This window comes from Pagrus pagrus, assembly GCF_965226575.1.
Source record: "Pagrus pagrus genome assembly, chromosome: 23".
NCBI lineage: Eukaryota > Metazoa > Chordata > Actinopteri > Spariformes > Sparidae > Pagrus > Pagrus pagrus.
The window spans coordinates 13,763,449-14,049,482 of NC_140205.1; the positions used below are offsets into that span (position 1 = coordinate 13,763,449).

At 42.3% G+C, this 286,034-nt stretch overlaps 14 protein-coding genes and 1 long non-coding RNA gene across 38 annotated transcripts; 7 read left to right on the forward strand and 8 right to left on the reverse strand.

Moving 5' to 3' along the window:
• The first annotated feature begins 482 nt into the window (after positions 1-482).
• Positions 483-60,228, forward strand: cald1a (caldesmon 1a). Of its 14 annotated transcripts, XR_014621596.1 has the most exons (17): positions 494-763; positions 29,817-29,902; positions 39,204-39,341; positions 42,091-42,520; positions 42,616-42,648; positions 42,743-42,958; positions 44,488-44,603; positions 46,064-46,331; positions 47,718-47,855; positions 51,737-51,780; positions 52,017-52,092; positions 52,521-52,664; positions 52,839-52,934; positions 54,681-54,749; positions 55,040-55,091; positions 56,339-56,375; positions 58,034-60,228. XR_014621596.1 is itself a non-coding variant. In XM_084346501.1 (16 exons), exons 2-16 carry the CDS (start codon positions 29,826-29,828, stop codon positions 58,045-58,047), a joined length of 1,896 nt encoding a protein of 631 aa, XP_084202627.1. In that variant the 5' UTR covers positions 494-750; positions 29,817-29,825; the 3' UTR covers positions 58,048-60,228. The 14 variants fall into 14 exon arrangements, 13 of the variants coding, with proteins under 13 accessions (XP_084202622.1, XP_084202632.1, XP_084202627.1 ...); XM_084346501.1 differs by lacking the exon at positions 55,040-55,091 and having other exon boundaries at positions 494-750; XM_084346495.1 differs by lacking the exon at positions 55,040-55,091 and having other exon boundaries at positions 495-763.
• A 5,958-nt stretch (positions 60,229-66,186) lies between these two features.
• On the forward strand, positions 66,187-75,210 carry tnnt2e (troponin T2e, cardiac). 3 transcript variants are annotated; one of them, XM_084345468.1, is made up of 14 exons: positions 66,479-66,515; positions 66,673-66,696; positions 67,280-67,300; positions 67,576-67,590; positions 68,110-68,130; positions 69,395-69,416; positions 69,825-69,885; positions 69,983-70,099; positions 70,198-70,275; positions 70,629-70,742; positions 71,079-71,191; positions 71,394-71,484; positions 72,221-72,261; positions 75,025-75,210. In XM_084345468.1, the coding sequence occupies exons 1-14, from the start codon at positions 66,494-66,496 to the stop codon at positions 75,062-75,064; spliced, it is 780 nt and encodes a 259-aa protein (XP_084201594.1). In that variant the 5' UTR covers positions 66,479-66,493; the 3' UTR covers positions 75,065-75,210. The 3 variants fall into 3 exon arrangements, with proteins under 3 accessions (XP_084201593.1, XP_084201594.1, XP_084201595.1); XM_084345469.1 differs by lacking the exon at positions 72,221-72,261 and adding an exon at positions 73,113-73,150; XM_084345467.1 differs by lacking the exon at positions 72,221-72,261 and having other exon boundaries at positions 66,187-66,515.
• Positions 75,211-75,319: 109 nt separating this feature from the next.
• On the reverse strand, positions 75,320-88,508 carry LOC311252370 (dynamin-1-like protein). 2 transcript variants are annotated; one of them, XM_084345465.1, is made up of 19 exons: positions 88,271-88,508; positions 87,641-87,782; positions 86,797-86,843; positions 86,640-86,711; positions 84,332-84,418; positions 83,807-83,969; positions 83,600-83,720; positions 83,142-83,273; positions 81,901-82,107; positions 81,571-81,691; positions 81,213-81,368; positions 81,034-81,123; positions 80,851-80,943; positions 79,469-79,522; positions 79,061-79,141; positions 77,875-78,006; positions 77,673-77,782; positions 76,333-76,492; positions 75,320-76,228 (listed from the first exon to the last, which is right to left on the reverse strand). In XM_084345465.1, the coding sequence occupies exons 1-19, from the start codon at positions 88,370-88,372 to the stop codon at positions 76,172-76,174; spliced, it is 2,127 nt and encodes a 708-aa protein (XP_084201591.1). In that variant the 5' UTR covers positions 88,373-88,508; the 3' UTR covers positions 75,320-76,171. The 2 variants fall into 2 exon arrangements, with proteins under 2 accessions (XP_084201591.1, XP_084201592.1); XM_084345466.1 differs by lacking the exon at positions 79,061-79,141 and having other exon boundaries at positions 88,271-88,506.
• A 98-nt stretch (positions 88,509-88,606) lies between these two features.
• Positions 88,607-90,092, forward strand: LOC311252372. The gene is made up of 3 exons (XR_014621519.1): positions 88,607-88,761; positions 89,060-89,113; positions 89,514-90,092. It is a non-coding gene; the product is annotated as an uncharacterized lncRNA (long non-coding RNA).
• A 1,000-nt stretch (positions 90,093-91,092) lies between these two features.
• On the reverse strand, positions 91,093-98,870 carry dhx57 (DEAH (Asp-Glu-Ala-Asp/His) box polypeptide 57). Its single transcript, XM_084345763.1, has 22 exons — positions 98,631-98,870; positions 98,342-98,548; positions 97,311-98,215; positions 97,031-97,215; positions 96,802-96,923; positions 96,399-96,594; positions 96,080-96,204; positions 95,751-95,884; positions 95,584-95,638; positions 95,232-95,446; positions 95,000-95,116; positions 94,813-94,909; positions 94,504-94,677; positions 94,167-94,367; positions 93,672-93,948; positions 93,418-93,513; positions 93,239-93,322; positions 92,964-93,101; positions 92,787-92,861; positions 92,551-92,685; positions 92,267-92,467; positions 91,093-92,138 (listed from the first exon to the last, which is right to left on the reverse strand). Exons 1-22 carry the CDS (start codon positions 98,726-98,728, stop codon positions 91,995-91,997), a joined length of 3,981 nt encoding a protein of 1,326 aa, XP_084201889.1. The 5' UTR covers positions 98,729-98,870; the 3' UTR covers positions 91,093-91,994.
• A 1,402-nt stretch (positions 98,871-100,272) lies between these two features.
• Positions 100,273-101,977, forward strand: morn2 (MORN repeat containing 2). Its single transcript, XM_084345771.1, has 5 exons — positions 100,273-100,534; positions 100,735-100,785; positions 100,859-100,965; positions 101,046-101,182; positions 101,747-101,977. Exons 1-5 carry the CDS (start codon positions 100,528-100,530, stop codon positions 101,847-101,849), a joined length of 405 nt encoding a protein of 134 aa, XP_084201897.1. The 5' UTR covers positions 100,273-100,527; the 3' UTR covers positions 101,850-101,977.
• A 633-nt stretch (positions 101,978-102,610) lies between these two features.
• On the reverse strand, positions 102,611-129,602 carry strip2 (striatin interacting protein 2). Of its 3 annotated transcripts, none has more exons than XM_084345767.1 (22): positions 129,407-129,602; positions 123,988-124,057; positions 122,050-122,124; positions 118,955-119,089; positions 118,733-118,853; positions 117,747-117,815; positions 117,038-117,144; positions 116,704-116,831; positions 116,409-116,597; positions 115,836-115,886; positions 112,020-112,252; positions 111,161-111,226; positions 111,012-111,075; positions 110,696-110,767; positions 110,353-110,427; positions 110,148-110,245; positions 109,261-109,387; positions 108,079-108,179; positions 107,667-107,733; positions 107,444-107,548; positions 106,159-106,363; positions 102,611-105,626 (listed from the first exon to the last, which is right to left on the reverse strand). In XM_084345767.1, the coding sequence occupies exons 1-22, from the start codon at positions 129,425-129,427 to the stop codon at positions 105,376-105,378; spliced, it is 2,430 nt and encodes an 809-aa protein (XP_084201893.1). In that variant the 5' UTR covers positions 129,428-129,602; the 3' UTR covers positions 102,611-105,375. The 3 variants fall into 3 exon arrangements, with proteins under 3 accessions (XP_084201893.1, XP_084201891.1, XP_084201892.1); XM_084345765.1 differs by having other exon boundaries at positions 129,317-129,602; XM_084345766.1 differs by lacking the exon at positions 115,836-115,886 and having other exon boundaries at positions 129,317-129,602.
• Positions 129,603-132,004: 2,402 nt separating this feature from the next.
• ahcyl2b (adenosylhomocysteinase like 2b) lies at positions 132,005-179,951 on the reverse strand. Of its 2 annotated transcripts, none has more exons than XM_084345770.1 (17): positions 179,533-179,951; positions 151,372-151,480; positions 144,734-144,877; positions 143,603-143,703; positions 143,400-143,502; positions 143,138-143,232; positions 142,717-142,823; positions 142,297-142,413; positions 142,074-142,137; positions 141,388-141,476; positions 141,224-141,294; positions 140,117-140,211; positions 139,034-139,132; positions 137,098-137,166; positions 136,898-136,976; positions 136,077-136,197; positions 132,005-135,353 (listed from the first exon to the last, which is right to left on the reverse strand). In XM_084345770.1, exons 1-17 carry the CDS (start codon positions 179,866-179,868, stop codon positions 135,347-135,349), a joined length of 1,806 nt encoding a protein of 601 aa, XP_084201896.1. In that variant the 5' UTR covers positions 179,869-179,951; the 3' UTR covers positions 132,005-135,346. The 2 variants fall into 2 exon arrangements, with proteins under 2 accessions (XP_084201896.1, XP_084201895.1); XM_084345769.1 differs by lacking the exon at positions 179,533-179,951 and adding an exon at positions 153,817-153,994.
• Positions 179,952-180,635: 684 nt separating this feature from the next.
• tmem209 (transmembrane protein 209) lies at positions 180,636-187,178 on the reverse strand. Its single transcript, XM_084345768.1, has 15 exons — positions 187,091-187,178; positions 186,579-186,739; positions 186,359-186,417; positions 185,906-186,037; positions 185,567-185,796; positions 185,234-185,438; positions 184,798-184,973; positions 184,646-184,717; positions 184,256-184,352; positions 183,635-183,760; positions 183,383-183,480; positions 182,800-182,914; positions 182,577-182,674; positions 181,772-181,845; positions 180,636-181,552 (listed from the first exon to the last, which is right to left on the reverse strand). The coding sequence occupies exons 2-15, from the start codon at positions 186,716-186,718 to the stop codon at positions 181,498-181,500; spliced, it is 1,677 nt and encodes a 558-aa protein (XP_084201894.1). The 5' UTR covers positions 186,719-186,739; positions 187,091-187,178; the 3' UTR covers positions 180,636-181,497.
• Positions 187,179-187,661: 483 nt separating this feature from the next.
• Positions 187,662-193,616, reverse strand: prdm4 (PR domain containing 4). The gene is made up of 12 exons (XM_084345764.1): positions 193,567-193,616; positions 193,176-193,232; positions 192,841-192,956; positions 192,534-192,722; positions 191,690-192,445; positions 191,360-191,509; positions 190,926-191,044; positions 190,757-190,842; positions 190,547-190,674; positions 189,880-190,446; positions 188,792-188,960; positions 187,662-188,657 (listed from the first exon to the last, which is right to left on the reverse strand). The coding sequence occupies exons 3-12, from the start codon at positions 192,953-192,955 to the stop codon at positions 188,303-188,305; spliced, it is 2,634 nt and encodes an 877-aa protein (XP_084201890.1). The 5' UTR covers position 192,956; positions 193,176-193,232; positions 193,567-193,616; the 3' UTR covers positions 187,662-188,302.
• A 1,211-nt stretch (positions 193,617-194,827) lies between these two features.
• LOC311252800 (achaete-scute homolog 4-like) lies at positions 194,828-195,507 on the forward strand (the record flags this gene model as incomplete). Its single annotated transcript, XM_084346339.1, has 2 exons — positions 194,828-194,899; positions 194,976-195,507. Exon 2 carries the CDS (start codon positions 194,986-194,988, stop codon positions 195,505-195,507), a length of 522 nt encoding a protein of 173 aa, XP_084202465.1. The 5' UTR covers positions 194,828-194,899; positions 194,976-194,985.
• A 3,761-nt stretch (positions 195,508-199,268) lies between these two features.
• sapcd1 (suppressor APC domain containing 1) lies at positions 199,269-202,554 on the reverse strand. Its single transcript, XM_084345216.1, has 4 exons — positions 202,389-202,554; positions 200,051-200,221; positions 199,638-199,793; positions 199,269-199,422 (listed from the first exon to the last, which is right to left on the reverse strand). The coding sequence occupies exons 1-4, from the start codon at positions 202,485-202,487 to the stop codon at positions 199,333-199,335; spliced, it is 516 nt and encodes a 171-aa protein (XP_084201342.1). The 5' UTR covers positions 202,488-202,554; the 3' UTR covers positions 199,269-199,332.
• Positions 202,555-215,483: 12,929 nt separating this feature from the next.
• cdkn1d (cyclin-dependent kinase inhibitor 1D) lies at positions 215,484-222,312 on the forward strand. Of its 2 annotated transcripts, none has more exons than XM_084346511.1 (3): positions 215,484-215,581; positions 218,550-219,031; positions 219,356-222,312. In XM_084346511.1, the coding sequence occupies exons 2-3, from the start codon at positions 218,554-218,556 to the stop codon at positions 219,412-219,414; spliced, it is 537 nt and encodes a 178-aa protein (XP_084202637.1). In that variant the 5' UTR covers positions 215,484-215,581; positions 218,550-218,553; the 3' UTR covers positions 219,415-222,312. The 2 variants fall into 2 exon arrangements, with proteins under 2 accessions (XP_084202637.1, XP_084202636.1); XM_084346510.1 differs by lacking the exon at positions 215,484-215,581 and adding an exon at positions 215,877-216,072.
• A 7-nt stretch (positions 222,313-222,319) lies between these two features.
• On the reverse strand, positions 222,320-231,819 carry slc37a3 (solute carrier family 37 member 3). Its single transcript, XM_084346512.1, has 14 exons — positions 231,735-231,819; positions 229,366-229,600; positions 228,017-228,122; positions 227,745-227,837; positions 227,310-227,393; positions 226,746-226,891; positions 226,262-226,358; positions 226,079-226,163; positions 225,792-225,988; positions 225,548-225,689; positions 225,223-225,324; positions 224,881-225,080; positions 224,728-224,793; positions 222,320-224,176 (listed from the first exon to the last, which is right to left on the reverse strand). Exons 2-14 carry the CDS (start codon positions 229,440-229,442, stop codon positions 224,084-224,086), a joined length of 1,488 nt encoding a protein of 495 aa, XP_084202638.1. The 5' UTR covers positions 229,443-229,600; positions 231,735-231,819; the 3' UTR covers positions 222,320-224,083.
• A 227-nt stretch (positions 231,820-232,046) lies between these two features.
• Positions 232,047-243,651, forward strand: LOC311252480 (DENN domain-containing protein 2A-like). Of its 4 annotated transcripts, none has more exons than XM_084345670.1 (20): positions 232,856-233,114; positions 234,114-234,185; positions 235,431-236,537; positions 236,621-236,712; positions 237,108-237,202; positions 237,283-237,489; positions 237,594-237,687; positions 237,805-237,855; positions 237,949-238,151; positions 238,625-238,734; positions 238,992-239,061; positions 239,713-239,790; positions 239,889-240,029; positions 240,325-240,473; positions 241,102-241,279; positions 241,389-241,430; positions 242,334-242,442; positions 242,557-242,820; positions 242,899-242,985; positions 243,088-243,651. In XM_084345670.1, exons 1-20 carry the CDS (start codon positions 233,083-233,085, stop codon positions 243,117-243,119), a joined length of 3,213 nt encoding a protein of 1,070 aa, XP_084201796.1. In that variant the 5' UTR covers positions 232,856-233,082; the 3' UTR covers positions 243,120-243,651. The 4 variants fall into 4 exon arrangements, with proteins under 4 accessions (XP_084201795.1, XP_084201796.1, XP_084201797.1 ...); XM_084345671.1 differs by having other exon boundaries at positions 237,811-237,855; XM_084345669.1 differs by lacking the exon at positions 232,856-233,114 and adding an exon at positions 232,047-232,092 and having other exon boundaries at positions 242,557-242,985.
• The last annotated feature ends 42,383 nt before the right edge of the window (positions 243,652-286,034 follow it).

Genomic DNA, 286,034 nt, shown 5'->3' on the forward strand with positions numbered 1-286,034 from the left:
TGGGATACTTAAAGGGTCAGTTCACCCAAATTACCACTAAACTTTATATTTTCTCTAAATCTCAAGTGCTATCTTTCCACCCAGATAGTTTTAGTCCATTGAATTTAATGCTTTCGTGCTTTCTGCTGAAGAAACAGTGAAGTCTGCTGAGATTTGCATCTCCATTGTGCTGGGAGAAATCTCCGAGAAGGCGTAGGTCTCTCTTACAGTCATAAATGTCTATGATTATCACTTGTAACCTCTTCTGTTGAGTTACCACCACATTAACATGGAGGCATGCAGGCCTCACTGACTGACTTGCCTGTGAGCAACACAGCCCTCCTTTTTTTTTTTTTTTTTTTTTTTTTCTTTTGCTCAAGATTAACATTTCATCTGATCTCTCCTGACAGATGATTTTCTTTTCAGAGGCCCCCTGAAGGATAACCAAAAAGAGGCACTTTCTGCCTACAGTCACTTTCGCTTTTTGGGGAGTTTTCGCACAAGTTGTTCGCAGAGCTGACACTTTTCATTTGGACTCGGGCAGACAGGGCTTTCTGTAAACCCTGTGTGGGTGCAGCTCAGCGATTTAAAGAGCAGACTGGAGCTGGACTGAACTGAGCCAAGAGTAGATGTGCGATTATGTCTTAAAGGGAGGGGCTTGAACTGGTATTCAGTTTGGTTTTCATCACTGGAGTGTAAGTGGAGGACCGACTGCAGACTGGCTCCCCTCTCCTCTCCTCACACTCGACTCGACAGCTCTACTTTGTCCCGGTAAGATCCACAGGTAAGCGCGTAAAACTCCTGAGCTCTCCGTGCGTAAAGAGCGACTTCGTGACGCACTGGATGAATAAGTCCGGTGCTTTTATGTGTTCATGTGGCGATGGGAGATGATCCGTGCGCATGGGCTGCTGCTGCTGCTGCTGCTGGTACTTTTCAGGATATGTTGGCTGCGAGCCGCTCCCCTCTTTGTGCGCTTTTACGCCGCTAAAACGCAAAGTAAACTCGCGATTGTGAGCTGGGAAAAAACTTTTCTATGGAGGTGGAGGATTGAGGCTGTCATGTAAATGTTTAGTTAACCGCGGGACGAAACAAAGAAAAAAAAAAAAAGTCCAGACCCTGCAATGCGCGCACAGTCCTGCAGGGCGAGGGGGTGAAACGCTGAACCTGAAACAACTCAGAGCTGGAGGGGGAATTTAACGTTGACATCACTTTCTTTTTTTCCTTTTTTTTTTCAAAAATCATTGCATCCTTCAAACCCCTGAAGGAAAGCTGTGTTCTTGAACTGCACAACCTGTTGAGATCTGACATGTGGTAGGTGTGCAGAGTTGGCTATAAGCATAAGAATGGGCCCCATATGGCCACCAGCACACCACATGCTCCTCCACAAGATCAGGTTTGACCATAAGATCCTGCTGAGATACAGACTGTGACTGGTGTCAGAACTTAAAGGTGCACTATGTTGTTTTGGGGAAGAAAGAGAAAGAGCTTCATTGACTGATTTATTTACTTTTTATGCCAAAACAAACAAACTTTTTGTTTTCATATCTGAATAAACTGAATAAACAAAGTGACCTTAAAGGACAACACAATTCCATGGCGGACCCTGCCACCTTTCTAGCTTCAAACAGTGTTCTGGGGACCTTATTTTCCTCTAAGAACAGCTTGTTTATTCAGTTATGGGAAAACAAAGTTTGTATTATTCCATCATTAATACTTTAAAGATCATAAATCTGAGATTGGATTTCTACATACTGCCCCTTTAACCACATCCTGCATCTCCTGCAGACAAAGCCACAGGGCAGCCCTGCCTGATGAATCCACTTCTCGTTGCATCAAGGTATCACATTCTTCGCAATCCCACCAGGCCCGAGGCGAACGGCTCTCCTCCGCTCTCATTGTATTTGAGTTGGGCAGCCAGTCTTTTGATCGCAGCTTTATTACATGGCAGTATCTGTGAAATGGAAGCATGGAAAATGGGGAGAGGGTGGAGGGAGGCTGCTGCAGAAGGTAGATCTGTAGGTTCTCTTTCTTTTCCCAATGCTTTTCGGGGGCCAGAGACAGCACAGTAATTGCCCATGAAACTGTATCTGATAAGTTGTGCAGTGTTTGGAAAACACGTGGAGAATGTCCTCCATTCCTTATAAGGCGCAGGCCCGACCTGGTGACAGGTGATTGGAATAGTCTCTGGAATGTGGTGCAAACAGTCCTCTGGTACACTGGGCCCAAACAGTCTGATGTGACCCGGCAGCCCTGTCAGATGAACCACAGTACACCAGCATGGACACCGGCTGATATGTTCAAAATGATTTATTAAGTTAAAAGTTATTATTTAAACGTTTAGGTTGGTTCATATTCATACAGCTAACAATAAGGGGAGCAAAATTCAACAGTTTATAAGTTAGTTTTAGCTAGGCTATTTCAACTGTTTATCCATTAGTTTTAGCTAAATAGCCTATGTCAACTTACTTTTAGCTTTCAACTGTATCCATTACTGTGCTAACTAGCCTGTTTCAACTATTTATGTATTACTTTTAGCTACATTTCAACCATTTATCAATTAGTTTAATGAATTTTCCTATTTAGCTTTCAACTGTATTCATTACAGAGCTAACTAGCCTATTTAGAGAGTAAGCCTATTATTTCTAGCGCTTTAAGTTGTTGTAAACCATTTTCCACTACTTTTAGCTTTTTCAACATTTTACCGATCCTTTCAGCTAACCATTTCAACCATTTATCCGCTACTTTTGGCTAACTGCTTCGAAAAAATTCACCCAAAAATGATAACTCACTCCCTTATCTACTCACCGTCATCTGGATGGAAAGTTGGGTGAAGTTTTTTTTAGTTCACCAAACATTTCTGGAGCCTCACAGCAAAACAGCGATGCAGCATTTGTCCGTTGAAGTCTCTGGAAGCCCTGACATCCCAAAGACAATATTAACACCTTCATTAGAGCTTGTGCACTCGCTTCAGATGGGTCGAGCGCTAATGCTTTTGGCATAGCAACTACATTAAAGATTTTGGCTTTAAAATGGGTGTATATAACGTCTTTTCAAATCAATTTGGGATCTTAGGGCTTCCGTAGACTTGGATTACGCCATTTCACATTTCAAAACAAGTCCTATCTACTTCAGTTTATCAAGGGAAAGCTGCAACGCTGTTTAGCTGTAAAACTCCAGACATGTTTTGTGGACGACAGAGCTTCACCTGACTTTTCTTCAGCATGACGTGAGTAGAACATTTTATTTTTGGGTGAACTTATCCTTTATCCATTGGTTTTAGTTATTTGAACTGTTTATCCTTACTTTGAGCAGTCATGTTAATCTGTTTACCCATTACTTTTAGCTAATTAGCCTTTTTCAGATTACCTTTAGCTATGTATTTCAACTGTATCCATTAGGCTACTGAATCAAGGCTACTACAGGCTACTACTAGCTTGTTTAGCCAACACTTATAGTTGTTTCCATCATTTACCACGACTTTTTCACCATTCAACCACTCCTTTATTCAAACTACTACAATCATGTATCCGTTACTTTTGGCTAACTGGGCTACTTAAACTGTTTATCCTACTTTTAGCTAGCTAATTTAACCATCCATGCTTTACTTTTAGCTAGCTATTTTAACTGGTTATCCAGCACTTTCAGCTATTAAAATGTATCACAACTTTTGCATTTTTCGTCATTCATACTTTAAGCTAACTATGTCAGTGATTTATTCATCGCTTTTAGCTGTTTAAACTGCTCACTCGCTAACTAGCCTAGCCCACTTTTCACACCCTCTCAATGGCACCATGTTCATGAGTTACAGTTGACTCAACATGTTTGTAATCAATCATAATTTAGTCAAATTGGGCTACCCTAGCCCATAGCAGCTGTAGAAGTGGATAAAAAGCAACCTTGGAGTTTTTTCACACGCATATACGCTCTCCCACAGCTATTTTTGGGCTGAAACACACACACGGAAAAAACTTCAGGCTTTACACTGAAATGCATGTAGTGCTTTGTAGTGTACTTAGAAGGGGATTTTATAATTGGCACGATATGATATGGGTGCACAAGAATCTGGAGGTAATTGCACAGAGTGATAACAGGGGTTTGGCAGTGTGGGGCGAGAGCCAGGGCCAGGGTTAGGGCTGGGCGGGCAGGATGTAGGGAACACTGCCATGCATTTCCGGAGTCTGGCTCTGGACTGCACAGTGCGGTGAAAGCTTCTAGTTACTGTACGCTGGCTCTCCCTCTCTCCCTCTCTCCGTCCCTTCTCTCATACACTTGATCAAAGTTAAATGTTGGAGCAGGTAATTATTTTCCCCTCGTTCTCGTCGCGATCAGCATGTGTCGAAGCGTGTTTGTGTCTTTGTACTGTTATGAGTTAACATTCGTGCAGAATATGTGGGTGCTTTGTTATAGTTTGATCCTAGATACTCATAATCCAGCACGGTATCAGGTTCCAAAGCAAGAATCCAGAGTTTCCTTGCAAGGCAATAGTTTCTTACCACCACTGAGCGAAGGCAGCCAACCAAGTGGCAAACTGAATTTGAATAGAATGGAAAATTGGCAGAGGCAATATTTTTAACACACATGATCAGATCGTTCTGTTCTTTTTTTTAATAGATGTTTACCTATACTGTGTTCGGTGTTACGGTTTTTCCAAATGTGGTTACGTTTCCAGTGATTGCACGCTGACATGTCCGTCCAAACATACATTGTTTCTGCACAGCAGGTGCCAGAGCTATTTTCTGGTTTCTTCTCTGAACGGATCACTGAAACTATGTCAAGCAGGTTTCCTGTGTTCTAGTCTCTTTTGCCACATGGTTTAATTTGTGAGTTTGAGATATCGATGCCACCAACCACAAGGCGAAATGACCGCTCTCTCTGTCATCCATGGCGTCCTTGTCATCAGTGTCCACCAGTTGCCTCAAATAAAGAAACTTTAGGTTTTAGGTTTGTGTCTTCTGGACAACAGCAGGAGTAGGACAGGGTTCAGCTCATTTCCAAGTGATTGTGATTGACGTGCAGCCAGCGGCTCATGGGACTCAGGCCCTGGACTGGAGCCCCACAGCGTAGTCGTTCTGTTCCCCCTCGCCTTTGAATTCGATAGCATGTAATTTGAATGTGCTGCATCCAGAACCGCACACTAAGTTGTATAATATGGTGAGCTTGCATGGACGGGTAGTTGGAAAGAATTCTTAACTCTTTCACCGGGTAACGACGGTCAACAAGGGCTGGTCGTGCTGCTTAATTGCTTGTGAAGTCGTTTGAGGGCATGAAACCTTAGATGATGTTTGTTTAGGTTGTGGAAAACATGCAGTCAGGACTTTTTTCAGGTATCTGTGATATAAAGTCAGAATTCCTCTCCCTGCGGAGCCGACTTGGAAAAGTTCTGTAGGGGAGTGTCCACGGTGTTCTTGGATGTTCTGGCATTTGTTCACTGCTCAATTAGACTCTGGTCGTCTCTTGGGTGATGGAGAATGCTTACTCTTATCCCCCCAACGCCTCCTCTAGTCGACCCCCGCCTTTAGCAGATACACCACCAAATTCAGTCTTTATAATCAAACTGCATTTACAAAGCTATTTTTAAGCCACAGATCCACGAACATCGATCCTCCTCCCAGGATCTTCTTCTTCACTTCACTTCTTTGCAAACTATTTCCCAAACTTTGATTCTCCTGACTCGAAGCAGTCATGTGGGCATGAACGAACTGTGTTTGAATTCCTCTGGGCTTTAGTCACACTCTGATGAAGACGGTTTGTTAGATCAGCCTCTCGCTTGTGTCGTTTCTCTGACTTTAAAGTGCTATCACTCAAGGCCAGATTGCCTAATAGTCAGCGTGGCATGTCGGTGTTGATAATTGGCATATTGGCCCACCATCTGCCGGTTGCCAGATGCCAAGCTCTGCCAGAAGTTTCATAGCTATAAAGGGAAAAAAAATATATTCTTTGCCCTCTAACTGATGATTTAATTCATGTGGCAGCCTCGCTTTATATCTTAAAAGGTAAAAATCTCCTCTCTGACTCACGTGATCTGCATTTCATGGGGTTTTTTGTGGATGATTGATTGTGCGAGAGTGAGGTCAGCGCTCCTCAGCAGCGCTTCTGATGTCATCCTACAAAGATGCATGTTCTCCCCTTCGTTCCCCAAAGCAGAGCTATTCGGAGAAGCGTACAGCGCTTTTAAGAGGGACATTTAGCCTTTGGGCTTCTTCTCATCTGATAAAACAAGCACAGGAAATGTCTCTGTTAGCTGATTGGCCTTGTGTTTTCCTTTGGCGTCCTCCCACTGGGACTTCAGACATGCACAGAGTGTCCCTGTGGCAGAGAGAACCACCTTGCTCGTCTCTCACCTAACAGCTACATTAACTTTCCCGTCGCCTCTGTCCTTTTCTTTAACACCAATCTATTCTACCTTAGCCCGTTTCTCCCCAAAAAATAAATGATTACTATAACGTTCATTCTCACTTCGCTCTGCCTCTTCTCTCCGCCAGCTTTCCATTATCCCCCCCCCCACCTCCCCGTCCTCTCTTCACCTCCTCCTCCCTTCTCCTCTCAGCCTCTCGTCTTCCTCCCATAGCGTCCCGAAGCTAAACAAATATGGCTAATCAAGAGCCTGTCAAATCACCTTTTAAAAGTCCCATATTTTAGGGTAATGGGGAATTAAGGGAACGAGGAGGTAATAAGGTGATGTAAATCCCAGCGGCGTGTGTGAAAAATACCACTGAGTGTAAACACATGACCGGTGAGGTCATGTGTTTACACAGTTAGCGAGGTTAACCGCTCTATGAATTGCACAGGGGGAAACAGACAGGGCAGTGTGTAGGTCAGTTATAGGCCTGTTGGATTTATGCTCGTGGCTACGGAGGTGGCGTGTGTGCTGAAGTGTGTATGGCGAATGTGAAGGACGGCCTGGAGAGTCCACGTTGGACGGCTGCCATCATGGGAGTGAGAACTGGCGAGAGCAAGATCGGGCTCGTATGTGGTAATGATGGAAGTGAGGACTTACCTCATGCACATAAAACAATCACTGTGTCCTTACATGGGTATTCACATGAGTCAGACCTCTACTGTAATTGTTTCATTCTTTGGACGGGCTTCAAAGTTGAGAGCGTTTTTTTTTATTCTAACTGAGTTCTGATCATGTTAATATTTATTTAAAGTCTTGGTGTGAAATCTGAGCAGAATACCATGTTCTCAGATGGTTTCACAACTTAGTGATATTTTTTTGGTGTTGACTTATGATTACTTTGGCCGTTCAGTCTGCCATTAATTTTCTTGATTAATCACTTAATTGTTTTGTCCGAATAATGTCACAAGGTTACGTATTTAAAATACGTTTGATCCAATGAACAGTCTGAAATCCAAAAAAATACAATCAACTATAGTGAAGAACAACTTTGAGGTGGTGGAACCACAACACGTTAGCATTTTTTGTTTTCATAGTGAATTAAACCTGCATTGACTAGGTTTCCAGCTAGTTAGCTCAGTTAGCCGTGCAGCTAGCGGTTAGACTGAGAGCTCTGAGACCAGGGGAGTGCTAGTGTTTACACCACTGTTAGGATTTTTGAGACCAGGACAGGTCAGGGCTAGCTGGTTAGCATGTTAATTTAGGTATATATATCTCTGAAACACAATACATTGTAATATTAAAAACTGCTAATTTTCACTTTCTGTCTATAATTTGTTGCATTTTCAACTAAAATTCTTACATATCGCCCCTTTAAAGGTCCATATTGTCAAACAACAAACCATTCAGGACTCATTGTAGGATAATGTGAGATGAGGGGTGTTCAGTTAGTTGTAATCTGCAACGTCACCGTAAGATGCCACTATAAAAACTACGCACCGGACCCTAAAACTAAAACAGTAACATTGCGGCCAGGAAAACAAAAACACAGAGCTCAAAGACGCTAAAATGTTCTTTAGAACCGATGGGAACTGTATTAATTGAGAGACCCCTGGTGGCAGAAATTACATACTGTGCCTTTAATTGACTCGCTTCATCACTAAATAAAACTTAATTTGATCATAATGCTTCTCAAAGCTCTCTCCGTCAGGTATCTTAAGTCAGACTTTGCACATGTGTCTCATAGCGAGGCACGTTGTTTGAAATGGTCCGCATCCATCTTTCCCACCCGGATAAGCCAGTCAGGCAGCAGCACAGTCTGAGGTCTGCGTCAGGGCTGCAGTCGGGAGCAGTGGTAATTGTTTAAGAGTGCATTTATAGAGTGTACTCTTTGTGCCTCCTAATCAGAAGCATACTCAGGCATTTACATATGAGCCTCCGAGGATTGCTCAGGAATGCATTACGAGCGAGACAGGAGGACGGGAGGGTAAGAAAGTCGGTTCTAGTGGGCCATTTCTTTCCACTTCACATGTCGCTGCCCTGTTGAGAGGGGGTAAGATAAGTGATTAAGGCTCGAGATCAAAAGCACAGACTGGCTGATGCAAAGTGATACACCAGTAACAAATGTAGCATATGCATCTACAGTTGTGCTTTCTGTAGTTTTTTAAAGACATCGATACCAACGATTTCTCAAAAAAGTAGAAATCCAATGCCCTCATCTCCGTCTGCCTATCTGAGACCTTTATAGATTAGATCTGTTTTTGTGGATCCATTTCAGCACACATTAGGTAATTTGTCATTTTTTTCTCTCTGTACTTTTACTCGGGTCTGGCAAGGGGACAAGGAGAACAAAAATATGGCTTCAGAAAACCATTTTAATCAGACGGTGCTCCGCAGGGACAGAGGCTGGCATAGGAGAGCTCTTTACCTCATCAGAGCTCTGCCAGTGGTGATTGGGAGAAACACTCAGTCAGGTTTTTATTGAATAACCCCAGCTCTGTACCGGAGGGGCTTTACTGTAATAGAGCAGCGCTACGGCCGCCGAGGTGACAGCCAAATGGTACTTATTAAACTAAGGGATGATTCATACTATATGCCCTACTGCAGTTTAACCTTGTTGGAGGCTTACGCTTTGACTTTAATACCCAAGTCCAGTCACATTTTTCACGACTGAGATACATATGCGTACGATTATCCTCTGATCAGACAGCAAGGTTCACACATTTAAGAAAAAACACATGAACAGTTATTTAATGCAGACAGTAATTTCATTCATTTTTCTATTTAAGTTGTAATATCCACTGGTGTGTGCAGAGTGGTTCTCATCAAAGCTTTTTCTTGGATATGCACGTTACCGGGGCACCTCGACAGGAATAATAGCTGCGGGTCCCCTCGTCTCCACGTATTTACCCAGTACACAGCTCTCTGCACAAATTGAGCATGACGTCTAATGGAGTGTGAGTGTGGATTAATTACCCCCGTACTTAGACTAATGGCTCCTTCTCTTCTGATTAATGATGACACATGTCACACGGAGGAGGGCACAGCTGAAACATGGGAACAGTTTTATGTCAAAATGAGATATGTGCCATTTTAATATTACGGTGTTTACTCTGAAAGAGTCTGATGATATGAAAACACTCGTGGTGTTAAATACTGTTTAAGTCACAAGTCAGTCAGCGTGATTTACTGCTAATTCTCTAAAATGGCAGTGCGTAAAGATAACAAGGACTGTCCTGTCTACCCTTTTTGGGCCTTTGCTATACTTTCTTCAAACTTTCGGCCATTATTTACTCATATACTTCGCTGTCAGTGTAATTATGAGTCTAATGAGAGACGAGGACAGGAGGGGAAACAGGAAGGGCTTTGAACATCTGGTCGTGCAAACTCAGGAGTTACAGCACAGTGAAGGAAATATTAACAATAAACCTGCATAAAAAGAGCTAACAACACAATGATTTGACTACATAGCCTACTCTACAACAGTAGTAGCACAAAAATCAAGGAAAAAATGATGAAGTAAACACAATCAACAGTATAGTAGTTTAGCCTGATTTGGCTTTATTTATAGGGGGTGCACATAAATTGAAGCACAATCTGTAATTAGGTGTTAAGGATGCTGGAGGGATCTGCTTTGAGCAAAACGGTCTAAAGTGCATTTGTTGATGGTTCATTGGATCACATGTTGAAGATGGTACAGATGCACTAGAGCGCACAGGAGGGATGGGATGGGGGTGCCCATTCTGGCTGGCCTCATTAAACCTGCCTTAATGAGAAACAAAACACCCAGACGCCCCCCCTGGAACAATGGGTTCTTGTTATCAAAGAGTCTGTGTCCCGTGTATGATGGAGTCTGGCTTGCGTCCCGGCAGATTTTTCATGAGGCTCAGTGTGCCTGAGTCGAGCCCCGAGCCCCGCCGTGCCACTCACGTCTGTGACAGCCACCTGGGAGACCACCTTGGAAAATGGGCCCCTATTAGTTCAGGTTAGACTTAATGACCAGTAATGGTACACCGGCCAAGCCAAACTGTGCAGAAGGGCTCCGGGCCGGCCGAAATGAAATACCAGTCACTCAAGCTCTGAACATAAACACAAGGTGGGTGGTGGGTGGGGGTGAATAGGTACGTCTGTAGGTGTGTGTCTGTGTGTATGAAGGAGCTCTGACACGAATCTATGTGTTTGAGCGCAGAGTCGACCCACATGGAGGAGACAGGTTTCGAGCGTGAGGAGATGGGTGAACCCCCACGGACAGATTAGTGCCGGGGGGTACGGCCGTTGTTTTGGATTTATTCCCGTTTAGCTCTGCTGCTTTCTGAACCAAATCTCATTTCCAGTTTTGCCATCAGCTAAAAAAAGCTCACAGCAACTTCAGCCAAGCAACCAGAGAAGCCTCCTAAGAGCACCGGCTCAATTATTTACAATTTCATGGCTGTCTGAGATATGTGTTATTCTAATAAATTTAGGAATTAGGAGGCTTAAGTACCACACATATATTAACCTCTAAAGCTGAATTTTATCCTCAATTTAGTGGTAAATGCCACATCACGCTAATGGCATTCAATGATGATTGCGTCTTCCATGGTCTAAATAGTCTGCGGTCTAGAATTAGCGCGAGCATTAAAAGTAAGAAACTCCGCCATTTCAAAACGCTGCGATACGAGTCAATCAAGCCACTGAATGAAATTACTTTTAACTCCCGGGGAGCTGCAGAGCTCCAAGGCCTGCAAAAGTCAGACAGAGAAACATAGTGTAATCTTCAATGAAAGAGACAAAGACAGAGGAAGAGAGCGAGCTTTGTTATGTCTCATGAAGCTCTAGGGTTTCCTGGAATTTCTGGCAATGGATTCTGAAGTCACATAACCACAAGAAAAAGCGTCAGACGGGGGGTAACTCTCTCGCTCGACACATTCTGCTGACAATAGCTGCCCCTGCACACTGTACACTGCAGATGTGATGATCTCCAATGTTTGCACTTGGTGGTCAATTTTGCCTCTAGGCTTGTCCAGACACACCCGCAGAGAGTCCAGAGTATGAGGTGACATACATTACCTACTGTATACCCACAGATTAAAGACCCCAGGTCGGGCCCTTTCACCTCGAGGTGTGGGGGGGGGGGACAGTAGACGCGCATTCGTCCGGGCTGGCCGACTGCCACCGTAATAACAACAGCCAGCACAGCCATGCACGAAAATGAGATCTGGTAAAGCTAGTGAACTTTAGCCCTGTGGAGCCCTGAAAGGATTTGAGGTATGAGAAGAGTGGAATGTGTTCTTTGGAAGGAGAGGTGAGCTCGCTGTCACTCGGAGAATGTGCATCCGCCTGATTCAAAAGCAATGCTAATGCTTTAATATCTTTAAATTTGATACCGCAAACCACTGAAAGATGAGAAAATATGATATGTTTTCCACAGGGGTTGTGATATTTGTTGGAATTTCTCTCTTTGTCTGAATGAAAGAGCCTCACATATCTAGTTCCTGGCTTCATATCTATCAACCAGTGTAGGTGGACTGGGATTAGGACTGGTTTACTCCACTGAATTTTGTGCTGACTTCTGCAGTCCTTTGTCAAGAGCTGTACAATGCTTCTTCTTCCTATCACCACAGTATTTTCTTCCCTCTGCTCGCACACTCCCTGTTTTCAGCTTACAATAGGAGAGCTGTTAAGTTAGGTGTTACATTTAATCTATAAGAAAGACCTACAGTGTAGTATTGAACTTTTCTTATTAAGGTAATGCAAAACCAATTCCTGCCGACTGTAGAGCGTGAAGATAAATGCAAATGTGTAGCAAATGCAAGACATAAAAGACAAACAGACAAAAGGTTTCATGCTGTTTAACAGATCAAAAGCGGATGATTGTTATGCGCCCAAAAATGTATGAATGCACAAAAGGCAGGAAATAAGAAAAGTGCTCGCTGGTATTAGATTAGTATTAGATTTAGAAATATTCAAAAACACATCTTTGAAAACATTTTATCAGACAGAAAATGCATGCAATGTGTTTGCTGGGGATCAAATGACAACGTGTAATATGAAAATCGTTGCTCGGATTGACAAACCCACAGAAAATTATCACCCAACTCTGCAGTTCCCCTCGGCCTCTACAGACCCTTTTTTAGCGTCTTTCAGACATTTTTTTGTTTGTTTGTTTGTTTGTTTTAGAGCCTGCATGTTCACCGTTTTGATTCATGCTCATCAGCTTTGTTTCCAGTTGGGGCAGTCATCTGCTTTCAATGGAAAAAAAACAACACATGCTGAATACATCCATCACCAAACAGCAAAGAGGCCGTTAGCATTTAGCCCTAGAGAAAGATATCTCACTCAGGAAGTGGTGGAGACGAAAACAGAGCTAAAAGGAGAGCGAATACTGGAGTTACTTTTGCCAGGTTGGCAGAAAGAAGATCAAAATGGATGCTAATGTTACTTATTATCTGCTGGATGTGTCAATAACAGACGTTTATAAAAGATGTAGAGCGTTTTGAATGGAAAAGAGAAGGACATTATGCTAATGTACAGGATTAACAAGAACGATTTGTTTTGTTTTTTTAAGTAGACATTAAATTAGCATTTTTTGCCAAGATGGCTGCCGAGTGGAGAGACTTGCCTTAAAGGGACTTTGTTTAAGGGCTCTGTTAGCAGAGCGGAGAGGCAATCTGCTCACGTACGGCCATTAACAAAGTGATTAATGCATTTAAATTACTACAAATTATCACACAGAGCCCCTTTAATAGCACGCTTTTTGCTAACATGTTCGCCATAACTTTACCGAACGTTAATATGTGACAGATTTGTTTACAGCTAGCCGTCAAGTCTACTAATGCTTTTAAAGGTTTAAGGGTCCTCATAAAACAATCTGGAGAGAAAATCTTAATGTAAACACGACTGTTTAAAGTACCTTTAGGTAGTCGGACTTTGATAGACTGAAGTGTGCAGAGTAACCTGACGCTGTTGAATGCCTCTCACCTTAAAAAACACCATTTACCTTCACTTGGTCACTGTCATGGCCACTGAAGCCCATTAATCAAGTGTCTGCCGAGTATACTGACTGGAGACATCTTTTCACACCTGGCTGAGGAGCCCCGGCACATCCACCATTAAATGGCTCGGCCCCGCATCAGCTGAATGAGATCATGTCAGGGCCGCATGAACACTCAGAGAGACAGAGAGGCAAATCTCCGGCTATCTGTGGCTCTCTATTATCATCCTTTCTTCTGACTTGTGTGTGCAGTCCCTGAAGAAACCCCTCAGATTCCCCCTCCCCAGTAAGGCTGAACTGAAAGCACCATCAAGGGATCGCTCCACCTCTCCACACACACCGTGAGTAATAGACCCTCTCGGTCAGGTCATCTCACTCGCTCGCCCGCCAACCCACCCACAACCTACCCCGCTCCTTAATCTCCTCCTATCTCTCTCCAGGAATGCAGCCCCTTATTTTGAAAAATACCTTGTCATGTAATACCCTTGAAAAGCCTTGCAGCACACTTCAAAAAATTGGCATTCCGCTCGGTGATTTACTGACTTGTGTGTTAAAACAAGGCGAGAGAGATAAAGATTTATGACATTTTTGTGAGTGATTGAAATAAATACGTCCGCCGAGAAAGTGATTTTCTTTGTGTTCGCCTGGTTCAGGCCGTGATGCATGTGCAAAAAAGGCAAACTTGCGTCTGGGGTTTTTTTTTTTTTTTTTTGCGCTCAGCTGTCATGCTTTCAACAGGCTCTGGGTCTGTGAGGGCATTGCATCATGCTGCTGAGCCTCACTCTAACCTCATGTATGTGTCCATGTAAGGTATGATGGGAAGACGTTCTCCCTTCGTGTGGTTCGAAGCCAGCCACATAAATCACTCCGCCGCTTATATATATATTTTTCATCCTTTCCGATTTTCTCTCCTTCTTTTACCAAAATGTCATTTTCTCTCCGGCCACGCAGAGCCACACGTCCGTCACGACAGAAACGTGGCTTTCGTGGGCAGCGTTTCGCAAATGTTCAGCAGAACTCTTTCTGCCTTAGAGAAACACATCAGGAACCTCTCAGGCTTTATGAGAAATACATTTTTATGTATCCACTTAATGTTTCCAGCATGTCATGTTATTGCCCGTATAGCAGAGGCTGCTGGCTGCTGGGAATCATACTAATCACTTATAGTTTTCACATTTTAGTCACAGAGCTTTGGCGCATGTACTGAGTGAGTTACCCTTATTAAAAAAAGTACAAGTTGAGGATCTTGCCCCAGGGCCTTTCAGCCAGGCACACTGGCTATTTGCACCCACAAAATCTCTTCCCCACAACTACATAGTGCACCTTTAGTTGACTGGTTGTAACTTTTCCTCACAGATCTGAATGGTAGTAAGGTTTTCAAGCAGAGTACAGGTCGTTTCTGTTCTGTTCTTATCGCCATCATCAGCCAGATAAACCATTCTCTAGCTGCAGTGTCGGCAGTAGCAGTGCTTAGACTAAAACCAGCCATATATCAGCACTCTGGTTCCACGAGTCTCCCTGGTCAGCTCACTAGTAGCAGATTAATGTCCTGTTGAGGAGACACAGACTCCTGCACGGGCCTCATTTACTCTGACAGAAGGCAGGTGTTAAGACGGGCTGTCCGGGAGGAACAAGAGGAGGCTGCTTTTCCTTTGTAAGTGGACACGAGAGAAGGATGAGGAGGGGATTCGTGACAAGTCACATGTATGTGTTGCTTAAAATGAGAGAAAAAATGAAATACCATTGGTGCGAGAGGTTTCCATGGCCATTTAATGACCTGATGAGATGGTTTTTTTCAGTGCATTGATGTTACCATCACTGCCCTTGTGGTTTCATTCAGCATCTGTCTGTCATTATTTATTTATGATCCTATATAATCTACTTAAAATGTGTCACAGAGCTCCTTGAGAGACTCAATGATGTTGTCCTTGTGTATCCCTCGTAACTGGTTTGTTATGACAGAACAATGATGTGGAAATATTGAATTTGTTTATTCATTAGTCCAGGTCCTTTGATACTATTACAGTGCGGTTTGCAGTCTGGGCCCTTCATAGCATGCATGTTCTGGCATCGGTGACAAAAAGATGAAGGCTCGACTGTAACGTCCTCGTGGAATTACGCAACACGCTGTTAATATCGCATGTCAAGTGCAGGGGTGCATATTTATTGAGATTATTTGACATTCTGGATATTTTGCACCAGAATAATCTGATGTATTTTTTCAGGGAGGCTCTTATGTAAGAGGGCTGCTGCGGCGCTGAAAACTAAAACCGCCCAGATCCTGTGCAAACAGAGGAAAGAGAGAGGCTTATTTATCACTTTGTTCCCCCTGTTCATTGTCTGGCAGCAACACAAAAGATGTAAAAAGTCATATTGTCCTAAAGGGAGATATTTCTGTAGTATATTAAATTCAACTCGATCAATACTAGAGTGTTACGATGCTTGTGGAAGTCTCATACCATCAGTGGAGACTACCTATCAAAAGGTTATTTCTCTTCAGGGAGATGCTGCTTCAGTTGATTTTATGCTAATCTAAGATAATTAGCTTGGTTTAGCATGAAGACTGGTAGCGGGAAGAGACAGTACTGACTTCCTGTTTTTAAATTTGGTTTTGTACAAATTAAAGCAAACAAATCAAGCGAGGCAATTTCAGGCAAGCTCTTTCCCCCCTGCTCCCAGTCTTTAAACTAAGCTAAGCTAACAGCCTACTGGCTTTAGATTCATATTTAGCTTAGCATGCAGATTTCAATTTTGTCATCCAATTCTTGGCTAATCTAATACTTGAGCTTGGTTGACTACAAACTGAGTAAACAAATTAAGCTTGGCAATATCAGGCTAGCTCTTGCCCCCTGCCTCTAGTCTTCAAGCTAAGCTAACAGCCTACTAGCTTTAGATTCATATTTAGCTTAGCATACAAATATGAGAGGGCTATTAGTTTGGTCATCTAATTCTAGGCTAATTTAATTCTTGGCCTTGGTTTTGTGCGAACAAAGCATTCAAATTAAGCTAGGCAATGTCAGGCTAGCTCTTTCTCCCTGCTTCCAGTCTTAAAGCTAAGCTAACTTGCTGGCTTTAGATTCATATCAAGCTTAGCATACAGATGTGAGAGGGGTATCGATCTTGTCATCTAATTCTTAGCCTGAAAGCAAATAAGTGTATTTATCAAAACGGCTTACTTTAAGACTGTTAAAAGATATGTTGAAGATATTTTTCATCTGTTTTACTCTGTTTTGGGTGTTAGCCTATGTTTAGATACGTAGCTTGTATCATTGTACCTTTTTTTTTTTACATTTAAGTTTTTGTAGACATGAAGCAAACAGAAAGAGCGAGGCTAGCTGTTACCCCCTGTTTTCAGTTGTTATGCTATGCTAAGCTAAGCTAAGCATCTGCTGGCTGTAGCTTCTGCGTGAACTGTATGAATGTGGGTGATATCAATCTTATCATCTAACTGTTGAAAAAAGGGAATAAGCATATTTCCCAAAGTAAATATTCGTTTAAGATGGAATACGAAGGTTTAGACTTGTTTAGGTGGACAACTTTTTAAAAACAGATAATTTATTTACGAGTTTAGACTTTATTCATCGCTCTGCATTTTTCCTCCTCCTCCTTTGTCAGCATTGCACAAATGCTCCAAAAAATGTCTCCGATAACTTGATAAGTTTTCTTATAAAATGACATAACCACATAGACATTTTTTGCAGTGCGGCAGTGGCAGGAGAATGTCAGAGCCGGTCCATATAGCGAGGGGGGGGGGGGCAGATAAACAAACCGTTTCTAACTCGAGCACTAGGACTGTGGCGTTTGAGACGGCTGCTTTTTCACCAAGAGGAATGTTCCCTTCCAGGGGGGCTCCGATTCAAAGTGCACTGCTGAGACTCCGGCATGGAGCTCATATGTGAAAGTGAAGAAAGCTTTTGTGTGTGTTTAAAAATGAAATGTCAGCGCAGTGAAAGGAATTGGTGTGCCTCTCTTTCATGACTCCTGAGTCGTGCAGGTGTGCGCGTTTGTGCGCGCGTCTCTGCCGAGATGTCACGGCAGGTCCAACATCACCATCAGTCATGCTGTTTTGAGAGGGAGCCAACTCTGTGGCCACTGTGTAGTGAGTGTGAGAGCTCTATCTCGCTGTGCACACAGCATGCAAGAAAACCTTCCTCCCCCCCTCCTCCTTTTTTTTTTTTTCTCTTTTTCCCAGTTTGGTTACGGGAAAAGGCAGCATTTTTTCCTTCCATATTTGGTCATATGGAGCACCGCCAGTGAGCAGTAGCCTTTTGATGCCGTACAAACATCCCTATTTTGTGTGGGATTTGTACTTTTTGGAATGCCTTTTCTCCAATTCTGCCTGATTGTGGGTGTAGCATCTGAAAGTGCACTTTTTAAAAGGGACGAGAGCCTTTTAAAAAGTCAGAGACTGGAGAGAGGAATCGTGTTGGCCGTTTCACAAAGAGGTTGCCTTTTTATACAGTATTATTTATGATTTGGGCAACAAGAATCCAGCTTCTAATGCAAATGTCCCTCTTAAAAACCCAACATTTAAGAGTAAGACAGTGTTTTATAACCCTTCTTTTTCAGCCAACTGCTACATCAACTCCTCTCCGGCAGTTATTTAATTTGGTAAATTGGATCAGCAGCTGACAAATAAGAATTTATCATCTCAATTCAGTGGTTAGCTTTGAAGGGCTTCAAGTGGGAATGTGAAACCTGCTGAAGCTGGATTTAGTTAGATCTCTTCGAAAAATGAGAATGAAGACGTGTTTGCAGCTAAAAACGGAGCATCTGTGTGCTAGAACCTGCTCTCCAAAAGCTGTGACATGCCGATGATTGATATGGCGTGTTGGGGTTATGTTTTTATTGCAATTCAAGTGTGACTTAGCTTCAGGCATGAGGTTTAAGGACACATAAACACACCCTCAGCCTGGAGGAGAACGCCAGCCGCTGAAGCGCAGGTGTTTTCAGCTGTGTCTCCACAGATGGCAAAAAGGTTATTATACCTTCAGATCTCATGCTGTGACGAGCAGTATGAAACTTGCATCCATGTGTGGGACTGGGAGAGGAGAAAAAAATGTAAAAGAAAAAAACAGTGAGTCACACTCTAAATATATACGACAGATGACAGTGTTCTCAACGTTTATCGCTGACAGTGGAAAATAAAACACAGGATCCAAGAATGCAACATTACGAGTCATTTGTTTTTATCAGCGCAGCACACGAGTGTAGAAAGTATCAGACTTCAGCTTCCTCTCCAAAAGGGATTTGTCTGTTGGAAAGATAATTGAAACAAATTATATTTGTTATCATGAGCATATAAATACTGTTTGAGACAGTAAGACTGTGTCATGAGGGTTATAGCTGAGTTGCACAAGGATACTTTCAGTTTTTAGGGTCTTAAGTTTTTAAGTATCAGGCATCAACAAAGTCTGAGTATTTGGAAGTAAAACTGAAAGCGCATCCAATATAGTGCTAATAATCTCAATGCGAAGGAAAACAGTGAATGGGGGACTACTGTATGGCAAGTACAGTGGGCCAAAATTGAGTATTTTGGTCGCACATGCACCCAAATATATGTCAACTGCCAGCAAACTTTTTCATAAGTTGCACCTTTATTGCTGTTTGAAATCATTTACACAATGTGCCAAGAAATTTAATTAACTTTTATGGAGGCAGCTAAGTAGACACCAGTGCAGCCAGTGTAAAATGTAGTCTGGAGTTCAGTGTTACACTTTGTTTTAGCCCCGTAATTGTCATTTGTAGCTACTGTTCCTCAAAAACTGGGGGTTTTAATTGGGTAATAATTTCTCAGTTGGTTTTTCGTTTTTACTTTTAAATCATTTTCACTAACTTCTCACATGTTTCTGGAGACTACACACATAACTTGGCAGGTGTCTGCATTTAACTTGGCGAGTTTTAATCCATAAACAATGATGGCCGAAGGACAGAACTATAAAGCCAAATAATAAAAGTAATAAACCAGAGTTATCCTTTAAAGACCTTGACATCTATCCTGAATTCTCTTCTTTTTCCTACATTAACATACATTTTCACAAATATAATGACTTTGTTGGTTCCTGCATGACAGATTTCTATATTCGTGTTTTCGTCTTGCCATTTCTTATTAGTTTGAAGGGGGCCTGGCTCAGCTGGACAAAAGTGAAGTCATGTATTTCTGTGCACCGATCAGAGTTTCGCAACATTTGAACAACATCTGTTGAAATCTGTGGGGCTGATCTGAAGCAGAATGGTTAACTTAAAATATCAACTTCGACAGTAACTACTTTTACTGCGATTGTTGCCTCACTCATGAATACTGATTGTTTCGGGTCACTGCTTCTGTGATAAATTCAGTGGATGGTTTGCTCCAGCAGCGCTTAATGTAGCCTGCTCGCACCCTGTGAAATATAAAGCATCAGAGGTATTCCATTGAGATTTTCTTGGCTGTGTGTGTGAACAGATAACCTCAGTCAGTCTGTCTCAGTGTGTATGATTCACAGGGCACAGAGACGTGTTATGGAATGTGAACCATTGTCTGGGAATGCACGAGTCTCCTTTTTCTTCACCAAATGGAAACTTCACATCTTTAACCTGCAGGGTTTTCCTTACACCCATGTGAGATTTTCCCCTTGCTGGTTCATCTTTTATCTGAAAGCTAAAGTCAGCACATACGAGATTGTGGGGTGATTTGGGGGAGGATTGTGCCTGATCACTATGGATCTGAAGTCCTCATAGGCATTCAAAGACTTGAGTCCATTTCTCGCCCCAACCCTTAAAACCATCAGCGTGTTATTCCGCCGCATTTCACTTGCCACTGCGGTGTTAGCTTCTCAGGTTTGCCTATGAATACCGCCTGCTCATGCTCGGTGAAAATTTTCCCCATTCGAGCCGAAGCCACACTTGCAAAAATTTGTTTTGGATGAGATAGAGTGTGAGTGGAAAGCAGATGGTATTGAGATTGAGCTGAGGTCTGATGCAGTTGGCCACCTCTCATGTTGCCTTGAATATATAGTCGCAGCTGAAGACCTCGGCTTTGACAACAGAAGCTATTGTGGTTGAAATTCACACTGTGGCACGCAGATGCAGACAAAGACAAATAGAGAAAGAAGCTCGGGGGCTTGGACATGGGTAATTCGTATAAAATTAAACCACGTACTAACCTTAATTCATAGCCAACCAGCCCCGAGTCTCCTCATATTATAGCTGAACACATAGTCTGCAGCTGTTGGCTAAGCTACTGCATTTTGGTCCAAGAGGAGCAGAAATAGTGAGAAAAAGGGTAAAAAAAAAAAAAAAACTTGTAGTACAGGCGACCGATACTGGATTTTTGAGGCTGAAATTTATATTTGGAATTTTTTTAAAGAAAACTTGCATAAACACATCACAAACCAACATTTCTGTTAAGGAGTCTTCAAATTTAGTTAAAGACACATGTACTGAGTGGGCATTTTACTGGAAAAAAGACAAAAACACAACAATAAAATGCAAATTTGAATGAAATAGTATCTACAACAACCTTCAACAACATTTAAAGAGTTTGTAATAAGAAAAATAAAACTTGCAGCCCATAAAACTCCTGATCAACAGATTGAAAATAAACATTTTCAATTTCATGTCGAAGAGCTTGTAGAAAGGTGCAGAATAAAAGTATCTCTTTTCCTTAAAAAGATTATTATGATCATGTATTAATAATTTTAAAATGTTTGTCTTGTTTACATTGTTTCTTTTGTCTTAGTAGTTGCGAAAAAGAAGCACAAGTTCTAGTTCCCAGCACACTGTACTGCCCTAATGTTAACTGGATGGCATTAGCAACATTAACATTAGCTAGCTTTAGTAACATTAATGTTTGCTAGCTAGTTTACAACAGCTATCTTTTTTTTTCTTTACATCACAAATCTACATCTAACACAGTAATTAGCTCCAATGAACTTGAGTAAAACATAGCTGAAACCTAAAATACACTATAGCCTCACAAATGACAAGCTAATGTAACATGCTACCATGAAAAGCTAACATTACTGTGAAGCAGCTGCGTTTTGCAAAGTGAGGAAACAGCCCTATCTTTGTTAAAGTTTTATCATGTGTGGTGATCAATCCAAAATGCTCCCTCACATTACTTCTCGATTGAATTATGTCATCATTATCTGTTCAGTCTTGCTTTATTGCATAAGCGAATAGAGCAACAATAGCCTAGTTTACTGCCTTAGGTCAGATAGACTCACCCCTTGCTGGATTACACACCAATATTCAGTATCGGCCAATAATACCAGTCCACCAGTGTATCGGTATCTGTCAGCCAGAGAAAGAGATTCTAGATGACAGATGAAGCCGAGAGAGGGACGAGCGGAGATGGAAAGAAAGGGAGAAATTCTTGGCGTCGGTGCGCCAAAAAACCTCCAGTGAATTTATGAATGCTCATCCACAGCCGCTCTGCATCCTGGGACTGTAAACGTGTTAATGCTGCCGATGCCTGGACGTGTGAGCGGAGAGCCATAACACAGAAAAACCACAACCACAAGGCCAGCTTTCCAAACACAGCACTGTAGGTGGTGATGGATATCACACATGTACACACATTTTTACTGAACCATAAACACACACATACTCTACTCGCGGCGGCCTCGCGTATTTCCAGTATTTCAGTAGTAAAAGCGTGCGCTCGCACTCGCTTACAAGAGCGAGCAATCATTCATATACACATCTGCAGACACTTTCCCCACACGCGTTTACATAAAGACACACGCAGAACACATTTACAAATGTAAGTCTTGTTTGTTAAATACTGTTTATCGTGATGCGCGCACCCCTCACACACAGGCTGCACATATTTTAACCGCCCCGTCACACTTCTCTCAGGAGACTCCTTACCCCTGCAGAAAACGTTAAGGTTTACCCAACTCAAACTGTCCCCAGAGTCTCAGCCTAAACAGCTGTTAGTGTGCACTACCTACAGGGATGCACTATCTCTCTCTCTTTATTTCCCTGTTTTACTGCAGGGGCTTTATCTGCGTGATAAAATCATCATAAAATGATCATTCCTTCTTTGCCAGAATACTTGCTTTAGACTGATCCAATAGACCTCTGTCTCTCTCGTTTTCTCATCTCGTTCGGCCTGTGCACGAATGCTCTTCTCCTGTCAAGTTAAGCATCCGATTCTGCCACAAGTGGACAATTTACAGTCGAATGTCCTATAGCTATACATGTCAGTGTTAGTGGTTGTATTCCCACATGATCAATTAGCTCCTACGTACCTACATGCACTTGAAAAATCGTTCCCAGCATGGAGTCTTTAATGATGTGCTTCAGTGCAATACTGCAGGAACAATGTGCAGCATGGCTGCTCTTTTGTGACCACTACTAGTGGTGCTATGAAGCAACATTTTGTTGATTTCATTGCAGTGAATTTTGCAATTGCACAATTAGCATAAGCATGTCTCTCTGCCCTGACCATTACTTCATATTGAAAGGACATAACTCATAAAATTTGATTGTTTTCATGCTCTGAGATAGTTTTAGACATACTGTATTGTGGTTTTAAAAAACTGTATTACAAATAGCAAAAATTGAACATGTTAAGAATGGTTAGCCACTGGGGCTAATTTGCGGACTTGTCTGCTCTTTTATACAGTGTTATTTAATACATTTGTGATATACTCGCCTGAGCACTTGGATGACACAGTTAACCTTCAGTTTCATGTTATTTCAGTTATTAAAAGTTAATCTAGTGAAGAAAAAAGCAAATCTAGTGAGAAGACAACTGCTAGCTAGCGAAGAAGAAGCGTTGCGACAGCAGTGTCATCTGTTTGTAGCCTAACGTTAGCTTTTTGCTTCTAGCGACTTATTTTACACTTCGAGAATCACAAAAGTGGTGTTCATCTGTGAAGATTATCTTGCTGAACAAAACATGTATGTATCATAATCTTGTGTTCGCCACAGATCTTACGTTCCAAAATCCAATTAAAAAATCCCAAAGGCTTTTTGTCGGAGGAACCAAAGCGATGCTAACTAAGACGCCGCCCCTTACACCACTCTGTTAGGTCTCAAGGATACACTCAAAACAATGAGAGAAACACTGAATTTGACTTGATATTCAAGAAAACCCTACAGTGTGCCATTTAAGCCAAGATGACTATTAGCAGAGACGGACAGAGAGGTTGTGTGTCATTTCTGTTGTGAAAGAGAGGTGATTCACACATGTCAGGCTAGTCATGGCAGACCCATGACAGTATTTAAAGACACGCAATTCTGCTGTCACAATAAAAGCCTCAAATTTGTCAGAATGTGAAGACGATTGTATTTTCACCCTCTTCAACTTTTGACTAGAAGCCCTGGCTGACTGAGTATTGATAGGTGGAGACAGCTTGTGTCAAAATACTGAAATCCTGAGGTTTTGTGAAAGCTCTGCTTTCACAGGAAAGGGACCACATACTAAAATATATCGTACCTATTGGTTATTATCTCAATATAATTTGACAGTATCTATTTTTATGTAACAGTCTTACAACATGTTTTACTAACGCACATTAAACTGTCGCTTGTATCAGCTGAATGTGATGTGACGAGTCGGTTCTTCACTTCTCCAACATACCACTGTAGCAGGTGGACCAAATATGTTCTTCCATTGATGCAAAGACTGGAAAAGGCCAGGCTTTGTGCCAGGGTAGCCTTCACATTCCACATTACTGGAATACTTCTCTTCACCTGGACACCTGCACAGCTGTGACTCTATAGCTGCGAGACATATAACTCCTCTCCTCTCTACAGAGAGCAGTGTGGTCCTCTGGAGGCCACGAGGAGAGCAGCAGTACGTGTAGCATGACTGTGGTTGCTTTTATGTCCGTACTCTGTAAACTTAGGCCTTGTAATAATCCACAGTTCCTTATATATAGGGTACAGATATGGTAACTACAGACTGGTTTGTGTTGGCACTGGTAGATGGCCCTACTTTTTACATTCTACATTTTCCTTTAGATGAAAATTAAAGGGTATATAGACCAGAAACTCAATTTCCAATACTGTTTGTCGTGACCAAATACCCACAACAAGGCTAACCCGGAAGTTGGCACCGGCCTGTTTGCCTCTGCAAAAAGCAGATTTTGGATTATTGCAGAAAATAAGCTCTTTGGCCAGCACATGTTTATGATACTTACACATTTTGTTCAGCGAGATAATCTTCACAGATGTACACCACTTTTATGATTTTTGAAGCGTAAATGCAATCGCCAGGCGCAAGAAGCTAACATTTAGCGCTAAGCTAAAAACAAACCACGTCATGGTTGCATGACTTCGACTTCACCAACACTAAGCATCTTACTACACTGTAGTATACACACATTACTATAAACTGATCAATCTACAAGTTGCTGATTTAAAGTTAGAATAGTAAGGAACAAAATTGCTAAAGGTGCGTTCACACCGGACCTTTTATTTTTGTCGCTGGCGACAAGTTTACATATTAAGTTAATGCAAACGAGCGACTGAGCGATTAATCGCTCAGGCGAAATGTCGCTGGGGCTCTGAGCGACAGCGTCCGAGCGACGGAGCGAAAAAACGCTCTGTCGCTCGAGTTGAGAAACCCCAACTCTCTGGCCGTCAGTCGCTTGTCGCTCAGCGTAATCTATATGTAGGCCTAATTATGACAACTACTGAAACCATGTAAACGTAATACAACTCCACCGGTCCGGAAGAGCAAAGCCGGCTTTACGTTGACACACACAAACACCGGAGACAAATGGCCAGGCGCTCTGGGATGGAGCGCCTGTAGTTGGTGTCCAACCGGGCAATTCCTGCCTCCGATTCTCGCCAACAGCTCGTCAAACTGGGCCGTTGTCAGCCGCGTATACCGTTGAAAACGGGAAGAAATGGGCGCCTCCGAGCGACGTGAAATTCACTGGAATCGCTTGAATGACGTTATCAGAGCGATCTGTTGAATTGTGCCGACGAGCGACTGCAGCTGAGCAACCGAGCGATTTTTTTGGAGCGACATGAGCGACAGCGACAAAAATAAAAGGTCCGGTGTGAACGCACCTTAACTCATTTGCAGGTGTAGGACTCATTCCATTAGCACATTTTAGCACGCTAACAAACTAAAAGAACATAGTGATCATCATAAACATTATACTTGCTTAACATTAGCATGTTAGCATTGTCATTGTGAACACGTTATCCTGACAATGTGAGCATTTAGCTTAAACCACTGCTCTGCCTGGACTCACAGAGCTGCTAGCATGTTAGCATGTCAACAATTGACAATAATTAACTTTCTTGTCTTACCACATTGCTATCCAGTGAGGGATTAATGTAAGATTTTCATGTTAATCCCTAAAGTACGCCATGTTCCAACATGTTTGATTCAAGTATGTTTCAGACTATGTCACAATTAAGAACTGGATTTTGTTTTACGGTCATAAAGGTCATTTAAAAAAATGAAGCAGTGGGTGTATGTGTGTGACTGAGCCTCGTAACCAGCTGTAACAAGTCACCATTGTTTCTTTTATTTGCCAGCCTCACAGCTGGCAAGCACATAGCTCGCGCTAAGCTAGTTTTTGCTTGTTTATCTTCCCATTAATTCCCTTTATTCAACAAGCAAAACAGTCGCTGCACACATTAAAGATCCAAAGGAGGAGGAGGGGGGTTTTTTTTCTCTTGACTGGCATGTGAATGAGTAATTGGGAGGCTCTTTCAAGTCCCCTCTGCTAAAATCAGAGGTTAAATAGGAGCATTCCTCGCATAGCTCCATAACCATAATGTGGAGATTAATGTGTTTGTCTAAAGGGTTGCGAGGGGACAGTCGCCCCGAGTATCGCAGGAACCAATCTGACCGAAAAGCTGCAGTCTTCTCGTCTCGCAGAATGCTAAGCCAGCGTTCGGAACATTTCAGCAAATCCAAAAATAGACGTGCTGCTGGCCCATACTTATTCTTCAGCCTCACTCACAGACTGCTGCTCGAATTTACTTTGTGCCTCATTTGGCCGATAGGGGCCCATTGTTTTGGTGCTTTTAACTCGAGGCTTCGTGAGAAGATAGAGGCATTATAAGGTGGTGTAATCCCAGTGGCTGTCAGGATAATATCAACTTGGCTTTTAGGGCTTCTTAAAAGGCTGGCACTTAGACACTGGGTTCTGTGCCAGGGTCTGGCAGTCTCGACAGGTAGTAATTTGACTGGTAAATGTGTCATTATAGCCATTGTAGAAGGTTGGTGCAGACAGGGGAAGAGAAAGGGGGGAGCAGGGGAGAGAAAAGAGAGACAGAGTAAGGAGGGAGGGCGGGACGGATGGATGGATAAATGGTGGAATAAATGGACAGATGCAGCGAAGGGAGGAAGAAAAAGGGTTTTACAGTGGACAGGCGAAGACGGGCTGAACTTGTAAAAAGTCTGAAAATGTCACAAACTTGTGACTCCAGGTTGCTCAACTTTAAGGAATGCCGTCTTCCTCTCGTTCTGCCTCTGTTAGCTTTTGCAGAGTGTGGGTGGTCCCTCCAGTGATATACACAACAGTTACATTTCGACGTCGTACCGAGGGCCTTGTCTGCGAGCCACAGGCTTCCTCTTCTGTCCTGCTGTTCTCCCATGTGGAGACAAGACAATGTGACTGCGCTGCATTCACTGAACAGCTCTATTCATACATTATATATCAGCTTGAAAAAACTCCCCATTATCTTCAGGTTTATTATTCACGTAGAAGCTCGTATATGCGATCCACTCCCTGATCATTTTGTTGACAAACCTTTTATTCTAACGACACATTTTTAAACTATCCATGACTCATTTTTAGACAAAAGCGAACACTCAGTGAAAACACAGTCTTCTCAGCGGCATAAATCATGCATTATTTGCAACAATGGCTCCAAATTTAAATGCTGCCGTGCTTGCGTTACTAATAACTTTGTCTCCCTTGGCGTCGCCGGTTCTAGGAAGTATGTGATTAGACTGGTGATGTTTGGAGGCCTTGTCGGTTTCAGTTATTGCTCTCATTTTGTCTTAATTACGGTTGTATGAATAGCCCCACATCCAAGCGACTCTCTCCCCCCCCCCCCCCGTTTCACAAATGACACTAAAGCGCGCATCTAAACATAGAGAGTGAATTTTTGCGGTATTTAAAATATCTCTCCCTCCTCCGAGTCTCTGCAGTGTGGAAAGACGCGGCTGTGTTTACTGTACGGGCTCACAGGGGGAAGGCGAATGGGTGAGAAGATGCAGTGGAGGGGGGGGGTTAGGAGTCTTGGAGTCGTGGTTCCTTTTGTGTTTCCTGTCCGTGCGAACATCTGCGTGTGCTCATTAGTATGCTTATGAGCGTGAATGAATGCACATAAATGTTGCACCTACATGCTTGTGTGCATGCATAGTCATATACAGATGTCCATGTACAACGAGGCCCTTGCTGACCCCGGGCAATAAAACATGCCTGTGACACACAGGAAGCCGGCCTCAAGTGCCGAGTCATGTCCTAGAAGAGAGTTTAGCCGAAGCTCTGACATGAAGGTAAACAACACAGGAAAAGCCAGCAGTAGAGATAGGGAGGGAGGAGGAGGGGGGTAAGACTGAGGGGAAAAGAAGGAAGGAGGTCACTGAGGGATGGAGGGAGGGACGACTAGCAGGGAGGGGAAGCAACAGGCATTTGCCTTTTTCTGTCAGCTGAGGCCGGACTGTGGGAGACTATTAGCAGACGTGGTTGCATTGTGTCTCAGCTTGGAGGAGGCTTTGTGAGAAGCTGGTATGGTCTGAAGGGAAACACATTGTTTGAAGGCTTATTCAAGGTATGACAGTCGTAGTTCTTCCTCTGTCCTACTGCACTTTTAAAGCATCTTATTTCCTGCCACAGTCTGCTTTGCTTTTCAAGTATTTAAATGTCTTCGTACCCCAGGGGCTGTCATGCACCTTTGTCGTTTTCCCTCAAGCGCTCAACCAGCGTCTGCTCACTCTGCTCCGGTGTACGGTACATGTTGCCGGCGGTTTAGCGGGGATATGTGGATGTACGATGGGAGGCTCAGCAGCTCCTGGGTGGTCTTGCTCCTCACTGCGCAGCCAGTCATGTTCCCTAGCGGGGTATTTTTAGTGAGCGTTGCTCTTAACTGATTGAGTTAACATCCTGTGTTGGCTTCTCCTTCCTCCCTCTTTCTGTGTCTGCTCTTCTTCTTCTTTCTTTTATGTTTCTGCCACATTCCTGTGTTTCTCCACACAAAGTCTGTGGGCATAGATCTAGCAGCTAAGGCTGAGACTCGTATACAGGAAGATATGGCTTCACGCTTCTGGTCAGCGCTGCGTGTAGACGGCTGGATTGTACTTGCTGTAGTCCTTAAACGTCCCATTTGTAAGGAAGTAAATTTTTTGAATCTCATTTCCAACTTGTCAAATACTGACGCTTTGGGATTGTAGGTCAGGTCGATTCAAAGGCATCAGTATTGAAGAGTTATGAATGAGACTCAAAAATCGACTTCTTTACAAGTCCTGGTTGATTTGTGTGAGTAGTGAACAGTGAGTTAAAATATGACAATGACCTACTGAGCAGCAACTCAACTATTCTAGTTCTTTGAAAAATTACAAATGCTGTTGATAACATGCTCAAATTGACCATCTTCTTTTATGGATGGATTTTCTTTTAAGCGATAGCTGTTAGCGTTAGCCACGGTGAGAGATGCCTTGTGCTTCCCGTGGCGAATTCATACTCAAAACAAATATAGGGCAGCGGAGTAACCGGAGTAACCGCTAACTGCTGCTAACTAGAGCTGCCATTAGCTACTTAGCTCAGTTAGCCGTGCATCTAGTGGTCCAGACTGGAAGCCCGGAGCACCAGCGGAGTGTTGGAGTATGTTTTCTACTAAAATAATTACATATTGCACCTTCAAAATAAAAGCTCTGTTGCATGTTCTGTTTATTTAAAACAGTGAGGCTGATATCGATTAGATGATGAATGTAGACTGTTGGTATAAGCCTGCCATCGACAGCGTCCTTCACCCTTTTGCTGTCTGCCTGTTACCATTTTCAAAATCCCCGTCACTATGGAAACAAGTTACCCTAACCTGTCGCTAACTGTACAGGCCTAAACAAGCCTGTTCTTTTTGAGGGGATTTAGCCATTTTAATGCCAGAACTGAACTCAACACTTGCAAAAGAAGTTCCCCTCTGACACTATTTTGCAAAGCCACCATAAATCCTGGGTTAGCACCGCCCAATACGATGGTGACTGGTCTAAAGAAATGGGAACAAGCCAGAGCGTTTTCCCCCTATACCAGAATGATAGCTGATGCAGCCAGACCGTTCTCCACCACAGTCACAGCACTGTGGACAAATGTGATTAAATCAAAGATCATTACTCCTGTGAATCCTCTGTGTGCGAAGGTGAAGTCATCAGAAGTGGGTTTTAATTTGATGAAAATCTGAAGGATTTCAACAGTGTTTTGTTAACCATAAACCTTGTTTGACTGAGGAACCAGTTCTGCCCTCTCCGGACACTTAAATGAATGTCTTTCCGTCTTTCTTTCCTATCTTCCTTCCTGGAATTGACTGAATTAACATGTCTGGTTCAATGATGTCATCCATCAGGGCACAATCATGGAGGAAATGGACTTTGAGCGGCGCCGGGAGCTGAGGAGGCAGAAGCGGGAGGAGATGCGCCTGGAGGCCGAACGGTACGACCCATTTGATTTGTCTTTCATTCAGATTAGCACTCCAGGATTTTCTAACTAATTCTCCTGCAAAGAAAGTGTTTTAAAAGTCAATCCTCCACAATGGCTTCATTTATACTTCCTGCCACAGAGCGGGCTACGTTGCTGTCACCTAAGATCTTACTACTTAGGTTGTGTGAAGCTGAGGGAGCAGCCTGTGTTGTGTAATGAAGCGCTGGTTGTCTGATGTTCATGCCAAGTTGGAACAGGAGGGAGCCGGCTTTAATAGCTCAGACCCTCCTCTGGGTCTTTAAAAACATCGCTCAGCAAATATTGGCTTCCTCCAGCTCGGGCTCGAAGAAAAAGAAGGTTGATAAGAAATCTGATAAGCAATGTGATGACCTTTAAGTGGGAATGTTCAATCATGCCCTCCCTCCCTCTTTCCAATTTTCTCTCCCAGATTCTGTGGCCTTGTGAACTCTCTTTGATTCAATGGAAGAAATTGATTAAACTGAAGTTCATTTCAACAAATTGATTGAGTGGTAACACGCCAAGTGGAGTAATCAAAAATAGTAAAAAGAGGGGTTTTATTGTGAGAACTTGATACATAGTGTGCCAGGGAGGTATTTTACAGGGCCTTTTCACAAAAAGTCTCCTCATCTGTTCTGCAGCCCGTCCAATTAAGGATGAGGGCGATGGGGATGCAGATACTAGCCAAGGTCACTTGCCTGTTTGATGTATCTGTGAGAAGAGTTTTATTAGAGCCAGTTACTCCATCACTGATGAAAAACAAGCTGACATAGGTCTGACCACCGCTGAATACATAGATGTTTCTCTCTGATAACTCTTTTTTATGACACAAGAATACGTGAGCAGCATTTACCTTAGGCCATGAGCAAGGCCCTTTACTCCAGGTAAAATAGCATTTCTCTTAAAAAGGAACTGGCAGTCTGCAAAACAGTGTACATCATCTACAGTACTGAAGGACATGAAATTCAGGGCTAAGTCATTCATCCAGGACTTTGAGAATAAAGCGCCTGCCAGCTTGTGTGGGAAGTATGGATGGTGCTATGTTTGTTTGAAATTGAACCTATTTATTTTGGGCTCTGAATAAGGCCTGCCTCAATGGCTCAATGGCTTATCAGAGATAGATGGTATCCACATAAATATCACTGATAAGTAACACGAAATTGCAAAACAGTTATGTCAAATATACTAAATCTTTGTGGTACTTTATAAACAGGATTAATTGTACCCGAGATATGTAGCTGCATCAGTTCTGCATCATCTTTCAGTCACTGGGGGGCAGTGGAACGAGCTAAAAGCACAACAGGCACAACATAGTATTATCATTTTATAAAGATGACATGGCAGCGTGTTAGCGAACAGTTGACAGCCAACATATTCAGTGTAGAACAATGTTATTGCTCAATTGGGGTCGTGTTTATGGCAAATGTAACTCCAATACTGAGTTACATCCGTCTTTTAGCTCTGTTTTGGTCTCTACCATCTCCTAAGGGAAATACCTGCTCTTTAGCTGCTGAATGCTATTCTACGCTCACCAGCTAGTTGCTAGTCTGACTCACTGGATGTATACTAAGGGTATTTTAAAAAATCCCTGTCGCTATAGGAAACAACAACAGCAACAACCTCAGAGCTAGCAAGCTAGCAGCTCTGACCTTCTCAGTTCCCCCTCAACACTACTTTGCAGGGGCACCCTTACTGGGATTGTGATTAGTTGAGCCGGGAGGAGTGTGATTTGTTTTAAGGAATAGAAAGGAGCCTGAGCGCTTTTTTACCTTATAGCAGGATGATAATTGGTGCTAAAGATGCTAGCATGGGATACTAGCTAGTTGCTATCTTTGTCTGCCTGTCACTTGGTGCTGGGCAGGTAGCGTGCAGTGGGTTTATAAGACATTTATCTTACAGTTGTCTGCTCTGTCTAGAAACAAGGGTAATGAGAGCGAAGTTTAGGGGCTAGAGAACCAAAACAATTAGCTTAAAGATGCTAAAACACGCCGTTGAGTGGAGGGTAACTGCAGAGTCAGGTGATGACTCTCTGTGAGAATTACTGGCATCTTACTCGTACCCAGTCCTTTGTAACCACAGGGTAAGGATCCCTATATATTTTAACTTTGTGTAGCGTCGTCTTTCTTGGCATCCTTTCACTTTCACCTCTATTCGACTTTTATGCCTCATTTCCCAAGATGCACTCTAAATAGCTGATTGAAGTGAAGGTTAATGCCGTTGTTATGTTTCATGGCCTAAAACCTCCATAAACCCCCTGCTGCTAGAATTATTTATGCAGTTTCGCAGTGTTTATGTTAACATGGAGGAGATGGAATTTGGCAGAAAATGTAGAACAAGAAGAGCCGACAGAGGAGACGAGACGAGGACCGACTGACAGAGAGAAATGGACCGAGAGCGAAAAAGAGTAAAAGGTTGTAAGCGCCTCCGACATTTACATTTTCGGCTCGGCGGGAGTTTGTTCATGACTGTTTATTTGGTCCGAGCAGCAATAATTTCAGCTGGCAGGCAACACGCCGCTCCTGTTATTGATAAAAGATTACATCGCTACATTGTTTCCATTTCTGCCAATATATTGAAACAATCAATATTTACATGCCCCTCTTGGTTGGACTAGTCAAAACCACATGTTGTCTCATTGGCCGGCTTCCATTCAACCATCACCGAGCGCGCTGAGAGCGCAGGGAGAGTGTGGGGCCATATAATAACGGCTGTAGGAATGCCAAATTCCTGGCTATTATAAGTGTTTACTGGCCAGGTCTCCATGAGCTGTTTCCTACATGCTGGGACAGAGAGATTGTCTGTGTGCGAGAGAGGGAGTGTGTGTGAGAGACGTCTTCTGTTTTTTTTTCTGGTGTGTGTGTCTGTGTAAATGTGGGCGTGCGTGTGCTATACATGTGAGTGTGTGTGTGTGTGTTTGGATCAGCATCAGGTGATGAAGGCTTGACAAGGTCCATTCACTTCTCTCAACTGCAACTGAGTGCGTGTGTGTGTGTGGAGGGAGAACAGCCAAGCCTTCCCTGTTCTGTCTTACATCAGCCTCAGTTGTAGTTGTAAGAAAATGATTGTTGACACAGAGCTGTGCAATGGGCTTCAATTCACATTTAGTACTGTTCAGTGAAGCCACACACACACACACACACAGAGTTTTCTGCTCTGTTTAAGTTTCTCACAGAGTCCGTGCAGCTCGTCGATGTTTCTGTACATTGCTGTTCAATGAAACACTCGGTCACACAGGAATGTCTCGACCGGTCTGTTTTTCCCCCCTAACAGAGCTCATAGATGTGGAATTTTCCCAGTCAATTCAGTGACCGGAGGGTTTCTGCCTCGGCCAAAAATAGTTTTCCTTTTGTAACAGTGATAGTACGAATGGTTTACAAAGAGAGAGCTGTTGTTACTCTCTGCTAAGTGCGGTGGCTTAGCCTGAGCAGAATATTTACACACTGGACGTAGATGAAATGTTCTGGATGACCGCAGTGGTGAGTCATCACTGTTGTATGTGAGACGGTTAACGGAGACAGATTCTGCTCATTTTCTGGTCACTATTAGATTTAGTTTTCTCGTACTCTCACTTGCTGCAGCACCCACTATGTTTTAGCTCCTGCCTCTTTAAGCCCCCCCCCCTCTTGAATACCCAGTCTGCTCTGATTGGTCAGCTCACACACGCCTGAGCAGAGCAGCTGCGCTAAATTTATTCTTACGTGCCAAACTAGCAGTTAGGCATTACAAATATGCAAGTGTGTGACCATGTGTGACATGGTGGCAGTGTGATGTCACAAACGCAAGGAAAAAATACTGACGAGGCATTCGGGAGCAGTGTTTTCTGTGGGAGAGAGGAGCTTCTGTTGGAGCAGACTGGGACCTTTTGAACTTCCAAGAGCTTTTACACGCTCAAGAACCTATATTGAACACTTAAGACAATAAAAAACAAAAATTTGGGGAATTCGTTTATTTGCTTTTTTTGCTGTGAGAGTGATAAGATTAATAGAAGTCACGGCTTCCCGCCAAGAATAACAGTCCCCCGTGTAACTTTCAGTAAAACTAAAACTGGTGGTAGTTTTTGTGGTGCTTGTCGTCTTTGTGCTCAGCTAAATCATATTTATTGTACAGACATGAGAGTAGAATCAATCACTCTCGACAAGACAGCAAATAAACCAGTTCCCAAAATGTTCCTTTAAGTTGAAAGCATCTTATTTAAGGCTTGGCTAAATGTACAATGTTGATTTTGGAAAAGACTTTGTATTTCGTCTGTGATGTCCTTTTTTGGAAGTGGTATTTTTTGCCATTTTCCTCCCGTCTCCTCCTCCACCTCCTCTTTTCTTGTCGCTCTCCTTCTCTTCTTCTGGGTGTCACTGTCTTTCTTCTCCTTCTTACTATCTTTCTGCTTTCTCGGCTTCCTCCCTCTCATTCTTCTCATCTTCTTCCACTTTCTTTGTTCTTCTTATTTTCCTCCATCTTCTCACTCTCTCCAAACCTCCTCCTCCTCCTTCTCCTCATCTTCTCTCTTTTGATCTCCCTTCTCCTGCTTCAGTTCCTCTTTCTCTCTCTCCTCTTCCTCCTCTTCATTCTCAACATCTGCCCCTCCCCCCCTGGAGACCAGGAAGGGCCGAGGAAATAACACCCATCCTCCGTGAATGAGCCGTGGGCAAACAATCCCCGCCCTGGTTGAATGGACCGCTCCAAACATGACCCGGTCCTGCATCGTAAACCTTTTGGTTCTGGCAGGAAGAGAGAGGGAGATGGAGATAAAAAGCGATGGAGATAGGGAGGGAGAGGTTGAGCCACGTACGTCGAACTCACCACATCAGCTTGGACGGGAGTGAATCTATTGTTGCAGTCGCATTTTTTAAAGCTAACTCGTACATTCCACAAGAGAGTGCAACTTTATATTTCATGTCAGAATAAATGTAGTCAGGGGGAATTTTATCACAGCTAACATTGTGTTTTCTTGGAGCCCGCCCAGCCAGAGAGCAGGGTGGGGAAGGGAGACAGACGGGGTACGTTGTGGTTCTTTTGGGCCGGCGGTAGGAAGGGAAACGGTCCAGGGAGGCCAGCGTGGGAATGGGTCAGCATTTCTGACAGCGTAAGCACAGCCCCCGCCCTCTTTCCCCTCTCCCCTCTCCCCTCTCCTCATCCATCCCTTCCTTCTCTCCCCTCCCCTCCCCTCCGTTCACAGCAGCTTTTCTTTTCTTTCTATCTTCCTCTTTGCTCCTCTCCCTCCCCCCTCTTGAGGAGGGGGTGAAGAAGTCTTTTCTCATGGGCTTTTCCCAAATTGTTTTCACTGACATTTCTGAGATATTTCGCTGTAAAGAAAATATTTGGACATATTTCTCCCTAATAGGCTCGCTGATGGGGATGTTTTGTGTGCCTGTCCACTGCCTAAAATCAGCTTTACAGTACGACGCAGCATGTGAAGAAAACTCGAGCGAATGAGGAATTTGCGCTCGTATGTAACGAGACTTTTTAATTTCCTTTTCAGCTGCATCAGCCACATGTGTGTGTCTGTGTGTGTGGGGGCCCATATTAGCTGTCAGTCAACAGTGTGTGTACTTGGCCACCCATAAAAAGGCATCTGTTGCGTGCTTTATTCTGACAGACACTCGCACCTGAAGTTTATAACTACACATCACTCAGTACAGGAAAAGGTGTTGTCCATGATGAAATCTGCAGATTACTCCTTTTTCCATGATCGCTCACGCCCTTTCCCTTCCCGTCTTTCATTTCCCACTTCTCCTCTTTATCCTCATTCTCTTTTTTTTCTCTCTCTCCCTTCCACCTCTCTCCATATTTCTGTGTCAGTATGCTGATAGGGTTTGGGGGGCTGAGGTAAGGAAAGGGATATTAAATCAGGGCCTTGGTTGTGTGTATGCGTCTCTAGCCAAGGCCGTGATTGACAGGAATGCTAATTCAGCTTTTAGGAGTTTGTTCTTCTCTCCTACTGAGGAATCTTTAACCCTGAGATTGTCGTCGTCGCCGCCAAGAACTCTTTTGTTCCTTTTTTAGCTGTCGTCGTTTTCCCTTTCTCATGACATTTGGTGCTGTTTCGGGGGTGGGTTAGTCCTTTGGGAGTTAAGGCAGTTGTTTCACTTTATTTTTTTTCCACAGAAACCACATATCACTCTGGCATTTTAAATAAGAGTTAATATACTTTATACTGCAGGGAGCACTAAACTGAAGTTGACAGATAATGAATAGAATAAGATTTGTTGGGGGGGGGGGTATTTAAAGCAAGACTATTTATATTACTTTTGAAAGATGAAGTAACACATTCTTCCTCTTACAAGTAGAAAAATGTAATTCTTTCCCCTACAAATGGGGGCAGCTTATCACCGGAGTAACCACTAACTGCTGCTTACTGTAGCTGCGCTTAGCTAGTTAGCTCAGTTAGCTGTTCAGCTAGTGGTCCGGACTGGGAGCCGGAGCACTTAATGGTGTTTTGGTTTTTACACCACCAGCAGGGGAGCTTTAGACTGAGACGGGCCGGGGCTAGCTGGTTAGCATGCTAACTTCAGTAGATATCTCTACACGTAGAGATCGCAACATCAAAACTGTCACTTCTTCACATTATGTTGATAATTTTAGAACATTTTTGAATGTTTACAACAAATATTCTTACTTATTGCCCAGTTAAGCAATAAAAACACATTTGCTAGCTTGAATGCTTCACTGGGTTTTTATGCTACAGCTCAACTCGGTCTGGTACGGCCAGTAGTTAACGTAAGCTAGTTTTTTGCAAACATATTAGATGTCGTTTTCATTGAGTAAATTTACTAGCTTCATGACTCTGTACTTGTGCTTTGTTATGATATGTTTTAGAGTTTAGCATTTAGCATAGATTGCGACGGGGATGACATATTTTTGTAGGCTAACGCTGAAGTTAGCATCGCCCTGGAACCCTCAGCTAAAAGCCTGTGGGGGGTTTTCAGTTGGATATTGGATTATTGATGAAAATAACTGTGGCTAACACATTATGATTTTGAATTGTAAATGCAATCACTAGAAGTAAAAAGCTAACCACCTTTTTTATTTGTGGGTTTTAGGACTCAACCTTGTCTGCACTCTTTCATATATTGCCTTTGTAACTCATGGCAACAGTGGCTGGTGTTCAGCAAAAGTTAGCCTGGATAGCTTTAAGGCTGAAAAAGTCCTAATCTGGATGCTTAAAGATGCTGAGTTATGCTGAGCACACACGCACACGTGTAAAGCGTTGCCTGAAGTCACCGATGTCACCATCCCATAGGTCCAGCTTGGGCGTTAACAGATTCATCTGTTCTGTTATGACAACATTCCTCATCTGAGAGAAAGAAAGAAAACGGGAGGCGTGGGGAACAGCGGAGGGGAAGGAAAGGAAGAAGGAAACTGTTGTTCACAGGCTGTAAAACCCAACATAAACCCGTGCAGCTTTAGCTCGGCTCACCACACATGTTGCAATTAACATGCAATAGCACGCTCCGCCGGCTGACCTCAAAGGCTTCGCTGTGATGTTAGGTAGCTGGGCATGTGGTAAGCAGGAGAAGTGTAAAAGGTCAGTCAGGGCAACACAGATCAAGCATGGAGCTGAGTTCATGGACGTCAGGTGGCCAGAAATACAGCAGTCTGGGATCTGATAAAACTCTGTCTCTGGTATTGTACTATTAGATATCCTCAATTTATAATGCTTTCATTTGTAATACAGTATTAAACACACTTTACTTTTAGGGTGTAGCCTCTTCCCCATAAACCTGTCTGCTTCTAATTCAGTTAGATTTCCTGAGAATGATTTTTGGACCAGCCCCAGAAAAATGTCTCAACTTGTTGCTTTCAATCAAATCTAAGCACATAAATATACAGTAGTTGACGAGCCAGCTAGATGGTGAACAATGGAGTTATGTCGATGATTGCATGAAGCCACACCCTTCACTTAAACCACTGCATTTAATAAAGACGTGCATAATCCACAGCATGTCTGCTTTGGATTTGGCTCTATTAAGCATATGGGCGGTTTGTAGTTTTTGGCGATGTTGTGGTTTTTTTTTCTTTTCTTTTTTTTTTTTTGAAGACAAGACGAGAATGAACCACTGAAGAGACGGAGCAGCAGCACAACTCTCTATTTCCATCTGTTATTTTAGACATGACCTGATGTGACCTCGCCTAATCTTCTGTAGTTATGCTTGACCAGTTATGCATAGTAAAAGGAAAATATACCAAAAGGGGCACTGTGGTTCAAAAATATAACTCACCACATTCTAACTGTATGCACTGAAGGGAAAGTAGTATTTGCATGTCATGGGAATAAATAAAAGCTAAACTAGGGTCATGAACTGTATCAAAAGAGGAAGCAGTAGAAGTAACAGGCTGTCATAAAGCTCGCCACAGCTATTTTTAGCATAAAGTGGTATCATTTTGTTTTCACCTCAGTTTGCTTTCTTGCAGAGAATTAGATGAAAATATCAGTATTACTGTGCTATCTGTCCGTTAGCCTAAATGTACAGCTACAGCCAGCAGCTAGCTAGCTAGCTAAATTTAGCCTAAAGTCTGTCAACACGGAAATGTTGCAAGTTTGGCTCTGTCAACTAGTAAACCCACAAGATACAACATGTTAATTAATGATATTTCTAAAGGACAGGCAGATATTTTTTATCTTAGCTAGCTGTTTCCCCCCCGTTTCCAGTCTTATACTGCTAAACTAAGCTGACCCTTTGTAGCGTCGCAGTTAGCCTAGCTTCAGATATGAGAGTTGTACTCTCGTCTCCTAACTCATTGCAAGAAGACATATTGCTGAAAGTGTCAAACTATTCCTCTTAACTGGAAAGTTTTAACTCCAGTTGGTCAACTCCAGAAAAAAAATATATTTCTACATTTAATATGGTATTAAATTCCTTGCAGAAACATAAACTTGCTTGTGGCTAGTGGTCGTTTGGCCCACACCTCTCCAGTTCGCTCTGTTCCAGCGCTGAGCAGAACCAGTGCGAGCACAGTTTCTCCGGCTCTCTCTTATCCTCAGCCAAAGCCGTTTCTCCAGGCTGAGTTTTTATCAGCTTGTGAAAAGTGCAGCCACGATAAGAAGTATTGCTTGTTGCACAGATGACAGGTCAGCTTGATAGGAAAGAAGGAAAAAAAAGAAACACTCCCTACAAATCCTCCTGGTTTTGGTCACTGTGATGATTACAGTGCAATTTAAAGAATCATTCCCTTTGAAGCATCTGACCGTGAAGCTAAATTGAGGAAGGGGAGAAGGAGATGAAGGGTTGAGAGTTGGGAAAAAAAGAAAATGTCTTTGTTTTCCTGACCCTCTCTTTTCTTCTTTTGTCTCCCTCAGGATGGCGAGGAATGATGATGACGAGGAGGAGGCGGCCCGCGAGAGGAGGCGCAGGGCGCGCCAGGAGAGGCTGATGAGCAAGGAGAGCGAGGAGCCCAGTGGACAGCCAGACAGTCTGGTTCTGACCAACAGCCACAGGTGACACATGCAGGATAAAGCAACATGGCGTCTGTCTGTGACAAATACAGCATCAGCAGCAGCAGCCGGCTGAATTTTCAGTCCGGCTGAGAAGGGAAAAAAGCAACAGGGAAAGAAGGAGAAAAAGCTGTCACCGTCATATCATCCTGTCCGGATAAAGTAGTTGTACTTCATCAATAAATAATCAACACGAGTCCGTTTCCTGTGGGAAGAAATGTCAGGACGACTCAGAGGAATGACACCAAAAACTCTTTCACAGCCTCTGTTGTAGAAAAAAGACAGGATTTTGGGAACAGTCGATTGTTTTATTCTCTCATGAAACAACTAGCTGTGTCTACAGCTTACGTTAGCTTTTCGTTTGTGCACAGCACATATTTAGTCAAAAAATAAGTGATATTTTTTTCAGACTGTAGGTTCAGACAGAAGAAGAGAAAAACAGCTGCTGGCAATTGTTTTTCTGGTTGTTTTAACAGTTTCTAGCAAATGTTATTAGCTGTAGCTAGCTCGCTAACGTTAGCGCCATAACGTTAGCGCCATAACGTTAGCATTGGTTGAATAATCTTTTGTCTTCCTGTAAAAGGGCATAACAACTAAACATGTAACACTAGATTAAATTAGTTGGTATGGAAGTAACACTTAGTTACCAGAGGTAGTAAGCTAGTTAGCCAGACATGCTAACATTTGGAACATTAGAGCATATAAAGACACTGTTTAATCTGCTCCTCACACTTTTGCTCGTGTTTATTGTTTAAGAAAGAAAAAGAAAAAAGACATAACCATCCAAACTCTTAAAATGACAAGTATAGTTCTCATACAGCCCATGTAGGCTACACCACTTCAACATGTGGAGAAAACCAAAGCTCTACAGGCGCACTGTGCCTATGTTGGCTAAGCTGACATAATATTGTAATACTCTGAGGTGTTGAATGATGGAATTCAGTGAAGTGGCTTTTTCATGACATTACATATTTTTAACCAATGCAAGAATTGACTTTCTGCCCAATGCCAGCTATCAAAATGACACCCATACCATGATCTCATCCCCATCCACCAGAAAGACTACAAAAGAGGCTAAATATCCATTTCTATGCAGTTTGAGGCGATGAGATCAATCGTCTTGGCCACAGTGGAAGTGGTGGGTTGCTCTGACATCTAGCAGCACAGACGCGGCTTTGTGATCGTGAATGTTTCCCCTCTATGAGCTCAGAGATACATCCTGGGCCAGTCAAACAACAGGGGGATTGTGCAGGAGGATGCTGAGGCAGGACCTAGTTTGACTCACCATTGTTGATTGTGTGCATGTAAGGATAATGTTTGCCAGACATTTAGGCCAGAATATCATGAGTCATGATATTTGGAGCGAGGTGGATGGATGTACAGTTTGTATTTGGTGGACTGAAGAGATATACAGTAAATATGTTTTCATCCAAGCAGTCGTTTGGTCACTTGGTCCACCATTTTGGGTCATAACTTTGGTCACTCTCTGACCTTTCACCTTGTGCCAGCATCAGGTCAAAATTTAAGTCTGTCCGATAAAGTCCCATCTGTCTCAGCTGTACTTTGTGTTCAGTGCTAATTAGCAGATGTTAGCATGCTAACATTTTCACAATGGTGAACATGGTAAAAAAAAGTATACCTGCTAACAACAGCATGATAACATTGTCTTTGTAAGCATGTTAGCATGCCGAAGTTAGCATTTAGTACAACTTCTGAGGTGCTAGCATGGATGTATACTTCCAGTCCTGCTTATGTTGTAATTGGTAGTTTAAGCTAATAACAGAAGGAGTGCATGCAAAATAACTATTTTGTTGTGTTCAATCATAAAGGGACCCAAATGCAAGATGCATAAAGGCAGGCAGGCAGGCAGGTAGAAAGGGAAGAAAGAAAGAAAGAAAGAAAGAAGGAGAAAAAGAAAACACCAGCAGCAAAACAGATGAACTGGTAAAAAGGGCGGGAAAAAGACAAACTGAAATAAACAAGGGGCTAAAGAACAAATGAAACGCAGGTGTCCACAGAAAAAGGGCGGGAAAATGAAAATAATGAAACATCTAAACTAAAAACCAAGACACCAATGAGTCAAGGATAAAAAAACAAAACAATGACTCCAGACCTGGAATCCACAATACATTTTTTGACTCTGTTTATTTTAAGGCCTGACTGGTAGTTTATTTTAAAAGAATATCTGTGGTGAAGACAATACAGCCGATAGTCAGCCTTGTCCACATACTGGCTCAGGCGCTGACAATAATGTGGCAGCTCTCTCTGTAAACTTTGATTTCCTCCCACAGAATTTAATTTAGTCTTTTTTGCAACAACAAGTTTGCTTGAGCATTCTGCTCTTGTAGTGTATTTCCTTTTAAGTCACAGTCAGTCAGTTGATCAGATCCCAAAAAAATTCAAGACACTTTACTGGGCGTATGCTGTTCAGTTTTGGGAATCTACTCCCAAGACTGTCAATCCATGTCAACAAGCACAAGCTAATGCTCAGTCAGCATCACGCTGCTGCACATTAATTACATGTGCTCATATCCAAGCCTGACAACTGCTTAGAGGGAACATGAGCAAGACTCTTGCCACTAAACAACCATGAAACTGTTGAGGGTTATGGCCTTGACCAAGGGCATCTTAGATAATACTGTGCATTCAGTTTCTACCCACATTTTCTTAACAGCTGACGTCTGTTGTTCTGACCTCAATCATTAACAAGAGACCACACAGTGAAATGTTTGTCTCCTCTTCCTCCTCCCAGTGTGACAGAGACTGTGAGCAGGTCTTACGAAGGGGGCGGCGGAGACGATGATGACCAAGCCCTGCAGGAGCGCATGGCCAAACGCGAGGAGAGACGGCAGAGGCGCTTGAAGGAGGCGCTGGAGAGGCAGAGGCAGCTGGACCCCACCGCGCCTGAGGACAACGACAGCGTCGCCGCCACGGAGAAAAACAACGCAGAAGAGGAGAGGCCATCCTCCTGGCGTCGGGGTCGTAACCGCGAGGATGAGGAGGAGAAGACAGAGATGTACTCCTCGAGGAGAGAGGAGAAGGAGCCAGAGGAGCCGAGGGAGGAAGAAGAGGCTGCTCCCGAGGGTGTAGAGGATGCAGAGGAGGGCGTAGAGGAGGAAGAGGAGGAGCAGAAGGTGGAAGTGGTGGAGGACAAACCGAGAAGGTCTTACTTGAGAGAACAGGTGAGTGTCCGGTTCATTTCTCGCTCATTTATTTGGGACATTTATTGTGTTTTTGTAGCTGACAGTCGCTGCACATGTGATGCTTGTTTCTGTAGGAATCCACCGAAGAACCTAAAATTCAAAACGAGGTATGGTCATTGATTTATAGACTTCTTCACGCACATCCTTGAGTCACTCACTGATCGTTTCTTTCAAAGAGCTGCTGTAAACCTTTTGTCATAGGAGCCCACTGAAGAAGAGCCACAGTCAGTAGTCAGTGAGAATTCAAAGCGAGTCAACAAGTCATCAAGCTCAGAGGCTGAGGAGGATGTAGTAGCGTCAGAGGAGGCTGAAGAGGTACCTGAGGATGATCATGTAGATTCTGAGTCTATGACACTCAGAAATGACACTGAAGAGGACAATGAGGTAGCTGAGATACTGCAGTCAGAGGATAATGAGGTATCATACATGTGGTAAGAGTTTCAGTAGAGGTGTGATTCACAGCACAGAAAATCTCTCTGGGTAACTTCAGTGTCTTTGAACAGAAAGCTCTTGAAAACAAACCCACGAAAAAATTATCTTAAAACGGCGATCTAGTTCTTTAGATCGTTTTATAGATTAGTTTTCTTTCTAGATCGGAGCCCGATGCTGAAATTACCCAGACACCTCGTGTCGTCACAGTGTGGTTTGCACCATTTGCAAACTGGTGGTAACCCAGCCTGCGTTTCTATGAGGTGTGGTTGCGGCCGTGCAGTCAGATTCTTGATAAGGTTAACACAATGTCTCACATGAGTGCTCACAGCGTTTTGGTTTTGTTTTTGCATGTCTTTTTCCAGCAGTAACACCAATAACACTGACTCCACTCCAGGAACTCACTGCAGCAGAGGAACATCCACTCATTTTATATAATGGGTGTCTCGACATTATGAGGAGGACATTGAGCCGTCGTGTCATGTGTACACCTCCAGTCAAATGTTAAAAACGCCAGGCTGATCTCCAAGTGGAATGGGAACTGTTTGTGACTTGTGACTGAACCGCTAGCTGCATGGCTAACAGAGCTAACAAGCTAACTAGCCACAGTTAGCAGCAGTAAGCAGTTACTCCGGTGATATGCTGCCTCCTATTTGTTTTGAGTATGAATTTGACAGGTGGCCACTTCCTACTTAATGCTCCTTTAATGCATATTTCATCTGCAGCAGGTCAGTCTGTTCACTTTAAGTCCGAACATGATTTGAATTCATTCCATAAACCAAGCCTGCCGAACTCTTCTCTGCACAGTTGAAGCGAGCCTTCTTGAACAGAACTCAGCATTTCATTTTGTAGTCAGTCCAGGTCTGTTTGACCTCCTTTGACCAGAGCTCTTCTCAGTTTCTAAATGTCTTAGTTTCAACAACAAGTGCTCAAAGACATCCACATGCTTGTTAAATCCTAGATTTTTGCAAAGCCCTTATTAAAGTAAGTGCATATTAATAGGCGAGCTTGCGTGTCGTAAATAGAGGCTTCATTAGTCTTAAGTCTTGAATACTTATTAAAGACAGGTGTGCTGAAAGGGCAACCAGCTCAGTCTTTATTTAATTAAGGTAAAAAATGTACAGACTCTGTTAGATAGCATCAATAGAAAGACAGATGCACTCTATATTCTGCACTACAGGTTAATAATATATGATGCTTTGACTGGCGGTGTACGTATCGAGCTCAGACGTATAATGATTATAATTTACAAAACTTGAATAATGTTTTCGATGGTGGTGAACGGCCAGAGACAGAAAATAAACAGCTGGAGACACTCCAGTGGTGATCACACGTTAGTTAATCCCGTCTCAGTGGTAATTCTGGAGTGGACGCTGTGTGATGTGATGTTCTGTGTTATTTTGTTTGGGGTGTGCTCTCGTTCTCATTTGACATCCTGTGATGTCACACGCCAGGCTCGGCCTGCTCAGCCTTCCCACCAGTTGCGTCCTCGCTCACTGGTTTCTGTTCTGTCGCAGGTGAACGAGAGAGGCCGGGCCAGGGAGGACAGGGAGGAGCGGGGGAAGCAGAACGGAGGGCTGTACGAGGAGGAGCCGGCTCCCAAACAGCACAGGAAACCCGAGAGGACCCTCAGGTACACAGACACAACAACACACATCGAGTGAACTCCCGGTTTCCACTGAGGCCTAATTGGGGATTGCCAGGCCTGATGAATTATTCAAGAAGCTGTGTTTTTTAACAAAACTCATCAAAATACATGCCCCAATTTTCTGGCAGTTACGAATACGTCCCTGAAGCTCTAAATTAATGGGATTAGTAAGAGCATTTTTGAAAAATTTAATATTAGGAATCAAAACAGAATCTTCCATCTAATTTTACCCAGTTTTCTCCTTTTTACTAGAGATACACCAGCATGACTGTTTTAAGCCAATATGCAATATTTTCCCACATCCCTTTTCAGTAGTTTACCTCCTGTTTGAAATTCATTGCATAAGATGACCATATGCAAGAAAACTAGTTAGTTCAAATTAGTTTGTTCAAATTAAAGCACAATGCTTTTATTCTGAAATCTCCATCCAAATGGCACCAGTACTGACAGTAAAACACAGCAATACTTCTTTATGAAACTGATATTGGTCAATTAAAGGGGCAGTATGTAGTTTTGGAGAAGTAATTCAATCTCAGAATTTTAATATTTACAATATTAATGAGGTGATAATACAAACTCAGAAATATTTATTTTTCCCACAACTGAATAAAACAGCTGTTCTCAGAGGAAAATAAGATCCCCAGAACACTGTTTGAAGCTAGAGAGGTGGCAGGGTCCGCCACATATAAACAAAGTGAAACAGTATGAAACTGTGTTGTCCTTTAAGATCAGTTTGTTTATTCAGTGATGAAAACAAAGAGTTTGTTTATTTAGTTTGTCAATCAGTCAGTCAATTTCCTCCCCAAAACTACGTAGTGCATCTTTAAAACAAAATGTAATAGATTTGCATTAATTCCTGCATTTACTGAATTGTACTATGACAGATATGATTTTACTCTGAAATGCTGTACTGGATAAATCTTCATATTTGTTATAACATTTCACTGTTTGCATGTGCTGAACAGCGGCAGTTTAACCTGACAGGATCATTTATTTTACGTCGCTCAGGCTGATATAAAAGCACAGGAGTGCTGCCTTAGGCGTCGGTGAAATAATTGAAAAGCATATCTGAATCAGATTTTCAAGCAAACGAGCTGTTTTTGTTCAGCGTTCAGTCGCAGGAGTGTGTTTTGTACACGGGTCACCTGCAGTTAATCCCCAGCGTGAAACACTGGATGAAACCTGAGATGTACTGTAACATCATCTTTGCAGAGGTGATTCTTGGTGTTTGTTTGTGCGCACGTTGTTTTGTCTGTCCGACCGTGTGTGTTTGCTTGTCCATGAGAGAGACAAATCCTCGAGGTGTGTGTTTAAATATTCAGCTCGCATCAAATGTCAAGCGCTCACCTGTGTGTCAACCAGCTTTGCGTCCCACTTACACCGTCTCTGTTTCCTGCTGTAACTCTGCGTGTGCGCTCTGACCCGTGTGCGTCTGTCTGTCCCAGTCGCGGCAGCGTTCGCTCCCCCGAGGTGTCCGCGGGTGAAGACCAGGACGACGCGGCCCGCCTGGAGGCAGAGCGCAAGCTGGAGGAGCTGAAGCGGCGCCGCGACGAGACGGAGAGCGAGGAGTTCGAGCGGATGAGGCAGAGGCAGCAGGAGGCCGAAGCCGAGCTGGAGGAGCTCAAGAGGAAGAGGGAGGAGAGGAGGAAGGTGCTGGAGGAGGAGGAGAAGCAGAAGAAGGAGGAGGAGGCAGAGAAAAAAGCCAGAGAGGAGGTAGAGACAAAAATGTTGATGTTGTTTGTTCATGTTTCTGTTCTTGCTATTTCCATCCCTATTCTAGCTCCAATTTCCTCCTCATGACTTGTTAAACTTGAGCTTAAATTTTAATTCTCTGCACCTTTTTGTGTCAGGAAATGTCGGCAGGACAACTTTACATTCTTCAGTAAGAATATATGAATATTTGGCCTCAGCCTCCTTCCTTTCACACGACCATTTTCATGTTGATGTAGCCTTTACACCTGTGTGAGCTCAACCCATGCATCACGCCCGTGCTAGTGCCACGCTGACGTTATCTCCCTTTCCTTCACTGTTATCACGAATCAACCTATTGGGGTCGCCATTCGTAACTCATGCGTGTCATTCCTCATGACGACCTCGTCCTTGCGTATCTCAAAACGCGATAACCTCCTCCTTCCTATGTGCTCACATCTGTATTCAACCGCTCGACCCCTTTCATTCTCTCATCTCGCTCCGAGGCCCGGCATTCCCGCTATTACCCCGGCCGGTCTTCTTTGTTGATCTTGGCTTCGAATGTGGCGGCCCGTCTCCCGCTATCTGCCCCTGTTCTTCTCCTCTTGTGTGATGTTAATGAGGCCTTTTGGTTTGTAATTAAAAGATGGCCCAGAGATACAGAGAGACTAATTAACCAAGACAAGGCTGCTGGAGAGGGCTGATATACTGCCAAGCACCAGCCCTCTTCTGAATACAGTACAAATGGTTCATACAGTAATTGTAAAAAAAAAAAAAGAAACTGTTGATAGTCTGCAAGTCTCAAGCTTTCCAGAATGGCTTTTTTGTTTTTTCCTGAGGCTGGCGATCGCTGTAAATAAAAATTTGCTCTGAGTAATTGAATTAGTTCCTGACCCGCTTCGTTAGATAAAGTAAGAAAATCAATTAGAAAGTGAGACATATCTGTCGTCTGCATTCCTGACTGTTTGTTGTCCGTCATGTTGGTGATATATTCAAGGCGGTCTAATAACCCATTGTAATATAAATACGTTTCCAAGTCCGTCAACTTACACCCAGTTTCTTGAGAGATCTTGCATTTGCTGTTCCAGCACTCTCGGTCTGTTAGTTCGTTCCCAGGCTAAATCCACTATTACACAGGAAGCATGTTTTAGGTTTCCAGCAGCAACAGTGGTTTGTTTAGAGTAAATACAAGAGAACTGGGCAGTTAGCAAGAGCAGCAATATCCGGCATAGCTGAGCTGGCAAAGAACAGAGCGCCACCTACATACGCTCCAATTGAATTAACAGAGAGTTCCCCTGCTAACGCCAGAGATGCAGCAGGATAAAGAAAAACAGAGATGTCGAGGATTGCAACTTGATTTCTGTTTCATGTCGCGCCCGAACTCTAAACATGTCTGTCTTTGTTTCTCAGGAGGAGAAGAGAAAGATGAAGGAGGAGATTGAAAGGAGGAGAGCAGAGGCAGCTGAGAAGAGACAGAAGGTGGAAGACACCATGGACGGGGAGGAGAGACCCTTCAAGTGTGTCAGCCCTCGAGGCTCCTCTCTGAAGGTCTGTCCGCCATTTTTTTACCTCTCGCTTCCAACAGTGTCAGTCCAGTTTTATTTGACCGTTTGCTAAGCCTCATGCGTTGTAGTTATTGTTTCTCTGTATATATTTAATCCTCAATATGATAACGTGATAGATTCTCCATTGATTTTAAAGATGCAATATATTTAATTTGGTTGAAACATTCAAGACTTTACTAAAATGACTAAAAAATTGTGGACGAATAACAGTTGTGACATCTATCGGGTTGCAGTGTTTAGTATGCTAACTAGCTAGCCCCCGCCCATCCGTGTTCAAAGCTCCTTTGCTAGCAGTGTTAGCACTAACACTTCCCCGGTGCTCTCAGCTCCCAGCTGGGACCGCTAGCTACATGGGTAACTGAGCTAGCTAGCTAACAGCAGCTACAGTTCGCAACAGTTAGCGGTTACTCTGTTGATATGCTGCCCTCTATTTGTTGCGAGTATGAATTCAACAAGTGGCCAGTTCGTACATATTGCACATTTAAAGAAATGAAAAGCTAAAAGACTGAGGCTAAAGCTGCATGTTCAGGCAAAACATTAGCACTTTCCTCAGTTGAAGATTCATGTAGAAGTTCTGGAGTTGCATTTTAGGGATAGTCAGTCCAAGTATTATAAGTTTGTTAAGGAAAAATGTAAAAGCAGACTTATTTTGTTTTAAAGTAGTAAAGTTTGGCTGTCAAATGTCCCCAAATCCAATAAAAGAGATCAGGACAGAGCTGCTAGGATGCTAGCATTACCCTACCCTACCCTCTGGTTATAGTAGCTTCCAGATGTCCACACAGGGGGGAAATACAACTTGAAACTAAAATAGTTAATTAAATGTCTCTTGGCTTTGGAAGTAATATTGTTGGCAGTAAGCTAGTTAGCCAGAAATGCTAAAAACACATTTTATTTCAGCTTTTTCTTTGTCCTGAACCTTTGTCCCACCACAAACCTTCAAACTATTAAAACTGCCAAATATTGCTCTTACTACAGTCATACAATGCTTCAACATGTGGAGAAATTTAAGGCTTGAAAGGCCCGTCATGAGCTTCTCACGGGAGGGATTTTGGCGGATGCTCAATTAATCAGCCAAATGTTAAACACAGATAATTCAACATCGTAACTATAAAACACTTTGCCTGTGTTATATTTGCATCCCGCCCGGCACAGTCGCCAGCATAATGGAGTCAATAGAATAGTTCTCCAAAAGCTGCAAATCCCACTCATCCGGCAGTGCAGCAAAGCTCAAGCTAAACATTCAAAATATTTGGAGAGATTAAGTGCCAGATGACCCTCATCTGCCCCCCCCTCACCTCGTTCAGCTCTCTGCATGAAGTGTTATCTGTGTGAGATGAAGGTGTTCATAAATAGAAAGGGCCCCGGTGAACTATTTCAGAGATCCTGAAAAAGTCAGCCGCTGCCAAAATTTGTATTTTATTCTGATGTTCACTTTGAAATTCTGCTGACTTGTTAACCTGTTTGTCACAACTAACGCCGCACTTGGAAAAGCAATCCAAATCAAGTCAGCGTGCGTCCCTCCCCATCCCGTCCAAAGATAAATGGATGTCACGGCGAAGGAACGTTTAATCAACTCAAATGTGAATAAATGTTTTCAGTGTTGCCAAAAGCCAACTCCCACACACTGAAATTCGAGGGGGGATTTTCAGCCAGTGGAGAAAATCTAATTAGTGACAGTTAGCAGTAATATCCATCTGGCCCGTCCCGGTGAGACTCCAGACTCTAGGCTCAGCTTTAATGGTGTGTGAGCTCTGATCGTACTGGAATCAAGTACTCATAAGTATTTCTGTTTGGTCAGTTTTGTAAATAATTTGTTCGACTGTTGCTCTCCACCACGCTGCACTCAAGACAGGGCTCTACTTTGTGGTCATGTTCACTGTAGGTGCATCTGTGTTTGTGTGTCTGTGTGCATCTGGATTTATATTTCATACATCACACACTGTGTTGTGTGTGAATTGTTGATTTGCCGTGTTATACATTTTGCATGTATACAGTTGCATTGCATGTTTTATCGTCCAACGTTGGAATGTTTTTTTGAATTTTTTCACTGTACTCTGCATCGAATAGAGTGAGTCTTTTATCCCTGAGATAATAGACAGCCAAATACATGATAAAACTCACATTTAAAGCAGTTAAGGTGACTCAGTGGCTGTAGAACAAGCTTTAAACACACCGCAAATATAGTTACCTGATAAAGATGATGGCTAATGTGTTAACAAACATGAGCAGATACAACATGAGCTCTCTGGTGCTGGCTAGGTAGCTAACGTCGGTTTATCAGCGCTTTCTTTTTGAAAACAGCTCCCCCTGGCCCAGGAGTTAATGAAGTTGATATGGCTAATTTCATGTATTAGCAAACTTAACAAATATGGAGTAACATTAGCATTCATTATGAGTCGTCTTTCTGCTCACTTGGTGAATGTAAAGCCAATATTCACCCGCCTTCTACCTCCTTTTTGGTCTCCACCAACTCCCACATTCAACAGTAGCTATTCCCTAATTTTGTTCGTCTGCTTTCTGGTGCTGTGACGGTAGCTCACAGTCAGTTTATCTGAGCTTTCTTGTCGAAAACAGCTTTCTGCTGCAGCTGGAAACAGGAGTTAAAGTAAGCGCTAAAAATGAAGTGGTTTTGGCTCTGTAAAACCAAAATAATGAGCTGAAAGATGCTAAAAAAAGGAGGGGGAGTGATACTACTCTGTGGGTGTATATTGGTGGTGCTAAGTAAAAACTGAACCACAGCAGATAGATTTGTTTTTTCTTCCGTTTCTCACTTAAATGTAACATTTTCCAGGTCCATATCTGCACTGACTTCCAGCCCCTGCAGTTCTTTGAAACCTGTCAGCTTTCTATTTCAGAATTGCATGCGTGCCGCTGAGAATATCCACGGTTTTCTCGCTGTATCGCTGCTCCTGTTCTACTGAAACAGAGCGAAGTATGCATTGTTATCAGCAATCGCCTCCCGCTGGAACACACAGTCCCAGAAGCTCACCCACATGTTATCAGCAGTAGACCAGCATAACCCTGCTCCGTATTGTAGATAAAGTCCAGTGTTCCCTGGAAGAGAGGGACGGAGGGACGGAGTGGGGATGCAGGGAAGCGATTAGGGTTAACAGGATTACTGTAACTGCGTTCGGATGGCTACAGCTCTTTAAAACGCATCTGAGAATGGGGAATTTCCTGTCGGGGAGTATTTTGGGAACTCCCACATTCGGTAGCAGCCGAGCGCAAGGTCCTTTTTCACAGGGAGAGAGCTTTTTTCTGCACTTTCCTCTTTTGTCCATTTAAAGGTTTTTTTTGCGAGCGTCCGAGGAACGCATGTGTTGCCCCCTCTCCTGTTTTTTTCTCATATATCATAAACAATCCTCTGAGATTCCCACAGTCGAACAGCAGAGATAGGAAAAAAAACATGCTGTGTTTTCTCTGTGTGTGTATGTGTGTGCATGACTTTCAGAGCATTTTGCACATGGAGGGAACAATCAGTCACATTGTTGCTGCTCAGGAGAATCCTTCATATTGAGCATATGAAGAAATGAGTCAAAATGATGTATTCACCATGTATAAAATACTGTTGCAGTTCAGTGATTAGTTGAGTACATAATGCTATTCAAGCTATGAATCATACGGATTCTTTTGTGTGTCAACACTTTGATTTACGATCTCAAATCAGGAATGGGTTTAAAGAATAAAACTGCTCGTTCAAACAGTAAAGGCAGGATAGAAGCATTGAGATCAAGAGCAGGGTTGGGTTTAACATCTGTTTTAACTCTACTGGAGAGTGAAGGAAAATGTTGCAGTCATGTATGCATGTGCGGAACATCGCTGTAATATTTATTAACTGAGAGCTCTAATGCTCTTTCTCAACAGATCGGAGAGAGGGCAGAGTTCCTGAACAAGTCTGCACAGAAAAGGTGAAAGCATACACACATATGGTTTTGCTCCCAGTGACAAAGCATTGTAAACCTCACAGTCCTGTGCTGCTGAGGAGAAAAAAAAAATGTACCCTGGAGTTGAAGTTTCGGTCCCCACTTGGGGTTGCGAGTGTGTTTTCTGCAGGCACTAAAGATGAAATGCTTGACCACACTGTGAATAATATTCAAAGTGGCCCCATGCTGTGTATGTATAACGGTTTGCTCTCGCCCAGCAGCTCAGTGAAGGCATCTCACGCTCCCGTGGTGTCCAAGATAGACAACAGGCTGGAGCAGTACACCTCGGCTGCTCAGGTTAGCATGCATCAACTGTGACACTGCAAAACAAAACACTAAAAGCAGTGTGTGCTTCAGTACAAAAACAAAACAAAAAAATCAAACCGAGGCCTGAGGTCATCTTCAGTGAGGCGTCAACATCATGAGTCACATTGAAAATATGATTTACGACAGTTTGGAAACAAGAATGAGACAAATCCACAAACTCCTGAATTCTGTTGCATATAAAATTGCGAAACATTGATTCCCTGATCTGATTCCAGTTTTAGTATTTAGTGGTCACACATAAGCAGTCACAACTAGCGCTGCATGTTGCTCCCTCATGCCAATTCTTTTTTAAAAGGTGCTATATGTAAGAGTGTTGGTTTAAAACATTAAAAAATGTACTTACATTATGAACATAATGCAAAAAAATAACATTTTTGATATTATGCCAAAAACATAAGCAGAGAGAGAACAAGGAGTCCCGATCCCCTCGCTCCGGAGCAGCGGATCTGCCCCTGGTCACCGACAACATACGAAGCATCAAGAGCATGTGGGAGAAAGGCAACGTGTTCAGCTCGCCTGGAAGTGGAGGGAGCACATTCAAGGTAAAAAGAAAAAGAAATGGCGGAGGCTGGGAGAAAGTTAATGAAACTGTGTGTGTGACTGAAGCAGAGAGACACAGAGAGAGAGAGGAAAGAGCCCAATACACTGGCACTTCCTGCTCGGCCCCGTTGACGATGACGACCAGGCTTTGCTGACCTTTGACCCTATCCAAACAGGAAGCAGCTGTGATGAAGACAGGCGTGGCGGGCCGCATCAACGACTGGCTGAATAAAACCCCAGAGAGCGGCAAAACGTCAGGAGGAAGGCCAGCGGTAGGTCGCCGCTGCGAGGAAGTACAGTACAGTACAGTGTACAGAGAAATACTTACAGAACTTAAAGCTTGATTGACTTGAATACATGTAGATTTATCAAAGACATTTTTCTTTATATCTCAGGATCTATACATCTGCTTTAAATGCAAATTGGGAGTGTTAACTGCTTATATTAACAATGCCTTAAAGGTGCAATATGTAAGGATTTTAGTTTAAAACATCCTGAGATTAACTATAATTATCAACAGAAAATGAAGAAGGAGCAGGTTTGATGTTTTGTCAAACACATTGTGTTGTAGGTCATCTACTGAAGTTAGCATGCTAGCCAGCTAGCACTGTGCCTGAAAACCTCTTTCTCCCAGCAGTCAAACAGTCCTGTGCTAGCTGTGTAAACACCAACTCTCCAGCTGGCTGCACGGCTAACTGAGCTAATAAGCTCAGTAGCTACAGTCATAAACAGAATACAGTTAGCAGCACTTAGCTACTCTGGTTATATGCTGCTCCTATTTGTTTGGAAATCAATAGGTGGTTGATTCTTATAATTTGCACCTTTTAGCTTTATTCTGTCTTGAATGTTAAACGCCACAGAGAAATACACAAAGTGTGGTGCGCCTTAAAGGGGTCTGAGTGATGTGTCTGCTTTTAGTTTGAGTAGAGAAAGAAGTTGACATATTAATGTAACAAATGTAACAATTTAAAAGCTCCTCATGCAGATATTTTTTGTCATTTTTGTTTTTTTTTTGGATCAGTGACATTTGAAAAAAAAGATCACAGATACTATAAACATGTTGCATAAAGATACATACATAAAAGATACAAGAAACAATGTAACCCATAATCAAAACATAACAAAGTATATGATGATTTGATATTAAATTCTGCAACTATACAGAATGTCACATAAAATAACATTCTCCTTACATGTTATCGGTCCATATTTCTCCTATTTGGACACAAGGATTCAGCAGAAAGATCATATAAGCTGCATTAACTCCACACACAACCTCATAATAAACTGTAGTACTCTGACTCTTAAAACAGCCATTCGGTATCATTGTTATTACAACAACGTCACAATAACTGCTGCTCATGTTCTGTCCACTAGATGTTTTACAATCATTTTCAAATGATGCAGTGGAGCGAGTCAGGTTAAGATATTATCTTTCTGGCACCACCTGGTGGCCATAAAGGGAAACAACTGAGGAAGTGTCTGAGCTAGCTGCAGTCCCCTCTCACGTCCGTCACAGATATTACAGACTTGGCATCAGTTTGTTATGCAGTGTCACTCAAGCATTTTATCTTACTCTTATCATAAGCTTTGCTAGAAGACGGACTGGGAGCTTTTTTCAGTCCTGCTCATGTGTATCACGCCTCTCTTCACTCCTATCTATAGTTGAGCCAAATATTTATGTTAGAGCTTTTAATGTCACAGATTATGGCTCAAATAAACACACAGCAGGAAAGGAAACTTTATATACAAGTGGTTTCAAAAAGAGTTCGGTGCATTGTGGTGGGACGACTTGAGAGAGGATTGCCTCAGACTTTTAGTAAAAGTGCCATTTTCCACATCCTCCACACAAGCACCGCTCTACTTGACAGTGTCTATCAACCTTTGCTCTCGTTCCTCGAGCTCCCTGTCCTCCTCTACATCTCAGCTACTCTACCATTTGCCACAATATGACGGCTATTTTCAAATTGACCCGCAAAGGTCGAGCACCACTGACATAACTGCGTTGTCTCTGACAGGACCTGAAGCCTGTCGACGTCACCAACAAGAGGAGTCTATGGGAAAACAAAGGCGCCTCTCCAACCAAGGTAGCTATTATTCATTTCAAACTATTCACTGAGTACCAGTCTCACCCATCGGGGGAAAATCCACTCCGTCGCACGCCCTGGAGGATATCCAGATGAAGATTTAACTGTGCCAAATTGGTTTGTGGTCTTGGAAGGATTTCCCGTGGTTTCTCATGGCTTTCCAGTTGTTGTCAATCAGGAGCGTTGCCTCAGTGATGTCGGTGGAATATTAAAATGATCTCACAACATTTTGACCCTGGTGTGGCAGCGATGGGAGTAACAATCACTTGTGTTTGTTTTTGTTTTTAAAGAACTCTCATAGCTAGTTGACCTCGCCGTTAAATCTGGAATAAGCCTGGAGAGGTAAAGGAGTGAATTGTTTCTTCAAAGCACGTATCACAGAATGAGCTCACACTCTGCTGTCACGCTGTCGACTGTTTTTCGCTCTGTGTTGCTGGCTGCTCCTGCTGCGGTTGGACACTGCTGCTGATTTTTAATCATAGCGATAATATCTAAGAGTCGTGAATTGACAAGTCCTGCGTTTGTTTAATTTCTGGCAAGCTCTCTGTTTAATATTATTCACGTTCCATAAAGGATGTGATTATCTGCATTCGGTAAATATTGAGCAATAAACATCAGCTAATGCACAGAGGGCATTAAGGGATCTTGTAAAGCACGTCCGCCAGATGTTCTAAGTGCTGTAAAAGTAAGAGGAACAAAGTGCAACGCATCAACCGAGCCATAGTAAAGGCAATTTTAAAGGATTACGCCGTCGACTCCATTAACACCCGTAACTCGTTAAAGCCGACTCAACGAGATCCAGAAGATTACAGTTTGGTGTAAATTCTGCGTCGTAAAAAGAGAAAACTTCAACAGTGCGCCTGTTGTCCAACTGCTTTTTTTCCCCACGAATGGCTGAATCACATCACCGCTCCTTCTTCTGACAACCGCAAATCACCGCTCTCAGTCCAGCTTCACTTTATATCGCCTTAATGCAGAAACTGTTTACAGCATCCTTTACAAGTTAGACGCCTTGCTGGGTTGCGCAGTATTGAATCACTGTTATCACCTCACATTTTCAAACAAGTCCGACTGTGTGTAAACTGTCTTATCTTTACTCCTATACATAGAAAAAGCAGCGTTTGTGGAGCTGCATAGAAGAAGTCAAACCCAGCATTTTAAAATAAAGTACGACGAGGAGGTCCTACCTACTCAGCCTCCTTTAGTATAAACTTTCCTTCCTTCCTACTTCTTTCCTTCCCTGCTAGTAGTGTTGCTGCGGCAGCCAGCAGCTGCAGCTCAGGCTGGAGGCTGTGGTCCGCCACATTGAGTAGTGGAGCTGGAGGGCACCAGGCGGTGGTCTGCACTGACGTAAAAAGGGCCCTGGACAGGAAAGGTAGCGGTTAGCGACCTTGTCATTAGCTAACCGTGCTATGCTGTGATGTCAGTGAAGGCAAGATGAGCAGGATAACGACTGGTGAGGGAGATCTGGAGAGTCTGTATAGGTGGAGACGTGAGATCAGAAGTTGTTCAAGGCACTTAGCAGGTTTGTTTTGCTCTCTTTCTGCATCTGTGCTGCCTCATTACCTTCCTGTCTTGGTGTCTTGCAGGTGGCAGGCAGAGGGGAGACCAAATCAGTCGCCAACGGTGAGTTCTTACAAAGGCATCAGACTTTAGGAGCTTGTGAATGGGTGTGCAGGAAGACAACACATGCGGGTGGGCAGGCGTGCAGTTGTCGGGTGAACTTGTGGCTCTCGAGAAACACCGCCTTGTTCTTAGCTCAGCCACAAACGGTTTTTCATTTTTCTAATTGCTTTCAGAAAACAAAACACAGGGGATTTTCTCAGCACATAAAGGAGTGCTTAATCCTTTAGTTGAGGTTTAAAAAAAAGAAATGGAAATGGTTATAGTTGACAATATGCTTTTAAATGCACACAGGCAGCTGACAGTGCATAGTTTTAAAGATAAAAAGGGAAGGGAAAGACTCATGGGACTCATGCGCCAACTAACACATAATCCCTCACTGGCTTCCCACCAGCAAACATTTTCCAATCGTCCCCATGAAGACATGTGTCCTACAACTAGAATGTTGTTACCTACGGGCGATAAAGCATCTGTATTTGACAAATGACACAAACAACTGCCTTTTCAGAATATAATATACATAGTGTGGCTTTAATTGTCCATCTTAATGCACGCAAAAAAAATAAAAGTAAAAAAATGTTTAAAATACTTGGGTAGCCGTTAATATACCAGGGCCCAAGTAAAGTCTACGTGTGGGAAACAACAAATTATTACAGAGAGTAAGTTGTCTCGTCTCTGGGCTCTGTGATTTATACGACACCATGTGCCTCAGAACCAATCACGGACTCATCATAGCCCAGTTCGCCGTTTGGCCTTTCGCGCCGCAGCGTTTTATGGATGCCATTTAAACATTGTTTGCTATTTTAAAATCTGATCTAAGTGCAGCCTCCTCCTCCTTTTGTCCCCCCAGTTGGCAGAAGAGAGGTTGTGGCCTTGAGGGATTCTGTACATGTCTCTCTGTGTGATGCACATTCAGCACACACACAGATACACACCAATCTCACCTCTATAAACCCACTCGACAGCCATCTCGACGCCACTCAAACCTTTCAGCCTTTCCACTCGTGTGCACGTCCACTCGTGCTGCTCAGACCGCAGTCGTGCCTCTCAGAGGGCTGCCAGGCCGGTTTGTCAGATTAATGGTTGGCATGTTGGAGATTAGCACGCCATCACAGTCTTGACAGAGGATCACAAAGGCTTTGTATAGATTTTGGAGTTCTTGCTCGTAGTTGGCTGCGAGACCTTACAGATATTTGACACCAGCGCACCGGATCATATACAAGTCAGCAGCCGCACACTCTCCACATGCTTGGATCTAGTAGAGAACTTAGAGGCTTAATAGAGAATTTCCTAAGTAATTTTCACCATTTTGAGGAAATTTAAATACTTTTGATTGATGATCAAGCAAACAGCCTCCATAATATCCCTCTCAACGCCGGTCTTGTTAATGGAATCACAATGATAAAATTGTTGAACCAGAAACAGATTAAAAGCAGAAGAATTATTTAGATTCTGTGTGTGGAAAATTAAAAAAGGAGGGGGGTTTTAAAGGAAGTATCAAGTTGCCTTTAAACTGCATGTTAACTGCATGACTTCAACACTTCACTCTGGTGTTTGTTGCTTTGTTTGACCTTCTGTGCCACAATGTCAGAGTCGTGAAGTCACACCTGTCTGCAGCCGCCGACTGACTTGTTTTTGTTTTTGTTTTTGTCTCTCACCAGGTATGGGCCACTAATGTCTTGAAGGAGCCACTAAAGCTGGGGGACCACGACAATCCAAGACTCTTCCTATGACTTTGTCTTAAGAACCAAATAACGATCACACTCCTAAGAGGGACCCCACGAAAAACGGAGGGACAGGAGAGACGCTGTCCAAAGCACTGTACCGAAAACAGCATCATATTTTTGTACGGTTGCGACGTATAGTGCCTTTGCACAATGATTTTTTTTTTTTGCTTTCTAAAAGAAACAAAATGCTGTGAAATTTGGACATTTGTAATTACTATTACTAATTACTTAATACAATCCTGCCAGGAAGAAAAAAACAAAAACAAATTAAATTTAGATTTATCTGTTGTACTCCATGCCGATAGAGCGGATGAGATAAAAGTTTCCACATTCCAAAGAGATGGGTGAAATCAGTTCTCCCCCTCACACAGTACATTTTCCATCTCTTTTTTTTTTAATTTATATTTAAAGCAAAAGCTTCACACATTGCTATTTTATTCAACGTTCACCAGTTCAGGATAGAAATATAAGCACTTCTAGAATTTAGCTGAGTTCACTTTTATTATGTCTTTACCAATAGTGCAGCAACGGTCTGAGTAATATATGTTAGCACATGTGATGTTTTGAATATGACCTATCATACTGTATCTTATATAACATCTTTATACTCATAACAAAAAGGTATTTTTTTTGCTTTTTTTTGTATCCAGAGACTATTCACCAACAGGCAGTTATTTGGGTGGTGATAGGAGTGTTCAATATTCAGAAGGCCATTATGACTTTTATTATCCTTTATGTCATTTTATTTATGTTTTGATGTTCTTTTCTACTTCTGGCTGTTTTTGTAGCTTTTTGTACCTGTTCACTTTAAAATCTCAAGACATTCCTCTTAAAAAAGCAGGTGCGCAAGGTGCCTTCGCTGCTTCAAAGCTGTAGGTTTTTATAATGTAGGAAAATCGGCAAACCAACTTTTTCCTTAAAGGGGAGCGCCACCAATTTCACACATTAAAATGTGTTTACATGTCTTGAGGAGCACTACTGCATTTTTTGGGGGGAAAAAGTAGTATAAAGCTTTTTGTGGCTCCAGAGAAAGCTGCGTGTAATCTTTTGTAAATTGCCTCCAGTGATGTCACTCAGTAGCTAAGTTGCATTGTGGGTAATGTAGGCATTGGAATACAAAAAGGTGATATCTCTGATTCTGCTGTATCGATTTTGATCATTTGTCTTTATAATTTACACAGTGAGTCCAACAGTGTTATAGGAGTGCAGTGCTACACCAGTGCTCCTACATTGGCCACAATGCAACTGGGCTACTGAGCGACATCACTTGAGGCAATTAATCAGTTTACATTCAGCTTCCTCTGGAGCCACAAAAGGCTTCATACTCCTTTTTCCACATATGCAGTAGCACTCCCCAAGACCTGTGAACACTCTCTAATGTGTCAAATTGGTGGAGTTACCCTTTAATCTGCCTTCTTTATTGCCTCTATGCACTCTTCTGCTCAGCGATCATTTTCTTATTGAGGGCATGCAACGTAAAGCCAAGGTGCCTAAGCATATAGCAAGATACTATTACAGTACAAGGATATTTACCACTATGTAATTCTTCTGGCCTTATGATTGCAATGAAAACATTTACGACAGCTGAGGTACAGTACGCGACAGCCTCAAAGCAACTCAGTATCATATTAAGACTTGTTTCTCTTTTCACCGATGTCGTCTTAAGTAGCACATTCCCTCTCATAGTTCTTGCGCAATTGCAAGCTCTGATAATATGAACGGTTTGCCGGGGCATTAAATTGATCAATGTTACTGCTCACAAGTCTGACAATCACATTCCATGGCTCCTGAAAAGAGCAGGGGAGCTCGACCAAAATACTTTGAAGTGTGATTTAATGTGACTTTTCTGTTTTTTTTGTTTCATACAGTGGTTTCATAATGCCGTATTGTTTTTTTTTTGTTTTTTTTACAACTTTATGTCCATTTTATGTTTTTTAAAGTCCTTTTTATTTCCATGTTTAACCAGACACTTGTTGTTTGTGTAGTGCTAAGCCTATGCAAAAACACACTATCTGTAGTCTCTCTAAACACTCCCAATGTCATACAAGTGGGCAGTTTCCAACTGGATGAATGTTTTAAACATTGTACCCTTGACTCAACGACAGCAATAAAGACATTGAGGTATTCCACATTGTCAAGTTTCCTTCCATAACTCCACTTCACTACGTTATAGTCCTCGTCTTAGCTTTTAAAGGACACGCTGAGGGCTCAATCATTGTCAAGTCCTCTGCTGCGTTCAAGTGCTGTTAGGAATATTGTAATAGTAGGTTGCAGCCCTAGTAGCACATGGCACGTTTACTTCAAGCACAGGTATTACTGTGTAGAGGACAGACTAAGGACCCAGTCCTTGGCAAGTCCTCTGCTGCCTTCAAGTGTTGTCAGAAATATTAGTAATATTGGTCTTTGCCAACTTGAATGAAGGATTTTATCATAATCAAGATGTGGTAGAAGGTCAGTGGCATCATTTATACTGCTGCACTGAAATATTCATCATTTTTAGCCTTGGTGAACAGCTTACATTTGGTTCTGCTTGAGTTTACCACTTATCCACCCAATCACCAGATTCAATTTTATGTTGTGACAATGCTGTGCTTGTGGTCTGGGAAGGTTTAGGCACAAAAACAACACGTTTAGGCTTCAAATAACCGTTTTGGGCGACTCAAACATGGCTGGAAATTTTCCCGAGGTCTCCTCAAAAACATATCCACTGGTTTCACACTGTTGAAGGTAATAAACATTGCACAACATTGCAGACATTCAATTGCTGATTGTGTAGAAGTTACAGTTCATTATACATCTCTCATCTGCATTAAGACGTCATTAACAGGAAGAGGAGACGATATCATTTATGTGAATTGAGAACCACAGTGAACCTTTCGGAAAACCCTCAGTAACATTTCAAATGTCAGAAGGTTCGTCCTCCACTGCACATTGTAGGAGAGGCTTTTCAAACCATAGTCAACAGTAATGAATGCTTTAGAGAAGTCTATAAACACAGCAGCTGTCCAGGGCTCGTACAATGTCGTGTAAAACCATAGGGAGGCTGCAGGAATGGTACCAAGCATACATCTTTATCCAGACTTAAACGGAGAGCGATGGGACCTGAGCTGAGTATTTACCGGGGAATCCAATATTTTAGCAAGATAACACAATTTGGAGAGAGGATGTTTTCCAAGCTGTTGGGATTATCCAGTTAGAGATATGAGTAATGTGTTCTGAAATCAGTGGCACTGAGAGTTCAAGAGGAAAGAGCTGTGAAATCACCAGCACCAGTTTATCGACAGCGAGAAGAGCATCGATAAATTCTCTAAGACGAAACTAAATTAATGATTCAAAAACTAGTTTGCATAGCCTTTTTTGTTTTCCCACCTGACACGCACCGACTTCAGCACAAGTCTCAAAAGAAACAACAACGAAAGCAAAAACTTTTGCAAGATCTGTTTCATCTCCGGCCAAGACATACTTTCAGGTGGAACAAGTGGTGCTTTTCAATTTCTGCCTTTCGCTTGTGGCAGATTGCAAGGAGCACTTGAAGGCAGCATTCCACTCCAGGTATAACTCATCTCATGCCTCCCAACAATAGAACTGACAATCCCAACCAGTCATAGAAAAGATATGTGGTCACATGATGGACAGGGCTGTATTAAGTGTGCTTTTTGGTTGGGGAGGATGATTGAACCTGGTCTCTGTCTGGATGTGAAAGAATAAACTCGCTGCTAATCCCGACTCTTCCTCAGGGGACGCACAGGAGGTAAGACCCCCGAGCATGACCGTGACCTCTGGGTTGCAGAACTGCGAAGAAGATCAATAACGCTGTTGAAGTTTTCGTGAAACTCTTTTTGATGAATTCGACACAAACCTCCTCTGCATGATCTGAAAAAACTAGCTGTTACTCACACAAAGTCATGAATGCTGAATTAAATTGGCTCAGACGTTGCCTAAGTAGGCTCTTAAAGATTTTATGATGGCTTTTCTTTGATGTATTCTGATCCGAGCAGGGCGAATGCTGCTGAAGAAGGTGCTAAGCTCGCCCCTGAGACTGCAGTGTTGGTAGCATGCTTTGGGCTTTTGACTTAATGCTGCCTAATGCCGAAACCAGCACCCGCAACATTCCTGCCGCTGTCAGACTGTGTGTTATTTCACAGTTTCAGCCAAATGGGGACTGACCGCACGCATTAAAAGCAAATACAGGTTTAATACCCCGGCCGTGACAGCCCTCATACGCTGGGAATTCTTTCTGGCTTTCCACAGTCAGTGCTTTTCATCAAGCAGATCCTCTGTTTCTCCTTTTCTATCATTCTTAATCTCGCTCACTTTCCCCTCTTCATATTTGTCTTTCCCCCTCGTCCTTTGACGTCAGCTGCCCGGTCTGATGACACAAGTAACAACCACACAGGGACTCCAGACACCACAATGTTTGAATCTGAGCAGACATGTAACAGAATGTGGACGGTAACCATATAGGGGGAAGTGTAAATATGGCGCGCAGAGAGAGAAATCGAAATTGCAGCTGGCCCCTTTGAAATAACTTGGAGCGAGAGAAAGAGCAGGAGCGTAGCCAGACAGAAGGAGGAGGTGGAACTCATTTTCTTTATCCCAACATCACTCGTTCAACATGTTCATCAAATAAGAGTGAACTTGCTTTTACGACGAGGAGCAGGCAGACTCCTGAGAGGCATTGTTAGAAAAAAATTGCTCCCTGACCAGCAGCTGACCAAACCACAGCAGCAAAAATAGCCCGTCTGAATGTGGGTCCCAGCTCATTGATTTACTGTGAGTACAGTGAGGTGAGCCAAGCCCCATTGTCTGCAGGAGCAGCTCCACACCTGTTCAAAGAGCACGCTCTATTATTCTTAAAAATAGACCCTCGCTCTCCCCCCCGCTGTGCGGCCCACCGACACAGTATTTTACGATCTGGTGATTTATCAGCCCGGGGACAGTCGTGTTCTGACGTGCAACTGACATGTATTTATATACAGTATGAAGGACTTAGCCTTATTAAACCCACCCTTGTAACCTTGACATTGACACCAAACACCTCACTATGAAAAAGGCTGGATCTTGTATAGTTTACTTCATGAAAATTAGACTCAGTATACTGGAGAAAGATACTGTATGTAACCTATTTTTAAAATGAAAAAGGTAAGTCCTCTAATTCTACATATTAAAGTGGGTTACGGTACTACTGCATGCATGAAAAAGTGTCATACAGCCCTTTGTGGCTCCAGAGGAAGCTGCATGTAATTGCAAATTGCCTCCAGTGGTGTCACTCAGTGTTGTATTGTGGGTAATGTAGGCACCAGGTTCTGAAAAGCAGTCCACTATTTATTATACAGACTATCACACTCACGTATTTCAAGTTTAACGTCTTAACGACAGCTTCTCCAGAGCCACAGAGGACATTATACAACTGTTAACCATAAACTTGACTTAAGTGTAAAAAATTGGTGGAATGTCCTTAAATGAACTGAAATGAAGTGTGTGTGTTTCTAGAGGATTTTTCAAACTGCATCAAAATCAAATGAAGATCAGAAATTTGTTTTGCCTTTGAAAGAGAAAATAAGACGTTCTGCATGAATCTCGGCCTCAATCACGCCCGTTGCGACGGACGTTTCTCGCATCACACCACTTCAAAGCCTTCTTGAGCACCTGGAAAATTGTTTTCCGAGTGTACATTTCCGAGCCAATATGATATGCGTAGCTTCAGATTCATCGGTCCGTCCCCGAAGGACTCGCGCAGTCCTGGTAGTTTCTGTGCTGCTCAGACTCCAGTCGGCTGCCTGCAGCCTTGATCAGTGCCAAGAGGAAATGGCTGAGGATTAGGCCTGGAGCTGTTTAAAGCCCTGGGCCTCTGCTTTGCAGTGCCCATGGTGGAATCATTTCAAATTCTACAATAGCTCCAATCTCACAGCATGTAGCCAAGGGTTTTTTTATGTAGGTTTTGGTTTAGTTGTTTGCACAAATGATAAAAGCACTGAAAGGAGAAGAAAGGAAGGGAGATACAAGCCATCTGTCCGAGGGAAAGAAATCTCCAGGGCTCGTCGAAACATTACAGTCGATAAGATAAAGCGGGAAAAAATCAAGAAGACAAAACAACAATACAAAATCACAGCGAGAGAGAAAAACATTCAAATACAAAAATAAATATAACCAGTCCTAATTAAACTGAGCCCACGAGAATTGAGAGTCTGGTTATTTGTGTGTGTGTGAGAAAGCTGCATTCAAAACAAGGAAAATTATTAAAAATACATCTAGTCTGTGTTGATTCTTGATGTTTTGATGGGTTGTCTTCCTCCCTCTTTGATGCAGCTCATCCGAAAATCAAGATGTCTGAAGAAGGAGAAGTAGTCGAGGAGCTGCTGTGAGTATTTCTTTATAATAAAACAGCATTTTTCTGATTTCCACCGACTGCTCCAAAAGTTCACATCTTCACTTCTCTCCTTTTTCAGGGAGGAGGGTAAGTAAGAGTTTGAGAGCGTTCACTTTGGGGTTTTTTTCGAAAGCAAAATGTCACTTTCAAGCTTCTGTTGCTAGACGTACCTGACCTGATTGTGTCTCCTCAGAGGTAGAAACCCAGGAAGAGGAAGGTAAAGGCTCCTGCATGGCTTCATGTGTGTGTGTGTGTGTCGTCTTGTTTCCGGTGTCTGCTGCTGTTACAGTGTCTGCTGTCAGTGATGAAAGCCACCTAGCAAGCTAGATGAGTGTTTTCAGTTTGTCTTTTTTAGGCTTTAGACTTTCAAGACAGAAGACAGTTGAACGATGGTGGACATGTCAGAGCTTACAGACATTATACATACAGTAATATATATGATTTCTATGCTAGGCTATGTCGCTGTACTATAATACCCTCCAAAGCCAAAATGCAGTGGGCCGACTACACATTTGAATTTGAATAAAGTGTGTTTAAGACATTCATCTTACAACGAAAATATTAGTATGACATAGATATGAATTATTTCAGAGAAAAAAAGCACAGGAAAATTAGCAAAACTACAAAACAAAGCTAAAAAAAACACAGCTTTAAGTTAAAGCTAACTGTTGACGTAGCTAGCCTTTGCTAAAATTGAGTCTCTTTCTGACCCATTTCCTGTAACTGACATTTTTTTAGTAATTCATATAGTTTAACGCATATGAATGAGGCTGTAGCAAAATTAAACCATGTCAAAAACAACAGCTAAACTAGTCACGCAAAGATTAGGCTGCTAGCCTAGCTTAGCTGAGTAGCTGTAGCTGTAGCTGTAGCTAACCGACATCTCAATCTGAAAAATGTTCAAAAGGCAAAAAAAAAATTCCCACTCACTCTGCCAGTTCATCCTGGTTGCCTTGTTGGATTTTTGCCTGTTGTGTTATTAGTGTTTCTGTTATCTGGACCTGGTACCTGTGAACCTGCCTGCTTGCGGTCTGCATGTAAGCTTCTGACATAAATTACCCTCGCCGTCTGCTTTTGGGTCCAACACCTGTTGATCTGCATTATCAGCTGTGACAAGAAGATTATTGTATGTGTCTTTGATTGCACCTATAGATGTAAGTTTGTGTGTCGAGTGTATAAGTTAATAATTCAGTGAGGCCCGGGGAGAAAAAGTAAGGGCATCATGTGATTAAAAGGGCAACAAAAATGTCAGCAAGGTAATGAGTTTTATAAATAAACAACCAGCACCTCTAAAGTTCACTGATGACATTATTTATCTTGTGTAGGTGCAACATTTTGGGTTTTAGCCAGCCAGGCTATCCATTTCCTCTCGTTTCCTGCCATTGTGCTAAGCTAAGCTAACCGGTTGGTGGCTGTAGCTTCAGATTTAGCGTAGCCTACATGTGAAACCGGTGTCGATCTCATATTCAAACTATTGTCAGGAAATAAATGAATTTCCCCAAATATTGAACAATTCCATTAAAGATGACTCAATGAAAGCAATGATGCCCCTCCAAACATTTTCATTTAAACTGATTGCAGCCAGCTGATGGAGAACATCACAGGTGCACCCAGTAGCTCCTGATTACCTGTGACCTGGATCTGATCCCTGATCTGTCCGTAACAGGAGCCATTTTTTTGCCTAACGAGTACTTTTACTTTCATATTGTAGGATTAGGTGAAAAGATGATGCCACGGAGTAAACAAGAAGCGGTGCTGACATTTTTCTCGCTCTTCTGTCGTGTGTTTGAGCTTCGGCTTTGATTTTCTGACATGCTACAAACAGCTCAGGGGCTCCGTTTTTGATCCCAGATCATTCCCTGTTTTTTTTTTTTTTAGCTTTGTTCAGAATGTCAGACAGCAGCATTGGTTTCACTGCATCCCCAGAGACAATATCACAGTGCTCAGAGTTTGACCAAATCCCAGCCTCGAGCTGTTTGCCAGAGTCTCATTGATCCGGTAATCCTTATTTTGTTCGCTCAGACATGGAAGCGCTGAAAGAAGAAAGTTTGTATGACTTGTTTTTGTCAGTATAAATGCCTTTTCCATTTGTGTTTGTTTCCTTTACGCAGACACTTGCAGGCATATTATTGTAGCGCAGTGTGTGGGCGGTAACATGTTGTCTTTTGGCTTCATTAATTCCTGTTATGCGCTTGTTTTACAGAAGGAGCCGCACCTGAAGTAGAAGGTAATTCTCCTCTCTTTAAATATTTCCCTGTGTCATTATAATCCCCATCTGTGTTTTTATAGAACATGATAATATTTATATGGGAGAAGGCTTAAGATTAAATGCGCCACTTGATATTTTAATAGTTTCATGTGTGGAGCCGCTCATATAACGTTGCCTGTGCCATCATGAATATTGCATACAAAGCCATTTTACATTAATAACAGAGACTGCTCAGTGCAATGAAGCTTAAATAGTCTTTACCTCTCATTAACTTCAGCACCATTCACTGACCTGCATCAATATTAGCTTTTCTATTGTCATTATTATCTAATCACTTCCATGTTCGGCTGCCGAGAGGCCTCCTGCTGAGGTACATTTACATTTCAGAAGATTTTACATTTGATTTAATGACAATTTCCCAAAATAATCAAATATTAATAATCTTTTTCGTGATCTGTTTTGCATGTTTTATGGTTGGGAAGAAAAAGTTATCACGTGTAACGTAGTCTTGTGTTGTTGTGTCATTTCCCTGGATTATTGTAACTGACTGATGACAGTGCGGCGCATCTTATCATATTTTCATTGTTTCACACCACCACAGAGCCTCCTCCTGCAGATGAAGGTAATGGCTTTTTTTTCCTACAGTTGTTCTAATACACAAAATATCATAAATTATGTATATATGTATTTATTTATTAGTGTAACTGGTCTATTCTGCGCTTAAAATGAGCCTTCATATCATTTTCTTTAACTTAAAGTCAGACTTTAACTTTTGCCTGAACCTTCTCCGGGGTAACATTAACATACTGTAGCTTCACCATGAACTTCTCCTGATCTGCTCTCCATTCCTTTCTCTGATTACGATGCCGTTGCCTGTTCAACATTGCCTTCACAAAGAGCCTGCAGAGGAAGGTAACGCGTCCTCTCTCTGTTGAAACTCGTATGCATGCTCAATAAACACCGTCTAACTCTGGTTTGTGCGTCCCACATACAGTGATTTAGTTGAAGTGAGAATAACTTTAGAGCCGAGATATTTGTGGGAAATAGCGATGGTGACTTTCAATCTTCTCAGCTCCCCGTTTACCGATGAATTATGCAGTGTAAATATCTTCCTATTTTATTTTTCCCCCTCACGCCTTAATATTCTGATAACACACTTCTTTAAAGGAACTGCCTCCACTGTCTGAGAAGTAAACCCAGCTTTCGGGGCTTGAAACCCCCCAGAGTACTTACACCAACCCAGTTTGACAGGGCATACAGAAACTGTTTAGACTTTCTATTTCTCCTGGTGACAGCAAAGAAAGTGTTCCATATCAAAATATGTAAAGTGGATATCTGGCCTGAGTGAAACAGTATTTGCAAATAATAAAGTAAATCCATTTGTATGCTTCCAGCTGATGCACTAACTCGTCCTTTTGTCCTCTGTCGCAGAGCCTCCAGCCGCAGATGAAGGTACTGTAACTCACCGACGAGGCCTTGAGAGGACATTTTGTGTCTGGCGTCTTCACTCGTCCACGCGCTCACAGACGCGCCGCCCGCCAAAATAAAGCATATGTTGTTCTTTTGAATGCAGCTATTTGGAGGCTGTGAAGAAACCGACTTCACACCCACTGTCAGAACGCTGGTACACATTCTGCTACACGTGCTGCTCATTTTATGACAAATGAGCGTATTGGACGTGCGGAAAATGGCTACAGCGGAGAATAACAGTCTTTTATAGACACACATTGCATTTTATTTTGATAGTCCGCCTGCTGAGAGTTTGGCTTTGTCTGTAGATTGTTAAGAGATTAGCATACAGATGGCTTTTACCTCCTAATTTCAACTGCAGAACAAAGTCTATGAGTGCACTGCATGTCCATTTGTGGTTTTAGTAAGTACGCACATGTTTGTAAAAGATTATGTTGGTGAGCACTTTGCCAAGATGATCCACTCACCTCACAGGTGTGGCAGATCAACAGCATGATTAAATGAAATGAAAGGCCACTCTACTCTTGAAAACAGACATTTATTTGACACTGAAATCTGGACTTCAGGCTTACAGCTATGCATTTTTGGTCACAGATACCCCGAAAAGATTCAACCAGAATACCGCTCAGTAGAGAGACACAACGAAAATGTTGAAAAATATCACAATATTAAAGAAAGTGAGAAAAAAACCAACACCGGAAGCTAATGGGGTCTATTCCAGGCCGCAACTCATCCTCCCATGGAAATATGTTTAGTTGTTTTCATGTAATCCTGCTGTGTAAACATGACCTCTCTGGTGGAGGTAACAACGTGATTACTGCACACCTGTGTGCTCATCACTAATGTTTCATCAGCATCTTTACGCCGCACCTGTCAGGTGGAGGGATTATTTTGGCAAAGGAGTGAGTGTTTCAACAACAGTATTGTGAGAATGCACTGTTTCAATACTGATTCATTTACACAAAACATGTTGGAGTGTATTGAGTGCATCTGTCTTTGCTCTGTTAGTGAGGGTCATTAATGAATTAATAATCTTTGACTTCGATGTTCTCGACCTACAGGAGAGACTCAGGGTGAGTGAGCATTTAATGTACTAAAACCAAACTCCTGTGATGTTGTTATATAATATATTGTTTTGTTTTGATTAATATTTTACTTTAGTTTTGTGTTTTAAGTTATTGTCCTATTTTATCTAAAAAATAGTGTTATATTAACTGTTATTATCTTTTTTTTTTTATTACAACAGATGACTCCAAACCCAAACCAAAGTAAGTCCTTTTTCATGTGAACCTTAAAGGTGCACTACGTAGTTTTAGGGAAGAAATGTATGCGTAAACGGACTAAATGAACAACCTCTCTTTGTGACTGAATAAACAAACTGACCTTAAAGGACAACACAATATCATACTGTTTTACTTTGTTTATATGTGGCGGACCCTGCCACCTTTCTAGCTTCAAACAGTGTTCTGGGACCTTATTTTCCTCTGAGGGCAGCTTGTTTCTTCAGTTAAGGACAAAATAAATATTTCTGAGTTTGTATTATTACCTCATTAATATTGTAAATAATAAAAATATGAGCTAGATTTTCTTCTCAAACTACGTACTGCCCCTTTAATCTGTATACATCAGCCAACTAGTGAGTCAGCGGTCGTTCTCATTCTACCATGTTGTTTTAGGGCATTTGCTCCACCTTTAACTGTGCCGAAGATACCAGAGGGGGACAAAGTCGACTTTGATGTAAGTGAACCAAGGCCCAAATATCTGAAGTAGTCGTGTCAGAACTTCTCGCTGGAAATGCAGTCGTTAAAGGTCCTCATAACGTGTGTGACTGCAGGACATCCACAGGAAGCGTCAGGAGAAGGACCTGACCGAGCTGCAGTCCCTGATCGAGGCCCACTTCATCCAGAGGAAGAACGACGAGGCGGAGCTCGTCGCTCTCGTTAACAGGATCGTAAGTCTTGCAAGAAAGCCCAGATGACCGGAGCGATGCAGCCACACAGCAAACAGTTATAATTGTGTGTGTTTGTGTTTGTGGGCATGATCTTGCAGGAGAAGCGTCGCGCTGAGAGGGCCGAGCAGCAGAGGGTCCGTACTGAGCAGGAGAAGGAGAGGCAGGCTCGACTGGCTGTGAGTCCTCTAATCCTCATCATCTTTTTCAGGGAACGACCTGCAACAAATAATCCTTCCTCACAAATTCAGTTAGTCTTCTATGTCACACATCATCACAATCATACAACTTTAACGTACACTACCTCCTTGGCGCCAAAATGAGCAACTAGCTGGTGAACAGTGCCACGTTTAGCAGCTAAAAAGCCAGACGTCACCCCGAGGAGTCTGCTGAGACCAAAAAGAGAGCTGAATACTGGCCAGGTGGACAGAAACACAACTCCAAATGAATGACATTGTTCTGTTTTGGCTAGATGTGTAATTATTGGTGTGTTTCTGTCTCCGCTGACCGTCTTGCACAATCTGTGCCGCAGGAAGAAAAGGAGAGGAGGGAGCAGGAGGACGCGAGGAAGAAGCAGGACGAGGACGCCAAGAAGAAGAAGGCTCTGACAAACAGGACTCAGCAATTCGGCGGCGTCCAGCAGAGGGTCAGTCATCACACACACACGACAAGCTCTTTACTGAATGCTCACTGATTTACAAGTCTGCAGCTATACAAACACGAAGGATTGGCAGTGGAGGTGCCCGCAATAACAAAAATCCTGAGTTTTCATCCTTTATGTGCGGTTTCAAGTGCTTTAGTGTTGGGAAATAATATGTCATTGATCCTGAGATGAGCGACAGGAGACGATGTTAGATGGTTTGTGTGTTTGCACTTGAATTAATAGGAAATAGGATCAGAGTTTCAGCCTTTGTGGCCTCTTTGATATCTTCTTTCTATTATTCTTTCAACACATTCTCTTGTGTTTATTTCTCCCATCCAGCAAGATGGAAAGAAGGGAGCGAAGAAGCAGACAGAGAGAGAGAAGAAAAAGAAGATCCTGGCCGATAGGAGAAAGCCTCTCAACATCGAACATCTCGGCGAGGACAAAGTGAAGTAAGGATGTCATGTTTTTATAAGCGGTCCTCGTTCACAGCTCTGTAGACAGGCTAACATCCACATTCACGCTCCGATGCAGGTGATTTGTTTGTGAATAAACTCCCATCCGCTTTCCATTTTCTGTGCATTTACAGTTTTTGCACGGCCTTTTAGTTTTCTGTTTCTGAAGTGCTCCTGGTTTTTTTTTTTTGCTCAATAGGGAGAAGGCCAATGAGCTGTGGCAGTGGCTGTTGACACTGGAGGCTGAGAAGTTTGACCTCAGCGAGAAGCTGAAGAGACAGAAATATGATGTAAGTGCTTTGCCCCCGAGGGCTTCATGTGCCAATGGCTCCATGAAATCCCATACCGAAGGAAAAAAAAACTATTTTTTTGTTTTTTTGACCAAACTCTGTAGAAAAACAACGGTGTAAAAGTTAAATCAAGGAATACTTTTCACATTTTGGGTAATAAAATTAGGCGTTTGTTTTTTTTCCATGAGTTAGATTGGAAGATTTATAGGCCTACCACTCTTGTGTGTGTGGTAAACACAAAGCTACAGCTAGCAGCTAAGTTAGGGCTACATGTACTACTTAACCTGATTAATGTGCTATCGTAAAGGATAAGTTCACCCAAAAGTGAAAAATTCAGTCATTATCAGACTGATGGCAAAGTCAGGTGAAGTTTCATGGTCCACAAACATTCCTGGAGCCTCACACTGTGTCATGTTTACCTTGTTTACCATCTTAATCCCACCTGTTACCAAGCTAGCAGTTTTGCAGGCATTTGGTTCTGAAAATCAAGTACTGGGACATTTAAAGGATCGGTTCACCCAAAAATGAGACTTCAGATAGTAGATAATGACTGAACTTTTACTTTTGGGTGAACTTTTCCTTTAATTTAGATCGTGGGATGAAATGATGATGGTGCCTACAGCCACGAAAAAGCCACAGAATACGAAAGCTGAAGCCGTATGTAGGCCGACTGGTGCTTTAAAGTGAGAGTTGTCCTGGGGGCAGCTATCTAAAATGAATGTGGCTTGACTTCCAGATCAATGTACTCCAGACCCGAATCAATGAGCAGCAGAAGTTGTGAGTAACTGTTAATGAGGAGTGTGAGCCTCTTGGATGTTGTGTAGTTTTTGCTGTCCGTGTGTTGACGGGTCGCAAGCGGAGTCTGGGACAGTGGAGCGGGAACAGAGCTGGAAGGTGAAGAAGGTAGTGTGTGTCGATGAAGAGGCCTGCAGAGGCCGGTCGTGTTTAAAGCCGTAAGAGGAGATCCAAAAGAAAAGGGGCAGGTATTATATTGACTCAACTATATGTGCTGTGATGTAACATTTAAAGAAACCAGAAACAACAGACTCTGAGGGGATTTTTCTATATTTTGGGAAATGATTTGCTTTCTTAAAGGACTAACATGAGCGTAGTATCGAGCTTCTCATTTAACTATAAGCTAAAAAGCAGTTTCCCGAAAACGTCAGTCACTTTATCGCGTCTCGAAGCCCATGAACTAAAATGTTCTTGAAAAATACTCCTCAAAATACTCGCACTCCGTTTAAAATTGGATCCATAAAAAGATCCATCACGTCTCCAGAAGATGATTTCAGCTGTCAGACTTTCATTCCCCGTTTTTGACAGCTGTAATTTGATCTGACGTCATGTTTTGCTGTCAAAGGAGCCTCATCTCTTGCTCCGAGGGACAGTTTGTGTAGTTCAGCTCTGAATTCTGCGGCCTGTCCTTCAGGATTTAGTTAAATGACCATCACAGTCAGGAAGACTGAAGGTGAGTCCCCCCCATCTGCAGACCAACTTCTCTGGAGGTGAACACGTCTGAGCTCTTCTTTTAGGACCACGTGGTCCGCTCTTTGTCTCAGCTTGTGTCCGTCCATGTCCGCTGTTGTCTCTGTGCTCAGTCAGCCCTCCATGTTTGTTGTTCCCAACAGATCAATCTGCTCATGGCTCGTGTTCAGGCCCACCAGAGGTAAGAAGTAGTAGCCATCTTTGACGCTGATCTTAAAGGCTACTGCTTTAGTATTGAGGTGTTTTTTGGTCCTTTTTTATTTAAAGAGCCTCGGGAAACAAAATTTTCCATGCTGGCACAATATCTTCATTTGCCTTTCACATAGAAATACAAAGCTGATCTTCAGCGTGTTATCCCAAGGCCTTTTAAACTCACATAATCCTGCTCTATACGAAGCGGGATCATGTGACGCATGTGAGCACAGATGTAGTTCTAACTCTGCTCAGCGCAGATCTGATCTCACCTTCCTATGGCTGTAAACAAGTGAAAACACAGAGTTTTACCTGTTTCACACCGCCATGGAAAAAGATCAGCTCAGTAGTGGAAAGTCGGCCATTTTAAGCCACGCTTGTATTTGACTTTCTTATCGTACTGTACTGGTTTCTCACCGTGCTTAATATTCTTCATTCTCCTTTAACTGTTAATCTATTACTCAACGTCGCTCTTTCCATCTTGATCCAGGCCGTCTTTGTTCCTGATTCACAGCTTATATTCGAGCTTTGAAGCTGGTAAAGAAAGAGAAGTATTCCCAAAACGCAATATATTTTAGATACTTTCTTTAAACTGCTTTGTGTAACAGTCTCAGTTACACATTTTTAAATGTAAATCCAAACCAAACCTCAAGGAAAAAAAGTGTTTTTTAAGAAGTTATGTATGTCGAAGTTTTAAGGCAGAAAGCGAGACGCCTGTGTTGTACCAGCCGGTAAGTGTCTACACGTCAAATATCTAGTAAATGTGGATGTATCAGATCTTATAGGCAAAGGTGCAAACAGAGAACAAAGGCAGCGTATCAAAGGTAAGACTGCTGCTCAGAGGAAACAATCATCGTCTGCCAGCTGTGTGAAATCGTGTGTTTCTCCCTCTTTCTAATAGCATGATGCTTTGGTGTTTTGTCCTCTCCAGTCCTTCTCATTACTGCACTATAATTCAATGAATGTTACAGTTAATGGGGAACTACAAAGGCATCTACACTGACAAAATGTATTACATGTGAAGAAAAGTCATACAAGAATATCTGCTCTTTGACTTCAATTAATCTCTTAAGAAAACTCACAATTTTAGGCCGTTTTATTTTGGAAAAGTTCTTCTATTGCAGCCTGTTTATATTACTATGTGAGGACGGTGGCTTCTTTTGTTTAGAAAAACCAAACAAATGTAATTTTCCTCGTTAAAAAAAGTGGTCAAAAAAGCTCTACATGAGCTTCTTTACTGAAAAGAAATGTTTTGATACATTACTTTGATGCTAAAATATAGGCATGTTTTTCAACGAACCCTTCTTTCATTCAACACGAGCTTAAGGATCAAATATTCCCTTTGAAAAAAAGCCTTTTATACAAGAAGTCTGTCTAAGATAGTTTTCTTTAATTGTATGGACACCCAAAGCATTAAAAAATAGATGTATAAGACGAGAAAAACCTTTGTGACAGATAAAACTAGTTAAACTAGTTATGTCACTGTTAGAAAACAATGAAATACTTTATAAACCATTTATTAAGCAATTGTTTATTGTTAAGTTGCAACTTATGTTAATAAATGTTGATAGTTTAATATAAAGCCATCACCATTTATTAATGATGGTGCTCCTGGATTATTTTATTATACATTTAGAAATGCATTTTGTCATTTGATTAATTTTGAACCCTTCGGGCCTCCATACCACACGGCCACTAGAGTCAAAAACATCAAGCGATACCCAAACCTACTGTGTATACACTCTGTTAGGATCACACCTGAGCAACCAAATGAAACGGCAACGCCAGACTTAATAAATATATGAATAAATATTAATTCATGCACGCACACCTTAAGCTGTTAACTGATTTTTGTTTCCACAGCGCCAAAGGAAGAGGCAAGGGCAAGGGCAGGCTGAGATAGACGCAAACATCAGCAGGAGCTCGTCGAGGAAGCGTCTGAAAATGAGCAGCAGTGTCGGCCTCAATGATAGAAACGTACGTTTGAACGGTGAAATAGCAGTCAAACAGCTGGTTGTAGACAAACGATTAAAAGACTTGTGATTTTGAGTCGTGTTTGTGATTACATTTCATACAAATGGATGTTTTTCTGTTACTTTCCAACAATCATCACCGTGTCTCCGACAGCTTAAAAGCAAATGAGTCCAAATCATTCGACTGGCAATAAAATAGCTCTATTTATTCTTTTGGGAACCATACACACAGAACCACAGTGCACCATAAATTTCACATGTAGGCAGCGATATGTAAACAGAATTAAATGACCTACAGCAGCGAGCTGCAGTAGTGCTCATTACATTATCCACACAGTTAAATAACACAATAAATAAAGGTTCTGATGGTAATACAGTGTCAGAGTGATGGACTTTCTATACAGTACAGTGTGCTGACAACAGTGCAAAAAATAAAGTGGAGGAGTATGTACACAGGTAGGAGGGCTAACATTTGCTGCCATTTTAATTCAGCGAACCAAATCCCTGCTCTGACTTCTGAGGCTCTATGGTTTCTGACACTTGACAGCTACTCCTAAATGAAAAGGCTGCAGATGACATGAATATTTCTTTTAATCTTTTCTCATAACCCAGAGCTAAAACATTTGCAGAATTCTTTGTGGAGCTGCCAAAACGGCATCAGAACGTTCATTTCCACCTCACACAAAAGTCCATTTCCATTCTGGTTGTTCTGGTTAACCGCCGTCTGTCAAGAAATGAAAAGTACTTTTGCCTTCGGCTGCACTCTCGAGTCCTCCAGCAGCCTCGGGGGGGCAACTACAGCTTCTAAAAACCTCAGTGCATTCTCATAAACTCAACAACACCAAGCATTTTTTTAAATAAACAACTTCAATTAACTTACATTTCGTTCGGGTAGCTTGTGAGCTAAATGTGATACCTACTGTACATTAGAGCAGGGATCAGAACAGTGCATTTTCATGGTACGTCATGTTCAGACATGATGAGTGCATGGAGCGTCGGTCCTTCAGGCATGACGAGGAGATAGCGGATCAGGTTTTTCACCACAGGTGTGTTTCCCTGATCTCAGCGATCACCTGGCTGGCTTTTTGCAACGCCTGTGGACAACATTCAAAACAAACAAGAGAAATAAATAAAATGGCTGGTATGAAACCTCAATTCATCAGGGAGAACAACGCACCAAAAGGCTGGAATCTGTTACCTGTAGCATGTCGGCGGACTCCTTGCGCCGCTGGGCCATGTCCTCCGATTCGGTCAGCAGTTCGTTGAGGAGGCCAGATTTATACAGCTGGCCAACAAGCTCGCTCTGGAGGCTGTCCTTCACATGGTTGACCAGGAAGTGCATCACTGCCTTCGGCACACTGAGGTGGAGGGGGAGAGGGGGAGAGAGAGAGAGAGAGAGAGAGAGAGAGAGGGGAAACAGACCGAACAGATGGTTGAGAACAAGGACGCAAGATGGCCGGGTGATTGTGTTGTCCCCCAGATGGCAGGGGCTCAAGTTTGACCCGCCAGGTGGCCGGGCCTGTCGAAGTATGGAGCTGTTGAAGTGCGAGCTTTGAGTTAAATACAATATATTTTTCCTTATTGAGCTCTAGGGGGGCTTACACTCCAAAAACCTGGCCAAAAATTCACTTTGGTTGCATGGAAACAAGGGTTAAATGAAGCCAAACCACTTGAAACAAATGTTGATTATATCACCACAGGTAGTGCTCAAAGATTGTTAACATGGTAATTAGCAGTTGGTTGCTAATTGTTAAGGTGGGTTTAGGTTTACAACCCTCCTGTTAGTTTACAAGAGAATAAAGGAGACTTTCAAATGTAAGGCTGCCAATATTATAAATTTATCTTAATGTAAATAAATCACATTAGAAAATCCAACGTCTTTCAACGCTTTATTATCCCGTCTATCTGGTACCAAGGCCATTTGTTTCAAACTGACATACATCTTTACAAACAGCTCCAAAATATATAGTTTCATCTTTTAAAATGGCTCAGTAATTTTACTTGTTTATAGGGATCTGCAACAGTTAATTGTACGGGGAAACCTGAATATAAAGTAAGAGGAGCGACATTGGAAAACTCATTCAAAGTTCAGCTTCATGAAGAGTTTTGCTGGAGAATTCTCATCAGGTTCTTCATTACTCCGGTTCAAAAGAGTCATTATACCAAATCTTCCAACTGCTGCATTATCATATTTCCTAGTCTTGCCCATTATTAATCTCTTTCTGGCAGGAGGATTATGAAACTTTGCAGAAAGTGCTCCAGGTGGATATTTGATTTAACCCAGGGACCCTGTGTTTTGGTGCCTTGCCATTAGAAAATGTTACCTCTCCTGGTGGAGCAGCTGGCAGGAACGACATTTCTAGAAAGCGGCTAAAACCAGAAATACCTTTTAGTTTATTATTGGATCATACATTATTAACGAAATGTTGGGATGGAAGAATTACAGTTTCTATTAGACTATGATGGAGAATGAGTACATTGTATAAGAGTATATGGAGTATTTAAAAAAATAAAATCTAAAGTCGCCAACCGGCCTACCTGTCCTGGATATTCTTGCGAACGATGAGGAAGTAAGACTTGATGAGGCGTTCGATGACCTCACAGTCCCGCTGCTCACGTGACGACAGCTTCCTGGCAACCGGCACAGGCTTGAGGAAAAAGAGGGACGAAGTTTGAATCAATGGTTCGCTAATCGTTCGTCTTCAAAACGTGTCATGCTGACAGGCTTATGTTTAGTTACCACATCCAGCAGGTTGACGACTCCTTTAAGGGGGCTGCCAGGTCCAGAGCCGGGGGCTTCCTCTCCTTTCTTCAGCATCCCCCTCCAGGTCCCTGTGCCGTCCTGCTCAGCCTGGGGCCCTGCTGCCGGGGCCTGAGGAGCCACGGACACGAGACAAATGGAAGAAAAAAATGTGAGCACACCACCAACCAGGGCGCCAAATTATTATTACAGTAGCCTTCGCTTGTCATTAGGGTTCACAGGGAGAGGATGGTTAGGGTATGCAGCATAATAACCTCGACCAGTGTGCAAACACAAATCAAACAGGCACAAACGGGACAGAATTAAATGTTGTTTTGGAGACGAAGTTCAGAAGACACCTCCCCAGCTCTCAGAGAAAGGAAGTGATCTGAACGATTAAAGCACCAGTTGAAGAGAAAACACGAGGGTCAATGCAGTAAAGAAAAACACAAGACTAAAAATCTACATGCTAACGGCTCTGTGGTGCTTTGAGCTTAATGCTAACATGCTCACAATGACAATGCTAACATGTTGATGTAAAGTGTGTTTACCCTGTTAACCATCGTAGTTTAGCGTGTTACCAAGCTAGCATTTGCTAATTAGCATTAAACACATAGTAGAGCCGAGGCTGATGGGATGGGCTGATGTCATTAGTGCTGCAGGGATTTGATCAAAAAACGAGGTACTAGACACAGTCGCCATCACTTTTTTACCCGTAATTATCTGTTGTGATCTCATATGATCCCCTCATTACACTGCCTAAAATCGCACATGTTGAAAACCATTTAAAAATTGCGTTTTTGTAATCTGAGCCCTTATGTCGCCATCAATTTACAACACAAAGTGGCCCAAACGGGCTTGAGTATATGGTGTAACACACAATTCTTAGAAACCAAGTACAAGGCACCCAAAAGTGTTAAGAGATTGGAAAAGGGAACAGAAGGAGAGGAAGGCATTTTCTGTGAGACAGGTGGACCAACTTTGGGGAAACAGACTCTGCAGGAAACACAACAGTTGTTAGTGCGAGTCCACACAGGCTGGAGGAGAGCGTCACAAGAGCATGGCATCAGCAGACAAAGATCAGAGTGCATGCCAGCAGCCCATGCCCATCCATCCATCCATCCATCCATCCATGCTCCACCACAGCCAGCCCCGCACAGAGCCAGCGAGCTGCGTACGTGCCCACCTTGGCACCGTCCATGTCTGCTCCAGACGCAGGGGGCTCGCCAGAAACCACAGTTGGGCCAGCCGGGCCTTTGCCAACAGACTAGCAGGAATATGAGAGCAGGAATGGAGAGAGAGAAAAAAGAAGCACTGAGAAGAGAAAACGTGGAAAGACGGAGGAGAGGAGGCTGGCAGTGGAAAGTCATTTGAGGGGAGGATAGAGAGGAGGCTGTCTGAGAGGGAGAGAGGAGATGTGGGATAAAATTCCTCGATGGAAACTATCCGAGGCATTTGGTCCACAGATCCTCATCCTGTAGCGCTATGAGCAATTAACACGGCACAAGTCCTCTTTATACTTGCAGACTGCAAGAAAATATTAGAACAGATGAGCTACTGTTGTTATATTTCAAAACAAGGCTGTTTCTTTTACCTTATCCCTGGGCACCGCAGACGGCAGCTCCCTCATCCTGTTTCTCCTCTGCTCCTACAGACACACAAGAACACACGATGGCACCGGAGATGATAAACACTTCAACACATCCGAGGAGAGTATGTCAGGCAATTTACTTAAAAACTCTTAAAGAGAGAAGTTGTTCTCTGTGTGATATTTACATAAATACATAAACATTTTCAAGAGTCTGGCACAAGACTGACATTTCTATGGAAGCAAAGAAACGCCATTATAATTTGCATTTTTATGAGAAATGTAATAACGAACTGTGAAATCTAATCACGACTGAACACAGTTAAAATTTCAAGCATTAAAATATTTTACTTTTTGAATTTACGTGGTGTTCCCTTACTCAGTTGCTCAAAGTAGGGGCTGCAACTCACGATTATTTTTGTTGATTAATATTATTTTTCCCCAAAGCCTAAGATGATGTCCTCAAATATCTTGTTTTGTACACGACCCAAAATATTCTGTATAAATAAATGTGCTTAATATAAATATAACATATATTCAATATCTCAATGACTTAAATGATAAAACACATGTGTTTAATGCAGTGACAGTTCTATGGAGGCAAAGAAAAGCCATAATAGAAATTTGACATCTAATTGTGAAATGTAATCACCACTGAACACAATTTAAACTACAAGTATTAAAATATTTATTTTTCAACCAGAAACTGAAATTTTGACTTTTCCTTTAAAGAAAATTACTCAAACTGATTAATCTATATCAAAATAGTTTTGAATTACTCTTCTCAATTTCTGTAAATTTGTCAATTGTCAATTTCTGATCTAAAAATTCAAGGTAGGTAAAAAAGAAAAACAAACAAAAAGAAAACTAACTCTAACCCTCAAAGTGAATCGGTGAAATTAAGCCACCAACATATAAAATGTAAAAATCAAATTTGAAAATTCCATCAACCAATCAAACAAATCTCAGTCACATAATCTAAGTGTGTTATCTCCCTTAAAAACAAGAGCGAGGATCCTCTTTAATAAGCTGGAGGCTCAAGTTTAATTCATTCAAAATGAGCTTTGGTGGCTGAATTTTATGCCAAATTTAATTTATGAACAAAAACACAAATTAAAATCAGCTTCTGAAATTGTAAAACTTAAAAATTATTTCCAGTTATTATTATTATTACTGGTTAACTTTCACCATTCAGATGCACATTAGACTCTGAATATTTCAGCTTTTGTTTGCTTCCAGATATTTCAGTTGAATATTTCTTTTTACATAAAAACCTTTTATAAATATATTAATACATAATCCCAGGTTTACAAAAAAGCAACATCAGGTTTTCACCTCTTCTCTCTTTATTCCTGCAGAATAATGTATGAGTTGTTGCGAGTACAGACCTCTATGTTGTTATTCAACACCCCGCAGGCATCTGCAAAGTCTGGATGTTTGGTGTTGATGTAGGCCAGCTCTATCGCCACCAAGTTATGCACCTGTGACGAGGGAACGGGACGACTTCAGTTATCAATCAAACGTTCTGATTCTCATTAAACACATTCAGATAAACATGAATGTGATGGTACCATCTCATTGGTGATGGGCAGCCTCTTCCTCAGGAGGGAGGTGACCACTTCCACGATGGCCTCGTGCAGCTTCGGGAATCTCTGCAGCTCCTGCGGGACAGAACCGTTCTGAATATGAATGCCTGCCTGTGAGGGGGAAGATAAATAAACGCGAGCGCCGCTTTGACAGAGCTGATTACCTGCGTGCTGTAGTTGCTGCAGTGCTGGATGATCCTCTGCATCTCCTCGTGGACCAGCTCCACGCAGCGCAAACTGGGCTCCTCCAGGCGTTTCACCTGCTTCTTCACCAACAGCTCGAAGGACACCTCGGGCACAAACAGCGATGGACGCGGGCCCTGGAGGAGGAGGAGGAGGAGGATGAGGGAGCTGCGGGTTAGCAACTATTACCCAGATCAACTTGTGCTAAGTGAGGCTGTATTTTGGAAAAGTCATGTTTGTGTTGTTTGACAATAGCTCGCTGAACTAATGATGACAAGACAAACACCAGGGCCTCTTAATGATGTCACATTCATGAGACGACGCTGCAGCGGCACTCACGGTCGCGTTCCTGATGGCTGTTAGGATGTCTATGGTGCTGAGTCCTCCCAGAGGATCCACAGACTCCAGCGTTCTGCCAAAAGTCTCGTGGAATATATAACAAATTCTGGCTCCACCGCACCTGAAAAATAGCAGCGGGGGGATATTAGCTGTGATGTGAACCCCTTGGCCCGCTCTCCTGTCAGCTCTTCCTTCACAGAGGCGGGTGCGTGCCTCAACTTACAAGTTGTATCATATTAAATGATGAAACCAATGCAGTTGTTTTGCTCATTTTCCCTGCGCTGGATCAACAGCATCACCATGTGGCCGAGCGCGGGAGAGGCTACTCACAGCTCTGCCGTCTCGATGTATTTGGCCGTGCCCTCGATGGTGTTGCAGTACTCCGTGGCGAACTTGGTGATGAGCTGGAGCAAGGTGGCGCTTTGGTCTTCCACGGGCTCGCCGTAGCTGCTGAGCAGGGACTGGTACTGGGCTGCCAGGACGTTGATCCGTGTCTTCAGCTCAGGGAGGCAGTCTCGGATGTGATGCATCAGTAGCCTGATATTATGGCAGGAAAGGGCAGAGGGGTCAGTGTTTATGCAGATATGTGACACTGTGTCCTGAGATGTGACTGGTCAGGTAAACATCTGTTGTCAGTGAAAGAAAGCAGCCATTTTCTGAACAGCTGGCAGTTGTTGATATAACAGCATTAAACATGTATTATAGTACGCTTTCTCTGTTCATTAATATTGAGCCTATCAGCTCCGTTATTACACGCCCAACTAACTCTTCTAAAACATCTTTGTGCTTTAACTTTGTCTCCTCGCTGGGAGCCACCGGCCGTGTCTTTGTTTGGATTAGGACAAAAAGAAGCAACTTGAAAAACAGTTGTTAAAATTAATTTCCATCTCGCCATCGACTGAATCGTTTTTCATCCAGATGATTAGAAGAGTGTTTGAGGATTATGGAAATGCATTCAGATCAGCTTAAGTGTTATAAACAACCTTGTGGGCTTTTAAAAAATTGATACGTAAGAGGGTTAGGTGTTTGCTAAAGCTACCCAGCCGTGGCTACTAGCTAGGGGAGGGTGTGGGCCTTCTGTATTAGCGAATAAACCTTTTTCATTGGTTGCGCCTGATATTCAGCAGGTCAGATTAAAGAAATTCAGCTCATTAAAATATTTTCAACAAACACCAACTGGGTGTGTAGACAGTTGCCTTTGAACAAACGTCGCCATGTTTACAACCATTTACATAATTTGTGAAGAAACTAAATTAAAGGGTATTATATGGTCAACTAAATAATGTGCTGGTGCACCAGTGCAACCAGTGTATAAAGTTAGTGTGGAGATCTGATTAATGACTTTGAAAACTGTAACTTTTCATCGAGGTGAGAATTCAGCACCATTAAACTAGCACCATGAGGTAAAGCCCGTCTTTAAATCCTATTTTTCTGTCTCGTCTGCCACCCTGCTGCAAAATAAGCAACTGCTGGCTCAGTGATACTGGGATCTTAAAATGGTTTACAACAATAGAAGCATGAGGCTTCTTCAATAAACACTTTGTCACGGTCGTATTTATGATGACGTCGACCTGTTGAGGGTTCTGGCCAGGTACTTGGTTCCGTTCCTGTTGGCCAGAGACGGATATTTCTTCTGCAGGAAGGCGTGTTCGTCTCGGATGGCGTCGGCCACGGACTTTTTATTGTTGATGTCCAGCTGGCTCCTAAAATTGTAAACACAAAAACACACCAACAGTTATCCTGGACAATAAAAGGAAAACACGAGTGAATGTCAGGACATGTGGGACACAATCTTATATTTACAGTCTCTTGATAGCCTTTACTCTTGTTCTTGTTGGGATGCCTAATGCACTGATAATGGCAGCTTCTAGCAATAGATACTTATATCAAAGCATTAAAAATGTATCATACAGCAGTTCACTACGTCTATATTGAGCCTCTCATCTACAGTATAACACACTCGTCTCTACAATGACTGATGGAGTGTTTCATGATATATTCAGAGTGGCAAATGTGTTTTTTTCCAGACCTGTTGACAACTCCGATGAGTCCCAGTTTGACAGGAATGACTCGGCCCATCAGTACATCCATCGCATCGGTGCCGGCGTCCATCAGGTCCAGCTTGGTCACCACAGCCAGCGTCCTCCTGCCTGATGAGACACATTCATTCAAGTCAGCCAATACAAATCAGATTATCCTAATGGTTTGCGGATTCCTCCTTTTCAGTTTTCCTTACCATCGGGGTCGACCTCCCGGGCCACCTTGAGGGCCTCCGAGGTGGCCATGTCTGTGTTGGCCGCCGTGACAGCCAGGATGATGCAGTTGGGGTTGGAGATGTGCTTCAGGATTAGATCTCTTATCTGAACCTCGATGTCCTTAGGCTGATCACCCACGGGCACCTGAAGAGAACAACGGCAATTAAAAGGCAAAGAACGTGTCAATTGGGTTCCTTAGAAAGCCGCAGCGAGGGATTTCTCAGACTAACACATGTTCAACCAGAGGGGAGGAACTAATGAGGCAGGAATCAAAGCCGGAAGACTCTCGGGCTTTGTCAGCAGGTTCACAAGGAGTCAAGAATGAATTCCCAGCAGTCAACAAAATACGAAATACACAAAAGCATCGACCACACAGGAAATTAACAACGGTAGCCAAGCAGATCTGGTAAATCTTGGTTTTTAGGGAGGTGTATAACAAGTTTCCCCAGAGGTTTAAGATAATCAAAGCCTCGTCATGGGGGAGCAGGAAGGAAAGCGTGTCTTACCTTAGTGATTCCTGGCAGATCCACCAGTGTGAGGTTGACAACGTGAGGAGAAAATATCTTCAGATGAATGGGTTCATCACTGATCCCCTGCAGAGGGACAAGAAAAGAACAGACGTGTGCTGTGTGTTTAACAGCTTAGCACTGTTTTACAGTAGAAAATATGCCATTTGGCGAAGGACAATCTTTTTTTTTTTTTTTCCTGGCTGTCAATTCTGATGAAAATACTATTATTAACTGTAAGATTACAACTGTCACGGTGCTGTTTTTGACACAGCTGGGTGTGCACTACAGCTCACTGTCTGATGAATAAATACCCAGCGATGTTTTTTCATTTTTTTACACTTCAAGGGGACATTTATGCTTTATTTGTGATAGTGACAGCTGGAGAGAGACACGAAGGGCAGGGAGAGAAAGAACGAGGACCTCGGGCTGGAATCAGATCCGGGCAGCTGTGGCAAGGACTCGACCTTGATACACAGTCTACCAGGTGAGCTACTAACACCTGGCAATGTTTGAAAAACCCAGAAGGTTGTTGTGCAACACTTATGTGGCTGTTATGAAGGTACTCTCAAATCTTCAATGACTCGTCTGAACATCTGGATTACAAACATTCTGCCCGCTGCAAGATAAAGACTTTTCAATAGGGATGCACCGATTGTGAAGTTCTGGGCCGATATCGAAACGATGCTTAGAGGCAATATGTAAGAATTTTAGTTGAAAACATTAAAAAGCTTATTATGAGGTCTATGTTTTGTGCTTTTTTTTAATCCATTTTCTTTTTTAAAGAATCTGATCCTTCTAATAAGATGCACAAACTAGGGTTAGGTGCCCGCTACAGCTGGCCTGGCGTGGCTGGGGGAGTGCACGGGCCTTCTGGGAGTCTTAACTTCCAATTTGGTAGCGAACCAGCCAGGGAAAGCAGCTAACGTTAGCTTGCTACATGAGGAGGTATTGCTATCATTGAGTATCGCTAGCAGTTTGGCTAACTGTTCCTAAATGCTACACTCCACAATTAGCAGCTCAAACTTGTGTTTGATGACAGTTCTCCTGAAATACTATAGACAACAACTTCTGTTGTTATAGTCTCGCACAGTGCAGGGTGACCGGCTTTGTGCTGGAGTCAGTATACAGTTAAAGGTGCAATATGTAAGAATTGGCGAGCTATCCAAGGTCAATCCGAAAAACAGCGTGTAGCATATCACCAGAGTATCTGCTCACTATTGCTAACTGTAGCTGCCAATGGCCAGTTAGCACAGTTTGCCTTGCAGCTAGCGATACAGACTGGGAGTTTCGAGTGGTATTACAACACAAAGCCGGTCGGGGCTAGCTGGTTAGCACGCTAAGTAAGGTACATAGATATCTTTGACTTCAACACTGTTATTTCTGTTGGTTCATTTTTGTTTGAAACCAAAATCCTTACATATAACATCTTTAAGCTAGGTTCCTGAGAGACAGCCGAGTTGAAACTTTTGCTTTCGGAGCTAAACCTAATTAAAAAGGTGAAGGTCTCTATCGTCAGTATTACACCGACTAGCTTAGATCTTCAGAAGAGGCCGTTCCCAATGTGAGACACACTACTCAGGGAACTGTGGTTGTGTAAATAACCCAAAGTTTCACAAATCAGAGCAACTTTTTCTTTACTTGGCCTCTTTTCTCTTCCTAGAAGCATCCCCGAAACCCTTTGGGCCCCAGTAGCCCTGAGCTACGTGCCAAAAAATGTTGGTATGATTTTCCACTGTGGTCTAAAATTTGATAAACATACTTTATAAGCTCCGCTGTGAAATTCAGTTTCCTCAGCTCAGGGCTATATCCACAGTCGAGCCTTTACTCACATACTCAGATTTGGGGAAAAGAAGTTGTGTTTTCTTTCATCTCATTGTGTCTGGATCATTTTAATGCTCTGTACATATTATTTGTCACTAATCCTTAGTTCGCCTGCAGCGAGCCCAGAAAGTGCCCCTAGTTTTCGAACTGGCAAAGGAAAGAAGGAAAAGTACATTTCACAGGAACCAAACTCACATCATTAGCTGCTGCAGAAGTTAGTAATGAGTTGCCCTTAAAGTTTTCTTATTTATTTATATGCAAATCTTACTATTATTAATAAGGACCTTATTATATCTTCTACTTAAGACTTCATCTTGATTGTGCATAAGTTCCTTGAGTATCACATGTACTTTTGCTGATTTCTCTTAAACAAATGTACATAACTTCTCTAAACAATAGTAGTTGGCCTGCTCCTCCTTGCTTAGCAGCAGGTATGTAAGCCGTCTATATCAGAAATCACCTCCATCCTCCATCCATGTCTCACCTTATTGTTCCCTGATATTCGCTCCGTCTCATTTTCAATTTCTTGCCTGATTTCATCAAAATCTGTGTAGATCTGCAGGAAGAAAAACAAAAAAATATAAAAAGACAAGCAAGGGTCGAGAGTATTAATTTAATGTTTTGTATCAGAAAATTCTCACCTTGTTTTTGGTGTGGAGAAACTTGCCCCACTCTTCACCCTCTCTGCCTGTAAGACATAGTAACACAATACAGGTGACAGTTATAGCTCAGGAGTTAACAATGACGGTTGACTACTCTGTGCAGGAGGCTAAGCAAGCACGGCTAACAGAAGGATCGACGACTGACGACAGTTACTGGTCTGGTGGAGAAAGCAGCTGGAGATACAGGTGTGAATTTGAGGAGGAGGAGGAAGAAGAAGAAACACAGATAAAAAGCCAATCCAGGGCTGCAGTCGAATAGTCTGTTTTTACTTAGGAAACTGAGTGAAATGACCCACAAGTATCTGAGCCATGACAAGAGCTGGTTGAATTATCTAAATGCTGAGCTTCAATGCTTCCTTTATGATCTACTTTTAGCACTGGGTACACTGGACGATCCTTTATGAAAGGAAATAAGGAAATAGTGTTGGTTAAGTGCAGTCAAGTCCTTATGTATTCGTCCTTATGACGTTTTCCTTCAAGAAAAGGTCGAGAAAAAGAGAAAAGGATGTACTTTTTTTTGACTATTCGACCGCAGCCTAGGTTATCGAATGTGGAGACACCTGTACAATGAACCTTTGCGAAGCTGTGCTTTTTCACACCCTGGCATCTGCAAGTGATTGTAGAGACAGTGACAGAGAGAATACTGAGCGCCAGCATATTGTACGACTCTTTTCATGTTGGACACAGAAAATGATTGCGATTTATATCCAAGAATCCAAACACAACACATAAATTGAAGCATTATTCAAACCTGGCAGTGGACTACAATAAGTGGAGTCCTTGGTCTGAACAATTCAGAGATTAGAGAGATTTCTGTGCTTACCAATTTCATCATTCTTCCTCGCATCTCCAGGATCTACATGGACCAGCTGGAGGATGAGAGGTCGCCTGGTTACGATACCGGTCCCTCTGGGCAGCAGGTCCCTGCCCACCAGGCTCTCCAGCACTGAACTCTTGCCACTGCTCTGCAGACACAAATCACAGACAGGGACACGACTGAGATGAAGGCTAAAGCAAGGACTTCCTGATCCAACACATCATCACAACCAGCATAGTCCTCTCATGGCCTCATGGTGGATCAGGGCTGCAGCCAACACAGCTAATTGCACCTGTCTCTTCCTCGTGCAGTGACCTGGTTTAAGCTAATAGAGGTTAGTGTGTGTGGATGAGGCTCTTTAAATAGCACTGATTGAAGATGAAAATAGATTTCACCCACACTGCCAGTGCAGACTTTGCAAATGAGATGTACAGCAGTCCAGCTTGATATGCAGTAGCTGTAACTACGGCATCTGTGTGGCCTCAATTCATGTTGTTTCCTGGAGATTTGCTCTAAATTTAGATAATTTCTCCTAATAATTGTATCCATATCTGTGCATGCGTTACGGTACAGCAAGGTTACCTAGCTAGCATGACAGCCGCTACATCACAAAATGCATTCACAGAGCATTTTTACCTGAGTCCCCACTACTGCTATCTGCGGCAGCTGTATGATATCCGCCCCCACCGTGTTGAACACGTCCTGGAGCTTGTTTATCACGGGGATGAGAGCCTCCATGTTCGCGGTTTATGAACAGAAATTTAATAAACCTGCTAATTTCGTGATGGAGCCAAAGTCATTCAATGTCCCACCGACACCACCATTGCAACAACACCCACTGTACGTACGGACGAGAGGTTTTGTGGCGTGTCGGGAGTTGTAGTTCGCAAACGGGAGACGACAACGAGCGCAGGTTGAGGAGAAGACTACAGCGTACGTGCTCCTGAAATAACGCGAGAGTGTATTTTCGCGCGCATGCGTATACGCGTTGTTGATGACGGGCTAGCTTCGTTAGCACAGTAACTCGGTTGGTTTCCTCCCCAACCTTCAACTTACTACCTGATTTTGTGTCAGTAAGTTGGTCAGTTGCTGCTAATCCTTCGTTATTCACAATGCTACAATTCCTGGTGAGTTTAATCGACGTTAAAATGCATGACATCGACGTTTGACAGGATGCTGACAGATGAGAAGCTAGCCAAGCTAACTTGTTAGCCTAAAGATAACTGTCTGTTAATGTCTTGTCAGTGTCAGTTTTCTGAAAACAAAGCTGTAAAGAAGCTGTCACCCACCATAAAGATAATAGTTAACTGTGTCACCTCGTTAAAGTCACTTTAATTAACGTTCGTGTGAAACTTCTGCGATGTTACTTTATCAGTAAGTCAGATATTTTCGGCCTTAAAATGACATGTGTTGTTTGTCTTCCAGGCTGGCTTCACCTTGGGAAATGTTGTGGGGATGTACCTGGCTCAAAACTATGATGTAAGTTTGATTTAATCTGATCTTGATTTGATTTCAACCTGAAGTTGTCTGCTTGTCACACGGACTCATCTCTACCACGCCCTCCATTGGACAAACCAAAGGTGTCTGCCTGGTCTGGTCCTGCAGGAGCTATTTATTCCCTCCAATGACGTACATCAACTTTATGATCAATAATAAGGCCTTTATTATTGATAAAAGTAGTGTGGACCTAAGATTAAAAACAGCTCTCAGTGTAATGCTTTTCAGATTAAAGTTGGATCAATCACAGCCATCATAAAGGGAGGATTTATTGCAGAACTTTGTATTACACTGCACTACTTTGAGTTAAGTGTACCTAATAAACTGGCATCTGCATATGTGTATCAAGGTTGTAGTGACTGTACTGCATTTCCCTCTCTAGGTTCCCAACATAGCCAAGAAGATCGAAGCCTTTAAAAAAGACGTGGAGGCCAAGAAGAAGCCCCCAGAGTGACCGAAGCGGGACCATGCTGCAAGCACGAACAAGAAGGACTCTGGAGAGAAACTATTTATTTTACAGGGTTATTATATAACAAGCATACATTTCATATAAGGGTTGAAAATGTAAAATATGTATGAGAATATTAACAGTGCCTGGAACCGCATTTGTTTCTTCCTTTTTAGTTTTAGAGGCGTGTTCTCATTGTAGCCTATTTTTATAAGATAAATTGTGCAAAAAAAAAGACTGGATTTAAAGAATATTACAACTCACTGGTGGGATCACTTTAAGTCCAGTATCATGGCACTGTTGTCTGGCCTTTTCTGGGATGCACTGTGGTGTTTTTAACTTGCACATGTCGCTCATTATCTCCACATTAGGTGTAAATAATGTTCTCCAAATTGAAACCCAATAGAAGCTGTTCTGTGTTGCATTACACAAAGTTTAAACACTTCCTTCGCAAGCTTCCAGCTTTATCCATAACAACTGCCAAACTTTTACAATAAAGTTGTTGATAATGAATTCTTAAGTCTCTGCCTCGTGAGTGAAGTCAAGATTTACTGGCACAATTTTACAGTTTTATATGAATTTGTTAAAGAAAAAGAAAGCGTTCATATTACTGCATTGCACTGGTTCTTGCAGTTGAACTTGTCATTACAAATTGTGTCCACCAGATGGTGCCATCAGCAAGGTATTTGAATGTAACAAAAAAGGGAAATTTCCTCTCAGGTTTGGCAGAAATGTTCTACTTTTTCTTCTTCCGTTTCGTTCCCTTCTTCTTTTTCTTCTTCTTATTTGAATGTGTCCGACCAAAGCCTCTGAACTCCAGACAGTCCACCGCGTTGTGAGCGATGTAGTAGACATTCTCCATGGCTGCCGGGCTGAGGATGTCCACCTCTGTCTTGGAGGACTTGGCACTAGCAGACCTCTTTTTGGGTGTTTTTGGACTCCCAGTCTTCTTGGCGGGCCTTGAACTGTGGGACCTTGATTTCCTGGATTTGGTGGGCTTTGAAGAAAATAGTTTATTCCAATTAGGTTTGATTCCTCTACTACATTGAATAGTTTGGGTTGTCCTGTATAATAGTATAATGTTACATATACTTAACCATAATGAAAGATGTCAAGGTCGCTTCCAATATGATGAGAGATCATTTACCCATCTGTAAAATGAGATTTGTACACAGAAGAATGCTATAATTAACAGTTTTTGATCATTTAACAGCTAGGCAGCACATGGAGCGTTCTCAAAACACCTTCAGCTCTTGAAATAATCACAAATTTAAAATACATGCGTTTATCTTACCTGTTCTGGACTTGGCACTGTTGTAAGTGGCAACTGAATGGCTTCAACTGGGACAGTGATACCCTATTTGTTTATGCCCTGTTGTCGTAGAGACAGGACGGACCCGCTCATGAATGAAGGGGTTGGCCTCACCCACAAGCCTGTAAATTCTTTTGTTGCATCCAAGACGGCTTCAAACACAACACAACACTCAGTAAGAGAAGAGAAGAGGAGCCAACAGTCAGTCAGTCGTTTTTTATTTTTGTGCAGTGGAATTCATCACTTTTTAAGACAATAAGCTTTCAAATTCTTTGGCAATTCTCACCAAATTCTCCAGATTTTAAAAAGCCCTTGCACTCCCACATTGTGAAAATGCATTTTTTTTTTTTTTTACATCACTGTGACGTTTAAATACATTCATGTAAATGTAAAACAACCAGATACCATGCAGAAGCTCTTGGATCTCTCAGTCATGCAATATAAAGAAAATATTCACAACCGTAACAAGTGTGCAGCCACTGTGAGAATTAAGAAGAAATCCAATATGGACCCAAGAAACTTCTCCGTTGTGAGTGAGACACGCACAACCCAAAATAAATATGCACTGTATTCAAATGACATCATAATTCGACAATCAGGTGTGCGCCAATTTACTGCACATACAGTAGTAGTGTGGCATCCAAAAGTTCTATTGTCGTCATAAGACCTGTGAAAAGAAGCGCTTCATTCCAGCGATAACAATGATGGAGGTTTGTGGATCACCGGCACAGATGCATTATTCTCTTTGAAGGCAATTTCTGCTTTAAAAAGCCTCGAGTGCAGCAACACAATAGCTTTGTTTTGTATGTGTAAACTGACACTGAATTATCAGGTGGTGGCAGCAGGATGGTGTGGTGACTGTACTCCAACCACAGACCTTCACTTCAAGTCCGGTATCTACCCTGCTGATCTTGATACAACACAAATAATAACCAGGTTCACGGTTGTTGACCCGCATTTCTCTAAATAATGGAGCGACATGTTATTAAATTCACTTTGTGGCAGTGATGCAGGAGCAAGACGACATTTTCACTGCAGAGCTCCATGCATTTAAGCCCTTGAGGGTGACTAAAGGGGTGAAAAGTGGGCGTCAAGTAGCAGAGCTACTGAGTAGAGATGAGGTGCACGATCATGTGGATGATGCGGGAGCCGCGGGGGCAGCTGCACAGGTCCATGCTCGGGTTCCTGATTTTGTCCTCCAGCAGCTGGTCCAGCTCCCAGCGCAGCTCTTTCACCAGCTCAGCCACCTGAGTGACACACATACGCACATATTTACAGAGACACGCTCATGTGTGTAATTTGTTTTGCTTGCACAGTATTGTTCTGCATTTTTCATAATTGAACTCTGAACAATTAGATCTCTGTTATTCCTGACCTGATGAGAGGCGGCGGCGAACCGGATCCAGCCATCGTCGAGCGAGATGACGAACTCTCCCTTGTGCAGCTCCATGTTGACCTGCCCGCCTCCGAACAGCACTAGCGGGTACACGGACACCATGCTGCAGTCCCTGATGAAGACGCGGCTCGTTTTGACCTTCTCGTGGTAAACCAGGTAGGGGCTGTTGTAGTGGCGAACCTGGAACACAAAGAAGAGTGAGGAGGCTTGTCGCTCCAACTAGCCGTTCGCTACAAGACGATACCCTTTCTCTTGTATCTCACCGTGTAGTTGACGGACGAGGGGTGCACGTGGACACAGCCGTCGTTCTTGGTCATGAAGCGGAGCTCGTTGGCTTTGGGCTGCATCTTCATCGCTCCTTTGCTGGTCATCTTGTAATTCCCCTGAGGAGCTCGAACCTGGAACGAGAGGATCGAACACAGGATAGTGAGTGTGCAAGAAGAGGCGTTATCACAAGCTTCACTTTCTTATTCAGTGACTACAAAGAATGGATACACACCTGGACCACATTGGGATAGAGGGCAGCACAAAGCATTGCAGACATCAGCCGGATGTTTTCAGCATTCAAGTTAGCCTGGAGAGGACAAAGCGGTATTATACAACCTATATATCAACATGTATTGGAAGAAGAAAAAAACACTTCCAGCACTACTATGCTTGTTTTTATGTGTGTTACCTCCCGGCCAGTCGCCTCCAGAACACCATCCGTGCCTTTAGAGCTTGTGCGCTCTATCATCCTGGCCCTCAGTCCCTCTTTGATGAAGCCAATGTCAGACAACAGCTCAGCAAACTGCCTCTTCAGACTGGCGATCTCCTGCACACGTCACAACAGAGATTCTTTTTTTCAAAGAAAGGCATTTTTCTTGGACCACTTTCACAAAAGAAGAACACAATAAACCTGAGTTACTAGATTCATGTCAGTTATTTTGATGTGAAGCAAAAATAAAAAACCTGTAAGCCTCGCCAAGACAGGAAGTTCTCCCTGCAGTAAACGTAGCCGGCCTGGTGGCCGTTCTTTGCAGCACAGCACCATCCCTGCAGGACAGGGAAAATCCATCACATCCATCATTTGAAAAGCATTTTTACATTTAACAAAACACTGATTTTGTGTGCTTGAGTCCAGTCAGTACCTTGTATGCCTGTAACAAAGCTAGATGGTCACTACTGGCCAAGGCAAAGGCTTGTTTCTTCTCATTGGCTTCTTCCCGTTTGTCCCACGGAGACACCTGGAAAACAGAGATGGGACAACAGTTATAGAAGCTTTTCCACATTTTGAAGACTTTCTTCTCCACTAAAAAATAACACAAAGATCAAGCCAAAACTAGTTCTGTGATGCCAAAATGTGACGCATATGGTATCTCAACAGTGGCAAATGGTGTCTTACAAATGGTGATTTGAAGGCCAGACTGGCAGCGATGGTGAGTGCTGGGTCGAGACAGCGAAAGATGGCACCGAACAGCATGAGTTTCCCAATGCGCACGTCGACGGGCAGGCAGGCCAGGTGGTAGCCCAGCGGGGTCAGCTTCTCATCCTCAGTCAGAGCTCCCAGGTCCCGCAAACGCTGCTTGGCCGCGTCCAAGCTTCCTATAGCCGGGGGCTCGATGAGCCGAGTGAAGACAGACTCCAGCGTCTGCTCGGCAAAAACGTCCAGGATCTTGATTCTGTCGGAGAGAGGGGGGAATGGTGAATACAAGGGGAGGGTAATATTGTTTATGCATATCCTAACATCCGACATGGTGCTACAGGGAAGAAGATCTTCTATTGGCCCAGATTCCCCTCCATATACGAGCGTAAATCCGGTCACGAGCCTCTATTATTTGTATTTACAGAGACAACAAAGCAGGATGGCGTTTTGCAAAGAGCAAACAGATGGATCTACCGGAGGCAGAGCTGCTCAAGAGGCACTCTCTGGATCTCAGGCAGCTGTTGCTCAGCCAGCTGGTGTTGGAAGCAGTGGCTGGTGAAGAGGTGGAAGCAGACGCCCGAGGCCACGCGACCCGCTCGACCCTTCCTCTGCAGCGCGTTGGCTCGAGACACCCACGAGTCCTCCAGGCTCTCCATGCTTTTAGTTGCATCGTACCTGAAGAAAAATATAACACATGGAGATTTTAAAAACATGAAGCTCTGAAACTAATTAGAAAAAATACTGTGTATGTTGTGTGTGACAGCAAATACGTGCTCCAAGTCACAACCACTGTGCAATAAAATACTGTTACCGTTTCTCCTTCATCTTGCCGGAGTCGATGACATAAACCACGTCGTCAATGGTTACCGAGGTCTCAGCGATGTTTGTGGAGATGATAATCTTTGTGACGCCCTCTTTCGGCCGGTTGAAAACTGCCTGCTGCTCCTCATTGGACAAGGTGGAGTGGAGCGGGTACACCGCACACCTAACAAGGGGAAAGGACAGCCACATTAGTCAGCATGTGACAAGTAGCCAGTGTTTGTTTCCCCAAATTACTATGACAATTCGACAATAACAGGAATTAAATTTGCAGAATGCACACACGACTGTAGTCACAGACCTGGTGGCGCCCCTGTTGTTAAACATTCTGTTGGACATGAGCTGCTCGTAGAGCATCTTGATCTCAGCCAGGCCTGGCAGAAACACGAGCACCGCACCTGGACACAGAAACCGAAAGGTTATACCCACCATAAAGTCCACAATAAAGATTCCTCAGAGTTTTGAATGTACCTCGACTAGCCTCTTACCTGGAGGGTAGTCGTGTTTTCCATCTACAATCCACTCCAGCAGGCTCTCCACCAGGTCCATGTTGATCTTGTCCAGGTCCATTGCAGCGATGGTCTTCAGCACAGACTTCTTAGTGTCTAAAAATAAATAAATAACATTTATTTTAAGACCAAGGAGGTACAGTTTAAGCTTTACACTTAAATAACCCATAAAAGAGGTTACTTCAGTTAAGGATAACTGTTAAAAACTCACCTTTGTATCTGACTGTGAGCTCCTGCAGGCCGAGCTGCTGGTCTGGAACAGAGTCTTTGACAAAGTCCTTCTTACAGAAAGACATGAAGTTCCACATGTCATCGCCCAAGTCGTCCACCAAGTCCCTCTGCTCTACTCTGCCTCCTCGTCCGCTTGTGGAAGATGAATTCTGTTTCCCTGAGCGCATGTAAGGGCTGCCATCCTCAATGACATAGCTGGTAAAGAAAGACAATTATGATATTTTGGACCTGGACCTCTCGTCTCTCCCTGCGTGTTTGTTTCCTTTCTCGTATGTGATCCGTCAGTATCATTTCGCTTAAACATTTGTCCAAGTGAAGGAGGATGTACTCACCGGGCTTTAGCGATGGCATCTTCAAGGAAAAACTGGTCGACAGGAAAAGTACGTCCTGAAATGAGGGAAATTCACTGAATGGAAAAAAATCTACGAAATAAGGTGTTTGGGTTGAACATGTGATATGCATATCATGTCTAAAACAGATACCATGAGCGGGAATTTACCTGGTATGTGGACAGCGGGACAGTTGTAAAAATACTCAGAGAAGAGGTTGGCGTTAAGCGTGGCACTCATTAGAATGATCTTCAGGTCAGGCCTCTGCACGATCAGGTCTTTTAACACCAACAGCAGGAAGTCACTGACGAGGAAAAGATGAAATAGAGAGACAGACAGTGACCAAAAAAAAAAAAAACAGCCAACAAGGTTTTTGTCCTTTGGTACATTTTTATAACCCAGTGAAAAGCTAACGTTTGAGATCGACTACATTACAAAATAAAACAACAACTCAAAATGCATGAAAAATAGCTTGAATGCACACTTTCTGTAATCTCACCTCTCCTCCGTTCGCTCGTGCACCTCATCCACAATAACGTGTGTGACGCCCGTGAGGTCCGCCTCACCCTCCAGTCTCCTCAGTAACACACCTGTGGTGCAGTACAGCAGTCTGGTGGCGGATGTCTGGCAGAAGAAAGTAGTCAGGGATAATGTATAAGTAATTATTTTATAATATAAAGCATGGCTACACATAGTAAGAATAAGACTTAAAAATAGATTATGTTGCATATATTTCAAAATCCTTTGGAACCAGTGACTTAAAGCAGATGGCTTAATATCCTGTATACTATATGTACATGTCATTGTGCCCGTCGTACCCTGACACTCTCCAGGCGGATCTGGTAGCCCACTGAGTTGCCCAGACACTCTGCCCGCTCCTGTGCCACTCTCTGGGCCACAGAGATGGCAGATATGCGGCGTGGCTGAGTGCAGATGATGTTGGCCACCTCGTCCGCTCGGCCGGTTAATGTGGCGTCCAGAATGAACTGAGGGATCTGAGTGGTCTTACCGCATCTGCAGAGAGGTAATAGAAAAAATAAACATTAAACACAATCTTCTTCATCTTCTTTAAATATATTTGTATGTATATGCAGTCTTCCAGGAGCTCTTTTAGGTGTCTTTTATCACAAATGTTTCCACATATCGTTTGAAGGTGTAAAAATGAGAAAAAGGTAAGAATAGAATGACTGCCAACACTTTAAGCTGCCCTGTGTGACCCACCCGGTCATCCCGCTGACCACCAGCACCTGGCACCGGTCTAACAGGTCGAGGATGTTTTCCTTTTCTTGCCAAGCCGGCAGTTTCCTCCTCTGCTCCAACATGGACCTGAAACGCCTGGATGACTGGGTGAAGAGAAGTATGGATGGACAGTGATGCATTAAAATTACATCTTGTTGGAGTGGATGTAAAGTTAAATTCAATGTCAGTAAGTCTTTTTTTTTTCTTTTACCTGTTTCTTTTGAAATTCTCGACACAGCTTGCCGTTTTCTTGCAGCAGGTTGTCCATCTTCATGTTGTGCTTAGTCACCATCTTCTTCCTCAGATTGACATAACTCTCACTCTCAACCGGAACGGCCTCATCCTCGTCTTCATCATCCCTCTCATCCAGCTCCTCTGCCTCTGCTGTTTCTTTCACTGTAAGGACAGAGATGATGGCATTTCAACCCATAAATGTAAACAGTGTTGAACTCAAGTGAAATTAGGGACAGTAAATAATCTTTTGAACTCACAATCTACAGGTCTCTGGTTGTTGGGTGGAGCAGTCCTTCTGCTGGCGATGTGATTACTGCTGCTAGCACTACTACTCCTGCTTTCCTCAGAAGTGTTGCTCCTCACACTCTTGCTCTTTGCTATAGCGAGAGATGGTGGAGGAACCACGACAGGCGGTGGCGTGCTGTATTTGTGATGACTAACAGCCAGCAGTTCATTAATGGTGGTTTCATCCTCACATACAGTAATCAGAGTGTAAACAACAGGCTCGTTGCTCTTTGCTGCAGCCAACGCTTCTCCAAACAATCTTTCGGTCACGCTGAGCCTCCCTGCAGCTCCAACAGACTCATCGGTGGTGCTGAAGGCGACTATAGGGGCCTGAAACGGGTATCGGTTTCCTTTGGGGAAACGGATTTCTAGTTCATACTCGGGAGGAGAAAAGCTGCTGAAGCCGGGCTGGCTCGGGCCCGTCAGGTCTGGAGAACCAGCCCCAGATCGCCCTTTAGTGGGGAGCTGGTGCTTGAATTTGCATTTGTCCCCAAACCGGCAGCCTTTCCCTTTCAGGTAGAATCTGCACACATCATGAATGTTTACCACTCCTCCATCGCCACCTCGACTCCCGACGTGCCTGCCGTTCCTGGAGGCATTGTCTGCCAGGAACGAGAGGTCCAGGGTAACTGTCCAGACCGCGTTTGCAATGCGCTCACTGAAGCGCTCACCGTAAATAGCGGTTAGAGCCAGAGCTTCTTCCTGCCTCTGGCTCAAACACTCGTCCATAGGCACCCCTTCGAGGCCGTCGGAGGAAATGGCTTTCTGGCCGTAGCGCTCGCTGAAAATCCGGAGGAGGAGTTGTTCTAAAGTAGCCCCAAATTCCCCTCCACCGGACTCCAGTGCCTGCTTGCTGCGCTCCCTGTCAAACCCATACCTACGGATAGATAATATGAAGGTTAGAAGATTAGCTAAATATTCACCAAACTAGTTCCTGACAGCCCAGATCAAATAAGGTTAACTGTGAACTCCAACATCAGAAATAAACAAATCTGATCATCACCTGCCGAGTTTTCCTATAGCAAACAACGAGATGACAGGTTCAGGAGTGGGCCCTTCATCACCAGACTCATACAGTTCATCCACTGGGCTCTCTGCCCTCTCCACAGGCTCGTCATTAGTTTCCCAATACTGGCCTTCCTCGCGGTGGTCCAACTCATCGACTTCCTCCCCATTCTCTTCTCCCCCCGAATAATCTGAACCGGACTCACTGACGCAGAGAGGACATGAGAGTTATGAGTTCACGCAGCAGGAACACATCCCCAATTAGTCTCTTAGTAGAATGTACTCACTCATATGGCTCATCAAAGTCCTGAGACTGCAGATCCCGCAGCAGCTCCTTGAGTTGCTCTTGGTTCTCATTAGTCATGAATATCCTCTGCATGGGCATGGTGCTCACCTCCGGCCTGATGCTGTCACCTGACTTTGAGCATGTCCTGGGTCTCGCCAGAGACCTTGGGAGAACCTTGCCGCTGCCTCTACCGCCACCTCTGCTATCCCTGGCTCGATCTCCTCCTCTTCCTCCTCCTCCTCCTCCTCCTCCTCTTCCTCCTCCTCCTCCTCTTCCTCCTCCTCCCCTTCCTCTTCCTCCTCCTCCTCCACCTGAACGGCTGCCGCCACCGCCACCGCCACCTCGTCCTCTGCCAGGTCTGGAAGCAAAGCCAAGTAAACAGAGGGGAACAAGAGAGGAAAATGAACGGAGTGTGATGAATCTTACATCTGATAATTAATTTGCTTGCTTTGACTGTTTACCTGCTGGGACGACTGGGTCCAAAATCAAGGCTGAAATCGTCGTCGTCATCCCAGTGACCACCAGAAGCTCCTTTCCGACCTCCACCACCACCGCCTCCTCCACCTCCACCTCCTCCTCTTGGCTTGTTAAATTTCCCCCCTCCTCGGTTTGGCTTCCCACCTCTCCTCCTCGCACTCATGTCTCTGTCCCAACACAGATAAAACATTTCAAAGCACAAACACATCACAGATTGCTCTAAATGCACTGCTGTCAGATCAAAGTGCACTCACCTTCAGTCAGTGTCCTTGCATAGCAGTAAACAATCTGTGGAGAGAGACACAATGCATAGCTTGAATAAATCCTCTGAGCTGTGGGAGTTCCCAATAATCCTGGATACACCAGAGACAGAGCTGAAAGCTGCGGACCCGGGCAGAGCGAGGCTGCTACTGTACATCCACTGCAGTGCACAGAGTCGCACATAGCTGTGGGCTGGCTCATTGTGGCACTTCAGTTCAAGTGCGAGCAATGAGATGGTGGCTGACACACACAACGCTGGTGGCTACAATTATGCAATCAAACCAGGCATGCAGACTTAACAAGCGAACCGGGGCGACAGCCATTTAACTTCAAGCATGACTGGCTGATGTGTTAAGTTAGCAACTTATGAAAGCACAGACAAGAGCTCCTATCAGATAAATAAGGTGGTGTTTTTGTGCGTGGCGCAGCACCGGCACGTCAGTCAGGAAAAGTACACGAAGCCGCGGCTAGCTAACAAGCTAACGGCTAGCAAGCTCACTCCTCACTTCTGGGTTTTACAAAGGCAGCGGAGAGGCTTCCTCACAAGACAAGTCGAGAGGTTTAGTGTCTCAAAACGCCACGCATATATGGAAAAAATAACAGAAGTGATACCGTGTAAAAGTACTTGAAAAACTTAACTTTCACAACAAGTATGAACAAACCTGAGGCAGCTGTTTCGACCACCGGTAGCTCGCATCGCTCTGATTGGTCGAAACTCCGGGGTTCAAAGTTTCTTTTCCGGTGTCGCTCGCGCTGGGAAATACAAAAATAATTAGTAAATGTATTATTTAAGCAGTATATGTATACTGTACAGTACATTCAAGGCGACATATGTTTAGCAAAATTAAATTTTTACAAAAACTAAAGCTATCTCAAAAAAGCACTTTTTTAAGCTAGGTCTACTGCACCAAACCTGTAACCATGGTAACAGCAGGTCCCTTCGAGTACAAAACAGACTCCTTGTTTTAGTGTAGAAGTCAGCACCGGGTGTTATTTTTAAGGTGATACAGCGAGCAAAAATTAGCAGGAAGACTGTTTGTGTCATCCTCACAACTTTTTAATCAGTTGTTTGAGTTTTCACATTCAAGAAGTTGGCCGGTACGACGCGTTTCCTGTCGGCTCTGTCAAACCATCTGCCGCCCCGAGGGAAGCTGTCACGGATGTCTGGTGAGGTGTGATTGTGATGATTGTGATGATTACACACACACACACTCACACACACACACACACACACACACACACACACACACCTCCTCTGCTTCCTATCTGCTTGTCTAATTCGGCATGATTTTCACTCTCAGACAAGGAGGGAGGGATTGTGTATGACAGCTGAGGTGCTTGAGGGTAATGTGTGTGTTTGTTGACAGGGGAAGGACCCATAAAGGTGTCCTACATTTTCCCAAATGGGAACAGATATGGTGAGTGATGATACAGCTTCACACATTTACATAACTGTCACATACTGTAGGTCTCAACTTGTCTTCTCCACAGAGGGGGAGTGCAGCAAGTCTCCATCAGGGGTGCTGATGAGGGGTGGTGTTGGGAAACACACCTCACCAGGTGGTGTCACATACATCGGAGAGTGGCATGACGACAAAGTATGTGTGCACTACCTCCTCTGATGGCTGTGTGCTTGTATTTCCTCTCATGCTCTCCCCCTATTCTCTGTCTCTCACAGATGCATGGCAGAGGGACCCTGCAGCATCCCTCTGGTGCTTTATACGAAGGAGAGTTCAAAGACAACATGTACCACGGCACGGGGACGTACACCTTCCCAGATGGCTCCACTTATAAAGGCCAATTTCGTGAGAACAGGTAAAAAAGATGTGATTTTCTGCACGTATTGCGTCATTCCTTTAGTGTGCTCTGAAAAGAGACATGTCCTTTATGAGTTTCCAAATAATTATACTTGTACGGCTGTCTACTAACTGATGTGCAATGGTTCGGTTTAGCCGTCTTTTATTACCAGATTAAAGCAGCAATGGCTCCAGTTGTATATTTCCAAAGCGGCAAGTCGGTGGCACCAAACCACTGTCTATTATAGTTAAAAGACTATTAACAATAGTTTACTATTAAAACAATTTTTTCCCTTCCTTTCAGTATGTTATATGTTCCTGTACATGTAAAAGATCTCGAAAATTAAAAAGGTCAAAGTCCACACCAACAGAAGCTCCTCTCTCCCACAGAAAACACTGCTCCTGAAACGCCTCTTCAGTAGCCCCGCCTTTCATTCCGTGACTTTGTGACATCACCTTGTCACACATTTGCATAGTTTATGCCTTGACTAGTTTGGCATTAGTCAGGGTCTGTTGCAGCTTTTTCAAATTCAGCCATACGGTCATATCAAATGTCTTAAATGTCTGTCCTGGTGTGTTCTAGGCTGGAGGGAGAAGGGGCGTTCACTAACATACATGGACTGGTTTGGACGGGGGAGTTCCACGGCAAAGCAGCGCTCGGCCTGAAAATGCTGCACAACATTTAGGCATAACAGTGCTGCAACATATAAAACACTGCATGAAATATTTTACGTTAAAATCAAACTATTGGACTGTGTTTCATCATTGTCGTCTGTGTGCATGTAATAAACACATTTGCTGTACTAAACGCTGACAGGCCTGTTTCTGCCCACATCCATTTATTTCTATACATCGGTGGTTAAACATCCGTGCAATCGGTGAGTCACGTCTCCCGCCTGGAGTCGCACTCTTTCAGCTCCATTTCCTGCGTTACTGGTCGTGTTGCTCCAACACAGCCGGTGTCTCTTTGTATAAGCTTCATTTCACTCAAAATAAATATCACATTGGGGTGATTTTCTTTCTTTATGTCACTCTGCTTTTATGAAGCTTGCTGCGAGAGGAGAGGTGCATAACATCCAGGAATACGTGTCATTTCACTGCACATCTACAGAAAAGGAGCATTATTTCCCACTCGGGTAGAAAAAACTGAACAAAACCTCCAACATTTTAATTTCTCCTCGGTTGCACCGTCCCTTGACTATCAGGGTGAAGGACGAGTACAGGACATCGCCAGCCAATCACAAAGGGGCATACACTCACGTCCCCGTCCACAACATGGATACCCGAACTGTTGGAACATTGGCCCGAGGAGCTGTGTGATGTGATGTGAGTGTGTGGTCAGTTGACCTTCAGTGTCGGTGTGTGTATGCACACACAGCTGTCCGCCCACTGTGACCCTGCAGGACTCCCTCAGCTAATGAACAATGACTTCACAGACAGTCACACAAACTGTTCAACATTGTTTAATAAGCAACTCTGATATTGTAATCTGTCATTCTATTGGATAATGCCTCTATGGATCTGTCATTGCACATACCCCTGAACAAATTCAGTATTGAGTATTCATCTAGACTAAACAGATATGGAAATGTGAGTAACAAAAACACATGTATACTGTATTAACGTCCATACAATGCTAAACACTTCTGGTAAAATACTGTACCAGATACAAGAAACAGCTATTTTTCATTGATTGTACAATTTTCAGGTAGAAAACAATGTTTTTTTTTCGTATTGCAAACCTTCAGCTGTGACTCAAATGAAAAGCCTTAGATATGCTCATGAAGGCAACAACCATGAAGTAAAAATAGAAAAATGGCACTCAAATTTGGCACGAGATACAAAAAAAGTAACACCTGAACTCGAAATGGGACCGACGTGAAAACAAACTCACCGTGAGTTATTGTGTGTAGTGAAGATGTGTAGCCGGTGCAGTGAGCGTTCACTTTAGTACGAGGATGTGACGATACGGGTAGTGAGCTAGATGATGGCGAGGAAGCTTTTAAAACCTTTGCAATATATTATCTCCATAAACCTGAGAATATATAAAGTATACAATATTCTTTTTTTTAAAGATTTCACCTTCCTGAAGAAGAAAAATAAATCCCCTGTGATGCAGAACACTGTGACTTTAAGAGGAAACAAAAGTACACTTCTAATTGTGCTGGAAAACATCGTTAGACAAAAGAAAAAATAGCCATTCAATATTTAAATGTGTGAACAGTGGCCATGCACATATGCACAGAGAAGACTGAGGTCAAAATTATTGTTCTATACAAAGTTAATACATGACTTCTTGACCCCCTCGAGGCAAGTAGATAACAATCTGAACCGAGCGAGAATGATATGAAAGAAAAAGTCGACCATGCTTTTTGTTTCTTGTGCTTCAGTTTCAGACATTCCCAGGAAAACGCAGTCAGAGCTCTCGACTCTGGAGCCCCGCTTTAGGTAGTTGGATGTGAAGAAAAACAACTAAAGGTACAGTGAAGACGAACTAGAAAAAACAGCACCGTTTTTGTGACAGCTGTGTTCTTCCAAAGCAAGGGTGGGCAAAGTGCTCACCAAGGCCACCACCAAGGAGCTCAGTGGTCTTACATATTGTGCTGTTTGTCAGCAGGTTGAAGCAAGGGGGGCCACAAGTAGATAGCTTAACGTGTCTGGTCATTGCTGAGGGTGCTAATAGCCGCAGATGGTTCCACAGAAAAGCCGGCGGGGCGGTCAACAGAAGTAAATTTGCCAAAACAAGCAGTTAGTCTTCATTTTTAAAGTCTTTCCACTTATAAATCAAAAAAATCCAATCTAATAGAGAGTGGCAGGGGGGAAGCATTGTGTGTTTTTACCCCAAACAGCCACAAGGGGCAACAATGAGCCCATTCCACACACAAAAACAAACTGAAATGGGCGACACAAAAAGTGAGATTTATGCTATCTGAAATGTTTTGATTTTTAAAAGAAAAAAGGAAAACTCGTTGTTGTTTCGGCAACATGACCTCTGTTAACGAGCAGCGCAGAGCTTCACTATGGAACCATGACAGGACTTACCGGCGGGTTTGATATGTGAGCATCTACAAATCCTCGATGACATCAGTGATTAACAGATTCGGTTCTGCGATTTCTGGATTTGAAATTCAAAGATACCAAAGTTTCTAAGATACCTAGAATAGGACTCTATAAAAGCTTAATGTTCTATTGATCTACTCCTGTAAAAGAGAACAAATAGGATCCAGTTTCTTCCAGAGGATTCTCGTTGTTTCTTCCTTAGGACCATCCTCTCCACATGTGCCCATTTCTTCCCGTTTCTACACACACATACTTTATACGTTCACGAACAAACCCATACACTTATAGCTGGTATATTTCCTCTTTTTTTTTTTTTGGTGATATATTACGCGAGATCACGTAACACCGTAGCTCCCACTTACTTCTTCATTTGGACTATCAAAAATGACCCTGTGGTTTTGCTTCCAAAAGGCCTTTTTTTTTTTCTTAGAAAATACATAAGAAAAACTTTCAAATCTGTCACTGACAATCTAAAACCCCAAACCTACAGTAGGCTTTGTGTTAACATAAAAAAAAAACAAAGACAAACTGATTATAAATCATTTACATTTACATCCTCATTCAAAAAAGAATTATCATAAAATGTTTAAGCACTCACATTGATACAAATAAATGGGGGAAAAAAACGTTACTTAGGAGTCAAAAAAGCACCAACATTTTAAAAAGGAGGGGCGTATAAATTGAAAAGTGAAGATATTTTCGTTGGGGGCAGTAGAACTGGCCGAAACAGTCTCCTGCTACAGCGGTTTCTTTTTTACTGCTACCTCTGATCTTGCCTGTCACGTCCATGTGTGTTCACAGTAGTCATAGGCACATGTTAGCGTCAGTCGTGTGTGTGTGTGTGTGTGTGTGTGTGTGTGTGTGTGTGTGTTCCTGTGGCATCTATTTGTGGCGAGCTCACAGCAGGATGCTCCATTTCCATTTGTCAGATTTGCTCCATTTTCCCCTTCATCTCTCATCACTGTAGAGCCTCGGCGGTGGCGTCTCCATCTCCACCACCATCTCCAGCGTTTTCTCTTCACCCTCCCCCATATAACCTCAATCCCTCCCTCCTCTGGCTCCACTAAAAACACACCCTAAAACCACTCCGACAGGCTCGCGTGTGACCTCTCCGACCACCCCGCCCCAACCCCTCCGTCGTCACCCCCCCCATCACGGATTCTGCAGCAGCCCCTCCCACTGGATGGGCTGGGAGAAGACCTCTCTCTCCAGCCACATCTCGTAGCTGTAGTGGAAGTCCTCGGGCAGCTCCACGCGCTGGCCCAGCACGCTCTGCAGACAGTTGTCCACAGGCGTGAAGTCCCCGTTCCTGTTCTTGTCGTAGCGGCGGCTGTTGAACTTCTCGATGCTTTCCCGCAGGGCGCACTCCTCCGCCTGGAAGTCCCAGGGCCGCGCGTCGATGTCTGGGAACAGAGAGGAGGCATTATGCTCTTCACCTGTACCTGTGTTGATTACTGATCTTTGCTTCCATTTTGTCGCCTTACTTCCCCCTTTTTTATGCTTCTACCCATACATCTCTCTCACACTCATGGTGACAGATCACTTGCTCTCCCGCGAGGCACGGTGACCCTGAAAACCCCCCCCCCTTCGCTGTTGCTATGGCAACACGCTCCAGACTGTTCAGCTGAGGTGGCTGTTGGAGCATTGTATTTCACACACACACACACACACACACGCAAGGCAGATACATACACATACATGTACACATCGACTATTAATCACACAATTAGTATTTATTAACCTGAAACGTCGCGTTGGGTAAATGTGCTCTTTACTGTGCAGTCTTTGTTCGACTCATCGGCTCTGTGAGAGGCTAGAGGAGGACCGCTGGGATTAATTATCTCCATGACCGTTGTGGTCATGGAGATAATTAATTAACCCAAACATGAAACAGAAGCATGAAAAGTTGAAAACACTTCATGAATCGGAGTTTACCGTTCCCGTAGGCCCAGTCGTCGTTGAGCCTGTGGCGGACCTTCTGGTAGATGGCCGACATGGTCTTCATGTTGCTCTTCCTCCACTGGCGGCCCAGATACTTGGTCTGGATCTTGAGCAGCTTGAGGACGTAGAGCTGCATCATGGCCTGCTTCACCTTCAGAGCTCTCTTCAGGATGGGGGCAGACTTGAACACCACCAGCATCTGAAAAGGAAAGGAAATGTATCCTGCAAACATTCAGCAGACTGAGCTTGATCTGGATTTGAATATGAATGAATGTGTACCAGTCCATAACAGGACAACTTCTTTTTATTTTCCCTTCACACATCCAAGACCCCACAGCCCTGCTGGGCTCCTGGTGGCACTCAGATGCTGATGGGGACACACAGATGGTAGATCCAGTCATGCGTCCCGTTTATCAAAACATTCAGTCTTGTATTATGCACAATACGCTTGGATTTTCTTTTTAGGGGAATGCAAACATTTGGAGTGGACACAAACTTATATCGCCAAGCTGTCAGATTATAAGTTACATTAGGATGGGGAGGTTTAACAGTGGGAAGTCCTACACTAAATTCACTTCCAGGATCTTAGCCCCAGATCAGAGTTAATCTGTCCTCACGCGTGCGAACTGTTCAACGATGAGATCCACCGATGCATCTCCTCCCGTATCCTGCTGGATATCCAGCAGGCTATATGTGTGATTGTGTCACAGATGGATCGGGAAGCCAGGAATGAGCCACAGCCAACTCATCTCCTTTCTACTTCTCTCCCCTGCTGTCATCCTTAGCAGCTCTTTGAACCCAGTCTTATTACGCATCTATTTTTAGACTATTGGGGGCTTTATTTGAAGGACAGGACAGACAAAGAGTGAGAGGGAACAGACAGTGAGAGGGGTCGACATGCAGCAGAGGGCCACAGGCTGGAAATGAACCGGGGCCACTGCATCTATTTGTCCTGAGCATGCTTCAGTTTTTGTAACTGTATCGTTCTTGCTGACCCGCAACTATGTTTTCATTGGAAAAAGTTATTTATTTACATCCAACAGACATCCCTTCCTTCCTCTCTTCACCACAAATCAGTGCACAACAACTTGAACTGCATCATTCCCGTGTCATGTCTGGCGTGTGTGATCTGGTAATGTGTGACCCCCCCGTCGCTGATTAGTCACGTAGTGTGCAAACCACACCGACCGCAAGATTACTGATTACAAGACAGGAAGTTGTGCATTGCGGACAGCTCAGCGACCGCCGAGCGTTCAGGCCACAGCACAGAATCACTCACCATCGTCCTGGAGTGTTTCCACTTGGTCAGCTTGTTTAATATTCTCAGCAGGTTGATGCAAGAGAACAGGTTTCTCCAGCAGAACTGGTTGCTGTCTCCAGCTTCCTGAAAGACCACACACACACACACAAAGGTCATAATGACACCTGGCAGGCTGCTTTACTGGCTGACCTTCATCCAGCGAGGATCAATCAGACGTCACGCTGACAGTGTTTCCACTCACCAGGCTCTCGGCTGTGAGCTCGGGCATCTCGTGGACCACACAGTGGGGAAAGTCCAGCACACATATACTGAAATAAACACACAAAGAAACGACTCACAGTTTATACAGCCCAGTCACACAGTGCTGCAGCGTCTTTCACACCTGAGTCTCCTGTCGTTTGCTTTGCTGCTGTGATGCCATCTGTGCCACCTGCCCTTAATACTTACCTGTCGTACAGCGAGTCCTCGAACAGCGAGCACATTTTTAAAGGCACAGTCACGGGAAATTGCTCTAACTGTTGTGAACACTGAAACTGGATGCGAGATTATACAATTTTCCTGGTTCTCCTGCGCCAAAACAAGCCTGTGTTTTGTTTAAAAAGTCGCAGTGCTTTTCATAAGAGTATAGCGTAAGAGAAAAGGATCCTACACACCTGTTTTTGGCACTGATGTAGGACATGATGTTCTGATTGAAGAACTTGAGGATGAGTGGGATACAGTTGGCAAACACCAGGTGCTGGGAGACGATCTCGAACTGCAGGGAGAGAGGAGGCGGCGGTGAGGAATAGTTAAGAGAGTCTGAGAGTCTGGAGAAGAACAACAACTCATAAATAAATAAATAACTCTTAAACTTCTGTTTCTTAGTTATGGCTCTTCTTTTGTGGTCAGAGAGTGTGTTCTGGATGAGACAAAGGACATTTCTGATAAGATTATGATCTGGATGAAACTCCGCATGATGGAAAATCCATATTTCAAGAGCGAATAGGGGAGAAAAAAATCCTGTAGCTGGTAATCCTGTATCGTTGATGAGTTCCCTGTGTGGGGAAAAGGTCAAGAACTGGAGGATTTGGTCAAATAAATCCATCACCTCATCCAAGAAGCTTAAAAAGATTCAAAGCAGAAACAATTCTGCTGCATAAGCTATCATGAGCTCTTATGTCAGTATTTCTATTGACTTTTGTTGCTAAAAATGTGACATATTTCACCTCTTTTATGCATTTAACTAACCCATCATGGAGGATTCATCTTTAAATTTATCCTAACAAACAGTTCTCATGATAATCAGTTTGTACGGTTGTCATATAATGCACAAGACTAATTGTTCTGACTTCCTACTGCAGCTCATGCGTCTGCATGTAATCTGCTTTTGAGGCAGCAGAGGGCGCTACTACTATAACGCACAGTGTGAAGGAATGTCCTAGCAACAGAAAACAATCCCTTTCCCCTTCAACCAGCTGATTATGGAAATAAAACAAGATACAAGGGACCGATCTTCATTTGAAAAACAGCAGATTTTAGACCAGATGCTCTCTTTCAATCTGTTTTCTGTCTTCATTCAGATGAACGAAGCAGCTGCGAGCTGTATGAAGCTGATTCACAAAATTGTGAGATGTGAGTGGGGGTGGAGAGGACGATGAAAGGAGGAAAGTAATGGCATGCTTGACCAGATAATCAGGTGGAGGGGAGCGGAGGTGAGCAAGAGGGGGGAGGTGCAGGGATACTAGTGGATGTCTGTGCTGCTGGGGGGACGGAGGTAATGGGAAAAGATGGTAATGAGAGGTGCCTGTAGGAGAGAGGACTGTGTGTGTGTGTGTGTGTGTGTGTGTGTGTTTAACCTGATAAACATGGTTGAGTTTGAAGTGCTTGAGGAGCAGCAGGAGCAGAGCAGAGATGGCCTTGACGATGATTTCCTTGTGGCGGTTCACATCGATTCCCAGCTTCATGCTCTGGAGGACTGTGATACTGGAGGACACACACAAACAGACGGCCTTTAAAGTCGATAATAATAAGAAAAACAGTAATCTAGCTTCGTCTCAAAAACACATTAATAAACATCCAATTCAAGGACTTTCCAGGCCTGATTCTCTAAAACGGCCCTGTTTGAAACATGGACGCTTCGTTCGTTCTTCAGTGTTTCATAAAGGATCTTGGACCTGAAAACGAGCATAACAGTCACAGTCTTTCAATGGTGTCAATGACCCGTGGGAACCCTGCAATAAAAGAATACATAACCACAAAGAGACGGACTGTTGAAAACAGAGATTCTGATCAATCCGTTGATGAGTCATCTGAGGTTCTTCCAGTTGGAAGTGTCAAACTAAATACTGTACAGCATCAAAACAAGACGACAAAGTACAGATGTCAGCCTTGAAAATGTCAGACAGGGTTGAGAATTTTTTGAGTTGGATGATTTTTTCATTCCGTTCTCCTTTATTCTGTCTTTTAGCTCTGATTATATGCTGCATGTCAGAAAACATCCCTGCTGATAAACAGAAAAAGATGTACGTAAAAAGTGGTGCTCCTCCTATTGCATCCTTTTAACAATGGACTACTGCTCAACAAACAGAAGTTATAAACGTTGGAGACATCTGACAACCTAACAAGTGTATTTTATCTCCAAGCCCCTGATCTAAATGTGGCTCCAAATGTCTGCAGAAGCGTAAAAATAGCGCTGTTAGAAGAAAGATCCACATCGTTAAGCTGCAGCAGTCTGTCTACTTACGGCATCTCCTCAGGCAGCACATCAGCCAAGATGTTAATGGAGTCGGTTTTGGCTTTGGAGGTTGGAGCTGCAGCCAGCAGCAGCTTCAGGAGAGCAATCTGACACAAATAACAACAAAATAGTACACCTTTGTTTCTGTTTGAGAGCTGTATTTGTCGTGGAACATGTGAATCCAGGTTAGATAATGCAAACCAGAGCCACTCACCACGTACTGGGAGAGGTTAGGAAGCATGCCCAGGTACAGCATCTCTGTCGGTGTCTCCTCCACCTCCTCGTCGCCCTGCACGACACAACACGACACACGCAGATGTTATACTGTCCACATTCACGAAACACTTCAGAAACCAAGAACGCAGCCCCGTTTCTAACTTCATTAAATATTCAGTTCATTTATCCATGTAGCTTAACATAAAGAAACAGCTGGAAGTAGATTAAAGGAACAGTTCACCCATAAATGAAAATTCAGTCATTATGTACTAGACCCCATGTATTAGACCGTCACGTTGCAGGGTCGTGATTGTGAAAAATGTCACGGTGACATCACTGACCAGAGTCAGAGGACACTGCTGCAGCTCCTCCTCCCTTCTGACCTGGACCTCAGCGATGGACACATATTTGTGCTGGAGAACAGGAGAAAATAAAAAAAACGAAACAAATGACACCCTGTATTTAAAGGTATTTAAGTGCTGACTGACACCCAGAGGTGTTTACCTCTGTTTAGCTACACAGCTTGTTTAAACAGTATGGATTTCTAAGCGGCAGGGAGTATTGATCAGGAAACACTCTGGCCATAATGAGGCAAAGCAAAGGAGAGAAAGAAGATTCGCAAAATGTGAATCTGTGTCCAAGGAGTCGATGACTCACCTGTTTAAGAGTCTTGACGCTCTCATGAATAGGTCTGGGCAGGCCCACCAGAGTCTCTATGTCACTAGAAAACAATAAAACATCATTACAGCGGACTGCAAGAGGAAAGCTTTTGAAGGACACTTTATTATCTCAGATGAAATACCTACTTCCCCAGAGTGAACCCGATGAACTTGTTCCTACTGGTCTCCAGGAAGTGCTCGATGTCTTTCTCCCTGTACACACACAGACACACACAGACGGGCCGCAGTCAGATTTTGGATTCATGCGCGATCACCTGCTGCCGCAATCCTGCATATGAACGAGCAGCTAAACAGCCCGTTTATCCGAGGGTGCGCTCACGTGTGTGCGGCACACCCACACAAACAAGCACAGCACGCCGCATTAGCTTTCTCAAATCTCATCAGTCACACTGCTGCTCTCTGTATGAGGGGTTCACAGCCTCCTACCGATTCATCAAGCCTGCGCGTTGCAGCACTCTGATCCAGAGACACAGAAGTAGAAAAGGTTCGCTAAAGGATGACAGAATCTAGGTTTTCGGACCATGAATGCGTGATTAACGATGTGTTTGTGTCCTCTCTCCGATGCATTATTTATGTCCCCAAAGCAGAGGCAGCACCCCGGGAAGACACACATGCTACCGTCTGGGATACACAGATGGAGAGCGTATTGCTAGATGATCATGAGGAGAGAAAGCCGAGAGAGAGTTTTCTAATTTTGTTTTTTTTAGCTCCTCAAATGGTGGCAGAGAATCAGGGTGGCAAACTGACACTAGCTGCCAGCCAAATGGTGTTGAGTCCTGACCGTGGGCGGGAAGTTTTCTCTACTCTAGTGGACAAAGCAGCCTTCGTTCGGAGGCTTTATTCTGCGGAATAACAGCTAAGTGCTTTTACGCTAATGAAAAAATTGCCCAGGGGTCGCTCTGAGAAGCTAAAGTAATGAGTAGCAGTGTTATTTGTCATAAAAAGGTCTCTGTTGACGGAAAAAGGCAAGAACTGTGCAATTAACCTGACTTTAGGGGCCCAGGGGAGGCCCTTAGGGAAGTTGACCCTTTCTGTGGGGGGTCTAAGAGGAGGCGGCGGAGGCGGCGGCTGGATGATGACATCACGGTCCAAGGGGTCCACCTCGCCCTCGATGCCGCTGTCCGTGTCCTCGGGGTCCTCCTCCTCGTCCCGGGCGTCGTCATTCTTGAAGGGGTCCCGCTCGTTGTACGTGTCCAGGCTGTCCTGTTTGACCAGAGGCTGGGAGGGAGAGAGGGGACAGGTGGTTAACTGCACTGGGAAGACTTGATCACAGACTGAGGAGTAATTAAAACTGAGAAATAATACAAGTCAACCACACAAACGTTACCTGATAGCGCATATATGAGCTTTAAATGGGCACTGTGTAGTTTTGGAGAAGAAAATCCAACTCAGAATTTTAATATTTACAATTTAAATGAGGTAATAATACAAACTCAGAAACATTTATGAATTAACAAGCTGTTCTCAGAGGAAAATGAGGTCCCCAGAACACTGTTTGAAGCTAGAAAGGTGGCAGGGTCCGCCAAATTGTGTTCAGTCAATGATGATCTTTCTCTTCTGATTAAAATTCCTTCCCCAAAACTACATATTACACCTTTAACCCTGAACAAGCAAACTCATGCTGTTCATTGTTCAAACCAAGTCTTGAGTTGAAATATTTTATTCACGTTTCAAGAGTTGGGACAAGCTGATACAAAATATACTGTGAGATACTGTCACATAGTGTGAAATAAAATGATTTTGACAACTTAGAGCCTAAACAGCCCAAACAAAAGACAAAAACTCTTTAATTTAACTATATTAATACTGTTCGCTATCTTAATTTAAAGTATTACATATAGTAGTACTTGATATCTACCATTTGTACAGTACACAGTTGGCTACATTCAGACTGCAGCTAGAGTCAGGGTACACAGAACAGATAAGGTGAGTTTCTTGCAGACAAAGCATTACAGAAAGCTGCTGACAGGGTAATCCACTCAAATATTTGTCTGTTGAATATGAAGCTACAGTTGGGAGACAGTTAGCTTAGCCTAGCATAAAAACTGGAAACAAAAAAAAGCTGGCAAGGCTGTCTGTCTAAAGATTAAACGATCCAACCACCACCTCCTCTACAGCTTACTATTTGGTGTGTTATATCTACTTTATTTAGTTAGTAGAAAAAACAAAATGGAAGAGTTGAGGTTTTACAACAGTTAGCCAGAGTAGCATTAAGCTAGCCAAGTCAAGAAATATACAACTCCTTATTAATGCATTTCTTTATTTTGTACACAAATTAAACATAAAGATGAAGTTTGCTCATCAAACATTTTTTACAGGTGCTAGTGATGACGTTTTTTTTTCTATGAACAAAGCTAGCTGACCGTTTTTTCCCCGTTTCCAGTTTTTACGCAAAGCTAAGCTAACGGTCTCCTGGCTCTAGTCTCAAAGTTAGCATAGCATAGCTTTAGTGGTATCAAACTTGTCGTCTAACTCTTGGCAAGAAGGTGAAGTCCTGTACAAATACATGTCATGTTGAATTACCAAAATCCTGAGAGGGCAATGTGACATTTTCTCAGCTTTGCACAGCAACCGCAAGCAACTTTTTCTGATTTAACTTACCACATAACACATCTGCACTTCAAAAAAAACACAGGAAAACACAAGCGAGACCCAACAAGGCTCGAGATTTTACACCGAGCTCTCATCTACAAACAAACCCATTTCAGTTCAAGTGCGAAACACACATTCACAAACACACACATATCTCAGTTCAGACAGTTTCTCCGATGAATGACCGTGGCAATAGTGCAAGCATCAGGCATGAGTCAGCGTTCTGGACATTAGTCGAGCTAGTGCAGTCGATGTATTATGGTGCGTCAGCGCTGGTACTAACGCTGGACTGAGTGAGGAGTCTAGTGAGTGTATGGTGGGAAGGAGGAGAGGGAGGGAGGAAGAGGTGTTGTGAGCCATTCTCTATGGAGAAGCCATTCAGTGCTGTGTGGGAGGTAAAGCTAGTGTTTTTCTGTCGGGGTTAGGGGACAACTGCTTTCAATGACATCCATTCAAGAGAGAGGTCAGCTGGAAAACCAAATACAACACCCACAGAGGAGATAGTGTGTTCAAGACGATCTCAATTCACCTCCTCAATGAATGCATTTTCATGACATTGACCCCTAGTCCAGAGTCTACAGTGCAAAGGTGATCTTTGAGGCCAAACCTGGCAGCGATGTGATGGAGACTACACGGGGGGATGCTGCTACAGTAGATGCCTGAAGTGACCGTCTGTATGGGACTGTGGATAGTGACCGCTCCAGAGCCAATGACAACAGCCAGCAAGTCAGCCCTGTCTCTCAAACCCCGCCTCCCCCCCCATACTGAGCAGGTGACAGGGGAGGAGGAGGAGGAGAGGGGAGAGAAAGAGGATGAGAAGAAGAAGAAGAGGGGAGGGACAGTATGAGGTGTTAGTGGATGGTGAAGAAAAGGGATGAAAATGGTGGAATTAGCACAGGAAGGGAAAAAAAGGGAGTGAGAGGAGAAGCAGGAGGACAGAAAAAGGAAAGGGAACAAGTGGAAAACAGTAGGAAGGATTGAGGGCGTAATTAGGATGGAAATAAGATTTTGTGTGTCAAGTGTCGAGGGGAGTGGTGATGAAATGGGCATGAATGGATGAGAAAATAATAAGCAGCAGGATAAGCAGATTAAAAGGGAAATCAGGAGAGACCAAAGTAAAGTTGAAAAGAAGAAAACAAACAGGTGGTGATGATTAAATTAGATAGTTTTGGGAAATGCAAAATGAGTTTTCCTCTTGTGAGAGTTAGAGCAGCGACACACAGGTTTTTAATTGTGTTTATGTGTCCGATGGGAGTGTTGAACGTGTACGCCTTCAGTAAAAGCTACGCGTAAGCAGGAAGCAATACAAACATGGAGCGTCAGGGGTCAGGAGGCACGTCAGCAGCGACAACAATGGCGGAAATTGTTAAAAGACCAAGTCCCCATCTGTACTTGTGTTGTCATGATACCGTTAGACGTCTCCACTAAATAAGTACAGCAAGTGTTTTACATCTAGTTCTGTTTTATACGATCTAGTGGAGTCCTCCACTAACACATGTAGCACATTGGAAAGTATGTGAACAATTACGTTGACAATGCAGCCGAGTATCTATGTGAACATGTGGCTAAAAAGTAAGTATATCACCGGCCTGAGATGAGAAAATCAACACCAATCTCAAGTCTGAGCGCTCACGTAGACGACTTCCAACACTTAAGTTTCATGTGAGGATCAAACAAACAAAATACAGAAGTGTCAGCAGCCAGAATCTTTTTCTACCTTCGGACAGAGCCAGGCGAACTCTTTCCTACTGCTAAAGTCTTTATGTTAGGCTAAGCTTACCAGCTGCTAGCTGTAGCATCATCTTCAGCATCTAACTCTCAGCAAAGGTTTAAAGAAGCGTATTTCTCTAATGCCAAATTATTGGTTTTAGTATTGGAAATGAGGCAGGATTGCACCAGAACCACTTGGAAATGTAAACTTTGCATTTCCGATTCATTCAATTTCATAAAATTCTGTAGGTTTTCGTCGATAGTTACGAGGGTTTAGGCAACATGCTTCATGTAGAGTGTAATTTTAAACTCTTGACATGTTGCTTTCTCAGTTTTGGTGCATCCTGGTATGATCGGATGAGGTTAAATGATAAGAGGAGGAGAAGAGGAGGGAGAGAGAGGAAGGTGGCAGGGATCTGGGAGAGGAGTGCTAAAAGTCCAGCTCAATGCAGAAGAGAAAATGCAGAAAGAAAAAAAGTGGGAATTTGTGGGTAAAGACCTGCTTCTTGGGAAAGGGACTGTCTCCTTCCAAGCTATCAACAAAGGCACTCTGTGGGAACACAAGGAAGAGGGGCAATGAGAAAACCAGAGGGTCATTAGAGAGAGAGAGATCCTGTCCAGTCAAAGCTCTTCTATGAACAAACTGGGGGTTGGTATTCTCAAAGCTGTCCCGGCGCCAATATCATCTGTGGCATCGCTGACTCACAACAGAGAACCAGTGATGTTGGCACGGAAGAAGTTTTGGGAAAACCCGACCCGGCAAAGAGTTCGAGGGAGGAATTCTACAGGGTCACCTGACTACAAACAGGTGAAGCTGTCCGACAAGAAAAATAATGGAAGAATTAGTCGGGTTAAAGTTACCAAACACACTCTTCCCTTTGTGTTACTGAGATAGATTAACAGCTGGCACAACACTGTGTGTGTGAAAGTGCAAGTAGGTCTAAGACAAATGTATTTGTAGTTAAGCCATTGTGTTAAATAGGGAGTCAGAAATAACGTGTTTTCTCCATGCTACGCTACTGACAAGCCCTGATTGACTGAGGGTGGGGTCGGGTCGGTAGGCGAGCGTTACCCTGCGGCTGCGGCGGCCTCTCTTCTGCTGCTGCTGCTGCTCGATGAGCTCCATGGCGGAGGCCGGGGGTGAGGCCGCTCTCATCGCCCTGACCACCTTGATGCTGTCCTCCGGCAGCGGCGGCAGGTTCAGACGCTCCCGGCCCCGCACCTTCATCTCCTGGAGCTCCTCGAAACCCCCCAAGGTGAACTGGAAGGTGAGGATGAGGGCAGAAACACAGTGATTCAGGAGGGGGGGAAAGGAAGGAATGAAATATGTGTAATGAATATGTGTTTGAAATGTGAGCTGTGCTGACCAGTATCGTCTTCCAGAGCAGCAGCAGCACCTTCTTCATGGGGAAGTGTGGCGCATTCATGCTGCAGAACTTGGTCACCATGGTGAAGAGGAGCAGGGCGAAGGGCTCGCCGTTGTACAGAGGTGAACCTGGGGGGTCAAAGGTCAGAGTTAGCAGTTAGCTGAAGCAGTATTTGTTTAATCTGCATTATACAAAAATGTGTTTGCGTGCACAGTCGGATCAAAGGAGTACACATTTCTGAAAGTATACCACCACAGCAACCACATGGGTTTCAGCAAAGGTGCCTTGTGTCCGTTCAGTAAACACACACACACACACACACGCACACACACACCTAGCTCATTCTTGAAGGCCTCTCTGGCGGCTCTCCACTCCGGTCTGTCGTCCTCTGTTTGAACTCTGATGGTCTCCACCATCAGGTACATGATGCTCAGCAGCACTCTGCAATGAGAAGAAACACGCAGGCTGACCATACGTGACTGCCAAAGAACAAGAGACAATAACATGATGAGCAACAATGAGAGGTAAGTGCGAGAAGCAGAGGAGGGTTTGTGTGATCTGCTCGAGAGGGAATGACTCCTGCGCTCGGCGAGGATAATTCACCCTCCACTCATAATGACCTGGAAGTAAGTCAGGCTGTGTTTTGTGCATTAAAACGCTTTGTTCACTAAACAGAGCCTCGCGGCACGCTTTGTTTAAAGTGAATGAAATGGTTTTCGATTTTTGGTCCAGCAATTAGCGAATCCTCCTCTAGACTGTAATTATTTATAAGTGTGCAACCGGGGGGAACGCACAGACGGAGCTCTGCGCATGTGTGAACACGGGAGTGTTTGTTTGGTTCAAACGTCTATCCCGTTCAGCAGAGATTGAAATTGAACGTGAGGGAAAAGGGACAAAGGGAATAATTACATTTTGCAGATTAGGTGTCGAGTGTCGTTTTTGTGGCCAGATGGCAGAAAGTCAAGCAGGAAAAATACTGAGAATAGGAACAAAAAGAGCAGAAGTGAGAACAACGTGCAGTAAGTTGTGATTATATCGTTTACCTGAGCTCTGTGCTGTCTGCCAGAGAGATGGCGGGCTTCCTCACTGCACTGCTGCACGCCTGGTTGTTACTGCAGACACACAAAACATAAATAATTGCGTAATCTTAGCGGTTTCTCTGATGAAGAAGAGACAGTCAACACTACGTGATGAGGACACACTGATCCAAGACTCTCGATTCTACTCTGGTGCATTCTTCATGGTTTTTTTTTTTTTGCACAACCAGCCAATTCCTCTGAAGCACCATGTGTGTGTTTGCGTGATTGGCTTGCTTACGCTGCTTTGTTGTGCAGCATGGTGATAGTCCACACTGTGCCACGATGCCTCAGAGCAGCTTACGTAACAACAAAGCGAGCGCCGGATCCCAACTGAGGCCCGACAAACCGCCAGCAACAAAGACGACTTGAAGGAGCCTCGTCGGAGGGTTTTGAAGCACGCATCACAGACGCTGTTTTTCTGTGTTCAGACTCTGTCAGTGTCTGTTTATCCCCACAACACTCCTCTCACTCCAGTGAGCTCCTCTCACCGTAAAGAGGAGCATTTGGAGGAAACAAGCGCGAGAGCTGAGGGACCGGCGCTTCAAACACGGGAGGATTCAGAGAGTATTTGGATCTTGTAAGCGAGAAAGACTCTGTCAGTAGCGTGATACCCTGCTGCTTATGAAAGATCTCCAGATTTTAAAAGACAAAGATAAAGGTTTCCTTTATCTGATAAACTCCTCCCTTCCTGTATTGCCGCAGGCCCTCGCCCAAGGGGGGAAACAGATTTTTAAAAGATATGAACTGTTTTGACTTTCTGTTGCAGTGGCTGTGCTGCACTTCATGCCCTTCATTGTATAAATGAGCTGTACGCTCACCCATGCAAATCCAAGGTGAGAGCGACATTGTTGCATTGTTGTTGTAAAAACCTGGCATTTTATTTTACCTCACCAGCAGTTGTTTCATCCACCGAATCTACATCCCCAGCATGTTCGCTGTGTCCTACTCACTCTATCTCCATGCTGAGCAGCTCCAGCAGCGCCGTGAAGATGCCCATGTCGTAGAGCAGGAAGACATTGTGTCTGGACCAGTGGAGCACGTCCACCTCTGTGTCACACTCGTCGAACACTCCTGGGGAAAAAGGGTGTTGGGGAAAACAGTATACGGGGCGTAAGTCAAAATGCCTGCAGTGGAAAAGGCCTGTTGCTGGCTGTGATGTATTGCCTACGCACCCTGAGCCAGGTAGAGGATGGCCCGGGCCACCTTCAGCCTCTTGTCCCTGTCCGTCACCTCCAGGGCGTCCAGCAGCCTCATCACATACGCCCTCTGCTCGTCCACCGTCAGCTCGATCCACCTCTTGCCTCGAGCTACGGGAAGGACACGCAACACAGTGGGCGGGATTACTTTCAGGAGTACTTCTCCCAGTATCTCATATGTGATGAGAGAGAAAAGGTTTAATAGGTTTTATGATTTACGTCTTAAAGCGTCTGAACAGCGGCGGCTACGAGGTCAATGCTAAACCCCTGTATGGCTGCGTAGCTAAATTCTGAAACGGCTTAGCGTTTACTTAAAATGCTAAGCTATTAAGTAGTGTCTGTTACACAACAATATTTACCTAAAGTTTGCTAACATTAGCCTCCATAAGCTGATCATACCAGACCAAGTAGGCTAAGGCTGTAGCAGCAATCCCCTGAGTGTATTTAACTGAGCAATGGTGCGTTCAATGGCTTGTGAGTTCAACTTTTAAACCACCTGTAGATTTTATTCATTCACACATTGTTATCTTACTCATCATCATAACCATTTGTTAGCTTGTTAGCTTACTGTATCATACTCATTAGCTTACTATAGCTGTTATGCTTGTTAGCTAACAGTATCATACTCATTAGCTTAACGCTACTTACATTATAACACTTATTAGCTTAGTCTAATTATCATACCATTAGCTTACTGTAGCTTAGTGTAGTAATGCGTATTAGCTTACTGTATTATTATACTTATACCACACATATACTCATGATCTTTTCTATTATTACGCTTTATCGTCTGGTTTTAATACTGTGTTATCGCACAAGTGCAGCATGTACTGTTACGTTAATGAGAAAAACACATTTTTAACTTTATAGCTGACTTTAAGTCTACATGCTTTGCAGTTTGGGGATCCATTAAATTAAGCCATCTGGGGGATAGCCTCGTTTTTGAGAGGGGCTTTTATGCTCCAGTTTTTCTCTGTAGTGACACTAATCTCCCCGGCCTCCCCCCATCATGTCTCACATTTAAACGCGAGGCTGATCAGGAGGATGGCGACTGTAATAGTCAATGTAGGGACCGACTGCTGCTTTGATCGGTCATTAGTTTTTAACACGATCAGGCCCACTGCATCAGCTCTGGAAATAGCTGAGAGGTCGAGCATTGCTAAAGCAAACAGAGCAGCAATTAAAAAAGTATGTGGCATCATGAAAACCCAGAAGTAAATACAGTATTTAAAGAGAAATAGACGTCTTCTTTGGCGGGGACTCAAGCCCTCTTTTTTCACGGTCTAAGTCCTCTATTCTTAGACTCTTCACTTGATTATGCTGACAGTAATAGGCATTAAGGAGCGTAATATCATCCCAGTCAGTGGAAGTCAGACTCCTACTTGCGATGCGGAAGAAAATAGCTTTCTAATTTCAGTAGCGTCTCCTAAAAAGCTTTAGTGAGTATCTTAAATCAGATATGTCGTGATAATCACAGCGATTAGGATTAGAAAAGTATGGGTAATGGCTGAAAACACTGATGAGCAGACTGTCAGTGGCCCTGACACACACACACACACACACACACACACACACAGTAAAGCAGTAAACCCATCTTCTGACAACTGCCCACTGAACACACACACACAACATACACACACAATAATGAAAAGGCCGTGATGTAAAGAGGCAGCTCTGCGCTCTATCTCTGTAAAACAGCAGCCAGAGAGACTCTCATCTAATCCTGCTATTCATTACCCCTCAGCTTGAAGAGGAGGTGACAGATAAAGAGGGCGACGCTCGTCTCGCTCTTTAGTCTATAATGTGTGCCTCAGTCACTCGAGAGCTTCACGGCTTCTGATTTTGTCATTTCCCCTTGTTTTACTTCGGCACATATTCAGAAAAAGGGGCATGATCGTGACCATTTCCACACGAGGCGGTACGAGTCGGATATCAGGTGAAGAACACGTTGTATTTTAAGCATGATCTCTCGTCAGACCGACGATAATTCATGTTGGCAAAGCCGCTTTGTTCTGGGTAACCAAACATTAATCACATGGTCGGGATGTGACCCATCCCATCTGTATCTGTGGGGATATTCATTCTTTGAACAGCTTAAAAGAGCTGAGCTTTGATGTGCCTGGCCGCCCTCGCCTCACACAGGTCGGCTTAAAAAAACCAAAAAAAAAACCACAGCAGCACACTGAAGAGCGACGCCGGCTCATGTTGCGCCTCAGGGCTGAGGTCGCACACATCGCCTCTACAGCTTTAACGCGACAAAACGTCACTTCTTGGGGAACAGATAGTCAAACACTGACACTTTGGGTTGTGGTGCGACGTGAGCTGCCAGAAGATGATCAACAGGACGTGAGTAACACTTGTTACACCTGACCTTAAGCCCATCCTGGTCCAAAGCTCCTGCGCTAGCGGTGACAACGCTAACACTCCCCTGGCGCTCTGAGCTCCAAGTCCAGACCGCTAGCTGCAGAGCTAACTGAGCTAACTAGCTACCAGCAGCTTCAAGTGAACAGCAGTTAGCAGTTTCACCAGTATGCTGCCCCTTATGAACTCCACAGATGGCCCATTCTTACATACTGCACCTTTAACTTGAACATTACCTTCAACACACATTTTATCGTTCGTGTAACGCTGCCGGGGACATTTTGTTTAGTTAACCTTCACCGTCTTACTTATGGACGCTGTTATCAGGAAGCTGTAGCCGACAGGGACATTCAGGGCGACACAAAAGGCGAACAGCAGCAACGCTGCTGAAGGAGCCATCAAGGTCTCTGGTGATAAACATCAGCAACAAACTGCAGCAGCTCCAGTCCACCGCCTGTAGACTTCTTTGTGTTTGATACATCGCAGCGAGGCAGCAGAGTCCTGGCAGAGTATTTCTGACCCCATTTTGTGTCTCAGACGCTGCGGACGGCTCAGCTTTTAACTCTCTCTTCACCTGAGCTGCTGACAGCGAGGGGGGGCGGCACACACGGTATCCTACAGGTCATCTAAACACATTAAGGGATGTACAGAAAGCTTACCCACGGACATTTACAACCTTATAATCTCTCTCACACAGGCAAACACAGTACCATGGCTCCGGTAGTCCTCCTCAAAGTAGTCTCTGTTCAGGGCGAACTCCGGCTCCTCGGTGTAGCTGTAGAGCTCTGTGGACAGAGCAGAGTGACAGACTTAGAGCTGTAATGAGGAAGTCAAACGTTTGATGGGTCGACAGGCAGAAAGTTAATCAGCAGTATCACAGTTTTAATCACTAATCGAGTCATTTGTCAAGAAAAGACTGGTGACAGCTTCTCCAGTATGACTGCACATCAGCAATATGACCGTGAGGATGTGCTGGGGTTTATTTTCTTTTTACAGGTCAGACGATTATTGACTTAAAGGTGGAGCGAGCGAAGAAAGAGAGCTGATTGTTTGGTGGATCGATCTGAGCCAAAAAAAACAATAACCGATCTTTAATGGGTATAATAGAGGGAATGGAATAGAAACAGGAGGCAGGTAAACTGTGCTCCCCTCCTGTCTCCTCGGCGGTGATCTCATCCGTTTGATCCACAGTCTAACGATTCGTCACGTTGCCGTGCGTCTCCTCCTGTTCTGAGCGCGGTCGTCAGCGCTCACCCCCCCGAGGAGCTGTCGCCAGAAAGCTGCCGTGACTGTCTGTTTGTGTGTGCGTTTGCCAGTGTGACTAACACTCTTGGCACATCAGCTGCCGCTTGCCATCCACCAAAGGGGCAGTCGTTTTGACTCGAAATCAATGCTCCCGTTCAACATTTCTCCCCGCACATCACCTGGCTCTGGGGACAACATGGCGCCGGACAGGAGAGGAACCTAAAAATACACACTTGAAATAAACTGTTGGGCTTGAAGTTTAATCAAATAAATAAAAATCCATAAGTCATTCATAAACCAACCTCCAGGTCACACATGAGCTGTCACCAGATACACAGATGCTTGTATAATCAGAGTGTTTATGACTACTCATAGCATTAGTCACACAATGTGTCTTGTGTCTGGAAAACATGTCAGGACCAGAAGACTTTGTTCTGCGCCTTCAGCAGTGTGTCAGCTTAATGTCTCGTTTTCATGAATAACACTGTAACATAAAACAGCTGAAGGAAACCTGAGGAATGCAGATGCAGTATTATTTTTCCAATCAATAGCACATTGTACTGTGTATGCTAAGTCGAACCAGAGGTATTACTGTAGGAATCTGTGGGATAAATCCTGTGTCACACATAACAACCAGTCGTAATTTTATTTTAGCTTCAAGTTTGACTCAGTTTGAAATGAAAAGAGAATATAACAACTACTGAAAGTGCAACAAAAGAAATATTTCATTAGCCTTGGTCTATGTCATCTAAAGCTGGATGCCCACCCGCTGTGAAACTCACTTTGGCGCAGCTGAGGCTACAGTCATGCTAGCTTCTTTGTACGTAAGCATAGCAGTGCATCGAGCTACATGCTAACGTCATGCTTTCATAAACGATGCTTATATGTTGATGCTAGGGTGCTAAAAGCATAAAGATGTTTTATTTCAAAGTTTAGTTATGCTTGTGATAGCATGCTAACACTAGCTAGACTGTTGGGAATGGCAGTAGTTTTGCAGAGTTGGTTACAAACTAAAATACTGGACTAATTTAAAATTTGTGACCTGATTCTGACCTGAACATTTTAGTTGCTGAGATATATCAGTCTGGATCAAAGACCGACATGCTAGCATGCTGCTAGCGTGGCTAAAAGATTACATCCAACAACATGGGAAAACCTGATTACAGTGAACAATATGTCGAGGAAATGGAGGCAGAATCACAAAAAACGTATCTTTATTAATTATTTCACCAGATCAAATCTTTTGTGCATCAACTGCATTCAGCAGAATCACAATAAAGACCACACAGAATGCAGCGTCTACTGTATGAGAGACGCAAATGGTGTGCAAGCTTTTCACATCAGGGACATTAAGATTCATCATCTAATCAGTTTGATTGAGTTCAGTTGCTCGTCTGTCTCACCTGAAAGCTCAGCAGTCAGTGCGTCTGTGTCTCCATACTCAAACTCCAGGTTAGGAGACTCCATTGAGCTCTGAGAAGAACAAAACGTACATTAGCATATACATTATAATATGACACTGTACACAGCAGATCACAGATGTCCTAACACCCACATGCAAACAGATACTCAAACATACTGTAGGCTATACAACACCTACCACTACTCTGCACTCCACACATCACCCACACACGCTCTTCAGGCTCGTTCACAGTTTTGCCTCATCATCATGTGTCTTTTGGAGTTTTGATTGGCTGCTGAATCTCCAGGCAGCGTTGATTAGTTGTTTACATTTTTTCTCCCTCAGATTCCTCTTATCTAGAGCCACTCACTATTACTGACGCTCCGTACGGGCACGCTGCTTTAATCAATGTGATTGACTGCCTAACAAAGCAGATCTGGCGGAGCAATAAACTGCAGTGATGAAGAAGTGAGAACAGAGAGGGCGCAGGAATCAACATGGCCCCTGTTTTAAGGCAGATTAACTTCTGAGGGTCTCGCCTGGTTCTGACTTTAGCCTTACCCTGTGATTAGCACGTGCCCTCGCCACAGACTGCACACATTAAGTTTCTGTGAACGCGCTTGCCAACGACATGCAATCGCACAATGTTTTGCTGCAACCTTGGTAAACTCTTTCTGTCGTGCTGTGATGGATTTAGAATAGGTTTCAAAACTTTCTCAACTCCCTGGAAGGCATGTGATCCACACACGTGCAAACACACATTTACTGCAAGCTCACACTGAGGCTGAGATTGTCAGTGCTGTGAAACTATTTCTTCCCTCTAAAATAGAGAAGCAGAGAGTATGCAGTAAGGTCACAACATCATTAAAAAACTTTACAACGAAAACCACAATGTTCAAATTCCCCATTTAGTTTCTAGCCTGTCATAAACCAAAGAGAGCTCTGACGATTGCCAGCTAGCTTAGCAGCAACAGTGGTGACTCTGCATTATTTAGTGGGTTACAGGTTACGTTAGGAAAATACTATATGCATTTAGAGTAATCAGTACCAATAAATAAAGCGCTACTCTAAAAATACTGTGTTTCTCTAATTTTGCACCTACAAAAGTTTTTGTCTCTGACATGTAGCCTAGCCTAGCTTTAGCTTCAGTCTTTTAGCATAGTCGTCACGTGGAGAGTTAAGACCCTTTTGCATGGTCTTATTTGAAAACAAATAAGCTGTGAAACATGAAAAACTTATCTTGAGAAAGACAACCAACTCATGTAGCTAATTTTAGTGTTAACATTAGCCTACACTAGTTAAGCTAGGCTACAGCTGATGAAACAGTTCTCTCTTTAGCCGACAAAATCCACGGTTGTTGGCTAGAAATGGGAGTCCTGCTTTTGTTTACTTCTGTGTGAAATTTTAAGACCCATTGTGTCAAAAATGGAGAGCTTGACACACGCAGCGTAGCAATTGGTGTGTGTTTAAGGCTAATTAGCAAGTGTTAGCATGCTAACAGGCTAAACTATGATGGTGAACATGATAAACGTCATACCTGCTGAACATCAGCATATTAGCATTGTCACTGCTGGCATACTGATGTTAGCATTTAGCTTTAAGGTGCTATCTGGTGACCTCCGTATAAGAAATGTTACAGTAAATGGTGCTAAAATGTTACGTATAGCACCTTTAAAGAGCTGCAGACAAGCTGACTTACTCCAACTTTAAGTATTGTCAAGCAGTCAGCACAGAATGAGTCACAATAAGACCAGACAATTATTATTTATTAAAATAAGACCTTTACAGTCTGATATGTAACAGATAAACAGAGTGATACTGTATGACAAACAGTATCATGAAACTTCAAAGTGTAACGTGTTTATGGTCAACGTCTGGGACAATTACAAGCTCGATCATAGAAACAGACGGAAACATTGTTGTTTATTATCTCCTATCTTTCCGGTGGGGGGTGTGACCTGATGAAATTTTCCCTACAGGGATGATTAAAGATTCATTTTACGTTAACGAGAATTTTAAAAAAAAGGAAAACAACATACTGGCAGCAGGGGAAGTCTCCGAGCTGCAAGTGTGTTTAACCCTGTGAAAACAGCCCCAGGGCCAGGACTGTAAATAAGGATGTGCACTGAGTCAGCGATCCTGGTTAAACAACTCCGTGTAACCGTCTCCTATAAATACCTGCTGCAACCCTGTCAGCACGGACTGGAATACACAGGACGTCAGCCTGCAGAGTTTGTTTATGACACCGGGCCGAAGAGATGAGATTTGATGTCGTTACCGCACTTGTAAACCAGGAAATGAGAACCACTTGGGAGCGTGGATGATTCAACTAAATTACCCACAACTCCTCAGTGCGAGCGAGGACAGCCGGTGGGTCTGGGTGACCGGGTGCCTCACTTTTTGCTTTTTACAATCTGCTCTGACAACCATCCTGACATTAGACTCATTGTAAAGTGTCAAATATTTTGTTCCTGTGAAATCAAAGCCATTTAACAGTCAATACAACAACACACTCTACTAAAAGACCCACTTTCATCAAGCAAACAGGTCGTGCCCTCCGAAGGGGAACAACCTGAGATATGCAGCAGCTATTACAGACGTGTTGATATCATCTGTGCTGCAGGCGGCTAGTCCAACACCAACATTCATCCACTGCTGCCAAAGCACAACCCCGTCCCATTCTCCTGCTGTCTGACGGCTCGGCCTGTTAACAAACAGCGCCGAGACTGCTGCTGATTGTTTTAATGATGAATTCAATGATTCAAAGTGATGGATTCAAATTGTTCCTTTCGTCCACCGATTGTTGGTGGCGGAGTCCGCCATTTTTATGCTTAATTCAAGTGATTAGCAGGAAACACTGAACGTAAGTCAAAACTATTGTCAGTAAATTCTGATCTTTCAGTCCTTTAACAGGATAAAACTGAAAAATGTGCTCATCAAACTCTCATCAATAAACACAGAGGTACTACTAATGATTACAGTTGCCAAAGTTGTCAATTACTTTTACGTTAATTGATTAGTTGAACAAGCAGCCTGACCATCCGTCTGCTGAAGAGCCGACAGTCACTGAGGGACAGGAGCTACAGTGACCGCTCTTTCCAACCCCACTGAGATGTTTCTTTAATTCCTGTGAGCATCAACACAGACAACTCTGCTCCACTTGCCCCCCTTCCCTCTCCTCCATTTTCTCACCCAGCCTCCCTCACCCTCTCCCCCCCTTCAGTCTCCCCTCTCTGTCGCCAGCTGATAACGAAAGCCGTCCTCGGCTCCAAACTGGCAGCGCTCCTGCAGCTCCCACACTCTGCACCACATCGGTGTGCAAACACTGGGCATAGTGTCAAAGCAGGCCACCCCCGCTCCAACCGACATATGCCACATAGACGAGAGATGGCTGCTCTGCCCGGCACGAAGGACGGACGATTTACATACATGAATGAATCAGATTCGAGGTTAACTTAACAGACGGACGAGCTCCTAGTGTAGTGCAGCGGCCTGGGAACATCTACACATGGCACACTGACGTTAAGTGCTTTCAACGTCCATGTCATCAAACCCCCCCCGACCACCACCAAACCATCAACAACCCCTCGTCCCAGAATCCAACGGCTGGGAGATGAACATGCTCTAATTCCCTCAAAACCATTCAACGTTCACGTACGGACACACACACGTCACGGGTGTTATTGACTGGATTTTGGCCCGGAGGGAAGCTTTGACTGCTTAACTTCTCCAGAGAACCTGGGGCTAAGGAACCCATGAAAACCATCTTCTTCTAATTTTTTCATGAGGGGATGAATTATAGCTGCGTGGCACTTAAAGAAGCATCATCAGGCTGAAGTAGAGCAGAAGAGCAGAGTAGATTCACTGGTTAAACTGGGTCTGTGGGTTAGGGTCAGGCTCAGCCACTATGATTTGACAAAAGCACAGCGATAAATCTTCCCAATTAATCATTTAGTCTATTACTGAATGCCAGAAAGTGGTCAAAAATGAGCCAAACTGGTGTCTTCAGACTGCTTTTTTGGTCCAAAGATATTATAATGAAGTAAAACAGAGAAATCCTCACATTTGAGAAGCTGGAACCAGCAGGTGTTTTGTATTTTGGCTTAAAAAATGACTTAAACAACAATATGAATAATCAAAAACCTTGCCCATTCATTCTTTTTTGATCCATGAGTCATTTCACATCCAAAGTATTGTTCGTTTCTCAAAGGCCACTTCCACATCCAAAAACTGATCAGTCAATTAATTCATTAGCTGACTGAGAGAAGATTGTTCTGCAACTATTTTGATAATCAAGTCAGAATTAGTGATTGAAATACACGTTACTTTCTGGCCAAATACAAATACAGTATCCGCATTTCTCTATTTTCTATTTTTAAGGAACAAATCGTGCTGACGAAATAGAAACTTAAAGGACCACTAAGTAGTTTTTGATGAAGACATTACAATCGGAAGAGAAAGCTCTTCATTGACTGACTTATGCCTACAAAAACTAAATAAACAAACCCTCTTTGTTTTCATGGCTGAATAAACAAACTGACATTCTGTTTTACTCTGTTTATATGTGGCGGACCCTGCCACCTTTCTAGCTTCAAACAGTGTTCTGGGACCTTATTTTCCTCTGAGAACAGCTTGTTTATTTACTAACGAGTTTGTATTATTACCTCATATTGTAAAATATTAAATGCAGAGTTTGAATTTCTTCTCCTAAACCACATAGTGCCCCTTTAAGTGCAGGACTACAGCTCATTATCACTTAATTAAATGACTTATTTTACTATATAATGTTTAAAATAAAGACAAAATGTAACCAGAGTGAGTGAAGTCTTAAACTGGTCCCTTGAAACTTGATTTTATTCCACAGATCAATTAAATGAAGGACACGGGCCAATGTCAACCACGAGGATTAAGGGTATACAGCAATTTATGAGGTGACTGAATGAATCCATAACTATTAAATGGATCTAACACTGAGATATGTTGACTAGTGGTGGTGGTGGTTGTGGTGTGCTCCTGACAGCAGCAGTCACATTTCACCACCTGCATGCTCCACTCTGAGCACCACTGTAGGATTACTGCTGGGTTATTTATAGGAGCCGGTTGCCAAAATAACACCTCGGTGTCTGCCTGCCTGCCTGCCTGCCTGTCTGCATGCATGCATGCTTTCGAGCCAAGACAGCGACTGACTGCATGAGAAGGACATTCAGCTGATCTGAAAGCTCCCCAGCAACAACACACACACACATACACAAACACACACACACCTCCAGTGCGCTGCCATACCATAAAGCTGTGGTAGCCGACTGTACACAAACACATCTCCCATTTACCTCCGACTCCTTCTGCTGATCCTTGAACACATCTTTCCCTTTCGGCCTCTGTCTGTCGCCGTTATCGTTAAGGTTATTAATGATAGGTACCTCCATGTCCTCCGCCTGCATCTTTCTGTCTCGGCTCGGCTCACTTCCTCCTCCGCGGGTAGTGCATACCGGTCCGGTGGACAGCTGAGATTGCACCGCACCAGGAGGAGCACCGGCTCCGGAGCCCAAGTTGAAGATCTCCTCCTCCTCCTCCTCCTCCTGCTGCTGCTGCTGGTGCTGCTACTCCCCCCAGCTTAGTCTGTTAGGTTCGCTGTCCCTGTGCGCCCCGAGAAGGCGGGGTTAGAGAGGCAATCATGACAGCAGAAAGCAGCATCAGCTGACATGAAAGTAAAAAGGATGAAGTGATACAGAGTCAAAGATAACAGTGCTGATATTAGTGGATTAAAACTGAAAACAGCAATGCATCATTTCCTGAGAGAATGTGAATGGCGGACCCCGCCACTAACAGTCAGACTAGAGGAAATGCAGAGTGCAGGCTTTAATTTTGAGTCCTGGACCTTATATGAAACAAACTGGTTAATGAGTTCATTATATATCTACAGCAGGAGAGGGTCCTCCATGGTTCAACACAGTCCGCCATGTTGGACCGGCATGTTCCTACAGTAGCCTAGAATGGACAAACCAAACACTGACTCCAGAGAGGGCCTTTCACATTTTTAGCCGCCACCGTAGGGAGCGCTGAGGCCCGGGTTGGTCACTGATAGACGCCACTTAATCCCACACACTCGACCTTTAAAACCTACCAACTGTATCACTGTTTAGCTTAAAAGCTAAATGACGCAGTGCCTACAAATAATGTGTTCTTGTTTTTCTTCATCAGCTCCCTTGCATGTTTGAATATCATGCGCTAATATTCATTTTAATGTGCTAAAACAGTTGTCAAAAAAGTCTTACTCTGGTCTTTGGTTGGTGAACCACTCCGGATACCGACCACCAAAACTTACCAGCTTTGGCTGATGGGTGATGTTTTCAAAAAGATGTGTCAAAGTCAATCAACATTGAGCCGGACTGCTCTCCTCGGTAATAACACGTCTGGAAACACAATCTGCTTGCGGGGGTCCAGACCAGTTCATGTGTCTGCATCTTAATGTGTGTGACTCCCCCCGCCCAGTTTAAATGTTACATGAAGGTGGAGGTCGGGCCCTCCTGCAGACACTTCACCTCCTGTCACCCTCCCTTTAGGGGAGAATTGAATTATTGATATGTGGAGGTGGGGGTTAATATGGAGGCTGGCAAACACTTCTACCTACCAACACACACTCACAAACCCCCCGACTGTGAAAACCACTTAAGATGACATGATTGGATTGTACAATTGTATGTAGGCAATGGTTTCTGGTGCAACGTGAGCACATGGCAGGGCAGCGGGGGATGTGAGGGGGCAAGTTCATGATTAAATATATATAAATTATTCAGCGGTGGTTGAATCAGTTGAGACGTGTGTCTCACAGAGCTATAAATCCATTAAAACAGATCACTGACAGAGACATCACTGATATGCTGTGGATGGAGGGCAGCATTGAAGAAGTCTGATAAACCTCAGATTGTTAAAAAATGTTATTTCTGCAGTTTGAAGGTACATAATATTCCTATTGTCCACACAGCTTTTCAATAAATTAAAGGGATTTTGCAAGAAGGTGCAATATGTAAGCATTTAAATTATGCTAACATGCTAACCAGCTAGCCCCATCCCGGTCTAAAGCTCCTGCACCAACGGTTATAAACACCAACACTTCCCTGGTGCTCCGAGCTTCCTTTATGGACCGCTTGCTGCACGGCTAACTGAGCTAACCAGCTAATGGCAGCTACAGTTAGCGGCAGTTACTCTGGTGATAATACTGCCCCTTTTGTTTCAAACATGAAACCGCACTGCACCTTTAATCCCAGCATGGGTCGAACTGGATGGAAAATGCTGGATCCTACAATTCCCATAATGCTATTTGTTTTAGACCCCTGCCGAAGTGTTTTAAACATAATGGCCTATAACGTTGTGATGCAGGTTTCCATTACAGTCTCAAAAGCGAAGTGGATTAACCCCAGTGACATCATCAGGGTTATGTTCTCAGTATTAGGATAACTTATCCTCTTGACCTTGTGGATTTTTAGTGAGCTGCCCCTTTAAAAATGAAGGTTTTGCAGGAATATGGGGTATCATTAGGAGTATTTTAATCAGCTCTTACTTTGAACACAAACTGACAATACTTCTTTACTCATTTATAGCTGTTTCTTGGGGCAAATGTTTTAAACATTGAGTTTTTAAGGGAAAATAAATACATCACAAGAAAATAAGAGTCTTAATATCTTCGAATAATTGTTTGGATTGTTGTAAAAATTAGACCACATAATGACATCGTACTCTGTATGTGTCAAACTCCCCATTTAACACAGTGATTGAGATTTGTGTCAGGAATAAATAAAGGCTCAGAGCCAGCCGTTGATGTCAGAGACGTCCCTGTCTGATCACTGCTGCCTCGGATGAGATCACCGTGGCTCTGACAGACTTCGGCAGCTGAGGTCTGACACACCGACTCCCCTTCCCCCCCACAACACACACTAACAAAATCAGTCCACTATGAAGTAACACACATCAGAAAGCAAACATGTTTGTAGTAATTAAAAAAATGCACACAAAATGGCTACAATTTTTACATCTTTATTCATTAAGATTACAGAATATTTTAAATTATTGCTCATCATCTACCATTATCACTTGCAATATTTAAACATAGGTTTTTTTTTTCTTTATTAGACAACTTAAAACATGTTTGAGATTTTTGCCAGTTTGCACTGTATGAGGATTTACAACAATAAATACAGGAGTTGAGAGTCTTCTTTTACCTTCCTATACTTTTAAAGGTTGTCATATCTGTATATAGTATGTATATACATATATGATGCTGGTGTCGTCCCCCGCCCACCCACGTGTTGGTCAGCTTACGGCTGACTAAACAAAAAATATGGTTTCTCCCCCTAACGCACAGGCTAGGATCCTGAGGCAGCTGTTAACGAAGCAACCATGGCCTACAAAAAATGGGTGTGTACAAACACAAAGACATTAAGAGACAGAGACACGCACTCACACGCACCTCGTCATCTATAATCAGCTTTCTCTCAAGAGGTCACATACTCTTAAACACACATTCACACTTACAAAAAGGGAGAAAAATAAGACTCAAGACGACAAGTTTGAGAACTACACTGACAACAGGTCACATTACTTTAAGAGGGGATTCTCAACAGCACGAGGAGACAGAAATGCACACATATTGGCAGGGAACAATGTGACATTGAGGTTTGTATGGGCTGCGACACAGTGTAGGATCTTGTCATTACATGGTGGCATATGGGCGTACCCTGGGTTTATCTGAGAGGCTCCTACACACCTTTACAATTCAAATTTCTTTCAACTTTTATTTCGTTTATAACCAAATTTAACAGGAATAGTTTTTGACATTTTGGGAACCATCAATCGCTTTTTTGGCATGTGTACAATTATATGTATCATTGGCTTAGCTTAGCATAAGCTAAGCTAACTGGCCTTCGCCAAAAGGTAATAAAACCGACATACCAGCACCTCAGTTGCCGATGCACACATTGCATTGGTTTGTTTTATCTGTACAAAAACTGAACTTTAGATGTGGTTGGATTTTGTTACCTTTTAGCTTCATGCTAAGCTAAGCTAATTGGCTGTTGGCTCCAGCAACATATTTATCGTACCGACACGAGTTATATATTTTTGCAACTCTCAGCGAGGAAGCAAATATGCTAATTTCCCAAACTGTTGAACTATTGCTTCAAAGGTGCATTATGTAGGAATCGTATCGTATTGATGTTAGCATGCTAACATGCTAGCCCCTAGTTATTTCATACTACTAGCTGCACTGATAACTTAGCTTACTAGCTAACAGCAGCTACAGTTAGCAGCAGTTAGCGGCTGTCTTTGAAGTTGTTTAGAATATGGATTTGACAGATGGCCAACTCTTACATATTGCACCTTTAAAGCCTTTGGTTGGTACTAAATCTTATGCACAGTGACGATGTTACTCAAAATGTAACACAAAAACATAATCACATGAAATGTGCAGGCATATTTGTATATTGTGCAAGCAAATGTATTTATTCATCTGGTAAACAAAGCTATTTGTGCCATTTCCTCCTGTTCAAAAGCTGCAGAATGATGTTACATCTGAAGATCAATGTATTTTCAGACCTGAACAATGAGTCGGAGCATGTGTGTGTAAGTGTTTGATCTCTTTCTGAGAAAGTAGAGCTGGCAGCGGCTCCCTGCAGGTTAGCAGAGAACCTGATTGGATCAGGTGCAGAGCCGGGGTGCACTTGGCTGTCAGGTGAAATGACCGTCAGGACTTTCTAATTTGCACCGTCAGGTCAGCTGGGGACGAGCTGACGAGGATGGCAACAGTCCAGCTCATTATACGGGTAGAGTCTGAGCTTTTCAGCTCGGGAAGAAGAAACTAAAATAGTTCAGAGATAGCGAGTTGGAGATCTAAGGGAAAATGGATGCAAAGAAAATAAATCATGGTGGAATTCAGATCCCAGATTTTAGTTTTTAAGCTGAACCCCATTGATGATATCAGTGAGTACCAAAGAGTTGTGGTGAGTATGGAAAGTACAGTAAATCTTAACAGCACCATACTTTTCAATAAGGACCTGATTGAAGATATCTGCTTAAGTACCGGCCTGGCAGCAGCTTGCTGCACATTTGGTATCTCTGTTAATATTCTCTGTCACAGTATTCAAAATTAGGGTTTAAGTACATTTATTACACTTATCATTAGAACATTTAATTGCTTATCTTTATGACATGTTGATTTTTTTTCCAAAAAGTATGGTATTAGATGGCGCAGGAGAGAGAAAGATAGAAAAATCTTAATTTCAATATAAATATCTAAATATACAGTATACCCCTTGTAATGATCTGACAACCTGCCATGCTTCTAATACAGTATAGTCATTCTTGGTAAAGGGACAGAAAATGAAAAGGTGAGCTCTCATTAGCTTGAAATACTTTTCATCGCTTCAACACTGAGCAGCTGGAAGAAAGAAGCAGCCAATGAGATGGTTTCACTGTGGCTTTGAGTGACGAAGCGCGAAGAACCAGTCACCATCCAGTCATATATATGTATATAAAAAAAGAAAAGGGTATGACAAACTACAGGCTGATCAGAAGGGACAGAACACATAAAAAAAATGTTTAAAAACAGACACAACGGTGAATCTCAATGAAACGATCAAAGAAAAAGACATGATATGATTGGACCCTGAGATCCCGCCTACCCCCTCCCACTAGGTCTAGCCCCGCCCTCGCAATATTACACAAGAGAAAAACAAAAACATGATCACAAGTAGAAAAGAAAAAGACAACAACAACAAAAAAAAGGACAGGAAAAAATGTCCGTCACTAAATCTCCAAAGGTCATCTTCATTCACACAGATTTTTTTTTAATCAGGTTTTTTGTTTTTATATAGTATATATCTTTTTAGCATCAATAATTTCATCTTTAATAGTTAAACAATAAAAGATCTGGCAATGGGAAGGGAGGATGGAGGATTTACATACAACTCGACACACAAATGAGCGTCTAAATTGATAAATGGTGGTGGCGGTGAAATGACGCGTGGAAGGGAAGTAAAACGTCTTCGAGAGGAAGACGTCGGGGAGCTAGCTAACGGCGAATGGCAGAGTTAGAGTTAATGTTTTCATTATGGTTGTCAAGCGTGAATAAATAAAACGACTGCCATAAGCGCAGGAAAAGCCACGCCCCCTCCGTCCACCCTTCACCCTCAGGCTCAGTCAGAGCTCCTCCCCTTTCCCCCAGATTATAAAGCAGGTGTGTTGACTTTTCTGTCCGTCCTTCCTTCTGTCCTCCTCCTCCTCCTCCTCCTCCTCCTTCTCTCCCTCTATGAGTCTGTGCCATTCATGGAGTATTTGTATTTCTTCAGTCCAACCCCAACACTGGTTTAATACCTTAAGGAGAAAAAGAGAAGAGACACCTGTTAAGGTGAGGAAGCAACAAGACACTTAACTGTTCAAAAGTTCCCATGAAATCATTTTAGCGTCCTTTGAAACACTTTGTGTAAGTTTTATGACTGAAGTGGAGTGTGTCTGTGGGCCAGGCTTCCCGATAACTGTACAATTATCTGAATTCATTAAGGTTTAAGGCTCACAAATCTCTCATGTATCTCTCCTCGGTCTCTTATAAGTACAGAGTTATATAAAAATCATTCAGGTAGCAGGCTTCTTAATGTTTAGCTTTTTGTTGGCTGAAATGACAGACAGGTGGCAGATTACGTCGATAAGAAAGTGAAGTGACGAGTCTTCTCAGAGTTAAACGATTTCACTGATTTGCATAAAAACAACTTCAGGAATTGGACTCTCATGGTTTAACTTTCATTCATAGCATACAAATAATTTTAGACAACCAGCTCAATAGTTTCAGTATGTAGTAAGTAAAGTACGTAAGCGAATACACCTGTTTATTCATTTTCAGGTTGTTGCTACATGTAGTGAATAATAATAAGGCTGCCACTCAACACCGTAGTGTTTCAGCCTTCTCATAATAAAACAAATTTGGCTCAGATTAAACTCATTTGATATCAGATTTAGACTAAACACAATTCTATGAAATAAATCCCAACACGTGCAGGACTTCAACTTGACCTACGAGGCTTTGTTGAAGTGTTTTCATACCTATAGTAGTTTGGCTTGAAGGGCCCGTTCTTGTTCAAGCCCAGATACTTGGCCTGCTCGTCACTCAGCTCTGTAAGATGTGCGTCAAACGTGGGGAGATGTAGGCTGGCCACATACTCATCTGGAGGGCAGGAGAGAGGAAGAACATGTTAGCATTCAGCAGGGGTCTGTGTTTGATTAATCATTCACATGAAGAAACTGAAGAGAAGTAGCAGCAAGGCTTCAGGATTTACAGGCTTCTTCATCCTCTCTCTTTTCCACTGCACTGTCTTCTATCTTCCTCCACATCAGCTTTTCCTCTCCTCATCCTTCTCCATGTCTCTACTTCCTTCCTTCCTCATCTCAGCCCTTCCATCCTTTCATTCCTCTCCATCATCTCTCTGTCAGTGAGTGCTGTGGCAGCAGCAGCCAGCGCTGACCTACATTTAGCTCCCTGTTTTTATTTACTATGTATGTGCTCTGCTCTCATGCACTGAGGGGGAAGTTAAGCAGTGTGGCAGGCTGTGTGCACGCACACATGTGTGCACGGACACACAGGACTTATTCTGCTGTGAATGATACGCTACCCAGGGAGACGACTCTGGACTGAACAGACGAGACTGGCTGTGTTGTCTATGGAGATAATGCAAAATGCCTGCAGGCTCTCTGCAAACTGTCTGTAATCACTTCCTGTTTGGTGGCTACTTAAGTACCAAACAAGGATTTTCCTTTTAAATCTCCCTGAGCTGTTATCTGACTCTTTTTGTGTTGTATGCCTCATTTTTGGGGTATTTTTAGTAGACTTTGTTCAGGTTTTACTCAGGAACTGACAAAAATCTTACCCATCTTCTTGGGCAGCAGGTAAACATCCTGTTTGTAGCGTCCCTCTGGGGCATTGTACAGCTCTATCAGAGCCAGAGCCTGGGCAGAGACACACATGCGTTACTCACATACACACAACAACTTGTTTCAACACTTATATTAATGACAGAAACGTAAAATGCAAAACAAAACTAATCATGTAACGAGGCAGAAATAATACCTGGGTAGTGGCGGTGATGGAGAGCACGAAAGTGGGCACAGTGGAACAGCTGAGGTTCAGCAGGCGACCCTGTAGAGGAAGAAGAAGCGACACAAGGTTCAAGAATACACTTAACTTTGCTCTTGCGAGGACAAAAGATGTGCAGGATGCGTGTTAGAAAAGAGAAATCTAAGATCCCATGCAGTGAAATTGAAAGATTTAAAACTTTATTTTTGAAATGTCATCTGTTTGTTTTCTCTCGTCTCTTCTCTGACAGTAAACTGTTGCTGCTGTCTGAGATGCTGCATTGCAGTGAATGAAGCTGGGAGATTCCAAGCGTTGCAGAAAATTAGGTAGTTAGTATGTAAAACTGAAGCACTCTGCGGTGAGGAGGAGGAGGAGGAGGAACAGAGAAAGGTTGTATTGTAGGTGCAGGGAGAGCAGAATGAAAACTGCTAATAAGGTTTTAATGCTCAGTTTGATAATGCTTTTTATTCAGGTACTTGTATTCATTGTTAAGGCACCTATTATAATTATTATATGTTAATAAGACTATATTAGTGTTAATAATGGCATCATAAACTTGTTTACTGTTGGACTATATGACATTATTAAGCACTTAAGAATCTTGCTAACAGTTTATAGACTGTTTAAGAACGTTAATAAAAAGCGTTATAATTTAGTTTATAATAACATTACAAACACATGAGAGTTTAAAAGGTGCAATATTTAAGTTGAAAATGTTAAAACATTTACAAAAACCAGCAACAGAATGTGAAGAAATAGCAGTTCTGACATTATGAGGTCTATGTCTGAAGTTAGCAGGCTAACCAGCTATCCCTGGCCCATCCTGGTCTGCACAACTAATTGAGCAACAGCTTCCAAAGTAAGCAGCAGTTAGCGGTTACTCTGGTGATATGCTGCCCCCTGTTTGTTTTGAGGGTGAATTTGGTGGCCAATTCTTACACATTGTACCTCTAACTAACTTACCTATTGTGTCATCGTTAATTAAGATTAACTCATACTTTATTATGTGTTTATTGGCAGTTAAGTCTGCACTAAGAGTTTTGCAGATACCATTTTTAAGCAGTAACATTGCCTTATTAAGATAAATAAGTCCTTTATTATATTTTTATGTACGCATGTTCAGTGCACACTAAAAGAATCATGACTCATCAAAAGACAATCAGACAAACTAAGATGGCGTGTGGTTTATATTGTGGACGAGGGTTTGGTTTCTTTGTTTCACAGTGCGGTTTTGAACCCTCAGTACTGGACACAAAGAGCCTCCACAGCTCAGATTGTCTTTGTTGTCCATCTCTCTGGTTTAGCAATGGAGCCAATTGTAAATGCATGAGTGTAATGTACAGTATTACACTGCAAAACAAAGAAGGATGGAATAATATCCTCTCTTTTTGAAACTTTAAAAGAAACTCAGCTATTCTTAAATACTCTTCTTCAGACGATGTATCACTTCTTTCAATAAATACCATTTTGTGAACTCAACTCTATTTTGGATCAGAACTGTTGGAACAGAGCGTGATAATGGAGGCGGAAGGGGCGAGGACGGTGGCTGAAACTTGCTGAAGATCAAACGGCAGCAGAGACGGAGGCATCAATGGGCTGGCAGGTTGTCTGCCTGGCCCTGTCAGACTGCTCTCATTCTGTCACGGCTTGTAGCACACACATACACACACCTGGTCTTAACCTGCACTGTGCACACGCAGGGCTGCGTGTTTCTACAACTTCATTTGTTGACGCTGTTCAATTGGAAGTTCATTAAATGTGCATGACTCGACTACTGATGGCTAAAACCATTCACAAACACATTACCATAATGTCTCATCATATCTGTAATTACATAACAGTCTCAATTTCCAACTAGAAATGTTAAGTTCTTCTAGCTATAGGTCCTCTGGGTAAGAGTGTGTGAGAGTGTGATCCAGTACGAGTGTACCTCAGCCAGCAGCACTATCCTCTTGCCGTCGGGCCAGATGACGTGGTCCACCTGAGAGCGCACTCTCTCCCAGGTCAGCTCAGGAGTCCGCAGGCTTGCCTGAAGAATGAGCACAACATCATCAGCGACTGTTTGTTTTCGGTGGCATTCATGTGCTGATTATTTCTGTCGGGCTGAGCCGTCACCCACCACGGGCATTTCTGAATCAGTACAGACTGAAGTACTTTCACAGGTGAGTCACAACTTTCTCTTGCTCCCTCGACCACTTATTCAGAGAAAACCCTTTAATTTCTGTCATATTTTATCTATTCCTTGCACTCGTGTCTCAGTGTTTTATGGTTCGGAGAAAACAATCAGTGCACCGTGACGCTTATCTTCGCTTGCTATTAATGTCTGTGATTTAACTATATTTTAATGATGCACACACTGTAAAACACTCTGCATGAGCTCATGAGTTAATGTCCTGAAGATTTTCTTGTAAATAAATGTCTGTAGGGCTGCAGCTAACGATTATTTTCATTCTCGATTAAACTGCCGCTTATTTTCTTGATTCATCTCTCAGTCCAATAAATCCACAAAAATTGTGCAAAATGCTCATTACTAATTTCCCAGAGCCAAAAGTGATGTCTTCAAATTGCTTCTTTTGTCCCACCAACAGACAAAAACTCAAAGACTCGTTCATTTACTGTCATAATTGATAAAGAACAGCACCAACTCCTCCCATTTAAAAAGATGGAACAAGCAAATGTTTGACAATTTGCTTGAAAAATGACCGAAGCAACTAACTGACCATCAAAATAGTCAGACAGTTTTCTTTCTTTCAAGTAATCATTAGTGTATATTAGTTTTCCATCACCCAGCAGTGGTTGTAAACAGTTAATATGGCTGGACAAAGAAAAAAAACTGATGACTACAGATGAAGAAACTTCAAAAACAAGTGCAAGATCATCGTGATTTCAATGTTTAGAGCCTAAATTTAAGTATAATTCCACCAGTCTCTGTTAGTTTACTTCAGAAATAAGCAGTACCAGGCCTGTAACCTTCACAGGTTACATCACAAATTTCTGCAAGTTGGTAACTGACCACATCGATCTCGGTGTTGGAGTGTCCCATGTTGCATACAATGCAGCCATTCTTCATGCGGTCGAGATACTCTCTCACCACCACGTTCTTATTGCCTGATGGAGGGGGGGAGAGAGATGAGAGGGAACCAAATATGAGGTCAAATGCACAAAGAGCAGTGAGACGGCAAAACTGTGACACAGACAGAATGACAGACAGAAAGTGTTTTATCAAATGAAAAGAGAACCAAAACAGAAAGTCTGTGGACCGAGTCTGTATCCATTTCTGTAAAACAAGGTTTTTATAGTCCTCCATTTAATTACTCCTTATCTCACCATGTAGCGTAGTTAATTAAGTCTGAAAATGTGATTGAGTTTGACGACTGCACCGCCCTGCGCTGTGCTTCTTTAACGCACGTCTCTAACAGAACTTGCAGTGGAGACAGTGACAGTCTCCATCTGAATTGTTGATCCAAACGAGAGTAAGTCTATAACAAAACTTACTCACAGCTCTGTTTTTTGTAACCTGAGAACATGGATGGCTTGCATTTACCTGCGAAGGACCAATCATTTCATATGCAGCTGTCAGCAAGACTACAGCAGCATCATTAATTGACTAGAAACCCAACCAGCTACTGAATTTTGCTCCAAGGGCTCTAATGAATCGACCTTAAATAGTCCACCAGTACATGACCTTATTAGAGCTAATGCCTGTCCCGTTTTATTTATTTCACAGCACTTTGTAACTTCATTAGGAAAATCTTGCAGAAAAAACGTGCGTCTTCTTCTCCTTATTATCCTCTTATCATCTTTTCTGTTCGTCTGCAGTCGCCCTAACGAGAGCCCTCCGCGTCCGGCCTGCCAGCATCATTAGGTAACGGAGCAGAGAGACAAGTAATTCTCTGCTCCAATTAAGTGTTCGGGACAACTCCCTGGCCGCAGAGCTGAGGACTTGATTAGTAACTGTCTCACACTGATGACGGTGAGCGAGTATCTGTCCAGTCATCCTGAGCCAGCACTGACAGAACAGCGTGACTAAATCTTATGTCTCCCACCTCAGTTGTGGAAAATCCCTTGAAAATTTTACTTGACTAGCCAAACGTGACAGAGATTGTTCTTCTGGACCGACCTGTGCAGGTGATGACGATGTCCACTTGTCTGATGACTTCATTCAGTTTCACCAGCCTGAAGCCGTCCATGCTGTGATCGGGAGAGAGACAACAAAGAACATGAGACTAATGCGATGTCAACCCAAGCGGTGAGCCATGAGATACTGAACAGGCCGAGTCTTACCACGCCTGCAAGGCACAGATGGGGTCGATCTCTGTTACGTAGACGATGGAGCCCATCGCTTTGAGGGCAGCGCAGCAGCCTTTTCCCACCTGAAGATGCCAGACATGGGACATTACCACACAGTAAAACAGAATTGTATTCAAAAGGGGACGACATACACAATAAATAAAGTTAAAGATGAAATTATCTGAGGATTATTGTTTCTCATATGTTCTGTTGATACCATGATGATATTATTCTTCAGGCCACAATAGTCATGTAGTGAAAATGTGATAAAGTTACAGCTTTAGTTTTAAACTGTAATTCTTACTGTACATATTGCACCTTTAATGATACAAAACTGAATGTTATAATATTTCTTATACTAGGCATGTTAATCCTCTAACTGTTGATGTTTACAGTTAAAAAAAGACATAGAAGGCATGTTTACCTTTATTTTAATTAAAGAAAAGTATTCTTACCGTTTATTATTTGTTTGTTATATTATTTGTCATAATTATAAGTATAATAATCATCAATAGATTAAATAGAACTATTCCACAAAGTCGCCCCTGGTGTTTAGGTTTCCCTGGTTGAGAGTCACTGCTTTAGAGAATATTCGTCAATGGTTTTTCCCTTGCCCTGTATTTAGGAGAAGCAGCGCTGTGTCTGAGCCTGTAAGAGAATGAGAACAATGTCCTTCTTACCTCTCCGTATCCACACACCACCACCTGTTTGCCTCCAAACATGACATCAGTGGTCCTCTTCAGGCTGAGGACAGAAACGCAATTATTTCACCGGCGGCCTCATATTTATTCAGACTGTTTTGAGTAGAGAGGAGGTGGTTGTAAATGCCCTGCAAACGCTCCAACAACAAACATGCTCGGTTTTATACTAGCTACTGAGGTTAAACAGGAGAGTGTTTCATACCCGTCTAAGATGGACTCCCTGCAGCAGTAGAGGTTGTCAAACTTCTGCTTGGTCACAGAGTCGTTGACATTCATGGCGGGAACACACAGTTTTCCTGCCTTGGACAGCTGGTACAACCTAAACACACACAAGTTAAAGAAAGATGTCAACATTTAATGCTCTATTTACAATCCTTCTCCTTTATACACACACCTATTCTGCAGTGGTGTGATCACAGTACATGTAATAGTGGTGACATTTCACCACTAGATGGCGATGTTACCACACCAGAAACTATGTGAGAGTGGAAAAAACAAGTCTGCATCTTAGTGTCGGAGTTTGTGTGAACATTTAAATTGTACATTCTCTCATTTAAAAATACAGACAACTGGTTTCATCTGAAGCGATGGAATATTTTCAACCCTTGTGAGCGACTCCCACCTGTGCACACCGGTGACACTCTCCTCTACGATGCCCTTGATCTTCTTGAACATGTTGGGGTATTTTTTATAGATCCAGTGAGTCAGGTCTCCACCGTCATCCAAGATCTGACAAGACAATCAAAGTAGAGTGGTAGATGAATATTTCACACGGGGAATATTAATGAGTAAGTGTGAAAAAGATGGAGGAAGAGCAGGGTCAGTTTACACACTCTCAGTTCAGTAAGTTCACTGAAATCTGTTCAAGGACAAAATCTTTTCATGGAATTATTCTATAAATTCATCTCAAAACGCTGCTGCACACATGATCCGTCCTGTACTTTTACCTGCCATCAAACAGATGCACTACCACCAACAAGCGAGAGAAAGAAATATAGTTTCCCCATGTTTCAACAGGCTTTATTCAGAATGTAGGTGTGTACCATGTTGGGTTGCCAGCCTTCCACATTGACGCAGCGATCAATGCACCACCAGAAGTCGTCCTCTGATTCACCCTTCCACGCAAATACACTGAAACCTAGAAAGAGACAGGAAGCGTTTTATGCACAGCAGACAGAAAAATATTAAATATGCTGGAAGATGTGAAAGAGAGAGAGAGCATCTGAATATTTTAAGACAGGAGAATAGAAACGGGCAGGTGTCACACACACACGAAACTCCCAGGACACACACACACACACTCACCTCCCTCTGCCAGGGCAGCTGCCACTTCATTCTGGGTGGAGTAGATGTTGCATGCCGCCCATCTGCACTGAGCGCCCAAAGCGGACAGGGTCTCCATCAGCACCTGAGGAGGAGAGAAGAGAGGGTCAAGTCTCAGTTTTTGTTGTAGCTGATGAAGTATTATACTTAGGATGTGTGTGTCTGTGTTTTGTATTTCCACTCACAGCTGTCTGGGCAGTGATGTGGGTGCAGCCCACCACTTTGGCACCGGCGAGGGGCTTCTCCCCCTGGGCTCGCTTCCTCAGAGCCATCAGGGCTGGCATCTCTGACGGAGGAGGAAACACAACAAACAACACATGAGTGGAGAGAGGAATCAGCTGGATGGTGAAGGAATTCCCATCATTTAATCCTTCTAATACTTCTTCACTAATCCATCGACTCGTCCAGCTGAAGAAATCACTGACTCAAAGTGGAGTGTGTGTGTGTGTGTGTGTGTGTGTGTGTGTGTGTGTGTGTGTGTGTGTGTGTGTGTGTAGCCTGCAGGGTTCAGCTGAGGCTCTTTGTATGTGAAGTAATTAGGGAATGATCATGTGAATAATTTGTGTTAATGTTTTGGTTCTTAAGTGGTGTTCCCACTTATAGTGACAGGGGACATATTGCCACCCAGCACCACACACACACACACACACACACACACACACACTACTTCACACAGACACACACACCAACATGAAAACAGGATGTAGTATGCCCTTATGTTTGCATTACTGTAGTAATCAGGGGGTTTCCATTCACCCGTTTTTATGCACATTTAGTATAAAACAGACAAAAAAACAACAAGAAATGCAAGAAATATTTAGGGAACAAAACAAACTCAAAAAATACAAGTTGGTGTATCGATAAAAAGAAAAGAGACCGTAATGTTCAACACATTTGCAACATTTTTCTCATCGTTCATGGTTTGACTGATGCTCTTGACGCCTTCCTGTTGCACCCTCTTCTGCTACAATGGTTTAATGGTACACAGTTTGAGTGCTGCATCAGCATTCACACCGATGACTAGAAAATTGCGACTAGAATTGCGAATGCTGACAGCTGAACTGCATCTGAAAGCATTGCTGGTGAAATAAATTGCCTAAAACCCTGACAGTGAAATGCATTGGACCACAATACTGAAAAACCCTGAAGTCAAACTGCATCAGCTTAAGAAAGTAAGATGAAAAAGGCATTGTTAAAAGAAATCTGGTTACATTTCGGATCAAAACTTGGCTGCTGACTTGCATCCAACCCCCCTTCAGCAGTAACCCTCAAGTTTCTCCCTTTTACAAGTGAACCGTGACGAGTATTTGGTTTACCTTGCTCTGCAATCTCGATCTCTCTGCGTCCAAAGTCGGCCTGTTTGATGTTTTTGATGCAGAAGTCTCCGTTGCCCTTGGAGTTCTTCTGCTGTTTGTCCCGAGGAGACGTCTCATCGTCGGAGCTGTCCGTGTATGACGCCGCTAAAAAGGAAACACACACAAACACATGGGTGTTGCGAGTTGTCACACAAAAGTCTTTGCAATGAGCAAGTAATTACTGACATAATCTTTTTCTTCCCAGAATTATTTTATAAAGCAGAGGCTGATTCCCACTTTGCTGTTATTTTTGCTACTTTTTCCAACTTAATTTAAACTACAAACCTTTAAGGAGGCTTCCTACAACAACATACTTCCTTCTGCTGCCCAAAATGTTAAAGCAACCCTAATAGTAACTTGATAGCCGTACTGGAGAAAGATGTGTGTGTTGGACAGCCATTTTTAAAATGTCAACATAACTTTCCCAAAACTGGAACTAAACCAGTTAAATCTTGTGCTGTTGATGTGGTTTCTACGTCATGGGATAATCTGGGCGCTAAACCTAAAGATAAATGCAAGACTTCAGTGTGACAGAATTTGTGGATTCAGCTCAGCCAACTTTGACTGGTGGAAGTTGGGCATGAACACAGACCACACATAGGAGTATCACGAAGAGTGACAGCTGACAGAAAAAAAGCAAAGAAGTCATGTGTGAAGCAAAGCTAAAATACTCGGCATCTCCCAGAGGTACATTAAATTGTGTCTTTAGATGTGATAAGAAACATGAGTAAGTTAATTAAAACACAGTGCTTCCCAGATGCTGTGGTGGCTCAATCTAAATGTGGAGGGACATGGACAGTAATGTTTGCCGAGAGCAGTCAGAGGGTCTAAAGCAGGATTTCATTGAACTGTCTCAGTCTGGAAAATTGGAAGACCATTTTTTTTCTTTCCGTGGACCACGGCCAACGCAGGGATCAACAGGTTCAGGGGACTCTTCAGACTGAGAAACATGTCCAAGCAAAACCTGAGGCCTCAAAGGGATCAACTTTATTGATGACAAATCTGTTCTGGGTATCCGGGAATCTTTTGGGGGCAGATGTCCTCCCCCAAGCAGACCTGGAATTAAAATACAGACGGACCATTTTTGGTTCAGTCTGTGACACCCATCAGCCAGGCCTCCGATGATGCACCCTGACACAAAGCAGCCTCAGCCCCACAAAGACCAAACGTCACAGCCTCAGTGTCAGCGTGTTGACAACCAGCTCATGGATCAGTCTCCTAATTCCTCCCCCAGCATCACTCCCCCCTCTGCACTGCCTCACCCCTTTTGGGATTCACTGATACACTTGAAGCTCTGACATTCAATTCACCTCCAAAAAACGGCATACCGTCTGCCTTCAGATTATGTTTTGTATATGTTTTAACTGGAACTTAGACCAAGACAACACTAGCAGTTCTTATGCAGTGAACCCCTCCTAACTGCCATTTTTTCCAGTGCAAGCGAACTATTGACTGACTCAGCATGTGACTGACCGCAAACAATAAAAGCGCACACTCTGGACTTCCAAGTGTCTGAAGATTGTGGTGACTGACGATGCAGTTTTCTTTCCTTTCTTCTCTTCGAGAAAAACAGGTGTGGAGGAGGAGAGCCTTCTGCTCACTGTCCCTGCTTGAGTCTCAAGTCAATGCAACGGTCTATATTGCCCTTGCATCCACTTAAAACCAATTCCATCAGCAATTTGATCTAAACAGCCATAACCTTGGAGTCAATTGTGCATTAAAATCCTCCTCTTGCTGCTTCGATTGCTCTGCATATAGTCAACACCTTTGACTCTGGCTTAATAGCAGCAGTTTTGAGGGCCTGGGTCTCTCTCAAAAAAAAACCCATCTAGACACCTCACTAATGAACAATTACAGGCCCATATCAAACCTCCACCATCAGAAAATCAGAGAAAAGGCTGTTTTTCAACAGCTTAAATAACCCCTTCCTGGCCTTAAAGAATTTCAACCAGAGCACAATACAGAGATTTCTCTTGTTATGGTCTTGATCGGTTAAACTGGTTGGAATACTTTAATGCTTTATTAAAGGTCAGAGCTCAAGTCAAACACAAGAAATCTTGGTGTAGTTAAAGACTTAAACCTACATTTTAACCTAAAACATTAAGATAATTACAAATATACTGGCTTCAAAGAATCAAAGCACTGAATGGTTTAGGGCCAAACCACATTTCTGATCTGGTGCTCTGTTATGACCTCTCAGATTGTCTGGAACAGGTCTGCTTACTGTTCCCAGGGTTCAAACTAAACATGGAGAGGCATCATTCATATTTTATGGACCACATACCTGGAACAAAATCCCAGAGACGATCTGCTCCAACTCTCAGTTCTTTTAAGTCAAAACCTACAATTTTTCTGTTTGTCGCTGAATGTTATTAAATTGGATTTGGGACTTTATATTCCTTTATTTCACTGCATTGTTGTTTTTTATTCTCCTGTTAAATCATTTTAGTCCCATTTATGTGTATCTTTTTATATTTCCTTGTGCTTATTTTATATTGCTGAGTTTATTCAATATAGCACATTGAATTGCCTTCTTGCTGAAAGGTGCCACACATAAATTTGCTTTGCCTTCGCCTTAGGCAAAGCTTTAAGGTTCCAAAGTGCGGAACAAACACAACGTGCCTTTGGCTCCTTTATTTTGAATAAAGCCTGTACTTTCCCCAGCCCTACAATTTAACTTTTGGAGGCCACGGATTGTGCACAGCACCGAGTTTAATTGATCATAAAGCTGCCTGCAAAACCTTTTCAGCCAGCAGAACAACTCCAGCCTCTTGCACGTGTGAAACTGCAGCAGAACGTAACATAAACAGAGTGCAAATGCTTTTTCACACTTGCACGGTAAAACAAAACACATCGTTGAGAGGTATCATTATCTGAGGCATCACCTCTGTGAGATATAAACAGTAGTGCCCCTCAGCCTACGGCAACATGCTCAGTAAGGAGCTGCCTCTTTGTCTGGCAGCAGCAACGTGTGGTCCCTGTGCCTCAGGCTGACTCACTACACAGGTGCTGTCCTCCTTGTACAGAGCAGGTACACCACCAGGCAATGCCAATATCACTCCTACCACGCTTTGTGACCATGACCATGTACCAGTACCAGATAAGACTGAGTAGCCTGCCAGAAATGTAACAATACTGTAGTTAAAGAACACGCTGTACTGTGCCAGGAGGGGAAAGGCTGTAAAAAAAGAAAAAGGTAATAATCCATGAGCGTACCATTTTCTTTTGAAATCTCCCATCCGTACTGACAGGAGGAAAGGGTGGGGGAGAGTGTGAGCTGGGGAGATCTTAGGGGTCATTAGGGTGGATGTACTGACACTCACAAAGGATACTGGGACAAAGAAAAAGAAAACACTGGTGATGGAAAACTCAAAATCAAAAGACTTCAGTATCTGCCTTTTTCAAACAAATGTAGAATATATTGTACCCGGCCTATCCCACAACTTAAACCTAACAATTGGCATCAGTCTGAGATTGTTTTGAGAGATTCACGATTTTTAATTTAAGGCTACCATTTCTTGTACCCAACCAAAATGGACAGTTAAAAGTTAAACATTGCTGCAACAGAATCAGAGATAGTCCCCCTTCATTCTTCTGCATTGTCAAAATTCATACCTACATTACTCACAATTGAATTGGACAGTAGAAAGATCAGTCTGACATTCAGGTGTGTTATGCTAGTACGTAGCAGCTAGTGTAGCCTTTAGGTGCTAGCTTAAAGCAGAGATAAGGAGCGGTCAGGGGTTTGGTAAACTCTTGTAGTCTTCAGATCTAACGAGTGCTGACTCACGTGAAATCACTAGAGGCGTTTAATAAGGCTTGTTGCAGCTCCCTCTGGAGCCAAATGGGGCTTTATACAACATTTTTCACTTATATAACAGTACTGAAGCCCTGAAAACAGACTTTGATGTTTAAATTGGTGGAGCTCCCTTAAAATATGATGTAATGACTTTTTGAATTAACATAACATTTAAATTCTCTTTTTCCCCTCCAAAAATACTAAGATGTTGGTAAACTTATAATATAGTAATTCATAAACATATCTGTTATATTTCTATAGACATCTTAAGAGGGTCTCTTATCCAACAAACTCTATACCACAGTAAACTTGGCAAACGTATTACTGGTGTGTTCAGTGTGTCCTCTGCACTGTGGGAACCATCAGAGAAATTAGAAGCAATCTAGTGAGAGAATTATGGGAGACAGGGAATCAGCAGAGAGGAGGAGAAAAAAAAGAAAGAGCATGAAACAGAGGGTTCAAAAGGGGAGACAGAAGGGCCGCACAAGTTTCTGAAAGCAGCACTGACACATTTCACTTCATTTGCAATCGCTGCCGGTGATAGTTAAGATGTTAACGGGACAGACACAAATTAGCATGTCAAATCACCGAGTGAAAAAAAATGCAAGACTAAGTGCTCTCATCACCATCTCAATATTGAGAAAAAAATTATAGATCATTATTTTAGTCATGACGTGGCAGCCTCAGGCTGGAGAGCAAGGTTATTGGGAGGTAGAGTGATTTAATGAGCCCTGACCTGGCTCCAGGAGGGAGGTGAATGAGAGCTGAGGTGAGAGAAGAAAGGTGAAGAGAAAGAAGGAAGAAAAGAACAGGAGGTGTGTGTTAGAGGGAAACTGAAACAAATCCAACTCTCACCTGAGAAAGTGACTCAACATCCAGTGTGCCAATTTTTATCTTAGAGGTACAAACCAAATACAGATATGAATTTAAAAGGTGCCTTTTTTTCTGCTACAGCCTCACACCAGGGGACGGTCATGCCAAGCCACGCTGCTGTGGTCACTTTTCTTTACCTTGCTATGCAGTGGAAAAACACTTGCATCATGCCAGAGCAACCTGACCACTCTTCATGGTCATGGTCAAGTGTTTTCATTTAAAACAAAACAATCACACATTTTTAGGCTGATTTTTCCTTTCCTGAAAGAAAGAAGCACAAGGTTCTTTTCTCAGCTGACACTTATTGGAGATGATGCCAAAATTAAAAAAACAAAAAATAAATAAAACATGTGGCAGACTGCAAATGTGCTGTTGGGAAGTCACAGGACCAAATGTTTCATCTGTTCAAAGTTAGAGTGCTGAATATTCACTAGACTGATTTTTTTTAGCATCCCTGACCCTGAGGGGCACTTTACGGCCATCCGCTTATACTGACTGGCAGTCCATTTGTCAATCTGCCATCCATCTGTTTGTCCATCATATTCTGCCACTAGACACAACATTATGTGAGCGGCATCACACACAAAGATTAATTCATCATGTTAATGGTGTCATTGCCCTGTGAATGACCCGACACGCAGCAGGAAGTCAAAGAGCCTTCATACATGGAGCAGCTTAAAGAGAATGTAAACAAGAGAGAAAACTGAAAAAGAGAACGGGTTTAGTTGTATCAGGCTCTCTAATCATGATGCTGTGCTACCATTTCTCAATACCAAAGATGTTGCCATATGGACACTTCTGCAAAATACAGCATGCTCATCACTGTCCTATAGTCATGGGAAACTCTGCTGAAACCTCACGGTGACAAGACTCCAGATAGTCACTGCGCAGAGCCCAGAAATATAGTGTCAAGTAAGTGTATGACTTGTTCCCTTCGGTTGCTTCAGTGGAAGTCCTGTGTGGCAAGCCAGAGGACATTACGGAGGATCTCTCTGGTGGAAAAGGTGTGTAAAGCTGTATGGAAGCATAATTAAGCAGGTTCTCTTCCAAAAACACTTGTGTTTGTGTGAACGTCTTCGATTGGTTTTGCTGCCTTGTGGAAACTCTTCCTCATTCTGCTTGATCTCCTCAATCAGAACTGAAACACTTAGCTGATTAATCAATTAGTCAATTGTCTAATTAATTGGCACCTATTTTGTTTGATGGGTCCAGCTTAGGAGTGTTGAGAGATATCACGATAATCATGATATGTTCCTTCTGTTCCTCCCTACACTGGTATTTTGAGGGCAACTTATTTACCATTATACTTTACAGTTTTACTCAGACATGACAGGATAGTTACGAAAAAGAGTCAAAATGAGGAGAGGAAAGGAAGTGGCATAACTGATGGAAATCTCCGGAGAGTTGAAAAGTATAATGATATGAAGGAAGACGAGTGTTTTCTCTTCTCTCACAGGCTGCATCACTAATGGATTTTAAAACTCATTCCTCCGTTAAAACCTTAACTAATGACCTCTGTGAGCGCCGAGACACTCGCCTCATAAATTTCATCAAATTCATTTATGGTGGTTGTCTCTCGAACTTTGTCTGTAACCACTACAGTCATGAATGATACTGAGAACTCAGCCATTACTTGCCCTCGTTTCCCCCTATCCAGTCCACCACACCAGCAGCTAATCCTCTAACACAGCCCACTGATTCTCATGAACTGCAGTGTCAGAGTGTGAGAATGAGAGCCAGAGAGACGAGAACTGAAGTGAGCTAAAGAGAAAGGAAAACAGACAACTATTGTTCCAGGTGGAACACTTTCCTCGTCTTCGGTGTTGTAAAAAACGTAATGGAAACATCCACACATCCACCGGCATGTCTGATAAGTAGTGGGTTATTGAGATAGCGCAATCAGGCGAGAGTGTGTTTGTGTGTTTACCTGAGCTGTAGCTGTCTGTGGAGGACTGGGAGATGGAGCGGGACAGGGAGCGCCGGCCGATCTTGGAGGGACGCTTGTTGAACTCCTGTTTCTGGTCAGCAAATTGGATCTGAGAGAGAACAGAAGGGGACAGAGATCAGAACCGTTAGACGACTTCTTTTTGTGGGCACACCAGGCTTTGCAAACACACACAGCTCTTGTACGAGCACACAAACTGTGGTAAAACATTAACTAGAGTTATGATGACATTCAACAGCCACTCATTCAGAGGTATCTTTAAAACTGTATCTTTAATGACTCCAACTCTTTTCCAGGTCATGTTGGGTTTATATCAGGACAGCCAAATAAACAGAATTAAAACTAAATGTTTTAGAGATAAGAAAGAACACACAGAATATAGATTAAAAAAAAGAAGATACAGAGCAAGTACACTACAGTCTAGGAAGGAGACCAGCTTGGAGTTCAGTCTGACTTTTACCAGATAATGGAGACAAAGAGGCTATTATCAACAAGGCCACATGGCTGACACAAGGTTCAACAGTTCATCCTGCTTCTGTGGAATGGAGGTGACACTATAGTCAGGCCACACGCTGACCACACGACTAACGCTTTGTTGATCTTGCCGCTATTACAATAGCTTGATGCATCATAACTCATGTTCTGATCATATTAGAGTATGAGTAGCTGACTTATTACCATCATAAAACTACGCAACGAGGACAGGACATGCTGGTGGGGGTGGTGTGCAGTGAGGCATGAAACGTTGTGTGTATAATTTGCTATTTCAATCTGACAAAAAAATGTTGAAAAACGCCCACAAATCACAGGAAATCTTTCTGTCAAGATTTGCATTGGAAAATTTGACTTTTTTCAATGCCACAGTCCTCTGACGGAGGTGGTTGAAGGCTTCAAAGATTTCATAAAAGCGGCAGAACAAGTCGCATTTCTCATTCATTCTCCTCACCGAAAAGAAAAGACCGACCTTGAGTACTACGCAAGCAAATCCTTTCAGGATTTTTTCTAATCAGAGAGAGAAAAAAACATTTTCAAACTCAGACGCATCCTCTGTGTACGTGTATCCACATCAGATAGCAGGAAGCTGCGTGTGTCTTCAATCACTCATTAATTCTCACAATGTGCGAGACCTTCAGTGTTTGTCACAGGATAGTGGTGCCGTCACATCACAAAGGACATTGCAGTCATCATAACCAGAGCTCTATAAACCATTTTCTCATTTCTGTATCCTGCCTTTTCTCTCAGTTCAGTGATCTCCTGGACATGTCTTGAGTAATTCCTCGTGGCTATTATACACACAGTAGCGTCAACACCTTTCCAAACAGACATGGACATTACAGCTCTCAGAGAACAAGACCATCAACCATATCCCATAGAGACAAGCAATGAAACAATTTCCTGATACTCTAATACAAACTAATGTACCATTTGCTTACTTTTACTGGCTAATGAGCCATTTCAGCTTCATCCGGAGACTTATCTTTTCAACCTCTACAAACCGATCTTCTCAACCTCCAAACACTGATCGAAGCAGTTAAAACTCAAACGGTAAATGTACTTGCATTTAGATAGCATGTTTTTTAGTCTGCCAACTACTCTAAAGGTTTTCCAACACATGCCACATTCATCCATTCAGTATATAGGGGGTTCTATCCAATGTGCTCCACAATATTGCCATGTTAAGCCACTCATACACCATCACACACTGATGGAACAGCCATTGTGAACAATTTTGGGTACAGTTTCTTTTCCAAGAACACTCTGACAAACAATCGGAGGCTGGGATCGAACCATCAACCCTTGCAATTATAGTGGACAACCCGCTTTAGCTCCTGAGCCTCAGCCCAACGACCGTCATCTTTGGAAACTGCTTGGAAAGGGGCAGACACTCAAAAAAAGTTGGCAGGTGATTGGAAGAACCATTCTTCCATCACGGGCGTCAACTTCAACCAGTCATTTGTAAATTAACCATATGATGTAGTAGGGAATCACTACAAGCACAATTTAGTTGGTTAATCAAAAAACATCTTTTCTATCCAGGAAAGCCTTCATTGCCATTCTTTGGTCTTCTTTCCAATGAAGAAATACTCCAGTTCTGATAGATCTGATGCTAGAGCAGTAACTATGCTAACTTCTTTAGTCAACATCATTGTGTTCAAACGAACAGACCCTTCTATCGCCGTCATCACACCTGAACGATGCCTGTAGATGCCAGTAGTTCTTCACAGGATGCTGCTCATTAGGTCCAAACAACTGTGGGTCGGACTCAAGTGCATATTTAGAAGTTGGCAAGAGGGATTCTTGCACGATCTCTGGTGATCTTGCAAATCCAGCTTCCTCGCAAGGTAAAAGCTCATCATCACCTTCCTACAAACCGCTGTAAAACCATCCCAATCCATACTCTCCTTCCATTCTGCCCTATAGTCTTACCTTTTTCACACAGGGCTCACTGCTTTCCTCATTCTTTTTCTTCTTCAGCATTGCTGCATGTGTGTGGGGTGTGTGTGAGATGAAGTTGCAAGTTATGTCTGATTCGTGGCCTTGTGCATTGAGAAGACCTCGTCTTTCAAGGTCCGATCACTTCACGGGCTACCTCTTCTCCCTCTGCCTCTTTTTAGCCTCCGCTTTCCTGCAATCCAGCCAAAACTGGTCCAGCCCTGTGCCGGCAAACACAATGCGATGAATTGTTTCCCTTTCCTTTCATTTTTTCCCTCCCTCTCTCCCTCTCTCCTACCTCTGTATTCTTGTTTAATTGTTGATTGTTCAAGAGATTGGGTTCCCTGAAATCGCTGGTATCAAAACCAAAGCTAAACTTTGCCCCTGCTGACACAAGATAGTTATGATCTGTATTACAGGGACTGTGTTAAACAAGTGATGGAAAACTAATGAACAATACATTTATTGCTCAAAATCTAGGGCGGGACTCTATGGAATTGACAGAAATTACTTTGAATCCAAAAGCTTCCCGGTCCTTGCCAATGGTAAAAACCTAACACACAAAAACACAAATTAATTAAGCAAGAAGGGAGTGGTAAAAATATAAAAAATAGTAGTTGCTGAGATGTTATTATCAAAGCCGCAAAAGTCAACCACAAGCTGGCAATAGAAAAAACAGGTGGTCACCAAGTCTTAAGCCCCTGATGCACCAGGCCTAACTTAAAGTCGTACATCTATTTCAGTCTGGACAAGTGCTAGACTGTCAGATCAACCAACATTTCCATACCTGGAGCCATGCTGCTAGAATTTCTGTAAAATAAAATCTAAAATGGCTGCATCATATCACACATATTCAACAGCATACATGTTATGAGGAATAACTCGATGCACCTTGGGAAGGCAGTTTTCATACTGATAAAAGACAAAACTACTTATGTGCATCATTAAGTTGGGCAGCTGATGGTGCTAATGACCCTTGACCCTATTACCAGCTATAATAGGGCTATTGGTCTCTTCAGGTTTATCGGATGGAGTTTAGATGAGGAGCTTTAGAAGCTCAGAGTTGCAGTGAAGGATTGAGGGTCATTTTGGGAGCTCAGGAGGAGGGGATACAGGGGCTTATGACATGTTTTTTGGGACAAGATTACCACACGTTAGCTCAGGGCTCAGAACAGCGGGTTCTGCCAGAGAAAATGACACAGTGGTTTGTTGTGTTGCTGCGCAAAATGAGAGCTAAAGACAGAAGGGTAACCCAATTCTTTTTCACCTTTTTGGCCACATTGTGACGTCCAGGATTATTAATATGACACATTATAGCATACACGAACAAGGTAAGAACAAATTCGGAGGTGCAGACTGAGATGAGTCTCTGTATTTATAAATGTGTGTGGTATTATGAGCAGCTACATGCTGGTATTAAAACAAAAAAAGAAAACTACTAATCAAAGCTTGATGACCTGAGCTAACACTACTAACATGACTTTATTAACCTGACATGACAGAGCCTCACATAGAGACTCATTATGCCTTATGTAAGGGAGGCACTGAGGACAACTAATGGGGATGGCAACACTGCTGCTCTTGCTCTAGTACATTAGCGTGCCACCTAAGAAGAGGTCTACATGACTCAGCATCATGTAAAAAGCTTTTTTTCCAAAACACTGGTTGCTATTTTGGAAAAATCATTATGCGGAGTGCATTAAAACAAAATTTAGAGAGCAGCAAGAGGCAGAAACGTCATTATGTCAACCAAAAACCCCCTAATATTTAACCAGGTTTGATTTGATTTTCTTTCATTTCCTATTTCAAATTGAAACCTCAAGGCAAATACTCCAAGAGACAGTAATATATATATAATGAATATATTGAGCTGAACAAAGAATAATCTTTTTTTTTTGGTCATATCAACTGCAGGGTTTTCTTTTTAACTTCTGTGACATTAACGATCTTCCGCCTTCCCTTCATCTCATCTAACCTCGCCGAGCACTCCTTTACATTATGGATGGTGACTGATTGGGAGGCTAATGACATGTGAATAATGAATGTTAACTCAATACTGGGACCCATGGGCGCTCATCCAAGACTGCCACCTTCTAGCTCAGCTTTGTTTGTATGTGTGTGCATTGAACAATTTAACTGGATTGGAGCGGACAAAGAGGTTGAGCTGCTAAACTTGTAATGGTGAAAACACCAACATTGGCTATCGTCCACTTACCACATACAGAGTAAAGGGGCTGTGTGTTACTGGGAGGGAGGCCACATTTATCAGGCAGTCACACTTAGGTGGACTGTGTCTGTTACCAGGACTTGGTCAGCACATTCACACTTGATTTTGATGCTAGAAGTACTGTACAGATGCATGTGCAGAGATGATGGCTCCTAATGTTGCTTTACAACTTTGAGAAGCTGGTTTCAATCATGGGACCCTTCTGCTAAAAACACAAATAAGAAACTACCCAATGTTGCATTTAATTTTCCTGCGTTTGCACTCAAAAAAAAACAAAAAAAAAACACACAACCACACAGGCTTGACAGACTTCCTCCTCAGATTAAGACACCTCAAATAAATGTATCCTGGGCGGAAATATTCCACATCGTGAGGTTCCTCACGAAAAACTTCCCACATGTTAAGCACCCGGCCAGGAAAGCAGCTAAGCGGCCTAAAATTCAAACTTAAAAGGAAGCATGCTTTCATGCCTACAGTTAAGAGACAAGACTGATGTCATTCAGCTAAAAATAAGATGTTTTTGCCCTCAATTCAAGCAATGTGCTTATTAATTTAAAGAAAGAGTAATGATGCTACCAAGCTAAAGGAGAAATATAAAAAGGGACTTTTCAGCTGTGTGTCATCTGGGGTAGAGAAGGAGGCCCAAGCTTAACCCCAAATAACTTGTATCCTCTTAACTCCAAGTGGAAGCCCTGAAGCGATGCACAGCACCCATGTAAGAGCAAATGCATATTTGACCTCAGAGATGACACATACACACAAGCTTTGTGTTCACAGTGATACTCTAAATACCACCATAAATAGCAGAAAATCTAAATCCTATCCGCTGCCATAGTTAGGATTGGACTCTTGCGCCCCCCAGAAGGTCATGGTTTGTTCCAACTTTGTGGTAAACAGTAATTTTTCAGGACAGGGCAGAGAGGATCTCTGGCTGAACACAGTCAACAAGCTAGCTGAACGCCAGGGGATCTGTGGCACAGGGCAGGGAGAACGTCTGGGCCGGCCCGGTGAAACAACAGAAACCCCCTCTGGGCGAGAAACAGGGAAAACAAACAGGCACAGATGTACTGCAGCAGCAAAAGTGATGAGATGTGATACTGTATGGTTTCCCCCACAGCCAAATCAGCTGAAATTGATACATCTGAAACTGATATTGTTACATTAAAACCTCAAGACTTTTAGCGAACTTAGCAGTAACATATTTAAGCACTCCATAAACATTTCTATAATGTAGTTGTACTCTTATATTCAGTTTATCATCAGCAATTGTAACTTCTCTTCGGAAGACATGTATTACATTACAACTTTATTTTTACTATTAGGGCTGCAACTAATCATTATTTTGATTATCCAATAACCTGTTAATTATTTTCACAATTAATCAGTTAACAGTTATGTCTATAAAATGTCACAATATATTTCGAAAAATGCTCATCAAAATTTCCCTAAGCGCAAAGTGACGTCTTCATTTTTTCAAACCGACAGCCCGAAACGGGAAGACTCCCAATTTACAATCATAAATCGCCGAATCATTGCAGCTGTATTTACTATGTAGCCATTCACTATTCATTCTCCATTTATGAGCTCTGACATGAGTTAAATTTACACAACACAATATCTGCTTACAACTACAGTACAGTGTGTTTAATGATCAGTTATATACTGCTTGTAAATGCTATATAAAATAAAAACGGAAAACATTTAGCCAACAGCATATATATATATTGTACACTACGATAACTGTAACAGTAGCCAGTATTCTGTTGTCCTGAGCACCACCACCACAATACTCAGCATTACCTTGGTGTTCTTGGATTCTCTGCTCTTCTCCATAGTCTTGAGACCCACAACGTTACACTGTCCTCTTTATTTTTAAGTCAAAACTGAATCCCAACCACCGATTGAAAGGCTTCAGAGACAAACATATGACAGACAACCGAAGACACCGCAGAGAGAACAAAATATTAACTACAGACGCTGTAGCAAAAACAATGCAAGGAGGCTGGATTTAGTTACAGGTAGTGCTGTGTTTGTGTATGAAACTTGAATCTCGTGTGGCAAAGAGGTGGCACCTAGCCTGTTGTAAGACTATTACCTCAGATCTACCTTAAAAAAACAGCAGGGTGCTAAATGCCAAGGTGAGAAATCAACAACAAAAACAGCTGAAAGACAACTTCAGGTAAAAATGTAAATCACCCGTCTCCTTTCGAAGCCACAAAGCAGAATGAAAATGTGAATTTGTTCCAATCAAACAAAAACTTAATTATTTCCTGCACAAGAACAATGCACATATTAAGCACAGCATGCTGAGCTCCTTCTGCATTGCAGCTGCACACAATAAGCCTTTGGCACGACTTCAAGAGGAGAAAGATTTCGTCCCCCAAAAATTAATGTTTAGCTAAAATGTTTCCAAGTCTTTGCAAGCATGATGAAATCCAGAGGAAGATTAGTTTGATGTTTAGCCAAACATCAGCAGTGAATGACTCCTTATATACGTCTTGAAATAGTCAAACAGTACTCTGATGTTACGACTTTAAGTTAAAGACCGCGGCTGCTGCAGTCTGACGTCTGTGGTGATGTCACTGACTGATGAGCCAACAGGGAAGTTCGCGCCAACAAGACGCATTTGTAAATAAATGCTTACGGGCCTGACGTCAGACGTACATTCTTTGGCTTGTGTTTAACCAGGTTGAGTTAGCATGTCTGTTCTCTTCTCAGAATTATCTCCCACAAACCCATAACGTCGTACAAAAAAACACCTGTGAAGTGCAAGTAACAGTTTAATGCTGAACAATGAGCAGTCCTGTTGAGGGTAGGGTTGAAGACAGGTCCCTTTTCTTTTACCTATTAGCTAATGGAACACAGCAGGTATTGAGGGTGAAAATCTGGATTTAATTGGATTTTAGAGTGAGATACTTGGATGTACATGTGGTTTTGGCTTTTTCAAATACTTAACATGTATTTCATAGCATGACGGTTGAAACGGTTATGATAATCCATTGCTCATTTAAGCCATTTTTAAACCAAAACACCAATAATCACCTTATTGCTGTGCCTCAAGTTAAATCATTTCCTGTGAGAGAAAACTTGATATCTCTTGACGTGGACTGTTGGTCGGGCAAAACAAGCTATTTGGAAACGTTGCCTTGGACTCAGGGTCAACACTCAGCGCCATATAGGATAATTAATAATCAGAGAGTGGGTTACTAATTAATGTGCATTAGCCATTGTTCTATTCTTTCTTTGTTTCCCTCCAAAGCTGGTTGTTTTGCAGCAAGAGGAAAGACTCATATCAGCCAAATATTTTACAAATAAAGAAGGCTTCATCATGATGCTGACATTTCTTGTGACTCTACACCATGCGTGTGAATGGTGTGTGTACTCAGCTGTAAGTAAGGGGATACAAGCCGGTATGTGATGCTGAAGACATACAGCAATGTCTTCACAGCTGTTTTGTCTGCAGGGTTTCCAAAGTTTCTGCAGAGGGGCTGAACATGTTGGGTTTCTACTACCCCTTTCATTCTGGACTAAAAACCAATGAACACTCACAGGTTTGACATTATGTTATGGCGCCGCCCTCTGCTAGCATTCCTCACTGGACCGCTCGCTGCACCGCTAATTGAGCTGACTAGCTAATGGCATTAGCATTAAATTTGCTATTAAAAAAAAAAGACAAACGCATGTGAATCCACAGAAATAAATAATGTGTTCAAGTCGCTGTACATGGGCTTTTCCTTTGCTTACACAGCTTGCTTTCCCCCCCCCCCCCCCCCCAAGTCATTCCAGACCAGAAGAGGTTCATCTTCTGGATGTTTCCACACCTGTGTCGGAAGGAACCCAATCCTAATCAAACACAATGGGGTCATGGGCTGAAGCAGAGACCCCTGCAGCAACCCAACGCTGGGCCTCTTGAGCCGTCAGTCGGGTCTGAGGCCCCTTCTCAAAGCTCCGCACGGGGAACCGTACAACAACATGAACACCACATATGGTTGCCAAATCTATGTTACTTACGCTGTATATCAAACTATGTTGATTTCAATCACATGTTTCTTTGTTTAATGACCAATATGTCACCAATTACAAATTAATTTACCTCATAAAGCTGCATGTAAATTGGATCAACTTATCAGCCTCTCCAAAATTAAACCTTCATCATTAACATCTATCACCTACACCCTTGAGGCGGACAGTATGAATCACTCAGAGGTTGCTGCTGACTAACTCTTGTGAAGCATTAATGTACTGGAAAGAAAACTGAAATTTGATGATGTTCATTGAGGCATCATCTGCTGCGATCCATGCAGACTAAAAACTGTTTTTACACTGTGTTCATCTCCCCAAAATTTTAACCATCACCTTGAACCAGTCAAAAGGTCATGTGCCTCGTTATGTTTTCCTGCATGTTTCCTCCGAGTTTCATATATCTGATTCATTTCTTTGTTTACATGGTGCCCTGTACTCATTACTCTTCATTTCTAAGCTTGAGGCTAAAGTTGTGTGCTTCTGCATGACTATACAAGCAGGGGCTAACAGAACAGTGATCCCTTCCTGTGTCACAGGAGATGCATTTGTCAGCTCTTCCATCTGGTGCCAAATGTCATTAGATAAACAGATATTTGTATTCAGTGTCACGCTTATAGCTTTGCAAATTGTGGAAGATTGTCTCAGGTGAAGTGAGGACAACAGAGGAGTCACTGAGGCAGACTGTCAGTATAATGAGGATAGAAAAACACCCCAGCAACTGTCTCTCATCATTTAATCATATTTATAAACTGCCCCCTCAATTTCTGCCACCTCAAGGCAGCGTCTCAAACTGAAGAACATCCATAATTGCGGCCCTGAAGACACAAAACGCTGACCAAAGACAGATGAGTACTGTTTCTAGCCCTCCACCTCAAAGAGCCATTGTCTGCAGAGACAAAACTGAATGCGAGAAACCCTGCGTTTGTCTTTGTGTCAGAGATACCGAGACCCCATGTGCAGTGAAATGGAGCCTCGTCTGACTGACATCTGATTGTGTGTACGTCATTCGCTGATAGCGAGAACGCTGACAACAGCTGTGGTTTCTAATGTATCCCACTGTGGGAGGGAAGCCTTTTTCTATTGAACTCAATATGAGCAGACAGGGAAAAATAGCACATTGGGTTTTTTCCACTTCTATACAAGCTTTCAAGGTGAAGGATACTGGATTTTTGGTGCTGATGCCAAAAATGATATCAGAAAAAAAAATCATAAATCATCCAAGTATTTAATTCTGTCCTATGTTCTGTATAAAATCAAATTGGCACATGTTGGACAACATATACGTCAAAACCAATACATTTATGATAGGCCAATATTGGCCAACTGATAAATCAGTTAGACTCCAAGAGCCAAATTAATCATAGCACAAACAACTTTTAAAAGCTGTCATCTTTCTGGTTCATACAGGAGTAAAATTCAAGTGAAATTAAAGCCACTTAAGCACCAATTTCCAGACCCTTGAAGCCTTCTACGCCACATCTAAAGCATTAGTTGTGGTAAATCAAATGTCAATAAAGATCGCCTCTTTGTCGTAGTTCTGTTGTTGATGGAACACTAGTTAAGTGCTAACAGCCCATCACTTGGTGAGGCAAACTAGGCCGGGCCAGCAGAGACCTGTGCCAAGGCCCTTTGAGAGGAAGCCCAAAGGGAGAAGAGGGAAGGAAGTGCACTCCATCAGGACCAGTGGGAAGCTGGCTGTTTATACCTCCTCACCGCTGCTCCCCCCTAGGGGGAACCCGGCCTCCATGGCTGCCAACGCAACCTGAGCTCCAGCCAAAGAATGTGCACTGAATGGGGTGTATGTGCCAGGAGTGGGCATTAAAAGCAAGTCATTTATCATTCTGGGTTGTGTATTTTCTGCATTGTTATTATTTATCTTGACAGAAATCTGGACCTGATGTTTCAGCAAGTTGAACCTTGTGACCACAGAGCAGATGGTAGCAGAGAAAAGACAATGTATTTCAAGTAAGAAATGGTGTAAGAAGGTATTTTGCATTCTTAAGTTAACTTGTACTTTGTATTTATTTCATAGTGGACAACATTTTTGGCATTACATGAACATTTAAATACCCTTTAGTCATACAAAAGCACAGAATTTTAGGATTTTTGTTGAATTAGATTAATAAAGTGTGCAGAAAAAGATACACAGGCCATTTATCAGGAAACACTGAGGTGCGTTGAACCAAAACCGGAAACACAACGTACCAGTGACCCATTTCACTGTTAACTGAAAACAAGAACAGCTACTACTGTATTTTAAGTGTTGTGTCAACACCTGCTCTGTTCTGGGAAGCTAGCACCGGCCAGGAAATCTCATATTACCACACAGACACACAGTCTGTATCCGTGATGGAGGGACGATTGTGTGATATGCTTTCCATCCAGAAGCGAAGCCTGGTAGTTAGACTGTGTAATTTGTGGAGAACTCTTCAGGTCATTAGGGTTTTTCATAGACAGCATGACCACTAATAGATGACAGCTGTCAAAGTTGCTTGTGAACAAACTCTGCAGCCACAGCCAACATTGGTTTTAATGCTCCATGTTTTTTTCCTCCCCACAGTGCCTGGATGCTGGGTATCAGGCCACGTGTCCATGTGATGATAGCAGTATAAAAGACGATGACTGTACAAAGTTTAAAAGGAGAAAACACAGGCAGAGAAGATCAGACAAGCTAAGTGCAAGGATGAGAACTCTCAAATCAAAGTGCCAATGGGCTTTTAATAGCTTTATGTTTGGATGTCGTCTGCCAAAAAGGCCTGGAAAAGTGAGTGATGGTCTTAAAAGAAAGAGGGACTGCAGGGTGAGGCGAGGAGAAACATGTCCGGCTAACGGCTTAGCGCTATAAACAAAATGTCTGCAAATATCCTCAAAGCTAAATCCTAAAAGTGCTTCTGCCAGACTGTGCCAAATCTGGAACAAAAACACAGGCCGACATCTCAAAATCCTCTGAAAGAGACTAAAAGAAAGTAAAAAACTAAATGATCATGCACATGAAAGACTATAAAATCAGGTTAGACCATCGTTAGCACTGGTTTGTTTTTGAGATTTGGGGCCATTTTGCTTCGTTAACATGTCTTCTTTTAGACAAGTGGAAGGAAAATGTTCAAAATACAGATTTAGGTATTTATTTTAGCTGATATTTCTGTACAGGCATATGAAATTACATAATACCACTTTTGCACAATTAAACAAGCTTTCATAGAACTTTTAATAGAAAAGAATAATTGCCTTAAAAGATGCAATATGTAAGAATTTTAGTTAAAAACAGAATTTGAAGAAATAACACTTTGGACGTTTTTACATCTATATCTAATGTTGAACAGATATCTACTGAAGTTACCAGGCGACCCAGCTGGCCAGGCCCCGCTCAGTCCAAAGCACCATCACTTCCCAAGTGCCCCAAGCTCAGACTCCAGACTGTAACTGCACGGCTAACTCAGCTAACTAGCTAATGACAGCAATAGTTACATTTCTTACAATTCTTACATATTGCACATTTAATGCAAGTACTTAACTGCAAAAGTTTCATGGTGATGTCTCTTTTTGTAGCATCTTATTTTTTTGTCTAAAAATGTATTGCATTTTACGATGCATATTTCTAAAGGCTGATTTCTCAAAATCAGATTTGCCTCATGCTCTGAGCCACAAATCTCCATCACCGTATCACTTACAGAAACCAAACTTTCCAGTTTTATTCCCATCTTTCTCCTGAAGGTTTTTACAAAAAGGGCTGTTTATGTATCATTCATAGCCTGATTTTATCAGATTTTGTTCATAAAAATGTGGCGAAAATTATTTATGGCTATTTATGACTGTTTACAGTATTTTCTTATCAATGGAATGATAGAGAGATAAAAAAATCCTTTCAAGGGACTTATTTCAAGGAAACTCAAGGGGACAGACATGAAATGTCCTGACTTCTAGTCCCTAGTATGGCTCAAGCTCCAAAAACGCTGGAATCTATATTTCCCATAATGCAACTCACAAGTGTCTTTCTTTCATCCATTCAAAACCTATTACAAAAACATGGCATATGTTTTTTTAAATGAATGATCAATATATTGTGTTGATTTGAGACTCATTTTCACACCTACAGGCACGCACTAACACACACAGGCTTGTTGGCAGTCATAATGTGTCTCCGTCCAACTCAGTCCATCAAATTACTCCTGGGGCACAAATAAACACCAGCTGTGTGTTCTATTATCAGCGGGCTGGTACAAAGAATCCACTGGAAGTAAAGAGCAGTCACACACCTTGATGAAGAAATATATTCCTGTGACGTCTCTCTTGTTATTCGTGCAGCCTTGGCTCTTAAAGTCTTTTTGTTTGGCTGTCTTTTAGGCCTACATGAGAGGCAACCGGACACAGCAGCGGATGTCTTGTTTTCCAGCTCTCCCACGCACAGCGCCCAGCAGAGGACACGCACTTGTTTGTGCTTTCTTCTCCCTTCATTTTTATTCACTTTCACTCTTTTTCCTCATCCTTTCATACTGCAAAACAACCCTCTTCCTTATACAACTTGACAAACCGTAGAGTAGACCATGGTTTATTATGTGTGTGGTTATAGGAAGCCCTTGGATGGCACATCAAAGACTGGTGCACATGTTTCTCTATGCTTTCATCTGCTATTCTTGGGTTACTATTGTGTTTGTGTACAAGAAAAACAAAAATAGAGTGTAGCAGACAGACAGAGAGGTGCCCGTGTTTTTCTCCTGTCTTTTTCTCTGCATCTTTCTACCACCGCTCACACACAAACAAACAGTCTCGTCCCTTTCACAACTTTTCCTGCATCCCTAATTGAAGCTAGATCAAACACAATCCTGGCTAGCCGGGGATACAGTGCCCTCGGATTCAACTCGCACGGCATCTGTGTCTGAGGAGGGAAAAAGTACCGTCTGTGCCGTATAGTGATAGTTTTCTTTATATCCTTCATTCTTGTTTGATTGCCATCTTTTACAGCAGGGTCAAAATAGAGGTCAGCCTCCAGGCGTTTATGTTACACCTTCACAATCATGTCATCTAGAGGACATTGTTATCTGGCGCAGCTCGCCATGACGGAGCTGACAGGCTTCCTGGTCTTGAGAGAGCACGCTGCTGTTGATTGGCACATTGGCTGACAATCGTTGTTGCCATTACTGTCGAGTGTGGAAGAGGCTGTCACACTGCAGGCCGCGCAGCCCCTGGACGACTGCTGGCTTCAGTTGGATACAAGAGCAGCATTTTGATAACTTGTTTGTGTTGCATAATGTGTTACCAAAGAAGCAGTGGGGATTAAGCAGTGTTCGCTTCCATAATACCAGTCATATTCATGACACAGGCATGCATTATAAACGGAATTTAATAAAGAATTAATGCTTTTATTATTTCACTGTTCATTTTAGATACTATTTTTATCTCCTGTTCATATCTGTGTTGAGAGCTGAGCAGTGCTTTATAGTTTTGAATAAAATGCTTTAGACTGTTATAGTCATCATGATGTTGGTTACATGAAAATGCATAAATTCAGTGTCTTCTTTGTTATTTTACAGCAGGGTTACATTACTATAATTAGGGCTGCACAATTAATAGAAATATTATTAAAATTGATATGGCCATGTGCAATTTTTTGATAAAAAGGCAAAATGTGTGAGAACACAGCATAATGAAGTACAGTAGTGCAAATCTTGAAAAGAAAACGTGTTTTTGCTACAAACTCCAACAAATGTCACATCATCATAATGTTAATAGTTTTCTCACTGAAAATGAAAACTGAAAATCATCATAACCCTTTTTTTTTTAATCATATTGTGCAGCCCTTATTTAACGGCTGTCAACAGTTTTCAGCACAGTCCATTAAATCAAACTGCCCTGCACGGGGCCAACATGCGTGATTAACAGTCTACCTTTTGTCTGAGTCATCACCAAATTCGTACATCACCGGCCTTTTCTGAATCACAGGTCTAGTTACTGCCTAACACATGACATACACATGTTGCAGTAGAGTCACCTTGGCTTTCGTGACGAACTGATCTGTCACATTGAAATTAGACACAACAGCAGCAAGATAAACTCTCTTCTTGCTCTGACACAGCTTTGAGAAAGAGTGCAGCAAGTAACTCATGACAAATATGGTGACCAGATTCAAAATAATAATCTGCATTGGGAAAAATAATACGTACAAGTTTCCACTGGAAAAACAAAGCTGCTTTATATCGATCTGGGTGGCAAAAACTGCTCCTGCAAAAAGCCAGAGGCAGAGAACCATGCCCTCAAGTCAAACCACATGAAACATCAGACACTTTGCTGGACAGGCACAAAAACAGGCTACAGCTCTTGCAGAGAGGCCTGGCTCTTAGTGAAACGGCTGTGTAGTTGTAAAGCTCTGGCAGCCAGGCAAACGAAGGGATGGGCTAGCAAGTAAAACCAGAGAGGTGGTCGAACACAGAAAATAAACATAAGGCTGGTCAGTGTGTGCCTCTGTAGTTCAGACAGGATGTGTGAGCCAGCTGTGACCATCTTAACATGCCAAGGGGTCAACATGGCGGTGAATCCCACTGCTGGACTACACACGCATGCAGTTATCCTTAGGACAAATTGCTTTATGCATCATGTGAGATACAACAGGCTGCTGGAAAGTCTGTGTTTGAGAAATCCTACTATGCACATAGCAAATCCTGACAGGGAGGTCGGCTGCTCCAATCATGGCTCAATTACCCTCCTATCATCCAACAGTAGCCAATAGAAAAAAAGAGAAGGAGTGAGGAAGCAGCTAGCGGGAGGTGGTGTGTGCGTATCAGAGCACAGCATGTTGCCCCAAGGGCGGTTGTGATGTAAGAATGGGCCCTGCTGATTTATATACACAGACAAGTGCTCAGACTGTAAATAATGGCACACATACACGCACACACATTGTCACGAGAATGTGTTCACACACACACACACACACTCATTACCATGCATACACTTGGCAGTTACTGAGCCCACACGCAATTACCAGTGGCCTAACACGTGCCCACACAAACACCACATGTACATATCGCCAGAGGCTCCGTGCCAACACAGGCCTTCACTACGCTCAGCGAAGCCATGTCACCAGCAGCACCAAAAGAAGTCCTCCACTGCTCGTTCACTCTGCACCTACATACAACGTCAGCATTTAACACAGTGAGAGAAGACTGATACATTAAACAGGTGAATGGTTAACAGGCACAACTACCTGCTGCTGGACAAACTGGTTGAAACATGTTCAACAAATGTTCAACAGTGAAAATTTCAATTATCCTGGAAAAAGAGGTTAACATTTTTGATATGCAAGAATGTTTGTAGCTTTGCATCTGTGACACACTGTGTGCTTGTTCCGATTCTTTTACTAAAAGATTAAACACGACAATCAACTTTAGCCTTTATTGTTTTTTTGATAACCAACAACACAGAAAGCTATTTATATTGGGACAATTAACAAACGACTTCAGGCAACTGCCTGACAGGGAAAGAAAGTGAAAAACATTCATGTTGAATCATTCATAAACCAAAGTAACCAATGTAAAGATACAGAATCAGAGTTAAGTGTCTATACAAAATTTCATTGCAAACAATCCGGTAGTTGTTGAGATATTGTCACTCGTACAGCGAATATGTTTAACTTTACACCAAAGACTTTTTTCTGGTGTGAGCTGTAAATGAGAATCATAACTTGAAGCTAAAAACTGGGATTTCCAACTAATCTCCCTTCATTTGGATGATTCGAACCGACTCCTGTAGCCCTTAATAATGCCACTGATGCTATTAAACAATGGAAAGTATGCAGGGTCATCTACACCGAACACTGCCCACTAGAACAATCCTTGTCCTTCTGATACGGTCTGATAGTCACTGTAAAAGCCAGGGACACTGATACTAGAGGAGAACTGGCAATGAATGATGGGGCTTAGTGACAGATTAAACCATACCTGCTTCTTAGCAGAGAGGGGGAGAGAACAGCCAACACACTCAGGGCTTTCTGACTTTTTTTCCCCTTCTCGTTCACATGCCTTTCCCTTCTTATCTGCCACTGAATGGAGGAAGAGTGCCAAGACTGCAGGCTTCACATGTCATTCAAGGACAACTTAAAGCTTTCAATTAGTTTTTATAATTTACTTGAGGGTTCTCTATGGCTAGGTCAGCTACAGTTAGTGGTTTGCCCCTAAATTGCAAATTAAAATTCATACGAATTATCATATCACCCTCGACTAAACTAACTTTAGTGTTTCTCTCCCTCTCATGACAAGTACACGCACAAAAACAAGCACACTTTGGTTGTGTAACAGGGTCTTGCCGCCCATGTAGACCTAACTAGGGCACAGTTTGGAGCCAGAAGGCTTATACATCACATCTAATAATGGTGGTCAAATGACCTCCATTCACGTTGACAGCAGAGTGATCAGGATTATTATTGATTGAATCGTTTAAAAATCTATCGTTTCCACTACATACTTCTGTCAAACAGCAATGGATCAACAATACATGGCTTTTACACAAATTAAACAGCAAGCTGTATCTACTGTATACATCCATACTCATTTATTTACCAATGCAATCAATCATCTCCATCAGCACACGCTTTGCATCATATTTTGCAACCACTCCAGCTCTGAGGAGTCAATAAATCCTTTCACTGGATTGAAAAACAAATGTAATATCAGACAATTACACTAAAAAAACCCATTAATCCTTTCGTAAGCAAAACTAAAGGCCCCCAAGTCTCGAAAATCAGTGGTCCATATCCAGAATCGCATGTTTGTATTTTTTCTTCCCTCCTCTTGAATTGCCAAGAATAGCACTCTCCCTCTGTGGGGACGGTATAATTACATCAAAGGCACACAGACGGGGGGTGCTGCTGGTCCATTTCTGAATAAACCCATTATGGGGTCAATGATCTATGTTTAATTAGGAGTGTGAGGCAATTCTTCATTAGTTATTAGGATGGATTTGGATTTTGTTTTTAAATCCTCTTGACAAAAGCTCTTGATCACTGAATGCGGGCAAAACAATAAGCAATGTGCAATGTGAGAAAATGCATTGTTTAAAGCTGCTCTTGGCAATACTTTTATATTAAGATCAAATGTGTGGAATGAGACCGGTGTCTCTCAGAGTGATGAACCCATAGATAACTTCCTCCACTGAACATTTTAGCTTCTTTCAGCTCATTGTTTTATTTCCCACAATGTTTAGGGTCACTGTACAGGCTTTGATTAGCAGCTTTAGCTCTGCTCAACACACTGCTGAAACACAGGTTAGGGTCAAAACTAACGGGTGAAAATGATCGAGCATCTAGCTGCTAAAAAGAGACAAATATTATTCTCATTATTCGGTGGAGAGACAAAGAAAGAGCTAAACGGAGAGTAAAAACCGGATTTGGATTCATCAGGTGGCCAAAATCACGACTTCAAAAGAATGACAACATCACTTCGCATTTGCTGGATGTGTACTTAAACAGGCTTTGAACACACCACTGACATGTTATCACCATATATTTGCTTATCTACAACAACTGTTTAAGGTTTTTGTGGCTGTTGAACTGCGGCTTACTTTGCAAACATTTAAAGGTTTGTTGGAAGAAAGGCTGATCTTATCCTTCTATCTGACTTGTGATAACAAAACAATAGCATGTGGTGCATTTAGCAAACTCTTCCTTGAAGAAGTAGTTGTTCCCACAAAACTCGTGTGACTGGTTAGCAATAGCATTGTTTCATGATGTATGTATGCATTGCAAATGTACCCTACCCTATGTAACCTACGGATTAGGGATACACCCTTCATTGGCCTGGCTGATTATCTGGGCTGATATGCAGCATTTTTCTGATTAATGCTGTTGTCTATTTCTCTAACAGATTGCTGATTAAAATAACACATTTTCAAAATTTGGGCTACTTTGGCTCGGATGCATTATCCTCTCACAATGTCCCCCCAGAACAGTATCTGATTGGTCGCACATCACAATTAATAGCAAATAAAATAATAATACTTTTGAGCAAATACCTTAATATTAATGTTGCGACATGGGCAAGACTTTCACAAAATATTAACATTATGAGATTTAATCATCAGTAATGTGGATATAAAGAAGGAGAGGGTAAAGGCAGGTGTTGGAACAAGTAGAACAGTTCAGAAAATGACACCACTTTACTGTTTGTCAGTCTTCAAAAGCAGGAAAAGACAACACCTGTGCCATGTCATGTTATCCAAACATCTAAGATTAATCATCTCATACCACGATAACGACATTATGAACATATTGCCCAGCCATAATAAGAATATACATAACAAGTCAGAATCTGTATATCCATTTCCAAACCCTGTGGTGATTCAGGACTAAACAGCTACTGCCTCTGTCTGCCAGGGGTTGGTGGTTTGGCCTGACTAATAGGAAGCAGGGCAGACAGATGGGTGTGTGGGGGTTCATTTCAGGCTTTGTGAGGGGCCTTTTGTGAGGCAGCACTTTTTGAACACAATGTTAGCCCTTTGTTCACATGCAATGCTTGAGTATGGAGCTGCATTCCTCGTCATGCTGTGTAGCCCGTTCGGTGTTAATGTCCACTACTGTCTACTGATCCTCATGTTAACACAACACTGTCAGCAAGTGGGCGCACATACGCACACATTAACTGTGATGGTGCTCACTCACTTGTTCAACAGTAACTAAAGCAGAAGGGGTTTAAAGTCTCACACTACGCTGGCGTCTTGTGAGCACGCGGGTTCCAGGAAGGCTCTGCTTTTCCCTTCATTCTGCTTGCCGCGCTGTTCCAAGAACATGAGCCCTGTAAAAAGCCTTTTGATGGAAAGACGTGTAACTCAATGAGCCGTGTGCTCTCAGTGATAGCAAGCTGCAATGACGAGGCAGGAAATGAATCTCAATCGGGGAGTCACAGACGCAGAAATGTGTGGGTGGTACACTCAGGAACAGGGAAGCACAGACACAGAATATGACACAGGATGGAGCAGGTCAAGAACAGTACATGTGTTTTTATATTTCTTATCTTTTCTGCCAAATACCACAGAGGACAGCTACACACCTTAATGTCAAGGTATCCCTAATTAACTATTGTCTGAAATGTCACAAAAGGTCCTCACGATCATTACGAGAGCTGCTGGCTAAAAGACAAATTTCACTGACATTTAGGAAATTGCATTAACATTTGAACATGAGTTTATTTCAATAGAATTAATTAAAGCTAATATAATAGTTTTGCCGAATATTGACTTTACATCTCGGCAGGAGTACAGCTGAACACACTCAGGGGTACTCCAACACACATTTGCTATTCACATGTGTGTGAGTGCTTCAGCGTTGACAACACAGATACAGCTGGTAGTACTAGTAACACACTTTTCTGAACTGCATATTAAAAGCAGTGGTTTTTAAAAACTGGACAAAACTCTTATAACAGGCTACCTCTGGCTGTGGGTTAGTTTTATTTTTTAACTCCCCTTTTAAAAAGGTGCAGTTTGGAGGATTCAGGAGATCTATTCACGGAAATGGAATACAATATTCATACTTGTGTTTTCATTAGTGAATAATCACCCGAAACTAGGAATCACTGCATATCTGCTACTTTAGAATAAGCCTTTTATATCTACAAACAGAGCAGGTACTCCTCCATGTATCTGCAGTAGCAGTAGTATTGTGTTAGTCCAACTTAAACCGGACTTTTAAAGTCCATGTAAACATGTTAGTCCGTCTGAAATCATACTAAATCTAATTTCTCAAAGTCGGACTAACACACCCAGATAATGTGGTTGGAAGATTTACTCTTTTATGTGTGCGCCTTAGTCGGACCTAAACTGGCCTCTGCATTCTGTGCATGCACCAGCGTCCCCGCACCAGGCATTAACCAGGAAGTCGTCCATGGCATAAATCCTTAGCAGGAAGCCGGGAAAAACAAAAGAAGACGACAACGACTAAGGTATCAACAAGGCAAGCAAGAAATACACATTTTTGGACTGATGAGGAGACACAGTTTATGTTGTCGAATGCTTTCACCGTTTGCTGTGTAGCCTGTTTGCCGCTTCTTAACTTGTTTGGTATGTGATGTAATGTAATAGGTCAACGGGATGAAAGTCCAGTAGCAGCTAGCTGAAACGGTGCATATCGCCACCTACCGCGGTAGAGTCGGACGTACTTCCGTCAATAAATCGATTCTCCCCTGCTGCTTGTATACTGGGACAACAGCAGCAGTCCAATCAAATAGCCTAATCGAGATATGACTGTAGCTCGACTTAAGTGTGCATGGAAACATACTGACTGTCTCGAGAAAAAGGGCCTTTCGTGTATTTAGCGGCCACTGGGGAGGGTGAGTCGAGGGAAATGTGGTTTGCCGCAATCACCGATGCCACTAAATTCTACACTCTGGACCTTTAAAAAGTTTTTTAAAGTTTTTAACCATATGTATTTGCATGTGTTTATTCATTTTAGTTATACTCATATGTTGATTCTGTTCTGTTTTGTGCAGACAAACATGATTTCAATAAATATTTGTGGGATCCAGGGAACATTGTGATCTCAAATCTTTTGTGAGAAAACTGATTTGTGTTTCGTACATCCAATCATGCAGCCCTTGAGTGCCAGAAAATCCCGTCTGGACAGTGATGAAGAGATCGCTATGTGGCAACCCAGGGGTGACAGAAACTCAAACTGGTGTAAAGCACCGATGGTTGGTTTCCTCAGTCACCCTCTGTGGCGCGGATGAAGATGGTTAGGGAGGTGTGAGCTCACACATGCTTTTGCTGCGTGGCGCTGAGATTTACGCTGCGAGAAGGCAGACAGAGAATGTACCACACATGAATACAGTCAGACTATGAGAAACCCAGACAGGGGCTTGAAAAACAAACCAATTAAAGAACAGAGGAAGTGGTGACATTGGGGTGGGTGTAATTTGTAACTCAGACAGAGGAGTAAGTGCTGAGGTTTGATTTTATTTTGGGTAGTCTGTCAATCCACTTTTAGATGGGTACAAAGTATTGTTGAGCAGCGTGACATGAGGCAAATAAGACCAGCAGAAAGAGAGAGGACATGAAGCCAAAATAAAAGTGTTGTGACATGGTAATTTGAGGAAGAGGAGAGTGAGAGCACCAGAAAAAGATCAGATAAATCATGGTTTCACTCGTGGGTCATTAAAAACAGCGTTAAACCACGGCTAAGCGCACCGAGGGCAAAGCAGGCCAAATATACTCCTTCTTCCATGAGTGGCACAGGCAGCTAAGACATGCAAAAATTACACAACAGCACCACTGACTTCCTATTTATTTTGGGACACATTTCTTGTTCTGCCACCTGGTAGAGTTTCACAGTCATCCAGACAAACAACTCTCTATCCATCTAAGGTTACACAATTATTACTTTATTTAAATACTGCCCATCCACCAATTATAAAATCTTGACAGACCGCTATAGACCGACATACATTTGCAGGAGTTCAGGTGCAAAAGTGACCAGACACGCTGGAAGTCGCGCCCATAATTCGTGCGAGGTTTCAGGGGGCTAGGAATAAGGTGAATACAGAATGAGGCATACTATTCATACACACTATATACAGGTAATGTATATAAAAACACGCTGACTTGAGGTTGAAAATGTAATGTCAGCAATTTCTTAAATACACCATCAGTCTTAGAGATGTTTTCAGTAATTCATGATAGTTCGTTGTACGACTCTGGGATGGTTACTGCTATAGAAACCCTTGAACTGATGCCCTGAGGATGCATAAAAACTGGTCATCGATTAATCATTAACATCTAAGGTATGTACTCAAACAAATGTGAAAAAAAACCCTCCATTATCTCCCCAACCCCATTCCTCAATGCAGCCTTAGCCAAGCATGGACGATCATTTGCAAGTGCATCACATGTTAGCCTGATGGGCTCTCCACCAAGCCTTGCCCAGACAGTCCCCTCTGATTAGACCAGGGACATATTAACTCAAACCTACATCCTCCCTCTCCCCCATCTCTGTTCTGTTCTCCAGACCCCCTGGGTTACGGTCTGTCCATCATCCTCCTTGCTTCCCCGGTGACCCTGCCAGTGACCTCTGACAATGGTCAAACTTACTTAGTGTCCTCCATGATGACTCAATAACCAATGAAAGCTCTTGTCAGCACAGCACGCAGCACAACAGGGTTTAATTTAATATAGGGCTGCACAGAGATAGCAAGGCTTTAGCTCCTGTCACTCAGTTTAAAAAAACAATATTTATGTTACTCTTAAAGATGACAGGCCCTCTAAAAGACGACCATGTAGCTTTAGATCAATATGAGAATCTCTAACATATGGTGGGCCTGCTGTGAACAAGGAACAGTCTTCAAAAAGTGGCGATATATAGTGTTACATAAATCAATTTGAAAGAAAAAGATATATTAAAATAATAGTTAAGAAAAATTTGTCACTTTAGAGTCTCTTTTCTAGTCAAATGTGTTTTAACATGTTTACAAATTAATTTTTGATTCCTCAATCAAAAGTAAAGGGTTTGGAAAGATGATATGATAGTGAGAAACCTACTGTCAGTTTTTTTTTTCCAAGAACGAAATGGATATTTGCTATGCTTTCACCAAAACTTTATTTGACCTTCACAAGTCAACATTTTTCCTTTGAGCTCAACAGCTCATGGATAAAAGGGATTGACGACTGTCGGACGACTGAATTTCGATCCAATGCTCCTTTTCCCTCCCTCTCTCTTCCTCGGGGCATTTCTCACCATGGTGCCACATTCCCCCTGCCAACTCACAGCATGGGGATGTGTGTTTTGTATGTCTTAGGAGACACTTTTAATCTGTCTAATGTGGCAAAGTGTCTGAGGCTGCGAGTATGCACCAAACCAAAATCACATTTGGTGCTTTTTTAAGCTACTACTGAAAATAGCACAGCTGGCAATTCCTAGTATACTCACGGTGACTTTAATACCATTTTTACAACAAACGTAGTACGTAAATGCTTTTTTTCAACACGGATAAACCTGCTAAAAATAGGCAATTGACGTCATACCCATTGCAGGCAGACAACTTTGCCTTTTTATTCTCATGTGTTGTTTTTGACATCAAACGCACGGGAAACCAGGTGGCTACAGAAAGCAGCATAGAGCCCAGAGGCAATGTTACCGTGCTTACTTTTTATATCTTTGACTTCAGTCTCCCTTTCAAACAACACCGAGTGAATGATGTTTGAGCGTCGCTTGAACAGAGACGGATGTGCATGCCAACGCCCAGACCTTAAATGAATGTCATAGTATCTCATCGAAAATTAGCATGTCCACCCGGGAGTCAGATTTCCATCACAGCCAATCAGAGCTGGAGCCGATAAATGCCCATGACCTACAGCAGAGTAATTTGACCCTGGAATGAATGCAGATTGAACCCTTTGCCATTGAAGACAAAAGCCAGATGTTAGCAGGGTTTGTTGCCATTTTGAAGGCAAAAACTTGCCACAAAAAAAGTTGAAACTTTTAAAACAGACATTTGTGTTGCCATGTGGAGAGAGGAGTAAGGTCTTCTCAAAAACTTTGACATGTCAACCGCTCATAAACATGACCTATTTACATCGTTTCTAGCTGCAACCTGCACCTTCCTGTTGGTCTATATTGTGATGTGAACACAAACACATCCAGGTGATTAATAGTTATAAGTTCTGTAGTTATTTCCACAATTTATTTGTTTAAGACTAAAGTACTTTCAGGCTATGACAATAATTTGACTATAAATGTTAAAGGACAGGATCCCCCTGTAGAAGTGCATGTGATTACGACTGTGTGCATACTTACAGGCCCATACAGATCAGCTCAGTGTCGGAGGTGACTCACAAATGAGAGGGCATATATCTTCTTCTCTGTAGCCATGGACAGTCGAGGGCAGATGAAGATTGTCAATGACATTGGGCAAAGATGCTTCTTATTCTTGACTAGATGACTGTTTTATCATGATAATGTGAATGGAACTGATGAGGAAACTGGCTACCGAGCCAGCAACACACTGAGGCCTTCTGTTAGCTTAATTAACTTCTTCTAACCATTTACCTTCAGCTCTAATAGATTCAACAAGCTGCATTTCCTTGTCTACTGACCTTTCCCACCACACTGAAACCGCTGTAGTGGAGCAATTTGGCTGGCTGGCTTAGACAAAGATAATTAAAACAGAATGACATCAGTACAAATGCTCAATGAGTTACTGAAAGGATTTTCAATGGGCCACTAGAGAGGAGTAACTGCAACTGACGTAAATGCAGAATTAGGAGAGAGAAAGCTGAACATTTATTTTTGAATACATTACTACTTCTTCCACACAGTTATCTTTCCAAGTAGAGCAGCCACAGGTCACTATAAGCATGTACATTACAAGTGTGCTCTACCAAGAACACCAGCTTAGTGGGTGACATAACATTACATCAGAAAGGGATGACCTCCCTGACGCACTGCTCTCTAGAGTCATTCAAAAATATCACTGTACATGCTTTTCTAAATCGGTGTTAGGAAGTTCAGTCATTGCCAAATATCAAGCCAGAGGAGAACCGTGTCATGATGGCTTTTTAACTTAATATCATAAATGATAAGAGAAGCAGCAAATACTATATAATAAATTATTTTTAAGAGGCTAGAATCAGCAAAAGTTTGACAATTTTGCTTGAAAAATGAGTGAAAGTGTCAAAACTGCTGACAATTTTTCGACTAATCATTGTAGCTCTTGCTGGCTTACAAAGTGAAAAGTCTTGTTTAGTCACCGTGTCCAACAGGTGAATCATCTACTTTAAATAAGGCCTCAGTACAGGCGATCGGGCAAGTGACCACGCTGACCCAGTATGCTTTGCTGCTGCCGCAGACAATAGACACATACATCAATCATGCTAGCAGCTAGTCCGGCTGCCTGCAGAGCTCTTTGCTGGTTTGCTTCTCTTCCCAGCTGGAGGTATCACCCTGGATTTTGCAGAAGCTGGACATAATTTGTGCCAGGCAAATGCCGGTTACAATGAAACTCATCACTGACCTGAAAAGCTAACATGTAGGCCCACCTACAACAGAGAGCTGGCCTTTTTAATCCCCTCATGTGGCAACATGATAAAGGCATGGATTAAAAGCTGGCCAGTCATCCAGTCACTCAGTCAGTCGACACTGCTTGCTGCCTGCCTGCCTGCATTCTTGCATTATCAGCCCCACTGCTCGACTTAACCTTTACTGCACTGACAAGCAGAATTCAGCAGATGCGCAGGGCCAGGCTGTGGTCGTATATATCTATAATGCAGTGGGCCATAAGACCCACTATGCTTCCAGATCTATAAATAGACTGGAAGCAACCTTCTGTCCCAGTGGATATACATTAAAGTGGTTGATCAAATGCAGTGACAAGGCAATGTCCAGTTAGTATTTGAATTAATATAATGCACAAATCTCTGCTCCAATGCATCTATATTAATTCAAATAATGCAGAGCTTTACTAATGTATTACAACAAGACACTAGATAAAGAAAACTCTTACCCTAAATATTCTTAGGCTGAAATGATCCCTGCACTGAATTAAAAATGGATTACACAAGCTTTTGTTGACATAGAGAAGATCCTGCACATCACTTTTAATAACAAATGCACTGATAAAGAATAAAAGCATCTTAAAATGATCACTGTTCTGATTGATAAAAAAAAGGATTACTACACTCCATCCCAAATAAAAAACATATAGAGTGAGAGTCTAGATCCCCCACAGACTAACACCTCATGTTTTATTCCAACATAAGATACCTTGAATTTCTTACTAAAGCAGCTGACCTTAGAGAATCATAAAAAGTACACAGTGAAAACAACTACGATGCTACTTTAAGGAATACTTTCTAATTTTAAATGAAAAACTTTCTGCTCCTGATATTTTTCTTTTTTCTTTTCAAACAGCTTTTTTGAAAATTCTCTATACCATGGTCCTGTACATAAACTTGGTCTCCACAATAATCCAGATGTGGCTGTTGCTGTCCGGCACATCTGCTGCTGTTGGTGCGCTGTTCATTCTCAAACTGTCCTATCCTGCTCTCGCCATATGGGTCTTCTAGTAGGGCCGTCTGCTAACAGGACAGGATTGTTGTCTGGGTGTTGTAGTGGGTGTGGATGGGGAGTGGGTTCAACTCTGACAACCTCGCATCGTATTTGTTCATGATGAAAACACAAGTAGTAACAAGTGTTTTAAGACACACTGATTTCAGCCAATTTCAAACCCAATTTCTTTTTCATTGGGCCTGCAGCAGGTCAATAAATCAATTTCTGAATCTGACCACTACTACTGATAAGGGCACTGCAGTGACCCCCAGGCTATGAATCACTGTCAGCTGTTAATAATAACTCTGATCAGAGAAATAGTTGGAAGCCTCCTGAAAGCACTCCTTATCAAACATTGTTCTTTCCTTGAACATTGCCCTTCATTAGAACTTCTGCCCTGATCAAGGTTTTGTGACAAACGATAAAGATAAGATGCAGACAAGCAGATTTTTGGATGCTTGCTCGCCACATAGTAAAGTCAGTCTGACCTCTGAATTAAGTCACAAGGGCAGGAACTCCCTTCACCGAGGTATTCATAGGTGCTCGCAGGGCTAAATCAGGCTTGAGAAAACTAGGTGACAGGAGTGCCCCAGGGTCACGGATTACAGACTACTGTTATGTCTGAGTTAGATCACACACATTGGGTGGCAATGCATCAGCCAAACTTAACTCTCCAGGGCATGTGAACTGTTAATATAATAACATGCTGACACTCATCAGCACCAACCTTTCTTTAACTTGACTGTATCTGATTCATGTGTGTCACAGTGAGAAAGCTAAGCTCTTACTGAAAACAGCCACACACAGTTACATCATTTGCTAGCACCCTGCAGTAATAAGATACCACGTGTCCAAAGACTGGAAAGTTACAAGTTACGTTGTCCATTTTTCTTCTTGTGAACCAAGCCAAATGCTAAATATTAGATCAAATTTCACAAGACGGACGCTTAAGCATTCATTTCAAGTGACATATTCTGTATTTTGTTATGAAACGGAACATTACTTGTCTTGTCACAGTCAAACAACAACAAACAAAACAATAAAAACGAGTGTGTTATGTTTATAAAAAAGGGTCTAGCCAAGTCTTTTCAATCTTAAACACCCAATCCCAACCAAACTTGTGAAAACAGTTGGATACTTTGAACCAGCTAACTCAGAGCCCATGTCTTAAAAATAAAGATATGTCAGCCACAAATAAATGGCTACACTTATTTTTAAAAACGTGTTGAGCCCCTGTTACACTGCCTACAGTGTTATTAGCACAGTAGCCAGTTATTAAAAGCCTTACTGACACCGCTGAATCAGCTTCGGGACCAGCTAGCCTGCTAGCATCGTCACACAATGCGAGCTTTCCCAGCGAGCTCTCATTGCGGCGAGGTGCTTAGTGCTGGTCCAACAGCACCGAGGACATGGCAGCCGTGGAGAGAAACGCTGTCCAGCTCACCTTTTTCATCCGCGGTGCTTCGGCGACGGTCCCGTCCCGGTTGACAAAAGCCTCTCCGCCGTTCTGCTGCGGGTCCGTCCGCTTCATAGCCGACGCCTGCGGCATCTTCGCGGGGTTCGGGGTGAGCAAGCACAGGCTGCCTTCCCCGGCTTTCGCGGAGAGCTCCCCTGTCGGGGAAGCAGCAGCGGAGGAACCGGCCTCGTGCGGGTCGCTCCTGGCGAGGTGCTTGCCCTCCGAGGTCGGTGTCATCGGGGAACCGGCCGGCAAGTCTTTACCGGTGGGGACGTCTTTGAGTTCGACCTCTGCCATTTTCGCTGCCACAACCTGGACTGACATCGCTGCAGTTTCACAAAGTCCTTTTTCCAACACAAATAGCGAGTCAAACGGATGTGAGCGGTGGAGCGACGCTGCCCGAGTGCATTGTGGTCCTTGTAGTTCGTCTAAGTATCTCAGAAATCTCCCCCTGGCGCCACCTTCAACGCCATTGATGAGGACATGACTGACAGTTAACAACACATTACTCAGCGGGTCAACACAATAAAATCACTGACGTTTGAATTTCATTTAGCTGGAAATCAGGTCCAATCGACAAAGCAACTCCATTTCCCAACAGGAAAAGCTACACTGCAAAGTGCATCATGGGAAATGAAGTTTATAGTAAAAGAGGACGCCAATAAACTACAAAACAAACGCGTTTTATGCCAGATACTGCTGTCTCCTCACAGGGAAATCACATAGAAATCCCCGACATGATTTTCTAAACCTTGCCAGCAATTTTCTGAATTATGTCATTAATTCTCAGTCTCACATGTGTAAATTAATAGTACAAGGATGCACTTAATCACTTGTAATATTACACTACATTATGAAGGGCATGTCGCTACACAACAAATACCAGCACAAAATAATTTTAATTGTATTTATAATTGTCATTTAGCCCCAAGTCCTTAACTGAATGCTGCCGCACAAGACACTGCATCACACTACATTACTGATGCGGTGGATATGCAGTATGTCACATGAGATAATGGGACCGACAGTAAGGTCAAACCATAACAAGTGAACTACATTGCCACCAAGTGGATGTCTACGATAGTAAAAGCTTCAAGTTTTTTCTGTCTTCTTTTTATTTTTAACTCATGAGACATCTGTAAAATGGCATTATTGAAAACAAACAAAAATGTATTAAATCTGAAACTTAACTAATGGCTAACACAAGCAATGAGGATAAATGGCATTCAGATCAATTTTGTAAAAGACACTATACTCAGAAAAAGTTTGGTAATTCAAAAGGCTTTTCATCTTTTCTTCATCACATATCAAAATAATTCACTTTATACAGTTGTGTTGCGTTACAGCCTACTGGGAAGCTTCGCAACTACAGGATTCATCAGTTTTGATTTTTTTTTTGTGTATTGCTTCCATTTTCAGAAGTCTAATTTCTGTGACTGACTGACTTCAAGCATGCCAGGAGCATCTCTGCTGCAGCAAACATTCATCGAACTACAGGAACAAAAAAACAGCATACCAGAAATATAAACAAAAGTCAAGTCCACACATACTGTATTTGCATTCGTGCTAAATGGGTCTGAGCCCTTTACCACCCGCCAGATAAATCTGAGGTATGTTATTTACAAGGCTGCCATGCTGGTACATTCTCAAAATACAAAATCAGAAAACCGAACCATGTTAAAAAATACAACTCTGTATTGTATCATAAGCACACTGTGGTGTCACATACTTAAAATGTCAATGATAATACAGATTGTTGGCAATTTGTCCACCAAAGATTGAGAAAATGTCCAAAAAAATGCATTTGTTGTCTTTCAAAGTGAAGTGCTGCTTTTCCAAAGTGCCCTTGAAAGAGCAGTCCTTATGTTGAGGTGGTATTCCTATCAGAGCAGCCACACTGCATCGTGGGAAAAAAATCCACTTGTAGGCTTTTGTTGCTTAAAAGACGACGCTTCAGTCTTTGAATATCCACAAAATGTTCACCCCAGAGAGGCCAAGATTAACTCTCCTGAGGAAAGAAAGTATGAAAAGCAATTTAATTATCCGGCAGAAGACAAGCAAGGTCAAATCAATCATTTTCACTCAAAAGGCAATCTGCACTTTGGTGTGTGACCTTTCTGCTGAAGATGAATCAATATTTCATTATACCCAGAGATAGGATATACTTGTGTCAAAGATTATTTGAGTTAGCCAGCTTTTTATAGGATTTTATGGTAGAAGTACTCACCCCAGCATCCCTGACTCCTTAGTCTTAATAACATACAGGAACATGAGGATTGTGTGGAACAAGTTGTTCCTGCCCTACAATAGAAAACAAGATGCGTTCATGTTATTACGTTACATTTGAGGAAGACATCCTGTACTGTGTATGAATGAGACGTCTGTTCTGATGCCTCGAGCTTTCAGGATTTTCTGAGATATCTATTAGGTATACGCTGGGAAAACTTGGATAAAGAGGGCTCCTAGTTACAAAGCTCTCCGTGCTTTATCGAATTCTCTCATTTAAAATGAATCGAGAGGAACACGCCACTAAGCCAGGCTTACAAGCAAACAATAACGTGGCCAAAAATGTTCACATTCTTTCAGAAAAGGTCAGAAAAACAGCTATCACTCAGTTTTATCTCTGTCCCAAAAAATCTCCTATAAGAACTAGCTTACAGAATAATTAATAATTAACTTCTCAAATGTTTTGTGTGTTTTGCTGAAAATCTGTCCTGTGCAGTAACATACAGACGTTGTATATCACGTCTCATTGTTTGACATTTTTGCTACAATGTTCCCTGTGTTTTTTTTTATGTCTGTTGTATTTACGATTCTGCTTTTTTGGGAAGTTCGATCCTTAAGGGAGTCATTAAAGATGATTTGATCTGATGTTTGATTTACGCTGCCTCCTCAGGAAGATCTATAAATATCAAGACTTGGAGGGTACAAAAATAAGAACACCGTGAGACAGACTTCTCTTTGGACAGTGAGGGTGAAATGAGAGCAACAGCAGTTTTGTAACACTGAAAACAGGTTGTTTTTGCTGTCACCTTGGGTAGACTGTAGATATGTCCCTGGTAGATGAGCTGGTAGTGAGGGGGAGTGGTGCTGCTTTGGTGGATACAGAAGAGGTTCTCCTTGGTAACATCTATGAGCGTTAATAGAAAATGGGAAGGAATGAAGTATGAGAAAACAGAATATCATAAGCATTAGGTTATCATTCTTCCTGTTTGGTCAGTGTGTGTGTGTGTGTGTGTGTGTGCCTGCACTTACCAGGTTTGTCTGGGGTGTGGCTGAAGTGCTGAGCAGTGAACGTCTTCCCGTCAGGGTACTTTGGGTGCGGAGGCAGTCTTGAGTCCAAGTACGTGCAAAATACATGCATGAGGATCTAGAGGGACAGACAAAGTATTAACGGAGGTAACCGGCTGGCCCTGACAAGCAAGAACATTTTGAAAAATAGCTTAATTCTTTGCATTCAATACAGTAGTACTGAGACCTCTGGGATAATACAAAAAAGCCAAACGAAGTCACTTGACGGAAAATAAATCAGCAACAATTCGATCATTGTTAAGGTCAATGTTCAAGCAAAAATGCCAAAATTTACTGGATCCAGTTCTTCAAATGTGAATATGTTTTAGGCGGGACAAAACAAGGTATCTGAGAACATCACCTGAGGCTCAGAAAAAAAATAATACAAAGAATCATTTGCTGGAGCTGCATCAAAATTATGAATCAAACATGGATTGAACCTGTTAAGCGACATTTTTAAATGGTGACTGGTTGAACCACTCATTTAGTGCAGGTGCAGGTGTGTGTCTGTGTGTGTGTGTGTGCGTGTGTGTGTGTGTAGACTCACAGCACAGTCAGTGGGGAGGTCTGTGTCCCACTTCCTGTTCTTCAGATCTCCACCACTATTCCAGCGAAAAGAGCTCATGCAGCCGCTGTGGGCCAGCTCTGCCAGCACAGAATACGTGAGAAAAACACACAGATAAGAAACTACAACTCACGCCACCATGAAGTCCGATTTTTTTTCATCACACTCACACACCATCGCAGTTGGCATACATCCCATGTAAGGCAAATACACACACTGTATGTTTGAACCTACCCTTTACGCGCTCCACTAGATACTCCTGGTTGGGGGTGACGTCCAGATACTGAACGATAGAGTTCATGGTGGGGATGGAGGAGGCTTTCATCACTGCTGCCTGCTTCAGGCTGCTTATGCTGGCCTCTGGTGGAGGGAAGAGTGGAAACGAGTGAGGCGAGTGAAATTACAAAAACGCTTTGAAATCATGAGCAACAACGACTGCAATTTATATATTGCAGAATAGTTTTTAAAATTGTTCTTATCAACTGGAAAGCTGTTTTCCTGCACTGTCTTAGTTTTGTGCATTGTACTACCCAAAAATCATCTGCTACTACATGAAAACATCTTCCTTCATCTTAGCTTTGTAGATATCCAAGTGCTATAGCTAATTATTTTTTGCTCAACAAAACATTTAATTCTCACTACGGTTGAGCTGCTTTTCTGAATTAATGTAACATTTTCATCCAATGGCATTAATATAATATTACTTACTTAGAAAAACATGATATTTCTAAGACATAAAATACTTTCATATTCTAAGGTCTGTGACAGTCATATTTAGAAACTTTCACTGAAGCCAACAGCAGTGTCAGGACAAAGTGCATTTTCTATGATTCATGTTAACTGAAGATGATTCACCTCCTATCTGTAGCTCAGGGCAGCCCATCCGCCGGAGCTGGCTGTTGACAGAGTCCATTTCCTTGACCAGCGGGACCAAGATGGTGTCACTTATCCACTGTGAATGACACAGTATGTTTTGGTCGTGATTATTTAGTTCTTGCCAATTTCACCCCAGGAGACATACAAATCTGACGAGGGGATCATTTCATTTCAGATATTAAAGGATTTTTAGTTTATGGGTGATTGTGTAGAGGAAACAGCAGATTATGTTGATAATCTAGCGTTCTTCAAGGTTTATATTCAAATTCATGCATATTCCTAACCTTGAAAAAAGTATCGTTAAATTTAAGCAAGTTCATGAGGAAGTTTCTGGAGTATGTAGTTCCAAAAAAATGTTTGAAGACTTACATTTCTAAGCTTGGCTGTCCAGCTGTCAATGCTGTCTACTACAGGGCGGCTGGTTGTGATTCTGGCCCACACCTACATAACAGGAGGGAAAAAATATAATTTGCTGCCAATCATACAAGCATCAAACAAACATTCAATCCTAATTTACAGACCTCCTCTGCGGCCTGTTTGGAGCCCAGGTCCGTCTCATCCTTGTGGGCCGACGGGGCCTGAGAGCGGCAGGCCGGCTGGTACAGAAACTTCCTCAGGCTCTGGGCGTAATCTCCCACCGAGCGGTTGTAGTTCCAAAATGTCGGGCTGTGGTTCGGAGACACAGCCTCTGGACTCCCTGTTGAGAGCATTGGTTCATTATCATGATGTCTAAATGGTTTCATTATCAACTATATTTAAACTTGAAAGGCAGGCTCTACTTTACAATGATGTCGAGTACAGTGACTGACTTTTCAATGCACACAGAAATATGTACGATGTGTATAAATGTTAAAAATATGCATTTCAAAGTATACACACTGATCTGATTCTATACCTTTTTAGCAGTGACTCTGTTTATACTAGCAATTGAGTTCCTTCAACACTGGGATACTGTACCTAGTTGGCTACGGTGACTCTTCTCCTCCTCTATTCGGAGGAACCTCTCCAGGCTTTTCAGATCCTCCATGTAGTCCTCCTTACTTCCAGGGGAGTTAAACACTGAGGGGGACGTACGATATCGAGCTCTCAAGCTCGAGCCTTCTGCTGGTCCGATGCTGCTGGCGTAGGGAGAGGAGCCGGGGGAGGGACTGTAGTTCAGCACCTGAGGAAAGAAGAACTCAATGTAAAGTCATGAACATGAACATTACACTGGAACATTTTGTATATCTTCCAGTTGATCCAATCCATTACATTTCCCTTTTTTTTATTCAACAGCAATGATAGATGTACCTTTCCAAAGGCCACCGAGGGGGAAAAGGGCCCCCCTGCACTGCTTGGGGTTGATGGGTTGCTGAGAGGAGGGCTGTACCCGGGTACACAGCTGGGGGAGAACTTTGGGCTGGTGGTGGGGGGCCGCGAGGGGCTGAAACTCAGTACGCTTTGGCCCTGCAGTGGAGACGACTGGGCTGGAGCTGGGGTCTCCTTTTTTTCAGGCTTTTGGGGCGGAGAGGCCTGAATACCTTCAAGAGAACAGACCAGCATACTTAATTAATCCCAGACTCAAAACTGAGGATTAAAGTGTGTTTAAATGACAAATACAAATTCTGTAAGCAAAAGAATAAGCCTTACTTGTGTTTCTCAGACCCAGGAGTCGATGCTGCCCAGGAGATACAGCGATGGTGGAGGGAGACATTGTGTATTTGAAATACTTCCAGAAGTCAAAAAGAGCATTGAGGCTAAATACAGAGGCTAGCACCAATTCTGTGAGTGAGGACAGAAGAGAGGAACACACTGAGTGTACAGGGTCTTTCATAAGTATAAACACATAGGTGACTGTTAGTGTCAAATTAAATGTCAGATCTTTATGACTAATATCCATGGCATGTGATACAAGATAAGTTCTGCTGTTTACATTTAGATTAATCTGAAAGTATCTTAAGTATGGCTGTATAAGTATGTACTCTTAATTGTCCCAAATCAGAAACCGAAGGCAATATTGATTAATGCTTTTGCACAGTCATTTTAAGACATTTTAACACCAGCGAACATCCTTATATAAATGACAGAGTACAGGGAACTCACCGATGTACCAGATAGGCCAGTAGGTGATGTTGTAGTACCGGCTCAGCAGTTTCCCTGACCTACCAGACAAGTAAAAACAGACACACAGGTTCATTAGTGTGTGAACTGGAAGAGGAGATATGGAGGCTGGAGTGGCAGTAAATCTGTGCTACAATACAAATAATACAATAAAAAAGTTGTGTTTGCAAGGCAGCACATGAATGAACTTGGAGCAACTTACATCTCAGTGTAGATCATGCCTGCTAGGGACATGTTGAGCACAGCCCAGGCCAGGACTATCTGACGAGCCTGCTCCTCCCTCCTCAACCTCAGCGCCCTGTCTATCATACTGGGCATCCCCTCCTTCTGCGGGGTTAACATGATGTTATCCGACTGTTCAGGCTGAAACGAGGAGCAGAAAACACTGTGAGCCAAAACTAGCACGCATTGTGTTACATTCAAAGAGATTAAAACATATTAAAAGTTATTACAAACTAACATTAGGGCGCGTTGGAGAACATCACTATCCTTCAGCTAGACATCAAATTACACTCAGGCATGACATGCTAGCCCACCAGCTAGCTAAACGGTTAGCTAAAGTTAGCTAGCTTAGACATAAACAATCCGGCTTTTCCAAGCAAAGAATGCTTCTAAGTTTATTTCAAGGTGTACAGCTAATACTACAGTATTTATACCAAACGTGATACAACCGCCATTCAAATACAACAAGTAGAAAATGAAGATAATTCATACCACGCTAAAGTGAATGACAACCACGGCGCTGCATATTTTGTATTTTAACCGGAAGCTACACCAAGTACTTCCGGTTACAGGATCTGCTGGGTTGTAATCTTCCTGTCTACTACTCACTGAGCAAAGCTGCTCTACTTTAAATAAATAAATACATATTAATAAATAGATTAAAAGAAAAATTGACTCTGCCCACAGCAGACGTGTTAGACACTATTTTTTGGGTAGACTGTCATTGCTAGTATAAAATATTTGTAGTTTTCCTTTTGAATTTTGCTCACATTTATATGGAGGAAACTGCCAAAACCAAAAAAGAATAAATAAATAAACACATGAATAAATAAATAGGTTAAAAGAAGAATTAAGCGTAGATTCTGGCTCCACAAGTTGAAACTGCCAAAACCAAGATTAAAAAATAAAATAAATGGCTCCAAAATACATTTATATGCCACTAAATGCAATCCATGATCATTGTGGATAAAAAAAAATTAATAGACACAAGAAAACGATATAGTCAGTTAAAAAGAAATGTGTGCTTTCAACTCTATCATGTATATCAGTCAAAAACATGAACCAGCGGTAATTGTTAATTTATTAAAACATTATGCAACAGATAGGATGGAACTATTAAACATTGAGTCAACACTCACATGATGAGGAATATAACATTAATGCCCAGGTTCCTGTTTTGAAGAGGCTTTTTCATTCACAGAAATTTTAAATTAAAAAAATGATACAAAATCTTGCTTTTAATAAATAAAGAACAAAAGCGAATACATATTTTAAGGACTAAAAATGCAAGAATATGGCATCAGAAATTTTAATTGACGTTATTGTGCAACTACAAATGAATCAGCGATTCATCCCATGTTAGTGAGTCAAGGAAAAAACAGATTAAGGAATAATAATGAAGGAAAGATAGCTTATATGATTCCCATCAACTACTATTACACAGGCCTGAGTTCAATGAAAAGACAGAGTAGCTTTGTAGAAATACAGTCTGATCTTCATCAGTTGGCTTATAATACGACAAAGACTATTTTATTATAGCAGCATATGAGACAAAACGTATGATTTTAAAATTTGGATTATGTAAGGTGTTAAAATAAAACATTTGATAAAGTAACTAATATTTGGCAAAAAACTAAGAGGTAAACGTCAGTAATGCAGTAAAGTAAATAAATAAACAAAGACATCTCAAGAGGCACAGTGTTGTCAATGAGGGGGCGACAGGGACTTTTCAGAGCTATATCCTCCAACGTCTAAACCACAGTCTTCATTGCTGGCTGAGTCGGCGTGTCTCTCCCCTCCTCTTCCCCTACCATCATCCTCTTCGTCCTCCTCTTCATCGTCTTCCTCGTCCATGTCCTGCTCCTTACGGGACGCTCTCTCCGTCTTGGGCCCTTTGCATATCTTGAGGTGGCGGGTGAGGTGGTACTTGGTGAGGAAAGCTTTGTGGCATTTCTCACAGACAAAGTCTCGTCGGCCCTCGTGAGAGTTCATGTGCTTCTTCAGGTGGTTGGTCTTGAGGAAATGCTTGTTGCACTTTGGGCACTGTATCCGGCGTTCACTGTGGTGGGAACGGCAAAGAATAGAAAAGGGACACATTATATAGTCTTTGTGCAAAACTGATCACAATTCCAACTTATTAAATAACTGTTATTTATGCAGCTTTATGTAGAACAAAATAAATAAGTAACATACTGTGTGTGAGAGAACATGTGCTGTTTCAGGTCGTGTTTCCTGATGAACGCCCGGTCACAGAGGTCACACTTGAGCTTCTCTGCACCAGTATGGATGAGCATATGTGACGCCACATGGGATTTCTGGGTGAAAGACTTCTCACAAACCGTGCATCTATAGTTCTTCTGACCTGTTAAAGGGAAAAAGAGTTTCAGAGGTTGAAAAGGCAATAGTTTAACATTTCAGGATATACTCAAGATTCAGGATTCGCTCTCACGCTGAGAGTTAAATGAGAAAAATTGTAACCATTCTAATATCCCTCCTTCCAATGTGAAGCTGAAGCCAGCAGTGGTTAGCTTAGCTTAGCACAAAGACCGGGAACAGGGAGAAACAGCTTGCCTGGCTTTGTTCGATGGTAACAAAATCCGCCTGCTGGCTGTAGCTACATATGTCACTGGCAGAAAATGACAGTGGTATTTTCTCATCTAAACTCTCCACCAGAAAGCAAATGAAAATCTTGTACAAATGTTTAGGTTATTCTTTGAATACCACATTTATCATAGCATCATCATATCATGGGATTCTCAAATTTCCAATGGGCCTTGACAAACCATTTTTCATCATCAGTAATTTTTATCTACAGGTCTCAATTACTGTAAAAGTCTTTATTTACCTGTAAAAAAAAACCATTATATTGTGCACTCCTCAGCACCACTGTGAAACCTTGAATTACTAGGCTGAAGTGCAACATTCACGTGACGAGAAGACAGTCAAACTGGCTAAACTGAGTTTGTAAGTAAAAGTGTAGATATTTCAATATGTATAGTATGAAGAGTCCCCCTCTTTGTTTGTATTTTTAGTAATACTTGCTGGCACTTGAAAAAGTGGATCTGAAAAGCCTGGAGTTTCATTTTGTATGGCATTTTAACTAAGGACTAATATATCGCAGTGAATAATGAGTCCACAATGAGTAAAAATGGGACATCTTTCTAGGAAAAACTTCTAGGAGTTTCATAAGGGGCTCACTGGGAAAACACAAGAAGAACCGGGGGCGTTAGTCTACTAGCTGAAAAGACATATGTTTACACTTCAATGATCCTGATACAAACCTGTGTGTATCTTTAGGTGCATCCTGAGGTTGCTGGGATCACTGAAGGCTTTACTGCAGTATTCGCACTTGTGAGGTTTCATCCCCACGTGCCCCATGAAGTGCACGTTGAGCTTGGTGGATGTGATAAAAGCCCGGGAACACATGCTGCACTTGAATTTCTTCTCCCGTACGTGACCCTGACCTTTCGCTCTGGAGGTAACATTATTGTTAGAGTTTCTATTACTGCTGCCCCTGCCGCTGCTGTTATCACTGTTTGTTTGTCCTGCAGCGTGGGCGTGGCAGGGCCACGGGGAGGAGGAGGAGCTTGAGGTCCCATTAGTCAGCTTCTCTTCCTGGTGAGTGTGTTGCTGCTGTTGCGTCTGTTGCTCCTGTTGTTGCTGCTGCTGTTGCTGTGGTTGTTGCTGTTGCTGCTGAGAGTGGTCCTGCTGCGATGGGCTGTGGCTGTGTGGAGGTTGGTTATGGCTGTGGTTACTGTTATGGCTACTGAGGTGAGACTTGAGCTCAGAGAAGGAGGAGCACTCTTTGCCACATTGGCAGATCTGACCCTCGGGCACCTGAGGAACACCTGTGAAGACATAGAGGATGGTGGAATACTCAACAGTTGGTAATGGATAATCATGGTAATGATGGATCAGTGGAGCTTCTTTCGTCATCTGTCATCTCACCCATCAGCCTGCAGTAGTCTCTGCTGTAGTAGAAGAGCAGCTCCTGGTCTGGGTGGATCTCTGTGGTCGTACAGAAGAACAGTTTCCCGTTGGCAGGGTACGCCACCAGGTTCTGCTCCTCACGGGTCCTTAACACACAACAAATAGGATTGTTTTAAAACCATCCTGGCTTGACTGAAATCATGAGGAACACCTCAGAAATCACCATACCTTGCTTTGCGGACAAACATCATCCAGTTGCACTCATTCTCGTCCGTTGTCACGATGTAGAACTCCAGCACGTTGTTGTGGTACATCTGAAATACACAAACTTATCCACTTATCATGGTTTCGCACCAGCTGTGACAACACACGGTCCAACCAAAGCCACTCCACTGACCTTCCATATTTGCGGTGTGTCCTTTTCCGGCCAGTCAGAAAGATCCACGTTACTACAGTGTTGGCCCACCATTGGTCCAAAGCAGGTCCTTGGAGGAATAACGTCCCGTGCAAAAACTCCTGAGAGGAGCATCAGTACATATTGTCGGTCATCTAAATGATCGTCTATCGAATGTTTTTTGTCTTCCCATATGCACTACTTTTTAAATAGATTTATAGATCATATACTGATTGACTTATTGTTTCACCTGTGTAAAAAAAAAAAAAAAAAGCAGAATGCCAAGGAGGTATCTTTTGGTTCTACATAAAAAGCCAGATAACGGAAAATTGACTAAAATCCAGATGTCATTCAGGTTCTCTCTTCCACACGGGGACTACAGGCATCACATCTGACCACAAAACAGAGTCCCCTGACTAGATGGTGTATTCTCTTACCAAGCGGTTCATCAGCCACTGAGATGCGCAGGCACAGTGGACGCGGCAGAGAGAGGCGAGCCCGACTTTGGACGGGCGCGTCGGGGATGAAGGTGACTGGGCCGTGCTCTGGGCAGTCTGAGGTATATGAGCGCTCACACAGTGTGCACCCTGGAGACAGTAACAGCATAATAGTTGCTATTTAGTTTATATATTTCCACGGAATAATAGTATTTCCAAAGCTTTATAGCTGTATATAATTTAAAAATAATCTAAAACACAAGATTTACAAATCTATTGTTATATCCAGTTCTGTAACATCTGAAGAATGTATTCCAAATGCACACTCACAGATGGTGTAGGCAGTGACCATGTTCTCCTTGTTGGAGGTAGAATCCTCAAGCTGCAGGGTGGAGTTGACCAGCACCAGGTTGTTTTCTGGCCCCAACGACACCTCTGCAGTGATGGGGGACACATTTACAGCCTCTAGCCCCATGCCAGAATGTCCATGTAGTGATACAGGCTCCAGCTGGCCCTGGCTGGCCATGGAGCCAGTGAGCACCACGCTGACAACGCCCGAGTTCAGCTCCCCATTTGAGTGGAGCTGCTCCCCTAGTCCTCCTGCTCCTCCTCCCCCAGCGTTCCCCACTCGGCCTCCCATATGATCCGGCTCCATCACCACTGGCAGTTCCAGTACTTGGGGCCCATGAAGGGGCATAACTCCACCTGATGAGTCCAGGCCCTCATGCGGCTGAGGCTGCCGTCCACCTCCGAGCTGCTGCTGGGTGTCAGGCACCACCCCGACTCCATCCATGGTGGCTAGCTCCTCTCCCATCCGGTCAGGGGACATGGGGCTGCTGACACGTGACTCCATGGCCAACCCTGTTGAGTCCAGCTCATGAGCACCAGGCTGGTGGAGGTCTGCCTGGCCGCTGACCTGTCTGGAGTCCATGGGCACCAGGCCTTGTTCCAGTGGGCCTCCAGGGCCACTGTAGGGGTCCAGAGCTGAGGGATTGTTGCTTGCCACAGACAGGGTCCCGTCCATGTTAAGGCTGCTGGGATGAATGTATTGAGGTGGTGGACGGTCTGCCAGATAGGACAGGATACCTACAGCAGGGGAGAACGAGGAATATTTAGAGTTACCCTTCAAAAAAGAGCAATGAGGATAAAGCCCAACAAACGAAGACTGTCCCACCTGGCAGTATGTGTCGGAAGTAGCTGCTCTCCAGATGAGGGTAGGGAGGTGGCGGCAAGGAGTAGTTCCTCTCCGGCAGGCCGCACATCACTCCTCTATCGCTCAGTGGACCCATGGGGAGCATCAGCGAGAGTGCAGAAGGAAGGGAGCCCAGGGAAGGACCCAGGCTGGGGATGGCCACCGGCATGCCTGAATAGCAGATCATAAACCAAGATTCAATTCAGCAAAGAGAGAAGACTTTGAGACTGTCACTGAATATGTGACGTCAAAGTTTTTTAACAGTTGATCTAGTGTGTTTGTTTTGTACCTGGCGTGGGGATGGGGTTGTGTGTGGGGGAGGTGGGCAAACCCAGGTGGCCGGCGCTCACTGAGGGCACACTGAGCTGGTCCATGCCCACAGGACTCAGGTTCATGTCATTCATCCTGGAGAAACAACATCAGAGTGAGACCTAGAACATCCAAACAATTAGCTAACTGTTTGGGTGTTTGGCTGCTGTTATGGACACAGTTAGCAACGTTAAGACATGGTTTAGGAAGGTGTTTATACATATGAAACTGTAAATATTGGATTCATTGAGTCCTTGTCAGCATATATAGACACATGTGCGCTACACGTATGCAGTTTGAGCTAGGTTAGCTTACCTGAACTCAACAACTGATGTCCATCAGTAACCGTGTGAGGGGTTTATATTTCTCTCCCTGTGAAATAAAACACCTGGTATGAACAGTAAAAACTTACTGCACCGGCCTGCCAATCACAACACTTCTCTAAATCAGATTTAAAACAGCTATAACAACATTAACGTGTCGTTTCAAGTGACTTGTTTGCAACTAGTTAGCGAAACATCAACCAGTTTTGTCACAGTGCTAGCATTAGCATGGCTAACTTACACCTACATACACCGTTAAAACAGGGAATTATCAGGTGTTTCAGCGAGCTGAAAGTACACATACAACGCGTCAAAGCCGTGCAGCTTCAATGCAAAATTATTACGTTTATGAAAAGGAAGACAGCTTAAAAACAACAACATACCAGCACAATGCCTCCCTGAACGGGGCCATGACAGCGTACTGCTCTTTATGCGCATGCGCACTTGCGGTATAAGAATAGAGGCGTATTCGGCTGATCACAGGTCAGTTCTCTGTCCCGATTCACAAAAAGCGGCCGCTCCTCAGGGGCCATGAGTGAAAAATGACTATAGTTTAAATAGCTACTGTTTGTGTTTTGATAATCAGTTGTTGTTGTTGTTGTTGTTGTTGTTGTTGTTTTGGTTTTGTTTTTTTGTTTTTTTTTAAATACCTAGGCCCTCTTTCATTTCCAAAATATGATTAAAGGGGCAAGACGAAAGATGTACAATTATTTCGGTGACACAAAGTTATGCATTTTTTAACCACTGTTCTCTAAATTTCACTACTTTTTTTCTGTCATATTCTGAATTGTTTCACCTCTTCAGGCTACTAAAAGTCTGTAAAATGAAGTGATCTAAGAAGTTAAGATATATTTTGTTTATAACTTAACAACTCACATCCATATTAAAGGTACAATATGTAAGAATTTTTGGTTGAAAACATTCAAAACATCACTAAAAACATCAACTGAATGTGAAGGAATAACAGTTTTCACATCATGATGTCTATTTGTTGTGTTACATAGCATTGGTAACATGCTAACCAGCTAGCTCCTGTCCATTCTGGTCCAAATCTCCTGTCCTAGCTGTGTAAACACCAACACTTCCTTGATGCGAAGAGTCGGACTGCTAGCTGCACGGCTAACTGAGCTAACTAGCTAATGGCAGCTACAGTTGGCAGCAGTTAGCTGTTACTCTTGTGATACGCTGCCCCTTATTTGACGTGTATAAATTCAACAGGTGGCCAATTCTTACATGTTGCACCTTTAAGGCCCATATTATTAAAAAAAATGCATCCTTGGTTGCAGCTGGTTCCCTTTTTAATGTTTTGCCCCTGCCCCTCAGAAAGCCTGAGTCCGCCACTGCTGTATAAATGAAATAAATAGTTTATTAAAATCATAACAATCAATACCGTTATCATAAGCCCTTGAAGTCTGTCTCACAGTGATATTCATGATAAGAATTTCCTCACAGTGTCGACGGAAGGAACATTATGTAAACAACTTTTATCTTGATGAGAGAGATAGGCTACTGCTGCATCTCCGCCCCGGATCACACCCACCGTACCTACAGCCTCAAAAACCCAACGAGCAAGCTGTCACACAGATTGACAAAGTCCCGAACAAGAAGTGTCTAGTTTGAAAAGATCACAATCTGTACTTTTAATCACAAAGTGGCGAGATTTAAAAGGAAACCTTTGCGCAAAACACGAGATGATCGTGAGGAAACTCTGACAGGGTGAGTTTCATCATATGGAGCAACATTAATTGCATATATTGTTTAATCTAAATGTTGTATCATGTTGTACTCACAGAGAGGCGCTAATGGAGCCTGTTTCGTATGTCCCCACGCTTGCTCTCCACGGCCTCTCCATGGATAACACCGGAGCGCACTACAAGGATGCGCTCCGACTCGGACTGCCTTTCCACCTGGACGCCGCATACCTCGACCCCGTGCACGGCCAGAGGTTACCCTACACACGGTTCTCCTATTTCCCCTTTCACGGACCCCTCGGCGTGTGTGATTACTCCTTCGAGCCTGCGTTCATCCGCAAAAGGAACGAACGGGAGCGGCACCGAGTGCGCTGCGTAAACGAAGGCTACGCGCGGCTCAGAGAGCATCTGCCGCAGGAGCTGGAAGACAAACGACTCAGCAAGGTGGAGACACTGCGGGCGGCTATTGACTATATCAAACACCTGCAGAGCCTGCTGGACTTGAACGCGTCCGGGATGGAGGTGTCACTCGGAGACGCGCGTAACTGTGCGCCGCTGCAGCAGAGGACAGAGTGCAGCAGTGATGGAGAGTCCCAGACTGGCCTCAGTGACAGTGGGGGGAGAGTTTACTAGCTCTCACTTTCTTTCTATGTGTTTACTCTGCATTAAGAATGTAAAGAAAGTAAAACATTGACACTATATCCACTGTCTGATTTGATTATTTGAGCACCAATATCATTTAAAACAAAGAAAATGATTGTGACTATTTGTGGTTGTCGAGCACATCATCTCTTTACACTAAAAGGTGATTTCAGTGTGGGTCTGTCCATCACTTTAGAGATTTGATTTCTAAACAAATATTTTTGGGGGGGGTGTTATATTAAATTCCTCTGAACTTGTAATTGTAACCAAAATTGTGCCTTTAAATGAACAACTTGTGTTGGATTCTCTCATCTCTTTCAATTGCTCTGGTCCTAATGTGACATGTATAGTGTTGAGAGAAGTATTAAGAGTAAAAGCAGTCATACTGAAAAAACTTCACTCCAAATGAAAAGTACAAACTCATGTTTAAGTAAAAGTAAGAGTTTGATCAGCAAGTATCAAAAGTAAACTCTTTGTGCAGTAAAATGTTCCCTGTCACTGTTTAACTATGACAGGCTATATGGTGTTTTTGGATTAGTATCACTGCTGCATGTGTATGTAGCATTTCACTGCTGTAGATGTTTAAAGGTCCTGCTTGTGAGGAAAGTTTATGTTTGAGTCTCGTTGTCAACTCGTCGAGTAGTGCACTATCGCACCATGAGACTCAAAAATCAACTTTTCTTACAAGGACCTTTAAGAACGAGCTCATTTTAACTACTTTACATACTGTTGGGTAGCTAAATCTACAGCAGTGCATCATCGGGGGTTTAAAACTGTTTATTTAGCTTAAAAGAATCTAATTCATTATCACCAAATCTGGAGATGCGTGCTTTGGAAATGAAAGATTGTGATAGTAAAAAAGAAACAAGTGGCCTAACTAACTCTTTCAGACAAACTAAGTAGTTAAGTAAAAAGTTCAATATTTGCCTTAGTAACTAACTACTCAAGTAAATGTACTTAGTTAATTCCACCGTTGCCTGTAGACTCGTGTTTGCTTCACTGACACAAAATGAGTGAAAGTGCCACAGTTCATACGTTGTTTTTCTTAACCTTTTTAACGCACACACCTTCATTATGGTGTTGTCTTATGGCTGCAAAATGAGAAAACCTACTGTGATCAAGAGAACAAGATTATGATGGGCCCTTTGTTCTTTCACTTGTAGCAGGAGACGCACAGCTCCAGTACTGCTATCGAAATGTAAAGCAGCCATTTAATCATGTTATTAATAACAGCTGTGATTTTCCTGCCGTGACATATCACCAGTGATGGAATGTACCTAAGTACTATAGTTCTTCTATTACTTTGCATGAGGGCACTTTTGAGGTACTTGAACTTTACTTGAGTATTTTACTGTATGCTGCTACATACGTGTACTCTGCACTACATCTCAGAGGAAAATCTGACATTAGTTACTAGAACAAAAAGGTAACTAATGATTAAGTAATCAGTAACTATTGAAGCTACCTGGTAACTACTCAGTATTATGTTTCACATTACTTTAAGGTGCACACAAAGAGAAACTAATGATTAAGTAATCAGTAATTATTGAGTCCACCTGGTAACTACTCAGTATAATGTATCATTTTACTTGAGGGGGGCATTAAAAGAGTAACTAATGAGTAATGAATGAGTCGTAACTTTGTGCCATATTGTGATTTGTTTAGTTATAGCCAGTGGAAGTGAGCATTATATTAACTGGTACCGAAAGTACAGAATTGACATCTCACACCACAAGTGTCTTTTCAACAGAAAGTCTCTCTCTTTGTTTTTAGTTACCTGAATGCTCCTCAACGACCGCCTACTTACTGCACTATCTGAGGGCTTCCAGGAAGTTTACCTCTCCTAATATCTTAAGGAATGCATTTATCAGGGAGCCCTCAGCCCCGCAAGAGGAACCTCCAAAAAACACCTCCTCCTCACCGCCTTATTTGTGTGTTTACATTTCCCACCTCCGCCGACCTGCACGGAAACAGCTCGCAATCTGTGATACTCACCAATACCAAAACCACAAATTGCAGGGGAAAAAAGCAAACATGATATTGTATACAAGTAAAAGGGATTTGGTGGGACCAGCAGAGTGCAGCTGAAGTGAACCGTGCTGCTATGGAAGAATGGCATTGACAGCCACAAAGGCATGACATACCCATAACAAAAGGTGTTTGGCTGAATTAGACCCAATAATTAGCCAAGTGCTGGTACCCCCGGGCTTGATGGTTCAGTGGCACTCTGAAGATAGAGAACATGAAGCTACTTAAATGAAAGCCTCTGCCATGATGGATGTTTTCTTTCCTGATTCTAATCTGATCCCTGCACGGATTCCTTGCAGGCTTTTTCTCCATTTTACAGGAAAAGTTGTTGTTGATGCACAGGTGTGATTTAATACAAAATACAGCAGGGATGCTCGTCACTTGGTTCATTTCAATTTATCTGTGGCGTTACATCACAGGTGGTAACATTTTTTCATTTTGCTCCAAACAACTGCACTAAACCTTGTTGTCTCAAACCAGCAGATACAACAGAACACCCGTATACGTGCATACTCTCTTCTATCCAACTTATTTACCTTTTTTCTTGTGATGACTGTAAGCCGCAGAGACACAGGGCCACTATGGCCCTCGGAGTAAACACACACTTACAGACAATTGCTCCAACATTGACTTTGTGGGAACGAAGAAACGAAACAAGATTCTGAATCAGGACACGAAGCATAAAAAATGAAAACATGCTAAAAGAATAAAGCAGACTAATCAAGCAAAGTGCAACGAAGATGAAAAACTAATGTGACATGACCAGACAACATGTGTATGGGTGTCAGACAGATATCTTATGTGCAAGAGATACCAAAAGCTTGCTCATGTTGTCTGCTGTCTGAATGGCTACAGATTTGTGCAGCGCAGGAGGGAGGGTTCCTGCAAACACGCACGATGACTCGGCGAGATAAAGTTTATCAGCTGAAGTCAGATCAGTGCGGGACCACCGTGAGAGGCTGCTGCGACGTGTCGAGACAGAGAGCCCACATTCAGAGACGGAAGCGGCACAACTGTGGGTAACAGGACACACAGTGATGCAGGAGTGTCCGCTGCATGCTGCGGAAAAAAACACTGTTGCACTCCAGCTTAAAAGTTTAAAAATGTTCATCAGCATATCTTGCATTTGAGATTACATTTTTTTTAATAATAAAAATATAAATTTGGCCAATCACATTTTCATTTTCCTGAGGGAATCCATGCCAATGAACATATTTTATAAACCGATCAAATGTTTTGAATGTAAACTCTTAGTTAAACAGAAGGGAGAGAAAAGAATTAAAGAAAAAGTACAGCTGAAAAAAGAGAAAAAGTAGCATTAAAATGGAAATACTGATTTCTACCACGCTTATTATTCTGTATTGTAAGGTGTTTCTATTTTTTTGTCTACCCTTGCACCTCGTTCAAGAATACACTGTACTTAAAAGCTGACAAACGTAGCTTTTTGCTAATGTAATAAAATCCAACATTATTATGACTATCAGTATTACATCCACAGGACATAAGATCAAGACAGATGATGCTAATGGGAAGTTGTTTCATGTCACACGATGACAGCAGGGATTGGCTTTGATAACATCAGTTACTGACTCATGACAGTAATAATGACATGTCAGTCAGGTTTTTCAACTAAGTCTGTTTTGAACAGAAAACAGAAACGAGCGATGCATCTTTAACTGCCATTTATTCATTTAAATACATATTTACAAGTGGATGAAAGTTAGCAATCGTGTCACATTAAGTGAAATGTAGTACAGTTCATGTATCTGCCTCTGTGTGTGTAATCAATCAGCGGGTCTGCAGTTCATCCAGCTGTTCGAGGAGAGCGTCTTTTTCCAGCTCTAACCTGGAGATCCGACGATTCTTGTCACTCACCTCCTGTCAAAGGAGAGAAATAGAAGTAAATTACCACGGTCTTATCATACAGACACAAACACACTTATCTATCAAGAGCTGTGGAGAATGTAAACAAAAGCATCGCCTGTTTGAGGAAGGAGGAAAACAATAATTCCAGTAGACTCATCCAAAAAGAAATAAAGACAAAGTAGGACTTATATTATCAAGGAACTATTTAAAATGCTCTGTTTTCTTACCCGAGTCAGTACTGTGTTGTGCCATCGGAGGTCGCTGTCTGCCACCGCCTCAGGTAGAGAAGGGATACTGGTGCTGGTGGCATTGGGCTCGCTCATCACCGAGCCCAGGGAGCCGTTCACCCGCTGGATAAGAGACCTGAGGAGGCAGGAACGAGCCTGCAGACACACAGAAATATGGCTGTTTATCAATCAGCTAATAATTGTCAAAGGCTATTGTTAATTCTTCATCATTTAGACTTTTCATAAACTATATTTCTCAACCTGTCCCACCTGCATCCATGACAAGTAAGTCTTTAGAAACCCTTAAGGAGCTAAAAGGTAGGTGTTTGGATGTATAAGTGCCACAGCTAGATAGCCAATTAGTTTTTGTTCAATGCAACATGTATTGAATTATGTGTTGTGAAGTTGTGTACCTCGGCTGCCCCTTCCAGGCTGCAGCAGACCCCACTTTGGGCCTCGATGCTGTCCTGTCTGGCCTTGTTCTCCTCCAGCTTCTGGAGGTACCAGAGACGAGTCTTCTCCAGGATCTCCAGCCCGGACCACAGAGCGTCCTTCTCCTTCTCTAGATCCTTCATACGCTTAATCTGAGATGGGAAGAACGCATCACGTTCATGTAAAAGAACAAAAACATTTAACTTTAAGTTGTGATTTATAGCCTAAACTGAAATTCTCCTTCATGAGTGTCAAGCAGGACCACCTTTGGGCCAGGATACCGATAACATTCATAAATGTGATGGCTGAAGCGGAAAAGTGCCCACAAATATGATGTTCAGTTTCAATGGGTATATGTGTGTGTTTACCAGGGGGGCCGACAAACAGGCTCGACCACCAACCACCAACCACCAGCCTGATGTAAAGCAGCGTGATCGGCCTGTTGTCTTCCAGAGGCCCCAAGGCTTTGTTTACATGAGCGGAGCCAATCTACAGAGCAGCAGGAGGCCTTTAGTTCTATTGTCTACACTCAGTTGGACCACATGCACTTTAAATGGGCTCCAACAGAGCTAACAGTGCTACAACAGCCAGGAAATCATAATATATGACGGTGGTTATCCACCTACGGTGTCATGAGGTCAGGAAATCACTAATTAAGGAAGTCAACAATGAGATGGATTAGGGGGATATTAGAAACTCATGATACTGATGTAACAATGAGTTTGATTACTTAAATTTTATATTATTAATTTAAAAACTACTGATTTGTATAACGTCACACTAAAATGTATTGCTGTTAGTTTTATGTCTGGTCGACAGCTGCCTTCGTGATGATGTACAGTTAATAATATGATTCACACACAGTGGAAAGCTGGTTATATTTTGCGTTTAGCAGGAAGCTGTGAGGGTCAGACTTGACATGTGGGAATGTGTCAGTGGGATGACTGCAGCCGGGCTACCTCCAAAACAACACTCAGACATGGAGCGAAGAGTTTAGGAAAAGCTGACTGAAAGCGCAGCAGCTCCGCAAGCTTTTCAGTTAAATCGGTTACATTTTTTTGCGGGGAGCGGTTTAATGCCAACAATTATGGCTGCAGTTCTGTTGTCAATAAAACTTTGGCACTCCTTCCATCATAATGCATCATCAAGCAAGAATTCAGGAACTACTTTAAATGCTGTTGTTTAACGTGACACCATAATAGAAATATATGCGTATATGTGCTCAGTGGCCACTTTATTAGGTTCACCTGTACAGTCTCATGAAGTCCAATACAAGTGCTCTGCCATAAAGTCTTCTTTTATCATGCCCATGTTCAGTTGTTTTTTTCACACTGTTTTAAAGGTGTTAATCAAGTCATATGTTTAATATTGAGGCTGGTCGTAATGGATAACAGTATATTCACAGGTGTTTCTAACACTCTGACGCCCTCATGTATATAAATGGGAAGGACCAAAAAATAGAAACAGCGCTTAATGTAATGCAGTCCAGCACACAGTGATGCATAAGCTGCCAAACGTCATTCTTGAGTAAAAATAAAGATTAAAAAGATTAAATTATGTTAAATGTGATGTTAAATATACTTAAGAATGAGAAGTACAAGTAAAAGTGAATAATACATATATTTACACGTGTGTAATTACTGTATTCTATGGGTCGACTGATTACCCGAATATCTGATCCAATGTTTTTTTGTTTTTTTTTCTGATACTGAATGTGTCTTTTTGTTTGTTTGTTTTCTTTTAATCTGACTGCCAACACTTTTTATTAAGAATGTTTTAACTGTATGTGAGTACGTAATCCCAAAAGCAACTAGTCACTAAAGTTATCAAATAAATGTTGTTGATAAAAAAAAGTACAATAATTGCCTTCAAACTGTAGTGGATTGGAAGTATAAAGTATAAAAAGTACCTCAAAGCTGCACTTAAGTACATTTACTTAGTTACATTCCATCACATTAAATGTTTGGGAAATGGTGCCAAATGACTCAAAATAGACACTTGAATCATTCATTCCACCTTCCGGAGGAGTCGGAAAGGTCACACAATGTGCCTTGTGCCAAACTGGTGACACCGACCCAGACTTGACAAGCAGTAAATGCTTAACTTTAAGTAATGAGTCACATGTGAAGAGACTTTGTCTTCCTTGACAGAAAATGCACAGTTAGGATATACTACAGCCATGTTGTGCTAAAAACTGGGAAACAATGAGTATGAGTATGCACGGCAGCTGATAAGAATCACAAACACACTTATGACTGGACTGATTAGGATCAAAAACACACACACACACACTCACACACACACCAGCTCCCTCCTCACCCATAGGTAGAAGCGTAGAGCGTCCAGGCTGTAGAGGTTTGTCCTGAGGGGGATGATCACCACGGTGTAGGAGCCAGAGCCGGAGGGACGACAGGCCATGGAGAGGAGATCAGTCACTACTACTAGTGCCCCATACAGCTGGCTGCACAACAAACAACAAAACACAGCTAGCTCTCCACCGGCTGACTCAGAATAATACCAGAGAGGGAGAGAGAGAGAATGAGAGAGTGTGTGTGTGTGTGAGGGAGAGAGAGAGAAGGCAGGAGTGGAAAAAAGCAGCACGATACACAGGCACAGACAGCATGGTGCCCCCAGGGCGAGGTAATGAAAAATTCCACATGTCACTGCCATGACTGGTTAATCGACATCCAGTGACACTGAGTCAAAGAGAGAGAGAGAGAGAGAGATGGGGTGGATGGGAGGTGAAACTGGCAGAACAGGAGCAAATAATGGAGAAAAAAAACAATAGTGAAAAGGGCAGGAAACATGAAGATGGAGGTGTGGACGGAGGAGGATACAGGTGTGATCAGCCTCGAAAAACCTTGTTCATCCTAAATGTCAGCTGTACAAGCAGGATAGCCTCCATCTCACACACTTTGAGCGTGTTTCTCTGCTCAGAGGACTGGCAGATTTTTCTTGGCATCATGTCACCCTGCAGCTGAAGCGTAAACATGATGTTCCTCTGCTGCTGCTGCTGCTGAATGAAATGTGATTTTTGGTTTCAGGTGAGCACTCTGTTCCGACATGCTCCCAGGAATGTGACATAACCTGGAGAGGACCCGTGCCAGCGCAGAGGCGTGGACGACTGTATAGCTGTTATAAGACAAACAAGCAGAGCAGCCGGACAGAGCTCCAGTGGAGAACTGATGGATTTGAGCCTCGCTGCAGTGACATGAACGTTGTTACTATGAGCGCTCAGCTGTTCAGCTGGTCAATGCCAGCACAGAAAATCAGTGACACATGATTTATATTACTGCCTCGGGCCAAACTGGCTGCAGGGAAATCAACAGTAGCACTGTGGGAAGGATGTTTAGTGTGCTGTGATTTATGTGATTGCATTTTTTGACACTTTAGACATTTAATTTTATTCTTTTTGTGTTTTATTTGTTCTGTTTTTACTGTAATGGACTTTGTAACTGTTTTGTAAAGATGATGAATAAAGAAAGTTTATATTATTATAATATATTATCATCATTTTTTATAAAATTGGCAACTTATTTTGCTAAATGACTGGAATTAAAACAAGTAAATATTCTTCATTCAAAAATGTTCTTGGTTATCAGAAAAATTTGCTTAAATGTGTGTAAATGTACTCATAATGCAGAAAGATTGTCATATTTTAACTCATTATTCAATTGTTAATAGTGATGCATCAATGTGTAAGCAGTATTTTATTATTTGTGATTGAGGAGCAGCTATATTAACAATTTTAGACACTTTAAAAGCCAAGTCCAGTGACAACAGGGTCAAGGGTCACATGAATGTCTGAGAGGTCATGAGATTATTTATGAGGTAGGAAAATATTAACTAAAATTATCAACAGGATGTGAAGAAATTGCAGTTTTGACATTAGGACATCTATAAATTGTGTTGCAAAGTTACTGACTGAAGTTAGCATGCTAACCAGCTAGCCCCGGCACGTCCAAAGCTCCTGTGGTAGTAATGTAAACACCATCACTACCCTGGTGCTCCAAGCTCCCAGTCTGGACCACTAGATGCACGACCAAATGAGCTAACTAGCTAATGGCAGCTACAGGTAGAGGTTACTCTGGTGATATGCTGCCACCCGCTTGTTTAGAGTATACATATGACAGGTGGCCAATTCTTACATATAGCACCTTTAATAAAACAAACTAAAGGTTTTTGGAGTTGCCTATGACCTTTATGCTTTATTTGTGAAATGATTTTTTCCTTATAAGATCTCAATTTTTTTTTTAAATGAAACCATCTGATGATTTTAGAGGGTAAAATCACATTCCTTTTCTTTATAAGGGTCAGAAACCAACATGGTAAAATATCTACAATAAGACAAGTGCATACTACTAACAGTGTCATACGTGCTGTCATTTCTTTCTTACCCGTTTTCTCCGTCCACTGGCTTAATCCTTAAAACTAAATCAGTTAGTAGATGGTGATACATTCTGTCCAGTTAAACAACAAGTCTATGAATAGATCTATTTGCAATTCTAAACACAAAGTCAGTCTTTCCATGACATACATATTCCATGTCGTGTTTAAACATTTTCATTCTTGGTACCTCCAGATGGAGCCATTTCCTCATCAACGTTTGTTTCTGGCTTCATAACAGTCAGACTCTCATCAGATATTTGCTTTGAGATGTCTACAGATGTCCTCCCAATCTTTACCGTTCCCCTTTTAACCCCCTTTATTACTCACTCATTTGATTATTGGAGACATTATTCTGGACATCTTTAATATGGTACTGTATTGTATTTCTAAAATCAAGTCTAAAAATTCAGAATTTCAGTCATCAAATTTGACTTTTCTTTTCTCTCTTGTGAGTCCTCCAACTTCAACAGGATCTAAAATGCATCAGTACTCTTAAGCTCTCACTACACTGCTTAGAGGGATGTACATGCATACAGTACATACTGTATTTTGGTTGTACAGAGGGTGTGGCCGAGTCTGTTTCTCCTGACAAAAGACATCTTAACAGACCTCCCTGTCTGACGCCGTCAACACGGGGCCCTCCCATATATCACACCCACTGAATCATCACACAGCTGTACAGTAAAACCCAGGAACCACAATTTTGGATATTTTCTTTTTTATATTTGACTTGAAACTTGTACATCTCTACATGTAATTGCATGGTTACTCTCTGCGTCCCTGACTGTCTGGCTGCAGTCCTGCTTGATCACCAGCAGAGAGCACCACAAGTACACATCGCCTGCTGGAGCTATGGATCATAGGGAGAGCTGACATTTTGTGACTCCTCATGACGTCCTCATTTGAGCGGGAAGCTGTAGCTCTTATGGAAAGCACTAGATGGCGCAGCACAATGAAGATACAGAGAACTGAATGTTCCTCAAAAGTGTGTCAACTGTTTTCAACCTGCGCCCTATGCTGTAATGTGCTTTTGTTAGGTTGGGCTTGCAAAAAAAAAAAAAGAAGAATGACCTACATTAAATCGTTGACATGCTTATTCGACCATTTCTACACAAAAGATGACTCTGTGAAGTCACTTTTACGCTACATATGTTTACATTACATACTGTAGGTATTCCCTGAATCTAAAAAAAGCAGTCTTTCTGTCGTATTCTCATGTCAGGTCAGTTAGCCCTGAAGCTTCAGCGGCTGGATTAAAACATGGGATTTCACAAGCGTGACTCTGTGTACTCCAACATCTCTGAGGAGCCTGCAGGGAACCCATGACCCCCCATGTTACATCATGAGACACATGATTCTCCCCAGAATGAAGCCTAAAGCTCCACATGAGCTCATGTTCGAATGAACATGAGGTGTTTTCCACTGCGATTTCTTATTTTCAGCCTCTTACAGCGCTCAGGGAGTTCACACTGAGGTAAAGAGAGAATTTGAGATAACAATACAACCAGAGGCCTCTTAAAAGCAAGAAGTCAGCTCCTTTTTTCATTGTTATCACACAGATGCAACACGCCAGATCATGATGAGTCTCACTGTGGGCCCCTCAAGGGGGAAGTCCATTTTATCACACATACGAGTGTAAAAATATATGAATACAAGCTACATTTCACAAATGTATTCACACTTGTGGGTTGTTAAGGTGCACACACACACAAGTCTTTACACACACAAACAACACCAGTGACCCACTTTCCCTCTACACTGACTCTTGTAGTCACTACTACTACTTTGCGGCCGAGAGTGGGCCCCTAGTTGCTTCCTGTCTCACTCCCTCTTACGCACACAAGTACACTTTGACACACACATATTTGTTGAGGATCTCTCGCTGTCACTGCTGCTTTCGTACTCACTTATGAAACCACTCAGAGTGAAAATGGACGCACGCACACAAGCAGCTAGAGGAGTGGCATACAGAAAGTGTGTGGTGAGGCTCAGCCAGGCAGGAATGAGACATTTTTCCAGGCGCTCCCTTTCGCCTCTCCAGCCCACGCCAGCACCGGTCACTCAGGGCTCACTGTTCCAGATCATAGCTGCAAGGAATCTGATCCAGATATGTAACCCCCATCCCCATACACGCTCGGTTCAATCAGGAATGAAAGAGCTGCATCTCTTCCCACCCTCATTAGAGTGTGACACTCAGCCTCTTGTCCTGAGAACCAAATCAGAGCAACAGATTAAGGGAAATGCACAAACAAGACAAGTGAGACTAAACAACACTGAAGGCATTCATGCCGAAGATACTATAGTATGTTAACCAACACTTACATTTTTGCATAAACACAGGAAATGAAATTTCAAATTGAGATGGCAATGTAGTAACACATCTGAGGGTGGTTTGAGAGCTGATAAGAAGTTTTTTTTTTTTTTTTTTTTTTTTTTTACCTTTCTCAAATTTGACATCTTTTCTTATGACATACTAGATAGTTTCAGAGATAGTTCAGGTCTCTGAGAGATGAAAATCTGAGATTACAAGGCAAAATGTCTCAAACTGCTCACAACTCTCAGGGTTATACAACCTGATTCATTTTAAGGGGTCAGGCGCAGAAAAACAGTTGGGAACATTTGCTCTATACTGCCTTACAAAGGCTAACCGCAGTAACTACGCTAACTATGAAACTCAGAGAAATGGCTTCAAAGATTTTTGACTGTCCAGCCAATGGTGTAATAGGTAGAACACCAGTTATGTTCTTCTTAAATATGTATTCTTCAAGCAATTTTCAAGTCTTAAAAATCATGACCAATTATTCAGATACTGCACTCACTGCATACTATCTTTGTATTACCTGAAAAAAGATATACTGTATGTAGTGAAATGGCAAAGTGCAGTAACTCCACTCAGTTCAGTTTGCCATGGTTTTGGCTGGATTTGGATCACAGCAGTTTTTACATCGCTTTTTCTTGAAGATAGAGCAAAATTGAACTTGAAGAGCTGAGACAACCTGGTACAGATGTTATTGTCATAAATTGCGAAATTAAAGGATGAACTACAGTGATTTAGCATTGTGCTTCCAAAAAGTCGGGGGACTGACAAGAGACAGATTAAAGAAAACAAGATTAGAATTGAAGAGCCAGAGGCCGAGATACTTACTTTTAGTCCCTTGCATGGGTTAAATTCCCAAAAAACACAGGATCCTACATTTTCCCATGATGCAACTCAGATGTGTATTTATATGAATCCTGTCTACCTCTTAAAGGTGCAATATGTAAGAACTGGCCAACTGTTGAATAGCTACTGTTAGCTTGTTAGCTCAGGTGGCTAGCCACAATACTGGGGGAGTGTTGGCGTTTACACCGCTAGCACATGGAGCGTTGAATAACTGCGAGAAAGGGGGTTTCAGGCTCGGGGCTAGCTTGTTAGCATGCTAACTTCAATAGATATCTCTACAACACAGCACATAGACCTCCTTTACATTCATTTCTTCACATTCTGTTGATAATTTTAGTGTTTTTTTAAACTAAGATTATTATATATATATATTATTTAACTAGAGTTATTTTTCAAACATCTTCCTCCAGGTGACATCATACAACTGTCATTGAGTGTGTACCACTTTTTAAGGAAAGTAAACTGAACTTCATGTGTACAATTGGTGGCATGTCCTTCTCAAACAGGAGCATGTCAGGACTCCATGTAGAATGGGCCACTGTTGCATACCTTTACCCAGCTGGCCTTGTTACCGTTAATACCATGGGCCCCCCGACACAGGGACTCCAACAAGAAACCAAACAAGCCTCCCCTTACCTCACCCTTTATCGCTCTATTCCAGTGATAGAAAGTAACTAAGGACAGTTTACTCAAATACTGCTTTTCTTTTCTTAAATTGCAGCAAACATTTTGAGCTTCTAGCAGCCGGACAAAAACAACAGAGCAGTGTTGATACTCAGTTAAGTAAAGGATCTCAATACTTCCTCCACTACTGCTCTTTTTAAAGACATGTCTCGTCATCTGGAGGTTTCTGCTCAACCCAGTCAGGCTTCACTGCTCAACATCAGAAATCTGGCAACAGATATATTGTCATGGTCGGGTGAAAAGTTGGTATCTCCTTTTGATCAATTTACTTAGAAAGGAGAATCAACCACAGTGTGATCAGTCGACTTAAAAAAACAGCCAACCTCGGACAAAAGAGATTTTAATCCACAAATGTCAAACAGATACAGCTGATTGTTAGCAGATACTCTATCTGATAGTAACAGGTGTTAAACATAAGTATCAGACTTTTCGTGAAAAAGAAGTTAATATATGAGGGTTTCTGCTCAACATCCTTATGGTTTAAGACAACAACATCACGATCATTGGTTGCAGGCCAGGTAACACAATCACACACACACAATCACTCAATCCCTCATCCATTTATCCTCCCATCCAGCCAGTCACGCACACACAAACTCACAAATATGTTCCGTGCCCTCTCCTTTCTCCTTCTCTCGCAAACACGCACATATTGTCACGCTCATGCGCAGCCCAAAACGGCAAGGCCGGTGCCAGATGCAAACCAGATGTTCCCCCAGATGTAGATAAGGGCGAAAAACACATCAGCTGAAGCACACCACCTTTTCACCTCAGCTGGATGGAGCAGTAACAGATGCTGGACGCAGCCCTCCTGGAGTTATGAATGGCAGATACAGTACATGTTTTTTACAGTTAAACTGCATTGAAAATAAGTGCAGAAATAATATTAGAGGAGAAAGCGGAATTTGCTGCATTTTGAGGGGAAGAGTTTTGCCCTTTTTTGGTCAAAATAAACATATTTTTGGTAGATTTTTACGTAATGTTTCATTTTTTGGGCATTTCTTTCTCTCTTTGGTTTTGACATTGAACTCGCCTCAAAGTCACCCCAGCAAAATCAAAACAAGCCCCCCCCCCGCCCCCAGACACACATGCATGGACGAAAACAAAGGATCGATTTACACCCGCCTCGTCCCACCCTTCAACCCCTCCTCCTCATCCTCCTCCTCCTCCCCACGCCCACAAACACACACCACAAAAAAACAATATTTGACAGAGCATGATGTTATCGCCTCAAAGCACAGACATGCTTTACATTTACAGACAAATCCTCCCATGCGCAGACTCAGACCACTCAGGCCACAACTGCTCAAAGAAAATAAATCCGAGACCCCAATCTGTACATTACACCAGAAGCCCCCCAGGCCAGCCCCTGAGGACCCCGCCTCCCAAAAACAAACACAGTGAGTCAGGATCTCCTTGGGCACATTTCATCTTAAACCCGTTCACCCTGACATGCTAGCTCCCCTGGTGAACCCCTGACAATATCCAGCTGCCAGCGAGCTGCCTCGCACTCCCTGCACCCCAAATTTCTGCAGACCCTAACCTAGAAAACACACACACACACACACACACACACACACACACACACACACTCGTATGAAATCAGAGTATGGCTCACTCCTCATCCTTCCCCCCACAAACCCCACCTGTGGCCTCCACAGCTGGGCGAACGCTCTGATGGAAACCCCTCCTCCTTACGTATGGAGAGTGTGACTATATTTTCGGGTTCACTGCCGTTTCTAATTCCTCTGTTTACCTCAATAGTCCCCCACCGCCTCCACAGAGTACAAAGATCCCAAATTTAGTTTACACCCCACACATGGCTTGCATTTGAAGATAAGAAACAGCACAATCAGCTGCATTGTGTACACAAGCCTGGATGATAAATTGCTCCCCGCACAGTACTTACAGTAGCAGTATATAGCAGTGAGATTGGAGTAAGGTCAAACAATAACTACGTTAGACAAATGCTGTTAGGCTATATAGGCTATATTTCAGTGTTTAGTTAGATTCTGCTACACATTTGAATACAGTCATTAAGAGATAGAGTATGTAACATTACTACATTCAAAATTAATCAAAATGATGAGATTTTTGTTGTATATTTTGTTGAGTTGTGATCTTACATTGCCCAAATGTTTCCAACAATGTCCAAACCCAGAGAACTCATCATTTAGATGTCAGAGGATCAACAAAGTCATTAGGATACAACATCTGGGAACCATGAAAGTATGTACAAATGTTTTCACAATGTAGACGTGGCAATTTTATTGGATAAGTGAAAACTTTGACCTAATAATGGTGCTAGAGGAAAAGTTAAGGGAATCACCAAAGTTACTGGGATTCATCCTCTGGGGACCATGAATTCTAGGAAAATCCATTGAATAGATGTCCAAACATTAAGTTGAATACAAAAAATGTCATCATTCCCTGGGGACCGTGAATGTTCTCACAAAGTTGTTGAGTTATCTTGGTCCGAACCAAAGTGTTGGACCGACCCACAGACTTTGCCATCCCTTGAAACATGTGGCTAAAGATGTAGGCTAAACTGTTGTGGCCTACAGACGTCCTTTGCTAATGTTCTGCACAGCTTGTTTTGGGTTAGATCTCAATCTACTGAATATATGTTTGTATGTACACATGTTCATGTATGTGTGTGACCTGCTTGGAGGTGACCAGTGGTGAAATCACCATTTAGCGTAGAGCTCTGAAAGCTTGCCTGAATGATGCACACACACTGTTTCGTTGCTTGAATTTTGACATTTCCCATGCCACGTTTCTACATCAAGTCTCTCTTGTTCTCCCAGCTTTTAATTTGTTGTGGTATGTCAGTAAATTGTGACTGACGTAAACGATTGACTGTCTGTGGTATCCTCTTCTCAGTATTTGCTGCCACAGTTAAAAGGCAGAAGGATGTGGAAACCCCCACGCTGCACCTGTGAACCAACAACTTCCTCTCTTCTGTCTTCTGCTATGTTCTCTCCAACTAGGACTTCCTGCTGAAATGAGACAGGGTACACACTGTACATCCTCTTCTTGTTCCACTCATTAACTCAAACTCTCAGTTTTAAAGTTCAATGACCTCAGACATGTAGCTAACTGAAACATCGGTCTCATCTGGAGTGAAACCAAAGAGGATCTTACTCTCTAAACAACAAAGTGATGCAGTAAGTAGTATTACTTCTGACATGACATTAGGTGTTTTACTGTACCACATACTGTCTGATTGATCACAATGATGCCAAACATTGGTTTGTGGACTACCACCTCAAAGCCTAGAGTGTAGCATTATGGCCTTTGCCATCTTGTTTTTGGAAGTAGCCACATTTGGATACGAGCTTTGGATCTGATTGCCAACACGAGGACGTGCCATAGTAGTTGACTGGATTTAGGTTTAAGGAACACTTGCATTGGCCTAACTTTTCCTGGTTAGCTCCGTCCATTTATAATACTGTCTACTGCATCCCATCGATTAAATCCATATTTCAGTCAATGTGCAAACATGATATGGGCAAGTTGCGAGACTGATAGTTAATGACTTTAAAGGAATAGTTCTATATTCTTGTAATATATGTGTATTAACCTTATTGCTGAGAGATGAGAAGATTGATATCACGGTCAGGTCTGTATGCTAAATCTACAACTATACAGCCAACAGCCGGTTAGCTTAGCTCAATATAAACCAGACGTAACCACCCATAAAACCACAGCTATTATTATGCGCTTTGGTGTTTGTGTGGTTTTTACAAATAAGATATAACATATTAATAAGTGAGCTTTAGAGGTGTGCATATGCATATTTAGATACCTTTAAGAGAGAGTCAGGCTAGTATTGTCCCCCTGATTCATGTACAGGCACGAGAGTGGTGTCGACCCTCTTGAACTCTTCCGTTATGACCAAAAATGTCAAACTACTCCTTTAATAGGATAATCTGTTGACGGTTTATGAATCAATACTTCAACATCTACCTTTAATTAGTCTTTAAGCCTAGTTCATTTTCTGACATTGTGGTTTATTTGTTGTGAAGTCTGTTGTGAGAAGGCCACACTCACACTACATACATTTGTATCACACTGCCTGTGGTTGTAGGATATAGGTACGGTCAGCTTCCTAACAGCTTCTCTGTTGTGTCCTTTGTGTGTTTTACGCCCCGGTGAATCAGTAACATTTGAATGAAAAGAGGTGAGTTGATTTTTTTTTTTACACTAGCACAAGACCCACCGTGACAATTCCCCAGCACATCGTCTTCTGACCCGAGTCACATCGTAACTGTGTGACTGTTGTTTGACAGGCACACTAATGTATTCAAAGGGCACTGACCGTGGAAGGGAAGACAATGGGCTTAATGACTGCGTTGTTAAATGTAACATACAGCGCAGGATTAAGGGCTGGAGATGGGGGAGGCACACCAAAACACACACAACACTGTAGACAACAAGAAGAGGATTAGGAATTTAATGTGGAACAATAAGCTGACTGTAAATACAGGTCAGAGAGCTGACACAACAGTGAGGGGATCATGCTGCTGAGGACTCATTGTCTGCTCACCAACCCTCAAATATGACAGTGTATAAAGCTCACTTGACACACAGATTAGTAGAGCACTGGGGAACTGGGCCACAACCCTAATTGACTATTATGTATCACGATGGGAGGGACCTAAAATAACTCAGCATGTAGACAAACAGTAAGTTTTTGTGCTGACAATATGATGTCAATGATGGGGCACATGATCCATTTATCATCACATCTAGGGCTTCAACTAATGATTATTTTCATGATCGATTAATTTGCTGATTATTTACGTGATTAACTGATCCAACTAACAGTCCAAAACAAAAATGGCAGCAAATCCTTACATTTTAAAAGCTGAAATCAGTGACTGTTTGGCATTTTTGTTTGAGAAGTGACTGAAACTACTACAGTGATTTTGTGTACCTGTTTTTGTGTTGATCAAACCCCCTCCATATCCCAATAATTGTCAAAATGTTCCTTACGCTCAAGTTAATTAAGTCCTAGGTTGAGATTTATGGACTTGCATGAAACTCTTTAACTCACGTGGATGCACTTGTTTTGTTTGCTCTGAGCTGCCTTGAACTTTTGCAAAGCTCTTCCAAGAAAATAGCCTCCTCTAATCAAGAAACATTCCACAGTGGTGACATAACGACTTCTAAGCCGCCACACTGCTGTCACACAGAGTGCACACAAACAATGGCCTTCACCATGGCTGCTACCTGCTTCTACTTATTAATGCAGAGCATCTGATAAAACACTTGCAGAAACTTTGCTCCTATTTGACGTGTCTGACTGGCATCAGTCGAATGAGGCCAGCCAGGCACTGACTAATGTGTAAAAATAGTAAGTATGTGTTCGAAACCTGGAACAACCTTCCTGAATGAGGGGTGTTGGTTAGCGCGCTCAAATGACTCCCATATTGTGTCACTGAAAAGCTATGCAACAATAAGGCTGTGGCCCACGTAACACGCTGTAACAGAGAGCCTATGTAATAATAAGAAACAGGAGAATCTATTTGTCAATTACAATAGAAAGGGAGAGCCTGCAGTATTTTGTAATAGTTAAGGAAAGAAAGAAATGTGTCATAATAGGTGTGGGATGTGTTATGGGAGGCATAACATGATGTAATAATGAAAGGCAACCGAGCGGGAATTTAAGGATTGGAAAAAACTGAATTAAAAGCAAAAAAAAAGAAGTGAAATTGAATACTCATGGTGATAAAAGGGATTGATAATTTGCTTTTTACACATGGGGAAATTAGATAAATGACCCCATTGTTACTTTAAATGTGAGCGGTCAAGCAATTAATCTGCTAATTAATCCTTTATTTAATCGATTAATCACGGACAAATCAGTGATAAATGGCTATCACAGGTTTCAAGACCAACATTGGCATACTTAAGTGATCATTTTTATTTGGCTAAGAGTCCAAAACTCCAAGATAAGCAGTTTAATGCTAAAGAAAAAAGTCTCAGCAAATCTTCCCATTTGAGAAACTGGAACTGAGGAATGTTTGGCAATTTTGCTTAAAGGTTAACTCCACTAATTTACACATTAAAGTGTGTTTGCAGGTCTTACTTAATACTAGTACTACTTTGTATGTGAAAAGAAGAAGTGTAAAGCCGTTTGTGGCTCCAGAAGAAGCTGTATGTAATCTGATAAATCAGTCAGCCAGTGGCTAAGTTGCATTGTGGGTAAAGTAGGTGGCATAAAAAAGGTCATATGTTCAGTTTTGCTCTAGTGATTTTGTTTTTAAACTGTCCACAATGAGTCCAACAGTGTTATAGGAGTGCAATGTTAGCTTGCATTACCCACAATGCAACTAAGCCACTGAGTGACATCACTGGTTGCAATTAATCAGATTACATTGAGCTTCCACAAAAAGGCTTTATACTAATATTTTCCACATATGTTGCAGTACTCCCCAAGACCTGTAAACACACTTTAATGAGTAAAATCAGTGGAGTTACCCTTTAAAACCCTTGATTTTAATCTCAGTTGTTGCAGATTTATTTGCTGCTGATCAACTATTTGCTTCAGCTCTATTACTTTTATCTAAACATCAGAATAGTAATAATTTGTGGACTTTAATCCAGGTAGCTGTAAAATACCAAGGTACATTAAACAAGAAAAAGTAAATATGTCATAAAATGTGTAAAATAAGATTATTGTGTTTTTAATTTGGGATACCATCAGATTAGTTTTATTTCTTGAGCAATAAAGATTAGTTTCCATGTGTCTTAATTTGATTCTGATTTAACATTACAAGATGAGTCAATAAAGAGGTCAAGAAGTCAGAAAACTTTTTACAGTAAGGAAGTGAGAAGCAGCATGGTCTGTCTTCACCTCCTCACTTCATTAGTAACCAAATGTACGTGATCATGGCATCCATGTGCCTTCCAGTGCCTCTTTCCACTTCATAAACCTGGAAATATACATCCACATGTGGATGTGGGAAATTTGCGGGAAAAATAGAAATGGGGCTGTCTTGACCTCCCAGTTTCAAGTCACGTTGCACTTCAACGTGACTGAAAGTCCATAGGCTCGGTGCCAAAGGAAAACGTGATGCAACCACTACACGAGAATGTGTGTCACATTTGCTGGAGAAGGGGAAATGGCCGCCATTGCCAAGATATTTGACCTACTTCTAGCTCCTCTGAGGGAGAAGTGAGGCACTGGCGCGCCACAGAGTACAGCAGCAACAGGTTGGAGCAGGATCGCAGAGAGATAATCGGAGCATTTTAGCATCTTAATAAAAGGGTAAGACACTATTTATTATCGCTGTTAATATAATAATGTATTAATATACAATAAAACAACGTTAAATGCACTGTAAAAACTTTTATTTTCACTTAGTGCATTTTGGGTGTTTTTCTGCGCACGTCTGTTCTGCAGCAGAACAACTGCAGCTTTCGTTGCGTTCACATGTCGTACGAATTTATGTTAGTACTGTTTACCTCCTGACCCCGCGCCAACAATGACTATTTTGATGGGGACCCACGTGATTGCTGGGACGTCCCCTCGTCTCCTGTCCTGTCTAAATCCTTTACAAACAACTCGCAGATAAGGGCGAGAGGCACGACCCTCCCGTGGGTAGTGGCTACGATAGTGTTCAACGTGACAGTGTTTGATTCCACTGGGCTGTCAAGAACACAGCTAATTTCTCTGACTGGACCTGAACTGAGCGCAGTTTGTGGACGAAACGCTCGAGACGTCAACTTTTAGAGACTTTTGAGACTTTGACGCTGATGGTAAGAAGACAAATGTCACTTATTTCGTGTCTTTCTTGACGCCATATTCATTATTTGTACGAGTATTCATATAAAAACCCTTATTTGTGTTTTTATTTAATAGATTTGGTTGAGCTAAAGTGCGTGTAACGGTAGTTTGAGACGTTTTTCGCCGCTTTGCTAGCCGTTAACACGCATTTTGAAATGTGTTTAAAACGTGTAAATTAATACTCTTTTATTGTTGTTAATACTCTTCAAAGCAATAAGTGGCTGTTGTGTGTGTAATATAAGCGTGAAGTGCTTTGACAAGATGCGGGCTGTTTGTGTGTCGCATCTCATTGACCCACATCCTGCACGGAATCTGACTGCGTCACGAACTTTTCCTCCGGACTCAACTCGTTTTTGCAAAGTCAAAAAGTGACTTTCCTGGTGTTGTTTTACCCAGCATTGCAAAGTGATTTGTCGTGGTTGCAGAGGTAGTTGTTGCATTCATAGTTATGGCTGTTTAGTTTAGTTTGAGGTAAGCTACGGAGGGTTTTCTCGGTGTTTTTTCTGGGGACACCGACCGAAATGGAAACCTGATCTGCATACCGCGCCCACTTCATCTTCTGCACAAACAACTTTCACTGGCAGAGAGCAGCAGCCCTGTCGGTGAAACACAAGCAGTGCTGGCTTTGGCTTCACTTGTTTCTTTCTTTTTCTTTTTTTTTTTTTTTTTTTTTTTTACATTCATGCGGCTCTGAAGGAAGTCGTGCGGGTTAAATCAATTACTGATCGTGATTAAAGCAAAGTACGAGCTTGAAAGTGCTAAAACTCGTCGCCTGCTGTGGTTGCAAACATCATGGTTTCTAACTGTTTGTACGAGCAGACTTAGTGAAATTACAGGCTGTTTGACTTGTGAAAGTGCTCTCACTAGCTATTTATTCTGCATGTGTCAAACAGTTTCGCAACGCTCCTCTCCCCCTCCTCTTTAGACTCTGTGGGGCTTTTTTTATTTTTCAAGCGGGTCCGGCCCCTTATTTCTGTCTTCAGGCTGATTTGAGCTGATATAATGGCATGTTGGTGCTTCTGAAAATGACTGTACAGTCTCCCTGCTGTTTTAACTAGAGCCACTCAACCATTTACAGTTTAATTTGACCAATTACGCAGTTGTAATGACTGGCAAACAGCACCAATAAAACCCGAAGAGTTAAACTATCATATGTAAAAACTACTAAACCCACACTGAAACCAAGAATGTGACGATCGTCTGATTGAATCCATTGACATTTTTGTTCAACTGCTTAATAACCTAGATGTTTGGGCAGGGCCGGATTAACCCACTATGGGGCCCCTTCTCAGCTACCCACGCCCCTAGTCCCTTGTCGCCTCATTAAATGCAAATTTCTTTTTAGGTATATGAGTTAAGTATAAACAGGGCCCCCATACAAAACAGGGCACATGATACAATTTTCGCACTGGTTAAATTGAGGTGCACCAGCACAGAAGTTTAGTGCATCTTAATTTAGTTTTTCTTAACACATTATGCAAGTGATTGTAAACATAAATGAAGCTACAAATACATGTTTTATTTCATTTAAATTACAAGCAACAAGGAATTATGATAACTTCCAACTGTTTAAAGAATAACCTGCTACATTTGAGGCGCACCAGTGCAACCAACGAAAATGTTAAGTTGCACTTGACTTGATTTTTTAAGTTTGCAGCATTTTTAGAGCAGGAATCTACAACATTTAAGGCCTTACAGAGTATACGGTAGTATTACTATCAGCTCTATAGTAGTTACTGCCCACCCCAGAAAGAACATATCGTTGTTTTTCTTTGCTTCGAAACAGCTGATAAAGCACTAAGCCGTGAGTTTAGTGCAAGTCAAACAGAGGCTCTAGAGTCAGCAGGGATGTGGTTATCAGCCACCTACATGTAAAATTAAACCTCACTGTGGAGATAGTGCAGGTTGTGACATGATAAACTTGGCAGAATATCAGTTACTGGTGCAGAAGTCGATGTCAGAATTCAACAGTGCTGCTCTAATTAAACGTGGCAGGAGGCAGCTGGGGTATGTGGGAAACATTTCTCACAAGGAGCCTACGTGGGCCTTTTCTCTACGTGACCCCCTGACCTCTACAGTCGACCTTTGACCTGCAGACACCAGAGCAGGTGGAGAATCAGGTTCACTCTCACACGGCAGGCCGGTGAATCATGCTGGAGATTTATTTGGTGTAGGTTCAGTTACCTGTAGCTGCAGTAATTACTCAGCGGGTTAGGGCACACATGTGGTTGATCACATAAAACATAAAGGTGCCCAAGAGAGCAGATACAGCTGGTGTGTGTGTGTGGGGGGGGGCGGGTTTAGGCTCATATCAGTGTGTTTGTGTGTAATCTTTGCCAGTAAAAAGCCAGATCACACCTCATTGAAGCTCTGCAGGTCTAACAGAGCCAACACTCCACCTCTGGCCTTTCTTTAACACTGTGTGCTGCATGTGTTTGTTCTCTGATAGGGAAATGGCATTTGCCTCTCCATCAACATCAACAACAGGACCAGCGATGGCGTCTGACTCAGAGCTGTCATGCGTGGGGGGCATCGAGGATTTGAATTTGAAGGTGGGGCCCGTGCGGAGGAACCTCTTCGGGCCCGTGGACCACCAGCAGCTGCAGAAGGACTTCGAGCGGCTGCTCTGCATGAGCGTGGAGGTGGCCAACAAGCGCTGGAACTTCGATTTCCAGAGTGAGAGGCCGGGAGAGGGCTCCAACATGGAGTGGGAGGAGCTCAGGTGCCAGGACGTGCCGGTGTTTTACCGCAGCTGCACGGTGAGGCCGACGGCACTGCCACAGAGCAAAAGACAGGTGACGTCTTCATCGGGCGGGAGTTCCCCGAGGTCCAGCAGCTCATCCGGGTCTGGGGACGAGTACCTGGAGGTGACCACAAGGGGGTGCTACCGGCTCAAATCGCACAGAAAACGCAGGCAGGCTGCCATCACAGGTCAGTCCGCCAAAAAGTTATACATTACGCTTATTTACTTTGTTGCTAAGAATTAAGTGAACATGATGCTTCTGTTAGCAGCCGTTTAGCTTAGCTTAGCACAAACCAAAGTGTAAAAAAATCACGAAACAACAAATTTTTTGCATTTTTACTCCATTACTTACCTTACTTTTGGATGGAGAAAGGCTACATGTTTCCCCGTTTCCAGCTTTTATGCTAAGCTAAGCTAACTGGTGAAAGCTTCTTAACTCTCAGCAAGAAAGTAAAAACTTGTGTTTCCAAAACATTTTCCTGACCTTGAATTGTCGTTTTTTCTCTCATCAGATTTCTTCAGGGTGAAGAAGAGGAAGCTTCTGCATTACAAAGTATCGTCTCGGCAGTAAAGAAGCAAACTCAACAGCAGATCACTAAGTGGTCGACATCCTTCATCACCTCACATTGATGTGTTTCATATCATATGTATATATGTAGCATTTTGTAACTGACTGTTCACAAGCTCAGACAACATGGGCTTAAAAACTCCTCTGATACCACATACCTTCAGTTCTCAGCACATGAAGCTACCATTCCCCTCCTTAATCATGCTCAGACCCTAGACACGGTTTTTATTGATAATTAGAAATATTCTATATTCTATATACTGTTTTCCTCAGCTTCTGACTATACTGTGAAATAATTTTGAATGCACTCTTAATAACAGAAAACAGGCTCTAGTTATAAGAGGTTAATTGTCTTCTGAATGGGCCTTCATTAGTATTTGACCTCATTCCTCGACCCGTTTTTCCTCCCTCTTGCTAAAAGTCATAGGAGGTTTTGATTGTAGTAGTATCTATTCCTGGCCTCGTGTCACACTTTGCCTTCAGTCTCACCCCCGCGGCTCCCAGAGCACGAGTCGAGCCAGAGGTCAAAACCTCAGCCAGCGCTCGAAAATTTGGCAGCACGACTGTGATTAGCTCCAGGTTAAAGGTCAACGGTGGAGGGTCAGCGGTTAGGTAATTCAGCCATTGTCGTACAATGAGAGTAGTTATAATAATGTTTCATATCTGACTATGTATTTATCAACGATGCTAGATCGTTTTCAAAAAAGATAAAATACAAAAAAAAAGACAAGCAAAGTGTAAAATGAGGTATTTAACCAACATTTGTGGAAACCTGTGACTTATGTGTTAGACTTTAAGTCATTAAGGCTCATAAAAACTCCACCGTTGCCACTTAAAAACTCCGCCCATAATTATTTTATACCATCCCAACAAAGCAAGAATTATACAAACTATATTCCCTTTTTGCTTTGTGTTATGTTTGCATAATGGGGCTGTAAACATCTATATATTTTTTTGGCAACCGACCTTATTTAGTGTTAGCTTTACGCTTGTACAATGTAGCATTTTCAGCTCTTTGCCTTCACATGATTTCCACCATTCTTTTCTTCGTGAAGGCGTAGCGTAGCGTTTTATCACTGTGTCGCAAGTCAGAGGGATCGAAACTTTTGATTCCAATTTTTTTTTTTTAAGAAGAGTCGAGCTGCTTCGCATCTTCTGTCGCCTTGCAGTTCTATAAGTGTACATATGCATATAAGTGTTTGTGTGAATGAGTTTGATTGGTGTTGATTTTGAGGTTTTCCACAAGTTGTTAAAGTTGTGGCAGCTGAGGCAGTTGTACCAAAGAGGAAATTGCTGTGCCATTAAATTAGAAACACATCATTTATACAAGTGGCTCACTGTTGATGGGTCACAGAAGGTTTTGGTGACTCAAATAGGATGTGCCTCCTCCTTTTTCCCTACATTCTACATACGTCATTCTAATTCGTATATGGATATAAAGCCATGCCCTGGATTAATCCACTCTTAACTACCTCATCAAGTGATTCAGCAAAACAAACAAGTTAAATAAACGCAAAATATATAAACCAACATAGCTCAGGTTGTTTATGTCTACAGGCGAAAGAGAGACAGAGAGACAGACACAAAGGGGATAGGGGGTCTGATTATTGTGTTGTGGTAAAAGCTGTCGAGGTTCAGCGCTCCGTGTTGAGTTTCACATCAGGTAAAAGAATCAGTGTGTTAGAGCGGGGCCCAGCTCCACGCAGAGGAAACTCAGCTCCCGTGAGGGGGGAAGGGGGGAGGCAACTTTTGTTGTCGCTCTCTGCCTCCCTCTGCTCTGACAGCTCTCCCAGAGATGGAGGAGCAGTATTGGTGGGGGGAAGGACGAGGAAAACTTTAATAGGAAACCAGAAAACATCTCAGACCCCTTCTGGATCAAAGGATCTCAGCGGCCAGACAAGTGGCCCTCGATTCAGACGTGCTTTTGTCTGCCTTCCTTTTAAAAGTCTCTCAGCCTCTCTTTCATGAAGCAGCCGCCTCTGTCTCTGCGTGAAATTGGCATGAAAGCAGTTGTTCACAATCATGTTATTCTTTCACGGCCATATTTCACAGCGCTAAAAATAGCAAACACGGCTGTTTAAAATTGCTTGAATTCGTCAGGATGACTTGTTTTGTTTGTCAACTTATCTATGTGTGTGTGTGTGTGTGTGTATGTGTGAGAGACACTGTTTGTGTGCACTTATCTTCTCAGTGCATTTAAGAGGAAACTTTCAAAGTCTATTAACTTATTTTGAGTTTGTGTCCGTTAAGTAGGGAAATAATTATAAATTCCCTTTTTTTTTATAACTAACTAATTGTGTTATTTCGGAAACTATATCTTTGCACTACTTTAAACATTGTTGACAAGAGAACTATTTTTTTATGGTAATCTTTAAAAAAACAAAAAAAATTACTCAGAAACTGGGGCACAGATTAGGATTTTTTTTACATTTATAATAAAATAATAATAATTATTATTATATTACCCATTTCCTCCAATCAGACCTGTCATACCGTTAGACACAGTACATAACATGTTGTTATTCTTCCTTGTATCCGTTTGGAGGAAATAAAATAAAAATCAATAAAATAAGGTAAAACTGATAAATGTCAAGATTGACCTTTTAGTCTCACTGTGCCCAGGCAAACTTTGCTTTTGCTTTTTTTTTGTAAGTGTTGTATATGCATGAATGTATGATAATCTTTGTACACCATTAGTAATAATTTCATTGTAAATTAATACTGGTGTATGTACCCTTGCCAACATGTAAGAAGTGTATTTGTATGGGATCAGACTCATCCTTTTTGATGTTTGTATAGAAAATATTATATTGTTGGGTTGTTGGTGCACTGTTGCCTTTCATATTGTTGATTTCATAGTGTGCTCAAAATAATAAAATGTAAATGAGATTGATATAAACCACAAAACTCTCGTCTGAACTCTTGTTTATTTTAGTGTTATGAAAGGCCGAAACTTGATGTTTCTTCTTGACTTAATAGCACCACCTGGTGGTAACATCGCACACAGTAAACAACCAAAGTAGGCTAATTACATTTACTGGATTTGGCGGGAATGTGATTCAGTGACACTCAGGCTATAATAAAACCATGTTATCTAGACTATGTTATCTGAAGTATTCTGTAGGTGTGTACTAGATAACTCACAATTTGCAAAATGTACTTTGCATTTATTTTAAATGAAAATTTGCATTTCCATTAAAACTTTTAAAATACACAGATAAAAGTAAAAAAAAAAAAAAAAAAAAAAAAAATACCACAGATAGTGTTACACATTCTTCATACATATCAATGTACATTTTAATTACATTTGACTTGGCATGTCTCATTTTAGACTCCACTGCTATTGGTTTAGCACAAGGAACCTGTCCCCAAAGCACTTTTTATGGTGATTCATGTATCCGCATGCAACAGAGCAAAGTGTCTGTTGTGTCAATGGCTGAAAAATCACAAATTCTTGTTTTGTTTTACAGATATTAACAAAAATGATTTTCCCCAAGATGATGACAGATTATTATTACCAAACTGTCTCGCAAAGTAGACAGCATTCGCAAGACCTTCCTAGCATATGGCCGCTGTATTGCCCACAATAATTATAGTGTAAAAAGACTCACAGTGATAACTGACAAAGTTCAGCAACAGATCAAACACAGTCAAACACAAACAAATGTTTCTCTTCTTCAATGTCAGTATGGAATAAAACTCTTGAAGTGTTACATGTACAGTACACTGTAAACTAATCATGTGAGAACACAATGGAAGATTCTTCTAATTGTGTTTCTGTCAGTATGTTTTGTATGAAGGGTTTCCTGTGATTTAAGACACTAAAATTTGAGGCATAAACATTCCAGTGAATTAAAAAAGCAACAAAGAGCAAATATCAGTCTGTGGCTGACACATTTACATAATCAAGAGGACCAGTCCCCATGATGGAAAGGCTTTACAGTTAAGTTTCTCGTCCTGATTACACAAAACTGTACACACAATAAATCAAGTGGCTTTGAGTTTCCCAAAACTCCACTAAGATGTAGGTGGCTCACTAAAATCTTCAAGACTTATTGATTACTATCAGAATACTACAGGGCAATATTCATTATCTTAAGCATAAACAACAAAAATATCATACATAAATACAAAAGCTGAAAGTCGATTTCTACATTACAATTATTTTTCACATTCTTTCAGTAATCCCGACCTCCAAACTGCCTCAGAACACCTGATCTTTAACTTAAGAACTCCTGATTAAAACATGTACATTTAAAAAATTTAAAGTTTTTACATCCATTTAAAATCCTAAAATATATATACAGGAGTACATTCTGTGATGAATTCACAGAGTGGTTGTGCCTGACAGCCAGGTCCCTTTAAAAGCCTTGTTCAATTAGGCACTTCAACCTCCAAATCTTTTAACAATTTTACATTTCAGGCTTGTAGTGAGCGGATAAGACTTCAGTGTTGTGCTGAACGACTCTCTTCCTGCTCACAGACTAACGCGGGCCATGCTTGTGGGAGTTAAACTAGTGGCGCTCTGACTCCAGGTCACCTTTACCATTGTGACTGTGAGAAAAAGCATCCACCAAACCGTTCCACCTCATGAAACTCACATATAAGGCGAGTGTCTGAGCAGCCTCGCTGTGTCGCCATTGATAAAAGTAGAAACATTACGTAAATGCTTTCACAACTGGCGGTGCAGCGCTTGTCTGTCTCTCCACATGGCGCGCACCTCTTTGAAGAGCAAGGGAGTGATGAAGACAATGCTGCCCCCTGTCTGTAACATAAAGACACAACAGTCAATGTTATAGAACAGTTTTTCTTTTCTTATGTTATACAATACAATACCCTGTGGTGTTCCTGTTTCCTGTTTTTTAGTTTTTACTGCCGTGTGCTATAGTTAATGTATGCTTCTGCATTTTCCTCATGTTCCTCATATTCTCATGTTTGACATTTAGTTTTTCAATGTTAAGCACATTGAATTCACATTGGTAATGGTTCTTGCCATTACCAATGAACAAACAAGTGATAATTAAAAAAAAGAAGAAGATGTGGTTTTATCAGCTGGACATTAAAATTTACTTTAAACCTGAGCATACTAGAAACACTGATTTACAGAGTCAGAAATGGTATTAAAAAAAATCATATTTATGTCAATGTGTTTTAAAAACAAACATCTGCAAGACAGGATGACTTCAGTGTTAATAATAACACCAACAATGGAGTTCTATTCAAGTGTCCCAGAAAGTCATGACAGTGTCACAGTGAACATGAGTGGGTCTATCTTCAGTTAAAAGGACTTCTTGTGATTTCAGGAAGTCGTCTTACCATGACGATGAAGAAGTAGAAGACACACATCCAGCCCAGCTTGCTCTCAATCAGGGACACCAGGTACTAGAAGAAGATGGAGATATAAATTAGGTCAAATTTAAATCTGCAGGTGGGACTGCATTTAGCATTTAACACAAGCTGTTAGTTCACCTGTCCCCCAGCAGCTCCGATACTCCCAGTTCCATCCACGATGCCAGTGACAGTAGCCAAAGCCTCCCGACTCCCCCTCAGAGCGTCCTGCCTGCCCAGGTCAGCAGATATGGCCGAGCTGATCATATTAGACGGGCCGCCAATGAAGAAGCCGGTGGTGGCCAACAGCACAGCATTGATCACCTGGTCATTAGGTGAGCCTGAGAAAGAGAGAAGGTAGAATTGTAATACTGTTATTCCATCGTCAGACTTATATAGTGAGGTTTTGCTTGATTTTCATTAGTCTATCACAGAGGGGAAACAACAACAAATCTTTCAAGTTTGTGGTGACTCTATACTCACGGCTGTATCCCACAAGAGCTCCCATCGCCAGCGCCAGGCTGGTGGCCAACACCGGGGCTCTCTTTCCCATGAAGTCAGAAATCAAACCCTGAACTGTCCCTCCTGACACATGGAAACAAAACGACACGATGAGGAAAAGACAGCTTACATCCAAACTCATGATATTTATGTATGAGGAATACAGGAGGAGAGATGCTTTTTTCTTTTTTTTCCTACTGTACCAGAGTCCCTTGAAAAAAGTGCTAATTTTTAACGACTCAATTTTCACTGAGACTATGATGAAACATAGGATGGAATAAAATGCATAAATTCTCGTGCCACTTACCGATGATTCCTCCAACATCGTACCACACAGACAGGCGGTCGGCCTCTGCCTCCTTCCAGCCGTAGTTGTTGCTTAGGTAGAAAGGAAGCCAGAAGAAAAAGGAGTAGTTGACCAGTTTCAGACACGCATAAGCCAGGGAGTACTGCAGTACAAACAGGGACAGAGTCAGTACAGTGTTTGTCAATATAAGAGCTTGTTCAAGAGCACCAAATTTGTCTCGACTTGACTCGAGTTGTGGACTCACAGGCAGCACTCCAGGCAGACAGAAAGCCTGACAGAAGCCGATGGCCTGAGGAGGCTCGGCCAGAGGTTCATCCGGCTCCTGAACGGACTGGTATCGCCTGGCATTTACCTCCACCTCGTCCTCCTCGTCGCTCATCAGAGGCCGGTGGCTGTCTGTGTCCGTCTCTACTGGGCTAAGCTCTGACTCCAAGCTCAAACCTGACATACACACACGTGTTAAATGTTAGATAGTATAACTTTAATTATATTAAGAAACACCATTTCTACTCTGATCCTTGCTGTTCTTACCGACTTCTTTCGGGGAGGTAAGTAGGCCGAAAAACACCACCACCCCACCAGCAAACTGCACCACTGACGTCACCAGGAAGGCGTACTGCACACAGCAACATACAGGACATCATGTTAGCATTTAGTGGCTGAGAATATTATGGAAACAGGTATCGCAAAAGTGTTAAAGTGTTTGTGTCTTACCTCATATCCATACTTGAGAACACTAGAAGCCAGGAAGGCCCCCAGGATGTTGCCTACAGAGGCACAAGCACTCCACAGGCCGAATACAAAACCACGGCTGGAAAACAACAAGAAGTATTACATATTTTTCATGCCTTTAGTTTCATTTTCAGATATTGTGTCTCATGAAAAACACTTTAAATACTGTACTTTTTAAACTAAATGCAACTTCATACTCAGCTCAGTGACTTGCTATTTCTATATTCAGCAAATTATGTTTACAAGTCCTGCCTGTGAGGAAAAATTCTAAATGGGGTCTATGTCTCAGCAGCAACACCAATGAATGGATGTCATTGTGCGAGTGTTTCCGTGTGTGTCGAGCTCGACTTGACGGACACCAACTTGACTAAATATTTCTAGGCTGGACAGATGTTGCAGTTGTGATCCAAATAAAGTTCAATTCAGACAAATGCCAGTTCTGTAAAAAAAGAGGAATGTCACTCACCCCGTCTTGCCGAACCAGTTGCCCATGACGGCCACCACGCAGGGCCAGACGGCTGACTGCAGCAGGCCGTTCAGCACCCACAGGCCGCAGTACAGATAGATGTTGTAGATGTGGAGCCATTCGGTGAGCGTGCCGAACACAAACTCCTACAAACCCATAGATAGATACAGTTGTATTCCAAAATATCATATGAATACAGTCTGTTTGGAACAAATTTTATCTGATCACTATTATTGCTTGGTGTAGAAATAAACTGTATTAATGCCATCAATGGCAATTGTTTTAAATTCAACATTAAATTTCACTTCTTTCAAGACTAAAATCTCACCATAGAGAATCATGTACATGTGAAACAAGACGCACAACTGGGTCTCTGCATGATAGTCAAAACATCTGTATACTAGTGTGGGGCTAGCCATGTGTGAAGTTGTACTGAGTGATTCACATGCTTTCTTTCATTCAATATTCATCCCATCTCGTACAACAGTGATCACAACTAAAATCACTGCAAAATGTACAACTCTGTATTAATAACACACAGCCTAACATACACTATGTACTCACCACTGCAGCAGAGCCACACAGGCCGAAGCAGAGCACGTAGCGGAGGTTCACTCTGTCTCCAATCACACCGCTGAGATACAGACCCTGTGTAGACAGCACCAAGAATCACATCGATCTATCAATTGTATTTAAAATGCAGTACCAATACAGTTTGCAATTAAAGAGAATACATAGGACTGAACATGAAGCAAGTAAAACAATATCATTTAAATAAACAATTGCATTTAAAACATCAGTGTTAAAGGAATGTTTAAAAAATGAGATGGACCCGACTGAGCTCGTAGCCAGTAACTAGTACAGTTTTAATGTCGCTGCTGTTAGAGGCCATTCCTGAAACATGCCATCATCAGCTTCTGCCAGGTCCACCAGTTTCTGTAGCAGACGTCTCTTCATTTCAGACTGCTGTTAACACATAAAATCATGTTGGCCACTCACCACTGCGTACGAGAAGAGGAAGATGGAGTCCAGAGCTCCCAGGAACAGAGTTGCCTGCTCTTCATCTTCAAACAGATGATTGTCCTGCCATATCTGGGACAGTCGGAGAGAACACAGTTAATCACGTGCAACAGGGGGTTTAAATGTCATGGACGCTCTAGACTTTCAACAGCCAACATATATAGTTTTCTCAGGAACCTGATATAAGAAAACTTTGATTTTAATGTTGTTTTTATTGAACCAACTGTGTTGGATTGCTTGCTGCACAGTACCTCGCCCGGGGAGAGACTTTCATTCAGGACAGATGGTGTCCACTGGGCTGAGATGCTCACTTTCACATTGCTGAACGTCTTCCTGGATGCATGCAGCAACACATAGCTGGATGGACAGAAAACAGGTTTAACCAGCAAGTGAAGGGAAAAGACATTAGGTAAATATTGATTTGACGATCCATGTAGAGTGAGTTCATACTTCAGCTGGAGGAGGGGACGCAGATTCCTAAATACTAGTTCCAAAACGTTTGAAAAATGGCTTTCATCATAATACCACAATATACCATATTACCTACTTGGGCAATTAATAATCCTTTAAAAGTACTTGTTAGGTGTCTTGGGCTACATAAGGTCACATGAGGCACGCAGAAGGTTAAATTCCAAAGAAGTAGCAGTTCAATTCTGCTGAAAAAATTTACAGGAAATGTCTGGAATGCATCACCTTTATCTAAGAAACAGGAAACACAAGCCCAAACTTTGTGCTGAGCAGCAGAATTCGTTGCATGCTACTGCCTGCTGACGACAACACTTTGATTTGCTCCTGATAGGAGTCTCTTGACATGGCCGCAGATGTGTGATATCAGATCTGCTGTAATTAAAGATTAACAGCACGGGCTGTGGCAGCAAAGATTAGATTCATGTTTTCTATTCTTATGTTCTCATGTTTTTCTATTTCACTCTGTGTAGCAACCCTCTCTATTGGAAATCAGTCCTTATTGTCTATGTTATCTTGACCATGTCTGACATGGGTTAGCCGTGCTCCACAGACCTTATACCTATATATTAACAGCTCAGATCAGTTCACACGTGTTTCTGCACTAGCTACATTTCACTTTAATGCAACTCCAACATTTTTTCGTGGTTTGTTTTTGTGAATGGCTAGTTAGGAGATTTTAATTTCAAAACTGCTTCAAAAATTTGTTGGGAATATCATTATTTTTTTAATTATAGAAACGTAACACACACCAAGGATTGTAGTGAGGTGCTGATGACTGGAAGTGGACTCGTAAGCAGAAAGAAAGTGTCGCACACTGGCTCCAAATGCATTTTTCTTTTAAATTTGATGATGTTTCAGCCAACAACCAACCAACCACCTGGTTTTTTGGTCTTGAAAAGCGGATGAAACATCATCATCATACATTATAGATCATGCATATGGAACCATGGTGTGTGACACTTTGTTTCTGCTTTCATGAAATCTCATACCACCTTTCCTTTGACTCTTTCCAATGAATATTCAATGAAACAATTCAATCTAAAAAAGAGGACATGTCTGCTGTCACAGGCTCATCTAGAAACTAACCCAAAGGTTTGGCGAGGACCTTTAGGGCAGGGTGGGACTAGATTACCTAAAGAAGGTGAGGAGGAAGGCAACCAGATGATGATGGGTGTACTGTGACAGGTAGCCACAGCACGAGGGAGGCATCACAGGGGCGGCCGGAGGGAGGAGGAGGAGGTGGAGGTGGAGTAGGAAGGAGGTAGTGTTGGTGGTGGTGGAGGTCTTCGGGGGGAGCAGCAACAGGACAGGGAGGGGGTTCAGCTAATGTTCCACTACGCACATCACTTAGGGAACAACAAAGAAGCCTGAAAAGAAGGAATTGGAAACCAGCGTTACAACAGGACTGCAACTAACCAGATTTTTTATTTTCGATTAATCTGTTGATTATTTTCATGATTAAGTGATTAATTGTCTTCATCTTTTAAATGTCTGAAAATGGTGAAACATGTCCATCAGTGTTTCCCAAAAGCCCAAGATGACGTCCTCAGATGTCTTGTTTTGTCAACAACCGAAATATATTCCCTTTACTGTTATAGATGTGTAAAGAAACCAGAAAGTATTCACATTTTAAAGCTAACAGCAGTGATCATTCATGCAATGAACCAAAACTTAATGGTGGATGTTCCTTTTCAAAGAACACAGTGTTGAGTTCACCCAAGATTGTGATCACCGGGTGCTGAATATCATTTTACCTGATTTTACCAGTCCTGGATGTTTCCTGTACTGCTACAAGCAATACTATCTTGTTATCAGTATCCATCACCTTGGGGTAAAACACGAGTATGAATAGATGCATGTGGTCCGAGCGCTGGGGTGTGCTCTGGTACCTGTAGATATCAATGGGCCCAGTGTATACTGACTGCTTCTGAAACCACTACACATCCCCCACCGGCCTGGTTCAGCTGTAACCATTCATTGCCTCACATTTTTTAGACAGGACTCTACCAGCTAAGACCTAAAGATCGGATCCAAGTCTGTCTTTTTTCATGATTTTGAAAGGGAAACATGAAACCTGAAATTGCTGTCGTACAAAATACTGGCACAGTGACTGAATGAATGTAAAGATGGGGTAAACAGCATTTCTATGACATGAGTAAAGAAAGTGTAATTATTGTGGATCTGTTATGTCATGGCCGATACCCAGTCTGCTCAATCAGGTTGGTATCTGCTGCAATACTTACTGAGAACAAAGGATAGATTGATAGATTCTTCTTCCATTATATTCTGGTCAAACCACCATTTACTGTTCCTGCAAGTCTACATTAGTGGCAATGCTCAAATGTGTCCCCTTGGCACCTTAACTTACATGCCAGTTTCTGTTACATTCATGTGCTTGTGTCGCAATATATTGGTAATGGATGGGTAATTAGTCTGGTTAGTACATATATTTAGTGTTAGAAAGAACAGACAATAATGATGTTATTTTTTTCTTGCTCAAAGAAGTGTTGCACTCAATGAGGAGTCATGGTTTGATTTTGAGAACTATTCACACTGATATGAAAGTGAATTGCCTTACATTCATTTCCTTAATAATTAATTTCCTTGGTATCTGCCAAGCAACATTTACTGTATCTGGCTGCTCACACTACACATCAAATGCAATAAACACAAAAAAGACAACGGACCATATGAATATGTCCTTTCTACAAGTAAAAGGGGCATACATTTTTTATTATATTATGTTGTGCACATTATCCAATGCAAAAAATTTAATCAACAATTTAACCGCTCATGTCAGGACTTCTGTTATTTCATAAAATAAAGCTTCCTAAGCAGTTTCATACTACAGACATGTAGGCCAAGTAGTCACAGATGGTCAACCGCAACATTTCCCTCTACATCTTATCAGTCAATAAAGCCACTTTGACCTGCACCAGTGTTTGTTAGATAAACTCCCTAAAGGCAAATAGGCATTGTGTTGTGTCTGATAGCAATCTCCAACCACCCTGCAGATACAGTCACTGACAGGAGGGACTATTAAACTGTAGTTACACTTTATAGAGCACAACACACTGCAATGGAAACTATAAGCAGGACGTCCTGTTCAAATGAAGCTATCAATTTTCAGTAGAATAGACGGGCTGAAGTTTGTGCCTCTCACTGCTTTATGACTCCTGTGTTCAAAGAGATGATTCAGCTTGTTCGTAATGAACAGCTCATCTTTCATTTAACATATACGAATATATAGTCAATTAAATTCATTTTTTGCTGTTGTTAGAGCCAGAATTAACCATTTCTACCCCATAACAGTCTCTGTCCATCTCTGCCTCACCGAGTGACAACGCACATACGTTACTTGGTGACAGAGCCTTTAGCTTCATAGCCAGTTCCGGATCCATTTAGCTTTAAAAATCATAAGAAACATTCCCAGACAAAGAGCTGATAGTTATAGTACAAAAAACATATGGGAAAAACAAACAAACGAAAGCGTTTTCTTACCTTTCCGCTCAGGTAACCGTTGGCTACTAGCTCGCTCTCGGTGTGGTGACAATCTGTGTTTACTGTGGAGTCCTGTGTCGCGGACGTCGCTGCCCACAGAGCACGGCGGCGCACTGCTGCCACCAGCAGGACAGGAGTGGAACTGCAGGCGTACACGCACAGAGAGAGGAGGAGGGTGACAGTAAAGACAGCTGTCCAGCTCTCACCTGTCACTGTGACACTTGTTGGGTAGAGCCAAGCTGTCATTGGCTACAGGCAGATTTGTACATAGTTTAAAATCTGCACACTACACTTGTATTAAAGGCAGTGACACTGCAGCGAGGATCCAGCTCTGAACTTGGTCAGCACTTGAATTCTGGTGAGTCTTATCTATATATAATATACAGATTGTTTGTTTAAGATATTTAGACAGTATGTGTGGTTAAACTGTATGTTTGTGCTAGTGCGCTGCACATTTAAAACTGGACATTGGTCCAAATTTTCATTGTGATTAAAGTTAAAGGTGCAATATGTCACTTTTAATCAACTTTCAATACCATGAAGTCTATTTATTTAAAAAATAAATTTTGATTTTGATGAAGAAAGCAGCCTTGGAAGTGGATTAAATAGAGAACAACGGTAAAGAAAAAAATAAAATACATGACATGTACATGTCTAGGTTAAAAATTGTACTTAAAACTATTTAACTGTATGTGTTCTCTAATGATTTATATAAAAAGTGTCTCTGAAATTTAAGGATTTTCCGTTGTTTTTTGGGTACAACAAGTTTAGAAGCCTCTTGTCATTTCCTTGCTTGTATTTTGCATATATCATTGGGACTCTCATTGTCATTAATGTATGGAGGTGAATATACACCGCAGGGCGAGGAGGGTGGGCTGACGTGCTACAGCTGCATGAGCAACTGTAGCTCGGGAACAGTTGTGATGTGAACTCCAACGAATGTCAGATTTGGAGGGAAATAATGTAATAGAATGACGTCTGTCCCATGTGTCAGTGCTTACCCTTCATAATGTCAGTTGTGAGGGAGTCAACCAGCAGATAGAGACACATGTAAAGAGAGAGAGAGAGAGAAGAGAGGGAGGGAGGAAGTCATATTCAGGCTGTGTGTGGGCAGAGAAAGAGTGAATGAAAGTTGGAGATTGGAGACAGGGAGAGAGGAGTGTACAGCAGTTTGAGGTGAGACCCTTATGTCTCGCTCAATTATACATCTGACGACTTAATCGAGATAGAAAACCTACCGCAGAGTGTTTTACCTGGACATACGGCACACCACATTGGGGTGGTTCTGAGGTTATACCAATGGATACTCATATAGCAACATCGGCTCCATCATGTTCCTGTTTCACTAATGAACACATGGAAACTGTACGACAGAAGGAGGTAAGAAACAGATCTAATTTGATGTGTTTGAGAGACAAAATGTGGTCTTAACAAACTGTGTTGTCTCATATTTTCATTGACTTGTTTATGTTTCAAGTGTACAAACATTCAGTGTTGGAGAAGCAATCTAAAGTTATATCTTTTCCGCTTAGTCACCTGTGAAAATTAACTCGAGAGGGGAGAAAATAAGATGTGATGTATTTATTTGGTAAAAACATATTTGGAAAATCAACTTTTTCCTAAAAGCAACCTCTTGCATAAGAGAAAACTGCCACAACATATGCTTCTTCTTTTATAGGGCTGCTCTTAATGGTTCCTTATCTTTATCACACAGTAGATAGGCATCTGGATGCCTTGTTTCCCAGCTAATCAGCCATAGCCTGCGTCTTTAAGAGCTGTATGCAGTCCCTCTGCTCAAGCTACCCTGTCATTTTGACTACATATCAACTAAACAAATGGTGACAACAGCCTCAGAGCTGGGAAATGACCAAGCTCTATCTTAGAGGCCAGTGAACTTTGAAACACTGGCCTTTTAGAGATGTGAAAGTATGTGAGTCAAGAAGAGGAGAGCAGAGCATTTTGGTCGCTCTGAGGGCCAAAGGTTGGACTCCTGCAGCAGAATAAGAAGCATACACCAATACAGGAAAGGAAAGAAAAGGCCGAGGCGAGTGATTCAATCACGCAAGAGCTCCCTAATGACTGTTGAAATGTTGGTTTGTGTGATGAACTGCTTGAGGGAGTTGCACCGAGTCCCTGGCTGTCATGTTTTTCCTTGAGTCTGCCCAGCTGTCCTGTAAATACTGTACATTACCAGCTGTGAATGAATGGTCACATTGCATAAGCCTTAACAAGTCTGTTGATCTCTAATATGAAAAAACTCTTTCAGTTTCATTGAAAAGAGCCAAGCCAGACAGGATGCAAATAAAAATCTAAACATTGAAACTCAAAGAAATGCTTATAGATTTATTGGCTGAATATGCTTTCCTCTTAATCTTTTAGGTGTACAGTGATCATGGAGGCCACTAAGAGAATGCCAACCAGGCCGGACTGTATCTACTCCACTATCAACAGGTTTGTATCAAATTGAACATTTACACTGTAGAAAATGAACATTTTTCCTCAGTTCCTCTTGAGCTTGAGAAATACAGTAAGTAAAGCAGTTTAGGTTGCCCTTTTGTCATCACATCCATTAAGGAAAAGTCACAACAGGTCTTTCAACTTTGGGCTTCCCATTTCCTCCCGTTTATTTATTAAATCATAACGGTTTGATGAATTGGGCAGCGGTCCAAGTATGTGTTTATTTAGCGAGGCTGATGAGAAGAAGATGCTCGGTCATAGGGTTGTCCTCTGGCATTTACTCACAGGCTGAATTTTCCCACTGTTGCCAGAAAAAGACTAAGTGTCCCCTAACTGGTAGTCACAGAGACTGTACTGGGAAGTTTGGGAAAGTCTGGAGGCAGTCAGAGCCTTTTGTTGACATGAGTAGTCCAGTATAATTATTAAAAAGATGTATTTCACTGAGAAATTCTGTAAGAAGTGGTTCCCAACCTTTTGTGTCTTTACCCCTATAGGCCTGTCAAATGAACCCAAGAAACTACCACCAAATGTGTGCATTTCAACTGATTTTAAAGTCGATGTTATTATTTTATATACTAAGGCCTATATAAAAGCATTTATTGCACTTTTTTGTACAAAATAAGGTTGGTTTGGTCAAGTTTGTGTTTTGTAAACTACTTCTAGGCCACCAGTTGCACTGGCAGACATATTTAATGATTTTTAGCTATGCTATGTCAAAGTTTAACCATTTTTTGCTAAGAAGGCCCAGCTTCTTCAACTGCTGATTCATTAGCATCCTTTTTAGCTTCAGCCATTTATTCTTGAGCTAAATCCATTAGGCTACATTTAGCTAATTATTTTTTACTGTTTATCCAGTAGCCAACTCTTAGCTAAAGCTATCTGTTTCAAACATCCGTCCATTAGCCTACTTTTAGCAATTACTCTTTGTCAGTTAATGGTTTCAACTGCTTAGCCATTACTTTCAGCTAGCGTCAACTGTATTGTCGATGTCGTACTTACGTGCTAACTGTTTTGAGTGTTAATATATACAGTAACTTTCAGCTAACTATTTCAACTAAGCTATCTAGTTTTATAGTTTTAGCTAACTATTTCAGCTGCTTGCTTGCTAACTAGCTTAAGCTCTCTCAGCGGCAACAAGTGTTGTCCAGGACTCCAACACACAATACATTCATACGTTCAAATACGTTCATTTGCAACTTTGTAAAACTCAGAAAACATGTTTTTTCCTTTTGTGCTTAGACTGAAGAACGGCTGTCTTGGTGAGCTAAGTGGTTTCCATATTGCTTCAGTGGAAAACAAGGGAACTGTGCAAGGAAAAGAGGGGGCACCAAAACTCCCCTTCGCCCCATTAGACAACCTGAGTGACCAGAGGGAAGAATTACTCATCATGGCTCACAGGAAGTCTACTTTTGATCCTCACAGCAATGAGAATAATCTCTTGGTAGGCCACAAACTCTCAAGATCCAATGGAGGCAAAATCAAGGATAAGATTTCTCTGTGGGAGGGGAAAGAGCCTCCTCATTCACCCATTACCTCAGGTTCTTTGGGCCAATGCACCAGCATAAAAAGGACCGAATCTTTGACGAAAAGCAACGATGAGCAGAGTACAGAGACTTCCAGGAGAGTATCCAATAAGGAAAAGCAAAATCTTGGGAAAGAGAACGGGGCTTCAAGGCCTTGTTCACCTGCTGAAACTGGGAAACAGCAAAGAGGGACACTCAAGAGCAGCAAGCCCAGTGAAAACCGAAAAGGAGAGGATTCCAGTAGAGTTGTCCACAAGGAAGAGCAAGATCACGAGAAAGAGAATGTAGAAAAGCTTGGGGATTCAAGGCCTTGTTCACCTACGTCGACAGTGCAGCAGCAGGTGGGGACGCTGAGGAAAAGCAGTGACAGGAGGCCAGCCGAACAAACCAGCCAGGAGAAGAGAGCTGTATTTACTCTTTTCAAAAAGCTGGAGGCTATGGGGGAGAATCATGGGAAAACTCCAACAGAACTCGGAAACTACTTCAGCCCACCAAGCAGGGACAAACGGACAGAGGTGACGAAGAAAGAATGTGAAGTCACGAGTCAGGCTAGTGCACTGAAATCCTCTGGAGCCAGAGAAGGAAAGCAGGACCAGGAGAATGTGTACACAGAACCAGGAGAACCCCCCATCAACCCAGTCCCCAAACCCCAACGTACCTTCCAGCATCCAGCTACCGCCTTTGTCGGGAAGAGTCAGAAGCAGGGGAGAGGGCAGAGGAACCTCCCACCACTGCCCTCCAACCCTACGAAAACATCCTCGAAACCTCCCTCTGGTGTCTACGGAAGATCGAGGGGTGAGAGAGTCAGAGACAACATCAACAGGTATGGAGAGAACAAACATATCGTGTTTTGTTTTTTATGGCTATAGTCACAGTTTGACCTGATGTTTCTCTTCATGGTGACAGGAAGTCCTTTGAGTTTGAAGACCTCGCAGGGTCAACCAGCCCGCTCTTGTCTCGCTCACTGTCTCAGGAACATCACTATGAAGACATCCTCGGTCAGTCACCTCTATTATCCTTCACTGATTTACATTTTTAAAGAAATAGTTTGAAATTCGGCAAGAGATAGATGAGAACATCAACACCTATCTCGTAAATATAAAGCTACAGCCAGCAGCCAGTTAGTTTAGCTTAGCATAAAGACTGGAAACAAGGGGAAACAGCTAGCCTAGCTCTATCCAAAGATAAAAATTCTGTTCATCCTCTTATGTTTCACTGGCTACTCATTATCAAACTGATTCATGTGTGGTATTGATCTTCTCATCTAACCCTAACCCTACAAACTGGAATGGAAACTGGAATCCCATGTTGTTTGAAAAATAAGACCTCTTAGTTTTGCCTATAAATGCCTATGAACATGTGTTGAACATTGCCATCTTTGCTCTCCCTGCAGATTCATCCAAAGAGAACCCATATGAGGACATCGAGTTGGATAGTCAGTGCTCCCAGCAGTCTTTGCCCTCCTCTCCTGGCGCCGATAGTACTAAGGTTCCCACAGTATAAGCCAAGCATAATACTTCACGTTTATGTTTGAAGTATTTCGAAAATTGATTAAATTCTGTCTACAGACTTCAAGGCCCGGCTTCTTCAGGCAGAATTCAGCCAGGAGCTTCAAGCTGCTGGACCTGCGGCGAACCAACCAGTCGACCCACAGCACCAGCAGCGGTGTTTCATCTCCACCCCAGCTCAGCCCTCCCTCCACTCCCACCGGGCCTGAAAACACTTCCTGGATGCCCGGGGATCTCTACAGCCGCACCTGCCGCAGGATACCAACGGTGTGGGCTTATTTTAGAGCTGTATAGGTAGAAGGTCACATCCTTGAGGACAGAAATCATGCTGTAGTATTTCTTCACACTGAGTCAGAGCTTTGTTCCAACAGGTTGTACTAAGAATCAACAGCATCTTTGAGGCTCGGATCGGGAAGAAACGTCTACGGAGGATCTATCATTACGCTGAGACAAGCTCAGGGAGAGGTGATCATGTTTAAATGATGATTATCCAGAGGAAATTAAACTTTATTCTATGCATTTTCTTATACCTATAATGTAAAATAGTAGTTTTGGCTAAATAGACATGACTTTTGTTTTCAGTAACAGATGACAACAGTGACTCTGAGAGTGAAGTTGAAGAAAGAGCAAAAGGTAGATTACCACACACAACATCTCCTTTTTGGCTTAACAACTTTTGACATCTTTAATTTATAACCACACTGTACCTTACTTTTTTCCCCCCAGCTCATCGTCAGCGTCTCAGGTCAGTCCAGTCCATACTGAGCCAGCCAGGCCAGGCTCAAGTCCACTACAACGGAACCAAGAGCTCCCGGGAAAAGGACCTCCACCAACGTCAGCTCTTTGAATATTTTCTAGTTGTGTCGCTGCAGAAGTCGAAGGCTGGTGCCCAATATCTGCCAGAGGTGTCGCAGCAGTTCCCCCTGAAGGTCAGGATCTGAGGGGTGCTTCGAGCTTTGCTTGTTTTTTGTGCTCATTTTTTTTAAAGGGGCAATTCACCAATTTTACACATTAAGTTAAGTTTACTCATCAAACAGTATAACATAGAGGGAGCTTCCTAAAGTAGGATCTGTAGGATCCAGTCTTTTATATTTGGACTCTTACTTGGCCTTTGTTGCATCCATTTTGAATCTGTCTCTTGTGAGTTCATAAACTTTATGGAAGTGAAAAATCCCTGATGTCTCAAAATAGAATGCTGCATTTTTTTACCCCGAGACAGAAAAAACATTGAAAACTTTCTAAATATGTGACTGGTCAAACTGCTTTTGTCCACAGGGATGTCCCGATACAAAAAAAGAAAGGTCCTTTGTTGAACATGCATGAAATAGTAATGGGAAATTAAGTTAATGAAAATGCACGAAAGCAGTAAAAAGTGAGTCCCATTGCATCACTGCTTTTACAGCTGGAGCGCAGCTTCAAGTTCATGAGGGAGACGGAGGATCAGCTGAGGATCATTCCTCAGTTCTGTTTCCCTGATGCAAAAGACTGGGAGCCGGTGGAGAGCTACCCGAGGTGAGGGCATAAAAAATAACTTAATGCTGCATAAATTAAAGTTAATTAACGGTCAAAATATCCTCCCCAGAGCTGTTTCTCTCCTTAGCAACTCAACATGTTAAATACTGAAAATGACTGCTGATATGAACAGATGATGTATGGATGGATAAATACCAGTATTACAGTTTGTATGTATATAATTATCCATGTATATACAATCAAAATATGCTAATCACATGTTTATTTGTGTTTTTGTTGTGGGTCATCCCGCATAGTGAGATGTTCGCTTTTGTTTTGACCGGAGAGGATGGGAGCAGGAGGTTTGGATACTGCCGGCGTTTACTGGTAAATAGAAACGAGTCAAATAAATAAGTGCAGCGCTACTGAACAGGAAGTGGCTAAATACCACAATGACGGCTGAGTAAATAAGCGTGCCAAAATAGTCGGCGTGCCTGTGGGAAAACAGTCCATCTCAGAGTCTGGGAGGAAGTGTGTGAGACTGGGAAAGTGTGTGTGTGTGTGTGTGTGCCTTTACATGTTGCTGTCTATGTATTTCTACAGTATGTGTAAGTTTCAGCATTATTGACGTGTATATGAACATTTTTTAATTTCTGAAACGTATATGTTGTCCTCCAAATACTTTAAAGGTGCAATATGTAAGAGTAGAACATAAATTAAACATCATAAAACAAATGAACAAAAACTATAAACAGAATGTGAAGAAATAAGAGTTTTGATGTCATATTAAAGATGTCCGCTAGCCACATGGATAACTGAGCTAACAGCAGCTACATTTAGCAGCAGTTAGCTGTTACTCTGGTGATATGCTGCCCCCTAGAGGTGGCCAATTCTTACATATTGCACCTTTAAAAACCCAGTTGCTAATCCAAAAATACACATAGCTGTTAAACTGAATTTCTCACATTCAGAAAAGGTTAGACATTTGAAACATTTTCATTTGGTAACAACAAATAAACTTTCACCTTTTGTTTTCAGCCAAGTGGCAAAGGCAAACGCCTACCAGAGGTCTACTGTATTGTTAGTCACCTTGGCTGTTTCAACCTGTTCTCCAAGGTAAACCCCAGCTGGTCCCATACGATAATATTATTGACATAAAAGCCATTAAACAAATTTATAGTGTTTGTGGTTGTGCTTATTTGTGTGTACTGTAGGTGCTGGACGAGGTGGAGAGGCGGAGGGCTTTGTCTCCAGCTCTCGTACAGCCTTTTATGAGAGCCATCATGGAGGCTCAGTTTCCAGCCCCGGGCAGAACCATCACTATTAAAACTTTCCTTCCCGGCTCAGGCACTGAGGTCAGTGACACTGGAGGCTATCTGAAGCAAACATTGAAACTGGAGCCTTCGGAAATATTGAAGACTACAGAGCTCGATAAAATAAACCTGTTTTTGAAAATTATGCCCGACTGACTGCTAGAATATCAAGTTAACCCAGCATTTTGGCAGTAATAATCTCAGATTTCGTGATGTGAAACTCATGTAACTGCAGAGTGTGAACATTTTTTGGCATGTTTTCAGTAACGCCCCCCTCATTGCGAGTGCCACGGCCCCTTAGCGAGTGCCTAATGTCTTTTATGCGTTGTATTCCCAGGTGATGGAGCTCTGTCGACCCTCTGACTCCCGCCTGGAGCACGTAGACTTCGAGTGTCTGTTCTCCTGTCTGAGTCTGCGCCTGCTCCTCAGGGTGTTCGGGTCTCTGCTGCTGGAGCGGAGGGTCATCTTCACCGCCGATAAACTCAGGTCGGTCTCTTCAGTGGAGCCTTTATCCTGTAGGGACATACTGAAGTCTGAAGCTCCCCTCCCTCTGTGTGACAGCCCTTAAAAATATGATGTTGCACTGAACATCCTTCCCTCACTGTTTATGTAATTATGGAGCCGGCAGATATTAGGTGCAAGCAGCAGGGATGTTTTCATTATAAATTTATCACAAATGCGGGTGGTCCAGACCCAGATTTTAAAATAAATCTATGGCAGCCCCAGAATTATTCAGGGAACATGCCAGAGAGATATTTTGAGGCCAGTCTGGTGAGTTTTTTCGTGCCGGGGCCAGTTTGTTTGTTCTGCAGGAGAAAGCCAGTGGGAGTCAGAAAGAGCGGTCACACTAGTAGATGACCGGAATGCAAAGTTGAATGACGTAAATGAAGGAAGTATGTGGATATGCTTTCCTCTCTGGGAAATGTTGTTACTTTGGGGAATATTAAAAGTGATTGGATGGTATTTTAGACAACAGCACCCTCATGTGGTGAGAAGGAGTACATTTCTGTATCTTTCTGTCCTTCTCTCCTCCAGAAAGAAAGCAAAAATAAATCGTATAAGCTTCAAACATGCAATTAAAAGCGTCCCGTTGTCCCTGTGTGTTTCCTCTCAGTACTCTCTCCCAGTGCTGCCATGCTGTCGTGGCGCTGCTCTACCCCTTCGTATGGCAGCACACTTACATCCCCGTGCTGCCCACGGCTATGCTCGACATCGTCTGCACTCCGACCCCGTTCATCGTCGGCCTGCTGTCCAGTACCCTGCCTCAGCTCACCGAGCTGCCCCTGGAGGAGGTCAGAGAGGCCTTAATTCATCTATCAAAACATGAAATCATTTAACGCTGTGAACATTATTAATGCAAAAATGTTGTTCATTATCATAACTAAGGTCTTCTATGTGCAGGTTCTGGTTGTGGATCTTGGGAACAATCGATTTCTCAGACAGGTAGGCCTGCGTTCAGTCATGTCTGTGTGTTTTTTGTAGCTCTGCATGATCCGATTGTGGTACATTATCAACCAGCTCATTCTTAAAGGTCCCATATTATACTCGTAACACATGTTTTGGGTGTCTACTTGAAAATGTTTACAGGCTTTAATGTTCTAAACATACTATTTTTCTCATACTTTCCATTCCTTCAGCATCTCTTTAAGAAATCCTCCAGAAATGGGTTAGTCTGGTCTGATTGGTCAGCTCTCACAGGCCTGAGCAGGCACTGCCCGCCATGTTTTTGCATCAGTTCTGTCAATGTTTTTTCATGGCTGAGGGTGCTGACAGTTTCTCAGCTTTTCTCCGTGGATTGAGCGTTTCGATACTTTCAGTATTTATATAGCAGCTACATCTGCTTTCTAATAACACTTTCTATAATATAGGGCCTTTAAAGGGTGACTACACCAATTTTACACATGAAACCAGCCATGAAAAAAGTAGTATAAAGTCTTTTGTGGCTCCAGAGGAAGCAGCATGTACTCTGATAAATTGTCACCAGTGATTTCAATCAGCGGCTTTGTTGCATTGTGGGTAATGCAGGCGACAGGCTTTGAAAAGCAGTCCACTGGTCTAGCACACATATAACCCTGTTGGGTTATGGACAGTTTAAAAAGAAATGATTAAAATCAATCTTTTTTATTCCACATATCCTTGCTAGCGCATACATTACCCGCAATTCAGCCAATATTTTTTATCACATTACATTCAGCTTCCTCTGGAGCCACAAAAGCCTTTATACTACTGTTTTCACATATGCAGTAGTCCTCCCCAAGACCTGTAGACACACTGTAATTTGTAAAGTTGATTGAGTTACCCTTTAACATACCTGCACATGGTTTTAAAATGTTTTGTCACATTCAGTTGGACGATGAAGACTCCATCCTGCCCTCTAAGCTCCAATCAGCCCTGGAGAACGTCCTGGAGAGGAGAAGAGAGCTCGCTAATGAAAGAGGAGGAGACACACCCAGTGGTGAGACATAACAAGAACTGGAACATAAAAGATATTTGATTTTTCAACTTCAGCAGCACCTTGTGGTTGTGTTTGTATGTGTTTGTACAACATTTATCTCTTTATTCTCTCCAGACCAACTCAGCACCGTTGTGTCCGAGGCCTTTGTTCGTTTCTTCGTCGAGCTGGTAGGCCACTATCCACTCTTCATCACCGGAGAACGGGAAGACGGCTACTCTTCCTCTTCCTCCTCCCCGGTCCCCTGCTCCTTTCAGCATGAAGGTTTTCGCAAAGCGATCCTGTCTAAGACCGTCCGCCGCTTCCTGGAGGTCTTCATGGAGACTCAGATGTTTGGCTGGTTCATCCAGGAGAGAGAGCTCCACAGGCAGGCTCTGAGAGGTAAACAGCTGCAGTTAAAAGAGGTTCAGCCTTCGGGAGGTGATCCAATGATTCACGATTCTCTTTTTTTTTCCTCAGGACTGTTTGAAGTCAGGGTGCAGGAGTATTTAGACTCCATCCATGAGAATGAACACCGGAGGGTCAACAGATTTCTCAAAGGCTTGGGTAAGGTTGTTTCTGAGTGATGCTTAGCCAGAATATTTTCAAACAATCTACTGTCGGCTCATTTTCACCTTAAACCCCTCTGTTTCCTTTTCTTTGCTCCAGGAAACAAGATGAAATTTCTTTCCAAGAAATAATCGCACTGTGATGCCTCAAAAAGAGGCAAAAGCTAAAGACAAGGAGCACGGAGAGAAGGAAAGAAGAAAAAGAAATGATTATCTTGAGTGCTTTTTCAGAGACGCTCGTTCATGCCATCCTCATCTGTGCCAGTGTTTATGGCTGAGGGTTTTGCTCAAGGACACGTGATTCTTCAAATTGTTCCCACCAAGGAAAATCCTGCTGTGTTTCACATGAGACTGAAGACTTACAGAATTATCTCTTCATGAGCACAAACAACAAAAAATAAAATAGGTCTCCCGTGCAAAACCTGAGTAAACTAATGTGTGCTGCTCACAGACATACTGTAGTATCATCTGATCCCACAAGGGGGCAGTAGTATGTTTTTTCTGATTACATGATCTTGGCAATGACAGTGGCTGACCAGAAATGACACAGACCTGCTTTCCCGCTCTTTAATGCTTCGGTTTTCTTTTAGTCAGAGCAGTGACAACATCACAAGTGCCTGACTCTTTGACAATTAAATAAACATTCTCTGTTGGCTGTTTTGAAGCGGCGGGTTATTGTCTATTTTTTCCCCCTCGAAACAAATGCCCATAAATCATTGCATTACACGTTAAGAGTTTGGATGTCATTGTTGTAAACTTTGTAAATCACTTTCCTCTGAACCGTCTTCCAGTTTGCGGATCATGGTAAAAACAAAATGTATCCGATGACACCGTGCGCATTTTACAAGATGAGTTTAGTTACACACATGGAAAATACTGAGAGGTAAATCAAAGCCAAGCGAATTGTGTTCACTCAGCATTTGTGTGCCAGTTCTACACAGTGAGTAATCCGCATACCACCCGTTTGCTAACCATTCACTGCTGTGTTTGTGTGTTCGAAGTTATTTGGCCCTTTTACTACAAAGAGCCTCGGTTCAGAGTTGGTGGCAGCTCTTCTATTTCAGTCTCTGAGTCATGGAAACAAAGCAGATCTTTAGCCCACGAAGAGGAAAGCACATCTTTGTCAGCATGAAAACATAACACAGGTGCAGAGCAGAGCATAGTAGTGTATTGTCTGAGGACTAGTGGGCTCAGTTTGTGCGTGCTGAGCAAGCTTAAGGGCCCCCGGAGGCATCGCACAGCACCTAACCTGTCACCTTGTTAGTGGCAAGTTCACACACACCTGCTGGCACAGATGTTTATGCATATACACAGATGCACAAAGTACAGAGTACAAAACAGATACCGGCTTATGCACACACCCACACACAGACATTGTGCATACACACAAACCTATAGGGACACTGCATTGTCGTTACCAGAGGGTACATGGAAAGACTGTGGACTAGCTGGTTCAGAAAAATATTATATATACAAATACATGAAGCTGCTCCTGTAACGCCTGAACACGAAGCAACATGTACTGCGAGCATGTGAAAACTAGTGTGGCTAACTGACTAGCAGGGAGTTTAAAGATCAAACTAGCAATTATGGTTAAATAGTAATCTTTTGTAAAAATTATTTATTTTTATTATTTATCATTTTAATTGTTTATTTGAGGGACAGTGCAAGTAAATGAACATCATTAGCCTAACAGAGAGCCTAAGAGAAATAACAACATTAATATAACATACAGAAATACATTTTACAATACAAAAATAAATAAAAACACATTCAAGCTAATCATTAGTTAGCTAACTGTCAGCTAAATGGATTTTAACCAAAGTAAGGTGGACAATTTAAATAGATGTTAGCTCAATGCTTTGGCTAAGTGTTAGCTGGTGGTTTACTAAACATAATGGATGAAATAAATAGGCCGAGCTAGTCTAGTCCATTTGAAATACCATAGCTAATATTTGATAAATAGTTAAGGTTGCTAAAAGTAATGGATCGAATATTTAGCTAAGGTAATGGATGAACAATTGAAATAGGCTAGTTGTTAGCTAACGGTATTGGCTAAATGGTTAGCTGGAGGTTTGCTAAACGCAGTGGATTTAAATGGATATAGTTGAAATACTTCTAGCTGAAACTATTTGACAAATGGTTAAGATTGCTAACAGTGAAGGATGAAATAGTTAGCTAAAAGTAGCCCGAATGGATAAACAATTGAAATAGATGTGAGCTATTGGCTAAATGATAAGCTGGTGGTTTGCTAAAAGTAATGGATTAAATAAATAGCTAACTAATGCAAGTAGTTATAATATATGAAATAACTCTAGCTAAACTATTTGATAAATGATTAAGATTGCTAAAATGGTTATATAAATTATTTAAAAAGTACTGGGTACAAACTTTTATTCGTAAACTGTTGAAACGTCCACCATCTGACACCGTAGGCCCATTCAGAAGTAGCATGAACATAAACTTGACCAGACCAGCGTAAACACTGACAGCTTAGGGGTGTTTTAAACAATAGTGTTGAATAACATCCAGCTATAAATAATTCAAGACTCGCATAAATCAGGTTCAGTGACAGTGAATCTGTCACACTGTAACAAATATGAAAATCATACCACAGCTTCCTATCTGGCTCCCAAGGTGGGGAAACTGTGGTGCTGCGGGGTGTGAGGCCTCTCTGGAAGATGAATGGATGTGGTGAGTGAAGAGCATTGACGGCTGCTGAAATGTTTGTTCACTCTCTCCAGTTTTTTGGAGAGTGTTTGTGTATGTGTGCACATGGATTACTACACCGAACCCACATTGTCACGTACTGATTCCTGCTAAACACCTGGCCGCCGCTCGAGACAACCGGCTCGTTAGTGCGGGGGTAATTACGGCTTCAATTAATTCCAGGCGGCAGGGGTCGACCCCCCCAAAGTCTTACATCCTGCGCTGGAGTATTTCCACGGCAAACCTCCCTGTGGAATATCTCTCACCACTGCAACACAAGTGTCATGTGTTTTCAGTCAGGGAGAAAGAGCGCTCTTATCTGCCGCAGTGAAACAACAATAGCTTGTTGAAACTCTAATCTTCTCTGCAAAGTGCCTTCCAGAGGTCCCTTTTCACCTGACTGGATTCCACCTTTCAGAGATGCTACACGGTGATACCGCATCATGCCGGTAATTGAAAACATCTACCTGCAAGTGAGAACCTGCTGCAAGACTCAGCTGTGCAACGTGGCTATTATTCCGAGCAGAAATAAAATCATACAAACATCACGCTCCATTAAAGGCAACCACCAATTCAATTATAAAGCCTCTCCAGAGATTTATTGACCTCATTTCAAGGCTTGCAAACTTGCATTTGCAACTCTCTGGAGGTTGGCTCTGCTAATTACATGATTTATGGCGTAGTTTATGGAGGCAGGGGGGTGCGGCAACCGAGCAGCTTTTGCCATCAATCAAAATGAAAAGTGTAATGTCATTTTCCGTCATTCTGTTGGGTATTTTTTTTATACCTCTTCTCCCACAACCCTCAATCAAAAAGGCGGCTTTGGCAAGGTTGAATTTGCTAAAAAGCTACGGGTCACTGCGGTTGTAACGCGCAATTTTGTACAAATTGTGCTGGTGTGCCTCGGGTATTTTTTTGTCATCACAACACAAACGTGGTACCTACAGGTTCCCATGGTTTTTGTCGTGACTGGTTGAAACTTGGGATCTCAAGGGGCCTCGACCAGGGGTGGACTCAGGATGTCTGAGGGGCAGGGGCGACAAAAATATATAGGGCACCAACAGTATGGGGTGGGGCACCAGCGTGCAGAGAGGACACTTCATTTTGTCCACTGGAAGGGCACCCAAGAGAGCATTTTATCACGTTTTGTCCACTGGAAGAGCACCTCAAATGTGTTTTTATCCTGGGCAATCGCCACCCCCCTGCAACCACCAGTGGCCACGACTGAGGTGCTCCTCTAAACATCTCACATCGTTTTAATTTGCCTGAAGGCTGCCTGTGAGAGAGCAGAAGTGTGGGAATAACCAAGGAGGAAAAAAAAGCAGGAACGTGAAAATGGCGGGAAACAGAGCGGAGGGGTGCCGAGAAAGAGCAGGAGTTTGACCTATGAGAAAAATACTTGTGCACACGCTAAAATGCCTGCACCGCGCACACACACATGCATGAAAGTTCCCGAACATGCACCCGTCAGCTTGTTTTTCGGAGCTGCAGGTGCAGTGTCCAGCTGCAGCCCTGCCATGCATGCCAGGGGCCTGAATCATTTCCCCCCGTTCAGAGGAGGAGCCATCAAAGCATATGGAGAACATAACAGCGGGAGGCGGTGGGAGAGGAGAACGGTGGAGGAGAGGAAAGGAGAGGTGAACTTGACAGGGGAAGAAGTGAAGTGGTACAAAGTAGAGAGGAGAGAATAAAGGATTAGCAGTGGCTGATTTCCATTTCCCGGCTGCAAAGCCGTGTTACAGCTAGCAGAGAGGGCGGAGGAAGTGGAGGGGGGAAAAGGAGGAGGGAGGGAGAGCAGGACATGCACAGTGAGGGCAGTTTGAGGAGAGAAAACCATTGTGGGTTGTGAGTTTGACCCTTTTTTGTGGCCCATTTCTTGCTCTTTAATCTCGAATTTTGAAAGGAAGAAAAAGGGGTGATCGAGGCTGAGAAAGGGTGTAAAAGAGAGAGAGAGAGAGAGGGAATGAGAGAGGGGTTTTGGGGGGGCAGGGAAGCTCAGGCCACACACATAGATTTCCAGGCTTGAGGGTGCATCAGTCAGGCCTGTCTGCATGTGGTCTGCTGTATGTGTCCAAGTTTATCCACACCACTATTACACCACCATTAGTCATGGCATCTGATGACAAGGGTTAAAATCCTCCTCCCTTTCTCCCTGGCTGTGTCTCTCACTCACTCATTCAGCTCCGAGGGCCTTTTAAAGGGTCGCACCCCTAATTTTCTTACATTTTCCTATCTCACCTTACATCGTCTGACATTGTGTCTGTGTTTAGCGTGGAGAGGAGTCTGTCTGGAGCCTGACGAGTGGACACACACACAGCCAGACACACACACGCACTCACGCACACGTCGACCAGTCGGGAGGGGATTCTTTGTCAGAGCAGTTCCAGGGTGGTCTGGTCTGCAAGTGTCAGTGCATACACTCATCTCTCTTCATGTGGTTTGTATGTAGCTTTGTGTGTGTCCTGGAGCTCAGATATGTCATCCTATTGTGCACAACGCAGTAATTGCATGAAAAAAAACGTAGTGTCTGTTAAACGTACGCTAATTCCTGCTAACAATCCCACAATGAAATGCATTTTGTAGATGCAATATTTACTGCTGTGTGACTACATCTGCCAGTCAGGATGCATATTGACAATGATTCATCACTGAATGAGTAAATTCAGTTAGTGAGTTTGAAACATAGCTTAAGATTTAGATTTAGCTAGTAGCTCTGTGAGGCTGTAGCCTACGTAAGAATACCTCTACTTTAAGATAACGCCAGCATGCTAAAATGCTCACGATTACAACAGGGTCAAGTTAAGCAGATTCAATGTTTTTCATGTTCGCCATTTTAATTTAGCATGTTAGCATGTTAACGTTTGCTAACATTAGCCCTAATCACAAAGTACATACTGATGGAAATGTCTTTTTTATTTTGTTGGCCTATCAGGCATGCATGCTAGCATGGCTATGCTAGCATGCATGCCATGCACAGTTTGTTTGTTGCAGGGATGGCGTATTTTTGTAGGCTAACCCAGAAGTTAGCATCGCCCTGGTTCTCTCGAAGAGACCATGGGATTTTTCCATTGGATTTTGGATTATTGCATAAAATAAGCTCTCTGACAGACAAGTTTATGATACTCTTGTTAGCAAATGCCTTTTTGAAGACACAAAGATGTTTTTTAACGTGTGGGGTATTATCTGACATAATTTATGTGTAGAACAAAATGTTAAAATATGTTAAGCTTATTTCAGGCAGTCAACTGAAAAACCCATATAAAAAACCCCATGACTTTGAGACGAGGGTACCAGAGGTGCAGAAATGCTAACTCATTTCCGGGTTTTAGGACTCATTCCTGCGGCGCTCTACGTCTAAGCACATGCAAGTACACACAGGCACAGTTCTTTTTGTGCATTCTCCTTCACCTTTCACCCTTCCTCTCAGTTAGCCCGCCAACATTAACAGTGCGACTGCCAATCAGTGTCCACAACAATCATCTTTTCCTGTAAAGTCTGCCATCTGCTAAAGAGATATTGTAGATGAAATGCGATCCGCTCGTACCTGCCATGGTGCTTACCCCGGCACACTTATAGTTTTCAGTGGCCAGCACGACATAAAACAGCTTTGCTGACAATTACTGCTCGTATAAAGAGGGAGGATATACAGTAACGCGTGGTTTTCACATTAACATCAGGCTTGTGCTTGAGTGTGTGTGCGTTTCATGTGTTTTCTGTGTGTATGTGTAAGAAATCCGGGATTATACGGCCACTTGTGACGCTAATATGTTGACTATAATTTCATTTTTTTGGGCTGATGTCAACTGCAGTAATTGAGGGTGGACTAATGCGCAGGCATGCAGAGCATACCGAGTGTGTTGAGAGAGCGGTGCTATTTGCAGAGAGAGAAAATTGCCTGACAACTGTACGCGCTGCCTGTGAGTAATGTTGCCATGAGGAAGTACGCCCATACAAATAAGCTCTGTCTTTAAGCTGTCACTCAGCCATTCATCACCCTGTGTATTTATTCCCCGGGATTAGAAAATGCTTATCTCTTGGTGGCCGTGTTTATTTTGCTCTAGAGCTGTCACAAGAGTGCTTTTAGCCGCTGTCTCTGTGTGTGTCCAGAATGAAATACATCTCCACTCAGGTGTAGGATTTTCATTCTTTGCCCCATCTTGCCTTTTTTTGTGCACTTTAAATCATGTTCTTTGGCAGATTTTGGATTATAATATCCTGGAAATAGGCCACAATTCAACAGTGTTTGACTTGCAGTCTGGATAAATAAATAGCTCTGTTTTTTGTTCAAGCAACCTTGAAACTTTCCAAAGGTTTCTCCTACATCATGCCAAGATACTATCAAGTCCCTAAAGATATGCAGTATATTGCTTCGCTCCGAATATTGTATCTTTACTGTAATACTTTGGCTCCTGCTGCTCTCCACTTAAGACGACAGTAATAGAAAACATGCTGCGATGAAAAAAAACCAACGTATTTTCGTCCTCTTCATTTTCCACTTCAGCCAGTCTTCACAGTGATTTGTGCTCCTGTAGCTTTTTAACCGGCATATGTCTGGAAAGTTCTGGAAAAGGTTATAGGGACCTTTTTTCCACCGGTGCAGATTGTGGACGGTGTTGAATCAGTTACTGTGGGTCAAAGAAAAAGGTTTTTACTACCCCACCATGATGTGATTCAGACCGATGCTTTAAATACTGAAAATCCATTACTGTAAAAATGAGGGACTGAAACATATGCGACATGTATTCACTTAAAATGATTTGACAAGTTCAGAAAAAGGGAGAGGGAGGGACAATGAAAGTTTGGCAAGGAGCTCCCGAGCACATGGCAAATACATTGGAGTGTACAGTAATAAAGAGGAGTGTGTGTGTGTGTGTGTGTGTGTGTGTGTGTGTGTGTGTGTATGTGTGTGTGTCTGTTTTAGAGAGAGACTGTGTGTATTCGTGCCTCATTTGAGTGCAGTTTTGATAAAATTCCATCTAGTGCTGAGCTGCTAAAACAAATAAATCTCGCCACAATGATTCTGACATTCACACACTGAAATGTTATACTAAACACACTAACACACTTACTCGACACATATACAGTATGTGCATTTGTATAATTCTGCATCAAAATGAATGAAATATCTTTTGCGCCCCCATGTGGTACATTCAGAGCCGGGTGAGTGGGTGACGGAACTGGGCTTAGCAGCCTCTACGGACATCATGACAGAGGTGAAGAGCCCGAGGACGATGTTAGTAGAGGAAGCTATGAATAGAAAAAAGAGACAGTGACTGAGTGAGACACATTAAATAATCTCAGACCGGCTTTTACTTGTTGGCGAAGGCTTTGCCAAATAAAAGGCTGCAGACGGACGCCAAGCCGGATTTGCTGCAGTTGAATAGGGAGTTATATTAGCTGGCTTTCTAAGTTAGATGGTGCTGCACTTGCGTGATGTTTGGCTGTGTTAGCAAAGTTAGCCTGCAAAGCCAGGTGTTATTGTCTCTGGTTCAGGTTACATTAGCTTGGCGCCACTTCTCTTGAGTTGTGTGCAACTGCTGACTGCTGCAGGGGAAAAATGCCTGAGCGTGCATGTTTACTTCGAGGCGTGAGTTTTCAAGACACAACATCGTTATGATGTGCCGAGCTTGGTTCGTAGTGAGCACGAAACATTCCATTACGTCTGACAAATTGTTATGACACTTGGATTTGTATTTACTTGTGTTGGCTCCAAATCATAGAAAATGCAAATTTCTACATAATGTGGCTTTAAAATTGTCATGCAGACTCTTGTGGCTGTGCAGATGTATTCCAAAAAAGTTCTTGACCCCCTCCTTTTGGCATCACCGGAGCTCCTTAGGTTCATACCATATGTGTCTGACAGCTATACCTCAGCGCCCTCGACAAACGGCCTTTGTCTACTCTTCTTCCAAGAAAGGAGAGATACCATAAATGGATTGGATCCATACCAGATCTTTGTGGAGGTGGAAAGATAATAGCAGTTCTCATATTTAGCAAAAACACTGAAAGGCTCAGGGTGCCTGGACAAATACCACTGTGGACAGTTAATTTGCTTTCAGTCCTATTTTAAAACACAATATTATGCTCTGAAAACGCTGACTATCAATGTCTTATATGAATCTGAAAGGTTGTGTCTGTGCAGCCAGACCTCAAGAGATGATCAAAAAACAAAGTGTGTCACACTTCACAAAGGGTTCACTTCCAGTACCATAAGTTTATCATTCAGTGTTCTTAAGTTAAATGACCTTTTCTTCTTAACGTATGTAGCACTTTGTCACATTTCTCACATAAAGCGTTGCCTGAAACGACCTTAAGCCGCATGGAAAACTTGTGCTCTCTCATGTTCTGACTCTATATGGGTGGAACTTATAGATACCAGCATGTTCGGCTGCTAACAGACATCATGACTGACATACAGTACAGTATGTACAGTTCACATGAGGTAGCTGGACCCTGTTTTGATAAATGTGGGAAAAGGGGAAGTGGCTGGGCCGTGTGTTATCTTATCTGTGTACCGTCCAAGCCGCTGACTGCGCCGTGTCCCGGGAGTGACAAGCACAGTTGTGTGTGTGGTAGCTGGCAGCCGCCTCGGGACTGTCTCCCTATACAACAGAGGGAGCCTGAGAGACGGTGCAGAGGTTCTGGCTCATTCTCCCCGGGATGTTCCACTGCAATATAAGTTGATATGTACAAAACTGTCCGGAGAGAGAAAAAAATGTTGTAAAGGAAAGTACAGTGTAATTGCACTTAGCTCATAAGCCCGTATTTGGCTAAAGAGCAAACTGAAAACATTTAATGACCTACAGGCCAGAGACATTTAATGAAATCCTCTGAAAGACATATGGGTCAATTTGGCTGCAATAACCCTTGAGCATTTTGTTCCAAAGTGAGATATCCATTATCAGAAAAAGGTGAAACTTCGTCTTGCCAAACAGCACACAATGAAATAGTGAAAAAACTTCCATTGACAAAACACTTTTACATGTTTGATTCTCTTTATTTTAGAAACAGTGATTAATGACCTTCCCCAAGAGTCTTTTTCCCCCTCTAAAATGAATGTATTGCATCTTGGAAGCCGTTTTCTGCTGCTGCAAAGGCAACATTCCCACTCGGTTCAAACCTTTTTCAACATTGGACTTTAGACAGAACAAGCTGATTGATTGACTTATGGACTCTTGCCAGTGTGTCCTCATTTGAACTGTCTGAATCAGAAAGGCCTCGGCTGTGGCGGGAGATAAACTCGGCTCTCTCCAAAACCGCAGCAGGTGGCCTGTGTTTGGGTCGTACACTAGCTTAGTATCAAGTTACCTCCTTATACACATGTTATCAATTAGTATAGATCCTCAGTGTGATAGAGCCCATTGCTCATAGTTTTCTCTTCCAGCAGTTTGAAGGGAGAGCAACAGTAGTAAACACCAGAACCTGGCGAGACCTGCAAAAATGCAGTTTACATTTCAGCAGCTTTTATAATTAATTAAGTGTTGAAATTTCAAATAAACCTTGGAGCGGGTGGTCTACTTGTTGGAGCTTCATTCAGTGGTTGCATAAAAAATGTCATAGCAGCAGAACTGGCGCCATGTTAGATGTCCATTACTGATAAATTGACTATGCATTAATGTTTACATGCATAACATCCAGGCAAGAAAAATGAGCTTTTGTAGGAAGGACACAGGTGTAGCACGGTAGTGCCGGCAGTGGCATTCCTAAGAAGTGAGGCAAGCGTCTGAAGACCCTGGAATCTGACTGGAATCTTAAGAGAGGGAAAAAGGTTGTGATTCCGAAAATCGTCCGTCACTTAGTCTTATTCAGAAGTATGTCTGGGGCTGGTCCTATGTGAAACACTTGTACAAACAGACTCTGTCTTTTTATACGTCTTGGCTGTCGGTGGCTCACAGAGCTGCCTCCGGGGAAGGGTCGCCTTCCAGTCAGTTTCCACTCAGAAGGAACCAGAATACATCCTGACCTGGCTATGGGGGCCGTGACATTTCAGACGGTGATCATTCAAGAGAGACAGATGCACAGATTAAATGTTTAACTGCTGAGAAGATAAAAATGATTTGATCGGAAGTGATCCAAGCTTGGTACTTCTTCTGGATTTCAATGAGAGAACTCTTTCAAAAAGTAGCTGTCAGCAAAGGGGATCAATAGCTGCCTTGGCCCTTAGTGAGACAGCTGGACAGTCACATTGTGTCTTTGAACCAAAGAATTAAGGTGTGAATGTTGCTTTGGCTCTCAAACCGTAGATCGTAAATCGTATCTGATGACAAGGCCTTCAACTTCTGCCTTGTATCACAGAGATCCTCTTGGATGCCTTGTCTACTTTGACATGACAACAATTGAAGAATACAGTTCTGGGTAAACACAGTTGTACTTCTTCAAGGTCAACAACTGTTCCAGATCTCCCTGTTGCTGTTCTTCCAAGAAAAAGATGTGAGCAACAATCTAATCTTTAACTGCAGCAATATGTGTCATGAGCAGATGATCGTTAAAATTTGGTAAGCAGATACGCCTAGCATTTCATGACCTTGTCAGATGTGTCAAATGTGGTCCAAGGAAGACCCTGTAGTCCTCTAATCATGTGAGCAAGAGAGCATATTCATAAGGAAGGCTAATTATGGCTGACTAAATGGATCGTTTAACCTAAGTCCCTAAGTCCCTGATAACCATCTGACTGTCCACTCCCAAATCATTGCAAAGGAAACCAAAGAGATCAACAAGTATCAACAAAATGACAATCTTGAACAACAGAGTTCAACACAGCTTTGACATTTTCTTTGCTGCTAGAGAAGCTGTAATGTGTGCACACCATATGTGAGGCAAAACCTTTAATCCACACCCTGTTACACTTTGTGAGTTTGTCATTGCTTTGGCGTCGCCTGTACAAATTCATTCATTCTCATGGCCCGGGTCGCTCTTATGCCCAAACTCACGCATAATAAAGAGAAGTCAACTGGTTGACAACATCTGTAGTCTCATCCAACTGTCGTGGAGAGCTCCTCTTCTAGCAGAATCTTTCAGTTTAATCAGCCTTGTCAATAATCCTACAAGTGGCACCAAGATTGATCAATCTGTAGTCAAGTACGCCAACTTATTATATGTTTGGAGAGGAAGATAAAGCAATGAACGCTGAACCAATATTTTTTTGGAACCAGTTTGCTGATAAATGCGAGGTGGATTGGCCAAACCCAACACAGGCGTGAATAACAGTCACACAAATTGTGTTTTATTGCCATTAAATCCAGATGTTCAGTTATGGGAGCATTCGGGGTAACAGGTACCTTAGCCCGTAGCCTCGTCAGGAACTCTCTAAATCCCTCAGCACTCGGCCCTGGTCCTGATACAGCTCATTAAACTGTGATTATACTGCTCCCAAGGGTTTGGGCAAAGGACCAGCTCATTATAAAGGCAACGGAAAACAGAGCTCGCAGAATGAATTGCAATAATGCAGTGTACCTCCAATCACTATCATCTGCTATGCTAATTTGGCTCAAATCAAATGGCTTCGGATTGAATTTTTAAGAAATGTGTGAGCTTTTGTAGAGTTTAATAAACATGTAACAGGAAACCAAAGCTCGAGCTGAGAAAAGGAACCTGTACTAGAAGGTGCTACAGGCTATTACCATCAGAATTAGTGTTTGGCTGACCCCGCATGCTTTCCCAACCACTCTGCTTTCCAGCTAATGGCGTGCTCCACCTCTCACCTATCACAGGCAGTTATAGGGGATCTGGTAGGACCTGCAGCACATTTAAGGCAGGGGTCTGGTCAAATTAAGCCGACCTGATAAAGAACAGATTTGAAACGCAGGTGTTTGAGAGGAAATGGTAGGGAGGTCCAGTTCTCACATGAGATTGTTTAATCAGGATACTTCACTGTTTCTTGGCAAAAAGTACACTCTTAGGTGCTCAAGTTAGTTAATGTAATTTCATAATAAGCAGAAAAGGTATTAATGTGTACTGGTCAATGTTCTGCTTGAATTGAGACATCTAACCCATGTTGATTTTAATCACAATTTCATGGGCTTATTTTAATAGCTTCTTCCAAATTACCTTGTACAAATACTTTCCACCACAAAGTGATAGCTTTAGCTTCTTGTAGCTTCAGGCTCTCTTATTATCTTTGTCTAAACAATCTGATTTGATTGTCTGTAATTACTGTTTAAGTTCAGTGTTATTTTTGCTGTTCTGTTGCTCTTTAAAAGAATACTTTGACATTTTGGGAAATACACTTTTTTTGCTGAGAGTTAGATGAGATGAGAAATAACAACTTTTATATTTGTACACTAAATATGAGGATACAGCCAGTAGAGTCTGTGTTCTTATCAGGAAAAAGTCCATATAGGAGATAATTTAAGCATCACAAACCATATTGGAGGAAGTGAGGAGAATTATTCTAAACAGTGAAAGGTCCATAGACAGAAGAGCTCTAGGATGGCCGAAAGATTAGGAGGACTTTCATTCAGGAGACTGCTGATTAGGTTCATTGTGAAATGAGAAGGTGAGTTTTTTTTAGCTTTGTTTTTTTTTTTTACCCACATAGAAAAGTAATGTCACGTACATAACATAACGTAGGGTTACTTCAGGTAGGTACATTTGTAACGGAAGTGACAGAAGAAACGTGTCTGTAACCATGTTTTCTTAAACCTAACCACGTATTCTTATTACCTAAACTTAACCTAATAGTTGTCTTGTCTAAATTTAACCAAACTGATACTGTACGCCAAAGGTCTGGTATGTGTCACTGGTATGCTGCAACAGTCATGTTTTTTTGGGATATGCTGACAAACGACCTACTAAGTCATTTAGATATGAGGATAGGTTGGCCAGTACCTACTTCAATTAGCTTAGCAAGCTGGACTCACCAAAGATATAGAAACATTTCTACATCTATGAGACAAAACGTCAATTTGTGAATTTAAAAGGTGTATAAAGTTTGTCACCTGTCTTCCAGTCCTTATGTTAAGCTAAGCTAACCAACCGCTAGGTGTACCTTCATATTTAGCATACTGGTATGAAAGTGGTATAAATCTACTCATCTAACTCTCGCCAGGAAGGCAAACTCATTTCACAAAATGTTGACTGAAGAAACTACACCAAAATTTTACATTGAACAAAAATTACAATAAACCCAACTGGTCCGTTAAAGATGGAAAGAGATATCTGTGACGTAGAGTTAGCGTATAAAGAAGTTACTCAAACACTTCAGGTGTTACTTCAGGCTCCATTTCACTACTCTACGAGTTGCACTAAAACCCACTTCACTGCCATAAATCATCATCATTTCAACAATCTCTCCCTCTGTCTGTACCTCTGTTCACCTACTTCTGCTTGGTATTTCAAGCAGGCAAAGATTAGAAGTGGTGTCAAGTATCCTGCTCTATGTCTGGCATTGTAATGTTCCTCCCGTGTTTTGACAGTCATTAATGAGGGCAGATAATGCAGTGGTGGAGAGTGTTAAAGCCTCTAATGGAGAGCATATCCAAATGTATGCCAAAACAAGCATTCTTTGTGAAGAGAGGACAGGATGTTACTGTAATACCTTCGACTGGTGCCAGACTGTGGGGATTGGCCTCGATGATAGCTGAGTGCAGTGGATGCCAGGCTGAATACCAAGACAGTGAATTTACAGAGGAGGCAGTCTGAGGAAACAATGGCTTTAACAGATACCAGTGAAACCCAAAGCACTCTTTACTAGGGAGATACTGCACTAAGTTATAAATATAATTAAACCGTCTGTAGCTGGCGGCCATTTTTTATTGTATTTGTAAAATAGGCTAGAAAGTGGTATATTTTTTAAAACAAGCATGTACTGTATGGATTAGACTGTGGTTTTATTACCCTTCACTGTAATTTTAGACCCACTAGCTGTGTGGGTCTATGGATGGCAGTGGTCCAGGCTCAATAATATTGGATAGATTGTCATGAAATTTGGTGCAGCCATTCGTCATACCCGTAGGATGAATCCTCGTGACTTTGATGATCCCTTGACTTTTCGTCTAGCGCCACCATGAGTTCACATTTGGTAATTTTGATTGAAGTGTCTCAATAAATGCCATGAAATCTAGTACACACTAGGGCCCGACCGATTTATCGGCGAGCCGATTAAATCGGCCGATTACAGCCCATTTGAGTAGGCGAGTAGTTGAAAACGCTTTTCTGGTCCGAGTTTGATTCATGATAAATCCGTGGTATATTACTGAGATGATCAGTTGGTCTTCCTGTCGGCGTGAAGAGCAGTAGCTAATGGTGCCTTGTTGTAGGCCTTATGTTGGATGGTTGTCATGTTAATATGCTGCTTGACTCAGCAATAAAAAGGATTTGAAATTACTGCCTTTAATTCTTTGTAGAAGTGTCTGAAAGGCTCAAAAGCAGCCATTTGTTAAAAAAAACGAGTAAATATGTAGATATATTACTTAAATTAATAAAATTTAAAAACTTTATATAAAAAAAAAAAAAAATCGGCTGATTAATCGGTTATCGGATTTTTTCCCCCCTAAAAATTGGTATCGGCATCGGCCCCAAAAAATCCATATCGGTCGGGCCCTAGTACACACAGTTATGTTCAGCTCAGAATGATGTAATCACTTTGGATAATGTTACATTAAGCTGATTAGCAAATGTAACATGATCAACTTAGCAATACAGTGGTGCTACTATGTTATGCCTGCATGGTGGCTTGGCTCAGCTCGGAATAGTTCTTTGTTTTTCCATTGGTATAAGTTGTGGATAGTACCTGGTACCTTTTTTGCGTGTCATAGACTATGTACTATGACATTTATACAGTTTAGTCATGTTTAGTTTACATTACATGTTTATAACCTGACTTTTATATCAGGCGGCAGAAGGGATGGCGGATGAGTTGAGCAATAACGCTGCCAAGCCAGTGACTGCATTTCATGAATAAGTGTGAAACCACTGGATATTTTCGACAAGTTGCCACACAGTTTCAACAATTTTAAACGTGACACAACTGGATATTTTTAACAATACCCCAGAAAAAATGTCTAGCCTTGTTTGTGGTGACAAAATGTGCATATTTTTGACAAGAAGTCAGGACTTAAGTGGTGACAAAACCAGGTATTTTTAAGCCAAAGCGTGATCTTTTCCAAAACCCTAACAGTGTTTTTGTGCCTAAACCTAACCAGACCATAAAACAGCCCTGTCACAGCATAAATTGGAAAATCGATCCTCAAGAAAGTGAAGTTTCAACATAGTCATGGTTTGCAGAAACATGCACTGCCAACATTTTTTCTGGTGATTCTGGCTAATGACTGCTTTGTTGTTGTGGCTATGGAAACAATGACTAACCCAAACCCTAACCCCTCCAACAACACACACCAAAATGTAAGTGCCAGATATTTATAAACACAGACCTACCGGTATCCATTGTTTTTCTGTTGTACACGTTTGTCTGATGAGGTCCAACTTGTTTTAATTACATGTGGATTTTACTACATATTTACAAAGACTTCCTACTGGCATATTCTCACTCAGGTGTTTCCTCCCAGACAGTAGATCTCCAGTGTGCAGCATTTCCTCTTCTTTGTTTTTCCGTATTTTTTCTCTTTAATTTATAGTCAGGTCTGCTGATCTTTTTCCAAACGGTATTTTTATTCATGCATTTCGGCACTAAGCAGGCCAGGAAGAGGAGAAAATGGAGGGGCATGACATGGGCCAGATTTAAATGCACAGCGCTGCGGTCACATACCGTACATGCCAGCCTGCTTGAGTAACCAGGACACCGGGGCCTTAAAACTGAAAGGTTCTCTAACCGAGACAGTGTGAAATATGAAGGATACTGAAGCCCAGAGCTGCACTCCACCTCATTCCGGAGAGAGCTCATGTGTCATGTTCTCCGGGCTCCGACTCAAGTGTTATACAGTGCTGGATGTACACCATGAAAGGGTGGTAACCGTCGTCCTGTTAACAAAACCGAGTCTGTGCACCGGATGTGTTTATTTTAAAATCTCCAGTAATTACTTAACTATGCCTTAAAGATACGCTCGGCAGAAGAAGAATGCTGTGTGTATATTTAGAGTAAATGCTGGGATAGTTACAGTCAAAACACTATATAGCAGCGCTAATACACCCCTGACGTTAAAAATGAACGGCTTCCTGGCACTAATGTGCTGGAAAGTCATTCAAGGGAGACCTCGGCACTCATTTTCTATTAACGTTACACAGAACATTTTCAAATCTGCGCTCTGTTGAGAGCTGTGGTTGGTGTGCCATCGGGAGAGCTTTCAAACAATGGACAGAAGGGGTTTCCGTTGCTTTATGATGGAGAACCTGAGCTGTGGCCGCCTGCCATCCACAGTGTATGGGCTGCAGTTAAGAGGAAGAAGCTGGCACCGAACGCAGCAATGTGAGGGCACACGCTCTGATGCGAAGGCGCACACGTCACTTTGATCTTCAAAGCAGTTTGATGTTCTTGCTGAAAAGACAGAATAAGCCGCTCCTGCGGTGTGTTTTATCCATTAGAGGCAAGGCCAGGGAGATGACTTTAAAGGGACAGTTCATCCCCAGATCAAAAATACACATTTTCCTCGTACCTAGATCTATTTACCCATCTTGATCATTTTCGTGTGAGTTGCCATGTTTTTCATTTGGCTTTTGGTGGAGAAAAACTCAAAAGCAATGTCTCTCTCCAGAAATCATGACCTGGTTACTCTGATCTACAGACCTTACCACCAAACTAAACCCACCAGCCGTATCACCTTGCAGAAGAAAGCGTGCATCTACTCATGGAAGAGAGATTCAAGCTCCCTGGAACAGCGCCAGGCTTTGAACCCAACTTTTCATAATAATTTCAACGGTGTTACAAAGTCACGTGATGCATTGATGCCCATAAAAGACTTCTTCCCATGAGCCTACATTGTCAAAAAGCGTCTGTAAAACGGTGGACAAATTATTTTGAGCATCAAAACCTCCGCGAAATGACTCGTTTCACTATCATAATTTAAGCCATTCGGTCCGATAACACTTGGGAAAGTCTAGACGAGCCATACAATTAACTCATTGTATTCGCATTCAAGGTAGCCGGGTGCTAAACCAGAAGTTAGCCAGCTTGCATGTTTGATACTTGGGTGAAGATGGCTTCAAAAGCAAACAAAGGAAATATTATGTACAGTATCTTCACCACACTTACATAATCAATCTCTACTTTAAAGGAAATCTCAATAAGACAAAAACACTGTAAGTAAGCCGAACAGATAAAATTTCCATTGAAATTTGTGGCGAGACTCTTGAAATGACGTGTTCAACCTACTTAAGTGGTTTCAGTGCCGCTCAAAGAACAACGAAATAAAAAAAAACTGAAAAAGTCTCTCTCCTTTGCTCTGTCTCTCTCTTTCACACACACACACACACACACACACACACACACACTTGGGGGAAGCTTGTGTTTTTCGCAATATTGTGACTGACTTATCACGGGAGGTCCAGACCTCTGCCATATGCCGAAGCCTGCAGGTGCAGGAAACTGACAGCTCTAAACACTGGGCACATTTGGGTGTATCACACGCCGCCTTTTGATACTCGACCCAAAGCGTTGACTTAAAAGCCTTGTTGCATTGTCTGTGAAGTTTTGAGAGCCCTCAGTAAAGCATTGAATTGAACAGGAGCCAATTTCTTTCCACCCGCAGAATGTTTGTGTAACCAAACAGCAGCAGGGGTCAGTGGGTTCAGACTGTGTCCTTTTTAGATTCTTCACTCTCTGCAAAATACGTCCCTTTAACTTCTTTGATTCTGATTCATGCAAATGAGTTCTCTGTCCTTTTCTAGATTTACTGTCACTTGAGATGCAGACTCAATCCGGAGTTGCAATGAAACGTTTAACATCGAGCTGGCGTGTTTTTCATAAAAGTACAAATTCAAAACTGGGTGAGATGTTAATTTTTTTCAGCGTGGTCCATAATTGTTCTCAAATCCAGATTGCTAACATCTTCCCTCTCCACTGGGCTGACACACGAAAGGGAAGCTCTTCAAGTCAGCCTCTCAAAGAATACTGAATAGGTTATTTGAACCATATGATGCGAATGAAAAATTAATACATGTTTTTCCTCTCTCTGTGCAGCTGTGCATGCTGATTAAAAACACTTACTGCGCCTTTTGAACATTTTTAGAGTGATTAACAACATGAAAGGGCTTTTCACTGGAATCTTAAGGTTGAATCTGAAACCCCATCTCTGCAAAAAAAAAACAAAAAAAAAAAAAAACTGTGGAGGCTGCAGAATGTAATAAACAGTAAAGGTTTGAAACAAGGCTACTCTGACAAATATTGTCTTTGGAAGGCAGCCAGATTCTTGTGCCAAAGGCAAAACTCATCCAAAGCCCAGAGTACTCTCAAGTGGGCCTGAGTGTTGTTTTGGAGTTGGAGGCAAAGGAGAATAGGCCAATGGCTCCCTGTGAGATAAGCTATTAAAATCCACTCCACACACAAATGTAGAACGGCCCAAATATGCGGTTCTTCAAAATGTACACCGGGCAGACACAAGACAGATCATGCTTTTGTTAAATTTTGACAGGCTGTATGTGAGTGGTTACTTGTGTTACGGTCCACATGCAGGTAATCCTAGTTTAGCCCAAACTCATCTAGCTTGGCTTAGTCATTCATGTACTGTGTGCTGCCCCATTGTTGCGTTATATCCTGGCCTTTGTGTACGCTTCAACTTTCACCAGAAGGGACTTTTTGGGTACTTTGTGAGTGTGTGTGTGTCTGTGCGTGCCTGTGTGGCAGCTTTCATACCATGCATAGTTGTATTTAGGAAGTTTGGGAAGTACCAAAGTATTACCAGTGAATGCAGTCTTTTTTGCATACTTTACATGCAAAAAGGTGCCATAATTGCATTTAGAAAAGTTCGGGGAGTACCAGATGTTTATCGGTGCATTTGCATACTTTTTGCATACTTTAGATTAAAAAAAAAAAGCTCTAAAAATACTGTATTCTGATATAGATAATTGTACTTCAGGGACTTCTGAAAATACCATTTAAATTCTTAGAAATCTATCTTGTTTTTAGTTTTTCTTGTTTGTAACTTTGTTCTTCATCAGAGGTACAGAAATCTGAAAATGATCAGAATGCACAGTGAGCTATCTCTCAGATTATGTTACAGGACAGTTTGACATTTTTGCCAATATTAATATTATTGCTTTTTTACAGAAAGTTCGATCAAAAGAATAATGCCACTGTCACGTCTGAACTATGTAGCTGCAGCAAGCTGCCATTAAGCTTAGCTTAGCTTAGCATGAGGACTAAAAGCCGGGGGAAACGGCTGGCTTGGGTTTGTGTTCGCTTGACAACACATCCTCATACCTTAACGACTGAATAGGTCGATTGTCAATGACTCCCAAAACAACAAGACTTTTGCAGTGGGCCAGCGACAGCCTGCATACCTGATCCTCGCCTCACAGTTTCGGCTTAGGCAAAATAACTACTTGCTTAGTTTTAGTATAACATCCCAGTTTGGGTTAAAATAAGTATGTGACTAATGTAACTTAATTTACAAATATATACTACTACTCAAAAGTCTGGGGTCACTTAGAAATGTCCTCATTTTTGAAAATAAAGCAGCATAGTAGAAGACTATTTTCAGGACCCATCTCTCCTGTGGTCCAATGGCACGCTGAATTAGCAAATCCAAGTTAAACGTGTTAAAAGGCTAATTGATCGTTACAAAATCGTTGTGCAATCATGTGATCAAGCACAGCTGAAAACTGTTATGCTGATTAAAGAGGCAATAAAATTGGTCTTCCTAGGCTAGTTGAGTATCTGGAGCGTCATCAACACTTTGATTATGGTGTCAAAATGGCCTGAAAAGAACTTTGATGTGAAACTGTTCTCTCTATTCTCGTTCTGAGAAATAAAAGCTACTCCATGCGAGAAATTGCCAAGAAACTTCAAAGAGCAGTGCAAACTGTCTCTTACCACAATAGAAAGTTAAGTGGGAGGCCCTGCTACACAACTGAGAAAGAGGACAAGTAGAGTCTGTAGTTTGAGAAACAGACTGCTCACAGGTCCTCAGCTGGCAAGGTCATTATATGGTAGTCGCAAAACAACAGTCTTAATGTCGAGTAAAGAGGTGACTACAGGGTGCTGGCCTTCCAGGCAGAGAAGCAAAGAAACAGCCATATCTGAGACTGGCCACTAAAAGGATAAGATTGAGCCCCTGTCCGTATGTACACAGGTGTTTCTTAAAACAAAGCTTCTCTATGCCTTTTGGCCTTTTCATACTGAAATTCATATAAACTTCTCGTACACCTTTGACACAAACAGCAATTTCCAGGATGGAAGCTGTTTGTTTTACCCATCCTTCAACCCTGTCCTCCCTTGTGCTAACGTTGTCGCTGTTTATACTACTCCACCTGACTTCCTTCTTTGCTTCTGTAATAATTACTACGACTACTAGAGGTTGCCACCTAGCAAGAAATGCAAATATGGGTCATGATAAGTTGCTTGCACAGTCAACCTATATGGTTGTTTATCCCATTAGGATGAGCTAGTTTGCTATGCTGTATACCCTTAGAAATATACTAAGTTTTTGTCGTGCCAGTGTTGTTCCTGGCAGGGTTGATATGAAACTATAACTGCAGTAATGCAATACTGAACCCATCATGGCCCTCTGTGTGTGTGTGTGTGTGTGTGTGTGTGTGTGTGTGTGTGTGTGTGTGTGTGTGTGTGTAGAAATAGCCTGAGGCCTCTGTCATCTTTCCCATGCTCCACTGTCACACAAGCACACAGTCACGTCTCAAGCGAAGGTATTTCCTCTGTCGTTATTATCATTATTAATAATATTTCTTCTCATAGCGACCTGGTGAAGACCCTTGTGCTTGGCTGCATAGCTTGCATTTTTACACACAGGCTGTTTATACAGCTGCGTATCCTCCGGAGCCCGGTTCGGGCCGAGCTGGGTAACACAGATGTTAGGGTTCTGCCCGGTGCCATCTGGTAGCTCTGGCTCCCAGCAGAACTCAGCTGGACGTGGATTACACGGTTGACGAGTAGGGCAGAAGGTAGATATGGAGCGTACAGTGTGGGAAATGCCAGAAGAAGAGGAGAAACAAGGGAAGAGAGGGGACAGAAGTGTGATGAGAAAGAACAGAGAGGAAATGAAAGGGGGCATTAGCTAAGAAGTGATGGAGGAGGGGGGTTAAAGTGGTGAGAGAAGAGAAGAGGGATTTAGGTGTGTAAGGAGGCTGTAAGTGGATACAGGACAGCAGAAGCAGTTGCATGGCGGGAAGGAAAAGCGGTGGTGGAGGAGAGACAGAGGGGTGGACGGTGGGAAACTGTGAAACTGTGGGCATTAGGAAGCAGGAAACAGCAGGTCGAGGGGGACAAAGTGCAAGTGTTGGTGTTCTGGTGAAAAAAACACCCCACACATGTGCTGTAATGTTCATTTTCTTGCTCACTTGACAGATTTATAAGTCATGGCTTCATTGAAACCAATTAGGCGCACAGGCTACAACTGAAGAATGCAAGTATCAAAAGAACAGTGACAACTTTATGAGAGCATCAAACCATTTGAGATGTGGTATATGTATCAGTGCTGACACACTACTGATAGATGCAATCTCCACATCATGACAGCCAAATCCCAGCCAGTTCCTGTTCCACTGCACTTTAAATCACTACTCTGCAGCCATGCTGGCAGCTCACTGAGACAACACTGCTTTATGATGCTAAATGCTAATGACAACGCTAACTTCCTGATGTTTCAAGTAAAATGTTTGCCGGCTGTTAATGACATTTACATTTTAGCACTGACAACACAGTGCTTTGCCGAGCCGAAAAAAATCACTGGCACCAAAATTTGAATATATTTGAATCAATTAAATTTATTCAAATGTTGCTGGCAGTGACATGCAAATGTCTCTTCAGAGAATGGTAGTAGGTAACTCTGGTCACAGAGGCTTGCAGAGAAGAATGCACACCCACCTTTCAAATCTCAACCAAATGTGGTACATGTTAATTTAAAGTCTATTAACTGTAGGACCAGCCTGGTGTCACCAAATGGCCTATGAATAACTTGCCAATGTCTTAAGATATTTTGCATGTGAGTACAACCCATTTTCCCCCATTTTTTGTGTGTCATTAGTGAGAAAAGAAAATGTCAGGTGACATAATATAAAGAGTGAGAAAGTCCACATATAGAGTCGCACATGCAAGTTAACTTAATTGAAACCAAACTATGATCTTTTCGTAAAGCTAACCAAGTAATGTTGGTGCCTTCCCCTCACCTTAACCTCACAGCTGCCATTTCGCAACTTTAACCACATATTTATTGTTTTTTTGAGTGTAACAGTGGTGAATAATGGTGCACACAAGAATGAACATTTCTTTCTACGTAGTTTTAGGGATACCCTTAGTAATTCCCTAACGGCAGCCTATCTACTATTGGAAAAATCAAACCTCAAATGAATCACTTTACATGAAGTCATCAACATTTCCAAATTATGTAATTTGGTTTACCACTCGCTCCATCGGTGTTGGAGCAATCACACGCACTAAAAGCTGAACTCATTCAGGAAATGGCTGAAATATAAACCTTCCATGCCTTTTAAACATGAAAAAGTACAATCTTAACTGCTCTTGACTCATGAACTTTTACATCAGTGAACAAAGAACGTATGGGAAGTCGCCAGAAAACATCACTGATCTGAGAACTGTTCTTCACCATATTGAAAAGATTATACATTTTGATTGCAAACATATTCCCGGCAGGTTTTTTGCTGAGTGAATTAGTCAGTCAATCAGCAAGGCTGTATACAGCTGTATCGTGTTGAAAGAGGGTCAGAATTATGAAACATCTGGACAATTACTTCTCTCCAGGGTTCTGAACAACAATCATGTGACTTTGGCACAGAGAGGTCTGTGCCATCTGACCTGTCATACTTGATACTCTGATGGTACCATCTGGAAAAATAAATCATAGAAAAGCACGATTATATTGCATACAGTGCGTAGGAATATTTAATCAGTGCAGGACTTTGTGATCTTGGCTTCAGAGAGTTTCTGAATACATCTATCTGAAACAGTCCAAGCTTTCTGATTGCAGAAGACAGTTTCAGAACTAACAAGAAAGTACGTACTAGATCTTTGGTGAATCCTCCACAAAACACCTCAGTTTTTCCTTCTTTCAGCAGATTATTTTCTATATTATCACTCATGTTTTCTCATGATCAAGCCCACGCAGGGGCTCCACATACCAACTTTGTCCTTGAACATTTTGAAATGAGTTTGATTTCCTACCAGACGACATCTCGCCCACACGAGGAAATGGAGGTTGCTGCGACAGACACGTTAAAATGCCATATCGCCCTAGTCCGTTTAAAAGTCCGTGCACTGTCTGCAGATCGTAGCCTTGGGCCACGTCGGTCCCTCCCTCCTCGCTGCCTTTCCTGTCTATGCCCCTGCCACTCTTTGATTCAGCTCAGCTGTAATAACAATAAATCAGAGGTTTACAGGTTGTTTAGGGTGGAGGGGAAGGAGGGGGGGGAGTGGAAGGAACGTGGGAGTAGTACTTTATTTCATTTAACCTTGCTGGGTCCCATTGAGATCAGCAGTCTCCTTTTAAAGGAGGGAGTGTAAAAATAAACTACAATGCACATGAGTAAATAACACGGTTTCAAGACAGTGATAAATCTGTCAAATGTAAAAATATACACAAGAAGAGGTAGAGGCAAAGGAAGGACGGCTTATTTTTGATTTGTCTGGAAGTGGGTGCGTAAGCGTGATGTGAGGAAGTTATCCTCCCAGACGAGGGTGTGGTTTTATTGGAAGAGATTGACACACTTAATAGGAGCTTATTCTGAAGGAACTTCCTTTAGGGTTGTTAAAGGAAAAGTACAATTTTTACAGACCCATAGGGAAAAAAATCACCATAATGTAACCTGCAAGGTGTTGAAAGGGTTCATGATCAACACCAGTGACTCAACCATATAAAAGCCATGTTCCAGGTCGTGTTTAGGTCGGTTCCCATTGACCTTTCATAACTCTGATCCCCGTCACCCCAACTGGATGCCACATTTTCAACTTCTAGATACCCCTGGACCAAAGGAGGCTGTCGGTTTGCCTCAGACAGGTGGTTCTGGTCAAGCAATTGCCAAAAAGTGCACTTTCACTTCCTCGTGCAATTGGGCGGACATTTGAACCTCAGATGTAGAAGTGCAACCAACTGTAAACCCACTGTGACATCACCCACTAGTTTGTGGATTACTGTTTTGAAGCCTTGAGTTTTACGGTCATCGTCATCTAGGGTTTTTGAAATGAGAAGTGACCATATTTGGATGAGATAGTGGAGCTGGGGTGGAAAGCCTGATAGGATCTGATGGAGAACATCAGGACATGCGTAGAGTCGCCACAACGAAAGTTCAAAATGCTGATCGTCACTTGACTCAATAAATGCATAAATGTTTTTCTGCTGAAACTCTACTGCAATGCTAGTATTAGTGGCTAACTTCCAGGAACTATTGAGAGACTCCACGATCTGCTATCCATTGGAGTGAACAGAGATGATGCAACTCTCTATGCAAGGGCTCTGGACATGCCGTGGCAGCAACTTGTCAATCACAAGGTAGCCATGCCCTTAAGCATGCCCTGCTTCATTGTCTATTTTGCAGCTAGCAGTTCATACTGGGAGCTGGTACATACTTCATTTCACTATAAAACATCATGCAGTGTTGAAGAAGACTTGAAACTAGAGATTGAGGCTATAAACCTATTAGTAAACTGTTTGCTGAGGTAATAAATCAAGTGAGAAGTCGGGTCATTTTCTCATAAGCTTAAATACATTTGGACTTTTTTTTTGCAACCATTGAAATCGCCTCCTCCTGGCCATTAGAAAGAATGCAGATTTAAAGTATTTCCACAATGGCTTCACCCTTAAAACCAAAAGCTATCCACTATTCAAACAGTCTCCACATATAGACACATAGTATACACATATCGCTGCGTCCATCTCTATCACACTGATGTGTTGGGACTGCACACTGAGTCTTTACAGTCGGTCACTTTTAGGGGGTTTAGGGGTATTTCTTACAGACCCTGCACCCGAGCAAGAGTGTTTTCAGTTATCGTGGCTGATGAGATTGACGGTGGGCCGAGTCATACATTTGTCACTGGAAACCTCTGATTAATAAGAATGAAAAAAAAGTACATTTTTCCCCGCCTGACAGGTGCAACCAAACTGACACTAGAGTCAAATTTCAGGTTCAGGTTCATGTTACTTGGTTGGTTTGCAGTAGAAGACAAGGCATCCATCTTGATACACATTTTACAACAACACTGACAACAGACACACATAATAAAACATGACAAAAGTAATCATGGCTCCACTAATCAAGAGAGAAAGAACAATTAAAAAGAACAAAAAGTATATTTGACTTTATTTTTTAAATCTTATGTTTTAATCGGAGGTGAAATTTGCTCCTGTGTCTCTTTTTTCACATTAGATTTTGTCACTTATTCAACACTGTATGCATATTATTCAAACTTGATATGCGTCTATGATGACATTATTGCAAGGTCATATTAGGTGAAGACAAACAAATCTAGTCTGTGTCTCATTTTGTATGTTTGTGAGGAAGTTGTGCAAGCAAATCTGGCTATTTGATGTTTGTTTTGCAGTTATCGATTACCAAAGATGTATAGACATAAACAGACATTTGGCTTCCAGACTTACCATGAAATATATACATGCCTCTTATAATATACATTAAAAATGAGCATTTAAGAGAATGCATAAGTAATTAAGAAGATTTTTTTTAGATATACTCCAGATATCCTCTCAGCGTTCAAACCTCTAGGTGGTGGTCCACTAGGGGGCAGTGTATTCAAATTGAAGCCAGTCTGCCTGTTGCACAGTTATGAGGTCAAGTTTAAAGGCCCCTTTTGATAAAAAGTGCCAAAATATCTACTCCAAAACTCTCATCAACTCAAAAACTCACAAATAACTATTTTTTATGCATTTGCACCCATGATAAGGATTTACTTTATGTCATTTGGATTTTTTTAAGGCATTTCAAGGACTTTTTTTCAAACATCGGATCAGGCTTATTTATCTCACTGGAATCAGTGTGTGCAAAGGTTGCATCAAACTGTGAAGATTAAGAGACGTGTGTCAACACGTGTTGTCTCTGCAAACAGAAACCCTAAACTGAACCTAAACTTAGTCATAGTGCAACACTGAATTTAAATCACCCCCCATTCCACTGTAATGTGTGAAAAACCGCTGTTACGTTTGAGCGGGACACTCTTGTGAAATTTGTTCACCAGGAACATCACACCAAAGTATTAAGTGTTTTTTTTATAACACTTCTGCATCTCAGTTAAAAAGACAGCCCGTAACTTGGACCTGTTTTTCGTGTCACAACAGAAAAATTGCAGGATCAAAACATATCCCTCTCTCTCTCTCGGACTCTGTCTTGCCACAGACAGTTAAATTTTTACTCCTTCTCTTCTCACAGAATCCCAAAACAATTCACCCCATAAAATCCAGACTCAGTTTGCCATATGTGAAAATGTATGGCTCCCACGGGTGCCCTGAAGGAAAATTACTGGCCGCGAGACAGCGATAGAAGATCCTTGTTTTCTTGCTTTCCTCTCTGGTAAAAAAAAAAGAAAAAAAGAAAAAGAATGTGCATGTACTCAGTGGGACTGGATGTAGTTTTGATGTGGCTGGGTGGTGCTAGTCAGGCCTTGTTATCCACAGTATCCTTCAGTCGGTAAACCTGTCAGAAAGGGGGGAAGCAGATCAAGCTGTTCCTGCCAATCGTGACTACATCTCTATAAGGAAATGGGAGAAGTGGTTCCCTGGGAAAAGAAAGGCTTTAGAAGAGACAAACACAATTTGCCGCTTCCATTATTCAATATTTCCTCAAGTTTTCCTGAGACTGAGACCTCAGAGTCGTGTTAGTGGTTTGATCAAATTCTTAAGTGCATGATTTATAGGATTAAACTTCTTTGGAAATAAACGCCCATCAGTTTGCCATAACTACATTGGAAATAGGGTGGAGGAAATTTTGCAAGCAGGGCATGAGAAAAGACTTCAAAGCTCTATTATGAAAGAATGCAGGAGCACAATTCACAAGTATTTGGAAGATGCAAGAGGAAATCGAAATGGGCTGACTTCGCTCATGGTCAGAAAATAGTTATAGTTTTGTTAACACAGCCAAACATTAAAGGTGCAGTATGTAAGAATTTTAGTTGAAAACATTACAAAATTAACTAAAATTAAACAAGAATAAACAGAACGTAAAGAAACAACAGTTCTGGCATAATGACGTCTAAGTATTGAGATATCTACTAAGTTAGCGTGCTAACTAGCTAACTTAGTAGGTATGAACCGCTAGCTGCATGGCTAACTGAGCTAACTAGCTAACGGTAGTCGTCATTAGCAGCAGTTACCGGTTATTCTGGCCCTGGTTGTTTATTTTTAATAAGTGACTGTAGTGTTGAAACTGGTTGTTGGGTCTACGTTGACATCGTACCCCTTTGCTCATTCAGTTTACTTTGTTTTCGCTGCATTATGGCATAATGTTTAACTGCTTAATGTTTAATATGCTTCTGCCTGCTTCTGTATTATTTATATACATTAATGACTGCAGTTACCTTTAGCTTGGAGGCTCAGTTAGTCGTGAAGCTAGCTGTTTATTCTGTTAGGACAACACAGTACATAGATGTGTTTGATAAAATGTCAAAATTGTTATTTAGTCAACATTTTAGTGAACTTTTTTCATGTTTTTTCTTACATATTCCACCTTTAAAGGCTCACACTCTACTCATTGCCATGCCTCTTTTATACCTTTGTGGTGGTAAATGGCACCTTTGAATCAATAAGGCTCCTTAAGAGTAAAAGTTGCAGGCTACAGTTGCAGTTTCTACCTTCTTGGTTTATAATGTTTTTATTTTATTTTTTTCAAATTTGAGGGACTATAGAAAGAGAAAAACAAAACATAAGGGTGACTATTGATTCTTGTTTGTTTGGGTCATCCGCCTGTCATTGAGCCCGAGGCGACCTCACATCAATAACTCTCCTTGTCCTGTTCTTCTGAATCATTTCAGTCAGTTAGCTGGAAGTGAACATGGGGTCGCTTCCCCTTAGGACAATGAGTTCATACAAGGAAAAAGTCATTTAATTTCACAGACGGTTGTTATGTTGTTTTAATAGTGAAACCATACTGTAACCAACAGTCTGTGCAACAGTGGGTTAAAGGTCTTCATACCAAAACAAGAAACCAGAAGTAAAGGGTGCAAGCTTTAGTTTTATTGCCATTATCTCAGAATTTCCCCCTGTAACAGCATTCAACAGTTTTCTCATCTTGTAATCTGTCCCAGTTGTAGGAAGACAGTGCCATCGTTTTCAGATAATGTGCTGTATTTGGCAGCTGAACTTTACGTGCCTTCTTAATCAGATAAACATACTTGAGATGCATGCACATGTGTATGTATTATATACACTGTATGAAAGCCCAAACATAGCATTTATGATGTAAACACATATACAGTAGAGACATGCAGGCACACTTGGCTGTAATAGATCATCACTGTTATTTGTTATTAGAGTTTTGTTCATGTGAGGTCAAAACTAACAGTTGCAAATACAATGAAGTGGGATGTTTGAGCAGCGTGAACCATAGGACACTGTACGCTTTGTTGTTACCAGTGACAGGGATATGTCGTTACTGCGTTTAATACAACTAAATTATTGAATGATTTATTGACGGGTATTCATAATGTTTTTATGAGTTAGTATCTCATTTCAAAATAAAAGTGGTTCACTGTATTCATTGTGTTGGATCACCTTGTGTTATGGCCCCGATCCAAGATGTGTACACAGTAATATGAGCCTGAGCTTATGCCACACACTGTTCTTTCTTTCTCTCCTGTTTTTGTCCTGCAGCAGTGCATGAGTGTTATAAAAGGGTACACAAAGTTCATACTCGAGTAAAAGTAAAGATATCAAGTTAAAAAGTCCCCAAAATAAATAGTACTTGAGTAAAAGTATCTATGATATATAATAGGCCAATAATTAAAACTCCGATGGCCGTTGTCTCCAATTAACGTGGATATCCTGGTGCGTTAGCTTCACGAGTTAGCTGACTAGCAGCAAAATTTTGTTGTGAAACTGTTCAGCAGTGTGTTACTTTTATTTTCCGAGAGCCATAGAGCGAAACCAGTCAGGATATTGTGTGTAAGTGAGGTGTTGAGTATGCCGTGGTTGATATTGATGAGCTCTTTAGCCGCCCACGTTGTCGCCTTACTTGTGGCCTAGAAGCTAAGTGCTACATTCATAGCCGCTGCTGTAGCTCAGGTTGGAAATTGATTTAAGTAGAGGTATTCAAGTTAAGGCTATATGCTTTAAGGATTATGTATACAAGGAAACAAAACTGAACAGAACCTCTTGACAATATATATATAAATGTTTTTTCTATCTTCCATAAACCGCTGTTTTGTGTGGGCTGGAGGTCGTATTGCTCTTCATAGAGTCTGCTACTGCCAATCTGTTTAACAACCTACTAAATGAAAGGTACCTGTAGCCAAATCAACCCCTAAGTTTTGAGTCCAATGTATTTTCGGGAACCCTAAATAATGATACCAAGAATATTAGGGCCAGGATTGGTGCCATAGGCTTTCTATGGATAGATTACCCCTTCTCTCGGGTTAGAGGAGTTACACAATCTTAAAAATTAAATTAAGTTATCAAATATAAACAGTGAAGTAAAAAGTACTGTATTTACCTCCAAACAGTAGTAGAATGATTGTATAAAGTACAAGAAAATTAAAAAATACTGAAGTAAAGTACAAGTACCTCAAAATTGTACTTACTAACAGTCCATCACTGACATTATATAAGTGAAACTATGTCTGAAATGCAAAACGTAACCACATGTAAGCTGAGGACACGCACAGCTAAAGCTTATATATGTTATTTATATGCATTCTCTTGTAGCTATGTAAAAGACTTAATAGCACCTTAAGTATTTTTGTAATCATTATTGCTGTTTTGTTCAGCTCATTTGTGAACAATGTCTTCACACCACAGCTGCGAATCTCAGCTTTCAATTTTGCTCTCTAGTGGAAAATGTGAACGTTCACAATGCTGGGAAACTTTTACTACACCAACATGTAAACTTTGAAGAAACTAATTGTGTGTCATTATGCCCGCTACATCGCTCTGTTACTCCTCTGTGTTTATTTAACTGAAAGCAAACCCCAAAAGCTCGACTCTAATTGTGTGGTTGGTTTATTTTATTTGTGTAAAGCAGCGCCGTGTTCCTTCAAGCTTTGGATTATGTTCTCTGATATATCCCGACGCACCACTTTGTGCATGGACTACTTGCTCTGTGTCTCTGTGCAAAACATTTGGATTGCAAAGTAGTATTTTTTTTCCCTTTGAGCAAAACCAAAAAAAAAAAGCCCTCCTCTGCTTTAAACCCTGCTTCAACATTTGATCTGAGTGCTAACATGTGCTGCCACACTGATGTTTATAATATAGGTCAGTCCATATTGCTTTTGAACATCTGCCAAACGCTTCAAGTTGTTCTTGTTGTGACCAAGCCGGACCATGAAAATTAAATGGTCCGTGTATCAACAAGTAGGCCGCAAGCGTGCAAAGAAGATACACACACATCACCTGCCTCTGCTTTTCCTCTGACAAGGACTGATATAATTGCAGCGAACGGGGCTCGTTGGGATGAGTGCTGAAAGACAGAGCTGACTTATGTCTCTTTTTATCTGACTGAGAGAGGGGCGATGTGGCAAACCTGGGTTTCATAAGCGTCCCACTCTCTGACTCAGACCGTTAGTGTGGTAAGGCTGCGCGTCTGTTGGGGGAGAGGAGGAGAAGCTAGAAGTGAATCTGCGGTGCGACCAGCGAGTGGAGCACGGAGGAACCCGTTGACCTCGGAGTCCTTCTTCTTCTTCTTCTTCTTCTCCTTCTATTCACGCTCCTGCCTTTTCTTTCATCACGTGTCTATCATGTACCCACTTTTAATAATAGGCCGCAGCATGTGAGTCATGTGTTGGAGTGTGCTGGCATGCGTGCAGAATGTGTGTGTGTGTGTTTAGTATTGATCAGGTGTCTGTGGTTGGTGTAGAAAGGGGCCGGTCAGGACAAGTTGGATGATGCAATGGCTCCACACACGTCTGTCTCTTTTTAGGCTTTTTGTTGTCCAACTTTTAAAATCGTAAACTTTGCACACAAGTTCACATCGTTCTCTTTTAATGAATCTACATTTTGCTGAAAGGGATTTCACCTAAAACATTCCTTGACACTTTCCAGGCTGGTTAGGGTTTTAGATGTGTGACTTTGTGTGTCGGGGGGTCTGAACTTGACAGTTATAGTTCCTCATTATTCAGACCTCAGCAGTGGTTTCACAGCCCTGTGTGGTTTGCTACACCAGACAGCAGTTATCAACAGTCTATCGCTCTCTGCATCACACACCAACCCACGTCTGTCAGTCACACACATCCCACACGACATGCAAACAAGTGTCAACCTGCCAGCAGATATTAACACGCTCTGCATGGAGTTATCTCGACATTAACAGTAGATCTTTTGTGTGAAGGATGTGATGATTCGTGCATGTGTGGTTAATTCTCATTTTAAGATAATGTTAGGTTTAGCAGGTCACAACGGTTTCAGTATAAGAAAAACGGTTGGTTATCAGTGCCACATAGGTTATACGCTGCATAAATCTGTCCCAGCTGTGCTCAGTCACTCGTCACTGTCCCCGTCCTGTGTGTGACCGATTAAGGCCCGCCTTTGATCGTGACTACATGTGTGTGTGTTTGCACTGTTCATGCTCATGCGTGTGCAAATGGTGGGTCCCAATTTCAGGCTGTTTTACTCTTACCTTACATCTTGCTGTTTTGTGCTGTTAGGAAATGATTCGAGACTTGCTGACAGACATCAATCAAGCTGCAACCTTTAAGAGCCGTGCTGCCGATTCCAAGTTTGGAAACTTATCAATGCACCAAAACCAAAAGAGTTTTTCCAGAGATGCAGTATTTTTTTGTTTTCCAAGATCTTCCCGGAGCTGTCTCGCCACTGTCCACAATTTGTTTTAATTATTTCCAGCTGTGAGAAATAGAGTGGTTTCTTTCTCTTTTTTTCCCTTTGTGCTTTGCATTTCAGAACAATAGTGTCCATCAACAGCACTTTCAAAAAGCCATTTAATTTACTTTGCAAACAAAGAAAAGTGAGATTTATTTTCAAATGCCTTCCTCCTTCCTCACAAAACATCTTGTAAAGCCAATTTCTTTATATATATATATTTTAAGTCCTGTGTATAGTTTTCTTTCTCACTGCCTTTGTTGTGGCCCAGCTTCCTGCAGTGGTGGATGTTTGAGGGGCAGGGGCAAAAAAAAATAAAAAGGGCACCAGCTGTGTGCGGAGGGGCACCAGCATGCAGAAAGAGCACTGGAAGGGCACCCTAGAGGGCACTTCATCATGTTTTACCTACCATAGAGGTGCACTCTATGGGTGCAGGTAACTCCACCTGCTGCACCGCTGTTAATACTCACTTGAGCACCAAATGTGGTTTGTAGTGACTTCCTACTTTACCTCTTACGAATTGTTACAACCTGGGATTTGTATTTACGATAGTGGTGTTGCACTCAGAAACTGTGGGGGGCGCCAAATCGCACAAAATGCCAATTTCTATGTGACGGCGCTTTAAGTTTAAAAAGGCACACCACAGACTTAAACGTTAAAGATCAGTTTACGTACCACAAAGATTACGGCTCAGAAAGAGTTGTATAATGTCTTCCGTGACCCTGAAAGCAGCTTTCTACGTCCAAAAAATTTCTTCTTTTTTTTTCCTTTTTTTTCCCCAGATTGGTTTGTCACATTTTTATGGGAATTCTGTGATACAAAATGAGGTTTTGGCTTTTAGAGATTGCTGTGTTTACCAGACAGATCTGGTCTGAGAAAATATGCATTTAAATTTAATTATGGGAATTGTAGGATCCAGAGATGTGGACTCAAGTCATTGTGACTTGGACTCGAGTCGAATCAAAACTGTTTTGACGACGTGCAACTTTACTTTACAGAAAAAGAATGGCTTAAGACTCGAGAGAGACTTGAGACGTGATGACTCACCTCTATTTCACTGTGTTTATTTTCTAGGTAGGGTTTAGTGAAGGAGAATAAAGCAGGAAGAGGAGTTTGTGGCTGACAGCTTAATCATAAACATGTTCCCTTTACCATAAAAGAAAGAAAAGAAAAAAAAGAATAAAGTCACAGAACCATCAAAACAATCTCAAACATTATTCATGTCACATTTTTTGTGACTTGACTGTCCCTAGGGTGCACACCGGGGACAGCGGCAAACTGCGCTCAGATGTCCGGGAGGCCTGGCAGCGTTTAAGCTCTGTAGCTTTGCATCACGTCTCACGAGAGATGAGAGGACGCAGAGCATGGCCACGGGGTCAAAGGCCAGGATGGCGCTCTCTCTGAGCTCTGATCGAATTACAGACGTCTGAACCCACTGACACATCGGCGTGTGATGAAAGGCTCTGCTGACTCATTTGAAACCCCAAGGAGAGGTTATTTATTTGTCAGTGTCAGGCTTTTAAAATTAGAACAAAGAGAAGAAGAAGGAGGAAGAGGACATCAGTGAGGCCCGTATTTGCTCGTGAGTCATGCGAGGAGTTGTGGAAACAGCGTGTTCGTCCTCTTTTGTTGTTGATCGCAGAGGCATTGTCCATGACACAACATTTCCATATAGCACCGCATAAATAAATTGTGTGTATTTGGTGGACTTCATTACCCAAAAACCTTTGTAAGCACCTGTCTTTTCACCTCTTTGACATTTTACACCAACAAAACAAAGTTGCACAAAATGCCTGCAACGTGACACCAGGACTCTCACTTTCATCTCCCGTCACCCATCAACACTTCGGAGCTTTCATTGCTACAGATCCTCCTATTGTCTGTAACTGCCGTTTGTCATGTACATCACGCCCGACCCCGACACCCTTTGACCCCGTTGGTCTTTTGAAAGAGACACGCCGCTGTCAGATAGATGGATGATTTTCTGTTTTTTGTTGTTAAGACTTTGGTCAGATCCTACAGCTGCCTGATAACCCCACGGGGCCAGAAACGGCTGACAGCGAGCGTTCTTCACATTCCTGCCGCAGGAATGTTCAGCTTTCTCACTTTGTTGTTCGGGGATCTGGTGACATCATCATGCATCATATCCTGGTGGCAGACAAACAGGTTTTGAGACGCAAAGACTCCTCCATGGGGGGTTTTTGAAGTCCCAAAAAAATGCAGGAAGTTTCTGTGCAAAGGTCATTGTGATGATGCATCGCGCCCGTACACACTCGGAATGAACTCGCTGATGTATGTGTGCTGTAATGGTTTCTGAGGCCTCTTATCTGGAAACAAGCTTACCTTGGCTTTGAAGTAAAAAACGTCTTTTGTAAATTGATCATTCGCTAAACTGCTCCCCCGGACAGCGGTCTTCCAATCATAGTTTAGCAACAACGGGCCTGTCAGGCTTTGGATTTCTTCTAAGAGATGAAGCGATACAGCGTCGGAGCGATACCCGCCGTTGAAAGAGTCTGGAGGGTGGTGTCTTTCTTTTAAACCTTTCTGGAGAGTACGACTACATATGTGAAAAAAGTAGTATCAGAGGACGCTGCATGTAATCTGATAAATTCCCTTCAGTGATGTTGCAGTGGCTAAGTTGCATCGTGGGTAACGTAGGCACCAGGTTTTTCAAACGCAAGACAAATGTGTGGTATAAAAAAGGTGATATCTCTGGTTCTGCTGTATAGATTTTGATCGTTACTTTTTAAATTGTGCTCAATGAGTCCAACAGTGTTTTCTGAGTGCCATGCTAGACCAGCGGACTGCGTTCCAACACATAGAAACTACATTACCCACAATGCAATTTAGCCACTTAAGATTCACTCATTTTAAAACAAGTCATCAGGAAAAATAATAATGCCAGTAAAGACATGGTGTTTTCAAACAGCGCATGGAGAGATTAAGCCAATCAGAGGCAGAGTAGGCAGGTGTTAGTGAAAAGAGCAGCGGGAACCATCAAGCGAAAGTACTGACAAGGACGAGGATTAGCAAAAAATTGAAATTTGAACACAGATGACATAAAAAATCAACAGCAATAAATTGTTTTAATTATGTTAAATTCTGACGGAAATGTATTTTCCCTCAAATTCTTCCAGTGCAGACTCTTTGTCAGCACTGGTATGACAAAACCAGAAACTTCACACACACAGAAATATAATCCCTCCCTAAATCCGCTTTGATTCAATGGTTTACGCACGTCAAATGCAGACGTGGTTTTGAAACACTGTCATGCTTTATGGAATGAAGGTGTATGTTTTTCTAGGTCTTAGCTGAGCTCAAGTGATGAGACGTTGAAAAGCTCAATCAGCGCCTTGGCGGGAGCAGGTTGAGAAAGAGGAAGTGGTCTCTGAGAGGAAAACACTACAGGGATCATTTAAACTACGAGCCAAATGTTTCTGTTCTTTTATCTTTTTTTATTTATATCCTTTTTATGCTTTTGTGTTCAATTAATGTCACCGCTTTCTGTCATCCAAGGGACTAGTATCTCTTTATACCTGCTCTGAGTCATTAACCAGGGCGGATATTCGTCAACTCAAGCCCTTTATACCCAGACCATTTTGTTGGAGGTCTGACAAATAAAACACTATGATGGGTCTACGTTACGATACAGTCAATGGAGAGTATTTGCATGACACACACAGATACTTTGAACAGAGGCGAAGCAGCTCCATCATGGCAGGTTCAGACACATAAAGCCAAATGCTAATTGTCAGTCAGAGGGGGAGAGGGGAAGACTCAGGGTGTGGCAGGGAGAGACTGGCTGAGACACGGGGATGTCTGCAAAATCCACGGAGCAAATATCTATCTACTGTCTCCCTGTGTTATCCTGTCTTGACTATCTGGCCATCTAGCTCTGGTCTATACCTCCATTCTTTCTGTTTGTCCATCATGGACCCAGTCCAGCTTGTCATTTTATATGGTTTTATATGTTTTGTGTTATCCCTATATATTTTCTATTGCAAGATATAAAATAAAATATTGGAAAAATAGTAATTTTATGATAATCATCTGTATATTTCCTGTTTAACTTGAAAGGTCTCTTCAGTGCCACTTTGCGTCTATGCTTGGCATCAAGTTCAAGATCACTATGTCTGGTTAGTTGGTCTGGTCGAATGCTTCCTGTATCTGAGCCTTTTTGTACCCAGATCAAGAAAAAATAAGACTATACGTTTATTTGGCAGCCGGTCACTGCAAGTGTTCTTCGATTTAATGTGACCTGTGATCAGCCCAGTAAGCGCAGCAGATACATCCCACATCCCAAATGTTCATACGCAGTGGCATTTCAGGAAAAACTGGAAATACGAGTAGGATGATAAACCATGGAGAGAACTTCAGGGTGGACAGATGCACTGTGTTCGCAAGGCCTCTTCTCCTTAAGAGGGCTTGCCACAACTGTCGTTAACCATAAGATACATGGTTAAAAGGCTGAATTCCTCATCATTTATGTGCTCAAACTTAGCTTGGACTTGACTTAAACGAAAATCGATTTGGGCAGGCTCTGGTAGCAGGTTGGTGTGCGAGGTTATACAATCTGTAATGGATTCCCCTACTGTTGTTGCCCTTCCTTTAAAGGAGACCTATTATGCTTTTTCCTTTAGTGTTTTATATGTTCTTGGTCATGTAAAAGATCTTGAAAGTTAAAAAAGGCCAAAGTCTGCACCAACAGACGCTCCTCTATCTCACAGAAGCCACGGACGCTTTGTCAATATTCCCGCATTTAACTCTGTGACTTTGTGACCTCACGCTACGTCACCATGCCACACATTCGCATATGTTATGTCTAGCGGCTAGTTTGTCATGTAAGAACTAATATAGCACAACTACTCTGCTGTTGTTAGCTGTGCTGGCTCAAGCATGTGTGAGCCGACCAATCAGAGCAGACTGTGTATTCAGGAGGGGGGGCCTTAAAGAGACAGGAGCTAAAACAGAGCGTTTTAGACAGAATTTAGGGCTGTTGTACTGGAGAGTATCAGAGAACAGTTGAGTTTATTGAGCATTAAGCATGTAAACCTATTCTAGTAATCAAAAATAAAATGATCAACCTGAAAATGAGCATATATCTCCTTCAAGTAGAAAAAAAAGTGATCAAATAAAGTACTCTATTGGTATTGGTACCACTTTAAGGATACTGGAAGCCTAGTGGTTACAGATTGCACCTTTAAAGTTTAAACTCCTGTTGCCACAACAAAATTAGGCAGGTCCCTCCCATTGCACCTGCACGACTGAGCATGCCACAGCTACTGCAGTTACAACCTCATAATTAGTCATTCAGCAGAACAATTAGACGGTTAATTAAAGACGTCATCAGTCAGCAGTGAGGGAGCTGTTCGGTCTGTCAGGCCAACATTTAACGTTCATCCTGTTCCTTCCCTTCCTGTGAGATTTCAATTTGCGACCACTGTTCCTCTTCGTCCTGACTTTTAAGACTTGCTGCCATATTTAATAATCTTGCAGCTTTTTTTCTGATTGGATGCAGCTGCACTTTGGCAACGTATTACTTGTCAACACGAGGCAAAAATAGATCTCTGCTGTGTCATGTTGCTTTGAAAACTCTGTGATTGCCAGAAGTGTTTTATAACTGACAAAAACTGTGATTTAGTTCATTTTTCCATGTGGCGTTTCAAACATCTGTCATCAGTTGAAGTAACTCGTCATTTCATCACTCAGCCAGTCCACAAGGGAAGGGTTTCATCCCTAAATTTGATATCTGTTTGAAAACTGCAACATGCTCTCTTAGAAAGTGATTACTGTGCGAGATTGTCAAGAATAAAATGCTTAAATTTTGAAGGATATAACCATCTGCACTTAAGGATTCAACATGTGGTGACAATGTGCGTTCAAAACAGATGTACAGTGTGTTGCAGTGAAACCCTTCACGCTGACTTGTCCAGCAGCCAGCCAGGCACTCAGCCCGCGTTCTCCATCTCCAGTCCTCACCCCTTCGGGGACAGCAGCTGGCAGGACGCCCTGTGTTTTTGTCTCGCTATGCCTGCCTGCCACTCGCGGTTCCTCTCGCTGCAGTCTCCCCCGCCTCAGCCAATCAAGTTGTGATTCAGGTCGCCACAGAGGCCAGACAGGGCGGTGTCCTCTCTGCAGACGGGCTGGAAGAGGAGCTCACGTGAGACCTGTTTATTTGTCGGAGGAGAGATAGAGGGAGTGGAAGATAAAGGAAAAGAGACAGGAGCAAGAGAGGGAAAAAAAAAAAAGAGAGAGAGCATGCCTGTGAAGTGAAGTTGAGAAAATCTCAGTTGGCGGGAAAAGCAGGAAGGGAGGGGAGGAGGGACAGAGGGAGGGAGGAGGAGGGAAGAAACACGCAGCACTGGACTCTGCATTTATACTATAGATATTTCCACTCATCGGCTGTTAGTCATTGCTTTGGCTCACAAGCTGCACACATCGCTCTACGTGACCAATTACTTTACCCAACCGGGGACTTTATTTGATTATACTGGTTGGCCTTTCTCACTTTAAAGGAAAGTCTGGAGATTCAATTACATTATTCAGTTTTCCAAGGTGAAGCAGCTGGTGTACCTTTTGGAGGAGGAGAGGGAGAAAGACAGATGAAGGAAAGCAATATCTTGTACTGTTATGGTGCCCATGCTGCGATCCAACTTTCTGTTACTTCTTTTGGCAAATGGCATCCACGTCTATTATTTCATTTATTTCTGTCTAAATTTTGAAACAAAAACAAAAGAGAATGGGAAAGCCACGGGCGCATAACTCAGATTTGCCATACACACCTAAGTGCTTCTCAGTAAATAAAAAGGATTATGGTTATAAAGGAGGCAGCTGCAGTCACATGTGAAGACAGATACAAATAACTAATAAAGAGGTGGGACTGATGCTTTCATGGAATTACTTAAACAGCAGGGATGAAACAAACAAGACAATCAAGAGTTAAAGTTGCAGGAATTTGAATGGAGTTTGGTCGGATTCCGCCAAGATCAACATCGAGGCAAATTACCGTCTTCAGGATAAGATACAGTCAGTGAACTGTTCCCTGGCATTTAAACCAACTATGGCTGGTGTAACAATTCAGGGCAATCCACTTGACTGGCCACTCCAAAGAAGGCCTGAAAAACACAGATCTAAATAATCTCCACATTAGAAAATTAAGAATACTTTTTTTTTCCTCCTGCCTCTTCTTACTCAAATTACTCAAATAGTAAAATGCTGAAGTTTAAGCTTGCAGTAGGTTTTATGACTTGCTGATGCCCAAAGCTAGGCCGCACACACTCCTAGCTGGCTTATTCTGCCTGTGGGTTTGTCAGTGCTTTGTTGATGTAAACTACAAATGTTCTGATACCGTTTCCTCCTTTTCAGCACCAATTCGGAAACTTGAACTTGCATATTAGCCAATACTGAGTACCAGAAAAACAACAAAAATATCACTCAAATGGTCGTTTACTATCAGTGGACTTATCCAAAACAATGAGCTGAAAGACAATAAAAGCTCCATAGAGCTGAGGGGAACTGCAGAGTCTTCTGTATATGGGTTTGTCACTGTATGCAACACCTTTCACATCTACAGTATACTTTACACTAGAGCAGCTTTAAGTCCACCTGGTGGTGCAGTTGTACATTTAGATAAACTGTAAAGAAAATGTTCCATCATAGGCCATTCTTGTTTGCATTGTCTCAACCTTTTTATACCTCCTCTTTGTGAAAAAAAGATTCTGGTTTTTGTTTTGTGTTTTTCTTTTTCCTTTTGCAGTGTTACACAGTGATGCTTGTTACTTCACAATTGATGTCTTATGGTGTGCGTGTGATGGTTAAAAATCCTTGAATCCTGGTCGCGGACTGACAGAGTTTCAGTGTCTTCCTCTGGAACGACACAAGAATGACATGTTGATACATAGATGACAGATGATGATTTTCGTTCCATGGACGACGTGACCTTTGACCTCTGCTGTCTCTGTGACCACACTGTGGCCTTGTCTTTTTTCATTTGCATTTATTGAATGTTTGAGTGATTTATGTGACTGTTGTTTGGAAGTGTAGCTTCACGCTCTGCCAGCAGCACCTGTTTCGCTCCCATTTGTGGCTATCTCTGTCAGTATGCACCTCTTTGAAAACCACAAACAGAGGGAGGAGCACTTGTCAAGCCCTCTGACTAAATCATAATCTGACAGTTATCAATGCCGAAAAAAATCTCTTTCTGAATGGCTTTTAATTTCCTTCTGTGACTTTCTCGCAAAACGTGTTCCAGAAAATGTCAAAACAGCCCGTGTGATCCAGCAAACAACTCTGAAAGGCAGAAAACAGATTTTCATTGAAAAGTAAAGCTTGCCAAGCTCCACATTGCTGTTATAAATCAGCCTCAGCGTTCACGTCCTGTGTGGATAATATCCCAACTGTCTTTGCAGCGGCTCCCTGCCCCTGTTTTCTCTACTCGAAATCTTGGTTGGCCTCCAACTAAAGCACAGGCCCCTTTTTACTGGCTGCCTTCACGTTTCCATCACTATCACTTCACCATTCGCATCTGCTGTGGGTCTCATTTCTCTCTGTCCCATCCAAGAGGTCAGAGCTGGGTCATAATTGAAAAAATATGAGATGAATGAGGGAAAATCGTCGAAATATTGTGAAAACAAAGGGGGAAATGCGGTCTCTTTTGATAGCAAATTGACCAGCTGAGCTTTATTTCTTTGCTCAAATTGTAAAACAAAGAAAAGATGTTGTTCCTCTTTTTTAATAAAGCAGACAAACTCTGTTGGTTATTACATCAGCTTCATTGTACTGTAATTGGCATTACTTCACTCGCTTTGAAGGTTCCCCTGAGCCAACATGGATTCACACAGAAAAGAAAAAACAGACTAATTTTTCTTCACCTACAGGTGACCCAGGTCTGATGGCTTTTCCACGTTTAGCCTTCAACGTACAGACCACATACAGCTCATTACTGCTTCTGTAGAAAATCCAGACATCAAGGCATGGCACAGTCATTTCCATTGACTTCCACTGATTCAATTAGATCTCTCTCTGTGCCCCTGTAATAACCTGGTAGACTCTTAAACACTTAATTACAGATTTAATAACTTACTCATTTGTGCTGTAAGAAAGTACAGTACGTCAGGCACTGTATCCTCAGGATCTTAAAGGGCCATTAACTAAGATTTTTACTCCCCCATATAAAGGTCCATAATACATGCAGGAGTTTCATAAGTTCGTTAATCAGTGCCAGGATCTCAGCTATTATTTTCCCAGCTGCTGCTACAGAATGTGCGGCTTTTAAAAGCGTATGGTACAGTTTGTACTCTTTGTTTTGGAAACAAATAGCCCCACCCACTGGGACACACCCGGTCAACCGGTCAGGCGAGACATTCATAGTAATCAAACAATGACAGACATCCTCACACTGTTTTAATTTGCAGTAGCTCTAATGGGTGACGCCTTTGTTTTTGATGGTTAACCACCGCTGAAGCTCTATCCATGTTGTAGAGTTTGACAAATGTAGCGACGGACAATGAATACAGTAAGTACGTCACGTCCATAAAAAATTATTTTTTTAAAAACAAATCAAATGTTTTGTTCATATAATTCTGATTAGCTACACAACTAGCAACTGCAGTTGTCGTCAAATCAATGTAGTGGAGCAAAAAGTACTCCAAAGTGTAGGCTATGTAAAGTACGGAAAGCCGATGGAAGGTTAAGTGAAGTTCTGTAGTCCACAAAAACATTTCTGACTACCTTTACATTTTCAAAACTACTGAAGTAGATGGGGACTTGTTTTAAAACATAAACATTTCAATTGCTCGATATAGCTCGTAATCCAAGTCTCCAGAAGCCTTGAGATCTTACATTGATTTGAAAATACTTTTTCAAAGGGGAAATCTTCACCGAGACTGGTTGCACGCTAATGCTGTTAGCTTAGCAGGGTTAGGGTTAGGTACATACATAGACTGGGTACATAAACTGCTCGTCGAGTGAAAATACTCGTCGAGCGAATAGTACCCATCTACTTCAGTTGTTTAGGAGAACGCTGCAACACTGTTTTGCTGTGAATTGTGTGAAATTATCCTTTAAGTATGTCCATTCTTCTACTTTTTACCCATTACACATTGCAGAATACATTTTTACACACAAAACACAGTTTCATTTTTATACATTAAAACTAATGGAGAGCTCAACATTGATTAGCTTTAACATTTAAATGTTTCTTACACATTTGTGCATCAGTCAGTACTTTAATGTTGTAATAGGTAACAATATAACACTGACAGCAGCCATTCGGCTGCATAATGAGTAC

Excerpts from the sequence above, each read along its gene's own strand:
- cald1a (XM_084346501.1), top strand. The coding sequence starts at position 29,826 with ATGGAGGAAATGGACTTTGAGCGGCGCCGGGAGCTGAGGAGGCAGAAG. Across the intron at positions 29,903-39,203 it reads ATGCGCCTGGAGGCCGAACG|GATGGCGAGGAATGATGATG; the intron begins GTACGACCCATT and ends TGTCTCCCTCAG. Across the intron at positions 47,856-51,736 it reads CTCGAGGCTCCTCTCTGAAG|ATCGGAGAGAGGGCAGAGTT; the intron begins GTCTGTCCGCCA and ends CTTTCTCAACAG.
- tnnt2e (XM_084345467.1), top strand. The coding sequence starts at position 66,494 with ATGGAAGCGCTGAAAGAAGAAA. Across the intron at positions 69,886-69,982 it reads GGGACAAAGTCGACTTTGAT|GACATCCACAGGAAGCGTCA; the intron begins GTAAGTGAACCA and ends GTGTGACTGCAG. Across the intron at positions 70,276-70,628 it reads AGAGGCAGGCTCGACTGGCT|GAAGAAAAGGAGAGGAGGGA; the intron begins GTGAGTCCTCTA and ends TCTGTGCCGCAG.
- LOC311252370 (XM_084345465.1), bottom strand. The coding sequence starts at position 88,372 with ATGGAGGCTCTCATCCCCGTGATAAACAAGCTCCAGGACGTGTTCAAC. Across the intron at positions 86,844-87,640 it reads GAGGAAGAATGATGAAATTG|GCAGAGAGGGTGAAGAGTGG; the intron begins GTAAGCACAGAA and ends TATGTCTTACAG. Across the intron at positions 86,712-86,796 it reads TTCTCCACACCAAAAACAAG|ATCTACACAGATTTTGATGA; the intron begins GTGAGAATTTTC and ends TTCTTCCTGCAG.
- dhx57 (XM_084345763.1), bottom strand. The coding sequence starts at position 98,728 with ATGCCCATGCAGAGGATATTCATGACTAATGAGAACCAAGAGCAACTC. Across the intron at positions 96,924-97,030 it reads GAGAATTTCAAAAGAAACAG|TCATCCAGGCGTTTCAGGTC; the intron begins GTAAAAGAAAAA and ends CTCTTCACCCAG. Across the intron at positions 92,139-92,266 it reads TCGCCGCCGCCTCTCATCAG|GTGGCTGAGCTGGTGAAAGA; the intron begins GTCAGGAATAAC and ends TGTGTCACTCAG.
- morn2 (XM_084345771.1), top strand. Across the intron at positions 100,786-100,858 it reads CCCAAATGGGAACAGATATG|AGGGGGAGTGCAGCAAGTCT; the intron begins GTGAGTGATGAT and ends TCTTCTCCACAG. Across the intron at positions 100,966-101,045 it reads GAGAGTGGCATGACGACAAA|ATGCATGGCAGAGGGACCCT; the intron begins GTATGTGTGCAC and ends TGTCTCTCACAG.
- strip2 (XM_084345765.1), bottom strand. The coding sequence starts at position 129,427 with ATGCAGGCGGAGGACATGGAGGTACCTATCATTAATAACCTTAACGAT. Across the intron at positions 118,854-118,954 it reads CATCCTCTACCTGGCTCAGG|GAGTGTTCGACGAGTGTGAC; the intron begins GTGCGTAGGCAA and ends CTTTTTCCCCAG. Across the intron at positions 117,816-118,732 it reads CTGCTCAGCATGGAGATAGA|TAACAACCAGGCGTGCAGCA; the intron begins GTGAGTAGGACA and ends GTGTGTCTGCAG.
- ahcyl2b (XM_084345770.1), bottom strand. The coding sequence starts at position 179,868 with ATGTCAGTCCAGGTTGTGGCAGCGAAAATGGCAGAGGTCGAACTCAAA. Across the intron at positions 143,233-143,399 it reads AGCTGCCCTGGCAGAGGGAG|GTTTCAGTGTATTTGCGTGG; the intron begins GTGAGTGTGTGT and ends GTCTCTTTCTAG. Across the intron at positions 136,198-136,897 it reads CCTGCTGCCCAAGAAGATGG|ATGAGTATGTGGCCAGCCTA; the intron begins GTAAGATTTTTG and ends CCTGCCCTCCAG.
- tmem209 (XM_084345768.1), bottom strand. The coding sequence starts at position 186,718 with ATGTTAACCCCGCAGAAGGAGGGGATGCCCAGTATGATAGACAGGGCG. Across the intron at positions 185,797-185,905 it reads CCTGGGTCTGAGAAACACAA|GTATTCAGGCCTCTCCGCCC; the intron begins GTAAGGCTTATT and ends GTTCTCTTGAAG. Across the intron at positions 184,974-185,233 it reads GAGTCACCGTAGCCAACTAG|GGAGTCCAGAGGCTGTGTCT; the intron begins GTACAGTATCCC and ends TGCTCTCAACAG.
- prdm4 (XM_084345764.1), bottom strand. The coding sequence starts at position 192,955 with ATGAATGACATGAACCTGAGTCCTGTGGGCATGGACCAGCTCAGTGTG. Across the intron at positions 190,675-190,756 it reads ATGTTTGTCCGCAAAGCAAG|GACCCGTGAGGAGCAGAACC; the intron begins GTATGGTGATTT and ends TTGTGTGTTAAG. Across the intron at positions 190,447-190,546 it reads AGACTACTGCAGGCTGATGG|GTGTTCCTCAGGTGCCCGAG; the intron begins GTGAGATGACAG and ends ATGTCTTCACAG.
- sapcd1 (XM_084345216.1), bottom strand. The coding sequence starts at position 202,487 with ATGGCCTGTCGTCCCTCCGGCTCTGGCTCCTACACCGTGGTGATCATC. Across the intron at positions 200,222-202,388 it reads CTCTACGCTTCTACCTATGG|ATTAAGCGTATGAAGGATCT; the intron begins GTGAGGAGGGAG and ends TTCCCATCTCAG. Across the intron at positions 199,794-200,050 it reads GCCTGGAAGGGGCAGCCGAG|GCTCGTTCCTGCCTCCTCAG; the intron begins GTACACAACTTC and ends GTGTGTCTGCAG.
- cdkn1d (XM_084346511.1), top strand. The coding sequence starts at position 218,554 with ATGGCATTTGCCTCTCCATCAACATCAACAACAGGACCAGCGATGGCG. Across the intron at positions 219,032-219,355 it reads CAGGCAGGCTGCCATCACAG|ATTTCTTCAGGGTGAAGAAG; the intron begins GTCAGTCCGCCA and ends TTCTCTCATCAG.
- slc37a3 (XM_084346512.1), bottom strand. The coding sequence starts at position 229,442 with ATGCCTCCCTCGTGCTGTGGCTACCTGTCACAGTACACCCATCATCAT. Across the intron at positions 226,359-226,745 it reads AACTGGTTCGGCAAGACGGG|CCGTGGTTTTGTATTCGGCC; the intron begins GTGAGTGACATT and ends GTTGTTTTCCAG. Across the intron at positions 225,081-225,222 it reads AGCTCTTGTGGGATACAGCC|GCTCACCTAATGACCAGGTG; the intron begins GTGAGTATAGAG and ends TCTCTTTCTCAG.
- LOC311252480 (XM_084345668.1), top strand. The coding sequence starts at position 233,083 with ATGAACACATGGAAACTGTACGACAGAAGGAG. Across the intron at positions 239,791-239,888 it reads GTTTCAACCTGTTCTCCAAG|GTGCTGGACGAGGTGGAGAG; the intron begins GTAAACCCCAGC and ends TGTGTACTGTAG. Across the intron at positions 240,030-240,324 it reads TTCCCGGCTCAGGCACTGAG|GTGATGGAGCTCTGTCGACC; the intron begins GTCAGTGACACT and ends TTGTATTCCCAG.